Source organism: Platichthys flesus, chromosome 24, assembly GCF_949316205.1.
Source record: "Platichthys flesus chromosome 24, fPlaFle2.1, whole genome shotgun sequence".
In the NCBI taxonomy this organism is placed as follows: domain Eukaryota; kingdom Metazoa; phylum Chordata; class Actinopteri; order Pleuronectiformes; family Pleuronectidae; genus Platichthys; species Platichthys flesus.
Window position 1 is genome coordinate 9,180,089 of NC_084968.1, and position 280,178 is coordinate 9,460,266.

The window sequence follows — 280,178 nt, forward strand, 5'->3', positions numbered from 1 at the left end:
GCTTGGCAACCCGGCCCCACATTTTCAGACACGTTTATGGCATTCCCACACTTTGTTCATATCCCAACTTTCAAAACACACATCAGGGGACATTTTATAGGCCCCCCCCATCCTTCCCTGCCCCCCCCCAGTTTCTCCCTATTCCCACTGCCTCCCCTCCCCTCCCCAGTCTTGAATTTTGACTCACTTTTTTCTCAGTTTATTTCAAATTGACATTTCATGGAGTTTAATCTCCAGGGGGGAACAATGGGTACATTCCATCACACAGAGTGATATGAAAAGCCCCAGACCTTGTGAATGGGAAGTGAGAGACAGAATAAAATAAATAAATGAGCAGTGTGACCCAGAATACTGATGAACGCGGGAACCACAGTGGCGGTGGGCAACTTTGCATTTTCAGCTTGAACACGTCCTCTTCTGTTTCTCGACACACTCCTGTCGGTCGTCTGTATTGTCAGTCGAGACACTCGCAGGCTGCTTACGCCAACGTGCTGCAATATGGAGAGACATCGTGCACGGATTGAGTGAACCTTGTTAAAAAGGAAAGAAGCGAGCATCTGTATCCGTGTGCCCTCCCACTGTGCCGGCGTTTAGATCACCGATTGACGAGCATCCTGACAGCTCAACCCGCTCTGCAGAGAAGGAAATTGACTTGTTTATACACCAGGAACAAATGGCATGATGGGTTGCAACCAGTCTGGACCCCCGCAGGAATGGAAGGGAACTGTTGTTGTAGCCCCGTGCCGCAGCGGCAAACCAATGGTCAAGCAAAGTCCACATTAACTGCTGTCCCTCATTGTTTCTGTACTTCCTTATTTAATGAAGACGTGAGAGAACACACTGTAGTGTCACTATCCAGCTGCCACTATGAGTAACAGCTCCAGGGAAACAATAAATTGTGGATGCTTCCAGACCATACCGATAACTGCCGCCCTGGTTGACTTCTCTCTGTCGACAATCTTGTTTTCTCTGGTTTTCTTAAGGCCTCTTTAACCACAAGGCATTAGTGCCGCAAAGAAAGCAATGAATATTTCATCCATTATGTGTAAGGCCCAAGGCCGCATCACAGATTATTGGGTGTCATATCATTTTTTTTTCCTTCTTTCCCAGAGGCAGAGAGTAACCAACCAACCAGAGAGCTGGTGCCATCTATAACTAATTAACTGTAATAATCTTTTGTGTTGAGTGCAGTATTATCATTCCTTCACAACTAAATGATTTGTTCCCTGCTCATTTTATTAATGTCCTTATGATGCGGGTATTGAATTGTTCTGCAATGACTGTTTGATAAATGATCCCTACATGTGTATAAAATGAGGAGAAAATCAAAAATACAGAAACAAAGTAATCATACTTGAGTTATTTGAGTTAAAATTAAATTCTCACTAAGTGAAAGTACGTACGTCAGCATAAGAATAAAGAGAAGGTCTGGGTGGAGGGTGTTCATTATATTAGATTGCTTGGCCACCACTGAAGCTGCAGTTCTCATAAGTGGTCCTTTTCAATCTTAATGCGTCATTTGCTTTTTTCTTTCTTCTTTTATTTAAATGACGGAATCGCACATAATGTGAGAGAACATCACCCGCCTTCTGCCATGACCTAGTTTAAATCATCTTCCTCACTTAATTTCATTATGTTTGAATACATTGGTTTGTAGCTGCTGCCAGGTTTTGTCTCTTTATATATATCTTTATTCAACTAGGTATTAAGACAAGACAATAACATTGAATTTGCGCGTCCCTTTGCCGAAAGCACCTTTATAATGTAGTGGCACCCGATGGCCCAATAAATCCAGCACATCGGTTGATCTTGGCTCTTGGACTGGGAAGACATATTTGAAGGTGGAGCATTAAGTCTCAGTGCGCTCCCTGCGACTCAGGCTTGGCTCTGCTAACAGTCATTAATCTTCACCGTCATCTCTCACCATGTTCACAGTCCTCCCACCACTACCACCATCCTCCCCCCCCAAACCCCAAGGGTGTTGGGGGGGGGGGGGGGGGGGGAAACTCCGAGAGAGATCCTGGGCGCCATTATCAGAGCCCGGTAATGGATTACCTCAATGGTCAGCCTGTCACAGTCAATGTTTGCCTTGACATTTCATGTAAAGATCCCTTCCCCAGGTGAAATATCATATTTCCACAGCCAGGCAGTGGTCGTTTTGCCAAATTGGTTGACACTGTTAGAGATATGATTCCCTTTGTATACTCTCTCTGCCTGTCAGTCCTTGTATCATACCAGTTTGACTGCAAGGACCTTGATGTGTTTCCACTGGTAATGCTGAAAGGATGAGGAGAATACTCTATGCTACATGTTTGGCTAAATGGTTAAGAGACAGAAAATTTAAATTCCCCGCACACCCACTCCATGTGTTCAATTTAAGTTAAGCTGTGCTGGGAATAATGGGAGGTCACCAAACTCAATATAACTGTGAGAAAAAGCTGTCGTGCATTAGCAGTCTAACACAGGACGTGAGGGAGATGTCAATCAAGCCTGAGCACACACACGGCTCTGATGTCTAATCTGAATAAGTTGTTGAAAAGCACCTGTTTGGATTTTCCTGGATGTGTCGGATATTTAAGTGGCACAGAAAATACAATCAGCATGCGTCAGCTGCCTGCCAGGTTCTGATTATAGGAAGTCAAGAAGCCACTTCACATCTCTGTATCATTACAATTTTAATGCCACCCTCTGAGCCATCCATGTATTTACCTTGTCGGAAATTCCTCTCATGCACATCATCATCTCTCTGGGGAATACAAAAAGCTGTTGTGCTGCTCGTGGTACAGAAAATTGCCACAGGCAAAATGAGTTTGACATTGGTTCATGATACTGGCAATGGATGATGACATATCCAATATCTGGAGAGTGGCAGGGGTAAATATTTTTGTCAGGCTATAGCAGCTTTACTGTGAGGAGATGTGGAAGCACAGTTAGATTGTGTCTGGATTTGAGCTGCTGATTTAAAAAAAGCTAAACTCCAAGTAAAAGGTAAAAGCTCTTCTTGGGAAATCACAAGTGTGACGGCTCTTGATAAGACACTCAACAGATGAAGAGGTAACAGCAGGTAACTTATAATAAAGCCGATAAATAATTTGTTCATGTGCATACCGACTGACTTATATCGGGCTGCAACCTTTCTCTGTAATGCAGCCAGTCCGAAGACGACTACATTGCTAAACTGAAAGTCGCGGAGACAGATTGTGGGCTTCATAAATAAAATACTGTCCATATCCTGTGGGAGACGGGACAGAATCATTACTCACTCTGGGAAACCCTTGTATACACCAAGGCCATCCTGTAGGAGCCATTATATTATAAGTCAGGGATTCCGACAGATACACAGGCCGAGCGTTTTTGTTTATCAGAGATTTCTATCTGTTCATCGAGTTAATACATCGAATCGTGTCTGTATGTGTCGCTCAGCACCTGTCCACCGGTATTTCAGTTCAGCCATACCTTTTTCGGCAGCTCTAGCAGGTCTGTGCTGTCTGTTCTTACGCCGAGCCACGACTCGACGTCGTGCTGGGATAACAGCCCCGCGGAGTGTGTCACGGTGGAGGAAATAACCTGGGCAAATCGATGGACTGTTTTTTGAAATGCCAATCAGACTTTGAACAGAGAGCAATTTGGATCAGGCTGAGTTGTCTGCACCCGGAGGCCTCAGACCTTTTAGAAATCCATTATCACCCGTGAGCTTTGGACTTTGAAAGACTAGATAGAAATATGTCAAGGAAGAAGATAAACCTTGTTCGTAGAAAGTGAAAACAAAACCCCTGTCTGATGCTGTTCTCTGACCGATTTTTAAATGTGAAGTTTTCATCTGTGTGTGTGCGTGTTTGTGTGTGTGTGTGTGTGTGTGCACATTTTTGTCCCCTAAAGTTAATTAGTGAAAAGCCACTCTTCTAGATAGTGTAATGCGGTGTCTCTTCTTCTGCTGGTGCAGCACTGATCTCTGGTGCATTGCAGATATACCATATTTACATGACAGGGAATGACTTATCTTTGCCTTTGAAGTCAGTAGTTCTGCCCTGTGAAGTGTGTGTGTGGGGGGGGCACACATGCGGACGTTGCCCCAGTGTCTGTGTTTATTAAGAGGCCGACGCAGCTCGTGCAAATATCCCCTCAGCAAGTTTATCCTCCTTCTTATCGACTCTTCTCCCTCGTGCACGGAGGTGAATCGGAGCAGCCTCTCGTTCTGAAATACAGCATTGAAAAGACACAAGTCAATTTCCTGTATTCCCGGCCAGGGCTCCGGGCTGCTGCATCACGCTGACATCAATTTATAACATGTGTGTTTGTCATCCTGAGCATATCGTGCAAAGAATAGGTTGAGGGACTCCGAATGGATTGTGTGGCATTAACCGACAATTTGTTGCAGAGCTGCCGGCCACTGCCTCCGTGGCACTTTTGAAACATTTTGGGGGAAATTATATTTGCATGTACATTTCCTTTCATCCTTCTGTCAATATTTAGACTCAACTTTAAAGTGTTACAAACAAGCAGTTAACGTTTCTTTACTCATTGTGTGTGTGAACATTAAACGGTTTTCAGGATTCAATGCGTGTCTCTCTCGTAATTGTATCGTGGCCTCTTATCGTAATTTTCCGTTATCTTCTTTTACATTAATATAAAACATGTGATCACCGAAATGTGAAATGATATTTGGACAAACTAAAAACATCCCGTCCGCTTCTCACCTCTCCAAAACCTCCTGGAGCAAGTTAGCAGCTCATTTGACGCTTGTACTAATTGACATTAATCCATGTCCATTTGTGTCTGAGTTGGTGGAGTGTTTACTCCGGGAACATGGCCCTGCCATTAGCACTCTGCCATTTTCTTTGACGTGCAACCATAAACAGTGGACATAACACACTACTCTCCAAATTAAAGCGCTAATTCACTGTGAAGGCTTTACAGTATGATGAATGACGTCAATTCCAAAGTTGTGTACAGTGAATAAAGTAAATGGGCCTTATCCTTAGAAGGCTTTTAATCCAATCAGAATAACGTCCTATGAATTGCCCATTCATGAGTATTTTTTATTTCATTTTGCCACATAATAGGAAAACGTTGATATATTCTTTCAATCTGCTTTTTCCTTTTAAATGCTGCGTCCTCTAAGTTCAGTGCTTCTACTTTTACCAGTTTTGGTCACATAATGAGATATTGAACCAAGGCTCTGTCACAATAGATGAAAATAAACTGAATTACAGTGTAAGTATGTGATGTGGTCCTGACCAGTGAAGACAGAGATGATGTTATCTGCTTCTATTCCTCAGTTTGCAACCTTAATATTCACTGTCCCACCGCACTCATGTCCCTCATGTCCTTATGTCTCTCATGTCCTTCCTTATTGACGGATCACAACATGTCGTACTGCTTTTCATTATCATCCAGGTCGATGATACAAAATCTTTGAGAGTTTCCTCTGTTTAGATATTTGTCAAGGCCTCAACACCATACATACTTTGAACAAGGCCAAACATCCAGTGACCTCCTGAGTGAACTCTCAAAAAGAGTCTTGTTGTCTCCATGAGTCACACTAGCTTCCAAGCAGAGGGATATGGGACAGGATGCCTCGTTTCAATCAATACATAATCACATGTTATCTTATTTTTGTTCATTTTCACAGTGTTGGTATTTTGCGCTGAAGGTAGAACTGGAACCTTCAAGATAAGATAATTCAACGAAAGCAGCTTATGTCTCCAACACTGTGTTCCTATCTGGTCTTATTTAGTCCTTATGTCTCGTATACTGGATTGACGACTGAAGAACCTCTTCAACCTCAGCAGGTCAAGTGTCCACTGGAGAGCACAAAGCTAAAACCTTGAACTACAGCCTGGCTTTGATTTCAATGTACACCTCTTACACTGTCGCACATTCAGAGCACAACAAGGAGATACTCTACATTCAACATGGACCAATGTTGAATGTAGATCCTGCTGCTGCTCTTCTATTCTTGACAATGTATTGCTTATAAAACTCTCAAACGATTGATAGATTTAACAGTAAAAATCCACTTGTTTCCAATGGGATTGTGAAAAAATATCAATTATATTAGACACAATTCACATATAATGGGCAATATTAAAGCTTACCGTGGTCTATATATTCGTCTTTGGTTTTGACTTTAGAGAGGTCTTCACATGGCCAGGCCAAATTAAAGTAAAGCTATATTAATATTTCCTTTTAATTACTCGTGAATCTGCAAAGTCCAGTTATTATCTTGCTGTTGACTTTCAGGAGACTGGAGTTGTAAGAAGACGTAAAGTAAAACTCCAAAGTTATGAAACTTCAACACCCGGCAGCCTTTTTAGTTTTTTTCACCGTCTAATTGCATTCTCTGTTATCCATCAGATTCCTAACACTCTCTGAGAAATGTCAAAAACGCTGCCAGGAACTTGGCTGTCGTCTTTTACTCAAGTTTAAATGCGGAAACACCAAAAGGGTGTTCAGTGTTGGAGGCATCTACAAATGAGGTCTTTCTGACAGACGAGAGGATTCTTTTTCTCACTTTTAATCCTGGATTGTCGAACATCTCCAGATTCTGATCTGTTCATCCCCCGCAGCTAGCTCTCAACGCAGCAGCCAGACTTTTGTCGAGAGTTAAGAAGGCAGAGGCCACATGGCTTGCCTTTTCACAGCGCTGCATCGGGTTCCATTTTGTCTCGATATTGATTGTGAACTATTATTCTTCACTTTTAAAAGCGAACATCGAACCTGGTTCCTATCTCTTGTTTTTAACCGCGTATCCATATGACCTCCGATTGGAGATAAACCCCTGCTTGAAAGTGCAGTCAATAGAGGGTCGAGTATCACCAACACTGTCCCTTTACCACCTAACGATTTGAGCTGGATTGATGGAAAAGAAACCCGCTTACAACCCACAAGCTCAGTCATTAAGCTCAATCATGATGGTGCAAAATTTCAACCTCAGGCCACTTGATTTCACACTGTTGGCACCCCCCCCCCCCCCCCCCCTCCATTTATTCACTTATTATTTGCCGTGTGCTCTAAGTGTTTCGAAAAAAGGTCACCCGGAGTACTCTGCAGCTACTCTCCAACAGATTGGGCCTTAAAAACATTCGCAGTAAAAGACTTAAGGGGCCATCCATCAGTCTGGATGATGCCAAAATCTCTGACTCTTGTGACCCTGCCCGGATAATGACTCGTGGAACGGTCAAGCCGGGCCTATAAATGGGGAAATAATTCTTGAGCGGGGACGGCCTCGGAGATCTCACCTGCTTGGAGCACACAGGGCTTATTAAGTGAAACTGATAAACAGACGTCAGAACAGAGTCAGCACACACGCATACAAATATCAATCAGAGCTAAGTGAGTCACCCTTTGGACAGTAAGGTTAGGATAAAGGCGAAATTATGTCCATGCTAACATGCCTGAAAACGCCTGTGCTCTACTCTAGCAGGTTGTATACTTCCGGAAGGGGTTAATGTAATAGGAGCTCGACCAATCGGTGAAGGTTAAGTCAACATCATCGTTTCTGAATGTCTGCATTTCAGATAACACAGGAATGTAATTCCACAGTAAAACATAGCTCGTGTTTGTATGAGGGGAAAAGCGAACAGCCATTAGTTCTGCTTTTTCTCTTCATTGTATCATTGGATATGTTTTTTCTGTTTTAAATAAAAGTGAGAAGTGTCACAGTGTGTTTTAATTTAGGGAAATGTGTCAGTTAAAAGTTTTTCACAATATCTCAGATGATGGCCCAGAAATTTGTTTTGGAATCATTTTTTTCGTTTTATCTCGTGGTTTAAATGTCCATCCCAAATGATGTGTGAATAAGTTGTCTCTGAGAAAAGGTAAACATATCTCTTAATTGAGTTTAAATTATAGGGTTACAACACATTGTTTCCTGGCATGTTTTGTTTTTGTATCAGGGTAAATTATAACCTAAAGAGACACTTGAGTGAGTGAATGCAGGTTTCAGGGACATCTGCATAGCAAATCTCAAAAAATCCTCCAGCTCTCAGATTCTGTCAGTATCGCACTCAGGATCCCTAAAGACTTGTTAACACCCTTTCAGACTGATCAAATCTTCACCATTCTCCACCAAGCCAAGCTCATGGAGCCGTACCAACTATTGCAGATGACACCAGTGTTGACTCTGGCTCATTTGATGTGCTGGCAAATGGCATAGTTGGTGTTGTTCTCGTGGTGGTGTGTGCGTGTGTGTGGGGGGGAAGCAGGTGTCACACCTGTCTGTGTTCTGGTGGAGAATGACATCACTGATCACCTTCTGTTCACATGCAGGGAGAAGAAGAACCCCTTTCATCCTTCACAAACAGACTCACAAACTAATTTGTTTTTATCCTGACTCGGTGATGTGCCCTGATGTAAACAGTAGCCCAGGAGATGCTTTGTCCACACGGACTGGCAGGAGCCCCGAGTGCACTGACAAGGCTGTGATCACTCCCCGGCATTTCAGATAGAGGGGGTTGTGAACGTTATCATTGTGTGTTAATGTTACGTCCATCACTCCCTCTTGATTATCAAAACCTACCATCATACCCGGCCAATAAATGGAAACTAGTTATTGAGTGGGGCCAAACTACTGATGGGAGCATACAGAAAAACAGAGAGAAGAGCACACAAACATTCTTACTGTACATGTGTTGATGAGAAAACATGCAAGATGTAAATTAATGCTAAAGGCTCCAGTGAACTTGTTCTCTATTAAACCCTTTTTTCACCATTGAACAGTGTTCCATTCCTTTTCATCCGTCCAATTTCCCATCTTCCCAACTGTTCTTAGCATTTTGACAAAGTTGGATCTCAAGTGAAACCCCCAAAAAGTATAGTGGCGCAAACTCTATGACATTGGGGGGCATGTGGGGAAAAAAATAACAGAACACTCTCCATTAATGACTTATCCTTGATTCTTCATAAAACTTATGGAAACCAGGGTTGGTTAATTTGGGAACACAAAGGTTCCTCGAATTCTGAACGCAACCAGTCCAAGAATCTGAATCGTCCATGTAATATAAACCTTGAACAACCTGTCCCCTGACAACGAGAAAATCATCATGATTAGAAAACGTCAAACAAAAGGAGCCTGATTGACGGATTTAATTTTATTCAAGCTAATAAATAAGTGAAGTCACCCGTTAGCTTGTTGCCAAGATGAGGCAGCTAATTGGCCTCCAATTAGCAGAATAACAATAATTCTTCAAGGTGGGCTGTGATTTGAATACTGTTTCTTGGTGTTAGAAAAAGGTGACTCCTCTAATTAACCCTCCCTTTGTCTTGTACATCTAAAAGGTCTGTTTATTGCCAGAATTCACAGCTGCTTCCTGTGGAAAAGATGTGATGTGCATTTAAGTATTAGGTTTTCATCTCACAGCAAAAAGAAACGGTCCAAATTTAGCTTTGGATGGTTCTTAACTTGGCTCCAGAAGTAATAGCACAGCTCTTTGAATCTAATGGCTCACGAGTCCAGATTTCAAGGTGTTGTCTTTCACACACCATGTTCTCACTGCAGTCCACATTGTGCTGATGTCAAGCTTAAAGAGCACAAAAGAAAAGTGTTCCTCTGCCTCTGCAGAGTCTGTGTGGGCTCTGCCGGCTGAAGTCAAAACAGATCCAATTGTACCCGTGGCCGGCAGTCAGTGAAAAGTAGCACTACCTGTCGAGGAAGGCTGTTATTTGTTTTTCCAGTTCTCTTTTCACCGGGACATGTCTCCACCTGCTTAAAGAAAGACATAGCCCTGAATTGAAAAAAAAAGCCAAAATGCCGACTGTGACTGATAGGGCTGCCGGATGTTTATCCCTGCCCGGTGTCCATCAGCTGCCTGGTCCGTCCGGATCAACATGCTTAACAAGCACAAATGTGTTTACCCCTCATCTCATCAACAGGGAGACAGGAATTGGAGAAAGTAAGGGCAGAAGGAACCTGGCAAGCTCGTGTCCCTGCTCTAAGCAGCCTTGTTAGGCAATTCATCTGTGATCATTTCTCTTATTTAGTTACATTACATTACATTTCATTTAGCTGACGCTTTTATCCAAAGCGACTTACAATAAGTGCATTCAAACTCGAGGGTACATACCAAGGACGACAAGAATCAAGAAAGTACAATTTCTTCAAATAAAGCAAAACTACAAAGTGCTATAAGTAAGTGCCATTTAAGTGCTACTAAAGTGTTAGTTTCAAAAAGTTTTTTTTCTTTTTTATTCAAGGTAAAGTCGGAAGAGGTATGTTTTTAGTTTTCGGCGGAAGATGTGTAGACTTTCTGATGTCCGGATGTCAATGGGGAGCTCATTCCACCATTTAGGAGCCAGGACGGAAAACAGTCGTGTTTTTGATGAGTGTTTAGCTCGCAGTGAGGGAGCAACGAGCTGATTGGCTGAAGCAGAGCAGAGTGAACGGGGTGGGGTGTAACGTTTGACCATGTCCTGGATGTAGACTGGACCGATCACAGCATGGTACGCAAGTACTAGTGTTTTGAACCGGATGCGAGCAGCCACTGGTAACCAGTGAAGGGAGCGGAGGAGAGGAGTGGTGTGAGTGAATTTAGGTTGGTTAAAAACCAGTCGAGCTGCTGCATTCTGGAGGAGCTGCAAAGGTCGGATGGCAGTAGCAGGTAGACCTGCCAGGAGCGAGTTACAGTAATCTAGACGTGAGATGACCAAAGCCTGGACCAGAACCTGCACCGCCTTCTGAGTGAGAAGGGGGCGTATTCTCCTGATGTTGAACAGCATGAATCTTCTGTTCACATGTGATACAGAAGATTAATTTAGTCTTTTTTGTGTCTATGTGTGCAATTTATTGAGATACAAACACATAAGATTCCTTTGATGCACATGAATAAGTCAGTCAGGGAACCTTCCTGTACTTGAGATCCCCTGAGCAGCCAATGGAAGCAGCGAGGCGTTGCAAAAGAAGCTTGTTACTTTTTTCAGTGGCTTGTTTGGCAAAGAGCATTTGACAATTTGTGCCCTTTTAATGATGGGAGTGGTGAGACGGGGATGAGAGAGTTAAAGTTGAAGGACCAGTGGGTGTACTCTAGCTGTTAAAGAAAGAATACTACAATGTGGAATACATTCTAAATGTTAAACAACCATTCAAACGGATGTGGATCTTATCTGCAGGTCACTTTTTCTGCCTTCCCTCTTTAGAATTGGAGATCACCTGCACATTATTCCACCCAGACATCCCAAAGACGGTAAATAATGTACCAATGCTGAGCCCCTCGGAGACTAAACCAGGTAAATAAACTATTTTCTGCTTTCGGTCTAACTTTTTTTTAGGACTTTTGCTCAACTCACGTATGCTCATATGGCTCCTCAGCTCGTGGCCCTCGGCACATTGATTCTTTTCAGGTTCTGTTCCCATTATCTTTTTTTTTTGTTTTGTCCTTAAGGTATGCAAGAAGCAAATTACCAGGTAGTGCTGTTGAGAATGTGCAACCTGTTTTTCATTAGTGTGGCGAGACTAATACAGCGTTTACTGACCCGGGAACAGCAGGTGTAGTCCTCCACGTTGGCACCTTCAAGCAGGAGCACTTCATTAGTCAGAGCAATTACTTCTGGGCAGTCAGGGTTTCACCTGGTTTCCATGAGTATGAGAAACTCAGAGTACAGACCTGCACCTCGTGAACAAGTCACAGTGACCTTTGAGTGATTATTGGGGACGGACAACTTTTTATCTTGTAGTTTAAAAAGTACGGAGGGCAAGAGAGTTTGATCGCTATCACTATATAGTAAGTCAAAAAGATCAGGATGGTATTTCACAAGTTCAAAACGTTAAATGATGTTCAGATTCTGGTGCCAGCTTTAAAAAAATACCTCTGTTATTATGGGAAATAGCAGAAGGGGAATGGGGGAGTAGGCAAAAGTCTCCTGATCCAATACCATACATTTTAAATATATTAGTTTCCCCCTGATAAAACTCAGATTGTTTTTAACCCGGAATCCAACCCCTTTTCTTTGCCCAAAACTCAAAATAAAAGAGGGATATTTGGAATAAATTATCTCTAGGTATTATTATATTTTTGTATATTTTGATCTGGGCCTGGACAAACAACGATAATCACATCATATTATAAAATATATATATTTGTTATCTTCTTTATTTTCTCTCACTGGCATTAGATCTGTACTCAAGTCCTGGTATTGGAATTGTTATTGCACAAGTGTACATGGGCAGCTGGATCTTTCACCTCTCATCCAATGAGGATGTTAATAATGATCTTGCAGAGTTCTGTGTATTTGCCTATGTTTATCTTTTGTCTGAAAGAAAAACATGTTGTGTTGACATACTTTATCATGGTGCATAAATATTATCCGGTGTGATGCCTCCCTGTTTATTTGCTGTCTACATCCTCAGTAAACACCCAACTCATCTGCATACTTATATCCTCCCAGTGCACCTGCTATTATTCTTTATCACCTTGCATAATAAACCCTTAGCCCCCTTGTTACCAAATTATATAGTTGCTATAAAACCCTTACAGTCAATGCACTTAGCCCCCCCGTCCCCATGTGACGCATTCAGTTGAATCATCAACAACATCATCAACATTTTCTGCCCGGCTCCGTCTCTCAGTAAATAAACGCAGCTCCCTCGATGCCATCTGGTCTCTAACCTCTTCTAATTGATGCTTCAGTTATGAAAAAAAAAAGTAAAGATTAATTTTAAGACTAATTATCTCATGAATAATTTGCGCTAAGTCAACAGGTGACTGCATTTCAAAGGTACAGCGAAGACACCCGGTGGGAGAAACCCACATAGACAATGAATGAATTAAACAAGTCGGTTTAAATGTAGGGCAAAGGGTTCCTGTTCGCCCCCCCCTGCCAGGTGACAGGAGCGTGCTCTGCTGCCGGAGTAAACACACAGCGACATGCTGTGTTATGTACACCACCTGTGTGCTTCCTGGCTGCAGCATCACTGTGGCTACAGTTGCCAGCTCTGGCTCGGCAGAGCTCATTTGCATATTTTATAACTCCAGGTAAAAGGCGAGGGAGCGTGAGAGGCAGGTGAGGGAGCGTGAGAGAGAGACAGAGAGAGAGGGACATGGTAAAAGTGCAGGAGTCATAAGGCCCAGCAGCTCAAACTGGTCCTATCCATCTTCGGGCTCTGAGACGCGCTGATGGGCGAGAGGCAAACAGCTCGCAGGTAGGTTGCTTTTGACTGTTTGCTTCCTCTAACAGGACACATGTTTTGTAGCCGAGTCTCCCCGTGGTGCTGTCTTTCTTCTTCTTCTGCTGATGTTGTTGTTGTTGTAGCTTGCACACACACTCCCGAGGCTAGATCCGGGCCCGGGCCTGGGCAGCAGTACACTTGTCTCTGTTTCCCTCCACTCGTCTTGTCTGGAGCAGATCAAATGGAGTGCCCTGAGAACTGCTTATCGGATTTGAAAAGCATTTAATAAACTGGTCTTCAGGCAGGTCCCTTTTATAGTGGAAGGGGGAAAAATGTGTGTGTGGGGGGGGGGGGGGGGGGCAGGAAAGGAAATACGGGTTTTCAGAGGATACCTTTGTGTTCGGTTAAAGTCATCAGCCAAATGTCAGGGATTTTAAACTTACTAATTTTCTGATGTCTTTCTGCTGAGTCATAGTGGGAGAGGAGACGTTGACCTTTTGCCCACCCGCTCTGTATGCTAATGATTTACACAGATGGCCTCCACCACTCGTAAAGAGATAGTACACCTTGTACTGTATGTGCATAATAAGTTCCTCCTGAATGACGTGTGCTAATCACTCATTAAGCGCTGTCACTTAACCCGGCCTCTCTTTTTTGGTGATCACTTTCATTTGTTTCTAATGAATGGCTAATTGGCTGCTGGAGGTGATTGACAGGTTGTCCAAGGAAATGCAATTACCAGAGCTAAGAAATATTACTTATCTTCAACCAATTACCTGTATTGACTTACTATAGTTCAGTGATTGAATTTAGAAAGACTCAAATAAGTCGCTGTGATGAAAGGGAGTGTTTAGTGGAGGGTTACGGGAATACACACTCATATTTATTAAAAAGTAAGTTAAAAGCAAATTCAACATATTAGCTACCTTATTATTGAAGATTGTACAACTTGAAATTAAGGTACACACTTTAACAGGTCTTTCACTCCTACACAAGGACACAAACAACTTTTCTGAAAAGGATGTGAAAGGGAAGCTCTAGGGTCTGAATTAAAAAACCAGATGTTCCAACCCCCTTTAAATGCTCTGTTTAAAACATGCTTGAAAAGCAAGAAATCAAACACATTCGTGGAAAAGCAGCAGACTTAAAAGATAAACTCCTGCTTCCAGGTGTGACCAAATTACCCACATGGAGCAATTTAGTTATTGCCAGGCAGACGTAACACATCTGAAGTTTGATAACACAAAGATGTGGCAACATTGTCCTTGAGTATGGCATAATAACCCAGCCCAGTAAGTAATATGGTCATTAAATAATAAACTATGGGACTCTGCTCTGTTCTAGCAAAGAAATGAAACTTATTTCTGACCTCACATCTGGCTGAATTTTAGCTTTGTTGATGTAAATGGCCATAATGCTAACTTCGGCTGAACATTATTTATTTAAAAGCAAGGTAATCTATTGGTTGATACTATTATTCTAATTATGGATATAATTACTAAAATGTCATTATAACATGTTTGTGATAAAAGGAATGCAATAAGGCTTGATTTGTTTAAACTAATGTAAATAATTTTAAATAAGAGACCACAAATACTACCAAATATATACAAATTGAATTAAGATATAAAGAAAACAAAACGTAAACATTGAAGCACATATTTTTGCTGTGCTTGAATAAGACTTAGTCTTATTAATATTTGTATAATTAAATTAATCCTCGGTCATCATCCTGTCATCTGGATAATAAATCATTTCTATTAAATGAATTTAATACTAAATATAAAGGCTGGTGCTTAATACAATATCCATAAATCAATGGATAAAGAAAGCATTGTTGAAATACCTGATGGAAACATAATGGCACCGTGTGATGTTTCCATGAAGCCAAGCACAGAAACATCAACACACTCATCACATGAACGGACAGAGGACAGATTTTCCGGGAGCGTTTAGAAAAGTTTCCCCGGACTGTCTTCCTTCATTCGCCATGTAACTGGGTCAGCGTCAGAACCATTGTAACCCCGGTGAATGGATCTCAAAGTCCTCTGTGAAGGAGCGTGGAGGTATAGCTCTAAACTTTTCAAAGCACTGAGAGGCTTTGTAGTCTGTCAGGCTGAGTTATTCAAAAGGCGCAGGTTTTCAGTGGAGTATAGTCTTAATTGCTGCTGTGCTGTGAAACCATTTGATACTGTTAAACTTTCTGTTACACTGTATATTTATATATATATATATATATATATATATATATTCTTTTTACATGATTGTTTTCTATTTTATGTATTTCCTTCTTCATCTCATCTTTGTCAGAATGATGAAGAATGTCAAACCAAATAGCAGTTCACTGTTTGTAAATGCTCTGTATTTATATTGCACTTTTCTAGTCTGGATGAAAAAGTACTTTACCCCCTTTCACACATTCTCACACCCACACACACACACACACACACATTCATACAGTGCATCTACGTGCTGCACCTTCTCCATCACACATCACTCATACACTGCCTGCACAGTTGTTTGAGGCTTTTTATGGTTCAGTGCCTCGACCAAGGGCACTATGACATGCAGAAGGTGGGAGACAGGGATCAAACCACCAGCCGCCTGGTTAGTGGACGCCCCGTTCAACCCACAGTCGCCCCATTGTTGTTTTAGTTTCTATAATTTCACTTATCTGCCTCCTTCTATTTTAATATTAAATCTGAACCGACAGCAAAAGACTAGTTTTTCAATATATTTTCCATCTGTGAACATTTCCTTTCAGTTACTTTTGACGTGTCTCAATAATGATTTAGAAATTGTACCCTCAACTACAGACATTGGCTCCCTTTTGTATAATATTACAGGCTATAATTTCAGTTTCTTTATGCTTTTAATACTTCCATTTTCAGATCATCAGTTTAATTCATTGTTCACTAAACGTTTGTTGTTGAATGAACGGCAGCAGCACAATCGGGGGGGGTCACGCTGGTGCTCAAATTACACTGTAATTAAACCACGGGTACGAATCACGGTGGTGACAAAGCACCACACAAAAAACAACTATTTGAAGAAAAGCGGAAACATGAATATCACCCCATAAGGAAAGTGAATTACCTGCAATCAGAAGAGATATCCTACATATCTCTTTAAGCCATACAGTACAGTATATATATATATATATATATATATATATATATATATATATATCCCTGCCGCAGTGAACCTCCAGGGAAGATCATGATAGACGTAGTTAGGAATTGTCAGAGAATACATTGAATGTGTGAGCACAGGGACCATTATACCCTTCAGTGGGCTACAGCCGGCCCCTTGTAACTGATGTTGCAGCCGGTCTCTGCCGTCCTCTGCACTCATGCTGTATGACAAATATCTGTTTGCTCTTTGTTTCATCCTCGGGGCTGAAATAATGCACTTTGCGCTCCCGAGTCCCCCCCGAACGCAAGGCATGCATCAGCACTTATATCCTCTCAATGGTTTCCTTTACTCTTTTTGGATCTCCCCCTCCTCGCCTTTCTTACCACTCTTGCTCCCTCTCTTTGGAACTAATGATACCATGAAGAGCTGATGACGCCGTCTGATGGTGACAGCCTGGTGGAAAAACAAGTCCAGAAGAGTGGCAAGAAATGAGGTATTTTAGTTTTTGGTCTGCCCGTGCCCCTCGTCGTAGATTAAGATGATGATCCGGGAACCACTCTTCACAATGTGTGCTTTTTTTTCCGCTTCTCTGGAGAACTGTGTTCTTTGTGGATCACTGCAACCGCAATGCAAATCATGATCATACCCTCTCTTGGTTACTTTTTTATCTGTTCTATAGAAGCAGCGCTTTCCTACAGCACTCATCCTACCCACACCGTCAACATCTCTTTTCTTGGAGGTGAACACAACTCCGTTCTGACGTACGGGTTTATTATATTGTTAGAGATGTTGTTTACCCTTCACGCTCGACGTTACTCTCGACCGGAGGTGTTGCCGAGCTGTCCTCCTCGCGCATTACATGTTTCAAAAGACGGGGCTTGAAAGCAAGTGCGAGCGAAAGCAGCACATACTCAATTATACGAGGATTCGATGGAGTCGATTGTTCATGCGTGAGTCAGGTTTCAATGCAAATACGTGGTGGGTTTTAGTCTCGCTCTGTTCCACTACGAACGTTTTTCTCAAAGATTTGTACAAAACGAGTAATGGACTGGAGGCAGAGCAAATAAAGTATAGTTCTCAACATAAAGAACATGGCGTCTGTGATAGCCTGACAACAGCAGCATATATATAAAGACGCTCTGCATTGCATCATGGTAATAGTATGAAATTCATTATAGATTCAGTGCAGCTGTCCACTGCAACGTTACAAATTGGCATTGCCAATGAAACATAATATTAGTCAACAAAGTCTCTGCTTACGCTGTTAACACTTCATCAATTTACTCTACTCGATTACTGGATGGCCTCGAGCGCTTGTCTTCCCCCCATTAGAGAGCTTATAGGCCATTTTCAAAGTGAGCGGGAGCCTCCACTTCCTCCCATGACAATAAATAAAACATCCATGAAGTCACAGTAAATAATGTAAACACACAGAGGGGAGATGGAACCTGTGCAGAGAGAGGAAATGGAGCGGTAAAAGGTGCCACATTTGTCAGGACTACCCTTGGGTTAAAAAAAAAAAAAAAAAACACCCCCCCACCTCCCTCTATGTAGTGCACATAGTCTCCGTAGAGCAGCGGTGGAAGAGCTCTGCAGCAGATAGGGAGCAAACACACCTCGGCCATAGAAACATAACAACATATAACTATATTCTTGACGTCCCTTTGAACATTTAAATTCTCTCCTTTTTATACCCAGAATCCAGTAATTACTACATAGAATACTGTTTATTGTATAAGTTGTACATTTTGTGTGTGTGTGTGTGTCCTTTTTGTCTTCATGCAGGTCGAATTGGTATCGTCACTGTATTGCATAACATTTGTTGGATATAAGTCTATGAGTTTCGCCACGGTTCATTTAAAGTGGCAGTTTGAACACTGTAAACTGTTAGAACTCTTGTGTATAATTAATTTGAACACCACCTAACATGTGTGTGGTGATGATGAATGGGATCTCAGGGCCAGGCTAATCAATCAAGTGTAGTTGCGGAGTCTTAAATGAGGCTGATAGAGTGGGTCTGTTTGTTTACTCTGTGTGTAATCAGTGCTCAGTGGCTAATAAAACCTGCAGTTAATGTTTTACAGGAAACTTGCGTCCACATGAGAAGGGAAAGTGTTTATCCCCATGTATGGTTTCTTCATTTAAATTTGAAGTGTTACATGTTAATTGGCATTTTGTGGCACTGTGGTGGTTAATTAGACAGAGTTTAAACTCGCCTCGTCTCCTTTAAAGAGGCAGAGGAAGTCTGATTTTGTTTTTGACCCTAATACTTTTACAGTGGGTACATTGAATAACAAACCACCTGGTCTGAAATAATGATCCTCTGACTGTATTTCCCAAAACTGTGCGACCTCCACGTGCTGAGCCACAGCCCCTGTCCTGAGTGTGGGTGTTAATAATTCTTAGAACAGGTGCTGCGCCCCCGAAGGCCCGGGGAAGTAAATGATTAGTGGCACTCCCCCAAGATGCATTGCTCCTCTGTATTAAAACCAAACTCTACCTTTTCATTCCCTCCAGGGTTTATTAAGTGGGCCAGTTGCCTTAGCGACGCTTTGGCAAGCCGTCGCCAGGATAAGCCATAATGGGTCTCCTGACGCAGTTCACTCTGCTCCTGTGGAAGAACTTCACTCTGCGGAAGAGACAAAAGGTACACTTGTGCTTGCCTACCCCCCCCCCCCCCCCCCCCCCCACCTTCAAATCAACATACATCTGCTCAAATTGGTCAGCAATGGAGGTAAAACAGGGACGTGGTCCCTGGGTTGTCTTATCAAGGACAACTAAGATATTCAAGGGAGAAAAGGTAATAGGGGGGATTTACCACCAAAATTGTCTCCTATAGAGGTGAGCCGCCTCTATCGCTCCCACTAGAGAACAAGAACAATCTTACCTTAATGCCGAGCAATTCTAAGTGTCACCTTCAATTTTTGGAGATGCATCTCCCCCGCACGTTATGTCACATGGGCTGTATTTTAGGTCTAACAAAGCCAGTCTGTGGCCTAATGGAAAGGGATGGGGAGTGACGAATGTTAAGTGCTTTGTTTGAAGGGCATATACTTTTCTAGCTCCTCTCACAACGTGTCACAGCCTGTGTTCAGCGAGGCCGTCCGGAGGTGTCGTGTCATTGCAGTATACAAGTAGTTACCAATTGAGATAGAATATTCAACATTTTAAATTGGTTATGAAGGTTTTAAAGGTTAACTGGTACTGGATGAAGCATGCGAGCACCAGAATATCTCAACAAAACATCACACACAACAGAAACACTCCTTCAGGATCCAATGTCCTGATTACCCTTCTGACACTTTAGAGAAATTAAGAAACTCCTTTTGAATAGCACTCAGAGTTAATCAACAATTAGACCCAATTAGTCTGTCTGGTGTTTTCTTTGCAATTTGTTTCATGCACAATATCTTCAAAGACCTGCTACGTATGATAAATGTGCTTGAGGAGTAGGCATTTAGGTTTTTGTGAAACCTATAATATAATATAACTTCTCAACATGCTCCAACGTCCACATCTTAGTGCAGACGATAGGCTGATCTTCTGAAATCCCCCCCTCTGAAATGACACATAGCCTTAAAAGACTTGAATCTTGGAATAGTCTGACTTTATTCTTGAAATCTCAGACTTCTTTTCATCTCCTTTGAGTGGCCCTGTCTTCAAACAGTTTTGACCCTGCTGTTAAGGCTTCAGTCCGACTCCCTCTACTTGGCCAATTGCCTTTGCCCAAGTTATGACTTCCTCATCCTCACACTCATCTACACGTTATCAGCCAGTGACGTATGTTGGGTATCATTGCCTGTGATGTCACCAACCCTTTACCGAGAGGTCATTGGCTGCATGAAGATTACAATTACCCCATGTGTCACAACTGCATTTCAAGGGTCAGAAGAAGTTGTCAAGGTAGCTAGTTAGCCTCCTGAGTTATTATTTTTTTGTTGCAGGCAGATATAACTGATACAAAGAGCTGCATTGTGTTCTTTGATTTCTACCCTTGCGATGTGACTACGGGAGTCACATCCACCCACTTGTTTTGTTCGGGGGTTCAAGCACAGCGGCGTGCCTGTTGCCAGAGTAGAACAAAAGACGACTTCACAGAAAGAATCAGCTTTCATCAAAGTACACACTTTCTTTGGAATAAGTCGAGGCAAAGTCATTTGCAGTTTTTTTTTTTGCAACTTTATATGTGGGAATTGTTCCTCTTGTTAATTTTATCCACCAGTGGAAAGAAGACAGCGGCGCACTTTGGTGTCGGGAAGAAATATTCTCCCACTTTCCCCCCCAGTATGAGTGAGAGGACAGTGGTGGTTTTGTGCAGATAGTTGGATATTTGGCCAACGTCAACATGACACATTGTTATTAGACAAAAACCAGTGGGAGTTAGCGAGGACAATGGTGCTTCTGGAGGGCCTGTGGAGGTTAATGACCAATTATATGAATGCCTCACCAAGCTTTTTAAGATTTTATAACGGGCATGAAACTGATTTTTATGGTCCGGTATTTCACATAATTTCAGAGGAGGAGATTATCTATTCACAAAGACGCTGGTGTCTCATGGCAAATACCCGGGGAGCCCGACATTGAGAAAGTCCCCGCGATCTCTGTGTTCCCCCGCCATGCCTTTTCTCTGGAATACATTATGATAATTCCCCCTCTGAGCAGAACTTCATCCTCTGTGACACATGGACGGGATTGGAAATAAGGGACTGAATTTGAGATTCAACCCCGGACTGCTTTGAAATGTACTCTATGCATTTTTCCTGCGGTTTTAACCTCTGTGGTTCATTCACTAAATTTAACAACATGATTTACAATGTGACTATGTACCCGGCAAAATAACTACCTACTTTACAGCAGGAACCTTCATTTATATTGTGTGTTTTTTTCCATGGTGCTGTGGCATAACTACCCCCATATATTACAGGTCTGACTCTCACCTCTGCCTGCCCTCCGGTTTAATTATTAGGACAACAAACCGTGTGCAGGTCTTTTTCTTTCTCGTCGGGCTAAGGTGCGTCACTGGATGCAGTGTCTGAACACGTTACAGGAGCAGGAGATCGCCTGACTGGGGGTTTTCCAGCTGATTCCTTTTAGCAGGTCACTTCACCACAGATGTTGAGAGGGGTGAGCATGCGGAGAGGTCAACTGAGGTACGCGGAGAGGGCTCAGTGGGGGGGGGTGCAGGGCTGGAGGGGGGAGGGCGTGTTTGGCGACGGCGCACCAAGGGATGCATGAAAGCCTAGATGGCGGCAGCGTGGGGTGAAGAGTCAAGGAAGGATGAGCTGCAGCTTCGTAATATCTCTCTGGAAACCATTTCCCCTGATGGATGTTACTCCCGCTGACAACATTTCTATTAACTTAACCCTGTGGTTAGAGAATAAGCAAAGCAGGACTTGGTAAATATAGAAGCTTGATGAATGCCCTCTCTCTCACATGTTTATATCTATCTCTTCTTTAAGTTTTTCACAAACAAATTGTCAAGCAATGCAAATGATGTGAACCATAATGGGCCACGAACATGTATTTCACAACCAAATTATGAAAACCACTCGACTCTCATTTCTGCAGGTGCGACTGGTCGTTGAGCTCATATGGCCTCTGTTTCTCTTCTTCATACTGGTGTGGGTGCGGACCACCAACAAGCCGATTTACAAAAGCCAATGTAAGTAGAAGCGATGATTTAATATTGTTGATTACTATAGTTATTTTTCACAAGTCATTTGAACAACGTTTTAACTTCTAAGGACATGAGGATGTAACAATAATTTAGTTCACTGAATCTATTTCTAAAGACGACATTGAGGATTGCCTCGTAGGAGAGTGGACGGATAAATATTCCTCTATTCCTTTAGGTCACTATCCAAACAAAGCCATGCCGTCGGCCGGCGTGCTGCCGTGGCTTCAAGGTATGATCTGCAACATCGACAATCCCTGTTTGAACTACCCGACGCCTGGGGAGGCGCCAGGCCAAGTCAACAACTTCAACAACTCCATGTATGTGCTGCGATGTTCCCTTCTCTGCCTTTGGGATGAATACAATCTATTTGTTTGGTTTTCACATAACATCATACACACAACATTAACATTTTGTTTTGTTTTGTCTTCCAGTATTGCTGGTGTGTTGATAGAGCTGCAGAGCCTGGTGGAGAACGGATCTATTCTCAGGAAGGCACAGTTGCTGGCGGACGACATCGACCAGTGGTCCTCAGTCCTGTCACAATCGAACCCTGGGAATCGTAAGAGACCTTGAACATCAAATTGATAAGAGGAGCTTATTTTAAAGTCACTGAAGCTCCTGTTCTACTGGTCCAAAAACCTGGCCACACCCACAAACATCTGTCTTTAGTTTGCAACGGGAACGGATTCAATCGGCATTCACTCCCTAGTCAAATGACTCTGCAGTAGATACAGGATTTTAATGTGAGTGAACAGGCTAATTTGGCTAAACTGCAGGGTGAGAGAGCGCCTCTTATATTCTGTCCATCGGGGGCGGGGGGAAACAGTACAGAAAGGCAAACTCTTTTAAGTGGGTTTGCCTGCATTTAAAATACCTGCTTATTTCAGTTTAAAAGATAGAGGTAAAACAAACTCACCTTAACTGGAGGAGAGCAGCTAGGTCAAAGTGTAGATCGTGCTTTTTATATATGAAAGTTAAATATCTTCTTAGCATTTGTTAGAATGTCTTTTTGTAGTAAATGCTTAAGCCTATTCCGTTATCTCTTTGTTGAGCACTACTCTATCAAGGAAAGTCTCCCCTTCATGCCGATGACAAGTTGGCGGATTTGTTATTCCCCTTTATCCCTCAAAAACAATGGCGCGTGATTATTTATGATGCAATTTCCCATGCAGACTGACAGATCGTTTGTCTTGATAAGTTGCTGCTTTGCATTAGGCTCATTTAGCCTGATGATATTCAGATTTTCATACGGCACCTAATTTGCAAAAAGGCAGGGGGTGGGGAGCATTTGCATTTCGGGGTCGCGGGCTTGTAATATACAAGATTAAATCCATCAAAGATCTGAGCCTGGTCATAATTAATGGGATTCGCTATCTGAGGCGAGAGCACCAAAGGTCATTAACAAGAATGGGGAGTGAAGTACTATCGAAAGAGCAGGGTGGCAAAGGTGAATGTGTTGTCCTCTTTTGTTTTTAGCGAGGATTGATTAAAAGACTCAGGTGGTCACTTCAATCAGAAAGGCAGCAGTGTTCAGACAGAGCTCGGAGCATGTTCTGCCTCCCTGTGATCTAACCCCGACCCTCCCTGCCGACACTCCTCCACTGATGAGGGGCATCATGGGGGCTCAGCAGGAGTCGGGGGTGTGGTGTAGAGTCTGAGCAGTAAACCCAACGGAAAACTTCATCCCAGACAGTAATGAGCAAGTGTTTTATCTTTTCAATAGCATCGAGCCACCGAATTAAGACCTGTGCGAGTTCCAGAACCAATCAGAGAAGGAAACTAAACATCTGGTATTTATATGGATATCATCTAGGCTGGAAATTGACTTCAGCACTATATGAAGATCAATTAAAACCTTGAATAACCAGATTTAAATCGCTTCCTTTTTCTCATCCTGTTAATTAACCGACTTCCATGTATTACACTTGTATAACACAGGCATAGACTAATTAAATAATTACTCCTTCATCGTCTCAACAGCACATTCTGGAACAGAGACCTTATTCTAAACCGATGCGGGCGCAACAAACGGAAAGTTGGTTTTAGAAATCCTGTCGATCTGTGGGCAGCTAATCGGGAGAAAACGACTGGCTAACAATCTGCTGCATGTAAAGCAACAAATGGTCTCACTTTTCACACTCGTGCAGCTAAAGTGCACCACTCGTACTTGTACCAGCGAACGATTTAATGGCCGCTGTCATTTATAAAGCATTAGGTTAAGCTGAAATCCATCGGAGCGTAATGCCACTCAAAGCAGCGTGAATAACAAAACCAAATCCGAACTCTGGCCTCTTGATTTTAAATTGGTTCACCCACGTGGACACAGGACACAGAAAGGGAACCTCTTTTCCACCCTTGGTCTGTATTTTTTAAAATGTGTCACTTTGTTTCAATCATTCCGTAGAAAATGATCCTCTAACCCCAAATCTTGTCCCTTCAACAGCAGAATACATCCTGTTGTACTTTCATCCGTCAGCTGTTTTCAGACATTAACTCTATCAGGGGAATCGGGTCCAGACTTTTTTCCACAGTTTGACTTTTGTTTACATGCAGCTCCTCTGGAAAATGTCAGGAGCATGTCCAGAGTTCAGTGCAGGTCTGAAGCAGACTGTTGACTTGTTCCTTACACACCACACTCACTCCTTCATGGTTTGCATAAGTGACTATTAAAGCATTAAGTATTGCATGTTGATGCACATGCCCAGAATTGTGCAAAAATGTGTTAATGATTTATGGCTCAAGCTATGAGGATAAAACCTTTTTTAACAAATATAAACACATCTCTGTAAGTAACCATCCTGTTCAACATCAAGTGTAGTGCTGCTTCAATTCCGTTTCTTTTCTCTGTTACTTGCAGTAAAGTTATGATTCTCTATCTTTACATCGCAGCTCAATCAGTGATCCTAAAGAATGTTCTGCGCGACGATGAGACGTTCTCCAAACACCTGAAAGAGAACTTGACGGTGCCGGCAGCAGTTGTCGAAAGCCTCTTAAATGCCACGATTTACCTCAACCCAGTGAGTATCATTTCACAACTCTGAATCCCATCCACTTTGAAAAACAGGATTTTCCAAACTCCTTCTGTCAATAAAGTAATTAAAATACCATCGCAGGTTTCTGGAGTCTAAAATCGTTCAGAGTATTCTTGAAAGAATAAAATGTCCTAGACCGGAGCTGCCTCTGGGACTCTTTGTCTTGATTGTCACGATCAAAACCAACAGCAGGGTTTACTCGACAGAATGTTTGAGACGTTTGAAGCTCGGCACGTTAGTTGATTCTGAATGGAAATAAATTGCCACAGCAATAAGAGCTACAAGTACCTTCTCTATAAACGTCCCCTCATCTGATACCCTGTATTTTACCAAGTGATATCTGAGGTGCTGCAAGAAGGAAATTATGTTTACTGACATTGGGAAAGATGGGGAAATAAAGTGTGAGCTGATTAAAAGCTACCTGACTGTGTATTAGGCAGGAGCTCCTTGGTGTGTGTGTGTTTGTGTGTGGGCAAAAATGTGTCCGTCATCGGATATTTTGACTCTTGTTGTGTTGTCTCACTGTGGTGTTGTGCCCACGTTCCGATGACATTATTTATTGAAGCATAAACAACATCTCAAAGAACACAAAGATGACATATGATTCCATGTAAACTTCTAGTAAAACGCTTTTAATGTTTCTCTTCAGGAACGACCGGGCGACCTGAGGACGCTCCTGTGCGACGGGACGGGTCTTGATGAGTACGTTCGATTTAGCAGCCCCGCTGAGAAGGAGGCTTTTCAAAATGTCAGCTGCTCCCTCACTCGACAGCAGCTGATTAACACCCAGCAAGTGTTCCGGCAAAACCTGGATGGGACGAAACTGGTGTCAGAGGTGAGCTTTTTGACACTGCCAACATTTCCTGTTTACTCCCTTTTTTGGGGGTTTTCTGTGTGAAGGTTATGATGCTTGGTTATTACCCCAAATTGAGAAATAAATAAAGATAAGATAAGGATCGTTTTCAACATGGATTCTCAATAAATGACAAATGAAACACACCCATCTGTAAGTACTTTATAAAGACTCCATGCAAACGGTCTCATCTAACTCAGTTAATTCAAAGCAAAGACGATGATTTCCTCTGCCAGCCGATTGAATAACCAATTTAAAAGTTAAACGCCATGCTTGTCTGGTTCTGTGACTTAGAGAGATGAAGAAGTATCTATTGAAAGTGTAATCTAGATACACGCAATCACTTTAAAGGACAAATCTACCACCAAGATGTCAGAATGTATAAAGTTTCATTCCTGCACAATGATCTTGATGTAATTCACTCCTCTAATTTAAAGGGAGAAGTTATTGTGTGTCCCACAGGATCTAAGCTTTCCAAACTGTCATGCGCACATCTCTTTCTCTTTTGGAATTCTTTAAACTCTCAGTTCTCTTTGGGGTTATGAAAGCGTGCACTTTTCTTTGAGTTTATCTTAGAGAAAAATATATGGGACAGCAAATCCAATAAATAAGTGATAAGGCAGAAGGTTCGCAGGAGGGAGCATCTGAACAATTTCAACCCACAGGCGTATTCAGACGCAGAGAAGAAGAGAGAAAGCCCCAGACGAGATATGGTGAAAAAGCTCTCCAGCGCCTCAAGCAAATGGATGGAGAGGAGAAAAAACAACAAGCCTTCACACTTAAAGCTTGACATTGCTGAATGATTGCGATAACAACAGCAACATAAAGAAGAGGGACCAGGGAGGAAGTCAGGGTTTATCAGTGAATTGTGAGTGGCAGAGGATGATTTAGACATTGGTTCCTGTTTTTTAATGTTTCCTGAAAATGCTATGAGAACACGATTCTCAGAAGGCTTTTGATTGAGGCAAGGGAGGTTTTGTTTTCATCTCATTCATTCAAGGGATGGGACATGACAGATAACATACAAAGTCAATTTTGCGTTAGCGATGGAACTTCAGTGCATGCCACTTGTAGGTACATGCACAACTACAGCTGCTACTCACTGTCTGTGTGGACGGTAAAAACATTATGGATGACAACAATGTGTGTAACTAGCGCTGCCCACAAATATACAATGTGTCAACGGAGTAAAACACCAAGTTAGAGATTTTCCTATGTGTGAGAAGAGGACAATGTTTGGGGAGTGTGTCAGAACAAAATGGAATATATCAGGTCACAACAGTTTATATAATGAATGGGAATCACTGCCCGGTTAATTCTGGTGCTCATCGAGTCGACAAATCTAAAATAAGTAAGTTATATTTGTATGATAATATAATTGCTGAACAATGTGTTTTTTTTTAATCAGCTTATTTGGTAATGCAAAAGTAAAAAAAATTAAACAACCACTGTGGACATCAATAACAAAGTGCAGCAGGAAATGAGTTTTATGATTTTTGCTGGAATCTCTCCCTCCATAGATCTCACTGTTGATTTTTCTCAGAGTTGTCAGAGTGCAATACCTCTGCTCTCTCTCTCTCTCTCTCTCTCTGTCTCGCTCGGTCTCCTCTCCACGTCTGCGCTGAGCAGAAGTGGCCCTAAATGAACGTGCTTGAGACTCCATCAGTCACAGGGCCAATCCACGCTCGGGATTCTATTTTTCAAAATGAGTTTTATTTTACAAATAATAATGCAGTGTAACCATACCACTCTTTACGCTGCTCCCAGCCCTCTGATCCACCCACTTGCTCACAGTTCAAAGCTGTGTAATTTAATTTTCTGAAAGACAATACGCCTGATACTAACACAGCTCAAGCTACACACACTGGTTGAAAGGACGTGTCAATTACCTTTTGAAATATTAACCAATACCAAGGAGGCTGGTACGATACACAGCACAATCTCTAAACTTACATATTTAAATAATATGAAGGCACAGTTTAAAGCTTTTTACAACTTTTAAATACTGCTCATCCTGTTCTTTAGGTGCCTCAATCTCTCGGCCTGAATGCAGCTGAAACCGTGACACTGGTGGGGAGAACCACTCGAAATGCTTTACCCGTGATTGAGGAGGTTAGTGAAACGGCATCTGCCAGAAATCCATATTCTATAAATAAATGGCAGTTCTGTTGAATTCTTACTTTACAAATCTAAATTCCTGACTTTGGGTCTGTGTTGTGTCCAGATGGCGAGGTTGCAGAACTCTATGGTCTTTCAGGCGGCCGGTTCATTGAATTTCCAAGAAGACTTGATTGGCAGTGTCAATATGCTGCTGTGTGGAGATCAGCCCGACCTCAACTCCTCCAGTATGACCGTCAATTTACGCTCCCCTGGACGAATGGATAACAACGAATCGATCCCCGTTACGGGGAACAGTTCCGGTAAGTGCCGCAGCAAACTCATTTTTAAAGCAAAGCAGTCGCACAGTTCTCGTGTCTCAATACTTAAAGTTCTGTATGTGCCAGTGGAAGCCAGGAAATAGACCGTGGCAATTTATTCTTATTTCTGAAATCACCGGTCTACAACACAATATCACAGGACATGATAAAAATATGTTTGGTAAATATGGAGCCACTCGAAAATGAAGTGATGAGTGGAGGCTGTTTTTTTTTAAATCATTATTTGTTCCCCTTCAAAAACATTGTATGCCAGAATCATGGTGCTTTGGAGCTAGAGAACACACAAAATGGGCTGGTCTTAATGGATAAAGACATAAAAATATATATTTTTGAAAGCACAGATTAAATGTTATTATGAAATGTTTATTTAATTTGGCTTTGCATTTAAAATCCCAGAGCTTCCTGTGGTAGAAATGTGGAGGTTGCAAAGATCCAATAACCCACATTTCCACAAGTTAGATTACAGTCAACTCTGCAACATGCAAAGGGTACGACTACATCCAGGAACAGGCACCTGTGGCACAGTGGACACCCAGGTCTTAGTTTGAGAGTAGGTTTGATTAGGAATACATTATCCACAGCTCTGACAGGGGCTGGCATCCATCGCAGCCAATCAAATCAGCTCCTCTCATTCCATTTAAGGAGTGCTCTCCCCACCTTGATTTCCTAATGGACAGGAGAGTCCAGAGCAGCTCATCCTAAATTGAAACCAATGTTGTTTTCTGAGTGGGGCAGAGTTGCCCGGCAGAAATATATATATATATATGAATATGAATGGCCACTCCTGTTGGGGGAGGACCTATATGTAAAGCTGTATAACTATGCTTGGTCCAGTGCATCATTGTCTCCCATGCTCCTTCTGATTTAAACATGGCAACATGGTGCTGAGTAGCTTCCACAGCTGTAACTAGAGGTGCTAGTTATAAAAGATTTATCGAAAAAGGACTACGTTGTAGAAAAGTGTGCTACTTTGACAGAGCTTTGAAAATCAGGACTACACCTCGCACATTCCGAATGTTTGTACCTTCTTATGGCTGCAAAAGACACTCAAGTGCTAACATGACACATCTTTTGATCCAAGCCTCCCTCTGCCTTCCTGGCATTACTGCATTAACCTGTGAGTTTAAAGCGTAAACTGTGTCTCGGTTGAGGACTTTTATATTAAAGTTAAACAGACACTCTGTTCATGTGAGTCAGTTCGGCAGCAGCTGAGTCGTCATGCTTCTGTGCGAACGTGTTTTTTGAATGAAAAAGAGATGACTCTGCTTCACTGGGAAATGTTTCAATTAATCCGTTAAAGGCAAAAAAAGACTATTCTTCTCCTGGAGCAATATATGTGGCACCCTGTTGCTGTAGGCCTGTTGGTCAAGGCCTGGGGCAAAACTGAAATAGTGCAGCATCGCATGATGCCTCACAAATGACTGAAGGCCATGTTTTCTGAACGAGCTCTATTGAAATTGTGTTTTCCCGGCGACAGTGTTTGGCAAAACCTTCCCAAGCTCTGAATCTTCTTGTTGAGGCCATTTGAAGTTGGTGTGTCCAACTGAAATTGGGGAGATGACCTCTTCTATCACAAGCAGCATTTTTGAACTCAGGGCTTGTAGATTATCTTTTAATTTATTTAGCTTTCCTCTGTGGTTCTTGAAATACCCACAGGAACATAAGGCATCAGGGGAGCAAGCATTCCTTGTAGCGTATGAAGATTTCTGTTGTAACATATATAATAAGCCTGAGGTGTGTTTGATTTGATTGGCATGTTGTGATTTACTCATCCTTTCTTTCGAAGGTTTTGAGACTGAAAAGAAAGATGACCCGTCCTTTATCCTTTGTGTTTGCACTCTTCTCCCATACGAGCACATTCCATGATCCACATCTGATCCAAACACACTTATTTCCATTTCCTCTGACCAAAGAATGTGCCGCTTGTATTCAGCATCTTTTCATGCTTTTGTATGAACACTTCATCCTTCAGTCGTGTGCGCAATACGCTTCTTCTCCTTCAAGGTTGTTTTCTAACCTTCTTCATGAAGTTTGCCTTAATTGGAAATCAAACTTAATATTAAAGTTGCAGTGGTCACTGCAGCAAAAAGTACTCACTTGTATCTTTTAGGTTTTACTTTAGAGGCCGCATCTTTAATGCAGTCTTTCTAACCAGTTTGCTTTTGAAGATCACATAATATTATATAATTACATGAGCTCAAATGCACTAGTTCAGCGTATATTATCACAAGTATTGTAATATTACACTTTACTGTTGTGTAATACCCAGTTTCTCTACCTAAAGTAAATTAAATGTAAGTATGTGACATATATATATATATATATATGGAAGTGGTTTGAAATGCATTTGAAAGATGCCGTCAAATTAACAAGGTAGATATTTTGGACAGATCAAATAAATCATTTATACTGGTGCAATGCTAAAAAAAAAAAAAAAAACGTAGTCACTGTTTGAAAAAAGGAAAAGAGTAGATGTTGCGGATGTGGCAGCTTTGAAAACCCACTGAATATGTTTTTCCTATAAAAACCTTGTGAAACTTCTTGCAGCCTGATGCTCATTAGAGACCCTGCATCGCCGTTTCATTAAATGCCAGTTCTGTGGAGGAAACGGCACACAATTCGATTTTAATAAGACGCCTTTATTCCCCAGGAATAAAGTTATACTGTAAAGTGGAATTTCATGCTAGTGCCAGAACAAATTAGCAACAACATTGCATCAAGCATACAAAATACTCACTAACGTCTCTGTTAGCATGCTAATGGCTGTTTGGGATTTTTGCCGTGGCATTTCATTGTGTCGGTCTATGTACAGTTGAATTAATGTGCAATATGCAGTGTGCCTGCGTAATGGCCAATTACAACTCCTTTGTAAGTGTAAAAGTACACTCTGAGGAATAGTTAAAAAAAACTGCTGCTATAAAGGCCAAGGCAGAGGTTCAGTTAACTGCTCGGTAATGTTCTCAGCCTAATTAATTGGTGACAACAAAGGGGAAACGTCAGAAGAGTCTGGGCGGTGACGGCTCTTCAGACAAGTAAACACTCATTTTAACCTTTAAAAAAAAACAAGTTAATAGTCTTGAATAGGAAATGATTACACGGTTGACAATGTCATGTGGTTATTGAGGAAATGTGCTCCAAGAAGCAGAAGCTTATTGTTGACAACACATTGACGTACCAGCCAGAAGGTTCTCAGATGAATGCATCTTCCTTTTGATGATCCGTCGAAAATGGCCTTTTTTCTATTTCACTGTTCTCTTGTAAGTGTGTGTGATTTTTTTTGCTCATAACTCATTCTGGTCATTTCATCAGTTGTTCTGTCATCCTTGCCCACTGGTGCTGCTGAGAATAATTAGTAAACGCCTTGTACTCCGAGTTCAAGCACATTGTTTTTAATGTAAGATGGAGTGAGTGAAGCTGTAATGAGTGTCTATTGTGGGGGTTGTAGGCTCTTAGAGTGGCCACTCTTATATTACAGCTAATAATAACCATAATTAATTATAGATGATAAGTGCTTCTTAGTTCTCACAGCGGGTTAGTTCATTTTAAACTGGCATGTCATGTATGTGCTGGACGTGTGCGTGTGTGCGTTTGCGTGTTTGTCTGAGTGTGCTCATGCTTGTCTCACTCGCATTGTGCATTGCTTGACATTCCTGAAATGTGAGTGATGCATATACCCCCTTTTCCTGTGTGTGTACACGTGCATGTCCACTTATGTGATTGCGTGTGCAGCAGCAGCAGCATTTGCAGTGCGTCAACGCTCCGGTCTCTCCGTAGTGCAGCATTGAGCCCATCTGTAGGGTGCAGCTCAAATTGATTAAATTTGCCAGGTAAGTTGAGAGGCTGACTAGAGGCTCCAAGCAATTATTTGACTGTGGCTAAACCCGGTGTGAAGAACAGATTCTCTTGTTCTCTAATGCTGCCGCTTTGTAATAAAGTCCAGATCTGTGAAATGCAGCTCACGGCTATGGAGAATATAGCCTCAAGCTCTCACACACACACACACACACACACACACACCTGCATGGATAAAGAAACCAATAATCTTTTCTCATAATCCGAGTTATGGTGCGTTATCCTGCTGGAAGTCGCCATTAGAAGACGGGGAATTGTGGAAAAGGAATGAACAGGATTCAGATTTCTTTCCCTACATCATCACACCACCAATTCTGTTCTGGACGGTTTATATAAAGAGTGTTGTGTCCATGGATTCACGCTGTTGATGCCAAATCATCATCTCATTCATCCGTTCAGGCTGTTGTTCAGGAATCATCTGTCCTTTGAGCTGGTTCCCACTCAGATTTCGGTTCAGGGAATCTGACCTTGGCAGTACCCTTTGTCTCGAGGTTTGCCTTTCCAGATGCTTTTCTTCTCTTGTGTGGTCGTCTGAGTTACCTTAACCTTTCTGTGAGCTCCCACCCGTCAGGTCATCCTCCCCTGACCTCTCTCAACAACTCTCATCACGGGTTGTTTTTTTGTTTTTTGGAGTAAACTCTTGAGACTGTGGTGCGCGAGCATCCTAGGAGCTCGGCGGTTTCAGAAATGCTCAAACCACCAGCCCCCCCGTCTGGCACCAGCAATCAGGCCACAGTCAAGGTCTCTGAGAAAACTTTATCACCCTGTTTGCTCAAGAAAACAAAAAAAAACTTTAAGTGGCTGTGCGTTCTAAGCCAAAGTGCACTTTTTCTTTTCGTCTAGTTTCATTAGAAGAATTTCTGAGGCTTGAATAATTGAAATCATCTTGTATTTGTTAAGGAAAAACTGTAAAAAATGTAAAAGATTTCCAATTTGGGCTTTAAATCATGTCGTTATCGCTCTGGTGTATTTTGGCTCCCAAATTCCAGGTCTCCATATCGAGAATCGTTGTTTTAAATGATCAATATACTCTCCCTTTAATATTCAGTGTCTCACACTGTCCTTGTTTCCAAAAGAAAGCGAACAGTCTACTGAGCTGGAAGATCACCTATAACTCCAAATGTTATGATTGCAGGAAGTCACATCTGTGCGGTGCGTTGTGAGAACAGCTGGCCAGACTCTCACTAAGGGGGGTGGCCATTAGCTCTCCACACACACACCTCCCAGGAGCACCTGGGAGAGATGGCCAGCAGGCAGAAAGGCTAACATTTAATTGCACTGAAAATGGCTGCTAAAATGTCCCTGATGGGCGAAATGGTTGCCCCGGTGAGATGAGAAGCAGAAGAGGTTTGAGGTCTTGACAGGGAAAAATGAAAAAAAAAGGGGGACATGAAAAGGTGTTGATGTTCTGACAGCTGTCTGGACAACGAGGACAGTTATCAACAGATCAGAAAGGCAGACGGCCGTATTGACTGGCAGCCGAGACACCGACATGATCAATTGTCTGATGAAGTACCACACAGGCGAAATCCACACACAGGCTGTCTTCCTGCTCCAGGTTTCCGTTCCTTGCAGGTCCTCCGTGTAGCGTATTCAGGGTTCTATCACACCGGGTATATATACACGCTAGCAGACAAGTTAAAGTAGTAATGATTGTTCTGCTGCTGAGCATATTGACTTTTTTCTCCGTCTGCTCCATTGAACCTTTTTCTTATTATGCAGGTCTCAGCTCGTCTCTCTGTGTGTCTCTGAGCATTTTTCAGTGATCCCAACTTTTTGTAAAAATATCTTCTTTTGCAACCTCTAGTCACTGATGCAGAATAAAGTAGCGGTGACTGAGCCAATGTCTCGCTTTACATCAATCAATCAAATTGTATTTGTATAGCCCATATTCACAAATTACAATTCATCTCATAGGGCTTTAACAGGGTGTGACATCCTCTGTCCTTAACCCTCAGCAAGAGTCAGGAAAAACTACTAAAAACCGTTTTTAACAGGGTAAAAATACGTAGAAACCTCAGAGAGCCACGTGTGAGGGGTCCCTCTCCCAGGACGGACAGAAGTGCAATAGATGCCACGTGTAGGAGAACATCATCAATAATCAATGTCTCTAGCATCATTTGATGAGGGTAGACATCCCGATAAAGACTTAGGAAGTACGTCCCCATGAAAAGTTGTGAAGATGTCGGAGGAAGCAACAACTGTGGTAAACGTGAACAGATCAAATGAGGCCATAAACGTTCCTGTCAACAAGTAACGATCGGAAAAAAGTTATTGTGATTAACAGAAAAATTCCATCCAAAGATTACAGTCGATTATTTTAGCTGCACAGACAGATTGTTGGATGTGAGGTTGGATTGTCATCAGGATTGTGTAAAATCTATTGTACATAATTTTCTCATAAACCTGCTGGAAGGATGGGACAAGGGCCAAGAAAGAACCTGGACAAAGGATGGGGAACCAAATAGGATTTATCATATCTAGATTTTTACATTTTAACTGATTTCCCATGAAATAAATCATAGATCAGATGTTTAACATGTTATATTAGTATTGTCTCTGTAAAGGTTTCTAATTAGTTAAAGCAATGTGTCTGCTTAATTAATAACACATGAAGCTAAAATGTTCAAATCTGTGCTTAATGGTTTTAATAAAGTCATAGGTTCATTATTGCTCCCTCGGGGGTTGAGAAAACGTCTTTAGGGGATTGTTACAGCCGAGAGTTTCAATCTCGATGCCGAATATTTATCATGTTTGCTTCTTCGCGGCTGCAAATTCGAGGATTCTGCAGCTCAAAGAGGTTTCTCCTCTCTGCTCGTGACCCACGTGGGCTCACAGATGCCGACTTGTTTTCCTGGTCCTGCCGTGACTTTCCCTGTCCTCTCCCCTCTCTTATTTTCTTATACAGATGCTTTTTGTCAGAGCCTTGTCGACACCCTGGAGAGCACACCTGGTCTGCGCAACATTTGGAGCACGTTCAAGCCGCTACTGCAAGGCAAAGTCCTCTACACCCCCGACACACCTGCTGCCCGCCTGCTGGTGAACAAAGTAAGTTCAGCGAGGGGACAATGCACGACATGTACAAGCGGAATATGTGTCTGGCTTGCATCGTTTACTGAGCGCTACAAATAAAAGTGTTGTTTGTTTAATTAAGAGACGAGCGAGTTAGCATATTTGAGTCCTTTCATTACATAGCCAGCGTGAGTTGGGGCCTCTGGGTAGGGAGTGAATAACGCGGGATGTCACACAACGTTACTACCTGGGGAAGCAAAGAAAAATAACACAATGGTTCGTCGGGACAACGCAGTGGAAGTAATGCGTTATCGTGACATGACATTTCTCCGAGATATTAGCATCGCTGTGATGACTGCATGAGCCAAACAAACAACAGGCGGGGGGGCGAGGATTTTGCATCGAGAATATATTACGAGGGTGAGTAAATTCTGCTGACTTCACAGCGAGTGGCCCGGTGCCTGGCGGAGGAGGCCCCCCCCCTCACACCAGGCACCAGTCGCATTGTTTACAAGTCGGTGTTCAGGGCAAAATAACCCCATCTACATTCGCTTCCATGGGGGGGGTGACAGTGTGACAATGTGATGAGTTCCTCCAGGGATTAGCCGCACTGTGCAGAGGTGAAGTACTGTCATGTCGGGATTGGCTCAGTGCAAATAGGAGAGGCTCGGTATTTTCAATCAGGGAAAGGTGAGGTGATTTATTAAATACCGTTTTTTTATTTTTTTGTTTCAGGCAAACGGAACCTTCCAGGCCTTGGCTACGTTGAAGGAGCTGGCTGATTCGTGGGAGGAGCTCGGGCCCCGCGTCTGGGATTTCTTTCAAAATGGCTCTCAAGTGAATGCATTACGGGTATGACTCCACACCAAGATGTACAATGACCTGAATCACTGCACCGTTTCATTTGGAAACTTTACCCCACTTGTTTTAATATGACTTGATGTGAGAATTTTCTAACTTTTTTTGTAGTAGTGGTGGTTTTGGTTTGATTTTAACGTCAATTTCAAACAGTTTCACATCAATCTCCACTGTTCAAATGTCAAGGAATACTCTGACAGTTTAGGAAATATTTGGATTTGCTCCCCTGCCTTACTCGACTCAGTTGGATCAATTCCAGCCGTGATAAATATGAAGCTGAAGTCAGGAGACCACTAACTGAGCATGAAAAGGAAAACAGATTGCCTTCCACATTATACAAACTGGCCCAACCAATTAACCATAACATGAATTAGTGAAGTGTTTCTTTTATTCACACAGGAACTGCAAGTGTAAAATCAGCAAAAGATGGTTTTACAAGGGGTTATGTGCTGGAGGTCTTTTTTTCTGGTTGCTCACAATGACCCCTCGGAGTCTCTGCTAGTTGCCTGGCAACCCAACAGTGACACAAAGACTTCACATTTTTCAGTTTTATTAAAAAATGATTATTGCCATTTTCTTAATTTTACAAAGATTGACCCTGGCACATGTACTCTTTATTTTTTATTTTATCTTTATTCAACGTTATTTTTCTATCTTGAGCTTGTCGTTAAACAAACACTGCTTAAACCACTGAATGCACAAGTAAAAAAAAAGATCTAGTTATTTTCTTTAAGTGAAAATCAATAGAAAATGAAATAATGAGTCTTACGTATACACATGTCATGTATAACAATTTGTTGCACCGTCAGTTGTGTATGGTAATTGGAGGGGGGAAGTAATTATGGATGAGTGCAGGATAATTTTCATCCTGGCAGAAAAGGATTATCTATAGAAGTAGAGGACATGGACTCTCCCTGCCTCCTCTTCTCCCTCTCCTCGCCTTTTTCTGTATTTCCTTGACACTGACATTACTCCAGTGTCAGTCCAAATGAGCTTATAGGCAGCTGCAGGGAAGCAGACATTGGGAGCGCCATATAGCCAGGGTATTCATTACCCTAGCCCTAACCTTTACACAAATGGGCCGGCAATCCTCCTTTGTCTTCATTTTCTCGCAGCCCGGCTCTCGCTATATGACGCCGGTGGCTCCGGAGGTTTGTCATCTTCGGAGGTCCTTGAAGGTCGCAGACACGTTTTACGTTGATGGACCAATTACCATCACCACCACAGCTACATTCGATAGAGGATAGAAGATTTAGGGTGCAGGGCTGAAGAGAAGGACAAACTGTGGTGTAGCAACATTCTCTGAGACGACGTTGACACAGTGTTTACATGTTAAAGTTGTAAAAGTAAGGGTAACTGTCACCTGTGAACATCTTAAAAAAGCTGCCATGAGGGATTCAACACAGGCATCTGATTTATTCTCTTAATAAAGGCCAGCGGATGCATTCAATTTCTTCACTGGAAGATTTGACACAGGACCAACAAGGTTAAATGGCATTTCTTCAGCTCATTGGCTCAAATGCCACTGATCATTAGGCCACGTGAAAAGAAATGTCTCAACCTCTGCAGCAGATAGAGATATTAAAGACCACAACATTTGATGGGTCAAAGGTTTGGCTTTCATTTTGAATCGTTGACTTTTCCCTTGAATTTGTGTCCATTTCTTAAAAGGTAACAACGAAGCCAGCAAACTCGCACAGATCCTCCCTTTTCTTTCTCCTCCTCCTCAAACGTATCTCTTACCGACCGAGTCTTGATCAGCAGGAGGATCAGTGAAACCCCGGCGTGCTCTCCCCACGCTGAGATCGCCAGCCGTCCACCGAATGCAACTTCGACTGAGCGTGCTGGAAAACCAATAAACTAAACTTTCCCCTGATGCACTTCTCCTTTCCCATGATTATTACATGGAATCACAATGCATTTCATCAGTCACATTTCTTAAAAACGATGAAATCATATAAATAAAAACATTGCACCAGGCCTTAAAGGTACAGGCACATGTTACATCAGGTCTAAATGGGTTAATGGGTTAGCCTGTTATCTATCATGAATACACACATTTGTGATGGTCGGTTTCTTTATTGTAGCAACCCACTCAAATGGATATGCTGAATTTTTTTTGAAGGTCATACGCTGCATCTTGATTCCTTAATTTGACACTGTGTCCCAAGGTTAAGCAGAATCTCATCACAAGTGTTGACACTGAAAGGCCACAGAGCGCACTGTCCAGAATACATCTGTATCCCCCTTCTCCAACTTTCACACTTTAAACATCGCCCTTTCCTCTCCAAAAGTCAAAGACCACATGGTCTCACACACACACACACATGCAAGTACACTGAACTGGAATGCAGGCCAATTAGACTCTATTACAATATGGATATTATGGCGGTAAGGGTGCTGTTTATATGCATCACATTAAATGAACTAATTTAAATCAAGTATATGATCTCAGTGGGTTTTTGCTTCTCTCTCTCTCAGTTTCCCTCTGTGTACGTGACAGGTAAATTACCAGTGTTATTCTTCATATTAGTTTTATGTAGTAACACTGTCATTACAGGGAGCGGCGTCAAATTATTACCGGGGTGTAAATTTCACAGCAGCATTCCCGGGGCCTGAGGTACAACAGTGCCATCTATCTCAACCCGGCTAATTAATCCTGGGGAAGAATAAATGTCAGCAGCAGCAAAGAGCGATGCTGACCTCCCGCACTTGTTCTTCTATAACAAGACACCGGATTTAAACACGTCGGGACTCATTCCGATTCTGTTGCACTCACACCACACTCGGCACTGCACTTCTCACCAGTGGCTATAATTAAACCCCTCCCCCCCCCTCAAAATTAGGCTCTGCTGGAGAACCCAGTGTTCGCTGCCGCCCTCGACCAGCGTCTCAACGGCACAGGATGGACGGCCGAGCTGCTCGACAACTTCCTGTACAACGGGCCCCCCGAGGATCGTCCACCTGGAATGCCCACCTCCGACTGGAGGGACGCTTTCAACGCCACCACTCAGATCCTGAAGCTACTCTCCAACTTCCTTGGCGTAAGTGTTCAACTTCCCAGTATTAGTTTTTCTGTAGATTTCATTTAAATAATAATCTCTTCTCACATATTGGGGACATTAAGGAAACTTACATTTTTCAGATTATTTAGCCTTTCCCTTCTTGTTTAGCTCCTTTCTTCTGTTATTTATTTAATTGAACTAATCTATGGTTCCTTTCGCCTCTAACCAAGTGCTGCATGACCTTCAGATGTATCATTAGCATGTGTGGGTAGAATATCATAATCTATCAGTTTCCTTTCCCCGGGGAGTCAGATCTTCAATTGTGAGATGTGAGAAAATGATCTGATAAAAGGTTTATGACATAATAACAGCACTTTAATTTACTCAGGTATCTCTCTGTCACACCACTTTGGTGGAACACCAGGGGCGCTACTGAGTGTAAGTGGGATGACACAACATGTTCAAGTTCAGCACAGCGATTCATTATTTAGTTCCTCAGCTCTTTAAAGGCTGAGTGTTTGCTGCGCCAACCAAAGAGACTTGACAATCTTGACTTTTATTCATTTCATTAAACGTCAATATTTTTGATGTTATTATAACTGTCAAATACAGGGGAAGATCTTTTGGTTCATTGTCTTCACAATAATCATGAAAAACATTGTTATGGTACTAAAGTGAATCTGTATTGTCCGCATCGAACAGAGCAGTGTCTCAAAGTAAGAACCCACACAGTTGATATTGACATATGTATGTGTTGAACAGTTTGTAGCAGAAGCCCTCTATCTCTAAGCTATGAGATGAAACATATATAAAGCCCACAAAGTGACAGTAACATGGGCAATTACCTTTTTTATGAAGTACTTTGCTAAACGGTCAAAATAAATGCTTAAATCTAATGAGCCGCTACCAATATCGGTTGGTAAACAATTGCCGACACAGATTTCGGCTGATAAGCCCATTATAAAAAATGGCAGTCGTTGCCAAGATGTCATTATTGAACCATTAAGATAAAGACATGTAACAGAGGCTTGCTGTTTTACCATTTAACTGATAACTCTGTCTTGCTCAAATGAGACTATGCATCATGTAAACAGCTTTAGAGGTGATTATGAAGGTGAACATGGCAGCAGCAGAAGTAGTTGACTTGCATCATTATTTTTTTGTTATCCTTAGAAATAGATATTTGTCGTCTCTTCTGATTCTAACTGGAGATGTTGCATTTAATTACTTTAATGTTTCACTATCACTTAGAGGACCCATGTAATTTCTGAAAGGACAAATGTTCTGAACGGGATGTTACACGACTCCTGAAGTCTCTCCTACAAAAGCGGATTACGTTTATTTCTGGCGTCTGCTGTGCAGAAATGATTGCTTGCACTCACACATCCTTTTGACTGGTACTCATGTCAGTATTATCACATCTCTATCAGCTGTCAGCAGCACCCGAGCAGCCTCGGCGAGCACGACACCAACGGGGCTGCACAACTAAGCATGTTTCTCTGAATTAGGCCAAGACGGGATTGTGGCGCCTTCATCGGGGCCAGTTTCTCCGCGTAGAGCTGGAGTCAGATTGTTGATACACAATAGTGTCGCTGTAGCTGCTGGCCCGGTGGCTAAAGACAAAACCCCCAAAAATGCATAAACATGCATTCTCTATCTCTTCAATGAGCACCATGGCCGGCAGGGCTTGTAGCCACAGAGAATAGCGCTGATATACAAAAACACAAAGCAGATTCAAGATAGATGGCAAACAGTCTTGCGAGGGGAACTTGTAATAGACTGCAATATCTTTACTTTCTGTAGAAATGCCTGTAAGGAAAACACATCGTGGGAAGCTAAAATATAGATCTATTATGATCTCACATCAGATGAGATGGATAACTCCTGTCGCCTGACTTATGAAGAGCATATGTCTTCCATGTTTTAGGTTTCAGTCAGCACTTGTCCAAACTTCCCCTGCTGTGACATCCGCTGCGTTGGGTGCAGAGCAAACGCTGCTGTGATACTTTCCTCCCCAGCGTGGCTTGATATAGAATACCCAATAGAGAATCCCGGGGGGAGAAATGATAAAACTATTGCAACAGTGAGATGTGTGGACAGCTGTCAGGTGCGACTGCCTCCCAGGATGGCTAGCTCATTATCGTCTCATGAAACAGAGGGACAAGGCCAGAAAACGAGGAGTGCTAGCAAGGCTGTATCTCATTTGCTCGTCTCTGCCGAGGCCCAAAACATTTCCTACCCCCTGGCAGCTCCAGATAATTTGGAAATGCACACTGCATGGTTAAGTAAATAGCTGAGTGATACTTTTAGCTAAATATCCATCTGCCACTGAGTTGCCGATTGGCTCCTTCTTTTTTTTCTTTTTTTACTTTTGTGGATACTTAAAAAAGCAAATGAGTTCATGTAAAAGCAAAGATTATAGTAAAGTTCTGTGTTTGTCGACAGTGTTTGGACCTGAATAAGTTTGAGGCCGTGACCGACGAGAGCCAACTGGTGAGCAAAGCACTGGAGCTACTGGAGAACGAGACGTACTGGGCCAGTGTCATCTTTGAAAACCTGCAGCCCAACTCCAGCCAGCCGCCGTCTTATGTCAAATACAAAATCCGCATGGACGTCGATGAAGTGGAGGCAACCAACAAGATAAAAGAAAGGTATGTGGAAGCAGAAATCACAGAAATTATATCTATACATGTTCTTTATGGTAGGTGTAAATTGCCAAAGATTCTGTTGATGGAATATTTGGATATTTTGGGAAGGCTGCTAAGATTAATAGAAGGCTCACGTTTGCACACTAAATATTTGGCTAGCAAGACGAGTTAAAATTAGCTTAGCACAAAACTGATAAGAGGAGGACATTTCCATCCTAGCTCTGTCCAAAGTTAAAAAACAATATCCTGTCAATCGTTAAGCTACTTCCTGTGCCTTTGGCTCCATTTTTGCCACAAAAGTAATTTCCATCTTCTCGTCTTACTGAACATGTATTTGCTGGAAGGATGCATTCAATGCGTGTGCAGTGGATTTGTGTCCATTTATTCTGAGCATGTGCTCTTCAAATCAGATCAAAACGGCAACAACCCCCCTCCAAGAAGTAAAAGGCCCGCTCTGTCTGTTAGCGTCCATTTTCATAATTGCACTCAGTACCCAGTGGAGCGCAGAAATAGTTTGCACTCACAGAGCAAATGGGTGGGTACATGGTCGTCCATACACAGCCTGGTACAGACCCTTACATCATTCAGATCTCAGTGGAACCTTGCATAGTGCAGAATAAGGAAGGATTAACACTGGTTTACCTGTTGGCACAAAGGTAATGAGCTCAGATAGTTAAGAATACAGGTTACTTATACAGGATTCAGTCTGGTATCACCAATTCATCTTCTAACGAACCCAGAACATTCTAATAATCTTAAACCAGACTGATAACGCTAAAAGGTTATAGAAATATGAATGTATAAAGACTTGCAGAGTAAACTTGGTTCTGCTGCCCTTTAGTGTTCCCCAGAGTAAATTATGTTTTTCTGACTTCACTGTGTAAAAATACAACTTATAAGAAAAGTTAAAACACTCAAACAGTAATTCTGACTCATTTTCTCGTGCGTAGTCTTTGCCTCTGACTCTTTCTGGTCGCAGTTTCTTTGCCCTTTGCTAAGACAGATCACAATGTGTCTTCTTTTAATAAGGTCCTGGTCTCCCGGGGCCCGAGACAATTCCTTTAATGACCTGCGCTATATATGGGGAGGCTTCGCCTACCTGCAGGATATGATGGACAACGGCATTACACAAGTGCAAACGTCAAAGACCCAGCCCCTCGGAGTGTTCGCCCAGCAGATGCCGTACCCCTGCTACGTGGATGACGTGTGAGTACAAAAGCTTTTACCTCTCGGCCTTGTGATCCGAGGAAGACTGTTACGCAGCAATAAAGTTCCCCTCGCTGAGGGGGGGTTGCCACCCGCTTCCACCTGAGCGTCAAGTCGTGTTCGTATTAATCAATTAGACCTTTCATGATTTCCCTGTGGAAACTTCAAGATGCTCCCTCTTATTTATCAAACACACTCTTTCTTCTTTCAGAGGAAACGGCTAATATGGCCAAGTCCTCTCTCAATGTCACCGTGAAAGTTGAATTATAAAATGTATGATACATTCTAATAAATTAAATTATGAATTGAGGGTCAGCGAGGGGGGGGGAGAAATGAAGACAGGAGGGTAAGAGTCGGCTAAAAATATTGATTTTAGTCAAACCACAGGAAACCCCTGAATAGTTGATGGATGCTGAATTATTAAATCAACCAACACAAGTCTCTTCCTTCCTCGTATTTCCCCGGCATTTTTATTTTTAACAAAGCGAGCGTACACCATGCCAGATCGCTCAGAGCTCCACTCGCAGCTCCATCACATGTAAAGATTGATAGCAGCACTCCATTTGTGTGGCGCGTGTATCCACTGATAGCGCTCGCCTCCTATCACGTCCTCTCATCCATCTAGGGACACACAGATGATGTGGTATCACTCCGAATCTACCAAAGCCAAGATTTCCTCAGAGTCTGGGAAATGACTCTCATCCAGACAGCGTTACGATCTCCGTTAATAAAGCAAAGGCCCAACGATGCCATCAAGGGGAAAGATAATTACCAGGGAGATTTAAGTCCAACAACACAATGCGCCCCCCCCCCCCCCACAAAATATTCACACCCCCGTGGGAAACGCCGCTCCGACGATTAGGGATGTAATTTGAAAAGTATTATGTGCTTTGGGCACCACCAAGTTTACAGTCAAGTAATCTGCAGGGAGTGCTTGGATCAACATGTTTAAAGAGGCGAAAGCTTAAAGGAGAATCGAAATGATGGCATTATATTGAAGATGCATGTCTGGCTGCTAATATCAACAATTACCCTGATGTGGAAGCACGCGCTGAATAATAATGGCCTTGATTTGACTATATGATTGTCTTGGAATAATAGGAAACAAAAGGAAATATTTAATACCATATTCAAAGTAACAGCTTTATTAATCATCATTGGGGTTTTTGTATTGAGTCTCTATGATGCTTCTACTTCTCCCTGAACATTACATGTAGCTTCACAGCCCAGCGCTGCATTCTGTAGCTGCTTTTCCTAAACCTGTTTTTTACTGGGTACTCTTAGTAGCACTAATTAAAGGGAAGTTCCACAAACTACTGCACCCAGCGGAGAGATTAATCTGACAGAAATTGTGTCCTTTCAAATTAGCCGAGGCACAAAATCATCCACGTTATACTTCAGCGAGTAGACGTGCTGCGGATGGGAGATGGAAGGACGTCCACACCCTCTGCTTTTTGGGAACATCTGTTTGATCCTGTATTTAAAATTATCACCAGACTTTTATATGACGGCAAAGCACTGCAGTAACACTTTGTTAGTCAGCTCCGGAATCAATTTTCAAATGAATCACACTGATTCCTGTGCGTCGTCATTTACCTCTCATCGTTGTTTGATAATGATCTAGAATTACACGGCCGTGGTGAAGCCTGTTTGCTGACGCCAGCCCCTGCCGCCTCACTTTCGTCTCCGTAAAACAAAGGATTGATAATTACACAAGACAAATGGGAACCATAAAGCACCACAATGCCCTGAGTCCCTCCGCCATTTACTCTCTCGCCTGCCGAGGCCATTTGGGCATTTTCTCTAAATTATTAACACTTGAAAACTGCTATTTCATTCATAAATAATTGAGAGTGAAATCACACAAAGGAAGATGCGCTAAAACACAGAGAGGCCGGCTGGGAGAAAGAACCCGGGTTGGTAATTATTTTGATCTGGAGCCGGGTCCTCTCGGGCAAAAGGAAGGACAGGACATTGTGCATTCGAATGAACATGCCTGTGGTCGGCTGTAACTGTCTGAGTTTAGGGAAAGGTCCAATGTGACTTTTAAATGTCTTAAAAAAAACATCAATGTTTAGAGACTCTCAGATGCTCCATTAAAAATATTAAAAGTTTACCACCTTGGTATTACGAGATGAATAATACATGTACATATTAAGTCTGTGGCTTGAAAGTATGCTGGTCTCATATAAATGTGGTTTCAAGTTTATGTTTTGTGGAAACTGGTGGGTAGCACTTTAATTATATATTTCGGTTTGTACACCTTAAAAAATGTACATGCCCTTTTCTTCTTTTAAAAAAAAAATAATTTTCTAAACAAAAACTGTTGCCTATCTTTGTTTCCCTCAATCTCACACCAAACAATATTTTGACTTTCTCGACAAACGCCGGCTAACAAGGCTTCACTATCTGCACTGAGTTCACACTCATTAACACTCCTGGCATCGCGACTCCCCTCAGAAATCATTTCCTCCGCCACGTCCCCACATTTCCTCCACGCAGCGTGCGACTGCAACGTGGCCGATGAACCACCAGCAACATGGGCCACTTCAACCACAGCTGACCCTGTTGGCATTTTGAATTTGAGATAAACCCAAACTGTATCAGTGCCCACCGTCTTTGTCTTTTTCACACCTCTGCACAGGCCTGATATGACGGTATGGGATAAGGCTTGACCGCTGTGGGGCCTGATAGCAGATGAACTGGTGCTTTATCAGCGGCCTCTGTGCAACAACACGCTGCCGAATCAGAGGCATCTCTTGTTTGGATCCCGAGGCTGCGCTCCCCATCAATAGGTCTCTCACATTCACACGGGCTTGATGTGAGATCTGAGGCGGCTTTCAGCAATAACATGGGCCCCGCAGTGGACACGGGGAATATTTAAACTCAAGGATGTGAGGGGGAAAGACGCCTTTGTCCGGCGACACTAGCTAATTAACCTAATGTCTGCACTGTTGGTAATGAGAGCGGGTGAAATACTTGAGCCTAATTGGGACATCTGAAGCTCATCACAAGCTCAGATCAGCGGTTGATGTTTAGTTTCATGTTTCTAGTAACATTCTGTACTAATAACATCGGAAAATATTCCCAGTTTGCCTTCCTATACTTCTAAAAACCTTAAAAACACTTTAATTCCAGCTTTCCTAAGACCATGGAGCCGGTGGAGCAATTACAAGCACAGTAGAGGCAATAGATTTATTTAAATGGTCATTATTAACTTGCTAAATGGGCAGAATGCAAAGTGGCCGCGTGTAGCCAATCAACATTTGAAGCTGAGTGAGCAATAAGAGCTGTGCATTAATGAGCGTGTTTATTCATTCATTTGCTCCGGTGTGACACTTTTTAAGACCTGGCATTTCGGGAAAGTCTCAGACAGAGGCAGAATGGCAGAATCTGCAATATTCACAGCGTCCCAGCACATTAACTCTGGAGTATTTTGAATTTAATGTGAAATCCGTTTCGCATTTGGAATTTAAAATAATCATCGTCAAGCAGACAGTTTTTATTTTTTAATCATCTGCTTTAAATCTTTTGACTTTTACTGGTACAGCTCATTGCGTATTTGCCTTTAACTTAAAAGGTTATGCAAACTGTGGGGATTAGGGATGTCATCCAGTTTGGGGAAGTTTACAGAAAGTTAAGTTTTCAAAAACTTTGATAATTTATCTGTGATTGAGCTCAAAAGGAAGTTGTTGCAATTTCTCATGTAAGAAATATTAATTCAAACTAATGAGCATTTGAGTAAAATGTTAGTCTTCAAAGAGGTTTGTTGACACTGGTCTTTAAAAAGATATCATGAAAAGTAGAAGGAGCAATTTTTATTCATTAGTAAAATTTGAATTGTGTTAGAAAGATAGATGTATTTTATTCAATGTTTTTGTTGTTGTTTGTGTTATTTTCTACAGAGACTGAACCTGTGCAAAAAAGCTGCGAATAGGTTCAAGTATAATAAAGTCCAGGTCATCTCAAGATGGGAAACGTTCTCTCTCTATATTATTTATATGATGGCAGCAGCCAAATGAAGAAATAAAAAAGTAAAGACATTACCTGTCTTCACCTCTTACGGGTCTCCACCCAACTTTGATGGGCGTCTGGCAAACAACTGTACTTTCAGAAACAAGAAGAGCTGAATATAGAATATAGGCTTTTACTGTGAAAAGATTGAATTAAATATTACCTCTTAGATTTCTCTTCTTAGAATCCTGTTAAAAATGAATGGCCATCAATTGTTCTTTAAATGCTGAGACACTCTTTTTGTAATTGAGCAAGAACCTTCCATTTTTAGCCGTGTCTCAACAAGTAGCTTTGCTGTCGGTTAATTGAAATATACTTTGTTTCTTGGACGTGTTCCTGCTGGTAGAAGCAAAACTGGAAAGTCCACATGACGGATGAGATCTTTTTTTTATGCTATAACCACACATACATCTCTCTCTCTTTGAGCAATAATTTGTACCAGCAATTATATAGGGTTAGGGGGTTCCTATTGAATAATTATTCCCTTTAACAAATTGCTCCTTTCAACCAAGAAACTAAAAAGTACATATTCTCAAAAGGAGACAGGAAGCTATTTAGTTTAATTTTTTTATATAGCATCGTGCGCCAACCCCTTGGGGAGGCCGTGCTCTACTCTCTCTCGGTTTGCTGAGGAACGAGTCTTCCAGCTTCCCCCTAAATTTAGGTCAGGCTGCCGATGTAACCGGAGCCCTCGAACACGGACCCCCGCCCCGGAGCTCTGTTACTTAAGCACCTTTGATCGATCAACCGATGTATAATTCAAGAGCATCTGGTGGCAAGGTTGTCAGCATCAGACCCCCCTCCTGTGCCAGAAGTCAGACAGGAGGAGTTAACTCGCCAAGGCTGTCAGCTGTTACAGAGACGTCAGCGATTCAACTTGCTTACGTCCATCGAAAGAAAGTTATTGGCTTCATCTATGAACGTGTATTGATTCGGCGATCCAGTTGAGTCTCCCGTCAATTTCCAATTCAGGAGAAGAGACATTTTTTGTGTAATCTTGCGAGGCTCTGAACTTTAAGAAACTCTTCTCTCGCTGCTTTCAAGGCCCCGTTTGAAAGTGATCCATCCCACGAGGGCAGGGGAAGTGTCCTCGAAATAAACAACCTCGTCTCTCTCTCTCTCTCTCGCTCTCTCTCATTCAAGTTCTCATATAACTGAACTTCCTCCAAGGTCTCAGCGGAACCAACTCAATCTCTCTGTCGTGTTTGTTAGACAGTCCGGTTCTTTCGTCAGCCGTGGATTTATTAACGGAACTGTCTGTGCCAAACAATATTTTTCGCAGACTGGAACTGTCTGTAAAGTTTACGTTCAAAGTTTGTAAAATATGTTATTCACCAAAATAAAAGCAGTTGAAGTTTGACTTTGAATAGAGGACAAATACAGACAATTATAGCCACAAAATAAACACTTGTTGAAATAGATTTGAAAAACAACTAAATCAAATGACTGATCCAAATAAGCTTCATATAAAGCTATTATGCGGCGCTAACTAGCAATGAGGCAAAGGAGATGTTTGGGTGAATCGTTTTCACTTGACAGGAATTCATCAAGGCATTTAAAATAAAGCTTGTCCAGAACAACAGGAGAAATGAATTCCATTCAAACCCACTCAAAGTCCACTTTGATCAGTTCTTTATGCTAAATTTCTCTGGTGGAGAAAATGCATCGTTCTGGCAATTACTGCACTTTCACTTTTGGCTGCGTCTCCACATCTGTGCCGAACACTGCTTTGCTTGCATTATTACCCGCCCAGTATTTATGTATTGCAAGCATAAGTGATATGTGAAATCCATACCGTCAAGATCTATTCGATATCCCTCCTTCATTGTCTCATAAATGAGAGGAAGCACTTTGCTATATTGACAGAGGGGAGGATATTGACATGGCATTTCGGTGGCATTATGAAGCCAGTTTAATATCACCTCATTGTGTTGTGACTGAATCAAATCATGCATCATCTTTGGCACCAGGTGCAGCACTAAGTGGCTCGGGTGAGCCGGTGCACCAAGTTTATGAAGGTTAGCCGAGTGTAAAAATGAATATGGCCAAATGGAACCAGGCTGCATTATTACATCTTGGATTGTTTCGATTGTCCATTGAGATTATTACCTTTTTAATACCTGCAATATAATTTTCCTTCTACTTTACAAGTTTTTTTGATTGCAGGAGCGAAACTTTAGAATAGAGGGTCCATTTGAAAAACACTGTTTTTTTAAATCCTCTGTTAATCTTTATATCTTTTGTTTTCTTTACTTTTAGAATGAAAAAAACATTGTTTACCAAAACTACCAACAATTAATGTCCATATACATAAGCAACCAGGTGAATTATATATTTTTTTAAAATAATTTAAGAGAGGAGTTGTGCGTATACAGTTTTGGGTTAACCTAAAACAAAAGCTTGGCGAAAAAAGTTATGTCCAAATAGTTTCCGTCTTCCCACAATATTTTTTTATACTTGGTGATTGATCACATTTCATTCAGTTAAAGAATCTGCTCTGCTTGAAATTCTGAAATATACTCAAAACCTTATAGGCAAATGTGCCTGTATACTGTAAGTTAAAGTCACTTGGTGTGTTTTTATGTTTTTTTATGCATTTTGTAGATGACAAACTATATCTGCCATAATGACCTTAACGTTAAATCTGCATTTCTCCCAAGGAAAAGAAACCTTTCTCCAAACATTATAATCCTCATTAGGGGAGGATGGTTTGCCGGACTGTTGCCTTACAATACATTCGTTTGAGTGAGTCCCCTTTGCCGCTGTGCAGTCCTGACCATCTTTGATTGTTTTCCCTCAACAACCAGCTTCATTCAGAGCATTGGAGGCATCCTGCCCATGTTCCTGGTGCTGGCCTTCATGTACTCCGTGTGCATGTGCATCAAAAGCCTGGTGCTGGAGAAGGAGCTGCGGCTCAAGGAGGTGCTGCGCGTCGTTGGCATTCAGAACGGCGCCCTCTGGTTCTCCAGGTTCACAGAGAACATTGTTCTGCTCGCAGTTCCCAGTTTGCTCATAAGTCTCATGGTTAAGGTCAGTAGAAAAGAGTCGCAGGGTGGAAGGCATCAGAACACAAAGCATCAACATGAGAAGATATCGTATGCTTGTATGCAAATTTTAAATTGTTATATATGTTTTCCACTACAATATATGGTGCAGAAAACCAGGAATTACTAACACAATAATGACCTCTTATATAACTTTGATTGAGTATTGTTAAGGGTTCAATTTATATCATTTTATTTGTAAAACAAATCAAATAAAAGACATTTGAAACTCGAAAGTATCACGAAATGGAAAAAAACTGCATCTGGCCAAATGTGTGTGTGTGGGGGTTAGGGTTGGGGGGGGGGTGCGAATGTGGGTCATTGAGGTCGTTCAGAAGTGTTCATGCTTTGTGTGTTGATGTTTTCCCCGTTGTTGATCATAACCGGTTAACGATCGCCCAATCAACTCATCATCCCTGATTCTATAAATCAGCCCTCCTCAGCGAATTAATTGAGCATGCGACCAATTAAATCAAATTACAATCACAAGCACTAATATATTTTTTTTTATTTCATTTAATTGCATCACCTCTTCCTCTGTGTTCCCCCCGTACGTCAGGGAGTCTTATGTAATATCATTTGGAAAAATATTGCATTCAGCCACTGGAACATTACGTTAAGTTATCTCATATTCACCGAGGTGCCCGAGTGTGTGGATAGAAATACCTGCTACAGTCCTGAAGTTCATGTTTTTTTAAACACTCGCAGCTTTTATTTATGTGGAACAATGCATTATAAGTTAACCACTGGGTTCTGGAAGTAAAATACCAACACTAAGATTGTATCATGATTTATATTCCTGCAGATTACATTTTTAGAGATATATAATGTACACAGGTTCCAAAATAAGACTGAACAGAGACGGGGTCACCAGGGTTAAGATGTGTAAATCATTGTGTGTACAATCACCTAATGGACTCCATGAATCACTGGGGACAAAACGCACAATACAATGTTACAAGTACTAATTATGTAAGTGAGTGTATTAGCATATTTCTTGTTTACGTGAAATATATGCAACCTGTTATTAAGCTGTTTATCTATTGATGCTTGTATTGGATCCAGTGGAATCTCATGTTCTTGTTTATCTATTGACACAATCTCCTGCTTAATGATCGATGAGGACAGAAGCACAAATCGCAGTTCACACAAAAGGGAGAACCCTTCAGGACATCAGTTCCAGACTCATCCTCACCTTTAGATGAAGCATGTCCTTGAAAGACCACTTTGTTCTGTGGGCGTTGCTAATGAAAAAACAAAACAAAAAAAAAACAATGATGCTTCATTGAGATTCGACCTAATCAATTCTCGCAGTTTAATTTGAAAAGGTGGCTGGTAAATAAAATCTGATATTTGAACAGCTGGGTGAAATGTAATTTCCCATCAGCCTAATGTGTTTGCGAGCCATCAACAATTTGTAAACATTAATAACAATGAATTGAGTTAGCGCCGTGCCTTGGAGGAGCGACTGCGAGCACAATGAGCATTCGGAATCACAGGCCCCGTTCTAAATGATAATTTCACAGCCATTTTCAGCACATTAATAATCATAATAGCAAATCAAATGCTAATTATCACAAGGCTGTGTCTGGATTAGGTGTGACAAACAACCAGTTTTGTCAGCTGCACCTGAGTCCTCTGTCGATTTACACATGTTTCCTCTTCCATTATGGAGCGGCTAATGCATTTATCATGTGGCAGCCAGGCTGAGATGTTTGCACTGTTCACACACTTGGCTCCGTCTCAATTCCCCAGGAATCCAGGTGTTTGACGAGATCTTCTTCATATTTAAAAAAAAAGAAAAAACCCAAACAAACAGATGATCAATGCCCGGTCACATGGGCCGCGCTCCTCTCCCAAACAGAACGTCCTTGTTTTGACAACGTGAAACCACCTCCCAAATGTTTTGTCATGTTAGCTGTCGTCATTAAAGTTTGATTAATCTGTTGTGCAACACGACACCGAGAGAATAATGCAAACGACAGTGGCAGAGACCACCTTCACAGTCGGGAGACAGCTATTGACATGTCATCAATCATATCTTCACACAGGAACAGCAAATAAGTAAAAGGACACAAGGCTGAGACGGAAAGGAGCTGTGGTGGAACACAGCTTGTACATTCACCATTAAACTGTATATAAGTACCATTTTTATCTCAGTACTACCATTTATACGTCTTTACCACATGTAAGAGTTGATTATATTCATTGAGGTTTTATTCGTTGCTCAGCCACATTTGGCCGCATCTGTTACTTGTCACTTTTCAGCTTGGCTTAGATTTGATACAGAAACCGTACAAAGTGAACTGTGTGATATTGTCATAAAGCAAAGTGCAAACTAGAAGCGACTCTAATAGACCAACGGCAATTTCCGCTACAGTTTCCACTTCTGCCTCGAAATGCTATTTTCGTTTAAATGCACGAGTAACAACGAAATAATATAATTCTAAAGCATCAACCTCTTTATCTCTGAGGGGACATATTCTTACTGCATGATTAGCACTTCTAAATATGAAGTGAGAACTCCACTCTCAAATGTGTTTAGGGATTTACATGTAATGATGTGTTTTAACAGCTATTTATTTTGATATGAGCATGGATTGGATCGAATGGTTTTCATGAAAGGAGTCACTTGTTGCGATGAACCTGCAAAGAAGTATCACTAATGCAGCCTGCAGCTCAACGGAGCATTTTAGCCTCTCTCAGCTCATTGTTTAGATTTTCTGACCACGCTCTCACTGTTTGGGTTCGATCCCATCGGCCCCAGGAGCAGCAGGAAGGTTCTTCTCAACTAAGAAGAAACCCTGATGGATGTGTTGTCTGCCCAGCAGCTAAAGACCCACACACTGACTTCTGCTTGAGTGGTGGAAACCAAAGCAAACTTTGAAAAGGAGAGAGGGGAAGCTGGATCCCGATTTATCAGGCGGCTCCTGATACAACTCCAAATGAAAGCTACTATTAGTCAAATGTTCCCCTGATCATGTTTAAAAGTTGATAAGATTCCAAAGTGTGTGTTTAGAGCTTGTTTCTCTAAATGGGGTTCATTGTGTTATCTGGCCCGGCCCCCCTCCATCCTCCAGGTTCCTCCGCTCCCTGGCCCGCTCGCTCCCCTTATACATGACGATAGCCTGGATCTACTCGGTGGCCATGATCGTTAAGAGTATCGTTGGCGAGAAAGAGGCGCGGCTCAAGGAGACAGTGAGCATCATGGGCCTGAGGAGTGCCATCTATTGGCTGAGCTGGGCAGTGTCCAGTGTGATTCTCCTGGCTATCAGCGCTGTCCTCCTTGCCCTTATACTGAAGGTGATTTTAACGTGATTGAACAGTGATTCAAGGAGAACCGGCACTGGTTTTGGAGAGTTTTCCCAATTGAAGCTTCAATGAGGCTGTTTGCTAAAAGTCAAAGTTGTCAATCCGAAGTCAAATAGATGATTTTACCTGATACTGACGCTGGTGTACTTGAGAAAGTACATTCAGGGTTTCAGTGATGAACATTCATACAGGGTCCTCCACTTATCTTTAATCATAATTGCATTCCATCATCCGAACTGATGGATGGATTCACAGGTTGCTCTCCAAAATAAGAGAAGGGTCCTCTTTCAAAACAGGCAGAGTAAAAGAGTTTCATATTTAATGACCGTCAAATTGTGTGATTAAAAAATCAGACCACAATGAGTCACCTTTTATTCTGCCTTAAAAATATCAGCCATTACAATCATGCTTAGATTCCTTCTGCTCGCTTGTTATTCAATCATTGTTTTCCATGTGTGCGTTTCTAAATGAATATCGATGCACGCGTGTCTTTCTCTCCTCCATCTCTCACGTGTTTCCCCTGCCACAGTACGGGAAGGTGCTGCAGTACAGCGACCCCTCGCTGATCTTCGTCTTCCTGCTGGTGTTCTGCATGGCCACCATCACTCAGTGCTTCTTCATCAGCGTCTTCTTCTCTAAGGCCAACTTGGCGGCGGCGTGCGGCGGCCTCATCTACTTTGTCCTCTACCTGCCGCACATCCTGTGCTACGCCTGGAGGGACGTCATGGGTTTCGGGGCCAAGGTCGGCGTGGTAAGTCCGTCTCCGTTTTTCCTTTTTAGTATCTTTCTCCTGCTGTTATCATACACAAGGTGCTGGCTGAGGTTTGAGTTACACTCCGAGGATATGTTTTGGCCATCGTAATCACACTGTGGCAATCATTCGACATTTTTTCCTGATCCCTTCCCCGGTTGTTATGAAGGGAAGTGAATTCACCGAGTCATTAATATCTGTCGTAGATTTGCCGTTGGTCGTCTCCTGATAAATAATGTGTGAAGTGGGTGCCTCCAAGATGGATCGAGGGTCCGGTGAAATTTGAATTGCAACAGGAGAGCACGTCGGGATTGTTTTAAAATATTCATGCCGTCACATGCGCGGACATATTTTGCCACTTGCTGGAGGAAGCTAGTTTTAGAACTGGACAAATGACAGAAACCTGAAAGACTTTATTTACATAAAAGAGGAGACTAGACAGACGCACACTAAGGAAGTGGGGGATTCTCTGCTCTCCTTCCGAGGGATAAAGATAAATAGTGCACCATTGCTCAACTTTCAGCGTAGCCTTTCTCCGTGACCTTTATGGCGGCGCTGGTATCATTTGTCCTCAGGCTGTCCTCTCTGCAGACAAAGACACCAAGATTTTAGAGAACTTCGATGCCGCGTGTGCGAATGCGTCCTCCCAGAATTTAAATCAGGTCATGTGTTATCCTGTTTTTTTTGTCTCCACAGTACAGTGTAAGGTTTGTGTGGGCAGGAAAATACAAACAATCTCATGCTTTCTTAGTTGTCAAATTAAAAAAAGTAGTCATGTGCATCATACAGAAGCCACTTTGTAGACGTTGCCTTTAGAAACACACCTGAGGAAACTTCTCGCTCCATTTCCTTTCACAGGCTGCATGCAGGTTAGGAAGGTGCTTTACATGAAACCCTCTGCAAACCTTATGTAATCCCCACATACAAAGTGCCAGGTTCTCCCCGGCCCTGAGATTTCTCTCTCCCTTGCTCCAACTAGATGGATGGTCCTCTAAGCCTCTAATTAGCATGAGCAATGTTCCTCTGACCAAACCACTATCCAGTTCAACCCCGCACTTTATCAGAGATGTGTGTGTGTGTGCGTGTGCGCAGAGGTCTCTCTCTCTCTCTCTCTCTCTCCCCCCCCTCCCTCCCTCCCTCCCTCCCTCCCTCCCTCGAATACAAATTATTCCCCACACCATCCCTGATAATGAAGTCTTTAATCGGAACAGAAGTTTCAAAAGATCACCGAAATTTGTACGAACAGTTTTTGATTTGCGGCTCGGTGCCAAAGGAGAGCTCCGGGCAGCCTATCAGAGGGGCCGCCATTATACAGGGCACAGTCACAATCCAACTTCCCATCTCCTGCTACTTCCTCTTCTCTTTGAGCTCGAGCTTTTAGACAGGGTTGAAACAAGAGCGAGTTCTTTTATGTGCGGGAAAAAACAAAAATATTCAATTAATCTCAGCCCTGGAAACGTCACGAGTAGAAAATCATTATTCCAGCAAAATAATGTAAAATTTATCAGATTTTAGTTAATACACTTATGCTTTTGCAGCATCTGGGAAGTGATTTACATATGTATTTCTTTAGACTTAATGTGTCTTACTGCAATTTAAATATAGGGCTGCAACTAACTGTTGTTTTTGAGATTTCTCCAAAACAACCGTCCATGATAAAAAGGGAGGAGAGAGGATTTATTCAAATACACCTCCTCTCTCCACTAATTACAAATTACCAATTTATTTCTCGAGCTGCCCCTTTTCAGAATCCACTTAATTCCCGAGAAATTCTGCTCAAACCGGTAGGACCAGACTATCATGTTTTTTAAAGGAAACTTCCTCAGACAGAAAACACATTAGTTTCGGTTCCTGTCTGTCATTCTCACCCTTGTTGTCCAAAAAGCTCCTCGAGAATGATTTCCTGGAACCCTGATTACTTCTTCTAACAACAGTCTTTGTCCGCTGCCAGCTGAGCGGTGGCTGTACCGCGCCGCTCGATAGAGGAGGTTTGTCTGCCTCCCAACTCGAGCCCTTTTCTGAAACGCTAACGGAGCGGCTCCTGTCGTGCCATTCGTACCGAGGCTCAAGCATGGGTGCGCCCTATCCCTGCTGTCACCTCTCGTCGTCTGATGACCTGTTGATTGCCTGGCAGTAGACTGGCACTGGAGGGCGACCCAGGAAGTCGCCTGCAGTGCTGGTAGCCAGGCTCGAGGTTCATCATCACTAAAAGCCTTTCAGACCCTCTCCCCTGTAACGCAGCGGCGGCTTGACTGCATCCACGTCGATTCATCTCCGACGCTTCAGCAAGAGCTTCTGCCGGAGCGTAAAATGCTGCGAGCAAATGAGGCATGGTAGAAACAGCTGGCAGCCAGCACGGCAATGCAGACTGATAGGCCGCGGCAGATGATGTCTCGCGGGGGGGGCAACACATCGTTCGCGGTTTCCTCCTTTATGAAATTCTTAATTTTGCAGCACAAAACACTGAGTCTCCATCTTTGTTTTCATCACGACGCTAGGTCCTCGGAGATGTCGGCGCCGCAATTAAACACGCCGACATCTGTGGAGATGTCGTTCTCCTGGCTGCTGCAATAGTTCACTGATCAGCTGTGTCGGAGATGTAACCACAGTGATCCCCTGCATGGAGTAAACAAAGGTCGTCACCATGCAATTAAAAGCATGGATCTCATTAGACCGTATATCTTCGCCAATTAAGGCTAAAGACTAAAATCCATCATTTTTATTCCTGAAAAAAGACAAATGTGGTATCGTGCAGATTCAAGGAAAGTGGGAAAAAAACATCTTTTTACCCAAATCCACATCAAAATGTGATTCTCCCTTTTCTGGCTCATGCCCTGGTCATTTTTGTACAAATGGACTCATTGACATTTGCGTAATCCCAATTTTCTGTCAACAGATGTGAAATTTCTAAATCACTTTCATCCCTTTATGTCAGTTGTGTGTTTATGTTGTGCAGCCTGCTGTTGTTTATGTTGTCGCTCATTCTAATGACGTCTCATTGTCTTGTCTACACGGCTCATTTATATATTCCTCATTGGTTGACTGCTGCTCAGCATAAAACCTGTAAACAGAAGGAAACTACCATAGCCTGGAAACAAACTAAACAAATCCACCAACCTCAAAAGTTCAGTAATGAACACTTTCTATCTCTATAAACTTTGCAAAAACTGTGCAGTGTCATTATAACAATTCATTTCATAGTCCCCCACTTAATTCTTGGCCCGGACCGGATGCCAGGCAAACAGCAGAATTTAGAATAAAGACAGTTTTTGGCCTTTTAAACGATTTTAAACGTTTTTTTCTTTCCCAGAGTTTATTGTCCTGTGTGGCCTTCGGCTTCGGCTGTGAGAACTTCGCCAAGTACGAGGAGCAAGGCATCGGTATTCAGTGGAGCAACATGAACACGAGTCCAGAAGAGGGGGAGCGCTACACGTTCCTACTCTCCATCATCATGATGCTCGTTGACTCCCTCATATACTGGATCCTCACCTGGTACATCGAGAACGTCTTTCCAGGTACTCCTCTGCTCAGCTTTCTTAATCTGAATTGGATGATGCCAGAATTACAGATGTGCTGCTGCATTTTCCCTGTCCCCGCATGTACAGTAGCCAACTGCTGCAATTCGAATGCTATTTCTCATATACTCTAATCAAAAGAAGACAGGAGCTGCGTCAGGAGGAAACCTACACTGTGAAATACCATATCCCCTCCAGCCAAGCCATTGTTGAAATATTAATCATGTTCTCCACGCTCGTTCCCAGGCCAATATGGAATCCCCAAGCCGTGGTACTTCCCTTTCACGGCGTCCTACTGGTGTGGCAGAGCCTCAGTGGCCCGTGTTGACACCGGTGGTTTGAAGGACTACAGCCTACATAACGGTAAGCACTCATAGAGCTTTCAATCGTTCGCCTGTGGTGTGTGATTCTAATTTCCCTTCCTCAGGTTTAATGTGTTTGTCAGAATGAGGTGCAAGTTCATTTGGATGGGTCGCAAACAAACATTAGCACCTCATTTGGTGCATGGGGTGATAATAGAGCTTCTCACTGTGAAGGTAAAAGGGGAGTTCAGGAAAAATACATTTCAAGTGAATATTGGAGTGAGCTCAAGTTGGATGTTCAGTTTCATTAAACATGACCAAGCATGATTTTGTTATTAGTCTGTAGTTCTTTATGTATTTTAATTCGGCTCAGCGTTAATAATACATGAACAAACTTAGTAAACTGCTTTTCTGTTAATTTCTCTGCTCCTAACTGTGTTTCTCCAAAAGAATATCTGGAGAAACCGCCGCCCGACATGAAGGCCGGGGTCTCAGTCCGCAATCTTGTCAAAATCTACAACACGGGAAAGAAGCTGGCCGTCGACGGCCTCACCGTGGACTTCTACGAGAATCAGATCACATCTTTCCTCGGCCACAACGGAGCCGGAAAAACCACCACAATGTGAGTCGCGTTGTCTGTGTGGCCCGTGCTCTGCCACTGGGCTCTGATCTAACTTGTAGACTATGCTGACCACGCGGCGGCTACATTAATTCAGTGGTCACCGCTCTCACAAGAGTGACCTCTTCTTCCGAGGCGGACATTTCAGTGTCAGTTGTTGCGTTGATAGCGGGAGTTATCTAATTGCTGTTTTTTTAAAAATTCTGGAAAGCTTGGAAGGGTTTTTCAGGATGACGGCAAATAAACGAAACGCAGTGGCCCCAGAAAGACTGAGCGAGAGAGAGCGAAAGAGGAAGGGAGAGAGCAAGTGATGCAAGACTAAGGGCTGAAGGGAAGGCGTCCGCTCTGAGCCTCTGTAACGGAACACAACGGAGCACAATAACAGAAAGGGACACGGGAAGGACCGTCACACACCGACACTCTGTGTGAATCCATTTCTACAGAGATACCAGAGCATCTTATCCATCTGTGACATTCACTGATACACAGACTACACCAATGTTCTTTGCTCTGTTGCAGTCCTTTTGAAGGATTTGGTCTTTTCTCTTCAGGCTCGTCAGTGATTGACACTTTATGAATGACCTGATACAAGTTAATGGAGATGATGTGGACAGTCAATGCTCCTATCTATTTGATAAAGCACTGTGTTAGACAGCTGGCTCATTTCTCTACTGTATGGAAATGTAATTATGATTATGTTATTGTAGTGTTGGGGAAATTGGAAAAGATATATATATATATATATATATGACTTAAATGATGCTGAGAATAGATGTAGTTCACCGGCATCTTCCACCATCTTTCAATCATTATTGCAGATATTGTTTATTCAAAAGGAATAATCGAAAACACAAATTAAACATGTGGAACAATTCTTCATTAGAATGTGTGAAACATTAGGGTTGTGTTTGTTTCCTACACAAGCAGATCCCCAATTTCATTCAAGGAACAGGACGTTTACTTCTGGTCTGTTTCTATGGGTCACTCATGATGGATTTACCATTATTCATTCACCATTTTTAGCATAACATTAATACAACTTAAATACATTGCCTCATCCTTTAACATGGGTTGCATCAGATAGATTTTCATCAGACATCTCCCATGATCCCACGCTGCTTCATGACCTCATCAAGGTCTTTAGTCATCGTGTTAATTCAGAGACCCCCGAGTTTCCCGTTGTGCGTTTTATCCCTGCGCCTCTGTTTGTAATCAGGATATTGTGTCTTTTTTATTTCTCTGCAGGTCAATTCTGACAGGACTGTTCCCGCCCACGTCAGGCACCGCTCTCATCAACGGATACGACATCCTCACCGACATGGACAGGATCAGGAAGTACTTGGGAATGTGCCCACAGCACAACGTCTTATTCAATGAGTGAGTGAATTAAGCAGATAACCATCCGTCCATGGTCCCGGCCGGCCATTAGTGCAATCATGCTTTTGCCTCTGGTTTATTAAAAGAGGAGAAGAAAGGGAGGACAAAAATCATTAAAGAGCAATTTGGTCACATGTGTAACGAGGGCTCGGTCTCAGCTTATTTTCCACATCAACACATCATTATCCTTTTGGCTTTTTTTTTATGATAAAAAATAAAATGTCCACTAAATCTCCCCTTAATGGCGTCATTCCCAGTGTTTTAGATTCACGTTACGCGTCCCCTCTTTTCTCTCCCTGCACAAACTGAGTCCTGCAACTTGACACAAGTCCTACATCATCATTATGGCTCAGCACCTGCAAATGACTTTCATTAATATTAATCCCAGACAGTCAAAGCCCCTATATTAAATAGAGTTAAAATATTCATGCAAACACCGAGGTAGACATTACAGCGTATTACTTCAGCTCACAGAGAAGTGCAGTGGATCATCTGGCAAAGTGCTTCCAACGTGACGCCGTGGATAATTCAAACAGCCGCATATGAAGGAGCGGGCGCCGGCTGCCCCTCCGCGGTCACCCCGGGCCTCCTCACACGTCAATCAAACCATATTATGTTCACCTCTCCCCAGGCTGACGGTGGAGGAGCACATCTACTTCTACGGCCGGCTGAAAGGACTCAGCCGCGACGAGGTGAAAGTCGAGATGGACCAGATGATTAAGGACGTCGGTTTACCGCATAAGAGGAAGGAGCTCGCTAAGAACCTGTCGGGTGCGTCCGGGTGTTTTTTCTTGACGTCTGTTTGAATCCCTGCAACTCAGAAGCTCTGAATGGAATTATGCGGAGATGTAAATTATGTTTTTTTTGATGTGTCTGTGTGCTCGTTGCATTCATTTCCCCCCCGGCACGATACATCATCTGAAAATTATCTTTTCTATTCAGGATAAAGCTGCTCTGTTACAACTACTCCTCTGCCGGCACATGCACAAGCAGCAGCCTCCGCAAACACATACACTGCACCTGCACATGCTGTTATTCATTGTCTTGGGGGGGGGCGAGCAAGTCCTGCTTGATGAATTGTCCCCAGTCATGGATTGCTTGTGTGCAAAATCACTGAAATATGACTTTCAAGGTTGATCCATGTTGACATCTCCACCACATTAACACCCCCTCGGATGCGTTTTGAAGAGCTCTCTATGAGTGGATGGGATCTAACCCTAGTTCAAGTGTATCTACTTCTCAGCCTGCCCGCAAAAAGACAATGAAATAGTGGAGAGGTACATCTCAACACATTTATTCCAAAGTCAACTTCCAGCAGTGTGTCTGTAGTGCAGTGGCACATCTAAACATGTCAGTAATCATTCATTAATAGAGCAACGCAAAGAAAAGACAGAGAACCCTGAACCTGCACTGCCACTGCTGCACAAAGAGCATTTCCAACTCAGTACGCAGTAGCCTGAAGTGGAGAATCAGTTGTTGTGAACACACACTGTTGTCGTGTCCCTCTTTATTCAAACGTACGTCAAATTTGAACGTATCGCGTTTACAAATCGGGTCAACTGTTCAACACTGCATTTCTCTGGCTCTTAACAACACCAATGCCAAGTGTGAACGGTTCTCGAAGATATGTGAGCAATAGTCAGATGGAGATTCCTGATTTTATTCGAGAGATAAAAGCACATTTTTCAAGACACAATATATCACAAAGGTGCCGTGGCTGATGTGGATTGTTGTGTGTTCCAGGCGGCATGCAGAGGAAGCTCTCCGTGGCCATAGCGTTTGTCGGAGGCTCCAAAATCGTCATCTTGGATGAGCCGACGGCGGGAGTCGACCCCTACGCCCGCAGGGGCATCTGGGAGCTGCTGCTAAAGTACAAGCACGGTAAGAGATCAGTGGTCCGAGCCAAGGCTGCACCAAAGGCTTTGAAGCCCCCTTGTGTTTGCAGGATCGACTGCGATGCACGGTGCACGTTTGACCTGCGTAAGAAGACCAGAAACTTTCCCAAACTTTTAACTGACAACTCGAACGTGTCCAGTGTGACATCTGCTGCAATGAATTTCCCTTTACCTCGCTCTCCTCAGATGTGGCTGGAGAGAAGATTTGTAATTTGCACTGGAACAGATTGAAATGCAAGTGAAGACAAGTGAATCCACGAATTCTTAATTGACGCAGCTATTTAACAGAGGCCCTAATTGTGTGCCGTATCGGCCGGCTTGTCACTCCCTGGCCTTCTATACACTCTGTGGTCGCTGCCGGCTGAAAGCAGGACGTGGACGTTCTAGTAACACGTTCTCCAAGCAGATGTCTAAATGTTTAATGTGCATTGAGTGACATTCCGCCCTCACTGTGGCATTAGCTCCTCTCCCTCTAATCAAGTCCTTTCACTCCAATTGGAAGCCGGGAGATAACTCTGTTATAATGAGAACACCCACATTCCGGCTGCCTGCCTCAGCCACGTTTTGTGCCGCTCCTCTCCCATTTGCACCACCGCGTTACTGAGGTTTATCATTAGGCATGAAAGGACACAGACATTTGTATTGTATGAAAGAGCCGGAGGCCGAAATTGGACCTTTGTTGTGTTGTTGTGGTTCTTTATAGATAATTAACAGTGCGGTTTTTTATTTAGTTTTATTTTACAGGGACAGTTTAACCGAATCATTGTAAGTCGGCGCTGTATTTATTGAATTCTGTTGAGGCTTATTTGGCTGCTGACAGTTGTTTCAATATTTTATAGGTTTAACGGAACGTGAGCATAGCAAACATTTGATTTGTTTTGTAAGGGATGAGTCGTGGCATGTTTAGATTTAATTCATTCTCTGATTTTTCCATCAAGGTGACTTTTAATGTCTCTTTTATGATGTGTCGTTAGAAAATGAACATTGGAGATGATGATTTAAATGTCAAAATGGTTCATTTTTAATCATTTTCCATTACTGAGAGTTGATTACTATAAAATTACCACCCTTAATTTGCGAAAGAAATTGTCACAGAGAGCTGATGTTTTTTTATAGATTTCAAACATTGTGCCTCAACCTTTTGACTTTCCTGATAACTTCACTAATTTATATTGTGTAGCTGTCATGGCATCGTATTTTAAGACTGTATATATCTATATATACACATGTACACACACACACACACATGCGCACCGCCCAATATGTTTTGATTGCGTAGCTAATGAAATCTGTTATTTCCCGGGAATTCTCCCACCGACTCTCTCACTTTCTCATTTCAGCGGCTTGTATCCGCAGCCATCTTAATCACTGAGAGTAAAAACATTAGCATGTCTCGAGTTGGTTATTTGGATTTAATCAGTAGTAATGTAGTTAAATTACATTAACTCGCTCATCTTAATATGCAATAAACACTATATTATAGCTGTCTATTATGGCGTGGAGTATCACCTTGGAAGCAGACATAATGAATGTTGAATCTGTCACATGTAGGCGGGTGATCCGCTTTGTGAGAAACAAGGGGTGCAAAGAAAATGTGGCAAATACTACTAGTGGAAAAGTGAAAGTTAATAAAATATTCAATAATCAGGATTCAGCGGATTTAATCTTGAAATGAAATCCATTTAGAAATTCCTGTCAAGGGGCAGAATAATTTTCTCTCCTCCAAGACTTACCTTGAAAACAAATTTATGGAATATTCAATTTGGATGTTTTTATGAACTCCCATTTACTGTAGACTCTGATTACAGTTACATCAGTTTTTTAGTTTCTCTCGAAAAATGGAAATAGCAGACATTATGCATTTTTATCCTAGGAATACAGATTAAAGTAAAGTAGCAGAAAAGTCAAATAAATATATTCTGAAATGTGCATAAAGTTATGAAAATGTAATGCTCATGTGGTAAAATCTGACCTTGTCAATGAAATGTGATGGAGGCGAAGTGAAGTAGCTGCAAAATAACTGATGTAGTAATCATCATAATATTTAAAGCAATACTCATATCGAAGAAATATTCTGTTTAGCGATGTAACCTTCAACAATAACTTGCAGATTTTCAACATTATTCCATAGACATTATGTTAATGTTGTGCCCGAGATCATTCACTCTCCCCTGCTGACGATAAAGGGATGATCGAGGAATATAAACAAGCTGTCGAGCAAAAAGAAAAAACGAGTGCTATGAAATCTATTTGGTTATTTGTCTCTGCGCTGGTGATTGGTTGGTGATCAACAATGTCGGTTGATAGAGAATTTAAGGTTAGACGTTTTGAACGACCACGTTTAAATGTAGAATAACAAACCACCCCACCAGATATAAAAGGACCACAGAGATATGGGTGTAAACATATCGTTCTTTATCCTCATGATAATTGAAATGTTATTGAGAGGGACAAAGAAGGAGTAGAGGGCGACTCAGGCGTGATCAGAATCAGAATCAGAATCAGAATTCTTTTTATTGCCTTGTATATTTTCACATACAGGAAATGCCCTCTTCCTGTCAATGTCACAAGCGCAATGCATTATGGTCTATATTGCTCAGGTGGTGACAATGAGTGCACTAGGGAGGGACTTTAAAATATTCACTTAACATTCAGACAGCTCTACAAAATGGCAAACTCACTGTAAAGTGACTGGTGAATGATTTTTTAAGTTTTTCTTACTCAAAATGTTTTGTAAAACTCTCAAAATCTGACATTTAACACGCATTCCCATCAGTTTGTATTCATTTGTTATATTTGTTTGCCTTTAATCAAAACTACCGGCCCATCTGTTTCTGTTAACTCGCGGACAGGCCATTTCAATTAACTTCAAGAAATGTATTGATTTGGATTGATTGCCACAAAACGGCAGTTGATACAGTTTAGTCTGGTAATTCGTCTTCCTGCCAATGTGCCTAATATCTGTCCGGCCTCACTCAACTGCTGTGAGATCAATTTCTCTCAGCGTGATTTAGAGGGAAGGGAGGCAAACAGAACAGCGACCAGGTTCCCAGCCCTCGCTTCTCCTGTACTTTGTGCGAGCGCTTCCAATTTACCTGAACACACCCGGCTCCATTTGATATATCACTTTGTGCTGTAAAGCGCCACACCGCCCTATAAATCAGAATACCTTTGTGGACCATCTGCAGTCCAAGCACATTTATTTTGCTCCCGACTCGCGGACGACGCAGTGTGTTTTTATATATATTTTTTTTTTTTTATCCTCGTAAAAACCACAAAACATCCCTATAGGAAAAATCATCTGTGAGTTTGAGCAACACACACAAAATGAGCTGGCTCAGTCAAACTAAACCTCCAGCAATCCCCCCAGCCCTGCACCCCCCAAGCCCCCCCCCCCCCCCCCCCCCCCCCCACTCCCCTTCACAAGCATTTGCTTTTCTTCCCTCCATATGTTAAATTGACTGGGCTGTGGGCATTCACTCAGCCCGGGCATTTTGTTGAGCCTGTGTATGGATCCAGACTTGCTTGGCGTAGCATAAGGCAGCAATACTTAACTGAGGACGGATGGATTTAGCGGCTCAGCTGGTGACGGGGCACAAAAAGAGAGCGGGGGCATGGGCGGGCGGGAGAGAAAGAGAGAGAGAGTGCTGAAGTAGTTGACCAAGCAAAATGGCTGCACCGGGCTGCAGTGAGTGCCCTCTGAGTGTGTCCTTGTCCCGGGGATAACACCACCTGTGAAGACACACATTTGTCCAGCTCGGTGCAAAAAAAAGAAGCATATAAATAAATAAATAAAAAGATGCCACGCTCAGCAGAGGACTTACGCAACAAACCCTGACACAGAAGGGCCGAGAGCTGCACCCACTCAGATAATTACCGAGCGCGTATCTCCTCATACGCTTGATGTGGCGAACCTGCTGTGATCTGCAGCGTGCTGGCCCTGTGAGGCGACATGTCTCCACACAGAGCAGAGGGATTCTAACCCCGATAATGGCACCCGATGAAAAGTTAAGCAATCGCTGAAGTTCATCCTGAGGTGAACGTGAATAATCGTAATCAAAGCCGATGCTTGTTTTGAGTGTGGAGCGAAGACAACAGAGGGTAATTTGCATGGGTGAAGCCTCCAGCAGAAACACCAGAGCAGCTAAACTGACTCGTTTGGCCTCGGAGCTGTGGAAGAACAGTCAGGAAACATCTGACATCCAATCAGGCCTCTTCTTTTGTCAGTTTGTCACTGAAGAAATATTCAGCTTAAATGTGTTTCTGCTCTGAAAACATGAACAGATCAAAACCCAACCTTTTTAAATACAAAGAATCTGTTTTCCTTCTGTTCTGTCAGTGATTCTCAAATTGTAAAATATGTTTTGCCGCATTTCCGATGCTCTGATGTGGAACATTTTTTTGATTTAGTTGATTTAAATGTGGTCTCATAACGACTGTGTGGCCGTGTTTGAGGGGTGAGCTCTACTTTGTCCTACTTTGTCTACTGTTGTTTAACTTTTAAGTACGTTTTGAAAGGCTCACTGCATTTGTATTACTATTATTAGTAGTATTTGTCTTAGTAGTAGGAGTAGTAGTTGTACAGAGACGGGACCGTGCTGTGACTTCATTACAGATTTAGTTCTTTTTGGATTTCAGGGTACATGATTATTACCACATTTAATCAGATATTTTAAAATTTGGACATCTCCAAATAACCTTGAAGTGCTTCATGTTGGCTGGCCTTCGTCCTAATTTTTTATTTAGTCCCAGAATCACACCCACGCTCTCCTCTGGAGTTTGTTTTGTTGCCATGTGGCGGTGAGGTGAAAAGTGTCGAACATGCTGGGACCGATCCTGGAGAGTGAAACCGGCTTGATTTGATCCTTGGCGTCTTATTCTTCTCAGAGACGGTGCAGAAAAGTAACTTTATTAATCAGGTTTCTATTTCTGCCTCTCCTCAGGTCGCACCATCATCCTGTCCACGCACCACATGGACGAGGCGGACATTTTAGGCGACCGCATCGCCATCATCTCCCAGGGCAAGATGCGCTGCTGCGGCTCCTCCCTCTTCTTGAAGAAAAGCTTCGGCAGCGGCTACTACCTCACCCTGGTCCGAGGCGGGACTGAGAAGATGGCCGCTCAGCGTAATGGTATCTTCCACAAAGAGATCGCAGAGGTAGGAACAGATGTGTGTGGATTCTGGGGCGATGATTAGTTTTTAAACGCTCTTTCTACTGGGGACGCCCGTACACATTCACCATATGTCTTGTTTAGCAATTCATGGATATTCTGTCTGTTATTCTTTTATGTCCACTTGGATTTTGATTGTGTTTTTTAACCATGTGGACTGAATTACATTGGATTTTAGAACATCTCTCACTATTGTTTCCATTATTATAGAGTAAATAGAATAATGTTTTCAGGTGAGACACTTGCCGGCACAACTTAAACCTGGAAACTATTTTGCTTTTGTTAAAGAGAGTAAAATATTTGGATATTTTTGCCAAATTTAAGAAATAATTGTTGATACTGATCACAAATCTCCATTAGTTTTGTCATAATCTTTAAATAATTTACAACAAGAGGACAACAGTAAACAAAAATGATATGTTTCTTTTATATTTGCATCTTAGCCATTTGGACACCAGAACATAGTCTATTGTAGCATGTGTTTTTTTAATAAAATAACATTTAACATTGAGATATATGAGTTTTTAACTAAATAATTGAAAGGATTCTAAAACAATAAGTCATTTTCAACCTTTGTTTGTTATTCTCAGTGACAGTGCTTCTAACTGTTGACAGACACAGCGTCTGTGTGGTCTGATTATCGTCAGACGTCACTGATTAGGACCCCGACCACACAATTACCCTCTGTTTTTCATCCCCATTAGAATAACTTCTCATGAATCTGCTGTAGCTGGGAGGGGATCAGTCTTTGTGACTTCACGCATCAACAAAAGAACTCGAGCTGCGAACCTCTGTGACACAACACCAACCTCTCTCCACTTTATTATCGAACATGGCTCCCTTTTACTTTCCTGAGTGCTCTCCTTCTCTCTTGCCACCCTCTCCCTATAATGATCTGTGTTTAGTCTCTCCCAGCATGAGAATTGGCAAGCGCCTACGTGCTGGATGATACTAATTGTCGCCGGCGAGAGGGGGGGATTCTCGCTCTCGCACGCCAGTGGTGCCTCGCACACTTAGTTTTAATCAATAGGAGCAAATGAACAAGATGCACTGATGCCAGCAGGGCGAGAGCAATTACCATTAGTCTGCAGGCTCATTGAGGTGAGCGCAGTCATTTCTTTGAGAAAAAATAAAAGCGCAAACACCTTCGGGGGGGTGGGTGGAGAAGTGAGGCCTCCCCGGGATTACAACTTTGTTATTCAGTGGAGTTTCAGTGAGCATAAGGAAATGAGACATAGATTTGTACCTAAAGTTGCCTGTGCACAGCTTTCTTTACAGCACTTTTATTCAAACTGTATCAATAATGTGACTAATGAAATGCAGGGACAGGAATGATAAAGCCGTTTCCGATCCATTTCTGATTAACAGGAGAAGGACTTCACTTCGAGCAGCAGCCCTGATGACGGCATCGGCAGCCAGAGCAGCTTAGATCCCTCAGGTAAAAACTTTATCCCCGTTCCTGCCGGTTTCAGATTAGCGTTGCATAAATTCATGCTACATGAACACAATTGGTAGAGCCGAGTTTTTAAAATAAACTGTGTGAATATTTGATCCCAAACAAAAAAAATGCTGTCTTTGATATGTTAAGCGTAACACGCAGCAACGTAGGTTACACAGCTCCATGCCAGCCTTTTTGTAAAGGACATGTATTTTGCTTGTTCAGTTTTCTTTGCTCTAGTATGTAAATGTTTTTTGTGGATGTTAAAAAGTCTATATAGTTAGAAAACCTAAAGAAAACACTGCTCTTAAATCTCGTGGAACACCTTGTCAGTACTCCCACACTTGCTTTCTTAAAACAACCTGTTGCCAGTGCGCTTGAGGCCCCTGAGCTCACGGATCTTTTTCCCACCAAACCAACTGAAGTAGTAAAGTAGCTGCCGCCTTGAGATGCAGTTCCAATGTTCTCGCTACCAGTGGAGTGCACTTTAAAGTAAAGTGTTAAATGGGGAAGTGGGAGTTTTAGTGATGTGAGTGCAGGAGGAACTGGGAGGCATTAATGGGAGTGTGAGCCTAATACGGTGTCATTTGAACATCAAGTTCCAGATAATGGCAAACGGGGGGGGGGGGGGGGGGGGGTCACATCCCGTCCTCTTGTTAGTGGAGCTCTCTCCTCAGCTCTGCCGGTGGAACATCCGTGTGACATCTGAATTAACGATTGTCCAGAGTTTTCCAGAGTTTATCCCTCAAATTCAACGCAATATTTTTGTTTATATGAAGAAGTAATGAATAATTTGTTATGCTAAAAATCAAAAAACAATTATTTATGTTCTATTTAAAATTGTTAATTTGAATTTTCTCTATTTGCCCATATATGTCATACACATAAAATACAATTTGCATAACTGTACATATGTAAATGACTTTTTTCCGAACATTTGCAATTTATCTCTTCCAAGTCCCTTCTCTCCTCAGTTATAACGATAGTCTTTTTTCAATATTAAAAATGCTTTTCCTTTTCTTAGTGATGTTGGGTGGATCCCCAATATTTAAATGTCTTAAATACAGTGCGTGATAATAATGATAATCTTCCTCCTTGAGTCTCAGTCGGCTCTGTATTGATCAGCTTCATCTCATTTGACACGCTCTCGCTCAGACACAAGTTTCTCACAGTGTTTATGTCTATATGTGTCTTTAAAAACTAGAAATTAAAATTCAACTCGTAAATAAGTTCCTTGATTGTTGACACCGACTCTTTCTATTCAGGTGGGAAGATACATTCGGTTAAACATGAAGCCATCAATGCAGATGTTTCACGTTCTAATTACCTGACAACAATGACAATTTATTTCCATTTTTCCCATTGAGACCCAGTAACACACACAGTTGAGAAGTGTTCACAACAAACCTTCCCACTCGACCCACAACCATGCGTCGCCCACATCCCTTCCAGGAAACAAGAAAAATAAAATATTAAAGTAATTAAATACAAAATGCAAATTATTATAACTGAGCAAATAATTACTCAGTCTTGAAGAAAACCTTATGCTGCAATATTTACACTGATGATAACAATCCTAGAATACACTGGACTACAGGTGTTATATAGTTTTTTAGGATTTGTCATCCAAGCCCTTTATATCTCTCCGGTCTCCTCAGCTCAGAGACTCTGGACTTTCTTCCCTACAGGGTATATTTTATATTAAAATATTTTTTGGAGGAATAGATGACCTTTCACCCATCTTTTTTAATGAGCTTCTGAAAAACCCAATGAATCTCAGTGTGAAAAGCCTTTTGTTTTGTGGCAGTAATGAATGTCTCTCTGTATCAAGGTCTGCTGATTGTGTCCTTGAATTGGGCCTCGTTGAAAAAGCCATCGCATTCACTGGATCAGAAAGCAGGAACAGATCATATGACAGTTACTTGTGGTTAAATAAAACACGTGAGGCTTGTTTGTGATTTGTTTCGATCAGTCTCCGCCGTGTGATCGTGCAAACAAACATTATTGTGTCTGGAAAACAAACATCAAACCTGCTTATTGTTTCACTCTGAATCAACCCAGTGTCTCCACACAAGCTCGGAAATACCATAAGAGTAATCACACTCCCACCGGTGACAGCACATTTCTCTTTATTACCGCAGCAAACAGACCCGCACATTTTCACAAATGATTCAGCCCGATGTGCGAAGTAGATCCATTTACTTCTTCATAAAGCAGCGAGCCGCTGGTTGTTTAGCCGCAGTGATTATTTATGAGGGCTGCTGGATCAATAATGGATGCGGTGCATTCTGCAACACTGTCCTGATTGATTCTCACTAAGACCCCGGCTTCGGGATGGATGAGGCAGGAGTTATTACGGCCACTGATGTGTTTGGGTCTGTTTACTTTTTAACACAGCAAGGTTTGATACCACGTTGTCTGAGAAGTTCATGAAGTTCTGAGTCACATCCATACCAACAACATAAAGTGTGTCTTTGCAGTAATATCATGCAAACAAGCGAATTCAGTCGTGATGGAATATGCGTAAAAAAAAAAGAGGGATGGAAACGTGTACTTCCCAGAAGAGTCGGTTGTTTCCATGCGCCTGCTCTCGACCCTCCCCTGGAGTTCGCATCGTGAATTCCCTTATGTGCCTGTTTGTCCGGCAGATCTGACAGCCGTGGGTCGAGTCGTGCGGCGCCACGTCCCCGAGGCGGTCTTCTTGGAGAGCATCGGTCAAGAGATCACCTACATCCTGCCCTACAGCGGAGCCCGAGATGGGACCTTTGCCCTGCTCTTCAAAGAGCTCGACCTGGCCACGGAGGACCTCGGCCTGACCAGCTACGGCATCTCTGACACCACGCTGGAGGAGGTAGAGCGAGCGTGGGAATGACTACCTCTACAACCGCATAGATACAAGCAGGCACACACATTTATTTAAACATAGGACAACTGCCTGTCTACATGTAAATAACGGAAGACATCAACACACAGCACAGTTATTTCATCCGTCTATGTTTTTCTTTTTTGAAGTTTCAATATTAAAACACAAGATAAGATAGAGGCCGGTCTGTTAAATGGCGTTTCATAACCGATCACTGTAATGAATAGCTCTGTATGTGATTTATTGTTTCATGTCGTTTCCACTGAAATAATTCACAGCATAAAATCCCAGTCACGCTCTCAGTATTGTTAGATGGCAGGTGCTGAGTCGTGTGGCTCAAAAGAAAGACATAATGAGAAGTCACATGGACGTTTCTCTCTAATGGAGAGTTTATTTATTTTGACACATAACCTGAATGAATATATAAAGTCAAGGAGGGCACTTCTCTGAGAGAGGCCAGTTGGCACGTGTTCAAGCAGAGGTCGGTGCATCACAACCCTGATCTGATAATAAGCAGAAAGTCGACAGAGCTTCGATTTTCCACACACTGAATTTGAATTTAAGGTCAAACTTGAGCCAGAACAACAGCTTTAAATAATACACACTCACACTCCCAGTACCACTGGTTTGGGGTCATTTCCCGTGTGTGCCTGATTATTAGGGGACTGGGGAACATGGAACCGTCATGGAACTATTCTCACACATGTTTTCTATTCACAGATATTTCTTAAAGTGGCAGAAGACACAGGAGTGGATGCAGACATTCAAAGTAAGATGACAACATGACGGCTGACTTAGTTTCATCACAAGTTTAAAAGTTTTCTATTTCTATTTATATATTCTATTTATTATTCTATTTATACTTTAATTATCCTATTGCATGTCACTTTCTACTTACTGATGCCTATTTTGTCTCTTGCTGCTGTAATATTGCACAGGATTATCTTATTATGCATCTTTGGTTTACATTAATGTTAACGTTTTATTGTCTGAAGTCAAAAATGCAAAAAAATATATATAAATGATCGGTTTCCTCATTAAGTTCAGGATTAACCTCGTCCTTTAAGTTAGACAAATCTAAAAGTGTCATTGTTGCATTAGTACCTTCTTTTTCGGGCTCTAGTTCTGCCTCTGTTATGCTAATGGTACTCCATGAGGTACTTTGCATGATGTCACACATACAGTCTCTCCACTGCCCTCTTAGTACAATCATGCTCCTTAATCCTACTGTATGAGGTTGAAGGAATAAAGACTCAAACAGAATGATGTTGGGTTTTCCTACTGATATTGCTCACTAGCCGACCTCGGTAGAAAAATAACATTTCCTTTCCAGCGTTTTTGTTTTGTTTGTATCCGTCCGGAAAACACTTTGCTTTTTCACGTTTTTCCCCTAAAATCGCAATCTTTCATGTCCCATACCAACAGGGCTTGTGTACTTTACACAGGAAATACTATTGCGTTGTGCAGGGCAGGTAGCTTTTCTCATTGTTATTTATAATCCTAAATTGGGTCAGGCCAAAACAACATATTTTATTTGTTTTCCCGAAGCAGCAGTGGAGCCGGTTGTGAGAGACTGCGAGAGGAGCTCCCGCAAATCCAAGCGAAACAGCATCGCCAGCCTCCACACAACATCCGCACAACCACAACACATCTCCGGCATGACTGGCAAGTGTCTTCCAATCCTGCAAACAATTGTTTCTATTTCAATTTTCTACTGAAGGAAAGTCAATTAAACAGGTCGGAGTGTATTTGAAAATGCTGGAAGTTACCAAACTTATTTGGTGTTACTTTACTTTAAATGGAATTTTTGTCAAATCATAAATTCTCTACTTGAGTTTTGCTCCTTTCTGTTTTTCATGTAGAGTTGAAGGAGCGATTTGCAAGTAAAGTGGAAGGTAGGTGTTATATTTCAACTTTTATTTAGTTTATTATGTCCTGCAGGTTTGTGTGTTTTTCTACACATTCCTTTTTCTGCAATTATTAACTTGATTTACCTTGGCTTTAATTTGACTGTTCCACCTCAGTAGCCATTTTGAATAGAAGGGCATCAACAAGAGCTCCGTCTTCACGGGAAGTCATTTTCAGAAAAATATAATTTTCTTCTAATCCTTCATGCAACCTGTCTTTTCAACCTTTTCAATTTTGCGCATATAAAAGAAATTCACTTTCAAACAATGTCTTTCACTTCTCGGAGCAGGTTTTCAATCAGGACGTGTTTTATTACCTTAACGACTCATGTGGCAATATAGTCTTTCCTTTTTTTCAATAACAGTTTCCTCTGAGTGTGTCAGACATAAAATCAAGGTGTCCACAAATCCCTTGTTTATCGCCCTTCTCATAAGCTCCTACTCTGAAGAGTGATGATAGACTACAGTTTAAGAGTTAATGTCCTCCCCAGACTTGCAGAGGACCAGCGCAGTCAGTGGGAGGGGATCCAGCGTCATCACCGGGTGGGAGCTGATCAGGAGGCAGTTCCTGGCGCTCTTCATCAAGCGCTTCCACCACGCCCGCCGGAGCCGCAAGGGAGTCATTGCCCAGGTAATGGCCCCAGTCTGTCACGTTGATGAATTGAAGGGTTACACTGGGAGGGTTGCATGGGAGGATCAAGGTAAGATTGTATAAAATCCAAGTTGGCTTTCAAAATCAGTTAACGGAATGTATGATAGAGGAGGCTAATTTGAGACGTGGAAGGGAATGGTCCCGTCATCCATCTCGATGGGGCCACTGGTTTAACGGTTCATCCCGGTGGAGACGACGCGGACAGAGTTACCCCAGAGAATACCTGAGGGACGATCAAGGCTGAAGACGCCGCGGACGCTTTTTCCTGCCGCGAACGAGAAGAAGATGTTTCTCTTTCAATCAATCAAGAGCGGGAAATCTTCACGGCCGCCTTTGACACAACGTCACAGTTTCGCCGAAACACTTTGAAAGTTGTTTGCGTGGCCTCGGCCTCACCCGATCCCTCTGACTGGCACCTGGAAAGTTTTAAAGTGACGGCCGTGATTTGTTTCTCTTTCATTTTGCTTGCTAATCATGTGTTTTCATTAGCCACGTATTAGCAGTGATAGCATAACAATTACGGAGATGACAGACCGCCATTAGCCTATTAAATCTGCGTCTATATTATTTTGTTCGCCGTAAACATGATTTCAAAAGTCAAAACCAATAAACAGACGAAATTTAAGCGAGTCAAAACCAATTTCACTAAGTAGCAGTTTCCGAGATACTTAAATCATCCCCCCCCCCCCCCCCCAAGTTTTAAAAACTGTCCAGACCTTAATTGTTTTGACACAAACCACCTCCCATATAGATGAATAGTGTATGAATGTCATGTGATGGAACGTCAGAAAGGACAGTGTCGTGACGCTGGAATAACGTTAAGTGAAAGTGACTGAATCCAACACTGCTGCATGTGTGTGTGTGTGTGTGTGTGTGAGCGACTGTATGTGTGCGTGTGAGCGAGAGGCAGAGGAATGTTTCACCTCTGTAAGGTGTACGGGTTGTTCTTGTAATTTGCTGCAGTACCAATCCCCATTAGTCACTGTCAATCTCGGACGTCCCTCCTCGGAGCCGCAGGGCCGGATGGAAAGATAAGTGTGCGAGTGTGTACGTACAAAGGGTGCACACACACACAGACACACGGTCTGCAAGGGCACACCTCCTTCCTCCTCCTCCTCCTCTTTATTCATTTGGCTAAAGGTTTTTCCCCCCCCGTCAAGTCAACAGCTCCCATTGTCAGCAGATATGATTGTGTGGTGAGGTAATCTTGCCGAATACAAGCGGTTAGGGGAATATAAAAGAGATTATGGCGTGTAACACAAAAGCAGTGATTTATGGGGATGAAAGTTGGGGACAGGTGACTCTTTGCAATGTCACGATAGTGGAGAGGAAGGGACTGGTCCCGTTGCAGTGGGTGAGAGGAGATGATCTCACTACAATGCCCCATTCAGCACCACTATGTCAGTGCTGTTAAACTGTAAATTCAGTGCATTTAGTTAATAACCTCACTGGCAAAGATCAGTTAAACTTTAGTTCTGATGTGTGCTGCATCATTAGTCTGACTCAGTTAAGTTTATAAGTTAAACTTGTGCCTTTCGAACCAGGGAAATAAAATGTTTTCAAATTTTAGGCCTGAAAATGACAAATTCTCAACAACTTCATTTTTGTAGCACTTTTCAATACAAGTTTACAAAGTGCTTTGCAACAAACTACATGACCAGGGCAAACGGAATAATATTTAACAAACAGATACAAACTTTTGTTTAAGTTAAAAAGGCTTTAATCAAATTGTTTACGAGTTAAAGCCACTGTGGTTGTGAAGCAAACTGCACCGTGGGTCAACAGTCTTTCAAAGAGAGGACCGTGGGGATCAAGGCTGAGGAGCGTTGCAGACTTTTGGTGAATGAATTTATTTTCAAATGGTATGAGAATGGTCTCAGAAAGTATTTTTCAATTTAGTTCAACTTTACAGACGCAGACAAACAGCTTATCCTGCACTGCTGTCAATATTCATTATTTCCTTTCGGAGTTAACAATGGCTTTATTGACTCTTTCCTGTATTGTAATGCCGTGAAAAGAAAAGTCATCTTTAACACGTCAGTAAATAACATCCAAGGTGACGCTGCTATCCCCTTAAACACAAGGTGCCGCAATCATGCAATTACTCACGACTGAAATTGGAGAGGTGGAACTGTTTGGTGAGGAAACAAACTCTAATGAGCTATTGGACTTTGCCAAGAAGGAAAAACTCGTTTTGTTGCTTAAACCAATTCTGCATATAATCCCACCCCTCTTCTCCAAATCCCCGGCAAAGTTTAGAAACGCTATAAACTCATGCATTGTTCATGGGAGTGCTTCAGCTTTGTGAGCATAATGACTTCTCCCTGTTTTCTTTAGTTTTTTTTTGCAGCTCTCTCTCTCTCTCTCGACGGAACAAGTACCAGCTGTCACCTGCAATTACCGTTGAGAGAGGGAGGGGAGAAGAGAGAGAGAGAGAGAGCGAGCGAGCGAGCGCGTGCAGGAGAGACAGAGAAGTTCTTTCTTCTTGTGTCATTAAGCTCTTCAGTCTCATTGCTGCTCTTTATCTCTCGTCCGAGCACATTGTTCCGAGGCCATGCAGTCATTTTTTTAATATATTTTTTTAATTGTGGCATCTTGAATTGGCCGGGCGAATCGCATGGCCCCGCAATTAATCAAGTGTATGCAGACCCCCCCCCCACCCCCGACTGCAGCGCCCACGCTCCGACCTACAAGTGATTACACATTGAAGATGTGTTGCGTATATTTCCCACTGACCTTTTTGTCAGCTCCAACAATGAAATGAAAAGACCAGTGCACAATGGGAGGCAAGAGGACTGGACCAGGGGTGAGGGAGTGGGCGGGGGGAGAGATAGAAGCGTGGCAGTGTCGGGTTTTAGAACATACAACAACAACAACGACAAAAAACGCACAAAAGACAAGAGAATAGCAAGAAACTAATTACATCTGAGTGGCCAGATGGTGGTGGCGGTGTTGGGAGTGTTTAATCAAACTCGTAAAGCAGGCAGAGGAGCCACAACAAGATGGCGGGGAGCATATTAATGGGCGACCATTATCGCTGTGGTCTCGCTTTATTGTTGATTGCGTCAGTCATTTTGTACAGTGGGGGGGGGGGGGGGGGGGTTGCTCTCAGCGCCGGCGGTGATGATGAAATCGATCTCGCAGTGAATCTTGCGCGCTCACACACACACACACACACACGTGCATCTGGACCACCCACTCCGGCAACCTGTGCGCGCCGTGTTTGTTCTTCCATCCAGGAGGCCGGCGAGAACTGTATCACTCATAATTATGTGAGTGTATGTCACAACCTTACATTGGTCGTAAAGTGAGCACAGCTTGTGTTCACAGTTAAAGTGGCACACTGCACACACACACACTTGCACTTGTGTATTATAGTTTCATTATTGGACTAGAGGGGCACTCATAGAGTCCACCACGAAGTAAGTGATTTAGAAAGAGGAGAACAATAAATCCTGTGTGGGTTAGTCCTGGGCCCATATCCCGAGTTTCCACCAAGTTTCATTAAAAGCAGCTGTGTAAGTTTTGCATAATCCTTGTGATAAAAAGACAAACTGCAATGGTTTGTTGAAATGTCTAACAGCTTTATTGATACTTCAAGTATTTGTGCTCGTCTCTGTTAGGTGATCCTGCCTGTCTTGTTCGTGTGCATGTCTCTGATCTTCTCACTCATCCTCCCGCCGTTCGCTGAATATCCCAGTCTGCAGCTGCAGCCCTGGATGTACGGCCTGCCCCAAGCCACATTTTACAGGTAACCTTACTTTCCTGGAGGGCGGTTATTATAACAATGTTTATAAAAAAAATAACACAGTTGTTTTCACTGCAGAGAAAAAAGAAGCAAAAACAAATATGCTCAATTATTTAGTGAGATCTGTCAAGTGATGCTTCACATTTTTGTGAGTGGTTGAAATGTTTGACGTGTAATATAACAATCAGACAACATGACATGATTTCTCATCTTAGAGAGATCTTTGTTTGGTGGGCTGCCTGTGGACCGCTCACTTTCCCAGTGGTCACTAGTCAGCGGACTGGGTTACCACAGCGATCACTGTCGTTCCTCATGCATAATCACTTCCTCTGACAGTGAACATTGCTCAGACGTCAGTCCTGAGCTCCTCGTCCCTGACAGATGGAGTCATTGGATCTTCTCTGCAGTAGAGACACACTGGTTGTATTTCCTCTGCAGCAGCAGAACATGTTGCAGCAACCTTGACTAAACAAACACTTTCACTGTGTAACATACTCACTGTCTTAACTCTATAATGCAACTCAGTAAAAGAGCATGGTAAAACTAGTACTCCCTCCATTTAATTATATTGTCTTAGTTGTAAGTTACATTTTTAAACCTAAGTTTTAGAGGAGACTACGTGGAGGAAAAGTTTAATTTCGCTCTCCACGTAGTTTCCTCTTCATCCACTTTTAGCACTTTGCGAAATGCTTATGCTCGGTGCTTCCGTTTTGAAATGGTATGATCAGCACATATTCAAATTTAGATTTCAATGTCCACAATACAAATGTGACATTTTCTTGCAAATTGATATAACAGAGCAATTTCAGTGTCGAGCTCATAGCCGGGTTTAAACACTCGGCTGTTATTGTTACTGTTGCCATCGAGCTGAGTGTCTTTGCTCTCCAGAGCTTTAGAGAACATCGTTTTTACAGTTAATCCACTTTTGGCACTTGGCAAAATGCTTACGCTCGGTGCCTCAGTTTTAAAATGCTGTGGAAACACCTGTAAGTCAGCACCTATTTAAATTTAGATTTAAATGTCCACATTAAAAACATGACATTTTCCTGCAAGTTTTAGTTCCTCTCCTTTGCAACTTGATGTAACGCAATAGTTCCAGTGTTGATCCCTTACCCAGCCTTAAACTCTTGGCTGTTATTTTTATTGTTGCTACTGCTGAGAAGCAAAAATATTTTTCCGGGGGAATAAAACCTAACAAGTTATGTTTCCTGTTATCCGAGTGTGTGTGTGTGAATAATTGGAAGAAGAAGTTGGAGAATATTATAGCAGACATGGCCAAGTGAATGAACAACATACTGCAACCCTGCAAGAAAGTTCCACTGCAGCGAAAGGAAATCAAAGTAAAAAGATGTCACAGCGCTGCTCATGGTCTTCGATTCGCCAAGAGATTTTTGCATCACAGAGGTCATCAATCTGGACACTGTCCTCTCCTTGGCTGCGGCTGGATATTCTGTCATTGAGGATCACAGACATAATCGGTGACACGGCGCAGCCTTGGTCCACATCAACACCCACTGACTTATTGCAGAGGATGTAGATAAAATAGAAAATGACCCTCAGATGTGAAGGCTTTTTTCCTTTTTGATCTGTGAGTTCTCAGCTTTTAGCAGGAAAACAGACCAGAAAGAAAATGTCGTCGACTGTTTTGTAGACAATGTCTCTCTCCACTCTTTAGTTTATTATTTTACAGGTTACATCTCTTTATAGTCCTCCCAGCAAAGTAAAACACTGCAACATGATTTGTCTTTCTCTCACAATCTTTGCTCTTGGTCAAAGTAAGAAACAAAGGTTTTAGTAGTCCAGTATTTGTTTTAAATACTTTTTTTATTTTTTTTACCATTGGCAAGAATCCAGTAATAACTTGCTGCTCTTGGAACATGAAATCACTGGAGTTACTTTACTGAACATTCATCAGGAAAAAAAAGTTTCAAAGTTTCCAAAAGTCTGTGCTCTTTATTTGTCTATTTAGTATTATAGTTATAATTATTATTATTGCCAAATTCACAAAACAGAAATATAAAAAACTGTCTTCTAAACAGACTCACACATTCAGTGTGGCTGTGCTTTTCTCTGTCCAAGGTGCTGAAACATTTAAAATACCCTGCCTCTCTCCGTGGTGCTGAAGCATTCAATAAATGTCTTAATAAAATCCAGCCTCACATACATGAGTTTTTTTGGGAGCAACTCAGTGACCTCTTCTGGAGTGCGACACTTTAAAACCGCGTTCTTAATTTTTACGACGTTCTCCTCGGCCGATCACTAAATATTGTCTTCTCTTCACTGGCTTTGAAACAACCTACTTAGTGATGACTGGGTGATTAAAAAAGGTCCTGTGCCTTCTCATCCGTTTTCATCCATCCAGCCCGATCAGAGGAGCATTGTTGCACTATAAACCTCATAAATGCCAATGATCCATTTTAGCTGGGGGAGATTAAAGATAATGATTGATCTAATTTAGAAATTCAAGGGGCTTCGGGCCCTGCTCACTAGTGTATAATGTGTCACTGTGGCAATATTATACCCTCTATATAGTTATGCACTTTTTATGTTTAATTGGAAAAAGAGATATGAGAGGAGGGCAGGTAATATTTACACTTTAAATAACAAGAACTCTATTTTTGGTGGTATCTAAAGGGATTAGTCTTATTATACCATGTTACATTTATTTGACTTTCTTCCATTGTTGTGTTTCAGTTCTGACTAGATAAACTCTTCATTAGTTCCAACGTTTCTATGTGTGTGCCTGTGTGTGTTTGTGGTGTGTGTGTGTGTATATGTGCGCACAAGTCTTCACTTTTGATCTGTCCGATAGTTTTATCACCTTGAATAACGTGGTAGACCAGCCATTGTTAATTGCAAAACAGATGGCTGCACATAATCCATTTTTACAATCGGACCGCTTCAATTGCACTCGCTGGTGGCCGAGGAGGAAACGGCCGTGTGACCTTCATGGAGACGTGTCTAAATGAGACAATGAACTACGCATTTATCCACACGGTTGGCTGGGCTGTGACCACCGTTGGCAGCGAGCCAGGGCCGATAGTCTTTATGAAACGTTGTGTTTTAACTCCCACAGCAGCGTTAAGATAAAAGGGGCCGAGCGGGTCTGGCTCGCAATGAAGATGGAATTGGAATGGGAAGATTGAGACTAAAAAATACACAAGACACCCAGATAATGATGAAGGGCTGTACACAGAATCCTGAACAGGCTCGTATCATTGTTGTTTCTTGGAATTCACGTTTTGAATCCCGAGCCAAAGTAAGTGCTCGGTAAATGCACTGATTTTTCTCTCACTCTCGATTAAGCGAGGCACCGTTGCCATCGAGTATTAACATGAATGCACCACGTCCCGATCCCCCCCACCGCCCCGGCTCACTTCTCATTTCCTTTCAGGCCCTTTTCTGGAAGTCGAGATATGTTCAAGATTAATTGCCACGCAAACTCCTGTGCCTTGCCAGTGTGTAAAACAGATTAGACCACTTGTACAATTTTACTCAGTTGTGACGGGGGGGGCTCTAATATCAAATAATGTGTTGGTGTAATATCACAATCTCAATGTGACACCAAGATCTGAGGTCAAGGGTCAGACACATGTTGTTATTTGTTGGCCGTTGGTGGTAACTCAAAAGATGTCTGGCTGCAGATGCCGGGCCTTTTGAAATTAGAGGCTGCAGAGGTCATTCTGTAAATTGGTTCGGCTGTTGAAAACAGACTCTGGTGCTCCATCACCCGATGGAATGACAATAAATCTCGGCCGATCATTTGTCATGACCACCCGGACTCTGATTGGTATTTCCATTTTGAATGTCTAGACGGTATTTCTAGTGTAAATGGGCCCAGTTGTCTTCTGCAGGGGGGGGGTCTAATTCCTGCCATCCTTGAAGATAAGATCCTTTTGATTAACCAGACATATTGTTACTTCATACTCTATATATCCATGTTTTTTGTAATTCCATGGTCCCACCCAAATGGACCCGCAATCCAAGTCATTTATTTTTCTTTGACTTATGTGCTTGTGTCAGACCATAAGACCCAATTACTGGTCTGGTCTCCCTTATTGACTTTATGCCAAACTGGCTGACGCTCACAGATTAAAGAGATGTGTGCCTCTGTTTGGATTTAACATCTTGTTCGTCCAAATGTTTGCATGTGTATTAACGTTAATTATATTTGCCAATTTACACAGCAATGACGGGCCAGACAACGTGGAGGTGTCTCAGGTGGTGGACACGCTCGTGAACAACCCTGGATTTGGGACTCGCTGCATGGATGGCAACCCGATACCGTAAGAAACCAAGACTCCACCGTGCACGTGAAATCCTGCCGAATGCTTCTCATGCCTATGGCTAGTTGGCCCACAACTGTGCACATCTGTAATACACCTGTATGCAAACATGGAGTCATGCAAGTCTAAGTATGAGCCTGTGCCTGCTGCAGAAACAGGACAAGCTATTAAAAAGCGAACTAACCCTGAATGATTTTGAAAGCCAAAAACAAATGTAATCAATAAACAGCTTGAATGGCTCTCGGTGCAATTCACCTCCGAGGGAAAACAATCTTAAATCAAGGTCCATTCATTACTTTCTGAGAAATTGATTAGATGCACACTAGAGGACAGTGCTTTTCTGTCCAAGGCCGTCTGAACCAGATGGAATTTAGTTTTTTATTTTCTGAACCCAACCAGATCCTGATGCAGTGACCATAAGCCGCACTAAGTTTGTGTCACCTTATTCCTGACACACATGGCTGGAGCCTGAATATTATTTCAAAACTTTTTATGCCATTTCCGGTCCAGCCTATCAGGTCCGGACAGATCCTGATACAGTGGTTCCCGAACTAGACACAGAAGGAGGCTGGCAAGATTATTTCCTCAGTCAAATACAATTTAAAAAGCAATTATCATTATCACATTTTAACCATTAGTTTTCCAAAAGCTCAAACATGCTAGGTGAATTAAAAATCAAAACTGTTCCTATTAGAATTAACATTCTGAGGTGATTACAACAGCTTAGTGCCAGTTAATTTACAGAATTACAGAAAACATCTTCTTTATTTCCTGGCCCGTGTGCCATCAATTCACCAAGCTGGGTGCAAATATCTGTTCACACACACAAGTTCATCATGAAGAGAGTACCAATGACTATCTCTTTTAAATCCAACAATAGTACAGAAGCTTGTATCCTGCATAATTCACGGATGTGAGTGTGTAACACAAATTTCCTCAGTTATTCAGCTTTCTTTTTTAATATATATATCACTTGTGACACATGCAGTTTATTCTAAGTGGGTAATCAGAAACCCGTTCTGTGGCATCCTGTATGATAACCAGATGATGTTATACTTTCTTTTACAGCACAGTTTTATTTTTCTGCTACACAGCAGCAGCACAGCGTGGTTCACTGCAGTCGAGCTTGTTGTTCAGATGAGAGAGAATATGATTCAAATGATGATTGATGAGGGTGGAAAGAATGAATTATTACCAATTTCCCCTTTTTCTTCTTCTTCTGCAGGAAGTTGCCATGTTCCTCCAGTGGGTCTGACTGGTTCACTCCACCCGTAGACCAGTCAGTCAGCGACATCTTCCTCAACGGGAACTGGAGCATGACTAACCCCTCCCCTTCCTGTCAGTGCAGCACGCCTAAAAAGACGACCATGTTACCCGACTGTCCCCCTGGAGCGGGGGGGCTCCCTCCACCTCAGGTTAGTCTCTGAAACTGAAGCTTCTGCCTTTCTGTGGCAGGGTAGCTGGAGATCCAAAGTTTGATCAGCTGCTTTGTCTCTAAGTCCCCTGGAGGAAAACAGTGAACAACCCGCCTGAGCTTCTCCTGCCTCGCTGTCAAGCTTCCTGCTAAATATGTCACAGGGGGAGAAGCTGCAGTGTGTAAAAAAATATAATACAATATGTGACTCAACAATACAATAAAAACTGCTTTTCATGGGAGCTTCTGGCTTCCAGGCTGAAAGTCCCAGTCAGCATCATTTTGATTCGAAAATGTAAAGGTAGTTACTAACAAGTGTGAGGATTCTGCGTCGCATTGCAAAATGTAAATCAGGCTTTTCTGCTGCGTCCCTTATGTGAACCTGCAAGAGCGCGTGAGAGCAGGGCTGAAGGTGATTCCACTGAAAATACACAGGAACGCCCTTTTCAAGTGATTCAGCTTCTTTACCATACCTTCAAAATGAATGTGTGTACCACGTGAGTCTTCAGAACATGTCGTTCCAGCAGCGCCACACTTTGTAAAGCATCTCACTCTCTTGCTCACGTCACGAGTCCCTGGAGGTTTCTGTTTCTCACCCTGCACAAGTCAATACCAGTCCCCCCCCCCCCCCCCCCCGTAGGCTATTACTTCAACAATAAACATGCCCAAATGCAGGGAGAGCAAATGTTGCTTGGTCTGATCAGATGAGGCTCGATCCAGGCGTGGATCAAAGACCAGGTTACAGATCTCTGCATTTCTGCCCGGCAGCCGCCACCTGCTGAGGGAAGTAGCCACAATAGAGAGAGAGCGTGGTGTCTCATCTGGAGCCGAATGGTTTGCACTCTTGCGTTCCAGCGATGATGAGAAACTTAAGCTGCAGACGGAGAAATTGCCATCGCCGCGACACCTCCATTCTCTCGGAGATGGCGTTTGTCTGATACCTGTGCCTGGTGCATGTGTCTATATTTGTCTATGACCTGTCTTCATCTATCTAGGTGTAATACAAGTGTCTTTGAATATAGAACCTTTCACAGAGATTGTGCCATCAAAAATAAAGTATAGGAATCAGTGTGACATGGCAAAGACATGATGGTACTCTGGAGCATGAATGAATTCTAAGAAACTACAGTACAAAAACTACAATTCTCTCCCTGTTGTCCATATCCTCCTGAATACTTATACTGGTAGTCCTGCACAGAGTAAACAAGCAGGTCAACCAACAGTCATATGCTGAAACAAGTGTGTATAATAGCCAGTGTTTCCCATGTAACTTAAATATTTAACATTATTATTAACATTATTATTATTATCTAGCAATTGGATCTTATCAGCACAGACTCACACATCTGATATTAAACAATTTGATTTCTCACAACACATGACGCATGACTGAAACCACTGGGCCCTTGTGCCACTTCCTCCCAAACCCCCCTCTATACGGCACCACACTCTGTAATGTGCCATTTCACACCCTCCACGGATCTGCAATGCCTCATTGAACCCGTGCGATTCCTCGCTGTGCGCCTGCTTCCCGTGACAGGGCCATTTAGGGCCACTTTGAAGCCAGCAGCCGTCCGGGGATCACGGTATACGATGATTGTTGAGACAGTCAAACAGGCGAAGTGCCCTTTGTGTAACCTTTTCCTCCGCCTGACATTCGGGTCCTTGCTGGTGACAGCACTGTCAAGGAGTCCCCCATTTGTTCAGGAGCTCCTTGTATCTCTATATCTTTACCCTGGCCATTAAGATCTTGCTTTTTTTATTCAGCTTTTCTGCTTCCATTTACAGACTCCTATTTATTCCATTTCAGCTGCTTCTCTCCTCTTTTTCTCTCACTTTATGAATTGCCCATACTTTACTACTTCATTTCTACTGTATCCTGTCACTGTGTATGTGGCAGCTACTTACAGTACACAAAGTATTGGTTAAAAAAAAGACCATTTACAAAGACAAATAATTTTTCGACATCCTGTTACACTCACTTGCATAATTTCTCTCTTATTCACAACATCTCATTTTGTTCCAATCCAGTTCCTGTAAAAGGATATTGAACGGACTAAACAACCCTGAGGACATTGAGTTAGTATCATGCAGCAGGATCATTGCCACTCCTCTCCCTCTGTGGCTGAAGGGACTTTGAATTTAAAAGACACTGCAACAACCGAATATTTCAGAAGACAAGTCGGCAGATGAGAACATTTATATGCGATGCACAGGCTGTTCGCTCTCTTGGCATTATGCAGCACTTTATTTATTTGGCAGGGCTCAGTTTGTGGAACACGGTTTGTAACCTTTTATTCCTTCATGTGGTATCTTGATAGCACAGTAATGGAGTTCATATGTAGAAACTGGACTGAAATACAGTGAGATATTGAGGCTACATCTGAACCACTGTGTTGTTGTTTGAAAACGACTCTGCTGTGGATACGCCTGGCGTCCACACTGCTCTAGAGTTATAGAGCCACTAAAATGGAGACCACTCCTGTGTCCAGAGATATATATATATATATAAAGGCTAGATGTATCGGCCAACGGAGTCGAACGTCCGCACATGGTGGCCATCTTTCCACAGGCGGCTCGCTCACCAGTAACATTGTGTCGGTAGCGGAACGTACTTTTTAAATAACCATAACTTGCTCCATTTTTAACCGATTTTTAAAAGGTTTGGTTTGTTATAATTGTCAGATGTAGTTATGACACTGCATACTTAAGAATAATTATGTTATTTTTCAAAAAAATGTAATAACGCTCTAAAATAGGTACATTTCCCTATACAAATATACATCAATAATTATTTTGTTTAAAAAGTACATGTACCACTACCAACACAATGGGGTGAGCGATTCGCCTGTGGCAACATGGCCGCCATGTGCGGACGTTCGACTTCATTGGCCGGCAACGCGGACGAGACATCTAGCCTTTATATATAGTACATCTATGTGCACGTCCTTCCTGTTTCCACAAGCACACGCCTGTCCACTGTATGTGTGGTCATATGCATTTTCATGAGTGTTGGTATGGACACAGATTATACGGTGTCAAAATATTTGTGTGTTTTCTTTTGAAATCAGTGTAGTTGTATGGATGAAGCGAGATAAAGTGGTCGACCACGTTGTTTATAGTCAAAAGATGCTTCTTAAGCAGCATAGTAGTATACTCTCCTTATAAATGACAGTGAATTACACGGAGCTACTGTATAATCCTCCCCGGTCTCCCTGCTGTTAACCGCGAAGCACCAGCAGGTTTGTGACGCACAGCTTGACTTGAAAATGTAGAGCCGAGCTTAAGTGCACATGTCATATACAGTATGGAAGAGGAGGCCTGTGTTTGGAATAAATATAGTGACATTTATGAATAAATGAAACGGGACATGTTGCTAAACAAACATCTGCACTTCAGTACGCATGTCCATGTTCTAGGGAACATGAGTTTGTCGCCATTGCAGCATAGCAGGGGGGGAAGTACATAAATAGATGCAGGTCCAAGCCAGAGACCACCCACAGACACTGAGCACATTTTGAGGATGTATTCCCTTTGACCTGAAAGCCTCCCCTGTTGAATAAGTCATGACAAAGTGCTCCAGCTCCACACTAGCCCTTAGCTTCTTCTGTCTTTTATCCCGCCCATCCTCCACGTATGCCCTTGAGAAACTACAGAGGGAAGAGACGAGGAAGAAAAGAACATGGGCAGAGCACAACAGGAGGTAGTGGGAAATCATTGTTTCCATGGAAATGGAAGGGCCACAGTGAGCCCATTATCAATTCTCTGGTATTGACTCTTGTTCACTGGTGATATTTAACCTTCATGGATGAATAGGCCGTCATGCGTGCGGAGGAATTGATAAAGCCGCCACGTTCATCGCATTACGATTGATGTCTTTATCATTTGGAGACTGGCCTCACTGCAGCGCGCTGGTAAATTACTCTCCTTGGCCTCATCTATCAGGCTATTGAAGTTGGGCATTGGTTTACCATTTGTGTGGAGAAAAAGACTGTTTGGAATCCGTTGGGTGCAACCAGCACTATCTACTTGGTGTTTTGAGAAGGAAACGTGTGTCTTTGTTGTCCTTCTTTAAAAGAGAGTGAATTTATATATCCGGCATAATCCCGACGCTGTTTTATTTATGGCTCTATTTTTTGGGGGAAACTGATGCAACAACTTATCAAACCATAACAAATCTATCTCAGGCAACAGCCACTGGCAATGACCCATCCAAGCTGACCACAGATCAGCTCTCGACCCCGCCAGTCCAAACCTCGACCTGTAAACACGACAGTGGGACACATCCCTCTCTCTGCTGGGCCCTGTTGATTCGGCCCTCTGACTCCGAAACACCCGCGGATCCATTTCACTGTGAGAACGACCTGTGCAGAGCCGACGTCTCAGCAGGGGGCGAGAAATGCTCCGAAACAAAAGCACAAAGGTCATTGGCTGGTGAGGCGAGGCAAATGGTGGATTGTGTCTCTCTGTCGTGGTTAAACAACACGGGCAGAATGGGAGAGGAGGAGAATCTGTCACCAGGCGTGGGCTTCAGTGACCCGCTCTCCCCTGACCTGGGACAGAAGAGCCACAGCAACAAGTGCTTTTCACACAACTCCAGTTACAGTCCACACAAAGAAGCTTGTTTTTTTGTGCTGCTGGCCATTTGGTTGTTCGTTGGTTTGTTTGTTTATCAGCAGCAATACGCAAAAAGTACTGCATTGATTTTCACAAAACTTGGTAGAATGATGATACATCTGATGTTCATTTGTCACAATCAATTAATAAAGGGAGTTGTCTGCACTGAAAAAAAACCTGAAACACTGAAAGTTACAAACTTGTGCAATACTTAGAAACATATGACATGACATGTGCAGAAACACCATTATGCATGAAAACAAAATTAACCTGATCATGACAACACGAAAAACAACAACCATACACCTCAACACAACATATTTAATTGCAGAAGATTCAGCCTTCCCCTGAATTGCTTTCCTCTGTGCACTCTGAATACAGTCTGAATCCTCGCTCCGAGGTACAGCGCCGATACAAACACACGGCGCAGCCTCTTATCTTCCCGCTGCTGGAGTGCGCCGACTCATTCCACAGATTCGGTCGCTCCTTCATTTACATTTCACTCACCCCTGTTTGCCTCCTCATCTATCAAGCCGCCGCCGCGTGGTGGAGAGCTGATGTCACACAGGAATGTGGAGCACACTGAAGCTGTTCCCGGGTAATGAACAAGCGATGCCGGCGCAGGTATATCGCACAATCACGTAATGTTCCCATCTCAGCCTTTTGATGGGGGATATGAACCCAGGCCAAAATAATTACCCACACCGACTGTATGCTTTGGTATAAACTCATTTCGTGCACAGCAGAGTTTAAACGCTCTGGTTTTTTGGGGGGAGTTTTGTTTGTTTCCAAGTTCCTGTGGCTTTTCTCAAGAGAAGCATGTTTGCTCGGAGATAAGCGAAGGTTGCAGTGCTGCTCGTCCTCCTTATCTCTGATTCATAAACCAGATGGATCCGACTCTTTCTCTGCTTCCCCCCTTCTGTTTGTTCTTTGCCTTGTGACTCCACTTCTCCTCCTCCTCCTCTTCTCCTCTTTTATCTTCAATAACTTTTCAGTCCTCCTGCTGTTTTTTTCACATCATTTGTTGTAGTTGCAAAACTGACATATAATACGTTCTCATTCCTCTTTTTACTCAAAGTGTATTAGTCTCCTTTTCACCATACATCTCCGTCCACACCCTATGGACCAACACTGTCAACTACACTCTAATCCAAATAAGGCATAATGCTTCCCTAAAGGAAGTTGTGGCAAAGATTATCAACACACCATATGTACCCTGAGCTTCAACTTCAATCTGTTTGTACACATGGGTTTATAACCATTGCAACTTGGGGGTAAATTAGTAAATTGCATTGCAGTCGGGGGGGTCTCAGTTGCACTTTATCAAGGATCACTCCGCTAATTAGCATAGCGTTACCTCTCCAAACAAGCAGGGATGAAGCAGCGTGAGGCGTGTGTACTGGGAAGTATCAGTCCACACAGTGCAGAGTGTATTCATTGCAGTGTGTCGTACCCTCTCTTAATTGGATGTTTGAATGTACCCATTTATCCACAGAGGGGCAATCTCTAATTAGGGTCCTTTGACATCAGACGCAGCTCGCGCAGCTTTGGCTGGGGTCTAGTTTTCGTCCGAGCTTAATTGACCATCATGATAAGGTCCTGGAGAAGATGTTCCACGGTGCTGTGAACAGATCTCACCTGCAAAATGCTCCCGCTCTCAAGTTTTGTAAGTTTTACGCGAGTTTTCACGGAAGAATTAGCACTTGCGACCACTGGAGTCGGTCTGTGGTCATCCCCTCTCATCTCGATGCTGCACACAAGCACACACACACACACACGTCTATATGCACATACACACACGTCTATCTTTCTCAGGAAGAGAGGAGTAGCTGTTTTTTCATTTACCCTTTTTTCATGATAAACCCTCTTTGGGAAACCCATCCGACAACATGAGGAGTTGGTAGAAACATAAACTGAGCTAAAATGAGAGTGAGTATTTGAGTCAGGTGGCCAGAAAACTATCTGACAAGAAATGCTAATGTTGGAAAAACCTGCTAGATGCCACTTATTAGAGCACAGACATCCACCAAGACCTTAGAAGTTCCCTAATAAAACCACATCTAAATTCACTCAACCTATAACTTAGATCCACCAACATTTGCATACAAATAAAATATGTCCCCTAAATATGGCTGATTCTTTTAATCAAGAGCCATGAACTATTCAAAGAAATCAAGGTATTTATTGTTGATAAATATAATGAGTTCTTTCCTGACCCACACTGCATCGCTCCACCAAGGTTTGTATTAATGTCTTGGGTAGTTTTTCCGTAATTTTGCTCAAAAACAAACAAACGGACAAGGGTGTAAACATCTAACTCTGACCCTCCTTGGTGGAGCAAACTAATATTGTGTCTGTAATGTTTTGTCTTTTGTCTTTTGTCTTCTCTCAAACCAGAGGATCCAGAACACGACAGACACCCTGGAGGATTTGACTGGCCGGAACATGTCTGACTTCCTCCTCAAGACTTTTGAGCACTCGGGTAAAACGAGGTAATGAGTGTCAGTCGTCTGTGGTTTTTTGAATGTGGCCCGGCTTCGAGGTTTTTGCATGAGGTAATCACAGCTCACTCACCTGACGTCTGACAGCACTTTACGAGACTGCAGACCTCCAAATTACTACCTGCGCCGCTGCTGTGGTGTTTGTGCGAGCACTTTGAGAAGGTCAGACAGAGTCATATGAATAAAAGGTGGAAGTCCTTTGCACCATGCCGCCGATTCCATCTCAACGTGTGAGAAATGCTCTGATAAATACGGCCGAGCCACTCTTTGATCCGCTTCCCTTTCTGTGTTCTTTAACTACATGAAGACATTTTGAGGAAACTGTCACTGAGTTCTTTTCTGTGCTCTTATTTTCTGCTTTCTGCCACTTCAGGTACGGGGGTGTGTCTGTCGGAGGAGTCAACTCACAAGTCCGTCTGACTGAGGCAGATATCGAGGTTGTCTTCAGGGATCTAAGAGTCCTGCTCAATTCATCTCAGGTACGTCATAGATATTCCCACTCAGTATATTACTCAGTAATATACTATATCAAGCAAGGTCAAGATATACAGTTGGGAAACAGCCCAGAGGGACTAAGAAGGATGCCTGAAGTCTCAGTGTTTGTTTTTCTGCAACACAAACGTATAGAACAAGGACAGGACGTCTGATTTCTGATTCATTGGTTTGTCACAGATACATTTTCACCTATCGTTGGAATCCACATGTAGTTTATTTATATTACATGTTGAATAAATGATCCAATTGTTGTTTCTCAAACAAGAAAATGGATATTTTCCAGTACAACATCTAGACTTTAGTTTTGTTGTAGCTGTGCTCATTCCACGGCTGGAGAGATGGAAATATCAGTCCCTCTGTAGATCGGCCCGTTGTTTAGGTCCCGACTGAAATATGTCCTCCACTCAAGTCCTGATTGGATCAATTATATGAATACAACAATGACATATTTGGTTTTTGCTCACATGTCTCAAGAGCTATTTGCAATTATCAGTTATCACGAAAATAGGTGATATGAATATTCATCGAATACAATCTTGACGTAAGAACATATGATTGATGGCCAAAAACACAGTACTCAACCACTACTATCGGTAGCATGATAAATTACCATTTCCTAGGATTTAGTTTAAAGCAGCATCAAATGTAGCCTTGCATCCCACTTTCACCTCTGTAGAATATCAAGCATCCTTATCTTTATATCACTTTTATTTTTATGTCTGAGCCATTGATATGGATACTGAAGGTAAATCCACGTGGGGCATCACTAGTTGTTCTTCCAGATCATTCAAACAGGAGCATTGATACTTGAATGCACGTTCACAGGAATCATAAAAAAACAAACTTTGGAGCTGTCATCAGTTTTGTGACTCCTCTGTTGTCACCCTCTGTCCAACATTCAATCTTGAGACCATGTGTGCGACGGAAGGAGGTGATTTCAGAAACACTTTCCTCCTGTCAGGGCTGCGGTGTGCCAGGCGCCCTTTGAGTGTGCTGCTGCTAATTGGAGCACAGCGCTCTTTGTGCCTTTAGCTTTGTATCCTGGATACAGGTGTTGATGTCTGAAGTGGACTTTTGGATCCCGCTGAAATCTCGAACAATAGGGGAACGAGAATGAAAGCAGAGGAGAGAGGAGGTCCGGATTCTTCCAATCTGTTTCTCCCAGTGTCTATGGCAACAGGCTGCGAGTGTGCGTGTGTTTGAATCTGTCAAAGAAATTTAGGTTGTTACTGCAAAGGAACACAGTCACAGAACTTCATTGACTTTTCCTTTATTTCAACTACCTGAATTCAAGAACATTGGATTACAAAATAGAAACTATTCAATTGAAAGTACTGCTCTACTACTACAACTAAAGGTTTTACTCAAATGAAAGTACAGACTTGGAAATGAAATAAAAGTATGAAAGTGTCATCGCTCTGGGCTAAGCAAACTGAAACTCATGTCACTTAAATATTCTTTAAAGACTCTTACTAGAAATAAATAAAATATCAAATCAATACAAAAAAATGTACAGGTTGAAATGAGTGCAATGTATTTAATGGAGTATTCCTCATTTAAATGAGAACAGGAAAAACTTGGAATGTTTTGTTTCTCTTCTTCGTCATTATTGTCCCATCATGTTTGGAGGGTGGTACTAGATGATGCAAAATTAATAAAAAACTATTAATCTTTTATCAAATGCATTAAAATAACAGAAACCAATCAATTGTCCTTAATGTTAAGAGAAGAAAGTTGTGATGAGATAAAGTCGTCAGGAAAGTACACTCTTATAATAAAGTGCAGATAAGTCATCTACTTAAGTACAATAACAAAGTATCTTTACTTCCTTACTTCCAACCCCTTGAACCAACTTACTTGTCCCGCTCTCTCCACCTCTCTCTTGTGTAACGCTCCCTCATTAACATTTAACAATTTTGGACGTTCAAACTCCTTTTGAGATCAACACGTCCGCTTTGCCCTCAGGCTTCTCCGGTCTCATCCCCAACCTGGCTCCCTTGTCTCTCTCCTGGATCTTGACGCTAATGTGACTTTAATTCGCGCGGCAGCGATGATGTAACTCTAATGGTCGGGCATTAGCTCTCGCAGAGCTCTATTCCTTGTGATTAAAGTGCTGCACCGTCCTTGGGAAATGTCCGACTCTCCGCTCGGCAGGAATCGTGATGTGAGACACTGACGGGACGGAGCGCTGACGGGACTTTGAGCCACCTGCGCACGAGGGGAAGTGGGTTTTGAAATCTCGGTGTAATTGCATTTCCTCCGTCGAGCAGCTGGGAACCAGGTTCTGCGTTGCAAGAGGTGGCCACGAGGACAAGAAAGCCTAATGCACCTCATGTGTCACAGTGTGTTATGTATAGATGGAATAAATGTCACAACTGTTCCCTGAAATGCTTCTCTAACCCTCCCAAAGCAGCAGATTTTTGTATTATATCGAAATAATTCAGGGAAATAAGCTCCTTTTCCAACTAACCACATACTCCTAATTGCAAACTTCCTACACCGCAGGCAGATAAATATGAACACAACATCACACAATACCACACGTCCACTGAACTGTGCAGGCCACTTTGGAATAGATACCAAAAACATGTCACCAAACACTCAAGTGGCTTTATTGCCTTGTCGCTGGCCTTGGCACCGGCAGGTCCACCGGCCAAACCAGCCTTGTCATTGTCCTTGAGCGGGGAGGAGTTTGTGGAGGATTAGAAACCAGGCAGCTGCTAATCCTCGGGAAGGTCGCCTCTTGGCACCGCCTGTTGCTGCTTGGAACAAAAATCAAACCAGAGAGAGAAAAACCAACAACACGAAACCGGGTAAAGATTCCCTTGCTTTGGCTGGAGGAGGCATTACCGGCAAGGGTTGGAGCCTTGTTCCCTGCCTGGTGTATGAATAGGTAATGACTCGGAACAGAAGGTATTTTATTTAGCACAAATTCTCCTGTCAGCGTAGATAGGGGCGTTTTTTTCTTTACCTCACACTGTGATATGGAAAGAGAAGGAGCGCTCACGATGGGTTCTGGAAATGATGTGAAAACACTTGTTATGCCAAACGGAGAAATACTGGATCTTATGGCCGTGGTGGAAAAAATACAAAAGCTATCAAAACATTATTAAAATGATTCCACATTTCTGATTGAGGTCCCAATGTGGCGTGAGTGAAGGACTGAGGGATGGAAGGAGAGACGTGTTCTGATCTCAGTCCTTTTTCCTGAGGTGACTGTCTGAGCGAGAGATGACGTGTCTCTCTATTTCCTCCCACTCTCTCTCCATCAGCCGTAACACCTCGTTCTCGTACATTCTCCGGATATCTCTCTTGATTTTTCTCCACTTATCTCTTCCTCTCTCCTCGCCCCTCACGCCACATCCCCTCCTCAAACCCTCGTTTCCTCGCCTGCGGCCCCTCTGACAGCAGCCGGGGTCCAGCAGGAGGTCCATTTGCATTTATATCACACGTGTAATGTGCTCAGCGCTCTCATGGCGGAGGTCTGAACAGCAAGGCATCCACATGAAACTTTGAAATCTCACGCCTGTCATCTCAAGCCCTCGTCCCAGGGCTCATTTCACATGAAGCACGAGTGGAGGAGAGAGGATTTCTAATGCAACCTGTCCGGTTCAACCACTCAAGCGTTTCCCCGTCCTCCCCACAAAATCCAACACTGTCTAAAAAACACTTCTTTAACTGTTGGTGTCAGTACAGTCTATGATATGAACACTGGGACCCTTTGAGTAATTGGTACAGTAGGTAATTTGTTGATTTTTGTTCGTTGGTATTCTCTTCCTTCTAATTATTTCACACAATTTAACAAAAATAAAATGTCAGAGATGGGAAAAAGTTGCCCCGTCTGGGGGGAAATAAGTGGCTCAGAACTTCCAAACGCTGTCCGGAAGTTTTAATTCCTGTCTCCCCCTGCCTCTTGTTTTTGCATTTCAAAGAGCACGAGTGGTTTTCCAAGTGTATCCAATTAAGTCTCCAACTCTGAGTTTGTTTTTTTCTTGTTTTCCTCATCTGCTTTAGGATAATGTCACTGATGAGCTCTTACAGAAGTCTGAGTCCCTGCTGAAGAAGCTGGGAACCAGGGACAACGTTAAGGTATTCTTTTTAATTGGCAGATGGCCCCTTTGCTCTCCTGTAAGATTAGAGCCAATGAAACTCCACTCTGTTGAAATCATGATGGTTGGGTTTATGTGTTTTTTTTTAGAAAGGAATGGCGATGAAATGGGGAAACGGGTGAAGGAGCACTCATCCACTGTCTCCACCTATTCCTCTCTTTCTCTCCTTTTAAGACGCACTGTTGAAGTAATTATAGATTATGTGGCATTACAGCAAATACACATTTTCTACAATCAAAATTCAGGAGGAGATTTGGTTTTAATGACCAAGAATAAGATGAAGGTAGAGCCCAACTGATACCGATATCAGAGAGTAAAACATTTCTCATACTTTATATTGTCAGATATGATTTTATATATTAAATATACAGTGTATCATTGGTAGTTTTTTCATCTTTTAATGCAAAGACATTGTTCCTACTAATTATAACCATAGCTTCATTCATATGATGTAATTTGGTCGCTACTCTTTGAATTAGCTGCAAATATTACAAATTAGTGGGTAACTGAATAATTAAAATGTATGTTTGTAATTAATGTATTAAGTGGAAGCAATCTGCTGTTGCATACTTCGTTGTGTAATTAATGAAACAGTAAGTCAACACTTGATTTCATTTGCATATAGTTGTAAAGATGGAGTTAATATCTCATCAGTTATTCCTCTTCTTAAAAGAAGTAGATCTTTTTATTCTTTTCAGAAGTAGCTTGCAATCCTATCCTCTCACATAGTTTTCACTCCCACTGTCGCACCTTCTTGTATTTGGCAGACGTGCTCTTTGCTCTGATCTCGAATACATCAAATGATCTTTTAGCTACAGGCGTTGCAGAAATTAGAGGATGGAGAAAATATGATAAGGAAAAGTTCAAGTGATGTCAATCTGTGTGCGGGAAGGCGAGAGAGCGAGAGCTGCAAACAGGCGTGCACATCTGTGCGTCTCCTCAAGTTTCTCCATATCCTCCTCTGTGATGCAGTGTTATGTTCGACTGACACTCAAACACCATCCGCTCTTAATTAACGCTGCAATATCAGCGGGGAGTCCTCTCTCTCTCTCTCTCTCTCTGGCTCTCTTTCATCCATTCTTCCTCTTTTCTACACCCCAGCAGCCACAGACTCAGAGAATCACTTACATTAAAAAATAAATTGTGCAAAAGTGTTTCTTATACTGTCTCCGCAGCAGCTAGCATGCCACGGCCAGATTGGGAGTTGGCAGTCATCACAGGCTGTTAACTTCTACTAAACTGAAACATTTTTGTCAGCTCTTTTCGCTTATTCTGATAGATCAGGATTAACCGGGCAAAAACGTTTGAGAGGATATAACCCTTCTCCTCCGAGTGGAACAAATCAATTTGACCTCTTGCTGTTTTGTAGCCATCGAGCGAGACAATGATACGGAAGTACTGAATAGAACATATACATCACAATGTGCAACAATAACAACACAAGCTATTTTCAGAGAATTCTCACAGTTTGGTTTTGCATTGGAATCATCCAGAGGATCCATATGTAATTAGTTTATGCAAAGGGTTGCATTCCAAATATTTCCAGGCAGATGATTCAAGGATAACATAACCCATATATACCGGGACATATAATCCATATATGTCCCGGTTCCTCTCATCTCCAAATAGATTAAACCAAGTGTTCCATTTTTTATAATTTATTCAGACGACACCCATCATGACCCCATTAAGCAAATAAATCACAAAAAGAAAACAAATTATGTTGAATAATTATTTTTAAAAGGTGAAACTGCTACTGAAGAAATGGCTTTGTCGCCATTTTGAAAGGAATTTAATCATAATATGTTTTATCCGTCACTGGTTTATACTGGTCCCTTGCATCTTTCTTCAATTCTCTGTCTTTCCTTTACCTTCCTGTCGAATCTTTGTCCAAACGAATCTGCCAAGCCTCCGCATGCTGTTCCTGGCGCTAATGCTGGTCTCTACCTCGGCAGGTGTGGTTCTACAACCAGGCGTGGCACGGCGTGGTGTCTTTCCTCGGTGTGGCCAACAATGCCATCCTGAGGGGAAACCTGCCGGCCGGAGAGGATCCCCGCCAGTACGGCATCTCTGTGTCCAATCACCCCCTGAACCTCACCAAGTCGCAGCTCTCCTTTGTGGCCTTGTGAGTTCATCAGACCAAACACAAGGGTTAGAGAGGGGGGGGGGGGGGGGGGGGGCGAGGGGTCTGGTTTTGACAGCCTGGAGGAAGTGAGCGTGGAAGGATATGTTCCAGCTCCGAGGAGAATTCTACACTGGTCGTCTTGTTAGGTCAGCAAACACAGCCTTAAAAATGGAAAATATTGCGTCAATTAGCTACACAACCAAGCTTGTTAGTGTAAACCGCTGACAGTGTGCTGTATATGTTGTACCTAAACATGTTGGAGGGAAGTATATGGGGGGGGTTTAACAGTGAGTCCTGCACTTAATTGCTGTTATGTAACATATTACTGCAGAAACAAGTGCTTGAGCAAACCCTGCCTGCAGTTTCATTCATAACATGTCAACATGCACTGCTGCTGTGATGCATTTCTCTCTTATTATTTTTGATTTCCTGCGAATGCACCAGAGACCGCCTGCTGGTGAGTGAGCGGGACAGAGCGGGCGGAAAGTAGAAAGTGAAGACAGCCCAGACAAAGTGGGAAGAGACGAGTCAGAGACAGCACACTAGAACGTGTGAGACGGACGGATGAGGGATTTCTTTGAGTATATGCACAGGTTCTTAAGACTCAGGGGAGCTCCTCAAGAGGATGTAGCTTATTTTTTTCCTCATTCCTCATCCCAGGGCTGGCGAGGGAGCAGCTCCCCATGAGAATCAGAGATTAATGACATGCTAAATCCCAACACACCAGCTCGTACCATACGATTCCTGCAGCTCTCTGTGTTATGTACTTTCTTTTTGTTTTCCGTTTACAGCCACTGATTTTTACCGTGCAATCTCCGACGTTATCAGTTGTCGGCATTTAGCATTTTAGCCGCTAAGCGACGTTAATTGAATCCACACTTTTGATGGAAAGCCCCTGGAATCCATCCCACTGCAGCAAATTACCATACACTGCCATAGCTACAAGGCCTGACATTATACAGGCATTGCAATGGCTGCTACCAATCACTGCACAGTAGCAGTTTAATTCGACCAGCCCGCTCCTCACTCAGGTATTTATGTAGTGATCAGGTGCCGACGATAGGCCTGAGTTAGAGAGGGAGACTGCTACGGAGATAATTACAATGGTCTCACCTCCTGCCCGCCGTAGATTCAGGATGAGCCTCTTTCCCCCTCCTTACTCTGTGATGACTGGAATTTATGAACTATGATTTCTAGATTAGCTTGGACATCCCTACGTTGTGGATTAAGTGCGCGGATCTCAAACAGCAATCGGTGGAAAAGACCACTTGAGCAGATGACTAAGCACAATGTTGCTTTAACCTCCTCTTGATACTTTTTTGTATGAGCAATGGATCAAATGACAACCTGTAATGTTTCAAAAGGGAGTCAGAGAAACTCTACAAAGATTGGTCAAGGATTGATCTGCAGCCCCCATGAGACCAGAACGACTATTTTACTACAATTCTGTTTGATAAGATCATTGTGTGATGAGCCTGGCGAACATATGATTGTTGAAATCACAAAGTTTGTATCATTCTGGTCTCTCTAAGCTACAAAATCCATAATCGTAAATGCTGAATGGAGCTTTCACCATTTTCAATTTAATACCAGGAAAAGTGCACAAAGAAATATATCAGGATGAAAAACAAGACTTCTGGATGAATCTGGATGAGGTAGATATGTAGATATGGGGTGTGTGTGTGTTAGATTTCTTTTCAGACATGAAACACCTATGTGGTTAATTGCAGCATCAGAGCAGAATGTCACATACTTGGTGTCAAAGGACGTTAGAAAGGTTCTGGAATGTTAACTCAGTCACTGCAGATTTTATAATCAAGTTATTGGACTTATTCACGTTAAGTAAGTTAATTGAGTTTTTGTTTCAGACCCACGCAAAAAGGTTATTAAAGGTGTAATCCCCTCATTTATTTCTTTGGTCCATGTCAGCACCTCCTTGTCTGGTTGAGTCAGAAGAGCCACTAAATGCCTGTCCTGCAGAAAATATTTAAATTAGACTCGAACCTCCGGCTTAAAAATGAATTTATATTTCTCATTGACGCCACATTAATGTCAGGGAGAGACAATTGCCAGAGCTGTTATATCTATAATCATTCATCACTAATGACCTGTTCCCTCCGGGTGTTGGGCCAGGGCGGAATTATCTCATTTAGACTGATGCTCTCCTCTGCTGCGCTTCACAAGCAATTTCAATGCGAGTGATGTCACGAGCCACAAAACCGTGAAAGTGTGCAGGTGGAATGAAAGTCGATGTTTTACATCCGTCAAAAAATTACCACTCCACTCTCTCTCTCTCTCTCTCTCTCTCTCTCTCTCTCTCTCTCTCTCTCTCTCTCTCTCTCTCCCCCTCTCTCTCTCTCCCGCTGCTTCACAGACGACAGGGAAATAGGTCTTTCCAATTTCCGCCACCATCTATAGAAATGTCCTGCTTCTTAATTGCTGAGGAATATTCATGCATCTGACATAAACGCTACATTTAACCATCCACTTGAGTTTGTTATGCACTTTAGTGGCTATCATGTGATTTGATGCCTGCAAAAAAAATATCCATTTTAAAAATACATATTGTTGAGGTGACAAATTAATTGTGATTTGCTTCGATCAGGCTCAAAATGCTTGTCCACATTATCATCAGAAAGCTGCAGGAAACAAATAATGACCTGGATGTTTTGCCCGGAGCCTCAGACTTGATAATTATCTCCTGCTTTCAGCCCCGCTGCACATCTAAGGCTGCGCACTGAGGGGAAAGCAATCCATTCTGCGACGGCACACTCCCACAGCTCATCTTTGCCGCTCTTCCATTATTAGTTAATTAGCAGATTGCTTGTCCTCGTCTTCGCAGCAATTAGCCGGCTTCATTCACGCTTAGATCGTCCACATCTCTGTCCCCCACAGTGCATTGTCTCCCAACCCAACCAGGGCTCGCGGCCCCTTGAAAAAACCTGTTGAAACGGGGGTTGCCGCCCACCGGGGTAAATTATTTCATATTTATGTGCTCTAATTGTGTCTGCTTGGCCATGATAAATGCAGCTATGCAGGGTAACTTATTTAATATGCTAATTCAGCAGTGGGAAGTCTTGTGAGAGATTAACGTGGGCCGAGGGTTAAAAGAATACACCCGATGCTAATTGTGCAGGCGCGACGTAGGACATTATCAAAAAAGTAGGATGACATAAATGAAGACGAATGACGGTGAAATGAAGGTGAGCATCTCGGAGGAGAAAGGTGTAATTTGCTCTTAACATGACGGAGGGAGGCGGCTCTAAGTGTGGTCAACAGTTTTAACCGTGCCCCTCCGTCGGCTTTATAGGAAGTGGCCCGTCGTAATCTTTAAAAGCTTTTTTATTATGTACAAACAGCATTGGCGGAGCTTTCCATTAACGCATGTAATGCTTGTCTAATTAAGTCATCAATATTAACAAAATTAGGGGTATGGATTATTTCTGCAGGTGCAACAAAAGTGGTTTAAATGGATCCTAGCATAGCAAAGTAATAAATCGAATGTGTTTATCACGTTAGAGCAAATTGGCCGAATGCTGTTTCAGCTCCATGCGTCGTCTGCCTCATTTCCTATTTCCACTTTTATTCAGTCAATTTTTTAATTAATGAAACTTTTCTGTTGTACACTTTGTTGTTTTTGTCGTCCAGTAACAAAAACAAATGCAGTTGCAGAATTACATTAAAGAAGTTACAGGTACGACTGAATATTTGTATAGAAACAACACATAGAAACATAAAAATATAAAAACACAATAAATACACCACACATAAGAAAAGCAATAAAAAGAAACAATATATATTTACTCACTATTTACTTCTTATTCCTCCCTGTTTTTAATATTTATTCAAATTAACATTTATTTAGACATAAACAGTGAAGTAAAAAGTGAAATGCAAGATGCAAAACAGTGAAATATATACTCCTCATATACCTCATTAAACAAAACTATGGCGTTAACTTAAACATTATAGTCGTTAAGTACTTTCCTGTCATTCCGGTCGTGGGTCTTGTGAATGAAATGGATATCTTGTGAGAAGTTTATTTAAATACAAAGTAACCTTTACACCTTTCAATTTCAATCAGAATTAGTCAGGTATTTCATAAAATAAATTTCATATTTTAATTAATGTTTGTTTTTTTCATATTAGCCTGAAATCCCAGTGGCATCTGTAGGAATATACACAAACACATTTCAAAAACATCTCCTGAATAAACTTTAATCTCCGCTCCCACTTTCATGTCTCTTTGATGCGTGGCCCTGTGCACGGAAATCGCTCTCCACTCAGCTTCCTGTTTGCTGTGCTCTATTCAATCACAGGGCCACAACCTCCAACGACGTGGTGGTGTCCATCTGCGTTATCTTCGCCATGTCCTTCATCCCTGCCAGCTTTGTCCTCTTCCTCATCCAAGAGCGGGTGAACAAAGCCAAGCATCTGCAATTTGTCAGCGGAGTGAACCCGGCTGTGTACTGGTTGGCCAATTTTGCCTGGGACATGGTGGGTACCTGTTTTTCAGACTTCTGCATCACTGCTTGTTTGGGTGCTGATAAATATTCCTGCTGGTTGAATAAATCTAGGAAGTTTGAAAACATGCTACAATAGGTGTTTGTGTCATGGGCCTCGGGTGTGATCCCCTTCTATTACACTGATATTTCTCCACCTACTGCTATGTTTAAAAAAAAAAACGAAGAAAAACGCTCCATCCACTGTAATTGATGATGTAGCTTTGACACCACTTGCTCCTGGGGAAAAAGAATCTTCACCTGAGCAGCAGTCATTGGCTGAGGCGTAATTATCGACAGCGGCTACCCCTGCTGCTTTCGCTCAACAGGCTTCACCCGGCAGTTTCCCCCGAGGCGCAATGGAAGTAAACATTTTATCAGGTGCCTTTGGTAAAGAAATGGCGTCGGGGCCCTCATCATTATGGCAGATAAACGCTGTCTGAGTGGAAGACAAATGGACCCGAAGGAGCCGGTCTAATGACGCCCGCCTGAAGCTTTCTGCATTAGCATTCAAGCTCCATCAACATTATAAAACAGGAACTCCAGATTGAAAGCTCCTTCATAGATCGGCATGAAGTTTTTCTGTCTATGGTAACGAGTCGGTTGTTTCTTGCTACTTTCTGTTTATTTTACATATCGTACGTCATTTATCCACCAGCAGGAAACTGGACTTATTTTATAAAAGAGCAGCTATTATCTTTTTGTTCTTTAGTAAAAAAAAAAAAAAGTAAAAACCTTGAAGTAAAAGATTTTTCAATGGAACGTTTTTAAAAAACATGATTCAATAAATATCAGTGGATCAGAATAGAAACCTCTACACAGGCATTGTAAACCCTTTCAGGTCAACGCTTCACTCAGCAAAGCTCTTACCTCAAACAATGGGATGCGTCTCTTATTCACTGAATTAATTAAAACATGAAAGCCTGCTACATTGAATTGCTAATTAAAATGTCATTTACAGATTTTGTAATTACAAATTGTTTGTTTGAAAAAATAAACGAATCAAAAGCCTCCAAATCTTTTGATGCAGTTATGAATGCCCCTGACTATTACGCACAGGCTTCTGCTTCTGATGAGGATGAAGACTGCTTCTTGTGTCTTTTTTTTTTAATCCTTCCCTTGTTTTTGTTTGTTTTGATAGTGTAACTACATCGTCCCTTGTTTGATTGTGATTGCGATCTTCCTCGCCTTCCAACAAAAAGCCTACGTCTCGCCGCCTAACCTGCCTGCGCTGATTTTGCTGCTCATTTTGTATGGGTAAGTACATAACAAAAATATATTTATATTTCCGATATTTATCACTTATCACTGGTTGTAGTTCTGCAGTTTAAAGGAGGGTTGTAAGGAGCTTTATGACCCTGCAATGGCCACAAACACAAAATGTGATGGTAAGCCGAATCACTTCAAATCTGTTGGGAGCTAAAATGTTGGCTTTTATTTTGAAAAACAACTTTATAAAGATATTTTCCCAGAGATGTTTGCAACTGTAGTTTTGTTACATACACGGCCACTCTGCGAGGATCTGGGTTAGCTCAGTGGCGCCTGCAGAACGTCAACATGGTCGTAACACACGATAAAAGCAGCCACAGCATGGGGGGGGCCATAAACACAACTTAACAAACAGGCAGGGAAATGGGTGGAAGTGTGAAGATTATTTGTTTTTACACGACAACTCACGGCCGTAGCTTTATTATTTTAAACTGAATTGAACATAGCCCAGAGAAACTTGCAGTAAATGTCGGAAACACAAACAACTGCCTTCCTCATTTGGCATCATCTTCATCATCATCTTCATCAGAAGGAGGCTAAACAATAGCCAGTAAACATCAGATGCAAAACCAAACCAAGGGGCCTCTAGAATCACTTGAGCCTGGAGGCAAAGTGGCTGCAGCCCGACAAACGCATTGTTCAGGTAACAACCCTGGAGATAACGTGGACTTGTTCTCTTCAGGTGGTCCATCACCCCCATGATGTACCCCGCCTCCTTCATCTTCAGCGTCCCCAGCACGGCCTACGTGGTGCTGACCTGCATCAACCTCTTCATCGGTATCAACGGCAGCGTGGCCACGTTCTTCATGGAGCTCTACGACGACGATGTGAGTGGAACCGACACACATCAATACACATATTCCAGAGTGGGCTGAGAAAGAAGGGATGCGGATCCCTATATGCACCATTTTATTATTATAGAAGATGAAGTAGTGGGGAAATATAGCAGCACTAGACGGCGAGGGCTGCTTAGCATTTATATTTTGAGGCTGTAGCTGTGGATGTCTAATTGACTTGAATCACAGATAAACGCTCTGTGTTTTCAAAGCAGATGCTTTCATACGTACGTGGGTGGAGTGTGAACCCACCTGGTATGATTTTTTAATATATTTCCTTTATCCCCTCTAGAATTTTTTTCAAAGGAATTATTTTCCCTATTCTGCTTAATGTTTAATCGTTTGGTGCGAATTGGGTCTTCGGAGAACTCTCCTCATCCATCTTTCAGCGAGTGTTCATTTTAACGGCGAGCTGCCTCAGTCTCCGGGGAATCAAAAGACAAAGACACTCAAAAAAATAAGAAAAAAACGAGCTAGAGAAAAAAATGGAGAGCTTAGTTCTGAGAGGGAGCGGGCGATGTTGACTCGACAGTCATTTTACTTTTGATTGGACCTGAAATCATTTTTCTATCGTTTTTTAAAAGTGTTTAAAGAAAGACACGTTGGTCTCATCTGAAAATGTAATTTGTTTAACTAAGACTCTCTGCAGCAGAACCTCTTACAGGTGAAGATAACTGGAAGAAATGATTGACTTTTCTTTTCCAGTTTGAGTGATTGATTATTATTTACGCTATTACCCCAATCAGACACAACAGCGACGAGCCACTTAAATATCAGATTCTTCATCAGAATGTCTCCCTCACCTCGAATCTGACACTCTGGCCCCTCCTTGCTCTGTCCCCGACTTCATGTCTCCTCTGGCGCTATGCTGCAACGGCACGGGACGTTTTCTGTCTCCTAACCAGGCCGCCTCATTTGCATCCTGACTTTGTTTTCACCAGCGTTCATTATCAGTTTGTGTTTGGGGCGCGCCTCCCCTTAAAGAGAGCCATTGTTGCCTTCTCGAATGTCTCTGCACAGTCTTTATTTATTGATACAGCGTTCGTGGAGCATATTACTCATAAAGGGCGCCGCTGGTGATAATTTAATGGACAGCATGTTGCCCACGGGCAGCTTAAAGGGACAGATTTATGGGGCACTCCTCTTGTCCGAGGCATCAGAGACAGAGAGAGTGCTTCTACGAGACTCGACGGGGACTCGGGTCCGTGATAATTCAGATAATCGGACTCTATTCCGACGCTGATAAGAAAAAAACCTGACGGATCGACATCAATCACCAGCTCTCCGGGTTTCCATGTGTCCCCTGCACTGAGCAAAAGCCCCTTCACTACATTTCCAACACACTTGAGATACAGTGAAACTCGGATGTTAACGCAGTGAAGCAGAAAGGGAAGACTCTTCACATGACAGCTCAATCCGGTCGGCTCCTTTTCTTTTCGCGACTTCTCCCGTTTCAAAGCTTTGTCTCATCATGTGTAGACTCAGCAGAGATTTTAGTTTAAACAACGTCGCTCCAGACTCCACTCCCTGTTTTAAAACACAGGGTGAATCCAGATCCCTTTCGGGCAGAGCAGCGTTTTCTCCAAGAGAGGAAATAGCAGGAGCAACAGAGTGAGGAGGCAGAGCCGCCGTGCTGCAGACTCTCTGCCCCAGTTTTGTCTCGAGACGAATGGGAGATTTCCCCCCCCCCCCCCCCCCAGGACTGTCCAGCTCCCTGTGGACTGCATCAATCCCAGCCTGCCTTGTGTGCCTGAAGCAGAGTCTGAGTCAATACCTCCACCACGTGCCACTCAGAGATAACCACAGGCACAAAAAAGATTTTGCAGGATAAAAGTAGAGGTGTGTCAGGATGACCACACACCACCCTTTGGAGTCTAGCAGTCCATTTTGAGAGGTTTTTTTTAACATTGACATAAAATAAAGTAGGTTCTATCTCGTATTCCTTAGAACTGAAGCAACAGTCTTCTCTCTTAACTTTTAATTTCCAGAAAATCTCATAACCACAGAACAAAGTTAGAAAAAAAATGCCTGAATTTGCCTATTTTCAACATTGCCGCTTTTTCACAAGCACAAAAAAATCATGAAAACGCCTAACAAGTCTCTGACTCGCTTTTGAAGCCTTATTCTGTGTCCGTCGGCTCTCATTGTGATTCGCGCCATTATGAATGAAGCCCTGCTCTGGGAATAAGCACAAGCAGCGATATGGGTCAGATAAGCGCCGCGCAGACCATACCACCTTCAAAAGCATTTGAGAGTGATTTATGAGCACACAGCACAAACGCAAGGGAGGAAAATTGTCCAGCGTTTTATCATCCGCGCCTAAGAGCCTCTTACGTCTCCTTGATGAACACCCAGTGGAGAGAAAGATGTGTTATTTCACGTATTGATCTCAAATCAAGTCCCGCTGTCTTTGCCTTTCATCCGCCAGACAGACGGCTCGCACTCGGCCAAGGTCACAGCTACTGTTTATTTATTTGACTTGCTCTATCTTTGCAGAGGCTTAGTGTTGGATGTAAAGAACAGTAGAGCCTTCAACAAATCCCTAGATGTACCTCTGTGTGTGTGTGTGTGTGTGTGTGTGTGTGTGTGTGTGTGTGTGTGTGTGTGTGTGTGTGTGTGTGTGTGTGTGTGTGTGTGTGTGTGTGTGTGTGTGTGTGTGTGTGTGTGTGTGTGTGTGTGTGTGTGTGTGTGTGTGTGTGTGTGCGTGCGTGTGTGTACATATATTTGCCAACTGCAAGGGGATACAAATATGTTTGACATGAGATGCAGGCAGGTAAGTATAGAATGTGTTTCATGTCATCTTCCTGTGAAATTCCTCCGCCGCTGTGACACACATCTGTCTAATACAAATCACACCGACTCACTGTCGCGAAACGACAAACACACAACTGGATAAAAGTCACTGTGAGAAACCGGCTCCGGCTCAAACCGTTCATCACAAGCGTTTGATATTAATGTTCCCCCCCGCTCCAGATCTCCCCTCACTTTTTTAAATTAGATATAAAACTTTTGGCAATTTAAGATGCAATTTAACGCGCTGTTGTTCTTTATTATCGTGATCTTTAGGATTTAATCCTTAAAGTCATGAACACCGACTCCACAGCGGAATTTGAATGGATTTTTTTTTTTTTTCCCGTGTGAAGTGTGATCACACTTTCTTTGTGCCCTGCAGTCGGCCGGCGAATGTGTAAACGCAGATAAAAGGGGAGATGAATTGGAGTTGAACACATCTAACGCTTTGCTCTGACATCATGACCAATGAGGTCTTTTCATCACACGCTCCTATCTGCCAGAGAGACACAGGACCACTGACCAACTACCCGTGCGGAGAAGTGATCTGACTTATACATGTGTCCACTGGAGATGTTGGACAGGGAGAACATTATGTTAGATTAATTTTCTTCTCTTTGACACGGCCGCCCTTGTGTTTTTATGAATAGTGATGCGCAGGTTAAGTGTTAAGAAAGACGGGAGCCTCCCACGTAAAATATTGATTGTTTTTAAATTGTTTCGTTACACAAAGTCAATCAAGACGAGCCTGAGCCGAAGGAGTTTATATGATATCAGATTAGGTCTGAGGCTGGAAGGTGGGTGAACATTGGGAGCTGATACATTTCATTCCATATTCCCGAAAAGTGAACAAAGGGCTTTGAAAGGTTGAAATCTACAGGCTAAAAAAAAACAAATTCTCTGCAGTCATAATTTAGTATTTGAGTTTCTTTAGAAACTGCAGCACTTCTTTTTTTTTTCACAGTCTTTCTCCAGCACATTTTTCAGAGTTTCCAATTCGTCGCTGTTCTCCCCGTGCATCGGTTTGTTTACCGGGTTTGGAACTTAATAAATGCTGTTATGAGAAACTTGGTGCACGTACGATACAGGAGACATTGAAACTTGAGTTTTGAAAGGCTGAACCTTGGAAGATGTACACCTGCACTTCTGGTACAATCTGTTATTCCTGAGTTTACAACCCGTTTTTTCAGACATGTTTGCGGCCTTGTGACTCACAAGGTACTCCTGCTGCTCTGATGTCTCAAACTCTGAAACTGAAGGTCAGAATACACGTCAGGATCCTGGAGGAAAGGGGGGTGTGGGGGGGGCTCTCCTGACCTATTGTCTGCTCCAGTCCAATCACATGTCGTGTTTCTAGAGTTCAAGCTTTCAAACACTTTCTTTCAACCTGTCAACACTTTTTTTAGTTGGTCCAGTTTTGGAATACGGTATGATATTTTCATCGTAGTTCTTTCTGATCAGCTTTGTTCCTCCCTCCGCTTCTCTGTTCATGTGGCAGAAGAATAAGTAGAAAAATGAAGATACGCTGGTTTTAAGATACAACTTGATAATTAGAAAATAATCTGAGAGCTAGGTGTAAAGGTCAATACGACTGTCACACGTGTCCACTACAGGCCTAAAGAATGGAAACAGTGGGGTCTGTCCACAGCTAACATCATCTGCCTCCAGCTCACTAATTAACACATTATATCTTGTTTTGGTTTCTGTAGGAAAGACAATTAGCTGTTTTATGAGGGGGGGGTTGTGTACTGGACTATTTCTTGGCCGTAAACACTCTCTGCCCAGACAACCAGCAACACAAGATGTAACATGTTAATTAGTGTGCAGATGCTGGTCGGCAGATATCGGGCATGTTTTTTTCCCCAGAGCTCAGAATAAATATTTATTGTCTAGATATGAGAGTTCATAATCATCTCATCGATCTGTCAAATAAGCATGTTGTCTACATGTCAAATTGTATCATTAAAAAGTAGACACACATGCAGTAAAAGCACTTTAACAGGAATATCTTTGAATTTGGCATCGGTATAGTTTTCATGGCTGAGAGTGATCCCTGGCCGCGTGCACTCGTCCTCAGCTGCCTCCTGAAAGCTCGCTCGGTGACTCTAATAAATCACAGAGCTTCCGTGAATGAATCCCGCGATGCTAATGGCCATCATCTGGAAATCGTGCGCACAGCTTTAGCAGAACGCACTCCTGTCCCCGTCCCAAACCGACTCATCGCTCCGGAACGCCCCCCAAAAACACAGAAATGATGAATTTATACAGTAGTCTCTCCCCATGTGTGTGAAGGCTTTGAAGACTATGCCGCAATGAACCCGAATGTATAATGCATCACCTTGCCTTTGAACGCCACGCCGCGCCAAATGTAGTAATATTTTGTCTTCCCCTCTTCCTTCCCTTCTCCTCTCTTACCCGTGTACAGACTCACTGTACTTCTGTCCTTATTTGAGCCAATTTCACACAGGCTCCTCCATCGTGTCTCCGTCTAATTATTCCCTTTGTGTTGAGCTAGGACGTCATTGAATCCTAATCAGCGGCAGGAGGACGGCGAGAGAGGGACAGACGAGTTATGCACCAGTGTGAGAGTAGTTGTCTAAGTATACCTAATACAAAACAGTGAGGCGATAAGCACTAGCTTTCTGTGTGTGAGTACCTGTCGCTTTTTTCTTGTGTATATCGTATCAGGAAAAGAAAAAAAGACGACACACACTTTGTGCGCCTGTAGTTGTGTTCACGTTTTTGTGTTGCTCCTTTGGTTTCTGGATGCTCCCTTCTCCCCTCAGCGAGCATTTTAAAAGGAAGAACATCTGCTTACGCCGAATCTGTTTGTGTTTGTGCGTGCACCGTGTGCATCGCCTCACAGATCACACAGTGGGTTCCCCCACGTTCGCTCGAATTCCACCATCAACAAGGTAGATGAACTCAGACGCCTCTGTGCCGCCTCGGGGCCCCGCAACACAACAGCTCCCAGCATGCATAGGGAGCACAGGGTGTTTGTTAATTATCCACACTTGCATCAGAGGCTGCGAACTCTCCAGCCTCTGGTCCTGCTGATTCAAGGCGGCTAGACGACATATTAAGCTTGTGCCGTCTAATTCACGGTCGTAGCACAAACTACTCAGAGGTTTTCGGGACATTTATTTGTACATTTTGTGTGTGTGTGTGTGTGTGTTTCAACAGAGCGTCTCCCGCATCAACGACATAGTGAAGCAGGTGCTGCTGATTTTCCCACATTTCTGTCTGGGCAGAGGGCTGATTGACATGGCCAAGAACCAGGCAATGGCCACGCTCTTCAGCAGCTTCGGTAAGACGCCGCCGGCACTCTCGCATTACAGCAAATCACTGAGGCAAATAAATATTCGTTTTAATTTCATGAAAGTCGCGCTGCGGTAGAGGAACTTCAACCTTTCACGTGGCCCTGTTTACAGAAGCTAAATTTCACGCTTCAAAATATGCTTTTCTTTCAAGGGAAAACAATATGTGCTTGTAAAATTCCTTTCAACAGGCTTTCAACCTGCTCCCACACACTTTAGCTAATTCTGTGTCAGCATCTCTGCCGCTGTGATATGTATCAGGGTTCAGGAGACTCAGATCTTTCCAGAGATGTGTAATTTGTCAACGTGTGAAGATTCAGACTGGTACAGATGAAAACGCATGATCACATCAACACCGTGTGTTTCAAAGGTTAAACAGAATCTGCATCTGCCAACATGTTGATGTTTCTGAAGACACAAAAAAAATCATCCAAATGTCTCTTTGGAGGAAATGTTTGATTACAAGCAAGATATTTTTCCGAGTGCTTCCATTGTGAACTTTGTGAAGGGCTTTTGTTGTCATGATAATTACTCTCTGCAGATTTCAAATTGTATACGTTTTAAGTTTGTGCGACTGATATGTCGTCAGTTTTGCAAATATTTGGTAAAAATGATCAAACTAAAGAATTTTAATTTAGAACTGATGACCAATCAAACTATTTCACTATTGGACAATACTGCTTACTGAAAATCGAAGGGAAATAAGGACTGCAATGATTTCTCTCCCAGAAATTTCAAATCAACCACAGGTGACGATCGAGGACAAATGTCTGAACCAGATTCCTTTTCAATCTGATAGTCACTGAGATAGTTGAGAAGTGTTGGACCAACAGACTGACAAGTAGAAACATTCTCCTTTTGCCAAAATCGGTAATAGAACCTCAAAAACAACTTAACCAACAGGACCAGTTAGACCAGTCTCACAGCTCGTCGAGTCCTCTCCACGTGGGTTAAATTTAAACAGGCGGCGGGGTGAAGAAGCGGATGGAGGTGGAGCCCGGGTTGAGGGGGCCATCAAGAGGCAAAGTGGCACATGAAAGAGGAAGAGGAGTCGAATCTGTGGAGAGATGGAGCAGGAAACGGTGGTTTGAGGAATCATTTGCGGCGGTGGCGGAGAGAGGGAAAAGCAATCACGACTTAAAAGGGCCGGTGTGGAGAGCGGCTATTTACCAGAGAATGAGACAAAAAGCGCTTTCGTTTTTCTTGTCTCCTCACTCTCCCCCCCCCCATCAGAGTGGAGGACTGTAGCAGTGTGTGTGTGTTTGGTTGGGGGGGGGGGGCTCTGTCACCGGTTCACTTACATGTTCATTAGCCAAAAGAGGCTTCAACATGAAAAGCACAGCATATCAGCTCTTTCCTCATATTGCACAGGTGACAGCATATATTATTTACCATATTTCTTTTTGTATCTTTAAGGCTAAGTGGCATTTAAACTGCTGGCTCTCAACACTGAATACATCCAGGGAACACTTCAAAGAGCTGACACATTCCACCTCTCCTCTAACTTTTGACAAGGATGGATTTGGCTGGCCATGAAAGCAAATGCTCATCTGGCAAATTTGTTTATTGTTTCGACGATGTTTTTGCTAAATTATTCTCTGAGCTTGTAGATAAGGGCTTGAAATTAGCCTGAAAAGACACTTGGTCATGATGCTTTTAATTACTTAACTTCTCCTGTGTTTTTTCCTGTTGTGTGTCTGTCGGTATGTGCGATGCCGGGTCTGTCTACCCGTCCAATACTTGTGAACCCGATTTGAGGGAATTGCTGCAAATTTGCTGCACGTTGGATTCAAGGATGAGCTCGGTAGATTTTGGTGGTCAAAGGTCAAGAGCACTGTGACCTTGTGAACGCATTATCTGAAGAACCCCTCAAGAAGTTACCTCCAAATTTGGCGCAAATGTTATCTTACAATGGCAGATTAACTGAGTAGATTTGGTTGGATTTAAAGGACAAAGGTCAGATGTTTTGCCTTTAACATGACATCTCAAGTCTCCCTTTAGCAAATACCTTCAGATTTTCACCAGTTGTCACTTGGACTCAAGCATAAACTGATTAGATTCCATCGGTCAGAGGTGACAGAGATGTCATGACTCTGGAAGAATAATGTAGAATCCTGAAGCTGCCCTGATTGGTAGAGACATTCAACCATATGGTGGTAATTCCAATTCACATAGTTTCCCCTCCTTTCTACCTTCTCCATCAGGGGAGGACCGTTTCGAGGATCCACTCAGCTGGGATATGGTGGGAAAGAATCTCTGTGCCATGTCCATCCAGGGAGTTGCCATGTTTGCCATCACGATCCTCATCCAGTATAAGTTCTTCTGCAAACCGAGGTAAAAGTTTCTGCCAACCGAAGCTTTGTCCGATTTAATTAACTCCAGTTGTTTTAAAGGGAAAGAAAACAAATCCTTCAGTCTCTCGGTCAGATCACTCTCATATTCTCCTCCGTTTGAATGAGCAGTCCAAAACCAAGGTTGCCATGGAAACTAATGCCTGGGCTTCTACTTCCACTCTTCATGGAAATTGCAGAGATTGTTTTTCGCTGAGCTTAAACTTTGACCAGGATCATTTCTCCTGCGAGTTCATGTTAATTGAAATGAGGGGTGTTATGCCAATTGTGGTCGACTTCTCTCCGGCAGGCTTATTTCTGGGAAGTCATTATCTGCAGAGGAGGAGGATATCGATGTTGCACGGGAGCGTGAGCGAGTGTATGAAGGCAGAGCCAAGAATGACCTCCTGAAGATCCGTGACCTCACTAAGGTACAGTGGACTTCCTTTTTGCCTCCCTGGTTGTTTTTCTAACATTACCCAGTAACAACCTACACCATTAGAAACGTTTTAAAACATCTCTCTTTTAACCTTTGTTTAACCTGGAAGCCCCTCGAGGTACATTAGTGCTTTTACAAGGGAGACCTTTAATTGTGATTACTCTCCTTCATGCACATGAATGCAGGAGTTGTTGTTTTTTGTAAAGTGCACCTGAGGTACTCGGTTTGCGAGAGAAAATGGAAAAGACCGGTTGTTTGCAAAGCCTGCACATCTGAACTTTCATCGAATGTGGGCATGAAAACCAGACAAGACTGCATTTTTGAGGGATGGAAAGGTCTGTGCTCCTTTACACCTTAGTTCTTCCCCTTATTTGATCGTGCTGTGAGAGTGTTTGCCTCAACACTGTCGTGATTAACGCTTCATCCATCCCCAGATGTTCCCTCGCTGCAGGCGCCGCGGCAGCGGGAAGTGTCACCGCAGCTGCCTGCAATGCAGCTCCAGTGCCAACAGCTGGACAATCTAACAGCCTTTTGCTTCTCACCACCCCTCTTCACTCCTTTACTCGCTCCGTCTTTCTCAGTCTCACCAAACTTAATCCATAGCGCATTGCTCATGAGCGCAGACGTGCACTACGCTCCCGAGGGTAATTACTAAACAAGCGCCGGGTGAAACTGTTGGTTGGGTAATGTGTTACACATCATCTCACAAGGTGAAATTCTCACTTTTTTCAGGGGGAAACTTTTTGAATGCACTTAATCCCTCCAACACACATGTCGTCTACTGTAAAATACAACTCTGAACAGTGCCAAAGAACACATTAGTTGTGACTGAGCTGGTCTGTTGTTGACAAGCAGCTCAGCCATCGTTAATGTGCACCTTCATGGTTGACAACATTTCTCTGGGATGAGACGCTGTGGCCCATCATCACACAAAACAGTGGCAGAAGGCGTCAGGATTCCTCCTGCGCTGCCCTCATTGACTCCCACCACAGCTGTGCCCCATCCATTTGGGGTGCAGATAACAAATTGATCAATGAGCGCGTGGCTGCGGTGGCCACGCGCCACAGGCCGGCCCCCGTCATAAATCTAAACATGCCTCTGAAGCGATCGACAGGCCATCAATCATGTGTCAGGGTTCCTGCTCCTCCCCTTCCTTTTCCTTGCGGCGCTATAGGCAGCAGAGATCTGCAATGGGCCCCACCTGCTAGCCTCCACTTAGGTGCTGCATTAGCATCGGCACCGTAATCGATGGAGACTGTAATGGAAGTGTGTCCGTCTGCGAGTGTCTTCCAGGCCCGGCGCTGTCACTTCACCTTCCAGTCACTCACTAAGCTGACAGAGGAAGTCTTAAGGAACCTCGTGTCCCAGGGATGACGAGATGCATCTTGACACGCTGCGAGTAGATTCCCACTGCTGGTCGATATCATATTTATTTTAGCTTTAGTTTTTAATGCATATATCTAATACCATTAATGGGGAAGTAAACATTTTCCCCAGAGCTAAAGGATAATGGACACACACACACAAACAAAAAGACTCTACAGGGAATCTCTTAATTTTGATGGGTTTGAAAATGAATTAAGTAAAGTTTTGTTATTGCTTTAAATTATAAATTTTTGAATCAATAGCTGATCTGCCAGCCACATGTAAAAGTGCTTTTAAAGCCCCTGCTCACCTTAGTCCAGGTGTTCTCTGGTTCCTTCACAGGGCTATACAGAATCATAGAATGAGAGTGGATTCACTCGAATGATATATATGTTTTTTGAGTCCGATACGTGACCAGCGCTGAGCTTTAAACTTTCAAACGAACTTTCAAATGGGGAGAAAAAGGTTTGTTGTTTTTCCCGTCGTCCTCGTCACGGGTTGCCATTATATTTACTGTTGATGTTTATTTCTGTCCAGCGTCAGGGCAGCAAACATTTTCAAATGCCAATATGTTGTGACCTCTATTCTACACAATTTCCCCCTTTCATGTTGATATTTGCCTCTCCGCACAGGTGCTCAGCTTATGTGATTACCATATTAATAATGTATATTTTCCCCCTTGTTGTGAGCCTCCTGTGTCAGCTACGTGAACCTGTTGATGATAGAGGGATTGTGCAGATGAGTCTTGACAGTAATACACAACAGATATGCTTATTCTAAGTTACATATGAGTGTATCGTCCTTGTTGCTTTGATATTACTATATATTGCTGCCTCGCTGTTTATGTTCCCTTGGTAATTGGCACTGTGGCTACTTAAGTAAATCAGAGAGTGATGAGCACTCAGGAAGCTTTGTTATTTATTTTATTGTATGGGTTTTTATCTATAAAACATATATCTTTAGCCATTATTTATTCTGTCCATTATTTTCCCTCATTCCTCATTTAAGAAATACTTTGGGTCAGTTATTTAAAACCTGGTAAAGAGCGAGAAGATGACCTGTGACTGTCTTTGGGGGAGTGAAGATGACACCATACATTTTGCCAGTGCTGGACTCTATGGACCACGCGTTGTGGACTCCTTCTACACAAAGCGGTGTCAGTGTCATGTTTTACCTCCTGACGTTTGGCATCCAGAGCCCAAACCTTGAGATTTTCAAACCCCGTATCTACATTTAAGAGATTCTCAACTCCTGCCATGGCGTTCTCTCAACTGTCTCCTCCGATTAGACGTCGGCTTGCTTATCAAGACAGCTGCCGTGGTGCTGGAGTCAGAGGAGAATTATCCTTTAATTGCCTGCCGTCCGTATACACGTATCGGATCCTTGATGTAGCTTTAGTGCTGCAAACTACCGCTAAAAAGTGCAGTGGGTAACACAGGTTGATAAGTGCTGAGTGCAGCTGCCAGATGGCACAAAGGGAATGATGGATCTCTGCAACTCCGGCTTCTATCAGATGCTTTTGATGTGCCAACTGTGAAATAAATACAATGTCATGTCAGGTTTGAAGTGGCAGTTCTAAATTTACATTTCGCCCGGCAGCGGTGCGGACACATTTGCGACAGCTGACTCTTTTCTGACGGCGGATTGGCTGTTGGTGTTTAGAAGAACGATACACAGGAAATGTACTGAGAAAGGTAGCTGTCACTTTTCCGTCACTGAACACTCTTTGTTTTTCGCAGCGTTTAGAGAAGTTGTGTTTTTCAACTTTTTTCCAAACTTTGAAAAGCAGCTAAAAGGTCGTCACTCTCTCGTAACTCAAAGGGCCACAGATCTGTCCTTGATTTGGAATGCTAAATGTCCAAACTGTCACACACTCGGCAACAACAACAAAGCCCTCATCTTGTCTTTTTGGTGCCGGAGCAAGACGAGGCTGCTTTCAAGCCGCTTTGAAAATATATCAAACCTTTACATGGTCTTGGATGTGGAAGAAGCCCCCGTGCAGTAACTCATTTTGTCGAGTATTTGCCTGTTTTTCCCACTTCCTCACGAATCCTCTTCACTTTGAGTGGAGGTTTTCTTTACCTCCTCTGTTGGGGAGTTTTCAGATGATATAGATGAGAATGGAAACTTGCAGGCAGGAGGCTGGTCAGCGTGGGAGGAAATGGATGCAGCGTGGAAAGTTTCTCAAGTGAGATGTGAGAGACATCAAGCGCTTTCTCATTTCCAGAGCCGCTATATGATCTTAGCAGGATACAGACTCACAGTCAGAATGTGGGAGTTTCTTTTTTCCTCTTTGCACCAACCACACCAAGGCAATTTCCTGTATGTGAAAATATACAAGGCAATAAAAAGAATTCTGATTCTGATTCTGAAGGTGCGATCCTTTCTTTCTTCCGCCGGCGAGGAAGGGATTTTGTTGGTTTATTTGATAGCACTTTCTTCAACTGTGTTTTATGACAAAATACAACTTTACAAATTCATGTAGGATTGTTCAGCCTTGTTATCTGTGTTTTTTCGAGTGCAGTTTAGACCTTTTTTTTTAACCATGGTATTTGTTATCTACCTAAATGCTTCATTTATGTTTTCCGATGTTGTATATATACATTTGTTCTTGCTGCCTTTTTCTAATTGCCTCATATTTATATTTATATTGCCTCTCCCTCCATGCAAGTGTTTAAACCATCTGTCCCATCCTAAATTTTGCAAATGATCCCTTCTGGTTAAAATTTGTTTCCTTCACCTTCTCTGTCTTTTTCCCGTCTTTCTCTCTCCACCTGCTTCTCCCATCTCACCTCCTCCCCCGCTGCTCTGCTCTATCGCTCCACATTTTTCTCATGCCTTCCTCTCAGTTATCTTCCTCACTGTCTGCCCCCCCTACCCTTTCCCCCCGCCCCCTCCGCCTCTTTCTCTCTCTGTCTGGCTGCTTGATTCATTTTATCGCCCCTCTCCCTGCAGGTATACTCTCGGAAGAGCACCCCCGCTGTGGACAGGCTATGCGTGGGCGTGCCTGCTGCAGAGGTGAGACAACTGCTGCTGAATCACACAACACCCTTTTCAACCCACATGGAGGAAGACTTTTTCACATTTGCACATTTGATAACTTCTGAAACTCACCAACAAAAGCCCTCACAAATAATCTCACACACAGAAATGGACAGAGATTGCCCGAGCGGGCTTTGTCTGAAGATTTGAGTTGTTGTTGGGTTCAATCTCTCCTCAGACTGAACCTCAGAACCTCAGACTCAGAGTCAAATCTCCAATTTCTTCCAAACACTGTTGAGAGAAGGTGTTTGGAAGGATCACTAATCTCTTTATCCGGCTGGTTTTCTTGCGTTATGCTGCTGCCAAGAATGGGTGAGCTAAAAACACACAATAAGGCCGAAGGAAGTGCAGTGCAGAGCGAGGGCTTCAGGACCCAGCGATGTTAAGTTCACTACATGTATAAATTGGCTGAAGGGAAACAACCAAATACAAAACTCTACACAGTTTTGGACCGAGAAACCTTCAAAAAGTCTAAGTAGAGCATCCTTCCTCATTTCCATGCTTTATATTACACATGCCTCTCTCTCACACACACACACACACACACACACACACACACGCGCACACACACACACACTGTACTGCCGGAAGCCTGCTTTAAACATAATCCCAAATGCTGACAGGAAGTCGTGATTGGTGGGCCGTGTGCTGAAATCCATCCTCTCTGCCACTGTTTACCCAAAGCCCAGTGTAAATGCCAGCGGAGTATTGTGATTCACGGGACTCTGCTGATCACACACCGCATTCCCATGCATTATTTACATCGGGCTTAGCCCAGCCTCTCTTGCATTCACAAGCGCGGGTCACAAACAAGCAGGGATCAATGAATGACGGGAATCAAATATTTATGCCCGGGCAGGAACACCTCGGGCGGGTCACGTGGCCGCCGGGGTGCCGGAGGTGAAGTAAAAATCAGCAGCATCTGGGAGAAGAGAAGGAGCCGGGACAGTGTTTGTTGTCGCAATTTACACAAGAGAGGAGGAATGCTGTAGGGAAGGGTTGTTGCTTTTTGCTGCACTGTGTGTTTGCCGTGTTGATTTAGTGTCTGTTGTTTTGTTTGTGTACAGACGTACCCTGAAATATTTGTTATTTTGCTAAACATTGAACTAGTCCTGCATTCTTTAAACTGTAATCAGTGGACAGGAGTTGCAATATTTACACACTCTATAGAGAAACTTTATTCTGCGTACACAATATTTGAAATGTCTTCCGGCAGAAGATTCCCTACTGTTTGTTTTTTCCAATGATGCTTGTTTCTACATAACACTGTTTTCCTAATCGACGCCTCCCCAGTGTTTCGGCTTGCTGGGAATCAATGGGGCTGGGAAAACCACCACGTTCAAGATGCTGACAGGAGATATCCCAGTCTCTGGTGGAGAGGCCGTCCTAAACGGATACAGGTGAGGTGCTAACTCCCGCTAGTGCGAGTAACTCATCATAATTAGCCACCCAAGATGGCTGCTCAGGTGGGGATTGAGCTGGGGAGTGTTTTTTTTTTTTATCATAGCTGAAACCCTTTTCTGGATTCCTCTTGTTCTGCGAAACGCAGCTTTCTACTCCTCTGTCTCTCACACACTGTTTTTTTTCCTCAGCAAGGTTTCGATGTCTCCTACACTCTGCCGTCTCCGTCCTTTTCAACTTTGCCTCTCTCATGTCTCCTCGCCGCGATATCCTCAGAAATGCTGAAGACTCTGCTCTCTGTCTTTCTTCCTGCTCCCTCCTTCACTTATATCATTCCACGTTCCCATCTTCGCCCTGTACCTCGCTCTGTTTTCCCTCTGTTCCTCCTTTGCAGAATCAGTCGTGAGAAATCTTTGTACATGTCAAAAAATACCTTGACAGCATCAATACGTGATTCAAGCACTTGAGCGAAGGAAGACTTTCTCTTCCTTATTTTTAGGAACAAACGACTTGTGCTCCTGTGCCTCGGCGTGCATCCGCCAGGCAGCACATCCCAGCGTGGTGGAGCGAGAGCTGCGGTTGGGGTTGTGCATCAGACAGTTGCCACAGTTGTTCTCGAATAAATCTGGTATTTGACAAAGCAGAGGAGCCGAACGTCGCAAGGCTTAACAACGCATCGTTAATGTTGATTAATGCCGACCAAAGCGAAATCCCAGAGACCTTCAGCGGGAACACAAAGTGGAAAGAGAGAAAAACAGATGTGAACACGCCTCCTCTGCATTCAGCCTCATTATGCCTTCCGTGCATCGGCGAGGAGAGTGATCGGCAGAGGAGGATAAGCGACGTCTCTCAAAGTGAAGTCTCAGATCTCCTGAGAATTCCGTGTCTTACTTGTGATTGTGAGCTCACACGGAAAAGCTGTCCGTCTGTTTACCGCCCGGCGCAACTCCACTGAAGGCTAAAAAGTCAAGTTGGCTACTTGCGGTGCTCAGTGGCAACCAGCAGGGAGTGACTCATCAATGGAGTCTTGTGATAGTCGAGGAACAACCTGACAGGAGCAGGAGACCGTGCACCTCAGTTGAGATTCTAAAGAGTGTATTGATACCAGTGTGATAAATGTGAAGCCGCGGCTGGTGAGCAGATTCAATAATCATTTCTTTATCACCACTTTTGTTGCCCCACTACTTTTATCGCATCTCTTCACGACCTTTACTGTTTACAACATACAGAACCCGTGGACTCAATCTTTTGAATATAGATTTATGGTGAATAAGCCTTTATACTCTATATATTTCTTTGCACATGCCATTGTGCACTAGAGTCTGGACATCCACCCCCCCCCTCAGTGAATTATTCTTGGACAACTTTGGACAAGTTAATGTTGTCCTGCTGTCAACAAATCTGATTCTAATTATCAATACCAAAATATTAGCAGTGGTACAGCAGCATAACAGAATTAAAAGGATTTGGGGCATCACAATAGAAAAGTAAAAAATATGCAACATGCAATCTAAACATTGGGGAAAATAGAAAAATAGGAGCAATACAAACATGGGGCAGAATGGGGTCAACACGAGGGAAATATAAAAACCGCATTTATTGTAAACAGGAAACACATTCAGCCGCTGAATCTACCAGTTTCACATACAGAGATATTGAAACATTGAAATTGAAATAGTTTAGCATACAGACTGAAAGTGGAGGAAAACAACAATTCTGTGCAAAAGGTACAAAAATAAATAGCTTTACCTCCAGCATCACAAAACTTTGCTGTATAACACAATACAATAATATCTTTTCACACCTTTTTTTCTTGTTTGTTAGTCCTGTGGCTTCTGTAATATATTTCCAATTTATTTTTGTTGGACTCATTGTGTCGTTTTGTTTTTATTTGTTTTTATTTTTGCACGAGTCCATTATTTTATTTTGAAACCTCTTTCCTTACCTGTGTTTCCTACTTCCCGCCTTGTCTTAACTAGTTTCACCTGCTTAACTCTGTGCATCTCCAGCTCCTCCCCTCAGTCTGTTTGAGTTTCCCACTCGTTGTCCTCCTGATATTCTGCCTGCAGCCTTCTAAGTTTCTGGATTCTACTTCCTGCCTGTTCACCTGCTCGTAAGTCAACATTATGACACTGTCATTGGATCTGTTCTCGTTGGGCATCTGCATTCGGATCCTGATTGTTTACAAATGGACACCTTGCTTGGATTTCACTTATACACTTTGCAGCTGCTCAAAGAGAATAAAAAGAATCTCAGAGTAACAGCTCAAGGGCTCTTTGGCAGCTGGTGAACATCTCTGTTCATGAGTCGTAACATGTACGCCATGTATGAGCGAATGAGGAAGCTGTTCTCCAAAATAAACCCATCACCGGCTGCTCAAAGTTTGCCAAGGAGCCTGGAGCAGGGTTGACTTGTTTTTGAAGAAATTGCAGTATTTTGCATGGAGTAAAAAAGGCCACTGGAAAGTAAAAGAAATAATAATCTCGGCAGTGAAGTTCTGGGCCTGAACAGCTCGACATCACTCGAACATCTTGTAGAAGTTGAAGTTTGGTGATGGAGCAGAAGAATGACCCAAAGCAACAAAATATATCTACAACTGAAAGACTTTAAACACAAACTGCAGTTTGCAGGGGCCTGATCAGAGTCCAAACCCTACAGAGGTTGTGTGGAATTAATTTACTCAACCTAAAGGTCCAGTGCCTTTTCTTCCAGCTGCACTGTGCATGTTTAATGGCTGTGAAAGATTCTAATTGTCTGTGCGTTATTACCTTACGCACATATTTTGACCAACTCATGCAGAAAACCAGATAATTCAAAAGGGCTTGTGCTTTTTCTCGACACTGTATATACAACGTATAATGGGTAAATTAGTAAGGTGCTGGATGACGGAGCAGAGCGGGGCTAGCTGGGCTCCCTGCTGCAAACTTATATATTCGATTTGTTAAACCATCAGACGTATCTATCTCATAATTCCAGGAGTCTTTGTGAGCATGGCACCCTTGGCAGGTGTATTTTTCAGGGCGTAAGGCAGTGCTGGGAGGCGGAGCTTAAACATGCATACCTACCCAAACGGTTGTTATTGTAAAAGGTCAATTCTTTGTATGACGCACAACAGCAGAATCCTTCCAGCTCGTTATACCACTCTGAAAAGACTGATCTAGTGACGGTAGGCCCGGATGTGTTGTTCCTGAAAAGGCTGAACGACCCTTACCGCAAAAACCATTATCCAATCTAAAACAAAACATAATGTCTGACGAGTAAAGCTCTTAGTTCTCTGCCTCATTGAGAAATTGCAGCCTGCGAACACATCAAATCACATTCACCCCCTGCCCGAGGCCGACCACTGCTCCGGGAAAATTACGTTTGAGGTTGAAAAATGGATCCAATATTACCTCTGAAAAAAAACAAAGCATCGATAAAAAGGAGGAAAACATCAGCTGCAACGTTTGTCCCCTGCAGGTGGTGAAAGTATTAATATTGTAGATTGCAGAAAGGGCATGTTTTCGTCCTGCTGCCATCGTTTCCCTGCCTCTAGAGGGTGCATGTTGGTGTGCATGGAGCTGCATGCCTGGAAAAGATTTCAGATATGGGATTTTCGGGGTTTGTTTGTTTGTTTGTTTGTTTGTTTGTGTCTCTGTCTGGAATGTGCTAATCAGCCACTCCGCTTCACCCAAGTTTGGGAGATTTAGAAAAACGGACTTTCACTCTCTCAGCTCCGATTTTGTTAAGTTATTGTGAATATTTGAAAAATCTTTCCAAGCAGATCAATTTTAATCAGACTTCTCTTTGAAATGAAACAGAGAGCTTTGAATGAAGTGTGTGTGTGTGTGTGTGTGTGTGTGTGTGTGTGTGTGTGTGTGTGTGTGTGTGTGTGTGTGTGTGTGTGTGTGTGTGTGTGTGTGTGTGTGTGTGTGTGTGTGTGTGTTTGTGTTTCTCGGCCGTTTGACTGCTTCGGATGTATATTTCATATCCCACTGTTTTGTCTCGCTAGAAGAATTTAATGCAGCCTTTAGAATCACTACCTCAAACATCGATGGCCTCCATTGTCAAATAACACGTGTTCTCTTTCCCAGCATACGGACGGAGATGAGCGAGGTGCACCAGAACATGGGCTACTGCCCCCAGTTTGACGCCCTGGATGACCTGCTCACCGGACGGGAACATCTGGAGTTTTACGGCAGGTTGCGGGGAGTGCCAGAACCCGAGGTCGCAATGGTAACCATTCATTCCACCGCTGCTACTTGTCCGTGTAGATTCAAATAAGGAACAAGTTCGCTGACTGTTTTATTCTTGAAGCGAAATAGCAGGAATATGAGCAACACTTTGAAAGCACAGATGTCTTATTTCAAGCTATGTTCATTTCCCTTCAGAATATTTTTAGTGTTGTTTTATTTATTCTTTTTCAAACCATCAAATGGAAGGGAGCGCGGGGCGAAGCTGTAGCACGCGTCAAAGTGATAGATGAACCTCAATGGGAGAAGCCATACATAATGAAAACTGGCCAGTGGTAGAGAGGCAGCAGCCGTGGGTTGCGGCTCTACATTATTCAGCGTGCCTAGTGGTGTGGCCTGCCCTGTGCGGCCTCCCTGCACTCCACCCGCACCGCCCGTCTCTACAACAGTGAGATCAAACGAGGGAAGACACTGGCGGCGACCAAAGGCCTTAAACTCGGCGCCAAGGCTTTGATCTTGTAGCTGCGACCTGATTCTGAGCTGCTAGCAGAGCTCTCGATTTTCCCTGTGGCCCATTGTGTTATCGCCGGTTGGTTGGTGATCCTCCAACTGGACGTTTGTGTTGTCATATTCGATCATTTGAGACGTCAACATGTAATTTCAGACCTGGCGATATCGTGCACATGGCGAAACCCCGGATAGTTTGACGAGACATTGTAGAAATAGTTGGGGGAACAGTAAAGTACCTCAGCAGCCTGTGATTAGGGTCTTACAGCGATGCAAGCTGCCATGCTTTGTCCTTGAAAGCCACAGACTTTAAATGCCAAAATATCCAGCGCAGAAACGCAGCGAACCCTTTCTCTTTTCTTTTTTTTGCTCCTCTTCAAAAGGTGGCAGAGTGGGGAATCCAGAAGTTGGGGCTCGTCAAATACTCCAACAAATCAGCAGGGACCTACAGCGGTGGGAACAAACGCAAGCTCTCCACGGCCATCGCCCTGATCGGCTGTCCTCCAGTCATCTTCCTGGTGAGCTCCAGCTTCACCGATGTCGAACATGGCGAAAACGCGATGCGCCTCTGTGTTATTAAGACTTAAAGAGTGTAATGCTTTGAATCAATATTTATGTGGTGCAGATGTTGGGATTACAGCAGATCAGTTCTTCCCCTGTCCAAACACAGAAGATGATGGAGTGTGGGAATTTATGCGTATGAAGCGTATGCTTTCTCAATAGGGAAGTTGAGAAAAATAAGTTATGGGGGAGATTTGCAAATCCTCCTTGACTTTGCTGGAGGATTACAAGCACATTACTTGTGGATGAGCAAGGGGGGGGGGGGTGTATTTCAGAGGTCATATACTGGTCGTGTTTAATTCACATTTTCAGGAAAGAACCATAACACACAGAAGTCCCTGTATGCATTCAATTCATATTCATCAGGACTTACTACTCACTTAAACATCATTTTCTCACTGATGGAGGAATAATGAAAGCAAGACTTAGAATTGATTGCGTCATATGCTTCTAATTAAGTGGGTTTAATGTGAATTAGGAAGTTATGGCGGCTTTGAGGGTTCCCTGAAGTATGAATTTACTTTAGGATTATTGCAAATTTTATCTTACAATCCATGTTTCACCCATTAAACCACATTTTCAAATATAGCTTAATAGAAAATTTAAACTCATTTCTTTGTTAGTTTGTATCCTCTCATAACTTCAAATGTCAAACGCATGTAAATGCTTTCAATTCTTAAAATTTACTTTAGAACCTTATGATATACTGGATAATCATTGAGGGGTGAAACACACTTACAAAGATTCAAGGTTAATTACAGTGACAGAAAAAGAGTAGAGAAAAGCAACAACAACAACAACATAGAACCAAACTCTAACATTTCAGGATCAACTGAAATAGAACCTTAAAATAATAACTAAATAGCTAGGCCGAAATATATACAGAAAACAATTGCACTTGGATTCGGAAGGATTCAAATCAGTCATAATGCCCGTTCTAACAATTATCATCATGTAATGACTATTCCATAATAAATGACATTTACTGTATTATCTCTCCAGCCATTTCTGTTTCCTGGCTCAGTTCACCGGCTGCAGAGCTCCCCTATCCTAAACCTCCTTATTTACTCGGCTGAGCATGGCGAGCCTTTACTTTGAGGCAGCGGGGTAATGTGCTGTCAGTGTCTGTGTCAGCTTCAGCATTGTGCTCGATCCCAGGGAGCCCAGGCCGGCCTTGAGGCGGTGCCACGTAGGGTTTGCACAGGGACACATTGGGCACGGTGATGGAAATGCCCCATGGGATTTGTAGGATTCTGCGAGCGAGGGAGAAACCGGCCTGGAACAGGACCAGGCAATGGACTGAGTACTGTCACTCTCTAATCGTGCATGGACAGACTAGCCCTGAGGAAAGAGAAACAGCAAGTCACTGTGACACTGTGTGTGTCTGTGTGTGTGAGTGTGTAGATGGCTTCAGAATATGTCTCCATTGTGTCTGCATGTGTATATTCTGGAATCACTCAGATGTTATCTATGTATTGAATGCCTGTGTGTGTCGTACATCTGTCCCGGCTGCCTCTCCTCTTATGTGTGTGTCCACAAACACAGATGGATGACAAATTAAAAGAGCATTAAGCATCCTGTTAATGTTTCGGTCTTAGTCTTCTGGCCATTACTGGATGCATTGTTCAAGTTATTCCCTCTTATGATGTTTCGATAGAGAAATCCACAATTTTTCATTTGGGTTGAAATTAACTGATGTGTTGAAAGTAAATTGTCTTCTATAACCGATGTACCGTGATGTGAAATTAACAAAAAGAAAATTACCAAAGTAAAATGTAATAGAAACTGTTTTTGAGACTTACTGTTTATCGCAGGATGAGCCGACTACTGGGATGGATCCCAAGGCCCGCCGCTTCTTGTGGGACTGCATCCTGAGTGTCATCAGAGAGGGACGCTCGGTCATTCTCACTTCACACAGGTGAACACTCTCTCTTTATCTATTGATCGTTCTCTGATGGATTCAAGCTTCACCCGCTCAGATGTTTGGTCTCGTCGCAGAGAAAGCGGAGCCACCAGATTGTCCGTAAAATGAATGTGCACCGTCAATACCCCAATTATAATTGATTTCAGTTCCACTGTAGTTGAAAGATACGGTTTCCTGTGTAGCAGTCGCCATTTGTTGCCAGAAACACATTAGCTGCTCGACAGCTTTCATGAAGCATGAGGGCATATTGACTGACTGGTGCCTTTTCCTTTTTTTTTTCACCATGAAAAGAGAAACTGTCAATATCGGCGCTGGAGTCTTTTCATTATCCAAGATATCCTGGAGCAAAGTTAACTTTCACAACTTTGTTTTCAGTGAGGAAAATATAATTAAATTCTTTTTTTTGTGGGGTGAAACTTAACACTTGACGGGCCGAGTAGATATGGATGATTAAATGATTTACGTTCCCGTTCCTTTTCCTAAATCGCCCGAGCGTTTGTGTTATCCGTGTTCCTGGCAGTTCACAGGAATAATCTGTTGCTGTTTTGTTTTGGAACACATTTCCCCTTATTACACGTGTCGCCTTCATCCAGAACCAAACGCAATTGTTGTTGTCCCGGCCAGTGTGGCAGAGCCGCATCCAATTGTCCATGGCACGGCCAGGTGGTCTTGTTTTGTTAAGTGGCAGATTCACCAGGTTTCACAAAGTCATAATCCTAATTGGGCCATTCCTCAGAAGGGCCTCACAGGTTTCGCCTCCACTACAAATGACTCCAGCACCAACAGAGAAGAGAAATGAGATGATAAGAACTACAGATGGTCCCTATCGGTCCCTCTAATGACCAAATATGTTTTCTGTTCGAGGAACTGAGGTAGACATGAAAGATTCTGAAACCCAAACTTTAACTGTAAATAAGCAAAAGTCTCTATTTATCAATAATCAATAAAATATGGCAAAGTTTATATTGTCTCAAATTGAATCGTATCCTTTCTACTTCTTTACTTGGATTGAGGATATTATAGTAGCTGGAGGAGAAGGGCCGGCTTCACGAAAATCCCTTAAATGTCTCTTAAGGGTGAAAAATTGAGTTTGGAAGTAATTGATGTGACGCAGGATGTGTTTGAATGTGTCCTCAGATGCCTCTGTGTCTCTGCTCGCGAGCCTCCTCCATTTCCGTAGCAAAACAACATTACATTACTGACTCACTCTGCTGATGCAATAGAGCTCAACAGTGTGGTTCCGGAACTCAGAATCCCAATTGATATTGATTGACAGCCATAATATTACCCCTCCAAGGTGAAGCAATGTCATATTCTCCTCTAGAAGTCCAAATGATATCAACAGCTTTTAAAGAAAATGTCAGGGAGGAATATGACACTACCCACAATCCTCAGGTCTAACAGTGACGCCTCTGACTGGTGGAGCTCCTGGTTACCATTGAAATGTTTACCACAACGATCCTCTGGCTTTTAAGATGCATAGTTCTTCAGTCATACAATTATTTCGTACACAGTCTTGTAGCATTGCCTTTTTCAAATATTATTTTTGCTCTGAAGCCAAAGTTTTACGTTCCCTATTCATATGGTAGCTGGACCCAGCAGAGAAAATGACTAAAAATGGCCAGTCACTGTTTTGCTCCATGGGGAAAGACAGTAAGCACCCTCTGCTGGAGAGCCTCCGGGCAACATACTCTCTAAATGATAGTCTCCAAGAGAAAGGACCCTAATATCTAGTTTTACTGCTACATCTCATTTACGCTCGCTTCTTTCTTTCAACAGTATGGAGGAGTGCGAGGCCCTGTGCACGCGCATGGCCATCATGGTAAACGGCCGCTTCAAGTGTCTCGGCAGCATCCAGCATCTGAAGAGCAGGTAAGGGTCCTTGTTTTCCATCCAGTGCATCAAATCCACGGTTGAATCATAAAGAAAAAGGAAAACACACACAAAAAAAAATCTTTGAAGCTTCTTGAACTGAGATGAAAGAAATCGGCTCGCCTCTCACCGAGGTGCTCCGTTATTTATACTGTATGTATAAATAACATGGCCGTGTATATTGGCAATAAAAAATAAATAGAGTATGATTCGAGTTCTTTCAAGGAAGAAAAGGAAATAATGCATATTCTTATTTTAGCATTTATTGCTGCCCCTAAAAAAAGAAGGGCTATGCAGAGAGGATAACACAATTGATCAACTGTACAGCACAAGTTGAACTTCACAAACTCCCTAATGCCATTGTCATTAAAGAAATAGTTTTGGTAAATATCCTCATATGCTTTCTTGGAGCGATTCAGAATAGAAGATCACTTTAGTTTTCTTAAATTCTGAAAGTATCTGGATAATGTTTAAATTTGTTTTGCTTTCTCGGACGTTTCCTGTCCCGTGTGTTTTGGTTGACGAAGCTAGAGACGCTCCTTTTTGTTAGAGTCGACCCGTCAACACAACTGCATTGATTTCACATGAAAAGATCCATATATGAAGCCAGCGTGCAGACGGTCGAGTCTGTTTCCCAAATCTCTGACCATTATCTCCCTTTCACCACTGTTTCCCTCCAGACCCATAAATTCCATGTCCACCGTCCCCGTCCTTATGCACACCCTTAATAGGTTTTGTACGCGGCACTTAATGTGTTTTGCTACGACTCCATCACAGATATCTCCCACCCTTAACTCTTAGCACTCAGCGCCACTCTCCGATATTCAGCTGACATTTCCCTGGGCCAGGCACTTATGCCCCGAGCCCTGCGTGTAACAGTGAGCACGATCCATTATCTTAGGTACAGTCTGGTCACATTAGTACCACTCCATTGTGCGATGGTGTAAGAGGAAGGACATTACACTCGCTGCACACACACAAGAGCCAGGAATGTGGAGAGAGAGAGAGAGAGAGATCAATACACCCGGGATGAGGGGGTGGAGCAGACCATTTTTCAAGTCGTACGGGGGATTAGCGCAAAAGGCCTGGAGCAGCACGGAGGGGGCAATGAGGTCAAGGGTATTTCCCATCAAGAGCGTTAATGTCATATCATCGGCCGTGTTTTTAAATCCCTTTGAGGAGAGAAAATGGCAGAAGAAAGAGGGAGGATGAGCGGAGGTAGAGAGGAAAAGGGCTAAAACGGGAGAGCGATGTACCAATCAGTCCGCCCCAGATGCTGCGGTAATAGACAGATCCTTTGTGTCAATTACATCCTGCCTGCCAGGTGGAAGAGCAGGGTGGTGTAAATAGTTTATGAACCACACAGGAGGTATTGGATAAGTACGAGCTATGGGGGTGGGGGGGGGGCAAACTGCAGAGAGGAGAACAGAGGGTTAACACGTGTCCCACTTCACTCTACATGCTATCAGGTACCGGGGAATCGCACCTCACAGGACGAGCGTGTGAGAGGAATCCAGATAAGCATGACGTCGACACCGATCATTTTTTTTTTCTTATTTCAGATCTCGCACGGACAATTTACATGCCTCTGAAATGCCATCGCTTAGTTCTCGCCACGCAGTGAATAATTTCTAATTAAGCGTCGCTATCTCCGCAGCGCTTTGTGTAATTAATGTTCCATGAGGTGTGGGACCCTGTTAATGACTGAAAAGGCAATTAAGGACTGTCTCCTCTGTTTTCTTTTCTCGTCACTATCCCGCCGCATGTTGGTGCTGCCATGTTGCCCCCCCCCCCCCCCCCCCCCCCCCCCCCCCCGGCCACACACACCCCTCCCTGCTTTATTAAGACGTGACCCTGGGCCTCATCATTCCAGATTTTTTTAAGTTGAAACTACGTACGTCCGATATTTCACGTTCACGTCCTTAATGTGGTCACGGAGGGGCTGATGGGAAGAATTCCATCAGTCGGCAGGGGGTGGAGTAGAGAGAGCAGGGGGGGGGGGGGGGGGAGGCACAGGCAGGTTGCGCGCACCATTGTCGCACAACGTGAGCAGCTGACCTACAACGCTGCCGGGGGTCTGCCTCCTCCTTCTCCTCCCGCCCCCCCCACCACCCCCAACTTCTCCATCTCTTTTTCATCACGAGCCCCTGTAAGGAGTGCAGGGTCTCACCGCGGGGCAGCGCTCACATTTGACCCCCCATTGCTCATATGTAATACATGTTCCCCCCTCTCCCCCATCCCCCCCTCCCAATACTCATCTCCTTGAAAACCCTCTCTCCACATTACTCTTATTTATTCCTCCCGCCGCTGCTGCTCTCAGGTGGCGAGTGTTCCGAACCCAGCCGTCCACGTGCTTGTTAGTGCTGCCCCCTCCAGTCCGGTGGTAACCTTGTCTTTATCACTAAGATGCCCCCTCTGCCGCTCTAGCAACCCCTCTGTGTATCAATCAAATCAGCCCAAATAATCCATTTGGACTGCTGGAGAGGTGACTGGCGTGTGAGAGGAGCCGGGGATTTAGTTTGGGGCGTCGGAATCTGAAGAGCAGACTGGCATTTTTTTTTTAGAAACTCATTTCTTTTTTGCCTCCACGGTTGTTAAAAAACATCCTCCTCTCCTGTCCCGATACTGAGCCCCTCAAATCAATCACGCTTTGAGGACTTTATGAAAGCCTCACAGAGAAAAAGTAAAGTTTGAAAAAAATGTTTTTGCAAGAGGCCGTTAATGGTGCTTCGGCATCGCAGTGTGTATGGTGCAAAAGTTCCGAGGTGTTGAGTAAACCCAAATGAAGTGGAGGAACCAATAAAAGCAGCTTCGAAAGCTCCCCCCTTTAATCTTGTCAGTTTGGAAGGCCACCCACAAGCCGACGCAGGATTTTTTTCCACTGATTGATATCGTTCATATTCCCGGCTTCGTAGAGTACCTCCAGTGAGTACACACCACAGCCCGGAGTCCTGTTTTCTCCTTGCTTAAAGCACGTGATGTTATAAAAGTACGGGGGTAAAGTGCCTTTAATGCATTAAGGTAATGCACTGTGGGCGCGGGAGAGTTTTTACAAGAGCGGCGTCTGAAAGTTTGGATCGATCCCCCCGCCCCCCCACCCCCCCCCCCCCCTTGAAGTTGACGTGGAGGAGTCCAATAAACTTCCTCTGCGTCAGCTCTGCAGGTGTACCATTAACAAAATAGTGTACGGCTTTTAAGTATGTGTCACCGACAAAGATGGATGGCAAAATCATTCTCCCCACAGTTTACAATGCATCAGCGATGTAGGTGTTGTCAAGAGTGCGAGAACACTGACGCGCAGATGGTATACTGTGCGTGTACTGTATGTATCTCTGAGGCATCTTTTCTGCTTGATAGATACTAGGAACCTTAATTTATGACGGTATGTCTCTAGGACAGATCTTAGATTTTGCCTCAAATCAAATATTCTGCAAGGATCTACATAAAGTCCTTCAGCGTCTGCATCAGGTGCTATATATCCTGGTATTTTATTAGCTCCTCGTCCAAGTCTACATGTTTAAAACGCCTGCGGTAATAACTTTTACAGGCCAGATGATGGCCTTCATGTAAGATTACTTCGGATACACAATCCCGTAGGCAAACACCTTGTAAATATACTTATACATAGACGCAGTCCCACAGTACTTATCACTGAAAACTGTCACCAAGGTCACACCAAGGTCACAAGTACACTCTCACCGCTCGTAAGGACACTACAAAACTTTTTTCCTTGGCGACAGCACCGTTTCCTGGAAGTTTTAACTCGTTTGCTTGGAAGCACAAAACCAATATTTGTTGTTTTCTGGGGTCTTCATTTTTGATAAGTAGAGATGATGATCTATCCAACCATTCTTTGTTCCTGGTTATTCTGTCATAGGACACTGGAACATATTGTTTCAAAGGTTCCCCTTTAGAGATTTGAATTTGAGTGCTGTTAGGCATACTTACATTGAAAATGTACAATTACTGATCAGAAAAAGATCCCCTACACATCCACCCATCCACCCCTCAACCCCTCAGTCCTCATCCTGACTGTGGAGCTCCTGCCTGGAGCTCCTGCCTGGAGCTCTGTCAGGCCCCCTTCCAGGTACTAAGGAAGTTTTTTTGGATGACTTCCTGCCTGATCAAAGCATCAGACCACCGTGGCCACACCGTGACCCCTTGCCCCGCGTCCGCCCTCCCCCCCCGCAGACACAAAAACAAGGTTTGGCAGTGGCGAGGGTGACCTTTCTCTACTCCCTCAGATGAAGGAAGGCTGCAGAATTATTGTTCTGCCTGTCATGCCCTTATCTGTGTCTGGCTGGTGTTTGTTTTAAATTACATGGAAGAATGACTTTCCAGCGGACCACGTGGAGGCGAGGATTGAGGAAGAATAATGAAAATGAAGAAGAGCGAGCCGCGGCACCGACATTGCAGTGACTCTGCCGTGCTGTGCTGAGCCGCTGTGTGTCTCTAATGTGAGATGTGGGATTAGTTGTGACTATGTGGGACAGCGTTGACTTCAAGCATCGTCCTTTAATTGTATTTCTCAACAGTTGGATTCAACCTCAAATTGCAAAGATCCTGGTTTTATATTATTATTATTATCATTCATAGTAATTATCCGTCTCATGCATGCAGTGCTATTGTTGTGACCATACAGTGTGGTGCAGGCTCTGCTTAAAGATCCCAGCCCGCCTATCCCACACACAGTCAGAGTTTATTTAGGAGAAACCAGACAGCGTATCAGATGAAAGAAGTTGTTTTGCTGTGAATATGAAGGCAGACTGGAAAAAGGATGAATATGAAAGGAAGACTTTTTCCCAAAGTGCCGCCTGAAGCCCCCGAGTAACCGCACCGAGAGAGGAAATAAAAGAGGAGGCGGGAGGGAGAGACAACGAGGAGGAACTAATTGATAAGCCCCTTTACTGTCACTAACAAGCAGCATTTCATTACCCACATTCTCTCCAAACCATTTTCGCCAAATGCTTTTGCCACAGTGCTGCCTGCCCTGATTGGATTTCTGTTTTTGGCTGAGCTTCCGGGTCCTCGGACAATGGAGCCAGAAACTGTAATAAACACAGGGGGATTATGGTCCCAGTGTTTATTGGGAGATGGATTCAGCTCGATGTGTGGCAACCGGCGGCGATGTTGTGGTGGTCGTGGTGTCTGATTGCAGACTGTGTCGTTGCCCCATCGTATAATAATCAACCTAAATTATGCAGCTTCGCAAAAAAAGGATACACAACAGGATCAGTGTTCTGGCTGCACTTAATTTAAAAATGATGGTGCAAATAAATGAAGTGCTTTTGTTCCGGAGGAAAGTGGATACGAGTATTGTGTATTTACATTTCAAGTAAAACACCATCAGACGTCTTAAGAGACAGTGGAAGTTACAGCTATTGCAGCTTAAGGATGCTAGTTGCTTTATTGCCCTTGAGAAATCATTAGGAATAAGATTTATAAATGGATGAATATAAGTTTGTGTCGTGTCCATATCTCTCTCTTTAGCATTGATCTTCCCCATGTTTTGTTTTGACTCCTTTACCATGGACTGTATATAAAGATGGACAATGTGTCTCCACTTCCTCCCACTGTCCAGAAATGAAACCAAAAATATTCCCGATACAAAAGCTGCGTCCTGATCCAGCTGCTGCTCAATTTTTAAAGAACTCTATAAACTCACCTGAGACATAAAGTCCTTTAATCATCGGTTTGTGCATTTCTTTTTGGTGAATTTGTAATTCAATTCTTGCTACACCGAGATGTCTGGCTCGGTTTGTGGAGCGTCTCCATGATGTCCGTCTCCAGGGCCTGTGGGAACACACCTGAGAGAAGAGGCATGTTGACAAATGTGGAAGATCTGAGGCCGTGCGATTGGAAACATTTTGCAGGAGCCTGCTGGCAGAATATCAAGGCAGCAGCAGGAGCGCGATTTCGGATGATGTCCTCCACGTTCCTCTGGTTGATAGGATCAACTCTCTTTGATACTACTTGAATTGATTCTAAGTGAACACAAGGCCAACACGTATCCTGCTCCTAATGTGGAGGCTCGGAGTGCTTGTCAAATTTTTTCCAAACGTTTGCAGATAAAAGTTCAGGAGCTACTGACAACAGGAGGGTGCATTAGCTTGTTGACGATAATAAAAAAAAGTCATGAATTACTAATGGTTTTGGAATAGACACTTATTATTTCTCATTTTGAGAATACAATGTGAAATGTGTTAATGAAACTGGAGATTTTGTTTCCCTCCTTTGAGTTCAGCCCAGTGAAACAGATTATTTTCTTTATTCTTAACAACCTTGTTTAGGAACATAGCAAAGAGGAATTGACCTTAAGAGTGCTCTGTTCGTCTCGTATTTATTGTCTGTGTATTCTTTGTCGGATCTCATTCTTTTTTTTTTCTCGATAATTTGCCATCATATTTCAGAAGCAGCATTGAACTTCTTTACCGTGACAACAATTGCTTCCCTTTCGTTTCTGTTGTACCACTCTTTGAGGAGGTTTCTGTCTTACTGTCTGTAACTTGCTGTGAACTATAATAACAAGGTCATTTCTGAGACCCTGTTTTTATGATATTTTTTTTTCCACTTTGCCCGACAAAGCCCCAGCTGCATTGAAAAGCCGAGTACTTCACGCGGATGTGCAGCAGGGCTGAGGTCAGTGTGAAGTACGATTAGGAACGGTTGAAGGGCCGTCCACCCGGCTGCTGCCTAATGAAGTGCTAACATCCTGATACTTGCTGTGAGGTGTGCTACATAATATGTCTCAGAGTTTCATGGTGGATGCTTTTGATCACCCGTGGTGTGCAGCCCCTGAGAAGATCAGAGTGCAGGCATGGCGCTCAGATCCCCCCCCCCCCCCCCCCCCCCATATAAGCCGGGGGCAGGTTGTGGAGGGATTGCGAGATAGCAGGTCTGTTGCATCATATAGAAAAAGGAATAGAACAAGGAAACCGCCAGTCATTGCTGCAAATTGTGTACATCCGTGTATATCATTATCTCCGCCAAGGAGGTTATAGGCACGTTTCTCTATTTGCATGTTGTGTGTCTTTTTGCAACACATCTGGAACATCTGTCGACAAATTGATGAGGTTGTTTATTCAATTTATTTAATATTCTTAATGCAGTGCTTCGAGCTCTGTCGCCAATTGCAGTTTAGTTGGAAGATAGCATAAAAACAACTGAATGGATTTCCTTTTGCTGAGTATCCAGATGAGGGATGGATCTAGGAATGGTTTTATTTATTTTTTATTCTTGATCAGTTACTCATTATCCAAGGAAATAAGTTGGGGATCATGATTTAAAATTGGCATATTTAGGAGACTGATATCTAAGTGTGTAGAGTTTTGAGCAACTTCATAGCTTCATTACACACTAGTTTTGAGATGCTTTTAGTTTCCCATACCACAGCTAATCTTAAATGTGTGCATAATACTTATATGTTGCTATTTGTGGTTTAAATATTTTGTTCACTGCAGAATCAGACCACAAAACTAACACCACCCACTTGTTTCCATTTCATCCCCTCGGGCCTTTGTCAGAACCAGTTGTCGATCTCTTGACAGGAGAGGTTACGGGTCACGGCTGTATTGATGTAGCAGGTTATAGGTTTCAGATGTCAGCTGCTGTTGATGTACAATAGCCTGTATCCATCTTAAAAATGCTGCAACAAAATTCAAGCAAGAGTCAGACCCTTGAGTCCATTCACCAGTATCTAATCCTAAAAGCAGCATTTAAAAGATACTGATGTGTTTTAAATGGAAATGAGTATTAAATAAGTAATTTCTTCTACAATTTATGCACAGTTACACTGTTTTTGCACTGCCGAACTCACAGATTTAACCAAAGAGGCTGTGCTACCCATGGGGTCCAGTCATTGTGCGTCTCAGCACCAGCAGAGATCTCCACTCTCCCTCTCACCCCCTCTGGGATCGCGCAGGCCTGCAGTTTATCCACCATATCGCTAATTGCCACTAAGGGGGACCGTGACTCTCGTTGCATGTAGCTCGGCACCAGCCCACAATGGACATTTCCATGAGTAAATCCAACATTAGGGAATTAATTAGGTAGAAAACAATGGGTCATAAGAGTGCTAACGACAGAATAACAAGGCACAGAGTCTTATTCGGTGCTCACCAGACGAAGCATAAGAATGGGAAGATGCAGAACGCTAATTAGCTTTAGAGCTTAGCTACGGCCCATTTTCATCAGTGACAACACTTTATGTGCAGGATATTGTTCATGTTGTAAAGTTTTACCAGTCGAGCGCGTTGACATGTTTTCAAAACGATACTTGTTCAATGATGCAAGGGTTCATTTCTACTCTGCATTAATTATCATATTGAAATTAGCTTGTTTTTCTCCAGACTTCTTTCATGGTAAAGTTATTAACGCAGCAATATTTGAATTCTGTCACTTCAAGGCAGTGGAGCTCGATGCAAACTCAACACTTACACATGATCACCTAATTATTATTGTCACCAGCCGTTGTATATTTACATTAGAGTACGAGCGAAGCCAACACGCTTTCTGTTTATTGTGTCTGAACCCGACCCAAGCCTGATGTTTCCCTCCACAAACAAGTATATGCAGTATGAAGAGTCAAACCTGAATATCATTTCAACAGCCCGATGCCTGGGTCAGGTATCCTCACTCTGAGTTACCATGTCCGTATCACTGAGCAACTGTTCTGTTTGTATTTCTCAAGGCTTTTGCAAATTCATTATCATCCTTTTAAGTCTGTTTTGGTTTTCAATAGGCCCTGAGGGAAACATCTGGCTCTGGGTTTCTCAGACCCATTTATGCTGGAGACAGATGCCGGCTGCTGCTTGAAGCAATGTCGATGAGTGTTGAGCCTTAATGGTGACGTAAAACCAGTAAAATGAGCGGAAATATCCTTAAACTCTCCTTCGAGTGGCGGAGTCGAGTGATTAATTTCCATCAAATGATTGTTTCAAGTGACCCTTTTCACATTAAATCTAATTTGAACCATTATTCCCAATAGAACATATTAATTTGTGCAGCCTATCATAGGTGTGTCATGAGTTATTGGTCTCTGTGGCAGCATCACCCCGACATAACCTTGTTTCTGTTTTTCTCATTGTTTTGACCCTGAAAAGACTCTAAACTGATATCCTGTGTGGTTCTGCTTATTACTTGATTCAAATGGATGCTTTCCTTTTCATTCGCTGGAGGGAAATTGTTTTTGCACCTACTTTTATGTGAACTAGCCACTTTAAAGGTATACAAAAGTTTACTTAGTTGTTGTTGTTCTTCTGAAGCCGCCTTTGCTCTCAGCTGCTTGTGACTCACCTTTCCTCCAGCTCAGCTCGCCATGTAATGACCACAGGAGAGAAGTTATTACTGGCCAGCAGTTATTTGCCTGCTTGTCGTCCTGTCTTTGCACTGAATGCTTATCTGAGCTCGCTCGTTCTAGATTTGGAGATGGCTACACTGTGATCGTGAGGGTCGGCGGCTCTCCTCCGGCCCTGAAGCCCGTCGAGGACTTTGTCCTGCACACCTTCTCGGGCAGCGTCCTGAAGGAGAAGCATCACAACACGCTGCAGTACCAGCTGCCGTACACACAGGGAGCACTGGCCTCCATCTTCAGCCAGTTCACCATTCACCAGCAGCGGCTCGGTGTGGAGGACTACTCTGTGTCACAGACCACTCTAGATCAGGTATGGCCCATTGAAACTATATTTTTGTTTACGTGTGTTTTTTTAATTTCTTTAGATTTTGGAAACCCTGACTTAATAGAGGAGCTAATTATTGAATATTAAATATTACTTTGTTGATATTTCTCAGGTCTTTATTGTCTCTGGATCAAATAGACACATGCTTAACATTGTCCATCTATTCTCACACTACTATAGAAAGCCAGCAGTACATGTATTACAGGTGAAATGTATTTGCAAAACACTAACAAGGTCTTACCCACACAGATACCATGCTGAGAAATAGATGCATTGTATTTATGGTTGTGGTTTCCAATGAACAATTACACACAGTTAAAACTGTGTGAAAGATGTCTGCATTGCCTTCGGTGCTGGTAATCTGAACTGGAAACCTTGTTCTTTTCCAAAAGGTTTTTAGTCAAGGCACATGGGCTAATTAAAACCAGTGATGATTCAGTTCTAATTCAAATTGAGTGTTATTCCCCTGAATCCAGAGGGGAGAGCTGTTTGTTCTTCCCTTGGACAAAAAGAAGGGGAGCTGAGCACGGGAGTGGATTTGTTCAGTCATTGTTGTAATTATGCCCGAAAGCAAAATAAGAATTCTAGCCGGTTGCAGCTCCAGCAGAAGCAGAGGATGTGCAGTTTGACTCGAGATTTCACCTCCGACACAAGCAGGATTTAGGTGGGGTATCTGGGGTCCTGTTCTATTGTGCTACTGTAGTTCTGTGGAGTAACGGCTCAGTTTAATACATCATTAGGCCATTAATCAATGCATTTAGCATTTTAAGTGCTCTCGGTTAATGCAAGTCTGCTCATTCCAGGATAAGATTTAAAGGATTTATCTCTGCCCACACATTGTCTTCTCCCATTTAGCCTGTCAGACTGACCAATGAGGACCACGCAGACTTTTGTGTAGCTATAGTTCAGCCACCAGCTCCCAGTATTGATCAAGACTGAGATTATATATATATATTTATGCACACACGCACACAAAGTTTTCGTGTGTCCTCAAAACATAGCCCATATTTTATTCCTGTCCAAGTGCACCAGCCAGCCCTGATTGTTAAGATATGGACTCGCTTCACCTTGTGTTTTTCGAAATGGCCCCGGGGATCTGATGCGATCAGGCACTCTGAGCAGAGTGTGAGTGTGTCTGGTCTTGCAGGCCCCCCATTAGCTCAGCAGCAGATGACCAGGTGGGAGGTGAGGATGACCTCGGAGGGGTCCGGAAAGGTCATCGCTGCACTCCAGCATGTGGGGGGGAGGAATAACCTCTTATAGGATAAAAAAAAAAGAGACGTGAGTGCCTGACTTGTGTTTGCATTGCGTTGCCATGAGCAACTCATTGTTAATTTAAGATATAGCCTTTTTGCAACAAGATTTAAATACCGTGAGTACCCTTCAGGGGTAGAGGAATAGAGGAAATGTTAAATGCTGTAGCCCAGTCTGGTTCACCATCAGATTGTCATACCATTACCTCTTACCTTGAGTAATTTATTATCTCTATTTCAAGAAACTTGCCCCACATTTTGCACTGGTCAATATTCACCAGATCCGAGTCAGTAAATAAATCATACCTGGACCAGTGGGGTCACAGAGGGGACGACAGGAGAACCTGTTGAGACCGAGACAGTCACCTTTCAGCAGGTGATTTATAGAGAGGAGCCTTGACCTATAGTGTAACACCCGACTTGCACTACAATTAATATTGATCCACGCAGCCTGGAGCTCAGGCGTTATCGCTGATGGCTTAGACAGTGCACAACAGAGCGGGGGCGTATGAAAGGAAAATGTGACTCTCTGAACCGTCTTTCAGGAGCAGATTGTGTGGCAGGATTGTGGAGTGCTTGCTGCTCTGTGTGTTGACAATGGTCCACAGTGTCACCTCTGCGCCAGTGAAACAGCTGATAGGTCTGTCACATCCACTTTAAAGCAATGTTAAGTTTAACTCAAATGTGGTTTAACTGGAATGGATTTTGCCAATTTTATTTCTCAGCCATAAATGTCCCCTACAGAATACCCCACTGTCTTCTCATTCTAGTAGCCCTGTTATGAATACATTTGAAACCCAACTTGAATATAAATGTTAAAGCCCCAATGCACTGTGTTGCTTCCAACAGTTATATAGAACAGGTCAAACACAACAACGTCTCAGTGCAGTTATCCTAGAGTGTGTAGGAGTTTTTTATTTAGGATGTATTCAAGTCTAAATAAGTTAAAAAATATCAGTTATGAGAGATTTATAATGTTGTACAAGCCACAATGAATTATATTTCAAGATGCAATTTTTACCCTGCCTTAATAAATTGTCAAAACAGTCAAATAATCCTTAAAACAATCTGCAGAAATACTCGACTCTTGCTATGAATTTGCTTGAGTTGCCCATAATACCTTTAAATAGAGAAACTACTTTTGCAGCTTTAAACTGTGTATAAGGAAAGTCAATACATGCCCAAAAACCTGTGCCTCGTGAAGTTCAGGGATATAAACTCATATCGCTATGTTGATAAGAATATCTTTGTTTTTTACTTTTTCCCTTTTTAAATCTATTTTAAATACACTTTGCTCTAAGTTTACTTTCAGAACAAGACTCTAGCACACCTCACAGAGTCAGTGTACCGTCATGGCAGTGTGTCAACATGTGAGCAACATGTATCTGGGCCATTTCACATTGTGCTCGGACTCCTGTGACATAAAGGGGAAGTTAATTGGGTGATTCAGTGTCCTTCACCTCCTCTGTTCTGCCTCGACGGCCATCAAATAAACACCCAATGCACCCTCTGTAATGTAATTAATGCCTGTATCCATCTGTTATTAAGAAAATGTCACTCAGCAGCACTGGCGCATGACTCTGCGGCCACGAATGGATGGTCGGCTAAATACAGAAAGTATATTAAGAGGAAAATCACATCTCTAAGCCGGGGATGGATTCACCACGGTCGTCTCAGTCAAAAACGCTGTCAGCTGCATCATTAAAGCTCTTTCAGAAAGTCACTCGTACATTCTTTTACAGCCTTGACTATGAATACGAAATGCTGTGCATGCCTCGGCACATCAAGCCAATATCAGCCGCTGGCAGGGTCAGAGGCCGACAGAGATGGGCAGACGATGTATTTGTTGCTACTGTCATTCTTATCCTCTTCCTCATTCTCCCCTGATATGATGGCTTGACAACTCTGACCTTGATACACACTGCCGATGGTCTCACCTCACACAAGCAGAAGCGGGCTCCGGCCTGAGGCGTGCTGAAGGTGTGACTCACCTCTAACTCACGAGGCAGTCTCCTGTTAGACGTCTTCCACACCAAACCAGCTGCCAGCACCAGGAGCGTGTACCTGCCAGTTTCTTTGTCTGTAAGCTTTACATTTGTACAGTAGGTGCCCCAGTCCCAACAAAAATCGTTATATTTGTTTGAATGAAATCTTAGGAACTTCATCAACAGAGCTAGACGCCCACTGTGCATTTTCCAAATGAACAAGAGATGTATCTTCTCATACAAGTCAGAGAGACAAATTATATTTATATTTTTTCAGCCTTACATAAGTAAATATAGCATGATACATAGGCAATGCAAATTGCCTCCTGTCCCTATTTTCACTGACAAACAGGAAATGAGGAGAAGATGCATCACATTAATTGAAAAACAACTTTTGTTCAGAAAATCAAGTTTGCAAACTCTAATAAGACTTTTTCTTCTCTGTGGTTAACATGACTTTATCTGGCTTCAGATTATATTCATGGGCTAATTAAAACCAGAAGTTTCAAAGGCAGACGGGATTGATCTTTATTTCCCGGTCTTTATTTTCTGCAGATTCTCATAAACAAAACCCTGAAAAGATTCTATTGTTCATTTCTGTTGATTTGCGCCGACCCCTGTATTTATTCTCTGTCCCGTTTAATTTCGAGACGGGTAATTTTTCATGGAGACGCTCTTTGAAATTTTGAACATACAATCTTGTAATTCTCGTGTCCTTTTATAATCACACAGCCCCTGAAAAGCTTTTTAATGAAAAAGCAATGCTCTTATCATTTCCTACGACCCTCTTTGTCGCTTCTTTCTGCAGAGTAAAAAAAAATGCTGTATAGTTTCACACCGGCTAATGCTAAGGGAACAAAGACAGAAGCCGGGACTCCAGCGATGTTTACGGGACAATGAAATACACACAGCTTTTCATGAACGCCTTCGGATTGCATTCTGTTGACATTAAACGGCCGAGAAGGAATGATTGTTTTATTATCTTTCTCAGCTGGTCAAAGATGTCAAACTGCGTGTGCCTGGATGCTTACTCGAGTCTTCATAGCCCGTGTTTAGCAGCTCATTCACATGCACCTCATTGAGTGAGCGGCCAGGTTCGTTTGTTTTTCAAGCAGAGGCTGGAGGAGAGTTAAAAATTTGATGGGCAGAGTAAATATCTTCAGGCCCGTCAGTGCCGCTTGTGCTTTGACTGTTCGTGTTGTGTTTTTTAACTTTAAGTATTTGTCTCCTTGTCGTTGTTATTCCAGGTGTTTGTGAATTTTGCGAGGCACCAGCACATCGAGGAGGAGGCTCAGGGCTACGACAACCCGGTGGACACCACAGACGAGAAGCCACTGTCTTCTCGGAAGATCTCCCAAGACGCAGAGAAGGTGTAACGCCCATTAGGAACACACAGTTCCTACAGCAATATACACAAAATCTAAATGTCATATTTTTGATGTTCCAGCCGTGAGTGATGTACGATATTTAACCCTTATTACTGCAATGTGCATAGACAGGACCTGTAAAACTATTTTGAACACTGATCAATACAAAAATCAATTGCCTGTAAAACCTGCAAATACCCGCTAATGTTAAGTTCTAAGTGTTTGTGAGGTCTGCATGGCAACTTACATCAACTTACATTTAACCAAATAATCATCTTCAAAGCAGCAAATCAGACAATTCTGAAATACAAATGTCTTGAATAGTGGTGACACTGGTTCTCTTCACCTGCAGCACTGATTGTATTGACTCCACCCAGTGTGGACGCCACGTAATGAGTGGATCTGGAGTCAGATCACGTAGCCACGTAGCTGCAATGTTGTTTTTACACACGTTCCATTTCGATGAAAGTATACTGTTGATCTTGATATGTACCTCAAGAGAGTGCACGGGCCAAACCATCCCTGAAAGCACCATGGATTGCACAACAACCAGGAAACCTCAGTGCTGACTTTCAAATTGAATTGCTACTACTTTTTTACATTTTAAGATTTTGCTTGTTCTGTATGTTTACTTTGGATTTTAACGATGACATTATGAGCTGTCAAATTCAGCACTTATGACTTATTATTGATGACACTGAATTAATGAGGTCAGATATTTGACGCACTCCAAAAAACTTTGATCACTGATTTTTTTTATTTTAATGTCACAAACAAATTACCTCAACTCTCTTCAGAGCCTTTCTGATGCCGAGTTAAATTCGGTGATTAACTTTAGCACTCAGTCATAAGGCATTCTGGGTATCGGCACTGGTGTATTGATCCGTGACCACCAGAGATCAGTGGCAGAACTCTGCTGATGAAGTGAATATGTCTTTGCCACAGTGAGCCTTCCCAACACCCGGTGGAAATACTGAAAACTTGATTGAAAACAAGTGATGACCCGCATAGCAATGGGCCTCATCTGCAAAGTTAAAATGTCTTGGCTACGATGCGCTATGCAAGGACATGGAGCATCTTTAGGGGATTGACCCTTTGCAAAGTCCTGCCTCCTTAGTGACTGTAGAGCTAGTTAGACCTTTTGTTCTGTAAACAAAAGGTTATGGTAAAGAACCTGGAACCCCAAACTGGTTCCAGTTAATGCTATGGCCTCAGAAGTAACTCCAGAGTAACACTGTAGTTGACATATTGGCTTTGTAGCTGGATATGTTGACGTTCCTACTCCATCGAGTCACAAAGCTGTGATTGGCTAATTATTGCTCAGGGGAGGGGCTTAGTGAAAGAAAATATATAAGATACAAATATTTTTAAACTCGTATATTGCTGCAATTTATAAACATTTTAACAAGATAGTAATAACAATGTTTGCAATATGTACTTATATTGTATTAATATGTATGTTTGAACACAATTTATAACTGTACAATAGTTATTTATTGCTATATGTTTACTGATGTCATTGAAAGTGTCTTAATGGTATAAAATCAGGGATGTCAGTGATTGCTCCCTATTGAAATTCCACATATATATATAAACATACATATATATATATATATATATATATATATATATATATATATATATATATATATATATATCTGGTATATATGTTATTGTCGATACCATCCATATTTGGTCATTGATGTTTGTACTGAAGTACTGTTTCCATGACGCCTCTATTTAAAACCATAAAGCTCTTTTAATTTTGAAGCTTACAACACTTGGCACTTCACTGTAATTTGCTGCTCATGGCGCTTCAGGGTTTACTTTCAGCCTGTGACATAATTTGTATGCTGTGCCTACATTACCATCATGTAAAGCAAGGAATAAAGAATAATGGAACCTCTTTGTACTGAATGTAACTTCTTGTCAAGACAAAGGATTAAACATTTGCACCAATTGTAATATGACTCAGAATTGGATTGTATTTGGTCATTGAAGGTCTCTCTCGCTCCACAGTGTACGTACTGTTCTATTGTCCCGTCCTATTTTCACTCACTCTCTCTTTCTCCGAGTCTAGTTTTCAGTTGCAGGTTCACGTGGAGTCTCCCACACGTCCGTCCAGTAGCTCACACCATGGGGGATATTGAGTTCACACTGCAGTACAATGGGTAAGTTCACTTTTGCAGAGTGGCCTCCTTCTCATATTTTAGCTGCAAGATAACGGGAGCTTATTTTATTTTCATGTAGACACTTTAAACGAGGGCTTTTTATCTCATGCTTCGGTTAAAGCAAGTTATTTTCTTATTTTAAATTCAAAATAATAAAATATGTATCTATATTGTTTTGGTGAAGACTGTGTGGCATCACAAGAGTATGGGGGGGTAGATGGGAAGTATGTGCCTCTCCGGGAGTGGCTACCATGTCACAAGATGGCTGCCGGGAGCACCAGACCTCCCAGAATGCACCACTCGGGGAGGTTCCAATGCATCAGCCCTCTCATTAAACCTGAAGCTCAGGTGTGGAGGAGCGAGAGCACAAAGGACTGGAGTGACAGCAGAAGTGGCCGGCATGAGACGTGACAGAAACTAAGTTGGGAAGGATCCATGTGAGAAGCAAGTTAATGGAGCCTTCGTTTACCTTCTGATGAACTCTTATGTTTTGTTTCTTGGAAGAAACCGGATCCTCTGTTTAAAAGACTTTTTGTCTGCTCTGTCCTACTGTGGCACACTGCCCTACACCCTCCTTGGTGGTCAAACCTCTGATGATACCACAACTGTTAATTAATTCATTAAAATGACTTATGCAATTTCCAAATCACTTCCAATTCAATTTTCGAGCCAATTCCCCCCCCCCCCCGAAAGAATTGAAAAGACAATCAAAAGGCAGCAGATTCCAGTGTCCGCTCTACTTCTCAGTCTGAATTATAGAGTGAGGATTGCATATGGATAGTTTAGTTTAGTTTTTTTTCTCTCAGCTGCAAATGTGTTTGTTTGTTTTTGCTTGTGAAGGAATAGCTGCAGTCATATGTCTCATGTTGATTGAACATTAGATGCAATTGGAAGAAGTCACCTTGACTCCAGGAAGGTTTGGTGGACACAACTCACTATTTTCATATAGGATATGACCAAACAATATATTTATTTAATTGATAAAGTAAGTCAATTGTGATGTAATAAGTCAAATATTGTATGTGTACTTGTTTTTGTTGACATTGATTATACTGCATACTACATCATTGAGTTAAGGTTATTTAAGTTGAGCTGGATTACATGTGGATTAATTCTGTGCCTTATGAACATTACTTTCTCTTTAATTATTTACCTGACTTATAAATTCAGTTGCTACAGTTCCTCCCTGAAAACGGCCTGACTCACATTTCCCCACATACAGCTAGAACTCCTGCAGCAAACTTTTCCTTTAACTTGACTGTGTAGTGTTTGGACTTCCTGCATGTATCTCACCTCTCCTCTTCCTTTACTCATTAGAACGCTGCCTGAGCTCCGGGGCACTCCGCCAGAGGCAATCAGCCGGGTGGGAACTTCACAGAGGCGATGAAACCGGAGTCTTAAGGTAGGATTGCTTGTCGCGTTCTTGCATTATTCTCTCGCACATCTCATTCCAGCGTAATACGTAAGGGGGTTAACGAGCGCCGGGCACATCACACATCAGGAGAGGCACGTTTGTGTAGTAATGAGCAAGGCATTAATCCATTTGAACCATTGATTCCCTCCCTACAGTCATTCTTCAATACATTAATTCAAACACGTAGACCAGACTACTGAAAGCCTTTTACTTAATGTTTATTTAGTTGTGTGTTATCCACTGCTCCCTTCTGTGCAGCACTGAGTATTATTATTTGGCATGAAATGATAGCGAGTCAGGAACACTGGGTAACAATCTTTAAAAGGCCCTTTTCTCTATCCAGTAATTGAATGCAAGCACCTATTTTTGATTGAGAGTTGTCGTTGCTTCCTCCAAAAAAAAAAAAGACATCTGAGTCAGTGCCCACTCGGTTCCTCGTCAGATTATTCAATTTTGCCTCAGTTTGGCTGTTCAGTGCTTTTTCGAGGATACGCTCACAAACGGCCCCGATCGCCTCACTTTCCCCACGACTTCACATTTTGCCGATCTCATTGTCAAGTGCGAGACACACAGTAATAGACATTGACCGTAGAAATGGGAAGATTACAGGAGTTAGAAGGGGATTCAATGATGTGCCTCGACAGACGAGCGTTACAGAAAGAGCTCCCGCCATCCTTCAGGCTGTAATCACCCCCGGTACGCTCGCTGTTCTTGCTTCAGGGTACCTGTTCCAGGCAGCCTGGAATACGTAGTAATTGGAACAGTGTCTCTGTTCGTCTCACCGCTGTCAAACTGATACAGACACTTCAGAGCAACTTTTTTATCCTTCTGGAGAGAGTTTTTTTTTTTTTTTTTTTTTTTTTACTTCAAATGACCTTTTCAATTTAAAGATTGGGGCCTCTCTGCTGCAACTATTTACCACTGGGTTAATTGGAGTTTCCACTGAAGGTGATTCATCCATCAGAAAGAGTTGTTGAGCAGAAAGTTCAGTGTTATATAAGAGGTAATGACATAAGAAACTTTTATAACAAATGCAGACAAAATATGTTATCATGAAATCTTGAAAAATCGCTTTATTTTCTCATTTTTCAACAAGGGGAATTTCTATTTAAGATTTTAATTCGAAATGACTTATTTTTTGATTTCTTACAGCAACACTATATGAGATGTTCTATCTTAAAATAGCAGCTTGAAGACTAGTTTGACGGTTCACTGACTTGGAGAATGTTTCAGTTTTACTTCCCACTCGTCAACCTGAACCTTCGTGCTCAGTGTAACTTTGATCGGCTTCACTCTCCTGTGAGAAGATAGAAAACAAGTTCAAGAGTCTGAACTGTTGATCAGTGAAAAAGTCTAATTTAAAACCAGTGTTTGTTTCAAATATTCAGCTTGGATACTTAAAACATGAAGAATTCTCAACAGAGTTTGGTGTGTTTGTTAAATTGGCATATATTGTGGTTCAGGAAGTAATATAAACCATTCAGTGAGTGGGACTACACTTACTATGTGTGGCTGCAGAGGGCGCTGTTGCTAAGGAAAGATTACACAGTGTTGCTTTAATAATCTTTTTATTTCGTAACGCCTATTTTTCATCAGTCTTCATCCGCCAGTCGTGACAAGTAAGGCAGAGTCACTTGATGTGGCTGTCAGCTCATTCAGACCAAAGCTAATCACATCATTATAATGCGTTTGCTCAAATGATTTCCGATGAATAATGAACGAATTGTCTGAGACGTCTGGCACACGAGATGCAGTTTGGTGCAACATAGTTGAAATACCTGAAAGACACAAAGTCCCAGTGTGACAGCTTCTTACCAGCAAACGGAAATATATTACTATAAGTGCTGCTGTGAGTTCCAGAGACTCACTCTTATGTGGGTGGTTTTTTTTTTACCTATATATTATATTACAGCCATTTATTTGCAATATTTAAACCGGTTGGAAAAACACATTTACACTCTGACTGTCAGTACTTGACCTGATTGATATGTGCAAACATCTCCTCGCTCGGCTAATAGAAAAGTGTCCACGCCTCCAGCTGTGGCCCGTGATGTTTCCTGCTGTTCAGATTAAGGTGCATGTGGATTCTGATATTAACCCTGCTGGTGTTGTTCTAGAGGCCTTTTGACTGATAATTGACATAATAAACCACGGCTCACTAGTGCATTGAAAGTGAACAACAGGTTTGTCCCGATGGAGATTTCTTTGTGTGCCTCAAAACAAATCTATTCATACATACTTTTTTTATTTCGCTGAATGCAAATATAAAACACACATTCAGTCCAAATGGGCCGTGACGATGACAAAGTGCGGCTGTGTTCGGAAAAGAAGAAGGTTCACTTTGGAAAAATTGTGTTTTGTGTTTGATAAAAGTCTCCTTTGTTGTGATCGCAAAGCAATTTTGGAAACATGATTATAGTTATGAACATACTTACTAATACTATACTAATGACTTGGTTGATGATTTGTTATTTCTGTGCACACTCTCTCACTGCAGAGAGAGGTTGGCCTGTGCAACCATTATTAGTAATTGTGGCATATTTAGTGTTTAAATCTCTTTGTTATAGCAGAGACAATAATGCTTCCTGTACCACTAGAATATGAGCGTGTACTTATATGTCGCATCTAGCACATCTAAAACTCAATAGGACCAAGTGAAATGTGTGAGCAGGCAGTATATTTGCTGTGGTAATGAATGTCTCGCGGAGCAGACCCCGAGTGTGTGACCCTGTCTTCAGCCGGTGTAAAATATCACTGTTGTCTCGTGGAGAAGCTGCTCCTCTCCTCCTCCATTTAATTGCCTTTGTTGACATTTTTACGCATGCATGTCACGCTAGACTCTCCATCTTGTCTGCCGGTGTGATTAAGAGGATGTAAATACCGGCTCCTCTTTCTTCTTCCTGTCCGTTTTATTTTTTTTATTTTTATCCCCTCGCACAAGGAGATGACATAACGGCTCTTAAATTACAATTTTATTCTCGACTCTCTTTGTCACCGATTGTTTCTGGTTGTATTAAGTTTAGTGGCTCTTTCTTTAAATCTCCAGGCTGTGTGCCACAGAACTCGCAGTCAGTGGGTTTTCCAGAAATTTGTATGCGGTGCTGCTCCGGACTATTTTGAGCCACTTCAAAGCTTTATTGCCTCGTCTATATGTGGGTGCATGACCCCCGGTGGAGGCTGGTGTGAAGGTACCAGGGGGGGGGGGGTGACGCATCCTGTGACAGGGTTCAGTTTGACAAGACAGGGCTGCGTCAAAAGTTGCTCTGATGAGTCAAACTTCTGGTCTGCAGCCTCTTCTTATAACAGCCCTATGCTCGAGGGACCTCATGCTGAGTAAGAGAAGCGTTTATCTGCTGTAGCACCAGACTTTGAAAGAGCAACGTTACAAAAGTAAAAATTATTCAAGATAAAACCACAAAAGGAGAAAGTGATGGTGAGGTTTTTATGAGCTTGCTTCCTGAATGAATGACAACATGCTGCCGCAGAGTCCGACTCGTTTCCCAGCTCCTTCCACCGAGGCTTCAGCTGCCGTCTCCAAAAGCTGCTCATATTTGTTGAGGGTGGGTGCTGAGTCACTGTCACTGCAGAGTCGCTGAGTCACTGTCAGACAGGAACCATCAAGTGCAGTGAATGATTATCACCATTTGAATAAATTCGCTTTCTTATTGTCATTTTTGCAGATGCTGATGAATAACTTTCTTTCCCGATTCAGGACATCATGTCTGTCTTAAATTTGCTTTGTGTGTCTGTGTGTCTGTGTGTGTGTGTCTGTGTGTGTTTCATACCAGATCAACAGTTGAATGAAGCCAAGCACTTATGTAATTATTCGCAGATAAACAACCACAAGATACGATTCCCCCTTTTTGTTTCCTGACATTTCACTTCCATTTTCTTTTATTTCAACAAACTGAGTAGTTAAGTGCTCCTCACATGCAGGAATGTATGTGTGACTTATTTCTCATAACCTGGTAGTAAGCATCAACCTGCGTTCCTCAGTTAAAGCCAATGAGCACTTATAAAAGTCGTACTTATTCTCTCATTCCTGCAGCACCATGCAAACACAACTTACAGCACAAACATGAGACATGTTTGTACATGTTTTGTATCACCTCCATTTCCCCTGTCAAACTCTAGAAAAAGCTGCTTGGAAACTCAAACCAGTCGTCAGTTCCGTTCCCTCTCCTCCACGTTTGGCAGAGCAATTTAGCAGTTATCAGTAAAACAATGTTTAGAGCACAGAGGTGAATTATCTTGATTTATTTGACTCTCTGCAGTACTGTGCTTAGATTCAAGGTGCCAAAAGTGATTCAGGGCTCAGCAGCAGAACTCACAAGGAATCATAATTAATTCATTTGCTGGACAGAGTCTGTGTACCCTGTTGTCCAGAAGGGTTAGAGGCTTTTGCAGTTGGGGGCGTCAAAACAAACCAGATTTTCGTTTCTGCAACATCAGAAATTCCTCTTGGACGTACACATATATGTATATATGCCGTGCTCTGCAATAAATTGCTGTCACTGGCGTCCAAGTGAGAACGCATAAAGGAATAATAATAAGAATGACCAATATCCTCCCTGTGAGGCAGGGTAGTGGATTTAAGCAGCAGGAGCATGCAAACATTCGCTTGGAGTCCTCTGGCAGCTGCTGTCCCTGTTTTTCCTCCCAGAATCCTCCTCTATCATCTACTCGGGTGAGTTTCATCCTGTTGTCTTGTTCATTAAAGAGTGCCTTGAAGTCGCAACAGTGGTTCGCCACTTTGTGTGTAATCTTGTCCGGAAAAAGATACACTTGCTTGAAAGGGCACCAGCGATCTCGTTGACAATGGAAGGGAAATAACGAGCCGGCTCTCGCTGCCTGTTGCCACTTCAAAACCTCACTGTCTAATAGGTTGGTGAAGAGGCTCGGGTTTTGCCGACAAGGTTGCTGGAGGGTTGGTGGTTGTAAAAAAAAAAAAAAAAAAAGGCGAGGGGAAAAGAAAACCAACGGAGAGTTCAAGGCCCAAACACTCTCAAGCCCGGCTGTTTCTTCCCTTCTCTCCTTCCAAAGCCTCCCAGCGCTTTCCAGTCTGTTTTGTTGCTGGGTTCGCTCCACTCCCAGTGTTTATCTGACATCATGAAGCGCTCCGGCTTCCCCCCAGTCCGCTGACAGCCCCAGAACTCTTCAGAGTGCACACACACGAGCCAGCTCGGCAGATGACAGAGCGACGCTGAGCCCGTCGGCGGAACCACACGGCTCCCAGCATGCTTTGCCCACCAGCGTGTCACCTACCTGGTCTGGCTGGGACTCAGCTCAGGAGACCTCCTCATTATTCACTCTGACAGGGTTTTATGACCCAGTGGCCATGCCCAGACTTGATCTGGGAGCACGAGCAGATGCTTGAACCGGTAGATGAAGCACCATCATCAACCTGCAACCGAATATGAAAACATAAAGTAAATAAAAGTGGTTGGCTGAGGTTTTAATCTCGGCTTTAATGGGAATAGAGTCGTCAGAGGTGGTTTGACTCAGTTGCCGGATTTTGAAACTTGAATTGTTATGCAGTGCAGGGTTGGGGGTTAAAAAAACCCCCAGGAACAAACTTATTAATGCAGCGCACACATCTGCCTGCAGGTGCATACTGATCAGCCGAGCTTGATTGAGCACAGGATGATTCGCCCAGGCCTTTATTTTGATGGAGCGATTCAGGGCTGCACTTGAAGAGCCACCTTGCCTTCCCTTTGCTCCCCGGTCTCCTAATGAAACTTTGTGTTGCAGCTTGTAAGGACCGTGGCAACACAATCCCCAAATTTCACACAAAGCATGTTTTTTTTATCCTCACAGTATATTTCTCTTCTCTTAAATCAAACAAGGTTTGACCTTAGCGTCCTAGGAATACAAAGTAGGCGGAGCAGAATCCCCCTTTTCCCCAAGTTAAATCTGAATGGGTTGCCACAGCTTGGAAAACGAACAGAATCAGCACCTTGCACTCTCTCAAATGTTTACCGTCACTGGGCTTCGCTGCATCAGGGGAAAAAAATGTTGCGGACACAGAAAATCGCTGACCTTCAGAAAGCTGTGGCTGCCGGACCAGGCGCCTCCGATAATCCTGGTTTCCTTTTGAGGGAGCTCAGGGTAGAAAGTGACAGAAGCCGGCATTGATAATTTCATAAGACAGATCCGGGCATTTGATATGTGCCTGTCGGGGAATAAATTGTTATTTTGCTGCATCCAAGCTTTACAAGGGAGAGTTCATGCAAAAATGAAAATTCCCTTTATATCTACTCAGCACTTTGCTTGGGGGGGTGGGGGTGAAGGGGTTGAGTCCAAAAAACACTTTTGATGTGTCAGTTACTGTTTTTCCACATATCTTGTGTAAGTCCAGGCTCTTGCTGTACTATGGTTAATTGTCTGCATATTAATTTTGTCACCATCTTCCATTAATGCACACATGTATACAGCACTTCTACATGCAGTGCTGTTTCCCGTCACATACCATTCATACACTGTTGGAGCACAGGTGTCGGGGATCAAACCACCGACCTCATGGCCAGTGAACGAGCCCGTTCTATCTCCTGAGCCACTTGTAAGCTTCTTTTAATGCTTTCATAATGCATTTGTTCCTTGTCAAATAGTTTTTAGTCTTATTATATTATTATTGTTTTCTCTGCCCGGGAAAGTGTTCTCAGACGTGGACTCTGTATGTACAATGTCCCGTTGTGTGTGCGCGTGTGTACAGTTCTAGTAAAAGGCCAGGCCAATCGATCAGCAGGGGCTTAACAGCTTTAGTCAAAGAGCACATTCCTGCTTGCTGCTCTGTGCTCCGTGGGCTTCCCGCTGCCGCGGTTGTTCTAACGCTGAATTCAAATGTCCAGACTGGGGCCCCGGTGAACTAAGACTCGAGCTTGTCTGACTGAAGAGCGCACGGTGAATGCACAAGTTTGAAAGGATGCATTCCCAGAAGAAGACAGACGCCGTCTCTCAAAATGGGGCGTGTGCACCGTCATGGGAATAACAATTGAATGCACTCGTCAAACTCAATATAAACAAATCAATTAATAGCAGCTTGCCCGACACGTTTGAACCCGACAGCAGACGCTCCCCGGGGACCGTGTTTTTCCAGATCTTATCCCAGGGACTCGAACAAGCCTCTGTCACCTGACGTCTCCCATGATCACATCAGCAGAGCAGTCAGCTGTGTGAAAATCCCACTCGCAGTCTTCAGGCGAGCAGACTCTCTGGAAGTCCGCACGGACCCCCGCGCCAAATATCCGCATGAGAGCCCTGGCAGACTAGATGAATTTTGGCAAAGGCCTGCCCTAACACCTCTGCAAAGCCCGCGAGTCAGCAAGCCTGGGCGAGTGGACTTCTCTGGATTCTGCACACAGTCTCTCTTTACACCCCCCCCCCCCTCCCCTCGAGTCGTCTTACTGCATCTGAAGCCCGCGAGGAAACAAGAGGCCCGAGCCGAGACACTCAGCTCGAGTGAGTGACTTCAGCTCTGTGCCCAAAATCCCAGCATCATGGATGTGCCCAATGTAGCTAAAAGAAAACAAGCTTGGCCTATTTTGAATTTGTGTGGTGGAGCCTTTTATAGGAGTAGAAGTGAATAGTAGATCTCACAATGTTAAACATAAATGTCCGGATACGCATCGCAATGTAATCAGTTCCTTCTTAGCTCCTTAGAAAGTGTCATGGTAATTGATTCAGTTGTTTTCTGCGTAATCCAGCTAACACACACCAATGGACCAGGGTGAAGACCCAAGCTCCCAGGGTGATGGTGTTAATAATCTAAAATGTACACTAGCACAGCAGCAGCTTTGAAATTATCACCTGATTGATTGCTTTTAAGAGTTGTGTGAGTTGTTATCGGTGCGTCATCGGTTCTCCGCGTGTTACAACCTGTGCCTGCTCTTATCTTAACCTTGTTGTTAGACAGTTAATCAAACCACTTTACTCGTCCTGAAGCCAAAGCCCGATGGCTCTCGGCTCTGAGGGGAGAGGGGAGAGAGAGGGAGATAGAGGGGAGCACTGCAGCCCGTGCACGCGTTCGCTCCCGGCCTTTGCAGCTGCTTGTTTGTGTTTCCAGTGGCTCTGATTAGCGTGCTTCAGCCCACTCGGCGTCCCACACCACCGGGAATACATTGACAGTGGTGAGCGGGAGGAGACGCTACTGTGCACAGCTCTGAGGACAAGGCCAACCGGAGGGAAAGATGCACAAATATGTAACATTCATACTGCCGGCTGAAAATAAACCTCATGACATGCAAGTCAACGGTAATGCAACGGTAAATACAAACCTGACTTCCTGTTGAGTCACTCAACCAGCCCATGTCTGCTGCCAGAAAAGAAACAACTCTGTTAAGTGTTCATTTCAAATATTTATTTTTAATTTAAAAGTGGCTTATTTGGGGTTTATTTAGCAGATAATTAAATGTGATTCTCAGTGTGGATGAGGAGGGATTTAATTATGGAACTGGAACGGCTCAATCAGCCCAAATGTCAATCTTCTCATGAATATTAAATAAAAGTACAGTAATAGGCAGTTAAAGCAAATGTTTGATTTTTAACATTTCAGTTAAAAGTGAAGAATTAGTTTGAGGGGAAATGATTTCTGCCGCCTGCAGCTGGAATCACGAGCAAAAACCAAAACCTTCCTCTTAGAATAAATCTGAAAAATAATGTGTCTGAATTATTAGCTTACATCTTAATCTTCATGCTGCCTCCCCAGGTTTTGGACTGAATCCTCCTCACTGCACTGTCTTACATCAGGCTTTTGAAAATCTTACTCTGCAGCAAATATCATTGAAGTCAAATTCATGTGGCAAATTATTCACAGTGGGTTTATTTTCTAACGGGCTACACATGTCTGTCACATTGATGGACCCGATATTTAAATGATGAGGACTTCACTTTGATTTGTAGCATTCAGTGACCCCCGCGATGCCCCCCCCCCCCCCCCCCCCCCGCCCGACTACCGCTATCCATGCTCCTCCTCTCTCTCCCGCTCTTGCCGGGCAGAAGGGGACATCTGGGCTGACACTCTGAAGCAGATGCAAAGAGTCCATTACGCTTGCCCACCCCCCCCCCAGCCCCACAGCCATATTTCCTCTGTCAGTATAACCACGGCAATGAGAGTCTCAGGGAGGTGACCAGGAGCTTGGCCTCATCTCCAGTGCAATCTGCTTTTCAGGACGACAAAGCAGACCGGGTGGTTCAGGCGTACTCGCTCTCACACACACACACACACGCAGACACACACAAGCACACACAGAGCCGTGCCATATGGCCACAGCACATAATGAGGGTCATTAATGTCTTGGTGACACGTGTGATTGACAGGTGGAGAGGTGCGCTGAGTGGCAGGTCCGTCCGCGATGAAAGAGGATGGAGACGTCAGTGTCGCGGCCGCACAGGCAGAAGCTCCGACGCAGTCTCTATTCTAATGCGGCGGTGACAATGTCAAAGCGTTTACCTGGCGTGACCGAGCCGTCCCTCTCAGAGGCCCCCGACGAAATTGTTTGGGGCTTTTATGTAAAAGTTTAAGAAGCGTCCCCCTCGCGCCGAAATGATATTGATGCCTTTTTAGTCTCGTCTGTGCCGCGGTGGTTTGAAGCTCTGTCATGGCTCGATGTGATTATTTGAGACACTTTTCCAGGCAAAGGAGAGGAAGGGAGCTCTTTGTGAAACGTGAAGGCAGATACCTCGAAATGTAGAAGACTGTTCTTTGTCTCAACTACACCGTTATGTTTTTGGAAGCAACTCTCTGGTTATTGTCATGACTTACATAGATTAAACTCACTTTGTCAAGCAAAACATTTTTGACCTCTGTATCCGATTGTTCAGTTCCTCCGCTCATACAAACTGAAAGACTTTTCAAATGGGAATCTATTTGTTGTTGAAGGGGAAAGATTTCTTTTCCACTTTCTCTGTTTCTCTTTTTGCTCCAACAAAGAACAGAAGTAAATTTGTGGGATGGCTGAAATATGTTCTTCCTCCTATTAACTCAGAAAGTACAAGAAGCTATTGGATGCTGAGACTGTTTGGCAGTGGGGATGTTGTGAAAAATTAAAGTTGAAGATTTGTACTAACAAATTTAATGTTGCCCAAATATGAGTATAATTGAATTGCACTATAATAATAAAAAAAGATAAATCAGCCTCTCTTTTGATAAATCCCTTCAGCCATTATCTTATCCGAGCCTGGGATGTGGAACTAGCATATTCCAGACATTATGCATTACCCCAGCTAAGGTTTCCCCCTCGACCTGGTTGGCCCTGAGGTGTTCCCAGGCCAGAGGGGATATGTCATCCCAGCAGGTTCTGGGTCGACCTTGGGGGTTTTCCTCCCGGCTGGAGGCTCCGAGTAAGCCTCCAACAGAAGGTGCCCAGGAAGCATCCAGACTAGAGGCCTGAACCACCTCAACTGCCCCCCTTTCAATGTGAAGAAGCAGCGGTTCTACTCTAAGCTCCCCCCAGGATGTTGGACCCCTCACTCTACCTCTAAGGATGAACCCATGGACCCCACAGAGAAGCTCATGGGCTTGTATTCGCATTCTCGTTCTGTCTGTCCCTCCCAGGAGTTTGTGACCACAGGTGAGGGCTGGAACCTAGATTGAAGCTTTGCCGATCTCCAATATTCAAATTTCACCCCTAACATCGGATGCTTATATTCCCAGCACTAATACCTTCTGCACAAACATTTAGCTTTGCAGTTCATTAGAAGTGCAAATCAATGTCTGTGAGTGTCTGGCCGCTCCACCTGAACCTATTAGCCTGTGTCTGCTACGACAAGTTGCAGACACGATGTTTTAAAAATGTTTACAGACGTGGATGAAATGATGGAGCTGCAATAAATCATATTATTTCCGGCTGTATCCGGGCGAACTAATGGAAGCCGCAGTGATTATACGCAGAAACAAATGAATGCTGCTTGTCGACCTGCAGAAAGAAAATGAGGAAGCTCATGAAAGTAAACAGCAGGGGGGAAAAATCAATAGCCCAACAAAAATTGGTCTGCATCTGAATTTGGATTATTGTGCCTTTTCTACCTGGCAGCCACTTTTCTCAAGTTTTACAGTGTTTACAGGTTTGGTTTATGACAGAGGCCGTCTCTAAAAGCACTTACCTCTTTCTTCAAAAACTTGTGCGGTTAGAGGAGGAGGTATTTCACTCTCATCTTCATTTTCTAATAATTCCCAAGGTGCTTTCCTGGTAAGAACAATTTCATTTGATAGTAAAGTTACACATAAAAATGTGCCAGACAACAGCTGCTACTTTAGGTTTACTTTAGTTTTGTTTTTTTGTTGAAAGTTGTTGATTTCAAGGAGAAAAATAACAACTTAATCTAGTATCACAGTCTGTAGAGATGGAGGATGTGACAGCTTCCACGGAAGTGAAGCCAAAGTGTTTCAGTTGCCCCCTAGTGGTTGGCTGCAGTATAGGTCATAAACCATGTGTCCTTTATGTTAGTGGATAGGACATAGCCAGTAGTTCTTATCACACACTAAGTTGATGCTATCAAAAATATAGCCATGGCTACATCTCCAGATTGCTACTGTTCAGACTCTGGCTACAAAAACATAAGATGGCAGCGTTGGTATGTGGGATAATTGGGCTTCATGTCTGGATAATGGTGGAGACACATCCTCATGGTTCACATGGTGCAATATTCAACTTTCCAGTGTGCCTTGGAAAGATTAAAACCTCCAGTATGAATTTTACACTGAAGTAAAACCAAGACTTTGTATTTTTCAATAGACTTTACTTCTCTTTGCGAGAAGCAAATAAGATAAGTCAAATATGAAGAGGTGAATATTTGAATTACATAGCACCGATTTGAAATGTTGCTCTTGCTCACATATTTTATTTCATGATTTAATTTCACTGGATAGGCCACTTCATCACAGTGGCAGGTTTTCGAGGTCCTCAAAATCATTATAAGTGTCTGCACTTTTGATTGTGCACTGGAAGAAGGTTGTTTTTGACTGCAGGAGAAGTGCAGGAGCCGAGTTAAGTTGTGAAGCCCAGGTCCCAGCATGTGGGTCCAAGGGCACATGATTGACATTTCCAAAGACCTCCAGAGCCACAGCCAGAGCCTAAAAGCTGCCGGATTTCCCGCGGCGGGAGCGACCCCCTCGAATGCCCATCAATGGCGCGGCTGTGTGTGTGTTCCACCCACATTAGGGCATCTCCTGCTGTCAGGGAGACATTAACAAAGCAGGTTGTGCCCTGTCCTCTGCTCTCGAGCTCCTGTGTTTTGGTCTCCTGTTGACTGTTTATTGCCGCGTCTCTCCGTGCACTTCCTGGGATGAGGTGACAGACGTGGCATCGTTGACTCGAGGCGGCTCCATCAACACGTCCAAACAAACAGCTCCCGATAATGCAGCGATTGCCGCCATCGCCTTTTCTGTCGTCGCGTTAAAAAAGAGAGGAACACATGTCGTTTGCCACCTGGCGACGCCACCCCCCCCCCCCCCGTCACCACCAGGTCATTAAACCGATGCGGTGACGTCACACCCTGATTGGTTCCCAGTGGCTACAGCTCAGCGGTGACATTCATTTAGCAGATTAAACATTGAGAACTCGAGGAGCAGACCTCGCCGCCACCGCAGAGTGAACCTGGTGCCCACAGTCTTCTCTTTTTTTTGTTTTTCTCTCTTTGTCTGACGAGTCTTTGGGGAAATTAACTGATGAGCTCACGCTGGCAACAGGGGTTGCTATAGAAACTTCCCATATAAGACTTGTTCTGGAGTTTGTCACCAGAGAGAAAAACAGGAGCGAGAGAGAGAGGGAGAGAGACAAAGGAGGTGGCTGTGTTATAATACTCACCGGAGAGGCATCAAACGCTGAGTCATTTGCAACACGACGTTAACGCCATGTTTTATTTCTCCTCTACCGCAGCCTCTCTGCAGCATCCACCTGAAATCATCCCGTCCTGCTGCAGGCCTCGCTGGCTTTCTCTCTGCGTTCCGGCACAGTGCATCATAAATACTCAGGTAGACACTCGTCTTTTCTCTTCTTCAGAGATTATGAACAGAATTGGACAATAAATAACACCCATTATTGGAACATTCCTCCCTGTCAATGTGACTTTTGTGTATCTCAGATAATGGCACGTTTTGGGTGAATTGTCCGCCACTGAGCAGATTCAGGCTCGTCGACATTATGTGTGCATATTGATCAGATGTTCTCCTACTGGCCCCTAGTGGTTCAGGTTGGTAACAACATTGCAGTATTGTGACTTTATTGTAATTGATGTTGCGGACCGGGCTGCTGTGATGTAGCAGCGCATACTGCATTTCCTTTAAATGCCAAGAAAGCATACACACATCTCTGGGACGACAGATTCTCCTCCTTCTGGACTCCTCCTCGCAGGCTGCGGAGGTGTCAGTGCTGCGATTGAAAAGAAACGGATAACTCTGTCACGTCTAATGGAGTGAGGAGAAGAAATTAGTTTTCTTTAACAGCCTCCCATTGAAGACTATTACCTGCGTTCTTTCTAAAAGTCTACTTTCGGTTTAAGAGCGGCGGAGAAAAGATGTACCTGTTCAGACGGGAGATTAGAAAGTGATTAAATGGTGGAAATTCATTTAGTTGCGAAGGCTCAGCCCCTTATGTACGACTGTCACAGCCCGGCCTAATTTCAGGCTGACACAAGATATGAAATCCGAGCCAGGCTTCAGGCTCTGACAGGAGAGTTGCAGCACTGTCTCGCATCTCTCACTCGTCCCTCCTGATGCTCCCTCTCTCCACCACGCCGCTCCTCCATCTCTCTCTCCACTCTCAGAGGCGAGGAGTGCACATTGTCATGCCGAGCTCGACTCGCACGTCTCCATCAAGTGCCGGTGCCCCCTGGAAAAAAGTGTTTCAGGGAGCAGGGGGAAAAATACAGTTTATTTTGAAACATCCGCCTGCCCATTCTCATCTTCCCCTGCAAACACTGCCAGTGGGTACAAGCACAGACTGTGCACGGGGAGTGTTTGCATGCATACAGAAACACACAGTGAGGCGTTCAAAGCCAGCTGCTGCCGATTCGAGACTCGAACGCAGACGCGCTCCCCCCTGCTCCCTCTTCATATTGTAAACAAAGTGAACCAACACCAGCAGACCCTCTCCACCTCGTCTTGTTCTCACCGCTGGCCGAGAGCATCCTGGCTTTCTCAGAATAAAGGTAACCCGGATTTGACCGCAGCTGGAGTTGGAGCGACAGAGACAGAAAGTTGGAGTGTCACCTTCTGCTCCCTGGCATCTCGAGCGCGAGGGCCACGGAGACTACAAGGGGGGGGGGGGGGGGGGGGCTCTGAACCTTAGCCTTGGGACAGATGGCAGGTTCGGACCCGCAGAGCTGCTAATGAGTGGGTCCTGCCAAGTGGTGTCGGACACGGGGGCAGAGGTGAGGCCGCTCCATCAAAGTCGGGATCTTCCGTTTCAACGAGGCGAGGCCCACGCCCAGCTGCTTGGCTGGTGGTGACATACAGACGCTGATGATGGGGTGGTGTCCAGAGACTGCGTTGATTTGAGACTCGAGTCAACCGGAGATAATGACTCAGTTTTCTTAAACAGTTCATTTTGTTTTTACTTCTCAGCTTTGTTCTACTCAAGGTCGAAGGCTGAAGGTCGACTGATCCTGGGTCAATCCTGGAGAAGTGGTCAAATATGTCTAACATGCTCCTCTGATTGTCCTCCATGGATTTAGCATTGCTGGACTCCATATAGGCTGTGAAGGGATCCCATCTTGGAGCAATGACACCCAATTCTGTCCAATTACGCATGCTTAAGTTCACTGAATCTAATATTAGGCTGCATTTATATTATATTGTCGTTGGCTAAACCAGTTGTGTCTTAAGTACAAAGTAGGACCCCCTCGTGTTGCCATCCCTCAACCGCGGCGCGGCAGGGAACCGGTGCCTGAGGAGAAACACAAATAGGACAATTAGGTCAAACATATTCTTTGGTTCATATATAAATAATAAACCACTTTTTTAATGACATGCAGTGTTGTAGGTGGAAGTTTCTCCTCTAAACCCTCAATTGGAAGTTGTCTTTTGATTGGCAGTGTACAGAGGCAGAATGGTTACATCACAAAAACACTCAATAACCAAATGAGGTCACTTTAACATTGAGTAATACATCATTAAATTGGAAAAATGTTCTCTTTAAAGGGTGAAATTGTGATGGGTGAACATAATTGTGTAAACACGGGTTCAAACATCCTAATTGCTCAGACATCGGTTTAGTAAATTAAGTACATTTTCTAAATTGCTAACCATCATCTTGTTAATGCTTATTTAGATTTAGACCTGGTCTGTGCTGTCTACCTTATTTCTTGTGCTTTCTGTGCTGAACCTGTTTCTTAAGGTTCATCTCAAGTTGACATGCTGCTATCATTTCTTACAGCTAGTTGGAGCTGTTGCACCCTAGCTAGGTCATTTAGAAAAGAGAGGGAGAAGATAGAGATTTATGTTGACTGAGTTGTGCTTGAAACCCAGAAACCTTAAAGCTTTGAAAGTTTTGGACGGAGCATTAAATTACCCAGACAGCCACAAGATAAACAGAAAGTTTAGTTGTATTATTTCTTATATAAGAGGAGAACAAAATATTTAGACAAAGAAGCACCTGTACACGCCACAGACTGTTGGTTCTTTTCACCCCAAAGCAAACCTCTACCAGTCTGGAGACACACCCACACATTTTTGGGGTGGAAGCGGCTTCAATTCTCTGTGTGAAAAAGAGATGGTGTTTTTTATTACATAATACCACAGTGGGCATCCCTGCCAGGAAATGCTTTCACACCTCACACATCTGTGTTTTACACCTCGGTGCCGGTGTGACGGGCCTCAAATTGGCCACCGCAGTCGCTTCAAGCAAGTGATTGGCTCCGTGTGAGCTCAGACACACAAGCTCGCGTGTCGTGGATTATCATCTGGTTTCTTAATGATAGCAGCTCTTTACCCCTGAGATCTGCCAACACGTGATATCCAAGATTCAATCAATATCTCCATTTATAAGCGTGTGGCCAATAAGGATGAGACATTTTCTGTAGCCCCCCCCCCCCTCAGACATAGAGACGTTTTATCTGAGCCAACACTTAAACTCAGTGAAGAATCGCATTGAAGTGGCTGATGCTGGTGTTGGGATAGACAGGCTGCACCCTGGGAGCTTGTTTGTTAAGAGCACAGGTGTGAGGAGAAGGAGAAGAGACGGCTAGGAGCCTGTGATGGATGATGAGGGTACACAGTGGACCAGTGACAGGGGGAACATCAATAGTTAAAGCATCAATGATGTATTGCGTTTTGTGGCTTTGCTGCGCTCAGTTGAAGTTGAAAACAGTGTGGGGACTGCAGCTGCCCACACCCGGCGCTCTGCTTTGTCATATTTAGGACGCGTGATGCTTTTGAAATGTTATCGTCACGCATAATCAGTCATCAGCCCGCTCACCAGAGGCTCTTCTGTTCCTCCAATCAAAGAGCTGAAGGGCAGCTGACTGACAGCGCATGAAAATCACTCGCACTGTGTGTAAGCCGGGTCCCGACTTTGTCACGTCGGCCCTGCAATGTGCTTTTCGGTGTGTTCACAGCAACAACGCATGCTGCTGTGCTCAGCGGGAAAACTGCAAAGTCACCGATGCCACGTTCCAGGCTTGAACTCCCCAAAGGTGACCCCGATGCCTTGCTCAAGGGCATCTCAATGCCAATTACGGGTACAACTCTGTGCCCGTAAAGACCTACTTAGTTATTTTACTGAACAACAAAGTCAGGCACGCCTCAATACACACATTTCCTGTTTGAAATTAGGTATTTTAGATAATTACCTTTCATCTCCACTGACTCACTGTGATAACTACACATTTATCAACAGTAATGCATGATGTTTTATTTTTCGTAAAAAAAAAAGATTTGAGGAGAAAACACAAGATATGTAATTTGTTTCAGTGAATTAGTTATTTATCTATATGGCATACAGTAGAATCTGTAATGACATTTGAGTTGGTATTTAATGACAGCCACAGCCTGAAGGACCATTCCTGCTACTTCTTGCAGCATAGCTAGGCTACATTTATAATCCAATTTTATTAGTATGACGCCAAAGCACAAGATAGACATCTTCATCTCCAGCACTTTCACATTCAATGTGTGTGGCCATCTGCTTCCACCCATGCTGCAAACTGAATAAAGGCACAGCCTCGTGCTTTGAGTATATTTAACTCCGATCTGCAGTTCTTTACTGAAGGAATATTACATCTGAAATACAGTATATGATGAGAAGCGGTTTTCTTTGAAGTTCCTTCCTTTAAACCAGGAGTCAGCTCAGCTCCGCAATCAGCCACAGTGAGACTTGTTCTGCAGCCGCTCGGTGCAATTAGAATTAAACCCAGAGAGATAAGTTACCATTCATCACAGATGGGTTTTTACACCCGAGACTCACAAAAGATGTTTTTGTGTCGATACCCTCCAGACGCCTCATCTCTTCTCTCTGCACGGCCTCGCGAGAGAAGAGCAATTATTCTTTATCCAACGCCTTCTTAAATGCAAAGATCTTTAAAGAGGCCTACAACTTCAAAAACACCAGCATCCATAAGTGGAACAAAGCTGCGGGAAAATAAAAACATAGAACCATTAAGTGATACAGAAGAAATATTCTCACACACTCATTTCTCATTTTAAAGGGCTGCATATCTGGGCCCATGCTTGTCACAGCATGAGGACATAGCGGTGGATAACTGAGGATCTGCCACTGCATCGTTGTTTCTGGGCAGCAAAGAGCCCGTGTGTCTCTCCTGCTATGAAACAGTGCCATCTATGGAAATCCTGAGCGACTGGTCTGTGTTCAACACAGACAAAACCGCCTCAGGTTTTTAAGATCAATATCTGTGGACTGCTGAGGGAGAATCATACTCTTTTGATAACAAACATATATTGACTTTCTTCCTATATATTATTATTTCTTTATCTGAACTCATTCAGATTTCCTCTCAGAGTCCTTCCGAGATTGTGAAAATTGCCCCCAAAAATTAATCCAGGGGATTATGTGAGTGTAAATACGGCTCTGACAGCTGGAAATGACACTAATATGTCCGACTTGGCTGATGTCACTCATACTTAGAAGTTGCTTCACGACTTTTCCCTTCAAAGTGGATTCATCAAACTTCTTCAACCCCGACATCCCTGTAAATGTATTTTTATGGTTCACTTGTAGGGTATATTATTAATTTCTAATGTCTGATCTTGAATTTACATTATAATTTATGTTATGTAAAGCAGCAAATTTGAATAAGTAGTTCTGTGTTGTGACAACTGCGATACCAATTTAAACTGTGAGCAACTTGTAAAGCTCAAACTTAGCTTTTGAGCTTTACAAGTAGCTTTACCATTGGTGTATTGGTTTTCATTTGTTGTTGCAGCTCATGGATTGTACTGACACAACAGCTCTCTAAGATTGAAGCCAAAGCCCCTTTGATGCCCCCTTGTGGCTGGTTGCTGGACCAAACTAAAACTAAAAAGTCAAAGAGTAAACCAAATAATATATATGAATACGTGTGCTTCTGGGCCTAAATAAGCAAACTGGCAGGGTCCAGATCCAGCATATTCTGGCATCCTTTCTGAAAGTGGGAGGAAGTGGAGACCCACATTGTTTTGTCTTTATACAGTCTGTGCTGTAGCTACTTTTGTCGTCTACTTCAGCTAATCTTTCTCTCCAGTCTTTCCAGATACTTTTCTTCATGGGAAAATTGGTCTGACTAGTGGAAGAAGACATCCAGGGTGTAAGTACAGCCTGAGACAATCCCTGAGCAGGAAGATAACAGTGAACACATCTCCCTCCTGCTCTGTTCTCTGTTACATGAGAAATGTCCGGGCCCAACCCAGGCTGAGTGTTCTGGGAATGAACCGGTGCCCCAGGATTGCGGAAGGCTCGGGGGTTGACTCTCGAGAGCCAAGAGCCTGTCAGTTTCCCTCCCAGTCTTAGCCCTCAATTACTGAATCAAAGGTGAGAGGAAGACCAAATCCCATCCTGTGCCTGGTCCTCATCTCACCCCCGCCAGACCCAACAGGCTATCTCTCCCTGCTTGTTCATTGGCTCTAACTCAAACGCACATGGAGCACAGCTCCTGGGAACCTTGCTAGTGAGCCGCTGGTCGCGCTCCAAAGAGGATTCAAAGTCCATTGCTCTTCCTCAGCAGGAGTGCAGATGAGGTGAGTTCCCAACATGTCCTCACCCTTCTCTTTCCCCACACACTCCCTCACACGTTGCCTATTCCCGAGCCGCTCCCGCATGAATGTGTGCAGATGAGACGTGTCGGTGTCGTTTTCATCCCACATCCGCCGAGTTATCTCCCTGCCTGTCCTATGAAGAAATGCACTTTTTTTTATCTTATTTACTAAACAATTTCCAGGCTTAGGGCGTAAAGTCGCGAGAGGCTTATCCCAGCAGAAAAACGGCTCCGGTGACAGCTGGAATATGAGTATGACTGACATCACTTGACTGGTTAATGTGAAATGCACACCGGCTGTGAATAAAGAGCCTCTTTTTTTTTTTTCTACGGTACGCCATAGATTTAAGCTGGATATTCTCCAGACGATTTCCGCTCTGGATGAAGGGATGAAACGTAAATGTGCTCCAAGTCTCATGAGAGGGGGGGGGGGGACGTAATGAAACCGAGCCTCGGTGAAGGAAGGGCGTTATGGTTTTTGGCAAATCAAATGTTTGGAGAGAAAATCCATATATGCCGCGCCTCGTATAGGCCTGTAAGGCTATCTGACTTATCATTGTTTTCTGTAAGTTTATGTTGTGTTAGTGATCACATGAGTCACATAATAACACTTTGGTAAGGTGGCCCTGAAGTGCAAAATACAAGAAATAAGACGATAACACAACGTCTACACAATGTTTGTCGCTGATTGGATGGATGCACTGTCCATGTGTTTTCTTATTTGTTTTGTTTGTCTTTTGTTATTTTCCGTTGTGTGGTTTTCTGTTGTGTGTTTCCGTTTTGCAGCTGTTTCTTCTTAATTGTTGTCGTGTTCTGTGATGTTTTGTTGTATTAATTGCTTATGCGCCGTTGGGTTTTGACCTTCAGGGCCACCGTACATTGATATTCAAGTCCCTCAACAATAGTATGGACTATATAAATAAACCCTAAAAGAAACTGCTTGAATTCAACTGTGATTTCCAGTGAAGTGATTGAAGAAAAGGAAAACGTGAAACAACAGGCAAAGTGAAACAGGGGATGAAATAATGGGCTCGACACTTCATTCTTGACCTTAGAAACTGGAAGCTGAAACACTCTGAACTCGAGGTCCACTTACTGGCCTCTCGTGGAGCCCAATTACACAAAACCCACACTGAGACGGCTCAGTTGCCATGGAAATGCAGAGGTGGGAACTTTCCGAGATGCTGAGCTCTTCTAAGACTCCTCATTCAAATCAGCGCCGATCTTGTTTGTTCGACCTTGAGGTTCCAATCGGGAAGGTTTGCGGCGCCGGTTGTTTTGATGATGCCGCTGGTCGGTAATAACGTGTGCGGATTAATACCACACCAGACACAGAGGAGGCAGTTATGTCGGGAGAACAACAATAGAGGAGCTTGTGTGCTGTATATATTTGTATCAGACTGAAGTCAAGTTAAAACTGAGACGCTGGAATCAGTCCTTCATGTTTACATACACTGATTTACTCCAGGGATAGTTGACACTTCCTCACTGATGATAACGTTACATAGAGCTTGTCCATCCATGAATAAAGTCAATCGTGATAAACAGTGGCCCCTGGAAACCCACTTACAGGGAGGAATGAGTTGACCTTGAGTTGAGGTGGTTTTGTCAACTGATTTAGTTCAGAATTCCTTATTTATCCTACATGACCTATTTATTTTATAGTAATGTTCTCATCTTCATGAGCCCAAAACATAACTAAGGTTTTTCTTCATCCATCTCTCTATTTCTGATCTAGGTGCCGATCCTGTGGTTGCTCCGAGCTCGAGGTGTCCAGGTGTGCCAACAATCATCTGGGCTGCATTTACATGGATCTGGTTCAATCATTCAAACTTCACGGTGGGTGTGAGATCGGATCGACTGCAGGGACGACACATACCGGGAGGATCGGGTCATGTGGCATTCAATCACCTGCTCCAAAACCTATCCACCAATAAACCTCCATCAAAAAAAGTTACGGCGAAGGCCCAGTATTTGTTTTGCCAAAGATTTCTTTTGTGCGTGAGGGGTGAGGCATTGAACTGTTCAGAGCACCCACAGCAGCACATATCAGCACCTGTTGTTACAGGGGTTTACTTTTGCCAAGACGGTAGCATTTGAATTGACTTGAACCACTGCACTTAAACTTTATGGACTCTGCATTCACAGCAGCGGCAGCAGGGTTGTAACCCCGGTGCACTTTAACATGTCTTATTCAGAACCACAGTGGACTCTCTCTGCAGGTGTAATCGGAGCGGTGAGGCTGCACTGTGGCACTGTTTTGAATTCCGGCCGGTTCAGCTCACCTCCACTTTGCGGTGACCCGCGCTCCTGACGAGCCGCAGTGCTTCCAGACACCGGCCTGACGCGATGAATAGATTTTTTTTTTTAATGGACACCTCCAGCTTTCTTTACCCGAGGCAGCAACTGTGTACACACCGCCTTGTTTTCGCACTCTAACAAGCTGCCGAGCTGCACCGCCGAGAAAACGGCTGCTTAAGTGAGAACAATTGATATTTGAGTTAGCGACGCTGAATGAGGGAAGCAGGAGAGCGGCTGTGCTGTGATCCTGAGCCAAAAGGAAAAGTGATTTGTTCTTCTGCGGCATTACTCAGTGTGTTTATGCTATTAGTTGTTTTTAAGGAGATGATTAAAAACTGTTAAATGGGAATATTTAGCCAAATAACACTGTTTTCTTCTGCTAGAGCAACTCAGGATGACATGGTTTATTTCTAACCATTCAATCTTTATAAAGCAACATATTCTCTGAAGTAGAGGCAAACAAGTGGGAAAGCTGTGTTTGAAAGTCTGTTTTGCATTACTGTACAGTCAACCCGGTCAATACTCTCATGTTAAGTGTGTTTTTGAGCTGGAATCTAAATCATATGACTGTTCTTTGTTTAAATACATTAATGATGTTGGTTTTGATATGGATTAAAAAAGATTTATAATGGATAAACTACTAGCTGCATTTTTATTCCAGCATACTTTATGTGAAATAAAATCACTGTGCCCTGACTCTTTCTCTGAGCCTACTTTTTCTACATCTGGTGGGATGCTATAATTTGAAAGGCTATCAATGGTGATGACTGGTAATAAATCAAAGCTGGCAGACAATGCCAGTTCTCCTTCAGCCAATAGGACTCTGTGATTGAATTTGCGATCCCTTCAGGGCATTTCTTTATTACATATGAATTCACACACTGCGGAGCTTTCCCATTGAAGCACAGGATCTGGAAGTGAGTTCCTTTAAGAGCACACGTGTATTTAGGTTCAGGTACTGACACCGTGTGTGTGTGAGGTGTCATTTCAATGCTTAATCATTGTTACTGTGAATAATCTTGCTATTACTCTCCACATTCAAAGGTACAGTTTAAGCTAAAGTGGGAATTCAACCGACACGCAGTGCTATACGCCATCTATCTATCTATAGACCTAGTGTGAACGCTTGAGGCATACATCAGTGGTGCTAGTTGGTTTACTGCCACAGAAAGTACAGTGTATTGAGTTGTATTTCAACATTTTATTGCAAGTTACCTTCACAAATCTAGAAATTAATAAATTATACAAAGACTCTTTGATTAAACATTTCACCTTGGTTTTTCGCTCGCTCTTAATGCAGGAGTGGAATGCAAAAGAACGCGTTCATTGAACACTTTCACTTTTATGAGAACGATGAACTGAATGCAACTCAATGACAAATAATTTGTTTGAACTGTGAACACGTTCATATTGTAGCATCCTCGCGTATAGACAACATGAAACCTCTCTTTGTGTAACTTTATCAAAGTCCAGCGAGCACGACGCACTTCTTGTTCGTAACTCCGACACTCCTATCATCCACCACTGTATTCTTCACTCCCCTTCCTCATTCACCCTTGATACGCCAACTCATCAGCCAATGAGAGCCTGCCATCCCACAAAACCCCACAGCCATTGGCCTAGAACTGTCACGTGCCCCACCACTACCTTTTCACTGACCCTCAGGACATTCAATACTTTCTCCTCATGTCTAAATCGAAGGCTTTCACCATGTCATTTGCTCAGTGCCTGTAAAGTGTCCGCGATGTAGCCTAACCTAAACCAACTACCTCGACTTCGCACTACGTTACCCATCACTCATGGCACACATATGCAGACCAAACAAGCAACGTATTCCAAGTGTTTTCTTCTCTGGCCAGTGTCTCAGCTCTGAACCATAGTTGAGAGCTCAGCACATTGGTCATGGCCGGCCCTGGCAATGTTGGCGCCCTAGGAGAGATTTCAAATTGGCGCCCCCCCAACACACACACGCAAACTGTCATGCATCCCCAAGAACTATTGGACTGTAAACAGATGCACACACAGAAAAAAACTATACAAATGTATAATAAAAAATATCAAAAGAGTCCTGTACTGATAGCATATCATGTCGATACAAATAAACATTAATGATGTCCACAATCGGGGTGATTCCTAAAGATTTCGACAGTAAAGGCAAGGGGTAGTGATGGTGAAGGTTTTCTTTAACAAGTTAAGTCTTTCATACTCACTTTCCACCTTAAAACTATGAAATTAACTGAACTATGAACTAGTTCAGAATTTAAATGAACTATGAATGTGAACTATTCATGTTTACTTGTATGAACTGAACTTTGAACAAGTTCTTGAGAGGTGTGAACTTGTACAACACTGTCAGCATCAAAGCATTCATGGTCCATGTATGTCCGCAAACATGTTTTAATGGCGTGTAATCAAACTTTGACACCATGCCACCGTCACACTGTGTGACCAAAAATCGGTCTTTGAGTTAGTTTGTATCTCCATGTTGTTGTGATGACACTCATCTCAATTTGAAGTTGATCTGATGTAAGCCCTGGTACAAGTACCTCAAAGTAAAAATGAGGAATATGGCCAAAATGGCCACTAAAGGCAAAATAGCAGGCTTCCTGTTGCGTTTTTCAAATTGCACCCATAGACTTTTTTGTTTGGCTGGTCGTGATACATATGTGTATAGATTTTTGTGAAGATTTGTGAAATGCAAATCCTTTTCCTGAACACTCATGTGCGAAACGTCTTGTGAAAGAGGGAATTATTACATAAGATTATTCTTCTTTCTGCTCCTTTTTTTATTCAAGATTTGAGATTGTGTGTTTGCATTTAAATTTGTTTTGTTTGGTTTCATGAATAAAATAAACTGTAAATGTTAACTTGATACATCTGTTAATGAGCATTTGATATCACAAATATATATTTTAAATAGATTTAATGTAATATATACATTTTATGTTAATTTTACTTTTTGAAATGAAGGAATGTCACAACTATTTTGTCAAATCTGAATAAAAAATATATCTGATGCCTTTATTTTGTGTGGTTTATGAAATACAGTCAGAATCCACCAGATGGTGCTGGTCAAAGAGGCGAATCTTGTTTGACTTCCGTCCCCCAGAGGAACTTGCCGTCGCTCGCTTGTGACGCAACACTCGCGCGACGTTTCACTTCTGGTAAAGTGGCTACAACAAGAGAGCAAACCACCTCGTTGATAAGAAAGTGCGTCGTTCGGTCTAAACAAAACAAAATGCTGAAAAAGAAATCAAGCGGTGGCGAGAAGAAGAGGAAACACTCACAGTCTGAAGAGCGACACGACAACAGTGCACGCAGGAGCACGGGAGCGAATGTGGAGGTGGGAGAACCAAGCTAGCATCATGCTAATCACATGTACAGTGTATACAGTGATTTATAAAGCTACGATACTTTTTACATATGTAGTTTGTTTAAACTACAGCTTTTGGCTGTTTATTTTAGCATATACATACATTTATTTCTGTATTTTAGCCCACTGGATGGGGTAATGCTACCAAGGAGAGGCTAATATTCGCCATTAACCTTTAATGTGTAACAGCTGTGTAAAAAAAAAACTCCAAGCTGCTGGACCGTGACGTGACATGTTTAATATGTCTGTTGCATGTCACAGTTCCGACAGGAGCTGTGTGTGCAGTGTGTATTGTTTGTGTAGTGTGAGACCATCCGTGTGGTTGTATGAGTAACTATCAAGAAGAACAACATGGTGTCCCCTGGCGTTTTCATGTCTCCTGAGTTGTCAGTAGAGAAAACACACAGATCCTAAGTCACGTCTCTTTGACTAATCTATCAGTGTTTATACGACTTCTACAACTTCATTTATGTAGTCCAAGCAAACCTACCTTGTTGAGCCAAAGTTCTATACAACACAAACATAACAGTGAATGTATACACAAAACAAATGTATTATCATTATTAATATTCCCTCCACCACCACTAATTACTGTAATAACAATTTAGGCCCAACGAAGGGCTAATGAGTAAAGATGGGTTTTCAGATTACGTTTGAACATTTCTATTAAAGAGGAGTATCAGGTGATGTCCTGACAGTCCATCAAAAAGCAATCGTACAACAAGATCATAGGATTCACTGATGTGGAATTACTATAATAACCCTACTGTTTATGGGGTTATCACATTTACAGACGTATTGATTTCAATTCATTGTCATTTTGGAGGCTTGAGTTTCTTGTGTTCTAAAATTGGACCAAGTTATATATATTTAAACGGAAAGGTAATCCGAACTTCATTCACCATTTGTATCAGTTAGGAAAAGCTAGATATCATAACTCTCTCAGTATAACACAAGATTAGCACATGTCTGGTCAGCTTTAGGAACTTGGTAATCTGTTTCCCATTAAACTTAAAGAGGTGATAATTCTGATATACATTCATTAAGGGGCATGTCCTGTATTAGGACTTCTAACAAGCAATTTGAATAAATCTAATTGTGTCAGTTAAAGCATTTGATATTAATAAAACCTTCCTCGCCTTAAACCAACACAATACTGATTTCAAGTTGTTTACAGACCTACAGACACTGTCTTTTAACTTATTGTACTGTTTTTTGAAAGGTGAACTCCAAAGATGAATGCGCTGACCGAGAGCTGGACAGGATTGGCAGCGACATTGAGGAGGGGGGGCTGGACCTCAACCTCCCATTTCAACCCATCACTGCCTACGTGGCCGACAAGAAGGAGATGCTCCGCCAGTGTCTCCTCGTGCTGGGGGAGAAGAAGCTGCGGAAGATGCTGCCTGATGAGCTCAAGGTGAGGAAGGGATCTCAGAATATTAGTATGAAGAGAAAATAAAAACATCACTATTAAATAAAAATGTTATATCTGGGTTGTTGTGAATTTATTCCTACTTGTGTCAAACATAAATATTTTATGTGATAAAGAATCGATTCACCAGCCAATGATCAAGCAGCATTTGTGAATAAAAGCTCAGAGATGAATCATAACCAGTCTGAATAATGGATCATCGTCATTTCAACGTAAACTTCCGACATGTATCGCTGTATTTTCAGACATTTTGGTTTGTGTCTTTACGAACCTGATTTCCTGCAGGTGCTTTCTTTCAAAATAATAAGTTGGCAGACATGTGACCAGCGTGGTCATAGTTTTGCACTGAAATCCAACAGCACCGCTTAAACACGTTATTCTTCACAGGATTTTAGTTTAGAGGAAATCAAAAACCTTTGTTGGGAGCAACTGGAGCCGATCTCAGACAGAAATATTTTTCAAATCTTAGCAGGTAAGTAACTAAACTAACAGTGATACATTTTTTTTCTTGAATGTCTGAGCTTAAAACAATACAGGGCTGCAAGCAAAGCATTTCCATTCACCTGAAGCTGTTTATTGTGTCTAGGGGAAGAGCTGACATCTGGAAATGGTGATGAAAACACAGAGGAGACCTTGGAGAGCCAGTGAGTTAACAGTTTCCTGTTACTAAAGGAACTATTTTAATTTCAGTGTAAAATACCAATTTGTTCTCATCTGTGATCCCTGATGTGTTTATTTTATTTTTCCCATCGAGGCAGGACAGTAATGTAGACTCCACATCTTGCATCAAAACCGAGGACCCGAAGCAAGGTAATTACTATTCAATCCACCGAAAAAACATTCCTCAGACACAAAATCAAAGAATTCAAAGACAGAAAATGATTCAAATGGACCATTGTATCATATTATATATCTGAAATATCTCGGTGTATTTTCTTTACAGAGGTTGGTGGCTCAGGTGAGGAGAGCGATGTCTTAAGCATAAATGCAGACACTTATGATAGTGACATTGAGGGACCCAAAGAAGAGCAGGCAGTTAAAGCTTTGAAGTTACAGGGCAGCAGTCGGGATGCAGCTGATCCTCCTGTAAACCCCGACCCAGCTGATCCTCCCGAGCCTCCCCCCGCCGACTCCAAACCAGCCGAAAGAAAGAAAGACATTCAAATCGACATAGATAAAAGCGTCAGTGAGATTTTAGCGATTTCCTCCACTTCAAGTGAAGAGGCAGCTAAAGAGGAGAGCGCACCACTACAGACTGCAGACGTCAGCCTACCAGTTCAAGCCCGACCGGTTTCAAGTGGTGCACCTGCCGCTAGTCAGCCGTCCATTCAACAGCTGGAGCTTCTGGAGCTGGAAATGAGGGCGAGAGCCATCAAGGCCCTGATGAAAGCCAGTGATGGGAAGAAGGTTTCTACTGTGAAAAATGTCTAACATGGTTTATACTTGTTTTTTGTTTGATTTAATGGTTTCAATGCACTGTGAAACACAAACTTTACTGATGCTGAATTTAGTTTAGTTTTTGTAAACTGGATTTTTTTTTTTAATTGGTGTTGTAAATGTAAGATCGATGCCATGTTTGCATTATTACTCCATATTGGAATGGTGTGACAAACTGATTATTCCCTAATTAAACACAAAGAGCTGTTTTAATCCTGCTCTACTGTCAATGACTTGAAATCCATTCATCCATCCATTATCTATAGTGCTTCTATATAATATTCAGGTGGTATGCATCCTGGACAGGTTGCTGAACGTGTTAAAAATATCAAATGCTTTTCCCCCCCTAGGTCACTAGATGGCAGTATTACCCTGCTGCAGCAAATCCAGGGGAGAGCACGAGATATTATTTATAACTTTCATTATAGTAAAAATAGTCATGGGTAGCATTAAAGTCAAGTTACCAACTATTGATATTATATAGTTATTCATTAATTCAGCAAAGATTTACTCTGCAATGGCAAAAGTTATCTGAGTGAGTTTTTAGAGGAAGTGAGCATAAGATTTATGTGTTGTTCTATACGGAAGACCATGTTGGTTTTATTTATTATTAAAGGCAGAAGCTGGTTTTAATGTTGTGGCTGCAGGCTGAGCCTTGAAAGCCAGAACAGGTGGCAGCAGTGTTGTTCTGCTGTTAAGACGGTATTTCTTCTTCGAACACCTGTTTGACTTGTCAGGCTGGAGCGCGCCGATGGAAACCAGGCACTGCCGCCGTCACTTTTATATTTGCATCGTCGAACGTCTCGGTTATAGCTCAACTTTTTAAAACCATCTGTGGCCTTGCAGATCGGCCAGAACAAAACTGGATCACTCACTTTTGGATCAGCCACGTCACTTGAAGAACTTTCAAATTCTTATTGTTTTCTTTCATACCTCCATATAGCAAACTACAACTAATAGCATCTCCTTACCTAATAATGTAGGGTGTGTGTGTGTGTGTTGGTGTGTGCAATTACATGCAGATGCGAAGCAAACTAGCTCTCCACACCACTACCCCAAAGGAGACAATGAAATGTATGATAAGAGGCCTCCTGGATATTTGCATTTAAAAGGGTAATTTCATGAAAGAAGTGAGGGTGCGGGGGGTTAAATGCATCTTTCTTTATGCATTTATGTGCAGTTATCTTTCTGCTCCTTGAGCAATTCAAAAGGAAAAACGTCCACTTTGGTAAAAAGAGATACAAACTCTTTTTAAGGGCCTGTGCTGACTGTGATTGCCGAGTATTTATCAGTGTCATTTTACGGATATAAGAATGCCAATTATTATTAAGCATGAGCAGATAAATGGCTTTTTAAAGCAGGGCTCAGAATGATTAGGCTGACAAATGGATTGATGGAACTTGGTGAAACCTGAGGGAGCACTTTTGTGAATTCAAATGAACTCTGACGGTGTTAAAAATATCGAGGCACGCTGCTTCCATGAATGATGCTATTATCAAAGTCAAATACGGGGTCGTGCCAAAAAGTTCTTGTGCCCACAGATTCAATCTGTTTAATAGCCACACTTTCCCTCAGTGCTGCCACACTGACACTGGGTAGTGATGCTCATCGGGTTGAGAAACACGCTTTTGTTTTAGAGTGGGTTTTATGTTCAACTTTTACTGTGTAGCTGTCTCAGAAAGTCAACAAATAAACATTAAACTCTGAATGCACAAGGCTGAAAATGTCAAACCTCAATCTAAAATGTGCATTATTTTAGATTGAGCCAAAGCCCACTGCTTACTACGTGGTTATTTTATTGAGTAGTATTGCATAATGCAGTTGTATGTGTTAGCTTTGGTCAAGCATAGTCACACTCAATTCTCTGCTGCTTATCTGGGATGTGGTTGTGACGGCAGCAAGTCAAGAGGAGAATTCCCCTCGTCCTTCTTCCCAACACCATTCTCCAGCTCCTCCAGGGAGACTCCTAGATGTTCCCACCCCTAGATGTTCCCACGCCAGATGAGATCTCCCGTGTTTCCTGGGTCTACACCAGGGCCTCTACACCAGCAGCTGGAGGTGCCCAGAAGACCACCAATGGAAGGTGTCAGATCCTTGGACCTTGCCTCATTCCAACCTGATGTCCGCCCCTTCAGATGATGGACCCACAAGGTGCTGGCTGTAAGTTTTATCCCTGTGTCCCAGACAAAGCAGCTCAGAACCATCACACATACAAACCCCTCGATTCGATGAATTGATTGTGTTGCTTTCAGTTATCTCTCTAAGTGCATAGAGTTTGGTTAAAACACACACAGTATTTCATGTATCTTGTACCTGATTAGTGGTATAATTATACAACTGTGTTAACTGCGAAGCTACGCAGCCCAAAGTATAAACTGTAATTGTCAAGTATTACAACTTAAAAAATAAATGTACTCTAGAAGTTAAAAAAAACTTCAAAACTTAGGGAACCTCAAACTTGTCCCTAACTTCTTTAGTAAATGTTCTTATGCCATAGTAACTGTAGTGTTCTGATACATTGGTGTTAGTGTAAAGTACAGCTGCTGTAGTACAGGTGAGGTTCACCCGGATGCAAGCTCACTCTCTTGGAGGTTTCTACTTGGCTTAACAGATATTTGGTCACTATTATTAGAACCTAACTCCAGATGTGACCGTGTGACCACAGGGAAAACTATCGGATGAAGAAAACAGGTATTTAAAATCAGGCGTTTTTTAAGAACACATGTTTGCATGAATGAAATTATCCCATTCAAACTCCCTCTGACTTGCCTGTGTTCTCTCTGCAGCGAGAAATTAAATTGAACTAACAGCTCGTGCTGACAGGCAATAAATAACTCAGCACCTCTGTAAGGCTAAATTAATTGATTTCCTCCAGCAATGACTCATTGGACACATTTCAGACACCATTTTTCCCCCCAACAAAGTAGAAGAGATGTTTAATGTTGGATGTGCTCTGTTTTGATTAAATGTCCAATTCTGTGTTAATGCTAATTACGGCTGCACCGGCAATAATCCTGATTGCCATCTCAAAGGCTGCAGAAGCATATAAATGTGCTGTTTATTTAAATATAGGAGATGACTCCAGAAATGGTGGCTAATAATAACTCCTTCATGAATCTGTGTTCAGCACCGGCCCCGATGCTTCAGACCTTCTGGACTGGATGTGGTGCATGATTTGAACGGTGGCTCGGAGCAGGCGTAATGGATCCTTTCTGTGCCCCGTCGAATCGGCTGTCACTGAATGCAGACGAATGGGCGATTGTTGGAGCCTCGTGGCAGGTGTGCGGCACATCTGTTCCCCGCTCGCTTCCCGTGGCGTGCGTAAATGATTGGCTTCTTCTCAAAGTGCCACGAGCTTGGCTGAACCCTTTTTTGCAAAAACGTGAAGTGGGATGTTGCAAGTTGGCTGCTTGTTGGAGAGAGAAGAGCTCCCTTTTTTGTTTTCCAGTCTCACTCCAAAAATCTGTGTGAGAGATTGGAACATTTGATATTCCACTCCAGTGTAGTATCTGCACTCGGAACAGAATTCCTCCCCTCCACTGACTCCTCTGACATCCGACTTTCAGATTCCATGCATGCTCTCCCAGCATGGGTCTCTCCCCCACCGCAACTTCGGGGCCTGCATTCAAATGGTGCATTAATACCATCAAACAACCATTGAAATTCTGGCGAGTAGACCAGCAAGCCAATAAAAGCCAAATGCTTTTGAAGGATACCGAGAGACGGCGGGCAGGACGGATGACCTCGCACAATCAAATCAGCATAATCAAATGAAATATCACAATATTACATCAAAGCCAACCCTCAGCACTGCGGCGACATGATCAACAAGCTCCATCCTCGGGGTCTCGGTGCTTTCTCCCCCAGATCCCGGGATTGATAGGTTCAGTGCATCTGTAATGTTGTGTTGGTTTTAAATGTTCATGGAATCCATGGTTAATCTTCAATCAGTAAACATGAGTGATTCCCACTGAAATGAGTATGCACACTGCAACCACAATCTATGATAGTACACAGCAGCCCTTTGAGAATTTAGGGCGATAGCACCCTGAAGCCATAATTAATACAAAAAAACTCTGCAAAAAAAGAAGCTTTCATGTCTATTAAGTGGAGCATTATTTAAAAGTTGACATAAAACTCAAAGAAATATGTCTGAAAAACATTGCTCAGCCAGCTTCCTCTTACTTCCTGTTTCCTTTTGTCACATCTTTGGGGGGTTAGCCAGCTTGGTCCCTGTGATGCATTGATCCTTTGTACATGCAGTCACACTGGGTTTAAATGTCAAAATGCACTATAACAGAACCACTAGCATCTCTTAAATATACACGTTATTGTATATGAGTCAAACCTCAGTATATCAGAAAATCCTGGTCGACATTTTTCAATGTGACATTCCCCTCATGAAAGCATGGCCTTGTATTTTGGGGGAATGTACCTCAAGAAAGGCTGAAAAGAGATAAATATTTAATAAATATTGTGCTGACGGCCATTAAAAGGGAATTGATAATCCCATAAGAGTAACTGTTACAACGCACAAATATACTCTGGACAAAATACTCTTTTGTACACGGCAAGACTTTGAAAACTACTAAATCAATACGTCACAGGAGATGTCACTGTTCCTCCACTGAGAAAATGTTTGACCAGCTTCAAAATGACCTCAGTTGGTAACATACTAATTAATTTATCATTGGAAATGAAAATTATATATTATTTAATCTGTTTAAGAAAGTTTTGTTTAAAAAAAGTGTGCGTGCATTTAGATGCATTCATACAGTAACCGTTTGTTTGATATTGAACATTAATAAACAATAAATCACAAAAAGCATAAATGACAGTGATAAAAATGCTCTATTTCCACTTACTTTCAACAAAACCACACTTTTTGTGATGCTCAGCTTTAACCGGTTCCAGTCCCAGCTGTCCCATGAGCAGCTCTGGACCACCAACGCGTCCCCCAGACAGATGATGCATCACGGCACGCAGCCCTGGTAACTCACACTTGGCGAAGAGGACACCATTCGCGCTGGGGCTGGGAGACATTGAACTGTCAAAATCCCGGTGGGGCGCCATTTATTTATTTTCATTTGGATGATTTATTTCCCACCGAAGCACGAAAAGGACTGAGCCGAGTAAATTACTTTTGTCAAACTTGTGATAAAACTGTCAAATGGCTCCCCACCACCAGCTGGCAAGCAATTGTATTACATAAGTAATTGTCAAAAGCAATGTCAAGAGAGGGGTATATTGCTTGGTGGGTTTCTGCTCGTCTTCCCATCAGGGTTTTACATTCCTTGCCTTAGTTTAATGGCCGTGTTGTGTGTTTTAACTACATTGCAGCGTGTTGCTCTTTAGGGATGAAAACCAAACAGCAGCACAGATAGAGACAAAGTGAGTTTCTCTTTTTGGTCTTTTGTTGTTTCTGACAGAATCTGTTGGGTTTGAGTCCGGTGGCACCCCCTCCTCCTTTCACTGGTTCGGAACCACACGTAGGCCAAGTGTTATTTATCACTTTTCATTGGGAGCTGATCTCAGCAAGCCCGTCAGGTTCCCTCAAAGCTCTGCCTTTATGAAAGGTAATAATTCAGACATATGGAGCCATCGCTGCTGCAGCTATTCCACCACGAGCGTGAGTCATACACGACCAACAAAGCTGTGCCCCCACGCTCGCCACTTCAAGTCCCAACATCCATAATCTCCTCTTCTTCATCACATCATGTGAATGGCTGCGCTATTTCAGCTCCACTTCTTGACAGCCAATTAAGCAACCACTGTCTGCCGCACGCCCCCCCCCCCCCCCCCCCCGATCTGATTGCAGATTCCCTCGCTCTGATTGTGAGGGGCTGCACAGAAACAGCACTTTTCGCAACTTAAATGTCATTTTGATGTGAAAATAATCAGGAGAAACGGCCGCGACCGAAGGAATCGAGTGATTCCAAGTGTTGCCGGCTGTAGTTTTTAAATATATCTTGAATCAGGAGAAGGTGTTTCATGTGATCTCAGCAGAATATCCTCCAGTCGCTTCATGCTCAGTGTAGGAGGTTGAAGCCTGGAAAAGAGATTAATACCATCAGCTATATTTACTAAACAGTATCAAAAATGTATTCCAACCTATACACACTTACAAGACCCAAAGGAAAACATCCATTACACCATTATATGTAAATCTATATAAAACAAAAGCACATTTTTACACCATAATAAATACTTTAAATAACTTGTTTTGACATCTCCTGAGATTACTGTGTAACAGTCTTTTTAAAGGTTAAAGCCATTTTCTCTATATATCTAGATCCTTAATTTTCTGTTTTCATAACTCACTAAACAAAGCGCTGTGGTTTCGAGTAAAACAAAAGATATTAAACTGATTGCTTTGCTGTGCCTGTATTGGGCGTATTGAGAAAACTTGCAAAATGTTATGTTAAATTGTATTAAATTACATTATAAGATAGTCGAAAAATACCATCTATTCTCCTGAGTGGTAAAATTGAGTAAATTACATGCAGTATAATGATCTGAACCATTTTTAATTTCAGCATTTGGTCACCGTCACACAGATTTGGTTTATCCTAATTAGCTCACTAGATGTAGTGGAGTTTCTCTGTGAATATGAATAATGACCTTTTTAGATATGGAAATGTACGTGTCTTTGTGAAACGGTGTTTTCCACACAATCCAATAACTGCTGTTAGTTTGAAAAGTGCATTTTGTGGCACTTTGTCTTCATCTCTGTTGTTCCGAGTATGTTAGGGACAACATTCCACATAGGAAAGTAAAGTAGGAGCTGTGATGTGGGCGTGATGATTCCTTTGTCCTTTATAGTTTCTGTACCTGGGTAATAATGCTTATTTTGCTCAGTAAAGATTGGCCTTTTGGGAGCGAGGTCCTCATGTCACCGATGTTAAAGCGAGCACACATTCAACGGGGGACTGTGGGACAGATGTTAAAATGTCACCCCTCTCTTGTACCTCAGCAGGAACAGGTGTTGCCGGACCTGCTGTTAGATGGAGTCGGCGCCGTGCGAGGTAAAGAGGTGGCCGTGTACCTCCTTGTTCCAAGTGGCTGGAGCCTGTGGACCTGCTCCAACTCCCCAGGACCTGCACATCCTGCCTGCGGCGGTAAGTCTGCAGACAAAGTGCTGTTTGTTGATGCCCCCTGCAAATAATCCAGCTGGGAAGGGATGTTGACACGTGTCTTCATTACAGTCAGAGAACAGTGTTGATGAGCAAAAAAAAAAAAATGTCAGCGTGGAATGGATTTGCACTGTGTCCCACGGCTTTGGAAATGAACTGTTTGTTTTTCAGAGGCTAAATAGTTCAGCACACTAATAACGGTTTCTCTGGCATTAATCAAGGTGAGCTGGAAGTGACTGGAACATAAATTAACATTCCCTCGGCCATTCGGTTTAATCTGGTTCCGTCCCCAGACTAATCAGGAGCGGGGCGATGCAGCCGCAGTGCGACTTCACAAATGAGCGTCGGCGCCATTTTTCTTCCCCAAAATGAACCGACTGTCACTTTTTTTTTTCTTCTTCTTCGCGATTAAAGGTCGCGTGGAAGTGATGAGTCACTTCAAAAATCAACATCCTGAAACCCAGATCCATCATGAGTCATCCTGTAGTCACTGCAAAGGTCCACCTATCATGATGCTCTTCAATATTGAAAACACCCACCTCAGCCTGTTCCGAGGTGACTCATTAGTCACCGCGGTAATGATATGTCATAAAGAGGGGCACCGGTGTTCTTGATGAAAGTGATGACTGCGGTTTTGGACTGTGATGCACGAGTGTCCATTCAGAGTCCCCCCTCCCCCTCTCCCCTGTCTCTGTTGTCTCTGCTCCCCGGAGGTAAACAAACAACATCCTGTCACCGAGAGTTTACCTCCTAGCCCTTTAAAAAAATGCATTTCAAACAGCGGGGGCAGTCACACCAGCCATGTAGGATGTTTCATCAAAAAGCTTTATCATCCTTAATCCAGAGGCCCTTACACCGGGTGCAGAGCTGACACGCTAATCAGAGGCGAGCAGGCCCCCAGAACAAATGGCTCCCAACAGCTGAATATGTGAAACAATCAGGCGGAGGCTACTGTTGTACTTAACCTCATCACGCTCCTCGCTCAGGTGATGGAGGACACGGATGCTGAGGTGAGAAGGGGGAGGGGGGAGGGGGGGCTGCTCGGGGGCTGTTTGTTATTTTCAATTTACGCCTGACGGAAAGAATCAGCAGTTTGAGTTCAGCGGGGATAATTGCAGCAGTCGTTTTTTTTGGTAATTATGCGCTGGAGTTGTTTTGCTTTACAGGTTAGGACTTTGTTTTGTTGGGCCACGAGCATCGGCTATTTCCTAAAATGCCCCCCCCCCCCCCCCGCCCAGACTTGAATTATTAGATTAAGAGCGATCTGGACGGTGTCGAGTGATGCACGTGAAACATCAGCGCCCCACCCACCCGGGCACTGCCGGTGTCAGACTCAAGGTCAAAGTTTGGCCAAATTGCAGTGTTTCTTCGCTCAGGGGTTGGAAATCTCCCACCCCCCCCCCCCCCCGAAAAGCTTCACCAAAGTGATGTGTAAGTGTCTGTTTCTGTAATGGGCTACGCCACGGGAGCGTTTCCATGGTAACGTGGCCAAGGCACGAGTACAGCTCAATGGAAGCTCTCTGGGGAGTAACTGGGAAGCTTCTGCTTAGTGGGAAATGATGATAATAGCACAGAGTGTTGGATAAAACTCAAATGGGGAAGACTAACCCTCTTCATATTGCAGAGGCAGGAGACGACATCCATCGTCCTTTGCTGGCTTTTCTTTTTTTTTGGGGGGGGACCAGGTTCGCTAGTTACCGTCTCATGCTGTTTGTCTCATTTTCATTTTTATTGGACGTCGTTAAGGAAGAAAGACGGCGTTGCTGATCACGTCCTACACAAACCCAGCTGTAGAGCTCAAGGCCTTTCGGGAGCTTCACCTATTCAAATATACAAACGCCTATTTAATTGGGAATGCTTGAGCTCCATAGTCTTGTCTCACATTTTATTTTTGTTTATCCCCTTCCTTGTTTTCTTGATCTGTTGTGTGACCTTCCTGCAGAAAGCTATTGTGGTAATTATTATTATTATTTTTGTGTTGGTACCTGTTTGCACAGAGCTCTCAGGAAGCAGCCGCCACAGCCTCAGAGTCTATTTGACCCGGTGACTCCTCTCACAGTGCGAAACCTCCGCTCCAATCAGATCCCTGTTTACACCCCACCTGCACTCTGTTGCTCTTTCCCCCGCCGCCGATGTGTGTGCACACGTGCTCCTGAGTTGTGGGGATAAAACACAGCGTTGTGTTAGATCACAACTGTGCATAAATTACATCCACGTTGTGCGGAGAAATAACTGAAGACTGAAGCTCTTTGGAGTTGAGAATGTCACATTAATTTCCAACACATTACCCCCTGCCCGAAGCCTTAATGAAGAAGCCCATTAGAGTGTCATACCTGCTTACTTGTGAGTTTTGTGGAAAGTTTATTTGATATGTCTGAGTCAATTACCCAAAGTCTTTGTGATAAGGAACTGCTCAGCCGACCTGAACCCCCGGTTCTACTCTGGGAGCACTTGGATATTTTCTACACGGCTGTGCTTTGAATAATTTCCAGGCAGAGATTCTTTCCTGGCAGGGCACTTTATCCCCCGCCCCCCCTTCCCCCCCAGTTTAAAGGTTTTGTCCTTGACGTCTCTCTTTGCAAAGTGGGTGCAACTGATTCAAAGTTAAGATTTAAAGATCAGTTTTAAGAGGAGCCTTTAAGAGGGCTTCCTTTTTTCTAGAACCTGCACACAAACAGGCCGACAGGAGGAGGAGGCAAACATGCAGTCGAGTAATAGACCAAGGACTTTCAAACAGAACAAAAGGTAGTGTTGTGGATATTACTGAGGGACAGTTATTCCATCTATATAGTTGCACTATAATAATATGCATTGGGTATAATGATTAGAGGTGCAAAATAGTGTTTTTGACGCTTTGAAAGATTGCCCCCCCCCCCCTCTCATATGGTTCAGAGTGGTTTGTTCCACAGAGCCAGGTGTCAGGGGCACAGCAGATCATGAGGACACTTAATGCCATCACCAGGCTTCTATTTATTATCCAAACTAGGAATAAGGATTTCCTATATATCAATATAGAATAGAATAGAAAAGTAGGACATCTTTTATTGGAAAAACAAATCTGAAAAAGCTTTAAATTCGACATAAACCAATATATACGAGCCAATGAATAATTTAAGATATGAGTGTAGCTATGCTTGTTATTGCACGGAAGAGATAATGCACTTACCATTTTGTTGAATTGGTAGACTTCAGAGTTTTGATGGCCTAGAGAAACAATTTATTCAACATACAATTATCCACCCCTGAGCTGAAGCTTGAGTATCATGATCTTAAGTCCAAACTTCTTATATTTCCCATAATGCAACTGAAAAGCATCTTTCACAAATGCTCTTTCGTCTGTCGGTTTTTTGTTTTGTCATCACTGTTTCGCACGCTGAGTAGTATTTATGACAAAAATTATGCATAAAACTTCTCAATAACATTCACTCTTGTGTTTGTGAATATAATGGACAGTGAAGTGCTGGTGTGCAGTTTTCAAACTGAATCAGTAACACACTTGCTATAGTTTACATCCTCTATAAAACATACGAGGAACATGAGTGGACATTGTTGCACGTTGTTTGCTTTGAGTTGTTGCTACAAGCATCCAACTTGTGTTTTGACTCCATCGCTGTCACTTCCACGTGTCGGCGTTCTCACTGTGGAGCTTGTCTCTCTGTGGACGCCGAGCGTTTCATGTCCTCCTCAGACGAGTTGCCGCAGCTCTGGGACAAACACCGGATGAGTGACTAAGAAAACAATTCCCCAGGATATGCATGTTGTCTCGCTCTTCCTCCCGCTCGGGCTCGTTCTGTGCGTCTCCGGGGCTGAATCACATTTCTCTTGCTTCCCTCCAATGTGTCTCTGTCATGTATAGGTGCATGGGCAGGCATACCACCACACACACAGACACACACACCCCCCCACACACACACAAACACAGTCTGACAAATCCCCCCTTCTGCCAAAAAGTCGATAAATAAATGCATTGTCTCTTCACTTTCTGCTGTTGGCATCAGCCTGTCTAAATTGTCTCAGAAGGCAGTGGAGTGTGAAATTGAGTTCAGAACTGTACGCTGTGTGAGGGGGCACAAGATGAGCGTATGTTTGCTTATTTATTCATATTGCAGCTGCATTCCGCGGGGGGGGTTTTGCACGAAAGGGTCAGTTAAACACGTGGAGGGGTTGTATGTGGAAATCTGACAAGTTGAAAAGGAAGAGGCTTGGGCAGTGGCATTTTGCCATTGCAAAGGGAGCAATAGGTTATCCATCCCAGGGCTAAATGAAGCTTTAAAGTGAAATTGTGCAGTACCGGTGTGTATGTTGAGTTTCCTCTTCTGCCGTCCCTGTGTGCTGTGAACCGGGATGACATCCTTTTGACAGTCGCTATCATTTGTTCTAAATGCCATCCACAACCGAAGCCCAGTAGTTGCATACAAAGCAAAAAGGTAATTTTACTTGAATCACTAGGTAGCGATTGAATAAATTCACAGTGATTTGCTCTGCCCTATTTCTGAAAAGATGAATTCCCCTCTCAAAGCCAAAGAGTTCATGCGAGAATAATAGCACCTGCCCACACTAATTTGCCAAGAACAAATGATTTTGCTTGAGAATGTAACTTTTGCGCCGCTTTCCTGAGATTTAATCAGAGGTATTACGCAAACCTTCCCTTCCTCAGCTCTTTTCTTGCCGTGCGGTGATGAATGTGTTGTTACCGGATGATGTATGTTTATAGATTGCCGGGGATAACCGCTGTTTTGAAGAGTTATGGCTTCCCCTCACATCACAGAAAGTGCTTCTGTGCGAAAATCATTCAGGGATTTCAGGTGTGTCCCTCAATTTCACCGAGCACAGAACATGATAAATGGGCATTTGTTTAAAGACAAAACACAAAACCTAAACTTTGTTTCCAGACTTTTTGGACCAGGCGGTTTGAATGTCAGCATCTGTCCGTCCGTCCGTCCGTCTGTCCATCGCGTGGGTTGTTTAAGATGAGCTGCAGTGGTGGAGGTGTCCTTCACTGTCACCAGAATCACCAGCACTGAGGTCATCCCCTCAGACGGCTTTATTCTAGACTGACAGAAATTGTAATTGCAGCATAAATCCCATCAAAGTCTTTGCCTTCTCAGCATTACCTGTAAGAACTGCCCAGAGGTCATCTGATAGCCCAGACTCCATTTCCGCACCGCTCATCCCTCTGTGACAACACCGCATTGCATTTGGCTGATTGGGAAATGTGGTACAGAGAATTAGAAATTGGAAATAATGTCTAAGTACAAGTAATTTGCAACAGCAAAAGGGTTTTGAAGGAAAATTAATTGCGACCGGATTACGTTTTCAATTAACGCAATGAGGACATGCTAATTCATTTAATTTATGTATTTGGAAAGTTGCATTTATGCTGGTGCTGAACATAGGAGTAAAATGTTCACAGTTACTGATTTGCCTTTCTGTAAAACATCTGATTGTTCACAGCAGGATCTCCTTTATCGATCCTCATGGGGGGAAATTGGGAATTTACAGCAGGTACAAGTACTGAAGAAATCAGCTAAAGATAATAGAAGTAAGGTAGAACGATGACAGAAACAAATTCCAGCTGTGCAGTACAGCCAGAAGTGATGTGCTGGAAGTAGTGACTAATAGTTAATTAAATTTAATACAGCCATATTGAAGTTATTCATCCCTTCCTGATTTCAATTCGATGTGCAAAAACAACCAGGGAGTCATAGCTCAGGTTTCAGAGTGGATCGCCCACTTACCAAAAGGTCGGTGGTTTGATCCCTCGATACCACACTCTGATGTGACCCCAGGCAAGAGGCTGAACCCTAAACGGCCCCTGACGGCTGTGTGTGAGTCATGTTTGTTAACTAATACAAATATTGCTTTTGAAAGATTGTAATAGTGGTAGTGTTGACTGAATCCGTCTGTGCCGATTGAACTGTATACTTTTATTTTGTATGAGACTAAACGCTGGGACGACAGGTTTCCATGCTCAACAGAACTCCATTTCCTTTCTTATTCATTCTGTGGTTCACATCCACCCCCCCCGGCTGCGTCTTAAACCTTGATAAGGAGTGTGACCATGTCTGTATTGAAAACAGCTCACTTTATGTTAATCACAGCACCCTGAGGACATATTGGCCTATTATCTACTTTAAGCATCTGCACTCATTAAATGAGTAAATACACAATTACTGTCACAGTAATTAATATGCAATTTGGCCTCGTCCTTAATTTCCAACCTCATTCCCGCAATCCCGCAATCGCAATGTTACCGCAACACAAATTGTCTCAGACCGTACATGTTGTTTGGCCTTTTCTGGAATGCAAAAGTCATTTCAATGCGGTTAATTGTTATTGAAAACCCCACTTCATTCGGCTCGCTAATGCCTGTGCCTGTTTCATTTCCATAAACCGTCACATTGAAGGGAGGCTCTGCTCTTGACGGGCTTGAAGCCTGCTTCTGAGGCCTGACCTCAATAGAGGAGGCTGCTCTTTCCGCACACGGCTGTTTAATATAGATTATATTTTTGATTGATCCCATCGGCTCGCCAACATACGGTGCTGTTAGTGTGAGGGAAATCGCCGCCAGTTTGCCAGCAAAGCTCCACCTGTAAATGTCACCCAATCTCCAAAACGGCATAGCCTTTTCTATATTTCTTTCAACTTGACCACATGCTGCACTTACACAGGACTGCAGAATAGTGGTGAAAGGGCGTCAGTAGGTAATTATCACTACATCCTCTCTGAATTTCATCCCGGCTAACTTTCTAAATTTAAAATCCATCTCCGTACCGTTTTTCATCTCAGAGTCGTTGAGAGCCGTCGCCTCCATTGTGCCATTAAACCGGTGCCTGCCCGCAACTCCCCCGAAGTTTACTCCAATCAATATTTCAGTGCGGAATGCCGAGTTCGTCGTTAAACAAAAATAATTTTCTTCGACAACCTGTGCAAGCGTTAAGCCAGTGAGACGAGGGCTGTCCTCCTCGGAGCCCATTAAAAGGCTTTTAATGAAGGCAGCAAAAGGACCCCCCACCAGCTTTTGATACAATGCGCTGTCACCTCATTAAATCCTGATGATGTTCACTGTATCTCTGGACAGTTGCGAGACCCATGTGTTACTCTGCAGACGCTCAGCCGCCGTGGGGGCACTTCCGGGGGGGTGGGGGGGGGGGCTGAGGAGTTACGGGTACCAGCTGGAATTGGCACCACAGCTTGGCCCTAGACAGTGATAATGGCCTCGCTGCGTCTTGCTCACATCACATGCTTTGTCACTTTAAACTGCTCCGTAATGGCCTTTATGGGCTTCCATGAATTGTGCAATAAAGACGGGCGTGGAGGCAACCCAAACAGAATAGTAAGCAACCACGGGAGCCCTGCTAAAGAGGGTCTGCGTCGTGTTGGAAAGGTCGCAGGTTTGATTAACTGTGCTGACATCGTCTAATGCGGCGGTGCTCCATCTTTTCTCTGTCATACGTCCCACGTCTCTCCGGAGTTAATGATGTGCAAATGAAGAAAATGTGCTTCGGGTCTATGCACCAACTGAGACTTATCATAGTTTGGATTTTGAGTTTTGCTTGAAGGAGCCAACAGCTGAAATGTGAAGAAATTATAGAGAACCAAAGAACGACAACAATCTGATATAAAAAGCAATGGCTTCAGTGATTGACACCACAGAGGTGAGAAGTGTTTTAGGTCCAGGCGACTTTTTAGCAAAGCTCTATTAACGGCTATCTGCATATGAATGCTATGATTTCTGCTAAACGCAAGAAACCAAAACCAGAAATCTTTTCTTTCGCCCACGTTCTGCAGGTTTAATGCAAAATCTGATCATTAACCTCAAGACTTACTCAGGAAACTTTGTTAATTAAATAAAAGCAGGTGTCATGAATGATTGTAAAAGTTAGAATCATTCAGTCTGGCTCCCTTTTACAAAGTCAAGAATGACTTCTGTGCCCGTATTAGTACGTGTTGATTGCAGAATTAATAAAACCTCCATTGAAATTAAAAAGAAAACACAAAAGCACACGGATATTAGGATTAACGTGATTCCTCATTTCACAACAGAACTGACGAACACTAATGCAATTTAAATACAATTTCCTCTCGCCTTCCTCTGCAGTGCAGAAAAAATCGCTTGATGAATCGGTGTCTGCAGAAAGAAAAAGTATTTCAAAATCTGTCAGATGCATATTTAGTTTTTTTTGTGAGCGATATCATTTAGTTTTTGTTTGAAATATGCAAAGTGTCCCGGCTCCTCCAAATTCAGAGGTTCTCGGCTCTGAAGCGAAGCCATTTCTGAAAACAAGCATGAGCAAATCATGTCACCGTTATGAGCCTATATTGTCGTTCGATTTGAATTAGTGCCTAAATGAGGCATTATGATACATGCACACAACCTCTTGGTTTATTATCCCAGCCTTTACAGCGGCCGGGTGTTATTTTAATCACATTGAAGCATGGTTAACGCAGAATAATAAAAGCTTCTGTTTTGTGTTGGGTTCAACCTGGAGGTATATTTAAGGGATGTTATTTTTAAGATGCAATTTGTGCACGGTGTCTTCGCTGAGGGCTGACGGTGCCATACTATCACCGTGATGGAAATAGAATGTAATCTTCAGTATTTCAGTCCGGGAACACATCGGCTCCATTTGTCTTTGTGATTTTACGCAGCCACAGGTTCTACACCTGAGGAGGTCGTAATGAGATACTGAGGCTACAGTATCATTCGAAAAAAGATAATGGAAAGAAGACGCATGTTGTTTGAATGTTATTGACTTAATTGTGTTGTCGTGCACTTTGAAGGATCCTTCAGGAAAGAAAACCTCCAGTTCCTTGAGTAATGAAGGAGGCGGAAATCAGCGCTCCGCTCTTTCAAGAAATTCCCATAAAGGATTATTCCTGTGTGATTGGAACGTTGGCTTATTTCCTGTCATCCTGCTCTGGTTTTTACATCACTCCATTTCCTTTTCTTTTTTAACAAGAGTTGATATTTACTGTGAAATCTAGTTTGTGGACCGCAGTTTCAATTTAATACGACCGACATGAGGCAAATTGAAAAATAAACCACAGTTTTTCATCGCAATTTTTGAAAAGAAAACATGAATATGAGATTTTGTAGAAAGGGAAAAGTTGAATCTCAGCTCAAATTGTGTTCTTCAGTGTGTACCTTCACATGTAAGGCCACCAAACCATAGACTGTGTATGAAGATGACATGACAGCTTCCTAAACGTCACAGCATCGCAATTGCTACAGTATCGGTCACATGCCCCCCCCCCCCCTCCTCTATGTTAGTGGATGGGACAAGGGCCAAACTAAGACCTTGAACAATTTTATAAAAAGGGGTGGAAACATTTGATTGACAGCTGAGTCTGACTCAGTCGAGAACAGATATCGTCAGAATCGTCCAATCACAGCTGTGCAGGCTCTTATGATAGCAGTGGCGATATTTTGGCTTCATTTCTGGAATAGTCGTCCATCTTTAGAAAACAGTCTATGGGCCGTCCTTGGAATTCTCTCAAATTGTTAGTTTGATGAATAAGTAGATGGATGCACTGTACTTTTGACCTTATATATTCTAGGAGTGAACGGGTCTGTGCTCCTCACACTGATGCTACTTCCTCCATCTTTGAGAGAGCGGCACATTGTTCACATAGCAAACACACAGAGTCTCTTATCTAATCTCACACTCTATCTCAATCCACAACAGCATCAAGTATGCAATAACTTATTGTAACTGCTAGAGGGGATCCCATATATGATACGGAGACTCCAAGACAATCCACACATCTCCACCCCTCGTTACCCTAATCCCTTAACCACTGTACTCCAGGAGACAAAGTAGGACAAAGCCTGTAAAGTACTGAAGCATCATGGGTGAACAACCAGCTGAGGAGACAGTAGTAGCATTTCATAGTGCACATTTTCTCTGGCAGTGATTTGAGTTTCTCTTGTTCAAGCTGATGTTTCGAAGTCGGTCTGACCTCCACTCCAGTCTGAGACTGCTCTATTTGTCCCTGAAGGCGGAGGCTAAAGAAGTGTGTGTATGGGCTTTCTTGGACTTTTAGACTTTTTGCTTTATTTACAGGAGGTATAGAGAAATGCCTGTGAAAGAAATGAATGTACCAAAGTGAAGTAAATGTGTGTGAATGAGTAGAAAAACTTTAAATAAAACAAAAGCCCAAACTGAGAATAACACCAGGCCTGATAATAAACCTGTGAAGGAACTGCCAACTGGAAGAAGTTACACATTTTGCAACATTGACTTTGTGAGTTGTGTTTATGTCCTTCCAATGATTCAACGTCCAACATTCATTTGCTCCTCTGTCTCCACCGACTCCTGTGGGAAATATCAAACTGGGATATAAGAGCTGATGGAGCTGCTGGAACAGTTGCTCAGTTATTGTCGGGGAAATCAAAACAATGAGCCGAAAGATGCTAAAATGAGAAGTTGTAACTGCAGCTGTCGATTGCTGATAATTGACTTCACGTCCCGTGTTTGGAGCTGTTGTTAATATGACTCACAACACGGCCGCTTTAGATAACTGCAGTGTTTGTGTGCAACATATTTCAGCTCACATTAACACTAATCGATTCATTTACACCCAAACTCCCGTAGAAACTGCTGTGCTCCGCCGTGCTCTTTGAAAGCTAATGCATCACGCGTAATGATTTTTGTCTATAAAAGTTATTTGACACATGCGGCTTGCAGACACTTTTCACAGGAGGGTTGAGTCCACGCGCAGCCCTCTGCCTAATTCCCCAGTTTATGTTTTTAAAGCCGTCTCCCTCTGACAACAGCCATTTGCCACTTTGGCATTTGTCGCAGCAATTACATACGACTCTGACTTTTCATTCCCTTTTTTCTTTTCAGTCATCTGGACAAAGACAGGAGGAGCCATTTTTCATACCACTCTGTATGCCCACTTACTCACTGACACAGGCGCTGTTTGTAATTAGACGACTATTACTGTCTGCCAAATTACTGGTTGTTTTTCCCTTTCGGCGAGCTCCAAACTCTCATATGCTCACATTCGCCAGGGAGAAACCGAAACCACTTTGTCCATACTGGGGAGGGGGGAGAGATCCAAAATGGATATTGTGAATTTTTGAAATATGTTTCTTGGCTGAGAAGCTGCTCCTGGTTGCTGGAGATTTGATAAGCCTCCTGCCCTTTTGTCAAGTTGAACAGACCGTAAAGGCAGAGCGATGCACCCCAGGGACCAGTGAACGGCTAAACAGATGACATGAATCCGACCAAGAGTTCCAATGAACTTTCCCTGAACTAGAGAGGAGCAGTGATCCATGGCCATATCCCTCTTCGCTCCTCTTTTCTCTCGCCTTGATTATAACTCCTCTCCCTTCGCTCCCACACCCTATTTCTCTCTCTATTAATTTTTCCCAGCTCTTCTTCCCTCTCGCCAGGAACCTGGTGCAGTCGTACTGCAGTTCTTAAGCTAAAGTCACTAACAAGGCGCTGTCACAGTGCAGTGCCACTTCGCTGCCTTCCCATCATGTGGGATTTTGGTTTTGAAAGACAGCAGTTCATTTTCCAACGTGTTGGCTTTCACTCCAACCATCCCCTGCCCGCGCTCCCCCAGTGAGGCTGACCAGGAGGGTTCCCAGGCCACTGCTTTGATTTATCCACTCTGTGAAGGCGCTGAGCAACAATAGATCACACAAAATGGAAATCCCCTCCCCAACCTCTCAAGATATGCTTTGCCTCTCAAGCCTGCCAGTGTTACACAATGTCATCAGGAGAGTTACACTTTGAACAAGCCGTTGAGCGATCGCTTGTATTACTCTCTGCTTGACAAACAAAACGACCTTTCTGCTTTTAAGTGCAATTTTATTAACCTGTCACCAGATACTAGATTTAAAGGTGAGCTTGAATATGAAGCTCTATCATTTTCATTGACACATTTGGTCTGAATATATTTACCCCCATTTTTTTTTAATAACTCTATAATCCTTCCGCCATCCAGCCACTTTCTATAAGCACTTAACCGGTTCAAGGTTATTCTGACAAAGGCCTCATGTAGTTAATATGTGTCATGGAAGAAAAGAAAAAATTCCTGCATAAATTGGATGCATCTTGGGCCTTCATTGTGCACTGCTGTGTCAAACCAACAGGGGGCAGTGTAGGAGTTTACAATGATGCCAGCGCTTTCATTCCAGAGGCCGCCTGTCTGTCCTGTCAGAGACACAAAGGAGTGAGCAGGCATCGACTAACATGTTTCAGTGATGTCTCTAAAATACTTTTCAAACCCTGATAATCTCTCTGCCTCTTTCTGTTCGCCTGCTCCACATTTCAGCCTTTTTATTTTTTATTTAAGAATGAGTGTATTTCTGTTAGTCATAAGCCGTTATAGGCACCTGTTGTTAAAATGCAATAGGTGCAGATCTATACTGACGAGAATGATCTCAAAGCCGGTGTCCAATCATCCTGTTGTTTTAAATAATAGTATTGCAAGCAACATTTGCTTCTTAAAGAACTGCACTTACCATGATAATGGATTTGTTTGGAATGATGTTTTTTGAATGCCTTCTGCTCAAACAGTGATTATACATGTGGTTAGTTTGAATCGAGGCGGCTGTGATCCATCACCCCGTCCATCTAACATGCTTACATTCCATATGGTTAGTCTATGCATGTAATGTATGGACTCATGTGATTTAAAGGCATTTGTTTGCATGGTTTACAGTTTTGAGGAAAATCCTATTCATTCGGAAGCCCTGAATCAAGAGGTAAAGTGGGTCGCCCATGGAAGGTTGGTGGTTTGAACCCTGGCTCCTCTAGTCTGCGTGTTGAGATGGTGAACCCCACATTTCTTGTGCCATGTGAATGGGATGTATGACAAGATAAGTACTACAAATCAATATTTAGAAGTACTATATGATTGGTTGAATGAGACTCGACACATTGAGTTGTGGTTAGGAATAGAATTGCAGTCCATTCAACATATATATATATATATATATATTATGCCTACTCAATTTAAAGGAGCAAACATGGCATTGAGCTTTTGTAGATGCTGGTTATCTGTTGTTATAGAAACTTCCCACACTTTCCAACCATTTAATATGGGATATTCTATTACTTGATAATCTCAATCCCTTTTCCTATCGATAGATCATCAATCTGTTTTCTCTTTGTAAACAATTCACACAATGTATTAAGTCAAGCATAAGGAAATGTAAATTATATTGGAAATATGCCTCTGGGTTCAGCTACACATGACTTGCATCTAAACCAACTTCCAGAATAGGCACATGAGAAAGGACTGTTAAAAACAGCAACTTTTACAAACTGGTTTAAGTGCAGTTAGTATGTTGAATAGTCCAGGGTGGTCATTGCAGAGGGAGTGAATGATTTCTGGAAGTTGTTTTTTCGGGTCAGTGGGACCTGCTATCGAAAAGCGGGACATTAAGAGGCCTGGTCTTCGACCCTATTTCGGACGAGATGATGAAATATCTATTGGTGCCGACCAAAACTCAAAGCCCTGTTGATCTATCAAAGTTATTTGGAGCTATATAGCCTTAAAATTATTGTATTATCCACTATTTAATGTATTTCTATACAAGTTCATGGGAAAATGATGGATATATATATATATTTTTTTTTTGCATAGTCTTTTAAGAACTTGGTTAAAATATTTGTGGATAAATGGCCTGGACATGATTTCTCCCTGCGTGTGGTTCCTCTGGTCTCATTCTTGTCTGAGACTCAATGCCCTGCAGACCTGGTGTATAGTCACTTGCACCAGACTAAAGAAGACTTGTTGGTTGCAGCCCTGCATGGCTCAGTATGTGTTAGAGGGCTTCCCAAGGTGATACATTGGCATGAGAAACCTACACCTGTCAGTGCTAATATTTAATGGAAGCAGTCCCTCAGGGTGAAAATGTCACAAGTCCCAAAGTGTCTGGCTGTTTGCTGAATCCGAGGAGCCAAACCCATGTGGAATGTTGAACTGGTACAATATTTGCTCGTAGTGCTGCCTGACAGCCACAAAAGGTGGATTGAAGTGAGACTATAACGCTTAATGACGAGTAATGACTAGATAATGAGGCCAAGTGCAATTATTAATCCAATGTGAACCGTAATTATGGACTGGGAATCGAGCCGACTCTTCACAGAACCACAACAGGCCGATTATCTATTACCTTTTCATTACAGATTTAATTGTTCATAATCATAGTCAAGTTACTTTAATCATCTTCAAATAAACCATCGCACACAGCAGGCGACTGCAGAGTTGGAAACTTTTTAATGTTAGTTAACTCGGAGATGCAGACTTTTTGTGCCGAGAAGTAGGTTTTTCACAGGCGTACATGAACAGGCACTTAATGATGCGTATCTTTTGGTCCAACTTGAAAATATATATATATATATATTTTAAAGCATTTCCATTTTTAAAGCAGCTGTTTGCAAACACAAGGGGATGTGAGATACATCTCTTGAGTCCTCTTACATCTGTTCAAATAAATCAAGAGGAAAACTCCAGAACTGTTTGAGCTTCATTTACCTTTTTTCTTTTCATTTATAAGCATAAAGGGACGACCTCGATTTTATGTCATTAGTGGAACCTCTTAATCCAAGACAAGAAACACATGCTGTATGACATGTTATTGTTCTGAAGACCACATTCTGTCTGTCTACACCAAACATTCATCACTGAAATACTGCATTGTGAAATATCACTGGAAGTAAAAATCTATTTCATGTGCTGCAAATAGATTCCTTGAAATTAATGTTGTTGGCAGTGAAGACCAGTGATACACTGAGAGCATATTTCAAGGATCCCCTCCACACTGATACCCGGCTCAGCTTCTGTTGCTTTTTTAACCGTGCTGCTTCAGGACACATTGGAAATCATTCCTGGGCCTGTTTTTTGAAAATAGTCACCAAGTAAGCAATTATATTTTTAATTGTGATTAGACCTGGGGCTTTTCTCCGAGCCGCTTGTTTACATCACTTCTTATCGGGCATTTACTGACACGATGCCTCACGAAAAAGAGTGATACTCTGGGCGGAGAGTCGAAGGCATGGCCGGACTCCTGCGACTTCCTGAGGCCACGGGGAAGCTCCATTTGGGGGATTAAGTTCGCAATATGGCTTATCTGTGGAGCCGAGTCCCTCCTTCAGCCAGCTGGTACTTACAGATGAGATCTGGACCTTACTGCCTCTGACAGCTAGATTGGCATTCGATATCCCCCTACTCCATACCTCTTATCCTGAGCCGTCTCATAATAGAATAGACATCAACAAAACTGGACATGCTGAGGACACTAGTGTAAATCCAAAATCCCCATGTTATCACTTTGGCACAGCTAATCAAAATTTAGAAAAACTGTTGAGCCACATTTTTTGAAAAAGGGAAATAGCTTCAAGACTCGAGGCAAAATTCAGGATTCCCAGTAAACAAAGTGAACTTCAGCGTTGCCTTTTCACTTTGGCATTGTTTGCAGGCGCCATCATCCATTCTTGCTGTGTCAGGACACAGGAATGCTTCAGGGCTCTTTGACTGTGCATTGTAATAGGCCTCATTAAAAAAAATAAAAATGCATTAGTCTGCTTCCCACAGCTTCGTATGTGCTGGATCATTGAAACAGCATCAAGTGAATTTAAAGTATTTTATTGATTTTCACAAGATATTATAGCAAGTGTTTTTTTTTTTTTTTAAAAGGCATCTGGATCCTCTTTCCATACGTATTCTCAAAACCTATTTTTTACATAAACACAGTATATGTTTCTTAGGGATCCCTACTTCGATAACATTATATATTTCACAACATAATTTCGTGGGTAAAATATGTTATACCATATTCTTCTTCTTTTTGTCCGATACCGATATTAGACAGCAGTAGTAGAGATGACAAGAAACGAGGGAGGAGGAGACAAAGGTCCCCATTGTGGTTGATGGCTGCTGTTTAAACTCCTCAGGTTTGAGGGTGGCCCCAAATGAGCTCTTTCACCACTGTAACAGTCAATTTGTCAGCAGAATGACTTTGGCCATTGACTCTGTAATTTCATGTAATTGTCATGTGGGTTATATATTGTTCACCCATATCTATAAGATAGAGACCGGCCTCTGATGTGAGGCAATTACAGTAGATGTGAGAAAGGAAATGCAGCTCCCCACTTCAGCTGCCAGAGGTATTAATACATTTCTTTGCTTCTCATGAGACGTACTTCTGCTTCTGACTGCTTGATACCATCTTCTCCTTTCCAGCCGTACTGGTTTCTTCTTTCAGCTACTTTGGAATTTACCCTTTTATGACTGAATTTAATCTGTGACTCTGGGACGTCTGCGGCTCCCTGCATGAACAGGTGGTGGATGAGGCTGCTGCGTTTTCCTGGCACTCTCTTCCACGGGGCTGTCCCTGGCTCCTCAGCCTCACCGCTGAGCCTCAGATGTTATTCTGTTTTATTTATGTTTCATATATGAAATTTCTCCGTCTGGTATTTTGCCAGAGTTTCCCTGGCAGTGATTGCTGTTCTTTGCATCTTTCTAGGAACACTTTTAAACTCAACATCTCTCTTGTGCTTCAGCAGTGAGCACTTGGTCTCTGACTTGGTCTCATTTATGGAAAAAGCCAGTTTCAAGTGTCAAATAATTTCTGTGTTTACATCAGCATTGTTATCACACAGCATTTTATTCATATTTTACGAAGATATTGACCATACATTTTATAAGAGTAGCAGGGTTTTGAAAAAGACAAAATAAAAGTACAAATAATTAGACTTCAGAGCTGCACCAGGAGGCGGGGTCTAATATGACCTGCTCGCCCTGATTGGATCCTTGGACCAATTCCCCTTATATGATGCACTAGGTCTTAAATATAAAATAAATAAATACTCAAACCTAATTCTTCTGTTGCGATTCAAAATAATTTCAGAGAAGTATTGTGAAGTCATGCAGAGTTTGTAAAGTCTCTGTGTGTTGTAGTTCTTTCTCAAAGATACAGATATCCGCCAGCTTTGATAAAACCCTGAACAAGGCGAACTTGGAACCGATAACTGAATCCTGACCAGAATGCATTGCAGTACACTCGGCTTGGCATCCAAAGATCCCTGTGTTTATCACTTGCTCCGATATAAATGTCCTTCCCTCATTCGTCTTAAAAGCATATTTCTTTCTCTGCGATTGCTGCTGTTTGGATTTTGATGCTGTAGATGAAAAATAGCCAGACTCTTGATGTTCTTTTTGTGTTTTCTCATCTTTTAACCAAATATCTCTTGTTACGAGGCAGCTCTCATTAATCACAGCAACAGTCAAAGAATGCTGCCTTGTCTTATCAGTTTATACTTTGTCTTCAATGCACATTATATTTCAAAGACTTATTTACTGCTCGGATGCTTTGTATTCTTTACCCAATGCCCATTATCCAGTGTATTATTGCTTTGACACAAAAGTCAAGAGTTCCACTGGAAGATATAATGGGGATTATCCAGCTTCCCCCTTTGCGGTTTCTGTATTTAAAGCTGTTGGACAAGTTCATAAATCACTCACTTAGCTAATGTGGATATCCCTTTTTGGAGAAAATGACTATGGATTTGGAGGTGATGGTGATTGCAGAAAGAAAGTAAGCACATTTGTCATTGTTATCATTCAGACCGGTGCTGGCCACTGAGGATGCTATTCGGGAAATGATGAGGCCAGCGGACGTAAATAGACTGGACGAGCTCAGGATAAATGGGAAATGCACTTAAACTCAATCATTACATCCGTTAGCTCTTCTTTTTAGGCAGCCTCGGTGCGGCCGGATGAATGATTATATAATGGAACATGAGAAGAGAAGGTAAATAGCAGATATCAACACACCACTCTGGAGAGTTCTCGTTTCAAAGAGCGTTTGCTTCAGTCACACGTTTATCACCCATCGCGTCGGGGACTGGATCCAAGAAGCCTTCAAGTTCCCTTTTTGAAAGAGGCCGGTCGGAACCAATGTATCCGACAGTTGCATCATCTGAACACGAGAGAGAATTGGCTGCTTAAAACACAACCGCTGTCGCTTCCGTTGCTCGCGGGCGAGACGTGATAACGCAATTTAACGTCATTCGTGGTTAATCAGATCGATTCGGCTCCGTTAACCGTGAAGACGAGGCCCAACAGGTCTCCGCAGTAAACTGGTAAAGATCTGAATGCTGCATCAGCAGCCGTGGACGACGTCTGTCATTCTAATCAGTTTCTCATACGTTCACAAAATAATATTGTTTCAGAGGCGCCGCTCCGGAGGTTTCGGTCACACACAATCATCGGCAGCAGATTGAGTAAGCTCGGCTGCCATGGCACAAGCCTGTCTCGCACAGATGAGGTTATATACTAACATGTTTGTAATACTTAATGTGTTCTGCCACCACGGCTGGTCGGAGGACTCACGGTTTTGTTTTTTTCCATATTTAACCCACATCCCAAACCCTCTCTATCATTAACAAAGGGCTTTGTGTTTCCTGAACATAATCATAGAAAGTATAATCATACTTCAGTTGCTTTGAGTGGAATTGTGGAAATAACATAGAATAAAATAATGATGTTTTGACTCAGTATAAAACGCTAATTAAAATTGAGGGCTGTGGATTTTCATTACTTTTCTTTGGTGTTTGGTCACAAATCAAACTACGGGACAAATGATGTTAATTGTGCATTAGGTGACTTCTAAAGTGAGTCGTTGATCCTGAGGTGGGCATTAATGTGTGTATCAAATTTCACTGCAATCAATCCAATAGTTGACATTTTATCCAAACTGCAAATGTCACATTTGCGTTGGTGCTAGAGGCAAAATTAGTTTTTTATGACCCATAGTTCAGTTTTATTGCGAGGTGACCTCTTGTGGGCATGTTAGCTTAAAAAAGTTAAAGTTCAGATTTAATGGTTGAAAAAAAGCAAAACCGCTTCGCTTCATCATGCCTGATATTCAACCAGTCTCATCCGACGCTGACTCCTTGTGCTATGAAGGAATCTGATATAAAGATCATCACATTTCAAACCCGTTGGCATCAGTGTAAATCGTCTCTTATGTTTCCCCAGGAATAATGGAAATAATAGGATTTTCTTAATCATCACCTAACAAAAATTAAACCACATGCAAATCTTTCAATAATTCATTTTTAATTCCAAATCATTTATTCAATTCAGCGTACTTTAATGTTTACACTGGTGTAGATGAGGGTGATGATTGTTAAATAAATGTGCTTTTAATGTGTTGTGAAACTGACAGGGGGATGGCCCACTTCCTGTTGTCCGATATAAGAACCAACCACACGTTCACCCTTTAGAGCCGTTTCCCTGTGGGCCTCTGGGGGAGGGAGAGAAAGTAAGCAACTTTTGACAAAATCAAATTTGATACAAATTGCATTTGCTCCCAAGGAGGAGACATCAAAACCTTTTCGCCGGAATAAGCTGACAGTGATTTCATTTGTCTAAGTAGATAAATCATACATATTGAACTTGTCTCTCACGGCATGTCACTGCACAGACCTGATTTAATTTGCCACTTTCCTGCCGGAGCAGGAAGCCATGCTGGAAATACAGAAACACTGAAGGTTACACCATTTCAGCATTTTAATTAGCTGCACAGTTCCCCTTCTTTTCACATCCTAGAACTGGGTGAGTTACAGCCAACGGATTTCCCTTTCTTCTCTTATCTGTATGTAGTTCTCCCCCCCCATGTCTGCTTTCAAAACACAATAGATTCCTATTTACTGACCTTTTGAGAGTTTGGACATCTGCGGCTGTCTCTGTGTGTCCACTGCTCACCACGGTGGCATCGCCAAAAAAATCAAACAAGGGAATTCAAAAGGCCCCCTCAGAAAATGCTCCTTTAAATTGGGTGGAGTTGGAAGGTTCAAGTGCACCTGATGTGAGATCAATTGTATTGGAGTGCCGGCGGTAACACTTAGGGTGCTCTGTGCAGCGGGGTTGGAGGAGGTGGGTTGCCATGTCTGACAAGGGGACAGAAGCAGTCACAGGGAAAAAAGCCTGATGAAAGACAAACCATTTGTGCCCACGGCTGAATACTGAAAGCTATATTTTACCGCTGCTATTCTATCAAATTGCTTTTGTGCATCGGGTGGCTTTTTAAATAATGCAACTGGTTAAAAGCTCTCGGTAAATGCTGTGCTTGTATAGCGTGGGCGGCTGGGACGGGATTGAGTACATTTTTTAGGGAAAGAGGGTTATAATTTATGTGCCATTGAAATCGGGCCACTTTGTGTTTTTCTTTGCCACTTTTGATTCAACAGGGTTCAACTTGTTGACGGCGGTTTTTGAAGATGGGTTCAGAGACCCCTTCGGTCCATTGTCTTTAATAACAGTCATTGACAGGAGTCTGGACTGTTTTGATAGCCGGGCTTTGAGAGTATTATGATATGATGATGGCGACATGCGGCCGTTGCTCCTTTTTTAAAAACTAATTAAAATTCTCGCCGGCGGTTGGAGCACCATTACCGACACGACAGTGCTTTGCACCGTGGTAATAATGATGCTAAGAGCAGCATGCATCACCTCTGCCTCCTCCTCTGTTGTAATTAAAAGCCCTAAGTGGCACTTGTTAGCATGGTCACGCAGTCACCAAGGGGGGGGGCGTAGCGCGCCGACCCTCCCCATCACTGCTGCTGATGCTTCTCATTGGCAAAACGCAGGGTTTCGCCCTCTGGACTATGGCTGACAAAATGATGGATCAGTTTTTCCATATTGGCTTGTTGATCCATAGACACGCCCCCCTTTGCCCCTGCGACAGAGTGGATATTGGCATTTGCCACTCAGGCGGCTGCGCCCCCGAGTCCCATAACTGCTGATTAGTCAAATGAGTCCCGGCCAGTGGAATAATTAATGTTTAACAGTGGGCTCTTTACTCTGTGGATGATCGAATGGTGCCGAGGTGAGCACGACGGTGAAAATTGGACTGCAGGGGCCTGGCACCCTGTGAGGAGAGCAAGGCTGGCGCCTGATCAATGTTAATGTTATCCCAGGTTAACCTTAGTGTGCTTGTAAGTGGCTGAACAGCGAGGCCAAGGGAGGGATTGGTGTCTGACGCTGGACCTAGCATTTAATTGTCTCTTATTTGTTTGTTTATTGCTTCCTGTATCTAGAGGGTGTTTAGAGAAAGCAGGAGGAAGGGGCCACATGTGCCCACCACTTGGATGGCTGCATGGTTTCCTGTTTCTCAGTGAAACACCTTTTGAGTTTGCATGAGGGACGGGCGCACATCTTGTTACAGACGTCCTCATGACTTTGTTGATCCTTTGACTTTTCATCTCCAGACATAATCAGGTCCAAATGTCAAATACTTTGATTAATCTGTTTACAGTTCATATTCATTGTGAGCACAACTTCCCCCCAGCTTACGTGGCTCTACAGTTCTATCTCAGTTCCTATCAATTACTGCTGGACTATTTTTTTATGATTTTGGACTATTGAAGAAAAGAAAAGTGTTTCAGTTTGAGTTCTGGGAAACTCTGACGGGTGCTTTCTACTATTTTCTGACATTTTATAGACCAAACACTTACCGACAATGAGTCAGTCTGGAAAATAATCTGCAGATGAATCAATAATGAATGCAAATGTTATTTGCGGCCCGTTAATGCATGCACAATGTCTTCCTCGTGTAATCTTTCACTAATCAAAGCCGGCTGATTCAGTACACAACCTGCAAACTTCTTTCCCAGAGTCACCTTCATGCGATCCCGTCCATTTGAGACACCTTCGATGATGAATCACATTTCCACTTCAAGGACAATAGAGGGGAACAAATGCAGACGATGATCCAAACATGATATCAAAATAAGAGGAAAGATTCAGCCCTGCTTATACCGTAAAACACCACATCTGAAAGCCATCCTGAATGACTTGCAGGTATGTTTGAATTGGATGTACTATTTTTCATTTTGAAGTGATAAAATATTTAAGGAGCAGACAGAAGTCTGTGTGACATGCTTGACCTTCAAAGCAGAAAGTCTTGCCTGTTATTACAGTATTAATATGGCTGTCCCCACCCGCACAAGCAGGGATATAAAAATATTTAATTACTCAATTAACTGAGGTGCAATATGACCCTGTCAGAAACAGGTGAGGGAATAGGGCACACGTGACTGGATTCGACAATAGGATGAGCAACAGACAAGCATAATGCAAAGACAACAACATGCTTTTTGTGTTAATGTCATATTATTACCTGGAGCTACAGATGAGACGAGGGAGAATAGGCTGACATTAAGAATTTGGAGTTATCATTCTGAGCTTTTCACTCCAGTTGGTCTTTTAGCAGGATCACACAAGAACCACTGAACCGATCTGATTGAAACTTGGTGGACGGATGGAACCTGGGCCAAGAAGAAGCTGATTATTTGTCATGCAACACTTTCCTTAACATTCATTTTTTACCAATTTCCTAGATAATGCTTCATAGATCTTGATGGAAAATAATCAGGCATATATTGGTGACTAATCCTTATGAGAAAATCCTGATGTAGTGAATTTAAATGTAGTCTTTTTATGGGGAGCATTGGGTTTTGGCTGAAGTGCGGCTCTAATGAGTGCAATTCTATTTTCACATTGAAATGATGCCTCTGAATGGTATTAATAAAGGAATGACAGATACCAGTGGTTTGCATTGCTGTATTTTTCAGTTTGCATTAAAAAAAGAAAAGAAAGCAGAGCGTATTCTCTGTTCCTTTCTTGTCACTTGGTTTCGGCCATGATGTTATGGATTTATGGGGGAAGAGAACATTCTCGTCCTAGATGGGGGGGGGGGGGGGGGGCTCTAATGTGGCTGGATTCAGTTCATTATCGATTGTTCCTCTTTTAACTGCACCGAGAGTGTTCAAAGCAGTGATGAGAAAGGGGATTACCGTCAGCGACTCGGAATAAAACTTTCATCGGAGCGGTTTGCCATTTCCTTAATGCTCAAAGCTACTTTGAAAGTAAAATTTGAAAGCGAATTTGCATTTCACATTCGCTCCACTCACCGGTGTGAGAGTGTCCAGTCCAGTGGGTGAGAGCTCGACTGAAAACTCACAGCGAGGAATGAAGAATCTAATCTCCAAGTAAACTGGATATAACAGCCCACACTACATAGCTAATGAAATGATATTAAAACTGTAGATTTATTAAAAACTTATGTTTATTTTCTGCAAAACAAAAACTCTAATCTGATCTTTTTATATTTGCATTTTGCAGTCAATTAAACAAAACATTTTTCAAGCAGCTTCAAAATTTCTCTCGGTGCAATTTATATCGTAATTCACAATAGCGTTTGACAATATGCGTGTCAAGTAATGATGGTGAACACAAAAGCAGAGACAAATGAAGAGAAAAAAAACTTAATTTTCATCTGCAATTCCAGGGAAGAACTCATTAGAATCAAAGCCGACAAAAGTCACCTCTTCCCTCCTCAGAAAATGAAAAAAAAATATCCTCAGACATTGATTAATCATCTCTTGAGGAGTTTGAACACCCATTCATAAAGACGCAGCCTCCATTCCACAGATTATATGGGAGAGATTAATCATGTTTTGATTTGTTAAAGGACTGCTGACTTGAAGTTGTCATAGGAATCCATTTGATCTTCCTCTTTTTCTTCGATTAACAGTTTTCTAATAAGCACAGTCGCGCCGACTGCAGATGAGCTCAGAGCCGCAAAAATACAAACTTAGTTCCTACCTTGATAATAGCTGAGACTTGAAGGCTGTTGTGTATATTGTGCCCTCATGTGACAATGCAAACAACACATGCATTAGCGGATGAAGTGCTTCCAGTGGTTTCTTTATGGAGCTGCAATTGCCTTTTTCAACTACCTTTTCAGCTGCATTTCAGCTGAGGACGTTGATTCCCAACCGATCACACAGTTAGAGCACTGCAGTCTCACTTACCGGGAACATCTCTGGAATCGGGTAACCTTGGGCTCGGCGCGGTTTGTCTGACGTGACACTTCACCGGCCCGCATCAAGCCCCAGAGTGTGAAATCCCAAAGAGATCCCATCACAGAGGCATGATCGGTAATAGATTAACACTGTCACACGTCTCGGGACGTTCACACGTGTAAGACCTTGACTCATATTAGGATGTAAAGCCATCATTTAGCATTTTGATGGACCTACCCGGCGCGTTGATCGCACAAATAATGGAAAATATTTGCAAGATAAGGCTTTGATGATCTTCAAATCTCAGAAGCAAAGCCAATAGGCGGTTGTGTGTATATGCCGTGTGCATCATGGTAGATTTGGAGAGCAGTCCTACCCAGACCAATTTGTTTAGGAGGACTAATGTCAGACAGCTGCGCAATTACACCACAGCACAAAGCTAAGCCAATCTACTATAGGCAGTAATGGTCCGCGCTGATATGCCCGTGTCTGTCTGAACAGTACCCACACACTGAATTGTCAACATAATGTCACACTCGCGTCTCAGGTTGAGCGCCGGAGCGGCGTCTGTTCTTTTTTTTTTCTTTCTCTCTCTTTCCTCCAGTGCTTGTTACTTGATAATGAAAGCGAGATGATGGCAGCAAAATGCACCCATATTAATCTCTCGGCATTTTTCCACCATGACAGCACAATTTTCAGTGCCTCCTCATAAACGATCATCCGCCGCAGTGTGTACGTCTCTCAGGGCAGACGGAGACTAGGCTCACATCTCCCCCGAGCCAATTCGGACAGAATGTTTCAGATCCGTCATTGTGAAAAAGAGAGGGAGAGAATCTGTTGACATGAAACAAACTTTGGGAAACATTTTAAGATCTCTGGATTCTTATTTTGCACACATTTGATTACTATAATCTATGAATATGTGCTTTTCAGTGCATTTCCCAAGTCTGAGTGACTGTGGGTGTAAACACCCACCCGCGGGGAAATGACTGATAGAGGATTTAACCTGCTCAGGAAAACAACAAGCCTGTTCTGTCTCCTTGCAGCTTCATTATCTGCTGCCATAAATTGAATTTGGTCCAAAACACGGCTCCTGTCTAGCAGCAGCACTCATCTCTTTGCTTTTTTAGATTGCAGACTTTCTTCAGATTGAATTCTCTTGGGCTTGATGGGGAAGACGTCTGTGTCCTTCTTTGTATCTCGTCAACAAAATGATGAAAGTCGCTCTTTGCTGTTCCCTCCAGGACCAAAGCATAATTTCCAAGGTTGTAAGCAATTTTAAGGATAGTTTCTGTGTTCTTCTTGGTGCTTTCACATTATTCGTATTGTCAACAAATTCACTTTGATGATGAAATAAACAATGGGTTAGTTTTAGAAAAGTGCTTCTGATGTTGTTGACCAAACATTAGTTTAAAACTTATCTTAAAGATTTTGAAAAATTTAACATTTTGATCCAGCAACATTTAAAAACTTTATACAAATTTCTTTTTAACCTGTTCTGTGGCCGAAGTATTTCTAGATTCAGTTTATCGAGAATTTGACTTTTCTACGAGATTTAATAAAACGCATAAAGCTTTGGTTAGTTTAATTATTTATAAATCCAACAACTGTCTAATGTTCATAGACTGTATATAAAGATGGACGACGTGTCTCCACTTCCTTCCACTCTCCAGAAATGAAGCCAAAACAGTGGAAAGGTCCACCGCCATCTTGTGCCGAATTTGAGTCTCAATCCGATGTTCCACCCTGTTTCTATAGCATCAAATTAAAATTTTACAGGGAACTTGAGAACAATGTGTATGCTGTGCACTGTGTGACTTGTTAGTAAGGTAATGTCTCTTCCTCTAAAATGGAGGAAGCACGTATCATGACCATACTATAGCCCACTGACATGTGGCAGACACTTTCAATTTTGGGTAGCGGTAATGTGGTCCATCTTTACATAAAGTCTATTCACAGAGTCAGGAGAACACAAGATAATAGCATCCACAAAGATAGGGAATAAGAATACAGATACAGATCTTAGTCGTTATCCTGCTCTGGATTTCTTTCCCTAAACTTCCAAGTGAACACTTTAGGGAAACTTGTTCGCAGCACTTTCTGTCCTGAAAGTTTACCATGACATTGGGTTTGTGTAAACTGAAAGCGACTGAGACCTTATTCAAAGCCGACCTTTCTCAGTGACATCGAGAGAAAAAAAAGTGCAACCAGTTGAGGAGGCACTTTACAGCTTTGTCAGCTCGGAGTGACGGGGGAAGTTTGTATAGAGCAATAGCCACAGTGTCTCCTTGAAAGACAACGTGTGGAATTATAATGCCTGCTCTTTGCTTCCTCTGTGTCTTTCCTCCAAGTTCACAAAGAATCAATGATAAAGGTCCGTTTTGGAAGAACAGCTCCTCAGATGATGCTGCTTTGCTGTGGTGTGCACATGCTCTCCTAGGCGGTGGTTCGCTTTCTGTTTTATTCACGGCTGTGGAATCAAATGGGACAGCACTGGAGTATTTAAGGGGGAAGGCAGAGGAACAAGGAAACCACTGCTGTGGCTCTGTCTGTGGCTAACGACTGGCCTGATATTTCCCATAAAGGTTGTCTGCCATTTCTCCGTTATCTCCTCTTCCTCTCACTCAGTCTCTTATTTTCACTTTGGCTCTCTCTCCCTCTCCCACACCCTATTTTCCAGAGACCATTTTCTGACAGGAAACATTACCGCCATTACAGATCACTAGATACCGCTCAGTGGATGTCAGAAGAATCAGATTGATCACATGGCAGCGCCGAAGTGATGCAATGTGGCAGAGGGGACAGTCAAATGGCAGGAAATAATAGGGTGCTTGCTAGGCCTGACAGATAACTTGGAGGGAGCCATACAATAGGCGAGCAGCACGGCTCCGCTGCACAATGGAATAAGCAGGAAATGGCTTCGCATTTCAGCCGTCCTCTCATTTCAGCTGACATCCCAGATAGCATATGTCACGCCATGGAAAAATATCTATGCACGGTTATGGTGAATCACAGCTGCAGGCGGCCGGCGAACTCCCATTACAGCCCGACCTGCAAAGTGTGCAGAAACCTGAAGGGTTATTTTTTTGGTTGCTTCCAATACGAGACGATCCCCTGATTCATGCCCAATTAGCTTTTAATTAGAAATCAATCTCATTTGAATAAAAATATCAATCCTTGTTCAAAATAAGCAATCTATCCGCAATTACAAAACCCATTAAAGCATAATTACACTTTCACACTGAAAATCGCATCAAGACAAAAGTGAGCGTTTCTCAGTGTGTGTTTGCGGTGTAGTGTCGTGCTCTGTCATTTTGTCCCAAGGAAGCTTGATAGTAAAATGTCAGAATATGTTTAACTGATTATTAATTGGAAGCAAGGGAATATATCATGACAGTTACTGCTGCAAATTGTGAGAGATTTTTGACTGAATATGTAAGATAGACAACGTGTCGCCACTCCCGCCCCCACTATCCAGAATTGAATCTAAAATATTATACGAGCGCTGCCATCTTGTACCGATGCTGTCATTTGGAGTTTCACTCTGTTATCAAATATGTGAAAAGATCTTCCTAAAATGATAAAAGAAAACAAAAACACCTATGGGTTAATGACCTATTTTGCAGACAGCCTTTAGGGGGCGATCATGATACTTTGGGTTCACTTTTGGGGAGCAGTCTTGTCGTCCATCTTAATTTACACTCTCTTTTTTTTACCTGTCAAAATGTTGGTGATCTGCTGTCTTTTGTTTTGTGTTGCCACAAATGGGTCAAATATTTAATTAGTACACAACTTTAGTTCATGACCAGATAACTGCAAAAGTTATTGACACTCTACCTCAGCAGTACTTTGTTGTCTGTTCTAATTTTTCAAATCATCGAATGCTGACGGGCATAATTAAGATAGTGAAATGCTATAATGAGCATGTTTGTACTGTCATTACGATCATGTTAGCATGCTGATGTGCACATTTAGTCCAAAGCAGATTACAGCATCCCAACACTGCAGGCACGGATTTAAAGTCTCACATGAATAACAGTTTTTTTTTTCTAATGACAGTAAACTGAGTATTTAGAATGTTTGTCTGACAAATGATGGATTGAGAAAGCAGTTGGCAGGTTAATCTGTATTGGGAATATTTGTAAGTTGTAGCCTTGTGTGTTCATTTATATGCTGCGATAAGCTTGACATACACAATGATTTACATCAGGACCAGCAGTGAGGACAACACTGCATAAAAAGATGCCAAACCAAGCAGAAAATAAAGAAAGCAAGTGGTTATTGGTAAAGCTTTATTACCATTGATTTCCACTGAACGCCTGATAGTGTAATGAATTAATACTTCATCTGGTGAGCACAGTCCATTCGCTGCAGGAATTGATCAGATGGCACACTGTACCTTCTCATAACATCTCAGCCATCGCACCCCGCCTGTGAAGCTTCTTCTGGTGTGCGGTCGCAGCCTTGCAGCAGCAGTGTCCTGCAGTAAAACCAGCATGCTCCTCCTGTGTGTGGGCGTTGGCGTTTCAACCCCCCACCCCCCCGTCATAAAAAAAAACACACTGCTCGGGACATTTAACCTTGAGCCGTTGCTACCCGGGCACATATCACCTTTGCAGCCCCCTTGGCTACTGATATAAATCAAAATGTCCGCCACTGTTTTAGGATGAATCAGCAGTTTTGGGGGGGATTGATTGAATTTTATCTTGATTTCATAAAACATTTAGACAAACCAATTAGAGAGGTGGCTGACTGCGGCCACCAGCACTTAATCCATCATGCTGTCAGGGGGATCAAGTCGGATTGACACTAATGTAGTCGATATGTTGGTGTATTTGCAATATGGTACAATAAAGTGGAAATTAATTATAGGAGCCCGGGAAAACAAGTCCTGATTGGGAGGAAAATGTCCGCACCTTTGACAACAAGTCATTTCAGATTCTCTTAAAGCAGCGAGGAGAACATTTTTTTAACCACGTTAGTTTTGTCACACCCAACTTCCCCCGTCCCCTTTGACTCCAGTCATTTAATTTCCAATGTGCTCCACGGTGCAGCAAATCCATTGCAGTCCAACGGCATTATGCTGCACTGCGGTCCAAATATTATAATAAGATGGATGGCTCTTGCACATTTTTTCCTGGAGGACCCGCTTTCTCGGTGTTGTCCACCTACTGCAGGTGAAATACAGCGTGTGCATTAACATGCAGCCGTCCTCCTCGGAGTTAACGGCCCGCTCCCGCAGAACTCCTTCTCCCTTTGTTTTAAGGCAGGCTTCTTAATTACCGGCTGTCCCATTCAGGTTGTAAATGATCCTTTATTGCCATTCTGTAATCAGAATAAATCCTCGAGCCCATTCACTGGCCTGATGCCCCTCCATTGATTTACAAATGACCCATTTATTATTAATATGATGTTTTCCCCCTTCTCACCTCATTATAGGGACTATATCTGCAACCAAAGGGCACCTCACCGCGGCGTTATCACAGCGTACACTGTTGCTCCTAGTACGCACTTGTTTGTTTTACGATATGATACCGTGTTGTGCCGATAACAAAGAAAAAGGCGAAGGGGTGTGGCCATATCAGCGCTTCCTCCTCGAGTTCATCTGGAGCATATTATCACTTTTATCTGCTGGAGTCCTTTTCTCCTTTTGCGTCGACCTTTGCTGTTGTTGAAATAAGAACAGGGTGCTATGTATAAAAAAAAACAAAACAAAAATCATATTCTCAGGCAGGAAATTAAAGTTTCTAGGCGTCTGTGGCAGCGGGGAGTTTTTCAGAGCATGTCTTTAAGCGAAGGCTTTGATGAATGATGTTGGAACCAAAACCTTGGTGTAAAGAGTAATCTTCTGAGATATATATTTTATGACGAGACCTTTTGATAACGGCTATACATCTTCCAAGCTATGCTCCGCAAGTCACCGCAAAGCTATTTCTATACCAGGCGAGACGTTTGTTTTTGGCTTTGTGCACCATCCTAAACACAAACGGCTTCATCACCATCGCACCCGCAACACAATCTGCTGCAGCGGCCATTATCAGCCATTAAATGAAACAGTAGATGGTTATCATGGGAGATGTAGGGTTTCAGTTCCATGAACCACTGGACCGGGCCGAACTTGGGGATGAAATGAGTTGTCTTTATTGACCCTTTCGTTTCACATTACCGCCTGAAATGAGATCATATGAACGAGAGAAGCTCTGATCAATGCCTCAGCGGAGCAGTGGAATTAATAACAGTCATGGCCATATTGACGAGGCCTTTGGCAGATAAAGGATTTCTGGGAGAGAATCACAGCCAATATACTGTTATTCATACGGTCAACACTTTTTGTTTTTTTTTCATATAGCTCCCCATCTCTTCTGGAGAGCTTGTAACCGTATTTGCAGGGTAACAGACACTGACTTTTTTAAGATAAGATAAGAGAATCCTTCATTTAGCCCATGACGGGCAATTTTGTAACTATATATTACATTTATTTCTATTTATTTATTTGTATTCAGATACTTCAGGACACTAGTGCAGTGCCCCTTCTAGCTTAGCAGTAATTGAGTGGCGGGTGTGAGTCCATTGAACCCTGAAGCCACCACTGCCGCACAAAGAGCTGCTGGCCTGTTTGTTCAGGGTTAAGTGAAGCTCAAGTTGTGTTGGTCATTGTCGGGAACTTGCTGTTGTCATGATCAAGTTCACTTGTGTTGATGAATCCAGATCGCCACGTTAAAATGTTACTCGTTGCAAATTCGACACTTTGCTTACCTGGGCCTTGACAATACACATGGCACAACGTGAAGCCAGTAAGATGAAAGGTTCTCGAGATGGCAACTTCACCACTAGATGTCACTAAATTCCTCACACTGAACCTTTGAGTCACCTTCACCAGAACGTTGGGTAGGACAGTTCCTATTTCAGCATTGTGAAATTAGAAAACCTTTTGCTGAGCTTGAATCGAAAAATCACGTGATAAGATATGGCTGTTGTCTCAAAAGTTACTTGGAGGAGACAAACTGAACTTTTAAACCAGATGAATTTCCATTTAGTTCCCACTGTCCTCCTTGTTGCTCTGCAGTTGTTTCATTGCACACAAAAAATGTACAGACACTAAATGCAGTCATCAATTTCAATCAACATGCTGCCTGAAGTCCAATGTGTTCACAGTTTCATCTCCTTCAATTACCAAAGCAAATTGGCCTGAAAGTCAAATGAAGCAGTTCATTCTTAATCAGCGTTATGAGAGTTGGTGTGGTATATGCACCGGTCGCATCAACTCATTTATTACCTTTCATGATATTGTGTTTGAAGAGGGGAGGGGGGGTTTAACGCTACCTGAGGCACATTTATTCTTCGTATGCATTAAAGAGGGGGAAGTGCCGGTTAACATTGCACAGCACGTCTTGGCGTTCTTTAAACAATGAATAACAAAGAGGGCTCAAGGAATGTTCCCGTACGGAGAGCAAAGAGAGCGCTTTACATATCCACAGTCTGTCAGAGAAATAAATAAATTACCCCCGCGCCTCTTCAAAAAACAAACAGCTGTCAAAAAGTCACTCCGGGGCGCCTCACACTCACCTCCCCCCCTCCCCTGGAAACACAAACCCAGACAAAGGAGATTCTTTAATTGTACCACTCCTTTTGTAATTTGCCATCTAAGAACCAAATCAAGCAAATAACAACCTCGGAGGTGTCCACGTTTTAATGTGATGTCTGCGGTGCAGTGTCACACCACAGAGTAATCCACCTTTAGCCCCAGGATGAGCCTATGATCTGGGCCTTGACAGAGTAAAGGGGACTTGGCGATATATGATAAAAATGTCATCGTCATCGGGGTCGTCCGTACCTGCACTAAATGCAAATCGCGTGAATTAAGTGGGAGGGGGGAGCGGTTTGTAAACAGATACAAACAATCAAAGATGAAAGCGTGGGAGTGTTTCCTCTCTTTCCTGGAGAGGGGGGTTGATTTGCATGTCCCCAGCCTCTGAATGCAGCGCCTGCTTGACTGACACGGGCAGAGCTCTGGCTCGCCAACGCCGCCTGTGAGTTATGTGCCGTGTGTCGATCCGACGATAAGTTAAACCTGCAGCGCTTGAATTTCAAAAGTGTTTCATCGAGCAAACACTGCTGCTAAGTGCGTAGTTATTTTTGAACATATATTACAGTAATGAGTTGTTTAACCTACGTCATATTAGTCGTTTTACATATTTTCTCAATGTGGTAATTGTGGAAAGAAAATCATACATTTCTTTAATTGGGCTGTGAATTACACAGTTCTGTTTGCTGTGTATGTACGGCACATATCACATGTTAATTCTAGAAGGGAGACCCCTCCTTTCACAGCCCACTTAGACAAAAGTATGATTTTCTTTTCCATATTTAATAACTAACTGATAAAGACTTTCACAGACATTTAGTTTTGTTTCTTTGCTGATATGTCCTGAGTAACTTCAGTGTCACCGTCTTTGTGACTTGACAATACCTTAGAACTTGTTATGTTATCACCGCTCCACCTTGGTTGCAGTTTCTGGTTTGTAGCTCTATTTGTTACCGTAGAGCGTCTACCGTAACCTACCGGTCCATGACACCACAATTAAATGTAGATCCACATCTGTTATCATAATTTCATCATGATAATAAACAAATCTTCTTTTAAAATCGTCTTGGAAATGCAGAGAGTGGTTTTTGCAAAATGTTGTTGACGAACAAATAAACCAACGTGGAGTAAATCGAACCTCCTTCGTGGAGGTAGACAATACTTTATTAATAGAAAACCTGATTTTAACTTTGAATTGTAATAGGTATGCATACACAGGGTTGGCCAGAGGACACATTTCTAATTTGGTTTAATCCATATTGTAAAACATGTTCATGTGTGAAAGGTCACAGTCTGTTAGCAGAGTCTTCTCTACTCTATGCTTTCTTGAACTCAGGTGCAAATGCCTCAATCCAGTCTGACAGCATCCTCTCCATCTGACAGGGAGATGACTGCAGGCTCTCAGCGCCTCACACCTCCAATTAATGAAGTTACCTTTCACGTGGGAATCTAGGTTCTGCAGAGGGATTGCCTGTCTTCTTAAATAATCATTTTGTAACAGGATTATTGTGCATGAAAAATAGGAGTCGTTTGAGCAGAAAGGTCAAACAGCAGCTGGGATCTAGTAAACCCAGGAATGAGTCACTTTCTCAACAGTGAGATTTATTCCTTCTTCCATTCATCCGTGTGCTTGATGAATATAAATATGAGAATCGCTGCATATACACAGTTGGAAAGCAACAAGGAATAAAGTGAGAGGGAGCCTTGAGAAACTTCTAGTGTAAATTGTTTTTGAATTATTCCTTCAGGGAATCTTCCTTTTTCAGTGTTGTGCCTGTACAGAGAGCAAATTAAAGGGATAAGTCACTGATGTAACAGTATTTGTTAGTTTTTGTCTTCCCTTCAAGGTTAAATAAAAGTGACAGAATACGAATAGCAGTATTTAAGCCCTGGGCGGAGAGAAATCATCTGATCCTGGTGTCAACAAACTCACCTATTGCTCCACAGTGGCTGCAGGAAAACCTGAGGCGCATCCCCTGATGCCACCTGTCCCGGGTTTTAAAGGGTAAATCATGGCTGTAAGTGTAAGCCGGTGTCTTTCTTCAGCTGTCGGAGACAAAACACCTGCTTGGGGACATGACTGGGGTGTGGTGCAACATACTGGAAAGTTTGGATGCCAACAGGGCAGCAGCATCTTTCTGCCAAATGTAATTCAGTGTTCACTCACCATTTACTGCCTCTCGGTAGCGAGCAACCGGGTGGATAGTGTCATTTCTTATTTTAGCCCAATGTGACATAAAGCAGTGTTCAGGCTGCCCCTGTGTTTGTAAAGAGGTACGTCTATTTGAAACTACTAGTTTGGCACATTGCATTGCAATGTGTGTTTTTGTGTTAACACCCTGCCAAGTTGAGATTTCCAATTAAAAGATACAGCCACTTCTGGTGCTGAGTGAAAACGTATGGTCTCACCCTGTACGTGAATCACTGGGAGTGCTGGGCCACAATGGGAGATTATTAACTGAGGAAGATTCCAATTTGCCTCTCAGCTGATTCCCAAAAAATGTGAACACGTCTATTTTACACCTCTTAAAACCCGCCTCCATTTGCAATTCAAATTCAGACTCAACGAGCTGCACAAGCTATTTTGAATCCCGGGATATATTTATATACGTGTGGTTATTGTATCTAGTTCACTTTAACAATGTGAATGGACATTTTACAATCACAAAACGGTTGTATATTTAATGCTTTCTTCATGTGGATTGAGTCCACAGGAAAAAAAAACATTGCTTCCATCTTCAACTTGAGATACAGCACAGCGTGCAACGCCAGGCAATTCGAAAGTGTCACTCAGTCGTGCTGTTTCCTCGCTGTGTGCTGTGAGCGCACTAGGAGCGAGTGGACCTGTGCAGTGGTGTGTCCAGATTTTTGGTGGGCTGCCTGTGTTGGGAGGCATCTTGAATTATGGATTCCCCCCTGTTTGGCTAGTTTAGGGACCTGGTGTGGAAAGAAAGTTTCCATTTAATCTTTAGATAAAAGTCGGAGGGGGTTGCAGACCCCTGTCAGCCTGTATAACCACCCTGCAGGGAAACAATGATTACCAAATCACCAATGAGGCTTCAGCTGAAGTGATGCACCAACAGGTTTTTTTCCAAAACCACAGCAGCATGAATTGTGTTGACTGTGAAACAGATGAGCACATTTTCTTGCTCTGTGTGTTGTATCAGGGATAACAAATACAAAGGAAAAAGGAAAATATATATATCTTTTCAGAATGTGGTTCCTCTGTTGTCTCCTTGAAACAGAGTCAGGCCAGAACAGATTCCACATCGTCCCTTCTCACTGTTGTGTACTGCAAAAGACCCCAGCCATTCCATCAGGTTGATTTATCTACTTTAAAACCTAAGAGAGGAGATGATTGTGAGAATGCTGCTGGTTGGGGGGAAGGGGTTGCTATTCCTGGGCTGTCATCAGTCGCCAAACAGCTTCTGCTCCTTGGTAGAATAAGTGTGTGGCTGAATGAGTGTCCCCTTTGCCACAGCTCATCATTCAACGGATGGGGGGGGGGGGGTGATGGTGAAGGACCCGCCATCCTCCTCTCTGAACCCTGCACGGCCCAGTTGCACACCGAGAACTGCTTTCAGCTTCCTGACTGAAAACTACAGTGCACTTCAATGGAGAAAATGTTCAGAAGAGAAAGGTGCAGAAATGGAAAAAATGCGAATACATTTACAAAAGTTCCGGCCCATCGATCCTCTCGGCCAGCTGTCGGAGGTGACATTTCATTAGCACACTTTGTCAATAGAGAAATCGTCTGCAGAGAAAGCGGCTGGGTGCGAGTAACGAGGAAGGACAGAGCCACGCAGAGAAAGAGGAAGACGAGGAGAGGAGCACAGTCCTTTTTCATTTGACCCCTTCCTGATTCAAGCCGCTGGGAAACTACACACACGGTGGCTATAGATGCAATGAGAGAGGAGGTGGGTGTCCCTCTCTCGTCCTCAGTCTCTATCAATCATCCACGCTTCGCTCTTTTATCCCCCGCCGATGTGGCGTCGCCCACGTGTCTCTCTGCCTGTTAGGGGTCCAGCAACGTTGCGGTGCATCCTTCCCTCCTCCAAGCAAGTGGCAGACACGTTCAAAGGAAAATCACCGGCATAACGACTCCTGCCATTTCCCATAACGTCCTCATCCATCAATTAAGGGCTTTGCAGTAAGTGGGAGATGGATATGGCAGAATAAGGCCAGACTTTCTGATGACTGTAGCACAGGGGGAATGGAGGCCCCCGCTGTAACCCCCGTGTAGGCCAGTAATCACGGCGGTGGCTGCAGGCGGTTTGAGGCGGGAGCGATAATGTCAATCATAAGACTCACACTGTACACAGCAAAGGCATTTTGATATCTCTTAATCATTGTAACGATAGAGCACTATTGTTTTTTCAGTGGTAAAATGCTGAAATAGTCCAAGTGACACTGAATCCACTGAAATAAGTCAGGTTTTCTTTTTTACTTTACTCAACATGAATATAAAATACATAAAGGAAATTTACAAGCGGGTTGTGACATAAACCAGTAGTGGCTTATACGTTAAACCACATTGTCAAATATGACAAATAATGGTAAAAGAGAAGAAAATGCGAGTGGCAGTGGTCTGGCATGGATTATAGAGCTAAACAGTGTCAGCTCACTTATTAACCCTACTTAATAAACACAGGCCAATTTACACGTTTGTAAGCAGTACAGTAGGATTCAAGAAACTTTTCAGGCTTTACCAACTTGTGACAAAAGAAGGATTTCTGTTTGACACTGAAAAAAGAGATGAATCGTGAAACTGGCAGTTAATCACCTCAGATTTGAATCACTTCATCGTTGAAGTCATTAATCAAGCAGAGATGCCTAAATATGTCTTAATCAAGCATCTGAAAGTCAGAGGATTTTCTTATCTTCACTCTCATATTAATGGAAAATTTAAATCTTTTGGGTTTCATGTTGATTTCCAGACAAAAACAGCCATTTCTGAAGTTTTAGAGACAGATGAATGGAAAGGGAAAATAAATGTTTGTTGCAGTCCCAAACTAGTTGGCTTTCTTTTTGACAGTTTAAAACTTTTAAATTCCTAAAGTCATTATTTAATTTTACCTATTTAAATAAATGGGCCTTCAAACGAGGCATTAGACTGTATATTAGTTTTTTCAGTCTAAATTAAAAAACTGAGTCAACTCTCAGTCTAAAAATCTTTGAGCTTCTATTAAGTTTGATATAACTGGGTGCAAAACTCTGACTGACTCCATCCTTTACACATTCATAACCATCCCGATGTGTAAACAGCAGTGTCACCCTGCCAGCCTCCACTTCCAAGCATTCCAACCCTTCACAGCCCACTTAGCCCATATTCCCCCAGCACCTCGGCGCAGCCTTTGCTGTTACTAGTTCAACAGGGATCCGTTGGGCTCCTAAACTGCCGGCGCTTAGAAGCTCGCGAGATGCACATCACAGGCAGCGAGAGGGGAGAACTCGTCAGTTTTCGCTCGTTTCAAGTGTGCGGAGCGGAAAACCTTGAGGCTCTCACCGTGCGAGAGACAGCGTTTCCACACGGAGACGGAGCAGACAGCGTTTCAGATGGCAAAAAAGTCAAAATAACACAACAACAACAAAAAAAAAAGCCATGTCAAAAGCTTTAGTTTAAATGTTTAAGGTTCGTGGCTGGGGCGGAGGGGGAGCTGTGCACAGTCTGCAGATAATTAGACCTTTTGGGGTAAACAAACACAGGACTCCACTGGTCTAAAGCGTTTGGTGCCGGCTATTATCTCGGTTTGCATCACTAGACAGCAGATAAATAATCCGTAAGTGGCGGTAATCAGAATGATATTGTCCCAGAGGGATCCTTTACCGCTGAGCGTCTCGTGTCCATTGGCAATAGAGCCTCAGTCACATGTTTGTTGCTCCTTATGAGACACTAACCGACTTATTTATTGCCGAGAGAGGGAGAGAAAAAAACATAAAGCGAAGGGCAACAGGTAGCAGCAACACCGGCGTAGCATTTCAACATGTCAACATTTTCCTTGTTAATTAATTCAGCAACTTGCCGTTGTGTTGTTCTGAAACATTTAATTTGACATATGAGGGGGAAAAGAAGAAATGCAAAAAAAAAGAAAAAAGGCTGCAGTTAGTAACATTGAGAAAATATTAGACTGTTGAAGTCTCAACAAATTATTTAAAGAAAACATTAGCTGGTTCTTTTCATGGCGCTGCGACAGCACGTTTCACGGGGAGATATAAATCCCTTTCAGCTGAAATGAAAAGGCGGCTGAAGGTGAGCTGCTCTTTCCATATCGCTGATGAACTTTGTCCGGGAAGGGCTCTTTTTCCGAGAGATAGTACATTGTATTTTTTGCGGCACTAATAAGGGAACCAAAATGTGTCTTTTGAACAAGTCAAGAGAAATCTACTCGAGGATCTACGAAAAGCATGGAAGTTAGTCCCGGCTCTACAAACCCAGCCTGACTTAGGGCTTTAGCCATTAAACCATTTGTTTCCTTGCGTATTGACTGTGGAGCCTCAATGACGGAGTAATCTCTTCAAACACTTAGATTTTGTCGACTTTCGCCCACAAAGGAGCAATCAGAAGTCTGGAGAGAGAAGTCTGCCAATAGAGCACTTTGTTTTCGAGCGGGCACCATGGTCAGAATTCTTAATTGAGCTGATGATGAATGAGCTTCTCTTATTTATGTAAGATTGTATCGGTTGTTGATATTAAATTTGAAAAAAGCAAACTGAAATGTCAAAGTTTTTCGAGAAGTCATTGTTGGAGGTTTGGGAATTGCAAAAGTTTCACTTACAGGTGGCGCTAGAGAAAATGAGGATGTTCTGAAAAGGATTCATTCCCTGGCAAGCATGAATGTTCACTTGTACTAAATTCATATAGATGTAGGATCTTTAGTTTGCTGTTAATGTCCCACAAAGCAATCAAGGCCATATTGGGAAGTTAAAGTGACAATATGTTGATTTCTTGTCTCCTCACTGTGTTGAGGTAATGAGTATATGTACCTACTGTGTTAAATCAGTATCTAATATGGAATTGGGACTCATGCCCAGGTTCAGTTTGCCCAAACAGGGGGTTTGTTTACGTGTGTGTTGCTACAGCCACTCGGTGCTCGGGGAAGTTGTTTATATCACCTCCCGACATGATGAACAGATTTAGATTAACTTTCCCTTTAAATCTCACTCTATTTATGCCCCCCGGTCCTGTGCAGAGAACCTCCGTCTCCTGAATGAATTGGCTGTGTCTCGTAAACAAATGTGCAACAGAATAACGCAGGAAGAAACGTTTCCAGAGTTTGCAGATCGCGTTAAGCCAACATTTAAAGTCCTGCCGATACCTGCAGTGAAGTATTGATCTCCTCATGCTCCTTGAGGGCCCAAAGCATATTGATAGATTATGTAGATTATTTTTTGCAGCGTTCGGATGAGCTGTCTCTGCCATGATATAAGACCGCGACAACAATCTCATCTGTTTACCTGACCTGAGTTGTTGTTATGAATTTCAAAATAGGCTTCTGGGGCGGCCATAGGCGTATTGCAAACACAATGTGGTTTTGCATAAATGGCTTATAAAGAAGAATACAGATCTATGCGGCCCATCTGACTGTACGGCAGACGTAAATGTAGAAATATCAGATTTCACACCAAAAGCTTTCTAAGCTACCGGGAATACTTTCTCAGTTTCCTTTAAGTAATGCAGGTGTTGATGCTTCTCTGAGGGGAAAACAGGATTAGGGAGGAAAGTAAATTGCACTGTCACTTTGTGATGGGGGCTGAGGCTGTATTTCCCTGTGACACCGCCGCTGCACAGACTGACTTAAACACAGATGACAAGGTGTTGCTATGGAGACCTTAGCGAGGAACCTGCAGCAGCCGATCCGTGGACACTTTATGCAAACACAAAGACGAGTGTGTCTGTGGCGCTGCTTTTACAGGAAAACATCGGGGGAGGCAGGTTAAGCTCCTTCTCGAAGACACTGGGTATGTTCATTAAAACAAAGCAGCAATGTGACCACAACTTGTTTATTAGTTATACACTAACGGTATTCTATAGAATTCACAGGTGACCAAATGGAATTAAAAAATGTATATGCCGAATCTAAATGTTGCTTCTTAATCAAGTCCATTGTGTCCGTCGGTCTGATCTTTATGTCAAATCTTCAAGTAAATAACAGACACTGTGATAGACTTAAAGGTCCAGTGTGTAAGATTCACGTGAAACAGAAATTGAATATAAAATAATCCTAAAGTGTGTTTTATCTAAATTGTAGAAGTTGTTGTTTTCTTTACACTGGAATGGGCCCTTTAATTTAAATACTTTATATTTACGGAGGCTGACATGTTTTTTCTACAGTAGCCCAAACTGGAAAACTGAAAATCCTTTAAATTTTAAGACAACTGAAGGTTTCCACAGGTTCTCTTTCATGTTTAAAAGGGGAGGGCGAGGTGAGAGGTATTCAGCTGCAACATGAAACCTCACCACTAGATGTCACTAAATCCTACACACTGAACCTTTAAAACTCTTCTACATTTTCTGCTGTAAATAGCTAACAAGTGAAATGGCCCTCCCCTGTTAATGTCAGATATTTGTTTTTCTCTGATTAAATAAGACATTTGCCTTGGTAGAATTTCAGGAAAAATTATGCAGTTATTAGATACTATGAGAGTTTCATTTGTGATTTTATGTGAAACAATAGTTGAAGGAATAGTCATGGAATTTGCTACACAATCCCATGCCTCCCTTTAGAAATACATTTTAGCAGTTGTTGAGATATTCTGGCCTGCACAAAAATTCTTTGAAAACGGAAAAACACAAAAGCCTTATGTGCATTTGAAGTTCCTGATAATGTGAAGGATGGAAATATATATTCTACATCGATTGATGTCCAGTCTTATTTCCCTCAGGATTTGTTATTGTCTCCATACTCGAGTAATATTTCAGTGCAGATGTATTTGTATTGAAAGTTTCTGATGGGTGTCTACATCTGCCGTGCTTTGCTCCGATATCCATCTTTTGAATATGGTTACTGTCGCCCTGCTTCTGATTGCTGGCTCAGAATGATCGATAGCTGGAAATGATGGTGTGTCCGTGTTAGTGATGATGACAAGCGAGGACGAGGAGCCTTTCTCACCAGCGTCCAACTTGCAAAACTCGCTCGGTTGTGTGTTTCTAATTGTGCCGCGACTGGGGAATTTCAGACGGGTCTTTTTCGGTGGTGGAGTGGAACTTGAGAGTCTCCAACACAGTTTTCAAACATTACTCTGCCAAACATGTATGGTTTGAGAATGCACAAGAATTTGCAAGTGTTTTTTCTATTCAATCTCCAGGGTGAAGTGTGAATACGTAAACCATAGCTGATATATCTTGCAACTATACTAAGAGTATCATGTCTGCTAAGTAGAGAAGATATTGGACTCAATTGAGTGTGAATCGTTGCATATATGTAGTTATAGTTAGCCACAATACTGGCCACAAACCATATGCTTTTGGATTTTGTGGTGACTGTTGGAACATCTCTGTGTCTTTCCTACGTTTGTGCAGGTTTATGATTCTGCATATCTCAGGCAGATTAGTCACAAATGTGCCAATCACGTCGGAGTTGTCTGCCTCAAAATCCAAATCTGTAGTTTTAACCGATTTAGCGACAGAAATCCGAGCAGGACATTTGCCAATTTCCTCAATCTGTAAGTTTATCATTTCAAAAAAGCACCTGCAGTACATAGCTTCAGGTGTAGAACTGGTCGTGGTTTGTGACACCTAACCACGACCCACATAAAAACATAGTTCTGTCTTCCTTTCTCTTTGTTGGTAAAAATGACCCAAAAATTGAATAATTCCGGGAACTATGCAAATGGGCAAAGCAAATGACCATTATGATTATGCATCATTGAAATTCAGATGAAAAAGATGAAGCCCCTATTTTGTAACATTCATCAATATGGTAATTTTAACATTTACTCTCCCTGTTCTCCATTTCTTGCTTCTGTACTTTCGACTCCGAGACTTGAAAGCACCGCAGCTGCTTGAGAGCACCCACAGACACGCACACAGCACCCACAGACACACTTTACACACAAACACACAACTGGCAGCAGTTATTAAATGAAGGTACAGTCGCCTTTTTTCTCCGCAGCTACATATTCTAATATTAATGTTTCAAAAATATTAATCACCGAATTATCTCTGACATGTAATTTCATTCAATTTGCTGCGGGCGCTCTGGACAATCCCTGATGCTCAACCCAAGTATGCAAATCGTGAAGTAGTCTTTGTAATAATTAAGAACATTGTATACATTAGCACGTCGTCATCCAAAGTAAACTGAGGAGATTCAGCAGGAACTTTATCGTAGGAAAACAGATGCAGATTAATGGGTCCCCGCATTACGGGAAAGAGATGCATTATTTCTTATTTGTATGATCCTTTATCCAGCAGGAATAACAGATGTGGGCAATAACAATAAAAGACCAATAACTCCAACTATAATGTATTAAAGTGTGTGGCTTCATGTTTTTTATTGCTCTGCTCTTTTTTTGGTGCCATTTGTTGTCTGTTCTCCTTTTAGCCATTAATGGGAATTGTTGCAAATTAGTGTGAAAGATACTTTCTTTATTTGTGATGAAGAACCTTCATTTGTTTGGGATGTAATAGCGATGCCCTGATGTCATGGATCACCCGCACTACTTACTTATACTAATTTAATTGATTAATTAATTTAATTAATTGAAACCAATGAAAATGCTTGAATCAACACACATTTTAGTCTCTTATCTCGATGCACGTCTTTAAAAACAACAACAACAATGTGGCTCAAAATACTGTGTATTTAGTGAGGCGTGTGTTTAGTGTGGTGACTCACATTTGATTCAAAATATAGTTCAGTTCATGGAAGGAACTTGTCACCTAGTGCAACACTGGCTCACTGATGTGTTTGCACAACGTCAAAAACCTAACTAGTCTCATCAGGAATATGTCATTTAGCTAACACAGTACAAGATAAATAAATTAACTTGTAGCAGTGAAAACAATTTGTGTCCATTATTATTGCTTTTCTAATCTTATCTGCCCCAAGTATGTGTATCAGCTCATCAATGTGTTGTCATCAGGGAGATATGGAGTAATACTGAGTCGTAGATGGAGCTTAAGTTCATGCTTCAACCACCAAAATCAGTAATTTGTTGCCGTATATAAAAAATAAATGTGATTATATGGTGGAGTGCTGCTGGGAAAATAGTTGTGCAGTGCTTGCTGCGCCAACAACACGCGGTGAGGTTTCTCCTCCACAGCCTGACTAAAAATAAAGCTGAATTGCAGCCAGGGAAGGTCAGTATGGATTATGGAGCTCTGCGCTCCCTGTGGAAAAGAGTTGTTTGTTGTCCGTCCCAATGTCAGATCGAGAATCAGGAGGGAAAGTGCCTCTCTCAGCAGGTCCAGACTTCCTGTCAATGATAATCCGATGGAATGGCTGATCTGGGCCGGATGGACCGTGGCCAGCGTGGAAAAGACAACTCGGGCGGTCCGGTTGAAGCTTGTAACGCCCTCGTATAATAGAGATTGTCCAGGCTGATAAAGAAATTAGAATGACTCAATTGTTGGCACAGATTGCACGCTGGATATGGCTGTTTTTAAAGTATTTCAAAATGATGCAGTTAAGCAAAGGAACACTCGTTATATTCAGCACGGACGCATCACTTTAATTAGGCCTTTAAATGAAGTGGTGTCGGGATTTCTCTGTGCTCCAGAGAACAAAGTAGCTTGTTTCAGTTGCTTCAGGAAAGAAACACTTATTCACTGTGGGAGGGGAGCACATCACAGCTCGGGTGTGAAATCTATACCAACACCTATTGTGCTTTGTGCATCAACTCGGGAAGCGCAGCTTTAAAATCATTTAAACATCCCTCAAGTTGATTCTAGGCCAACTGGTGTTGTACTGGAGCTATATTAAGTTGTCTTGTGAACGATGCTATTCGTTATGGATGTAAAACAACACCTATTGGGGCTTGGCAGCGATGGAGGTCACACCTGTGTTTGCTGACAGGGCAGCGTGTTCCACCCTCTGGACCATCACATCCAGATGGTGAGATCTCATGGAGGCACGAGGGGGGAGGCTGCAGAGTAAATCTGCTTCACCCATATGCTTTTAAAGAGTGTCAGGAATGTAGTTGTGTGTTCTGCACAAGCACAAACCACTCAAACAAAGTGTATTTGTTTTTTTTTGTGTGTTTTTTTACAACGCCACGTGGTGACAACTAGCAGTTCTAACTTTGTCTTTCCACCCACTGTGGTTGGTTGGTTGATTAACGGCGTCTTGAGCTCGGATGGCAAAGAAACTGAATCAATAAAAATGATACAAAATACAAAAAGATATCTCAACACAATTGAGTTTGCAGAACATTTTCTTCATTTACGATCACAGAGCTTTGCTAAATGAAGCACTGGGGATTTACTGTGTCGAAGCTGAGAAAGGAGCCCCATGAGTTGTTGAAAAATATAATGTGCAGAACAAACCGTCTCTCGACCAAATGAAAACACAGAGACCAGCCTCATTGTGAAGACGATTTTCTCACCGTCTGTTAAACTCGTGTGTCAAATCATTTGACTTCTCAGCATGACCAGGCGTTAATGTCTTAAATTACCAGCAGCGGCAACAAAGGTGATGCAGCAGTGCTCTTGTTTACCTCACTGTGATCTGGACACTTAAGCAGCTGCCACCTTTGTCCTTGCTGCAGGAGCCCGAGAGAGAATGGGTTTGCGTCCTTGACTAATGCTAATCTGTGATTGATGCTTTAGAGCAGAAATCAATAAGGCTTTTCAAAATGAAACAGAATGATGTCCCTGGTGCTTCTTTTCATTTTTTTTTTTTTTCTTTCACTGTATAAGCATAGACGCTCGGGTTGTTGATCTTTGTGAGCAGAATTGTCAAAGAGGTCATAATATAGTATCGAGCTGTAAGCTGCAGAAGTGGTTGGTTACCTAACGTCCAGCTTCTCCCTCTGCCTGAGCTTCATCTTCCCTGCGTTGCATAAACAACTCCCGAAAGATGTGATGTTGACTCGCGTGTCCCAACAGATGTGACAAGATCTGCCGCTGAATTTGTCCGTTTGAATTTAATTATCGTTTTAATTATTGTATCTCCACAGAGAATTTTTGTGATTTTTGCTTTTTGGGAATAGGAGGTTGATTTAATCCTTGAATATGAAAACTCTATCTTATATAATGAATGCATTACAGCTGAGGCATCGGATGACTAAATCAGAATGCCCGTTCTCTGACAGGTTAAAATGGTTCAGAGGCAAAGGTAATGTGTGATCAGACCAAACTAAACAATTCAGCCCAGGTATTTAGGTCAAAGAGCTTTTCCAAATCGCCATCAAATATATTAGAACTCTAAGGACAATCTTTCCTCAGCTGTAACCACACTGTCTCAGCTGCTGTGTTTTCCATTAAAGCAAAATCCAGTAACACATATTATCCAGGACTTTGCAGCAGTAATAAGTCATTAATTGATTAAAAGAAAAAGAAAGAATAAGGGAAATCGGTCAATCACACTTTAGCTAGTAATGTGCTTTTTCATTTTTCTAAATATGGTGGCCTCTTGTGACATTTTTCTTGGTTATCTTTTCACTTGTTAAGAACACAGTCGGACCTTGTCTGGGTCACATTGATGTTTGTCTGTTCTTATCCGAAAAAGCTCTTGAATCTCATTGTCTTTCTAAATTGACGTCTTCTCTGGCGTCTTCCACGTGGATAGCGCCTCTTTTTCAACCATGTTAGAAATGTCATCTACCAATCGCTCGCTATTAGAGAATGTCGTGCTACCCCAAACCAAACAATGAATTAGGTTAAATTGATAACCCCCCCCAATAGCATTGTTCGGTAATATCAATGTCATCCACGATGGCAAAGAGGTCCCACAATATGACAGCCAGCCTAACTCCACTGGACAGCCTTCACAATATTACCCTTCACCGGCGATGAGTATTGAAATTACACTGACCCATGATGACCAATCCTTTATGTCTGTTGTAATTGTGCGTTCGCGTTTCCTCAGGTGGCAGCTTTAATTGTAGAGCAAGACACACACACACTCACAAAAACAAAAAAACCTGTGGAAGGACAGAAGTTGAATCATTTCCTGAAAGCAGGCCATTAATTATGATGTGCATAATTGCAGATCTTTGGGGCGGCCTGGTTATAAGATTGAAGTGAAAGCTGGCAGCCCAGGTCTGCGGTGTTTTGGAAATAACTGACACCACTAAGTGCTAGATTGCCACTGCTGTGACTCAGTCTCATCAGATCAGATCCTATTTACCATAAATAGAGCCAGGGTCACGCGGAGGTAAGAGGTGAACACGTGGCACGTCGGGACATTTCAGGGAATTATGTCACGGTATAATTTCGAGTGTGGCGTTGCGAGATGGGCTTCAGATATTTCTTCCCGTCAGATCCCATGAAATTTAGCAGAGAAGACAGCGAGACACGGTGTAATTCTGTTAGATCTAACGCAGACCTACTAAATCCCATTAGTTTAAGATCTTTGAAATGAGGTCACATAATCTGGGTCAGCTACTGTCCAAAAATATAAAATAGCCCTGAGATAAAAAAGAAAATAGGGGGTGTTTTTTTCGTGAGACAAAATACTTGAAAAACCATTGAGGATTTCTTCTTTGTGTGTTTTCTTGTGTTAGGTTGGCAGCGTTACACACGGGGGAAACTCTACACATGTGTTTATGGGAAGGTTCGTCATCATGGCATGACAATGTCAGTTTTAACATGGCCAACATAATTGATTCTAGTATTTACAATAGAAAACTTCACAATTTGCACACAATACTAGGGAAATCAAATTATACTATAAAAATACAGGTTCTTACAAATTATTGGACCCCCTAGGGGAAGAGCACAAGAGAAGGCCCAACAGACTCTAATATCTAGAGATCCAGATGTGTGCAATATTGTATGTATATGTAGAAGTTTATATTTGTTATATGACATATTGGTGGTAGATCTAAAAAGAAAAATACATCACATCTCTGTCATCTCAGACTCAAATAAGTAGACAAATTACACGTCTGGAGGAAAAACTTTGGGATAATTCTAACTTTTCTACTTTGCTTGATTCTCTTTAGACCTTCAACGCAGTATTTCCGAACCCCCCCACTGCACCTCGCAATTTACGATTCCGCTGTGTATGTCATTTGTTTTCATTTAGGTATGCATAAGCTTTATCATCACCCCATGTGACCTGACTCCGGGTTTCACTCACAACATCAATAATGGGAATCAATTGTCCTGAGTCACTATACAATTAGGGCCACCTATTTAAAAAATCCTCTGTGTTCCTGTAGGAAAATGGGCTGCCTCAGGTGGCCGATTAATTCGCAATTTGTCGTGGACTTATCCTCGCCAATGCACTGGTCGACACATATTGATCTCTCATGGGGGGGGGGGGGGGGGGGGGTGTCATCATACAACACTGTGTCTATCCCTCATCCCTAATGTGGACAAAACATAAGTGAAAGGACGATGAGAGGAAAGTGTTTACTCACATCTTTTTAGAAGAAGTTCTGCTTCGGGTTTTCAGAGGCTCAGAAATGATATGGTCAAACTAAAGGTGGTTTCCTCGTTTGTCTCCAAATGAAACACAACCTGTAACGAGACTGCAAATATTGCGCGGGAGAGGGAAACAATCTTTTTCGGACGCATTCGTGGAAACAGTGTTTCAGCCTCAAACCTCTGGGAGGAATCGGCCGTGGCAGCAGCTGACTGACATTTCAGTGCTGGTGTTGCTAGGAGACGCAGAATCGGCTGCCGTCTGGAGGAAGTCGTCGCCCGATGGTGATACAACACGTTGTGTTCCTTTTTTTTGTTTTTTAAAACACAAAGACAGTGATGGCTATATACCTTTAGGTTGTCCCTTTACAACTTTTGCGAGGCGTCATCATGCTGGTTAGTTTGAACTTAGTTCACACTTGATTCAGAAAGTGGAAGCCAGGTTGTTTTAAAAGTTAGTCGTGTGAAATCTGCGAAGTTGTTACACAATTCAAGTCTGGTAATTACAACTTTCATTTTAAAGCAAACGCCCAGGCCATGACACCGAATTCTTTCCAATAATCAATACTTCAAACATGCGGCAAACTGTGATTAACATGGTTTAATATTTAATGTTACATCTCCAGCTAATGTCAACGCAGACGTTCCATTGCAGTTATGGAAACCGCGTTCCCCTGGTGGCTCACTTAAACACACTTGCCCTTTCAGCCCCACTTACCTTAGCCGTCAGCACATTGATTATCACGTTGGCTGTCGCCTCCTGCGTGTCAGCCCCCTCGACTCTGATGAGCTAGGACAGACAGCGTCTCTCACATGTGTGCGTCCCCTCGCAAAGCACTGGCATCCGTGACCTTTTCCAAGTTAGGACCAGAATTTACCAAAAATTAGCCGAGTCCGACATGCAAATCATCCGGCGAAAGGGCAGTGGAATCAATTTCTTTTTAGGTTAGATATTACTGTATCGTCGTGGAGGAGAAGCAGTGGGACAGAGCAAAAAAGTAATTACCAGGATGTAAAAGCAAAACCAGGGGGCAAAAGCCGAGATTGAGAGACGTGACCTTTTTAGTTTGAAAAATTAGTGTTGGGGTCCTTTAAGAACTCTGCACACATGAGTGATCATTATCTGCAAGAGTCTCCGAGTCTCTGAGTAGGGCCATTTACAAACTTAGTATGTATTTCCATGCATCTTCACATATAAGGGTTGAAGCTCTTCTGTTGATTTTCTTGGTTTCGTGCCGATACATACTCTGAAGGTATTGACCTATAGGACCCGTAGGAGAGGAGGAGACGTACTTATGATGCAGTCGTATTTAAGACATGTGACGGAGGCAGTGCGTCTTGATTCTCATCAGGAAGTTCAAAATGCATTGTGGGTATTTTTTTTTTTTAGTTTTGAAACAGATTTTTGGAGTGGGCCGAGTGAGAGACATGTTTGAGGAGGAGAGATCAGAGTTCGGCCAGTATCAATGAAATGTTGAGCCCTGCAGGACACGTTGTTACAGGATCAGTTCAATCTGTATTTCTTAGCCTCTGACTTTGATGGAAATATGGAGTCAAACCACCTGAGGGCCTAAATTGACTTAAGTTTCATTATTTAAAAAAGAAAATCTAAAAGCAATTAACCATATGCATATCTAAGTGGTTTTTCTTTCATTTTTTTATCTGCTTCAGAGGCGGAATTAAGGTTTTAGCAAACATTAGGTTTTTCAGAAAAGCCTGAGGTTTTAGGAGGTTGTTTTCAAACAATGCTTAGGTTTTGGAACGGGGTTTTGGAGGCTGCCTCGGGTCCTAATGAGTTAAAGAGGCATCATTTGCATCCATAATCACAGTTCTCTCTTCTCACGGGGGCCCTTGCTCTTTAAATCCTCCGGTAAGGTTTCGCATATCAAGCATTGATATCCTTTCCCCCGATGGCACAATACTTTTTAAACCAATTAGGTGGCCATGCCTCCCAAGACATCACCATTGACAAGTAGCCAATGCAATCTCCATAACAGAGCGATTGGCACCCTCAAGGCCAGTCGAAGAGCTTTTCGGGAACACGCTGCCTTGCATCCTGACATTTGTTCTCAATTTACCGGATTGGAAAGTCACATCGTCAACAGGCCAAAAGACTTAAAAGTCTCAAAAGATTAGAGTCAGCAAAGTTTCGGGCTTTAATTGCCAGTGTGTACCGTCGTCAGTATAACTCATGACCGGCTTGATGCTCATTACTCCACCAGTGGTGCTTCTCAAGGACAATTACCAGTAGTCCTCCCTCTCCCAGCACCTGAGAAACGTCACAACCCTTTATTACAGAGGCGCAGTGATTCAGCTTTATCGGATTACCTCTAAACCTTGACCCCCTCCTCACCCCTGTCTGAGGAGGAGGAGACCATCTCAATGTGGGAACTCATCTCCCACTAAATGACTTGAACCGGACTCCATGTTTATCTCGACCCACAATCGGACTATGTTTGAGATGAGGGATGGTGGAAAAGAGAGAATACAGAGGGATTATCATTACACAGTAGCCACACCTTTCAATCATTAGGAGGATTAGTCATTGATAGTAGTCACTGTTTGCTGGCTATTTATGGCTTAAATAATATGGATGTATCGATGCTTTTAAGCCTCTCTGCATGTCGGCTGTGGTATCGTTTGCGCGTTTAATTGAAATGAATAGAAAAACTGTAATTAAAACCAAAGGAACAAACACCAAAGGAATTGTAGGATGAATCACAGAGGTCATGAAATAATCGTAAGGCTAAAATATATATATTTGCAGGAGGAGATATATTATTTTAATGCTAATTATCCTCTTTTCCCTTTTACCACAAAAAGGGAGGAAAAGAAACATTTGATTTTCGAAATGCATCAAGCTCAAGAGGTTTTCCTGAAAGTATCCAGAAGGGCTGCAGGGGAGAAAATCAAATATCCGAATCAGTTACTCTGGACGTTTTCCCGGAACTTGTTCTGCCAGCCACTTTAGGGAAATTTCTGGAATAAATCTGACAGAGTCCTTATTAGAATACAGCAGGACAAATTTCAGGAAGTGAGTATGTTGATGTTTCAAACACACGACGGAAGCAAAAGAATAAAATAATCTCAGGATTAAAAAGAGACTTAAACATAGAGGACTCTGACGAAGATGTCAGCTAGGAAAGAAAACAAGATGCCAGAGGCTTGTTTAATGACGGCCGATGGCTGCTCCTGCCTCTCTACTCAGGCACCACCCCTCGCCTGAATGATACCGACATTATCCTGTTGTTCTGAACCCGTCCAGAAAATCTCTTGCTGCGTTCCTGTGAAAAGTAAACTCTGGAAAGTTCTCTGGAAACCACTTTTCTGCACATTTCCAGAGTCCATGTCTGCAAACGGCTTTAACAACGTTTGATTTCCATTCCAGGTTTGTAAGATGTGTTCACAACTCCGATGAGCTGTGAGATCTATCACACACAGTCAGTAGATGGAGGATGCGCTTATTTTACCATAGTGCTTGTCTTTCACGATGCAGTTTGACTTTAAAGATTTGGCTGGAGAGTGACAACACAAGCAAAACCTCTTGTCTCTTTTGTTGTGAATTGTCAGGAAAATGTCATGATTCAAACATGCCGCGGCCTCTCCAAGGTCACTGCTGCCCTTTAGAAAGCATTCGCAGACTCAGACCAGCACATGAATAGATGTCGAGAGATGTTATCACAAACATTTCAACCTTTTTGAAGTATCAAAAGCCGGCCGAAACACGGTGGAACATGTGGCTGAATTACTTGAGCCCGCCAGGACCCCGCTGATGTCCCTGATGAAATGTGATATCCATGTAATCAATCCCAAATGGATGCCTCATGCTCGGAACGCCGCTCGCATTGTAATTTCTATAGATCCAGTGTGGAGTCAGGGTGACACAGCAGGGAGACCATGTGCAGCATATGAAATTTTACATGAGTTTGTCCCTTTTCAAAGATTCTGCTTCGTGATAAGAGTCTGTCATATCAGTGCTGGGTGCTGTGATAACGGGGGCGCTTTGTTAAATCAGTGCATTGGTCAAACACTGAAAGGACTTTTAAAGGCAGCTATTTTTCTAACTGATGTGAAAGAAGCTTGATTTAAAGGGGCAGGAGGAGGTATTACATTTTGTCTGAGAGTAATCCATAAAGCAGGGTTGGGAAAAAGAGCGAACGGAGGCAGAAAACAGTTGCTTCTTGTTAAAGAACACTTTAGGATTATGGTAAACAAAAGAAAATGTCTTAGTAGTTGTTCACAGTGTCAGAACGTGGAGCATATATTAAGATGGACCGCGGCTACTCCCCATATGTGAAGCCAAAGCACCTTGATTGCCACCTGGTGGCTGAATGCAGCAGAGGACACAAATCCCTGTTGGATGGGACATAAACCAAACCCCCCCCAAGAAATCAAAGCACGTCAAACCATTTGTTCTCCAGGATGGTCTCTGTCATTGTATTTAGTTCTCATCACTGATGTTTTTTGCAGTAAGTTTGACTTGATCGGTTATTTGACTCTAAGAATGACCCAAGAGTCCTTCCCCTGACCACTATTGTGCGGACCTTAAATGTGCAACGTGGCAGTGTTTGTGTCTGAATTGGCTTCGTTTCTGGATAGAGGGAGGAAGTGGAGACACATTGCCCATTATCATAAACATCTGTGTCACTTAAACAATTCGCTGACACTGAAACAACCACCAGAAGACCACCAAAGTAGGCATTTTGTAGGTGCATAATCGAAGAAGAAGAACGCCAACGTAACACTGGCCAGGGCGCTTCGTTTTGCAACTGACACAAACCCCCAAAAAACCCTCAATCGGAAAATCATTTGAAAACAGCAGGAGAGGAGTGGAGCAGACTTTCACGGCAGCAGCAGCAGCAGCAGCAGCGGCGGCGAGAGCTGCTTCATCCACAGTCTCAACCTCTTCAATTGAGTCTCTCTAGTCACGTAAGGTGCGTGGGCGAGTGAAGGCTCTGGTTTCTGTGTCTCTTTGCCGGCCTGTCGGTTTCCTCAGCGGGCGCGGCGCTCCGCTACTCGACATCCTCCTCCAGAGAAGACACCTGCTGTTTTCATCTTAAAATCTCACGTCGGTCTGCGATCAATCATTCCTTGTCAAGCGAAAAAAAGCAGTATTGATCCGAAGTGGTAGTGTTCGGCTGTTGTGAGTGTGTTGGTTGCACCGCAGCCTACAGTACTTCAGTTGTTCGTCGTGTTTAGTGGCTTCCCTGTATCAATAACGACAAAAACATCGGGATTTCTTTTTAGTCTTAAAGTTAGAGAAGAATATGGAAAGATAAATGGATTTGGAAAAAACTCAAGTTTGAATGCTGGAAACCGAGAGCTACAGATGTGCCACGTATAAGTGGGGGACTTTCCTGGCTAATGGTGCTGTCAGTGTCTAATCACACTGTCAGCTACCATTACAGTTAAGGCGTCCATCTTGTCTCTGTAGTCAACCTAACCCCGAACTTTAAAGTGCTTCAATTCTCAGATGAACACAATTACACAAAACTTAAGAGTTTCCCCTGAGGAAACTTTACAACATAACAATGTCTCATGCAGGTTATTTCACTCTTATGTGCAGTTATTTTGGTAATTTCCCAGTGCATCGCTCCGCAGGCATCCTGTATGCTCGCTCACGCTAGAGTTAAGTTATAGGTTTAAATTTGCTCTGTTATCAGCCCCCGTGGGGAAATTTGTTCCGTGCACATGACCCTTTCTAACTATGTGGGAGCACAGTGCAACGCCAGGGGAGCAACTCCAGCTCTGAGGCCAGCGTCTTGGTCAAAGGCAAAGACAGAACATGCAACACCCACGCAGACACGTGGGGAACATGCGACCTCCACACAGCGCGACCCGAGCCGACCTCCCCCGACGTTTCAACCCACAACCTGCGCGCTGTGAGGCAACGAGCCGCGGTGCCACCTGCCAAGTGCACATTTAAATGAGGCTGTAGTAACAGCCTCCTGTGGGCGGCTGTGGTGTCATCACAATTGACGGTGCACGTTTTTTCCCTCAGTGATTTCTGAGCATGTGCATGTGTTGAAGGAGTGCGAGAAATGAAATGACTTGCATGTCATTCTTTTTTTCAATCGATGGAAGAGTGATGTCAGAAAGTGGTGAAAGATTCCCGTGTTTCTCACACGTCTTTGAAAGAAAGAAACAACTGCTCACATGTAATGGCTTCAGACTGAAATGTTACTGGATTGATTGCCCTGGTTTCTGTACAGAGGGGACGAATCATGGACTGTATATTAAGATGGACACCTCCTCCATGTTAGTGGATGGGACATGGATCAAAGTGCGTCGGGATCATTTAACTCTTCATTTACAGCACAATCATTAGTGCAAAATTTTAATTTGGGAAATAATTTGGTTTAGCAGCAAATACCTGCTCAACTTTAATTTGTTTAACGCTCATTAGCAAATAACAGCAAGTATTAGGCCAAGCTAAGCTGGTGAATTGATGGTCAATTATAAATGGTTTGTTTGTGTGTATTTATGTATTTTGAAGATTTATTTTGCTTTGTGATTTTAAATAATCCAAATTACTGCAGCGGCCTAATAATGACGACATTACTACTTCACCCTTTGTGCATACTCAACTAGTTTCCATTGGAAACTGTTTTCCATTCTCAATTAGTGGAATCAGATCAGACCGAAGCCACTTTTTGACGGCGCCGCGTGTCAGATTTCACTGACCCCATGTTTTGCACATCAAAGCAGCTCATGAATAGATTCCTCCCCCAAATCCATGCAAATCAAACATGGCGGCTCCTGTTTGTCGGCGTGTCAACGTTCGTGTGCTCTTATTAATCTCGATGATTTCAGCAGACACCAGTGGGCGACGCTATCACTTTTGAACACTGGCTTATTGGTCGGGGGGTTGAATTATTCATGAGTACCACCGGACTGCTGCTCTGCTATGCGGTCCATGTCAATGTCTGTCTGGGGCCTGACGTTGGACGGATTCACAAAGCTCTACGACTCAGAGAGATCCATGCTCCCCCCCCCCCCCCACTAACCTTCCTTCATCAGCAGAAATGCTACTCTTGATTTTAGTTTTTTTGTGGATGGACCTTGGGCCTGATCCAGCGTTTGCTTTTTTCCTCAACAACCATATTACACAATAAAACATTGTCCACGTGCTCAGATATCCTCTGATGAATTGATCTCTGCTTGCGGCAGCTGCACAGTAAAGTGTCCTCTCCAGGCCTGCTCTGATGGGATTGATCGTCCCAATTCGCTGAGGCCATAAGGCAACGTATGCCAACTGCTTGACAGTGCCATATGTTCAAGGTCTTCTTTGCAAGAACTGTTCCAGACAAGGTGAAGCTGTCATTGTCTCTGAGATGAAACTTTGATTGTACTAGTTCCTCTCTCGTACATCCCCTCCTCTGACAGCCAGTATGCTAATAAGCTTTATTGAGATGATAAGGTGAAATCTCTTTAAGTTGTTAGACTTTTCTCACAGGGCAACATTAATTGTTTCACTTGTAATTAATGGCTTGTCAATAAGTCATTTAGCACAGATCAGTCATGAGCCATTAAGAAGACCAATGTTTGAGTTGTCAGCCGATGAAAGAGAAAAATATCTGTTGAGTTTTTAATGGTGAAGTCATTACTCGAGGGTCATGAGCTCTTCTCTTTTGAAACGGTGATCAAATCTGCATTCCTGAATAAATGTGAGCCAGTGAAGTTTTCCGACGATTGTCTGTCAAACTTTAACAAGTAAATTGTTGATCGACCTTTTTTTACCCCCATTTCTTTATGAAGCTAAATCATTCAAATGAGAATTTAAGGGCTAGATTTTCCATGAAATTAAAAGTGAATTTATTTGGATTGTTATTTGTGTTATTATCATTGGGTTTGACTTTTGAATGCAACAAGCTATTAGAAGATGTCAGGTAAACTGTGATGGGTCTTTTTTTCCTTTTTTTACAATTACATGGACCTAGCAATTAATTATCGTTTCATCATTATGATCAATGATAGTGAGAACAACACTGCCGTCAATTTTTCACTGCCCAAACCTGGTACTCATTAATGGCTTCTTAACCGATCAATAAACATATAAAAAAAATAGCTCATTACAGATTAATGAAGACAGTGACTTAGAAACCCTTCACAGACTTATGATAAAGAGGTACCAAATTCTTTTCAGCTGTATCTGCTCCTCTATAGCCCGGTTGTGGACGTTTACACTTGTGCTGGATAGGTTTTTGGAACTCTTCTTCCATATGTTGACTGAAGTGAAGAATGCCTTGGCCCTTAAGCCAAACACTGATAATGCCAAATAAAATGAAATAGCCCCGGAGCCCATGATTCATGTCTTGATCCCCGCAGCTACATTGATCGTCCCCAACGCCCACCCTAATCCTAATGCAAAAAATAAATACCGTGTAAATTGGCCCAGCAGCTTTTCCTCTACCTCCTCCGAGAGGCTGTGCCGAACGCATGCGATCAATACATGCTTTTGGGTGTAAAATAACCTTCTGATGACCAGTGAGGAAATGCAAGCCATTCAAACAGTTTCTCACACACCCTTATTGATTTCCCCATCTGTGCCTTTTTCTCTCTCTCTCTCTCTCTCTCTCTCTCTACCCCCCTCTCTTTCTCTCCACATTTCTAATGCCGCCATCGTCTCCCCTTTTATTCTGGGCGTTCGGTGGGAATCCTCTTTCCCCTGCAACACATTTGACCGCACATGTGGTTGAGAGTGCAGGCAGCGCAGCGGTGGTGGGTCCTGCTCCGCCCGTTCTCTTTTTCTCTGTGGTTTTAAAGGTTAGCTCGGCTGCCTCGCCACCCCTCCCTCTCCACCCCGCGGTGAGGGGGGGGTGGAGAGGGAGGGGGGGTGGTCTCCTGCTGTGCTTACTCAGCTGAGCAACCGTCGCTTCAGTCCACTTAGTCTTTTCTTCTGCTGTTCAACTCCTTTTTCTCTCTAAATAAGAAGGAAAATTAGTAGTTCGTGGAAAATATATGGTTGTTACATTAGTCGCACATTGAAAAGTAACGTAAAAGCAGAATTTGGCACAGGGGGAAGTTGGATATGTAAATAAAGGTGAATGCACGTTGAGAAAATCGAGTCAAAGTTTTTGATTTGGTTGACTTGCATTGGAGTCTGGCATTTTCACCTCTTTGATCTTTAGAGCCATTCAGAAAATACCATATATGTTATTTTGTACATGCTGATATAATACATGCATGTGTGTTTCATTTTTTTTGTAATTCCCTATTTTGCATTCAGTGTGTCACACGGAAAATACTCTAATTGCCTTTTAGTGATAATAATGTTTTCCATTGTTAAAAGTGTGCACTCATTTTCTACTATTTGGATCCAATTCAGCCTGAAACTTATCTCCTGCATCCAAATGGTTGCTCCCTGCATTCAGTGCATTTAAAGAAATATGTTAATAAATTCCCCCTTTTCCACTAGAGTAAGCAGCACCGCTGCCGACTCAGCTTTCTTTGTGGACTTTGGCGCCGGCCAAATAAGATTTGTGCCTTACATCGTGGGCATTTACTTTGTCTGACATCTTATTACCATGCACGTGTTGCAGCATAATCTACAATGGGACGGACGGCTAAGACTACTTTGCTAGGTCGTCAGGTTAAGGGTAAACCTATCGCAGGGGACGAGAGTTTATTGCAGATAAGCCAACGAGAAATACAGATGATATAGAGTGAACGGGGGAAATTAACTGTGAGAGGAAAGCGGATGCATGTTTGACAAATCTCATTATTATTTTTTGTTTCCAGTCAAGTCAAGTATTGACTCTCATGATAATGCAGCCCCTCAACAGGCCATAGGGATCCGAGCAAACCAAAGTTACCGTAGAAACAACAGTGGATATGGTTATTTAAAATTCACAGTAGTGTTGAACCGACCTCCAGGTAAACTAATCAATCCCCTCATCACTTGGATGTGTTGGTGCACACGTGCCTGGGCTTCTTTGTTCATGTTAGAGTCGATATCAGCCATTGATTGCACATGTGTGGAGTGCAGGAACCTCTGTGTGCGACAGGTAATGAACATCTTAAGTGCCTAGTGTCGAGCGGTCTAGTAGATAGCTGCTGTCATAATGTATGTAAGCTGCTGTTCTATCAATTTGGGGGTTATTTGTAAGTGGTTTACTGAGTGTATTTTGTGACACGGGCATGTCACAGCTCATGTACCTGAGAGCCCCCCGACTGTGCGGGGCTCGCCTCCCGTCTCTCGGCGGATCCGTCCCTGCAGCAGCTGCTCCGAGACATTGTCATCACTCTCCCCATAATGAGCCCGGGGTGGGATGGGAAGGTTAGGCAGCAGGGGTGGGGAGTGCCGCTCGGTGCTGAGGGAGAAAACCCTGCAGTGACACAAGCTGTCTGTGTGGACATGTGCGCCTGCCAGGCTCTCCGAGACTCCTCAGGTGAGCCAGTGAAACAGCCACAATGATGGAGTTTCATAAAGTCCATAAAAGTTGTTTTATCTGTCCATCCGTCTTTCACCATCCTTGTCATACAGTCAATTGTCACAAGCCTACAGAATTTGGCCTTCATCATTTCACGCCCCCGCTCTCCAATCAGCCGATGAGACGTCATCGGCTGTGATTGTTGTTAATCATTGTGAGAATCCCTGCAATTTCTTAACTGCAGCTGCTTCTTTCTTCAGCCTCTCCTCCTGTTTGTCAGGGCCAGAGGACCTGGGCAGAGAAAAAGGCAATTAAGCTAATGCAGTATGGGTGTCATAAGGTTGCAGATATTTCAAGAGCGGAGCAATTTACCACTTGGAAAAAGAGAAGAGCGCTTGCATAAAGCATTCCACTCTCTCCCGGATTTATTATGCTTTTAGTTGTGTTTTATGTGATACAATTAGCGCTAGGTGCCAATAAGGCTCGCAGCTCAAGGACGTGGTCATCGCCGGGCCATCTGTCATTAATTGCGTTCTCCAGTTATGCGGCAGGCAGGCCGGCGAGCGGGAAGGCCTGGTGGTGGGGGGGGGGGGTGCAGAGTTGAGCTGCGTGTCTCATCGCACCACAGGTGTGGATTTAACATTCCTGTCAGTGTGGATCTGTTCTTCAGTGGATGAAAAAAAAAGGCCGGGCCGACTCCTCCTAGAAAAAGTAAAGAACTGAGCTCGGAATGTTCCCCGGATGACAAAGTCATTTTCTGCGCTGATTTTTCGAAGGATTTAATTGTTCGACGGAGGAGGAATTAAAATGTCAGACATGCAGAGATTACGCAGAGTCGATACCTTATCATTAGAAAATGGCTGTTTTATATTTATAAGAATAAATTAATAATGCTTTTCCCCCAAAAATCCCCGACGTAGGACAGCAAAAGCCTGCTCACGTTAGAGCCTCGGCATCGCCACACAGCCCATTACAGCCTTATCAGCTCCTTCGGCTGTGTCATCTTCATTAGGGAGCAAATGGGTGTAGAACTGCAGAGGGCAGCAATGATATGTACAGGGATGGCCCCCCGAGTTCCATGTTATCTGTGGAGAAGGGAGGGGAGACCTGACTGCAAATTTACCCAGAGTGCTCTCATACAGCAGCAGCAGCACATGCCTCGCTCTTCCTCTGCTCTTTTTAATCAAGAGTCTGGGACTATTTATGGTTCCATTTCATGGGCTTTACATTAGTGTCTAATATGTCGGCGCGAAAAACAGGACATCACAACACACGGAGAATACAAAGCACCCGATCTCCTTCCTTACTGCCGCAGTAATGGACATGTTTCCTTTTTTCTATTTTTTTTCATTTCTGCAGAATACCAGTGGTATTGGTGTTTCGAGTGCTTTTTAACAGCTTGTTTCTGTGCCCCAGCAGCACGGCAATCACACCCTTTATCAAGAGCTGTTAGGGTGCACTGTGAAAATTTCCAAGCAGGTGTGAAAAGCCTCCTATAGGTCAAATAAAGCCGGTGTCAGGCTGATGTACTGGACTCTCCACAGTCTTTTTTTTAATTCAGGGAGAAGAGCACAGTGTGCGTGGCCACTGCCAGGGAATGGAGGGGTGTCAGCAATTCAGCCAGTGCAGTACTTTCATCCTTCCACATCACGTGGAACTCCGGGAATGCGAGTGAGACACTTTCTTCCACTAGTTTTCTTGCAAAACAGCCTCTGCCACAGGTTCACGTTCTCAGATTACAGTTAATACTTGTGTTTTCCATAAGGCGACAATGATGAACCACGAGTGTAGGTGGAAACGCACAAACACGAGAAGTCGCTCCGAAAGAATTTCACTGCATAAACATCTCACTTTTAGGTCCACACCCTCCACCAGTGTGTCACTGATGTGTGCAAGCTTAATGGGATTTGATCTAAATTTAGAGGGATCGTGTCTCGCTTGTATTTCAAAATTTGGATTGCGGATACCTGTACAAATTGCTACTTACACACAGCGCTCTCCGACGATGTGTCATGACAAGGAAGACTCGCTGCTGCCAAAAAAGAGGACGCGGGGCCCGGGGTCTATTTTAGGGGGGAAAACAGGGAGGGGAGCGGCACCGTGCCCCCACCCCCCACCTCTCTTCAGCAAGCGCGAGTAAAAGCTGGATGGCACCCCGTGGCCGTGATGAAGGACAGGTGCGGAGATGAGTTCCTGACACACGTTGGCACGCACGCTCCAAATCACCCGTCTCGCCTGTGCTTGACAGGGTTCATTTTGTCGGCGAGGGTTTGACTTGACAGGTTGGCAGAGATGCAAATGATCATTTCCTGCTCCTTTTCTCCCTTTTTTTTTTTTTTTTTTTGGAGCGTGTGATTCCGTTAAAGCCAAAGGTTGGCAAACGGAGGTTGCTTGAGCATTCGGTGTTGTAGGACAGCATGTCGGATCCATCTCAGGCGGGTTGAAGGACTCGTGATTGGCAGATCTTTCTGACTGAACTGGCACGGTGCATGCAAACAACTCGCCGAGGGCAGAGTCAACATGTTTGAAATCTTGAAAAGTCCTGATTGGCTCGGCGTGGCAGCATGCACATTTAAATTTAAGTCAATGTACAGTCCTAAATCTGCCACATGAAAAAATATGAAGTTCATCTCAATCTTTACATTATGAATTAAGTCAATGCGTGCTCAAATGGGTTCATCTGAGACATCTTGAGATTTGTAAATATTTTGAAAGTATTTGCTAAAGGGCGTGCAGAAGAATAGGCACAGAAAGGGCCCGCTGATGGGCCGGGGAATAGCAGGCTGCGATGCACCATCTGGCCTATTCTGCATATTCTTTTTCCATTTGAATTGCAGATTGGAGGTAGAGGGGACAATTTTTTGCAATGTGGGCAGTGGCACACGACCAAAGCTGGCACGACAAACCGTTGGAGGGGGGATCGGTTCGGTGAAGAATAATTACGACAAATATTTAATTGAGAAGCTGGAAAATTTCACTGCATTTATTTGTCACAGACATAGATGCACTTGTTGCCTTGATGCCCAGGAGGAGTTGTCAGTGTTGTAAAGGCGTTACAGCCAGTGAAGATTGTGTAAACAGCCTGGAAGTCAAAATAATCTGAAGTGAAAGTCCACCTGAGGCACTTTGCTGACCTTTCCACCCTTGGTTTGTGGTCTTCGTCAGTCAATGCACTTTAACCTTGTGATCACAGGTGGTCTTGCAATGGAGGAGAATAACCTCTGTCTCTGTTCATTGGCGTCAAACGGCAAAGCTTGTATGCCCAAAGTTGTTTTTGCAACGTCAACATTAGTGGTTTGCTCATTTGTATACATTTCCACTCAAATCCCACTTTCAAAAGTGCTGATTCACATCCAGTGCAAGTGCAATGCAATTTATACAACCTCAAGTTCTCTGCAGCTAATTGCCATGGCTATAAACTCCCACACTGTTATCATTGCCCTTAATAATTACAGTCATTTCACTCCCAAGGAATTTAGCTTCACACATCTTAGATGCTCGCGCACCCACACACACCCCCCCATCATGGACAATTTCAAGGACTTTGTTTTACTTAACACTTTGAAAATGTCAGCCATAATGTGCAACTGTGGTCAGTGTTTATGAACAACCATAAAGGCAAACTTAGTGTAGCGTCACAGCCAAGCTATTATACAATAAAAGTTAATGTCCATGAAGAGAGGGGAAGGGAACGGAGGACAATGCAATCATTAAATAGGAAATTACTGCTGTGTCACTCAACTGAACGCTGGGGATAATAACAGCTCTGTAGGTTCCAGTGAAATGGTAAATGCAGCTCAGAAAATGTCAACAGAAAATGGGAAAACGGCGGACTTTATAGGGTCGGGAAGAAGAAGACAATGATGGGATTCGATGTATACGACAAACCTAAAGAACATACTGTGATTTCTCAAAAGTGAAAACACTTAATAACAACCCGAGGCGTGGGAGAAAACACATCTGCAGAGTCGTTTTGAGAGGGAGCCAGGATTTATGAAACTCTCAAAACTTGGCCACTGACTCAGAGCAGACAGGAAAAATCAATAGAAGCAGATGCCCTATTTTCCCTTCGTCTTGAAAACATATATATATATATTTATAAAAAAAAAAAAGAGGCCCTATCTCAAAGGTTAATGCTTCTTCTCTCTGCCCAAGTAGGAGCACTTGAGCCTGGGGACACGAGGTCTGATGGAAACGGGAACTGGAATCGAGTGCACGTGGTCAGGAACATCTCTGGCATTTCATCCTCCACTGGAAGTGATGCAACGTTGCCCTGACATTACTCGGCCGCGAGGAGATAAATCGGTTGCAGACAGAACCCGGGCCCACTCCGCGAAGTCTGGTTTCTGAGGCCAAAATGTTGCCGGCATATCGAATATGTCAAGTTGATACAGTTTGCGTCGGCAGAGATACGACCGATTAATGAAAATACATTAAACCGAGGATTTAAATGCCATAAATGGCGGGTGAGGCGAGGTTCCGATGGCGTCGCAGTGCATGGTCAGAAAGTTTATATATGAAACACATTAATTCTTCATGCTGTTATTCAGAGCTGAAAGCGGTGCACTGAGATAATGGAAGGTTCCCGCTGGGTCACGGAATATAAATCTTTTTCTTGCCCCTGAACCCAAAGCTTTGCTGTGTGTGTATATATATATTTGTTTGCCGGAGGTTGAAGTAATAAGACATTACCTGAGTGAGCACCGTTGGGTTTGGAGTGGTTTGTGGCCGTGTGCTGTGGGTGGCATTCAGAGGCGACCGAACAAAAAAACACATCAGGTGTCTGTGTTAACTTATTCACCTCGGTTCAAGGCCCCAGTCGCCGCACGCCTTTGTGTCAACTTAATCAAAAGAGCTTTGCACAGCGTATTTGTTTACATAGAGAAATGCATCCCACGCTTCCCGACGGCAGCTCCAGACCACCTGCTTATTAGCAAACGCTTTAGGGGAATCAACCACTTTTAAATGAGCAACCAGTAGACACTTGTGCAGGATATTATTCCCCTTTCTTCAGCGTGTCATATATAATCCTCTTTGATTGTTGGAGCTCCCTGGACTAAGAGGGACGAGTCGCTGCAGACAAAGGCAGAGGAGCAGGCTGACCCCGGGAAAGGACAAACAGCGGGCTGCCACAGACAGCAGATTACACTTTATCACATTTAAAGGACTAGGACCTTGAAATAATGCACCTTTAATATAATTACCTGCCGGTGGCGCAAGAGGGGGAAGAATCACACACACGCGTCTTTTGAGTGTCACTTCATATCTGGCCTGACCTTCGGTGAACCACTTAGAATTTCTGCTGGCTTGAAATCTTTTGTGCCCCTAAACTTGATTTTGGCGTATGAATTGAATGACGGAGGCTTTTAATCTGAGCCCCGGATGGTTTAATTAAGTCTTTTCCTTATCAGTGTTTTTTCTCGATAAGGTCTGTAAAATTGCTGCTAAAGGTATATTGATGAAGGTTAACTAGAGAGAACTGATAATGTAGCTTTTTTTATAATTCAAACTTGTTCTGCGAAACCTGGAAATCAAAGAGATAAAGATCAGAGAAGCCTCAACTCTGTTTGAGGGGGGGGGGGGGGGAAATCAAGACATTGGGCATTATGATTTTTTAATCAGGGCCTATGTTTGCTTTAGACTTGTTTTTAGAAAGGATTTCATTTTCAAGCATCACTTGCCTCGTCTATAATTATTTCTTTCCTCGTCAAGTTGAGGCTTATTGTTCAGTAACCTCACATCTTACCCAGGCATGTTGCCACTTTTCTGTTACTTGTTTCTAATGATTGTCACTAAGTATCTAGTTTAACTGTGTGGAGAGATCATGTGTCCATTTGTATCATATCTACAGATCTCTTTTTTTGCCTCATTTTGGAAAATGCAATATTTGGTGAATCTTGGAATTATTTTTCTATGAATTTGTAGCTTCCATGTTAGTGGTTGGGACACGGTTCAAGCTAAACAGTACACATTGCACACATGTTACTCTTCTCTCAGGATGTATGTTAAAGTATTTGTTTTAGTTGGTCTTAATTTGATGTTTGATGCTTCTAAACACATTGAAATGTTGTGATTGACAGCTGAGACCAACTCACTCGCAAATGGTCTATCGATGGTAACGAGCTCTATCCCCCTAGCGCCGCTGTGTGTAGACTCTAACTCGTAATGCACAAGCTGGTAGCATTTATTTTTAGCTTGTTAGATTATTTTTTGGTTTGTACAAACTGATTTATCAATACAGCTAAACTCAGAGCATAGATTATCATGTAATCTTGCTCTTTATGTGCTATTGATCCCCTGTATCACTGATAGTTGTACACTTCTACATCACTGCAGCAACAAAAAAAAAGTGCAATAGTGACCCAGTAATACTTACGATGTGTAACTGCTTTCGGTGGAGGCTGCCGTGTCCAGCTTTGAATTCAAACTGTGCAACCAGACAGAATGGCTGCCCCCGATACGTGTCATTACAAATGGAACTAGGTTGCCTGTGTTATTAAAACACAATTGTCATTACCACCAGCGGTGACACGTATCGCCAAATCAACCAGGCCTGACATTTCAATACTCATCAGTTTTGGGAAAGTAACCTGGTATTGAGACGGTTCAGAAGCAGCTAGGTCTTATTCACTGTCTGTAAGAATTCATAAAAAAAACCACTCCCACCATTTGAATCCTGCAACGTAAATCAAATCTGATGAAACGTTAGCTCGCTGTGTCCGAGCTCCACCCGTGTGAGTCGTTGCCTTTCACGTCGGGGTCGGCTGGATGTGTTTGCCCCGGCAGATTCTAATTTGATTGGCTCCACTGGTAACGATCTGCATTAGCTCCATTATTGGAAACTATAAAACCCAGCGGAGAATGGACTCAATCTTGTTAATATCAATTTCCTTAATGTTAAAAGCACTGAGGTAGATATCTAAAGGGAGATGTAGCCGGAGAGACGGAGAGGCGAAGGGGGAAAGACATGTTCTGATGCGCCACAGCAAAGCGAAAGCGTATCTAATCTGACACCCAGCACTCCTGGCTAATGTCTTGATAGGGCATAAGTGGATCATTTCTGCCCTTAGAACATTTTCTCTGCTGCGGCTTAAAAAGAAAGAGACTGAGCAATCTCTGCCTTTTCACTGAACCGTGCCCCCTGTTCTCTGACTATTTGTGTAATATTTTCTCTGTCTCCAGCCTTATTGATTTCGGATTACAGTCGCTTTATGTTTCCCTGTATCCCGTGCTCTGGTACAGTGAGATACCTCGCCACGCTGCCTACTGGAGAGTAGCTTTCCAGCTCATCCAGCCCGACGGCTGTTTACAGCACTCCGTTGCATTGCCTCAAATGTCAAAACAAATTCCTCAACTCTGCACTGTTCTGCACTGTGTAGTTTTTTTTCTTTAAATTGTGAAATACATGTCCAGGTTGATGCAGGAGTTCAGAGGAGCACGGACATCCATCACCTCTCTGCGTCGGCATGGCTCAGATGAAAGTATATTTTTTCCATGTGGAGCTTGAAGAGGAGTTACTTCACCCTGCTGCCCGGCAGTGATTTCCAGCTAAAGTGTCATAATCTTCCACTTTTAGACTCCACAAGGTTTTGACATAAACAAATCACTATTTATTTTTATGTTTATAGCCTCTTTGCTGCGCTGTGAAGGTTAAAGTGCTGGAAGCTTGCCGACTAATTCTCCTCGAGGAGCTGCCTGGACTTTGCGGTGGAGAAACAGTGAATGCCTCATTCAGTAGGTGTCTCACCTCTTAACGTACGCTTTCAAACACAAATGTTTCACCAATAGATCAATTTTGGGAAACGGTGACCACTCCTTTTTCACATTTGCTGGACTGATCACATATAGGAGGCCAGAGCCAACAGCGATTCGATGCTGCAAGTCAACTATCACCCAGCGGACAGTGGAAATGACAGGGTAGACATCAGCCGCTCCTGTGTCTTCACCGGCCACGATTGATGAGGTCATTTATCTCTCCCTGGCCCTGTCCTCTGCCTTTTCTCCCCTCGGTTGCTATGAAAATGAATAGTCCATTTAAAATGAGAAAGGAAAAACCTGTCTTTACAATACCACAGAGGCATATTTATATCATCTTAAAGGGGAGGTTTGAGGTCACCCTCCAGTCCTTCCCCACTGACATTTTCTGACTTGACATTCTGTGACATTTCCAGTTAAATATTGCTGATATTCCTGCAGTGGAATTAAAAGCATGTCTAAAAGGGACCCCAGCATTAAAGCTCTTTCTCTCCCCGCCTCCCTATCTTCCTCCTTCACTCCCTTCTTCTCTCCCCCCTCCGTCTCCTCGACTCCCTCCTCTTCGCACAGCAACACAGGCTTACATCCACTACCTACTAAGTGCGGTTGACTTGCATCACCAGGTATTAGAGGAGGTCTTTTTAATCCAAAAGGATTACCAAAAATTGTATCGCCCATTATACACAGGAGACAGACACAAAGTGCGTGACTGGGGAAAGCTTATGGGGCTATTTTGAGAGAAAACTCTGATTAAGATGCAGGAACATGTCAAGAAGCAAACACACAGGAGAGACGAAGATGGCCTTAACAAGTGTCCTACATATGTAAAGCTGGACCCGATGAAGACAATGAAGGATCTGAATTCACTCACTTGCACTGAATTTGGTTTGTAGCAATTTTCTCCCTTAAGCTTGTTTTGTTTTATTATCATTTACAGCGACTGCCCATTTGGATGCATGCAGGACCTATACCCATATAACCTAGGTTCGGCCTTCCCAGTCTAGACAAGCGGCAAAAAACAATGAGACTGTAAGAACGTGTGACTTATCTGACCTGTTTTACTTCAACTTCAATTTTCTAGATTGCTATTTCCTACAGTGACATAGTTGCTTTTGATTGGACGGCACTTGAGATGTGTTTGGTAAAAGTCAAGCCGAGGAGTTTCTTAACGGTGCAACTCAACGTAGTGAACAGCTGATTGGAAACTAGCTCTTGGCTACTGGGAGCTCAGAGAGGAAATCACATACCAACCCTGTTGAAATATATTGTTCCAGTTAATGTTGTCACCGAACCACCATATGTCTTGTAGTTCGTTCCCTCCACAGGGTTGCACCATTTGACCAGTCACTCCAGTGAGTGTAACATCACTGCGACGTGTGCTCTTACTGGCAATGCTGTGTGCATTCAAGGTCCTTTTAAGTGTTTCCTATTGATTCCTCGGACCATTAGCTCCGACACACCACAGAATCCCTAAAAGCAAGCGCGGACATGCGATCAGCTCTCAGTGCTTTAGTTGAACAAAGCACCTTTTTTAGTCTAGTCATGGTGATTCACGTTTTTTCCCTCTTCAGGATGACGCCAGCGTGAACTACTGCTCCTGTTGCTACAGAGAGAACTGTATGTCATAACACATCAGTATTATGTACTATCAGTGTTATGTGTTTGATGAGCTCACCTCAGCAACAGGGGAAAACACAGTTTATCGTGTATTTCAAGCATCTTTCATTATTCAGATTGTTATAATCTTATCTCTTCACGTTTAATTTCTTGAATCTTATCTAATTACATCATACTTGTATATAAAGAACTGAATCAAGATTTGATTGATTTCGATATGAATACAAATCCTTCAGTCTGCCGGGAAGCCACACGTGATAACTGGTATCACTGGATTGGGTCTCACTGATTATTGAATATTGATCAGGCAAAGCAAAAAAAACCAGATCGGACGGAAAGTTGAGACCAAAATCACAAAGAAATATCCAGCTGACCCAAAGCAATGTCGCTATTAATTTGAGTTCTTGTCACATTCAATCACATCACAACTCAATCTTCTTTTAACTCTAACTTCATTTATTCTCCCTTCGTTTTTCTACAGGCACATAAAAGCTCTCACTAACCTTCTCACATTGTACGGACTCATCTGAACCTTTGTAATTGTAAATAATGAAAAAGAGATATTCAAGGCTTTATATTCACTTTTCACACTGACATATAGTCAGACATTGGTTTCTTACGAGTTGCAGCTCGACTCTTCTTCTTGTTGTTAGTCATTATGCTCGTCTCACCTTGGCGGCAGAGCCATGCGCTGCATCTGGCTCGGACTGATTCATGTGCCATGTCTCCACTGCCCACACATCATCCGCGCTCATCACACAGAATCTCTGTAAATAATCCATGATAAATATGGTACTACACCCACTCTGGGCTTTATTTCTTACTTCCATCGCCGTCAGGATCATAATCAGTAACTATAGGTGGTCACTGAGTAAAAGCATAAACGCTCCAAACCCTTCAATCTGCAGAGTAGAGCTTTCTAACAGTGGGACGGAAACCAGCTCTGTGGCCGGAGATAGCAATTGATCGTAATCAAAATGTAAAGTAAGCCTGAGCCATCCCGCTAATGGATTTAATAGTTTATTTGACCAGAGAGGTGAATCAATCTTGAGATATTGACCACAGGATCCTGAAGGATTACGGATGGGCCAAAGGGTCGCAGGGCAGACCAGTGTTTTCGCTGCGAGAAGGCTAGTACTTGGATAAAGTCCCCGGTTCTGAGCAGTTTAGCATATTGAATCGAAATTAACCTTCCTCTGAGGGGGGGGGGGGGCCAAGACGAGCAAATCCTCTTTCGTTTGTTAATTCATTCATCAGTCCGGGAATGACAGGACTGCTTAAGGAGCGGCGGCCATGCTCAGTTTGCAAAAGTTTGTCCACAGACAAAATCCTTCCAGTGACTCTGCGGCAGCTGTTTAGTCCAGGAAGTTATCAAAATATTTCATTTTTTAAAAAGGCAAACACTGAAACAAAAGCGTCAGTAGCCCCAATGTCGCTGAATGAGGTTCTTTCTCCGTCGCCAGGTTCCACTGTGAATATTTCCTTGAGGATAATACCGGATCAAGTGCTCACGATATTGACATAGTAAGCACAGGGGTGATGGAGGGTCTCAGCAGTTAGTGGCCCTCGATGGGGCACAAACAATAACTTCTCCTGCAGCCTGTGTCAGAACCAATCAATAGCGCAGTTAAAAAAAAAATCCAGTGAATAAAATATGGATTATGGGCGCTCTCCGCCTTCATCTCCCAATCCGTGGGTGTATATGCATCTGGCATATTTCTCTCGGTAAATAAACCACCAACCCATCTATTCACATGCTGTTGACACTGGCACCAGACCATGCAATCAACACGGAGCACTCGCCTCAGTTTTGCAGAAATTAGAAGTGGAATTTTTGATTGTGCCATTAAAGAGGGCCCTCATTATGACTCGGCAAGGACAATTTGCATGCCCTGTTCCACAGAATCCGCATGAGGGTCCAATCAATTACACTCATTATCCAGGCAACTGATTGGTATGTGGTCAGACGCCGCACCCTGACGAGGCAGCGCCGTGGTTACCGGGCAAGTTACGACACACACACACACACACACACACACACACACACACACACACACACACACACACACACACACACACACACACACACACACATCACGATCACAAGGAAGAAAAAAAACAAAGCAAAACAGAAGTTAAGCAGCTTGCCCTTTCCTCATGCGTGCAAACACACTCCCTCGAAGACACACACAGACACACACACACACACACACACACACACACACACACACACACACACACACACACACACAAAGAAACAATGCATGTTTAGTGCGTGCTGATGCCACTGTAGCCGATCAATTAGCACTTTAAAGCGTTTAGGATTTCTTTGTTTTGTTGTTTCTCACGACCAAAAATGTGTGTGTGTGCGGCTGTGTGTCTCTGTGTATATTATATCTATATAATTGTGTTGATTCTACCAGGAGTCATGGGCTTATTTATAGTAATGAAGACACATTTTTGTGACACTTCTCCTTTGTCTATTCAAATAGACATGTTGCTATCATAATTGTTTTCAATGCTGCCAAGCTGTGGAAGTAATATTGTTTTGTAAAAATTCAAGCTGAAACAATCCGAATCGTTGATCTACAGAACATTAATGTGCAAATGCTGAGATGAGTTACTAATTGTTTCAGTCATTTCTTAAAGAAAAGCTCCAACTTCTCGCTGACTGCAGCTTCTCCAGTTTGTGGTGTTTCCGTTTTGTCATGTTAGTTCATTTAATGTTGCATATCTTTGTTCTTTTACTGCTGCTCAGACAAAACAGGACACTTATAGATGTCTTGATCTTTTGGAGACTGTGACAAGATCTCAGCATTAAGCAGAAATGTGACAATAGAAACAAGAATATGATTTTCTAGTGCAGCCCATGTGATAGATTCATTCCAAAAGAATAACCATAAAACAGCCTAAGAGTTGTCTTAATCATCCCAATAACCAGTAACAGAGAGCAGTTAAGCTCTATCTACTTTGGGGAAATAGCAGCATGTACCATTGAATCCCTGATAAGTGTTTAACAGATGTTTGCTTTACATGCTTTTATTTCCTCTTTTTTAACTTTCATTACATGTTGCCTGGACTTTGAGTATAAGCCAATACCATCTTATTAGAAACAATAATAACTTGTAGAACACTTTTTAACAGCTATTTGCTACTAACCCTGTATGGAAGTGATGATTGCTATCATTGTTCAGGTGAAACCCTTTAACAAAAGAAATGCACACAGAAAAATGGAGGCCAACGCTCTGTTTATTGCCAAACTGCTCAAATGTTAGCCGTCAATGGGTCGTCACTGTGAATGCCATTTTGGTTTGTTTTATTCCTCTGGAGATGTTAAAAATCCTTGTGAGTATGTACAAATTCTAAATAACACAATATGAATAACTCCTTTAGGTCAAATGCACATGATGGTGTGAGGTTGTGGGTGTGATGAAGAGAAACACTTAATCCTCCAAAACAACTCAGTCGAATTGTACAGGCTACAACAGCATGTAAAGAAATGCCGCAGTATTAATTTTCAGTGTTCATTTTATAAAGTTTGTCTGTTACTCTTAATATTTCTTTACATAACTACAAGTATAGGATTCAGCGTAGAGCTGCATTTCTCTGGGGATTCAGATGCTTTTCTACAGTCAAAATATGTTCATTGTAGCTGCCATTCGTCAGAACTATAATCGATTTGATATTTTGAGGTCATAATGTTAATTACTTTTGGCTGGGTGACAGCTCACCCTTCAAGTCTTTACTTTTTAAACGTGATGTTGAACAAGTCTGTTATTTTTTTGCGTGATCTTATCTGGGAATCGCTCAGCAGTGTTGTAGTGTAACTGCTGGCAGACGTTACAGAGGTTGCTCCCGCCCACACAGTGTATCTGTATTGTAGATGAGAGCAACCTCACCCACCACCCTAGTTTAAATATTAATAAAAAAACGCACGTGACCTGTGTTTGTCTGAGTTTTTGTAGCTTTTGAGGAAATCCCCCTGCGAGGCTCCGGTAGCAGCCAGGAGAATGTAGCGCCCACCGACACTTTGCCAACTTGAGGAAAGCCTTGGCAGTTATCAGATAAGGTTTCCTTCGCCTCGTGGTGGTAACCAGACTGCTTCCCTGCCACAGGCTCAGCTCGGCTGCAGGGCAATACATGCTCCCATGAGTCTCTCCGAGATCACCCTGCTATTGGCAGGTTAAATGACTGGAAAGCAGCCAGATGCACGACGGCCCGCCACGAATCAGCTCAGCCCTCTCACAAATATGCGCCTGAGCGTGGTCTCGGTCGGTAATAGATGCTGCATTTCAGGGTTTGTGAAAGAACACACGGTGGACTGAGTAATCAATGCTGCATTAACCTCTCTCATCAGAGCGATATTTGCAGCCTCAATTTAAGCCACGGCTGCTCATGTTTTGTGCATTAAACCACAAATACCACGATTGCTTTGCCTATTTGCGCTCGTCTATAGAGAGTTGTTCTTGTTGACAGAGCTATTAGTCTGAGAGATACCACAGAATTCATCATAGTCACCCTGCGGTTGTTTCACAAATTCATCATTTCATTACTTTTTCCGCGGTGGGGCGAGGGGGCTGCTGGAGACACCGTGTTGGTGATAACATCGAGATCCCAGAAGAAAACAACACACAGCGGTGCTGTTAGGGTGTGGCGCTGGGATACAATCCCCAGTAATTGCCAAAACAAGGGCACGAATTAAAATGTAAATTCATGAGAGCTTGGTTAGAGAACATAAAAAGGTTTTCATTATATCTTGATCAGAAAGCCATTTATCTCCAGGCTCTCAATAAGTCCGGCCCCGTATCCTGTCGGACAGATAATTAATGTCTGCTTATTGAGTAAATGAAAGTCATTATCTTGATTTCCTTTAGATAATTTATCCGTCTGTGCTTCACAGCGAGGACACTTTATGGTGGGGGCCACTTTGGCGCAGCATGGCATTGATCACCGTCTCAATATATGCAGCTGAATAATCAACTGTAAGGTCGAGGGGCACTTTGTCCAAAAAATGAAATGCGTAAACAAACTTTGAACAAAATTAAAATCAGGAAAATCTGCAAAGAGAGTCTGGAGCTCTCTCTTCTGGATGTGGATCACAGTCTTTTCTTCTGTCACAGTGCCCCCCCACATATCTACAAAGCCCACTCTCAAACGTATACCTCACACATCAGGACGAGGAAACCAAGGCAACCCACATACATACATACATTGATTGCCACAGAATTCCACATGTGCAGTTAATAAGCAGTTTGCAGCATTAACACAGATACAAAGAAGAGGCTGCAATGTGAAAATGTGTTTTTAAATAACATAATTATAACGTGCTCTAGTTGTCACACGCTGATGTGCACTAGTGGTCACAGACTCCAATAAATAAATAGAGACTAAACTTATATTTCTGGTTTTCTTTTTACAGATTGTTTTTCGGAAATAGGAAGATGAGGTGAGCCTGGGCCCGACTGTGGCTTCGACATCAAAGCAGATCATAGGAAATTCACAGTTCGATGCCCTCAACTGACAACAGGTCATTTTTATTGGAACACACAGTGGAGGGCGGTGGTGCCACCTTGACATTGGTTGCCACTCGCCAATAAACAAAAGGAAGTGCAGTAATAAGGTGAAATGGGGCTTATGAAGTAGCTTAGTAGATGTCGGTAATGCATTTTTACGTTGGTTGCCACCCGCCAATAACCCGAACAAAGAAGAAGAAGAAGATCAAGCGAATATTAGAAACTCAAATGTGAAAAAAATAGTGCGTTAATCTTCATTAACAATTCCGCAGCATCTCACTCTGAGTGTTTGGTGGCATTCCTCAGCCCTGACACCCTTTGCCTCGGATAACGTCCACTTGTACTTTTCTTCCTCTCTGCCTTCTTGTGGGATTTGGCTGAGCAAAGCAGCTGCCTCCCGCTGTGAGCCCTCAGGGGCGAGTGGAGTCCGCGGCGCTTATCGCCCAGGTGGACATCCAGCCGGAGAGACGCTGCCGCGGCACAGCCCGGTCCAGGCGCCCCTCGATGGCATGCCCCCGGTCGTGTGCCTTGGCTCGGCTGCTCCCTGTCGTCTGGCTCAGCGGGGGGGCTGCGGTCGCTGACAGGGGATTGTCCCTCGGCCCAGCGGAGGGTGGAAAAAAACAGCAGTGTGACTTCTCGTGTAATGGGCCGAGACACTACTGTGAGGTTGCGTAACCGAGGGTGTTTATACTTGTGTGCAGTGGCAGGCAAACACACAGTTGGTGGCTGTTAGGGCTGTGTGGGATGCTCATGCCTTAGGCTTTTATTTAAACCCACTGTAAAGTAGTGGCCATTGTAAATGTCCCCCTTTACCCTGCATCTGCCCTACATTAATGCGGCAGACGATTCTTTGTTGAACCGAATCAGTACAGTGTCAAGCGAAGCTCAAGTGCTCTCAAGCAACTAGTTGCCAGACCAGAGTTTGTAATTTGCAATCACTTAAAAGAGGAGCAAATTTGATTTTAATTTTTTTCTGAAGAAAATCCTCAAGATGCAGCTGCGGCAGTGGAGGAGGAACCACAGTACCAATAATGGAAAAAAAACTATTTTACAGTGGTTATGTATGTTTGGTGGAGGTTGTGGCTGTATTTATGAGCTCAAGTGGCAGTTTTTTATATTATTAATTTTACGTTAATGAAATCCCTAAAAGTCTCTATTATTACCTATAGAAACAACAGATATCACCCAAATAAATAAGGGTTTAATTTTGGTCTCTATTTCTTATTTGATGCTTTAAAAAATTGGCTTCAAACACTCAAAATGGCAGCGTTTGTATCCAGGATATTTTGGCCTCATATAGCTGGAAGAAGTGGCGACCTGCAGTCTCTCTTTACAGTTCATGGTGCAGACTCATGTTACTTAGTGAGATTTAAAAGGCACCAGGCTGTTTTTCCCTTAGCTATGAACTGAGCCAAAGTATAGCTTTATGACTCCTGGGTGTAGTTTAAGATTTAGGGACAAATCTTCGCGTAGAATCCACATGAATCCATTCCACTGACTCTAACAAGAAAAAAGTGCATCCCAAAGTGCCGTGCTATTCCCTTAATATGGAGCCGGGGCCATAAGATGTTCAAGTGTAGTTCAGTCAAGATGAGCAAAGCAGACAGTACCTGACCAATTAAAACCAAAAATAGACTTTTATTGGAATGATGCTGAATCGTAAACAACATATATCTTCATTTTATTCCTGGAAGCTACATTGACTGGTTTGTTGGTTCTGTAATAGTCACCATGCACCTCGGCCGAGTTCTCCCCTGGCACGTGATAGGCTGGTTTGTGTTCAGTCTCTACAGAAACAGAGACGTGGATGTCAGAAAAATTGCCACCATTCAGTCAAGTCCACGTCACAAGAGTGAAAAGGCCAAGTTGAACCTTTCCGGGAGGATTTTTCTGTCCCTATACTGTCTATGTCTGATCTGTGGAGACCAAAACAAAAACAATAACACTTATAATCCTTCTAATTCTGTCGTTTCCGGTTTTTGAAAATGCAGCAGTAAGGTTGAGGGAGAGAGTGACACAGGCAGAGACGCCGAGGAGAGCGAACCTGCGTATGGGATCTCCTCTGTCCTGTCTGCCGGGCCCCCCTCGGGGAGGGGTGGGGGGTGCGGTGATGGCAGGCAACACTTGCTGGAGAGTGACGGGAAGCTTTATCTCAAAATCTGTCAGTCACCCGTTTTAGACCTTCTGCGTTCGGAGAGCTGTCACGCCGCGGCTCGCCACTCAACTTCTCCGTCTCCCGCCGCCGCCGCCTCCCCCTGGTTACGTAAGCTGCCACCCCTATCACAAAGAGGCATGACAAAGCCAAGGCCCAACACATACACACACAAACACAAACACACACACACACACATTCACAGCAACAGGGCTGGAATGAGATCAGACTGCTGTGAGTGTGCGCGGCAAAGGGGCGCTATAGAATATGTGGGTGAACGAGGTCCATGGTCGACGACAGCACTGATCATACAGTGCTGGAGTCCCAAGCAATTTCCAGCTCCCTCCCCAGCACCTCCGCCTCCGTATCGGACATAACATCCTGAGACGGCGGAGATTGGTGGCCAGGATGCTGAATTTTTCATGAGGCAGGAAAGGTTAGATAAGATCCTCCCATGTACTGCAAGAGAGTGCACTATCAGCCGAACGGTGAAAAATACATTTGAATGGCTCCGGTTTTTGAATGTGACCCTTTAGAGCCCAAAGAAGAAGCGGAGGTGAAATGTTCCAGAGCCTGGGGGGGGGGGGGGTTAGACCACGCACAGAGGTGGTTCTTGTGAGAATGAACCCTCTTTACCTCCAGTGACGGCTGGAGCATGACTCATGAGAATAATGAATTCACATTATGTTAAACTGTACGTGCTATATACTGTGAGTCATTCAATCACATTTACATGAACTCAAACAAATTGATTGTCAAACTGCCTGTTGTAGTTTATTCAGTTCTATTTAAAGTGGGGGGTAGGGGACATTGATTTGCTGTTACGGTATTTTCAATGATTCCATCATTCCAACCATATTGACATATTTACCTAGAGATTACTAGTAAAAAGTTTCAATTTAACAAACAATGTGTAACATTATGATATTAACTTTGCACTCATTGTTATTGAGGAAATAAGCAGCCAGTTTAACCAGTGCTTGCTAGAGTTCCACTCCCTCTGCCTTGTGGGTTAATTTGTCTCGATCCCTAATCACATTGTTTCTTGAGAAACTGTGAAACATCTTTAAATATATATTCCATCACTACTAAAAATGTCCTCTTCCACAAAAGAGGCAATATCTTCAGTGTCCATGTTCTAAATTTAACTCAATTTATTTGAGTTAATTTGACTCAAATATTGACATTAATTTGGCTAAATTTTTCGATTTTTTGCTCATTTATTTAAATTTTTATTAAACTTGTTTTTTAGATTGGATTGTTATTTTAGTTTTGGATTTGCATAGAAGAGGTAGGAAAATACATCTTAAATCACCACAAAGGGAGAAGTAAGCAAAACTCACTGTGTGGTTGTATGAGTAATACTATGAGTAATACATATTAGAAGCTGCGTGATCACAAACACATTTTTTCATTCCTATTAAATTGGCGTCGCCGGTTTTTGTTTTGTTTCTTCAGTCATTTATTTATACAGTTTTAGTTGAGTTCAGTTTATGATGGTGTTTGCTGAGGCACCAAATGTTTGTTGGTGCAGGTAGAGCTTGACAGCGTTCTGTGCTACAGAGGCTTTGTTTAAAGCAGAAACATCCCCATGATGATACTTGTGTTTTACTCAAATCGCTTTGTGGGGGAGAAGATTACAGGCTGACAGAGCCCCACTAGGAGCAATCCAGCACAGAGAATGGAGCAGGATGGAGGGCAGGCTTGATGGTAGGGGAGCCCGGTAAATGCTCCCCTGGGGCTTTCTCCAGGTTGAGATATCTCCAAATATTTCCATAATCACAAGAAAAGCCTGTGATTGCCAGGCCCAAGCCCAGATGCAGCAGACAACATGTTTGAGCTCTTACTGGGAAAGGTCAGTAACTGCTCCTCAACCGCGGATAAAAAGCCCTGCTGCCATTTCCAGTCTCATTCTCAACCACAGGTTGCAGCCTATCCTTGACAGGAGCCAGCTTCCTGATCCACAGTGGAGACGAGAGAACAGCAGAAGGCCAGAGGTGTTTGCATCGTGTTTTCCACCTCAAACCTTCAACCGGCGTTTAGATCTGTTTGGACTTGGCGGTGATTTGATGCAATTTGGGGGGTTTGTTTCTGCTGCAGGAATCAGTGTGTGTGTGTGCCTGTTGAATCCCACATAATTATCTTGTGCATCAATGTTGCCGGTCATGTTTTTTTCTTGCTCGTGGCCCATCTAATCAGCTCCATCCTTGCTGAACCCCTCACTGCCTCCGTGGAAGCCCTTCATCTGAGGACATGTTTTGACGTGCAGGTCGCCTCTAAATGAAGCTCGCGTGACACCGGCAATAATGAAGAAACGGCACCGCCACCGCTGACCATTAACCGACGATGACTCACCGCTTGTTTGGCGGCTCCGGTGACGTGTGCCAGCTCTTTTGCAAATAGCGATTAAAGGACTTTTATTGGACTGAGCCTTTCATGATGTGCGATAGAATTGACCTTTGAGTGCTTTTCAGAGCTGACGAGTTGTCAAAGCATGATGTGGGAGTGGGAACTGATGGGTATGTAATTTACGGGGGACGCTGTGAATCTGCTTTCACATTTATGCCAGGAAAAGAAAGTCTGTGAAATTCTTCAACTTTGTGAAGACATTTGTTTGCCCATCACAAACAGCTGCATTTTTAACTCCCTCTGTTGAGCAATTCAGGGTTATGTTAAAAACAAATCTCATCCATGTCTGCTCAACCTGTGGAGCTTGTTACCTACGCTTGTTTTGCCATATTAAGGATCCCTTTGATAATAGTGGAATCTGACAAATCAAGGGCTGGTAAATATTCCAGAAGTGCAGGTGGAGTCCAATCCTCCGACGCCTCAAGGACACTGGGTATTAGCAGGCGGGAGAGCCGGAGCGAAAAGTCCACCCAACTCGTTTGATGACCCCTACAAATGTGCTTTGATAAATATGCATGTGTTGGTGGGGTTTGGCGCAGTCAGGCAAGGTTACTGTACAAAGTTGAGGATTTGCGTAATCCAGGATGGACACACAGGGCGAAGCTGCTGCCTGCATCGATTGAATAGTTTGTCGCCACTGATGCTGAATAAAGTGACTTCTGAGAGGTTGAAGTCCTTTTTCACAGCCAAGGCAGTCTGAGGGTGTGGATGGGTTGTGCACAGAATGAGGCAGCGTAAAATCACACACAAGCCTGTCTCCTAGAAAATCTATGCAAATACAACTAAAGTGCAGCAGGCTAGAGCATTGCAGGGTCAAGGTATTTCTTTAAGTGTTTTGGTTACGGTTACAGGTAAAATGAGCATGTCCTGTTCATTTGTGTTAATTTCAAAAGTAGCTTCATCTCATCTAAACTATTCACAGTCACAGTATATACAAGTGGTAAGTGTGCAAAAGCAATTTGGTTACACCAATGAAATGAAAGATGAGCGACAGGGCGACTCCCCACAAGTCAAATCATCGCCCCCTAGTGGCTGGCTCCAGTATAGGCCATAATTCTGTCTCTTCCATGTTAGTTGACATCGGGCCAAACCAAAAAGTAAAGTAATTATTTTTTTTTCAATCTAGGTAATTCTTATCACAAGGGCTTATTCTGATTCTTTGTTCCTTGGGTAAGTTTGGTTTCAATTAATTATTTGATGCCAAAAAATGGGCACAAAAAATAACAGACAACAAAATAATATAAAAACCATCAAACTTCAGCAGCTGTACTAGATGTTTTGGCTATTATGCAAACAACAATAAAAGTCTAGATGGGTTGCCAGTCTTTATTAACTGTCAATGGTCTAAATCGTAAACCAAAGTGATTGTGTTTCCTCAACCAACAAAAGGTGTCCTTGAAACTCTCGCTTGTGGATAAGTTTTATCTCTTGACAGAAGTGGTGGCGTACCAGTAAATTAGTTTCCTCTTCTACTGGAGCTTCCAACCACTTGTGAGGGACTCAGGGACAATAAGAATTAGAGCAATCGTCATGGAGATAATGTCACACACAATTATTTATATAGTGCACAATTCAAACAACATCATACCGGTGTCCATTATTGCCTGTGACATCGCCTGTGTTGTCCTGTCATCGCTTCACTGGCTTCCAGTTTAAGATTCACATGTGACTCATCTTTCCTGTCTCCATCAACTGCTGCATACTGTTAAAAAAATAAAAAAAATGATGCATAAAAGCTGTAAATAATTTAGGATTCCCACCGGCAACCTAATTAATATACCTTTATTTAATGAGTACTATATTCAATTTACTTGAGAATATTGTAAATAACATTCATTTTCAGACGTGTGTGTGGACAGTCCCCCTTTTCCTTCACTTTGTCTAAACATGGCCTGCCCCAGTCCCCAGGGGGTAATCACTACATTTCCCAGTGATGCCTGCTTGGCTAAGCAGTTTTAATACACAAATCAATTTTGCATTACCCCCTTCTGGCTGTGAGTGCTCATAGTGTTAGAGCCATGAAAAATTGATGGGCCTTAGCATGCAGATTGCAACCTTGGTGAATCTTGAATCTAGCTGGGCCTTTTCTTTTTTTTTTTTTTTTTTAACAAGACAATGTCAGTGAGGTGGGTTGACTGTTTGCTTGTAAAACTGTTGTTGGGCTTCTTTTTTTTTTAATACTTGGGTTAAGAAGAGACAGCTGCTCCAGAGGAGAAAAAAAAACTGTTACGAGGCGCAGCGTGAGAAAGTGCGATGTGTGAGAGGATGTGAGGAGACAGAAAGTGAAAACGTCTCCCGTAACCTCAAGTGCCTCATGCATACTGACCCAGACAGTATGAAAACATTATTATTCTCTCTATAAAAAGGTGATATTCGCTGCAACTAGATGTTTCACGAGCACCGGTGTCTCAGAGTAAAACAAATCTGTGGTCGGCCATCTCTTTGTGTTCTCAGCGTGGTGTTAGCCATGAAGTGAATGTTGTAAAGCCGATCTCCAAACCACAGACCGTCAAGATAGATGACGCGTATATCCTGTGTGCGAAGGCGGCCATGTTGTTGCCAAAGTCTGTGCATTAGCGATTGGCAGAGGTAGTCGCGGTATTAAGGTCCCACCCATGCACACACTCGACCAATCGCAAGCTTGTCCAAGTTGTTAATCGTGATATTTCGGACTGTTTTTATTGCAACAAATAACTAATTTGAACCAAACTTTCCGGAAAAATGAAAAACGAGAACAAGCAACAGTTCTCCATCTGTGAGGATAATGTTTTTGGTCCATGCTCTAAACAAACAAAAGAAAAACAGCACACAAGAAAGAGAACTAAATAAATATAGAAAATAGTTGGCTACTTCATTTCTTATGACGTTCTCATAAATGTGTTTATACACTGGAATATATTGACAAGTGCCTTTTAAAGAGCATTTTGTTTTTACCACAGCAATTATATGATGTCATTTGATGGGTCGCTCTGTATTTGTCCGGCTGGTAACTTGCGCGCTGAAAGAAATTATCGAGCCCATAATTAGCTTTCACTATGAAATGAGGCTATCATGGGAGAGAATGGGGAAATTTCACACTTTGGAAATTAGATTTTGAAAGGTGCTGTGTGGATGTCCTTGAGTATAGGCACATCAAAAGCCTTTATGTCCCCCTCTCACTCGGTCCCTCGCTCCTTTCTTTGACAGAAATCTGCAATGAGCAGCAAAGTGTACAGCTAAGAGGTGTTTTGAGGATTTAACTGCCACATTCGCACGTGTAATGATTGCTCTCAATCTGGCAATACGGGAGATCTCTTCATTTGTGCCTTCCCTCTGGAAATTCGCAGCGCTGGTAATCCCAACTAATCTTATTTCAAACATGGCGTTGAGTTTTTTATTTGTTGATATTTCTAATAAGAAATGAACAACTCTATTTGTTTGGAGAGTGAATTGAAGTTTTTTATTTATAACAAAGAAAAAAAACACATTCAAATTCACTCAGTTTTAATTTGGTTGTGCATCAAACTACAAACATCAGTCGTCTAAACATGCCTGAATTGTTTTTCCTTTTTGCGTGAGTAGTTTTTGTATAACCGGCTAACTGACAAACAAACGGCGTTGAAAACTTAACCTCTTCGGCGGAGGGAACAATAAAGTCATCACAAACTCAACAGGGCACCTTTAACGTCCAAAATACAAACCAGCTTTGACAAATCTGTAGCAACATGAGAAGGGGTTTGAATGTGTCCCTCACTTTGTGCCTTCTGCATGATTATTAAATTACCATGTAAATGTCACAGATAGAGAAATGTCGGTGGATGTAGGAGGCACATGTTGACTTAAGCTATAAATGTGATGAACAGTACTGTAGTCATGCCAGGAGCTCAGTTCAGCTCATATGGAGGCTGCAGGCAAATGTCTGGATTATTTGGACAGGGTGATCTGAACAGAGTAGCACACAAACCTGCTGATATACATCCTCTGCTGCTCGTGCTGTAGGTTGTTTCCCAGCACTTGTCACACCAAAGGACGTCTTTTTGTGTTAGAAATAATGATTTTATTTTGTGTGTGTGCGCTCAGTTTAATTCTGATGCACCTGACTCCAACAACAGGATGCTGCCTTCCACAGTTCCTCTTTGGAGAAGGGGGTTTGTTGCCATGACAATAGTAATGTCACTTCAATGGCAGAGATGGTAAGATGGCGGGTGTGTTGCATTTCATATGCAGGTGCTGGGCACAGTGGAGAAGTGATACAGATAATGGAATCAATTTCCTGTGATTTCTGGAGCAGAGAGCTCGCCGAGAAATAATAAAGGAATTAAATGAGCTGGCGCTAAACATCATTCACCGGTTACCGACGGCTATTTGAGTTCAGACTGCTGCTTGGCCGGGGGAATCAAGGAAAAGCCAGAATTCACTTCCTCTCGTTATTCGCTCACTTTTCACCCCATGCACCAAAAGGCACAGGGGCTGAGCTGTTTCTTTTATTCTGCCACACTCTTTTTTAGAAACATGCAGGAGACCCCAAAGTGCTTTAGAAGGAACAGAAGGAAGGATTTTACCCTTAAGGCAAGAGAAGACGCCAACTTGAAATAATGAACTGAATTCTGTAATAGTGATGGTTTCCCAGTCGATGCATGGATCTCCTGCAGGTGATGTTATTGCACATACAGTAGCCACTCATCTGATTCGTTTACTGGCTGTCAGTCTGAGAGTTTGTCGCAGGTCAAAGACAATTATTTTAATTCTCTTTGTTCACTAACATGCTGATTTTGTACTTTTTTGACCTGTCCAGCCTCGTGACAAGTAACGTCCCCACAAAAGCAATCTTGTGTCACAGATCAAATTTGTATTGGATCCACCGTCACCTCTGAGAGATCAAGACATGAAGGATCTAACCTGAGGTCTGAAAGTAATGTCGGGGACCTGGGAGCTGAGGATGTGTTGGCTGGAGTCTCAGTGGATCAAATACATATTTATCAGAACTAAGTGTGCTTTAGGAAATTCATGTGTTTGCCTTCACTGCCAGTCTCCAGGCTGGTTACTACTCTTTCAGCTAGAGCAGGTACATCCAATGTGATATTATAGTCTGATGCTCATTCTTTTTCACAAAATATGTAGTAGATCACAACTGTCATGGATTTTCAGGGATTAAAACCTTTCAGATACAGATATAATGGATGTTACATATATATTTAAAACAATAGCAATGGTCCCTAAAGGTCATTATCAAAACTTTAGGAGAAACAAATGTGATCATACACTTTATAATATAATAAGTTTCATATCAGCTCATATTAACGAAAAAACCCGCTATGTCTGTGCAATGCTCATGTCAGCTGCGCATCATCAGCCAATTGATAAATCTGTCAGGATATAATATATAGATCCAGTGCAGGTAGAAATGCTCCACGTTATTGATTACCCTATTTGATGGCAAGATATGGGCAGTATAGATAAGAGAGAGAATAATAAGGCTAAGTTAAAGCTAAATTAACATTGATTTAAATGGCTGTGTGTAGCATGAAGAAGCCAATAATAACCCAGTCTCACTTTTTCTCATTAGCCTTGTTTCCAGCAACAAGCGTTGGTCTACTTAAATTATAAATCAAAACTTTTCTCAGAAGTGTGCGGAAACAAAAACAGTATGATACAAGTTGCTTTGTGTATTTTTATAAACTGGAACCTAACAGTGAATAAACGTTGACATCTGACATATCATTAACAAGCAGGTAATTAATGCTGCTATTTGTCAAATCGTAATCTTTGAGTCGGTTTTAGATGTTGATGCTATAGAAGAATGATTTATTTCTGAGCACATTCAGTTCATGTTTTACATTTTAAATCACTAATGGAATAGTTTTTTTTCTCTTTTATATACATGAGCGTTTATTTGTCCAATGAATTATCCACTTTCCTTACTGTCTCATTCCTGCAAATATTTACCTCCCATCTTCACCCTGACGGAACTGATCTAAAAACATTGTCACGACCTTCTCTTCACTCCTATCTCTCTTCTCGTCTTTACATCTCACAGCCTCTCCAGTAGTTCCGTTGCTGTGGGAGTTCTTTATTTAGTGTTGTCTTGTCTCTTCAGTTATGTTTGTGGTATCTGGAAATAGCAGAGTGAAAACTGCCCGCTCCCTCCCCCTCCTCCCCCTCCTCCTCTCATGCTAAACCCAGCAAAAGGCCATTTCTGGCGCCGCAATAACAATAAATTTAGCTCGCCATTATGAAACACCGACTCATTTGGCGACAAGGTGGCTCGGTCGCCCATCTCTGGACAATCCCATTGATTGGACAGTCCTCTGAACATAATTTTAGACGTGTTGAAAGGGACATTAGCTGCCTGTGCAAGCTGTTCCGGGGAATATTGGTCCTCTACATCAACCCAAAGGGCCTGGGCAGCAGAGTACCTCTCCCTCAGTCTGTTCAGTGACAGTCAGCCGTTTTACAGCAACTTAAGGTATGACAGTTTTTCTGTTTACTGCACATCCACAAAAATAGACTTTTTATAACTTAGATATCCACAAGATGTTGTGTCAAAAATAAAACAAGTGTTCAGAAATCCTTGTTGCCGCAGCCCTATTGACTTCTACATGCCAGTGGAAGATACACATTTCCATTTCCAAGATGCACACTTGTGTATGATTGACATATCAAGAGGGTAAATTGCTTTCAAATAAGCCTCGTAGTTAGATGACATTTATCGTCAGTGAAATGATGTGTCATATGTATCTTAACAATAAGGTGTACACACTCCTGAGCTATTACCAAGATAAGAGAAAACTCAGATGATGAATAGTTTTGTTTTCTTTCCACCACTTGGGCTACATTCTTTAATATCCGATATTAGGCTCTCTCGGGAATTAATAATCTATATTTATCAGTGGAAAAAAGATCCTTCTGGGGAATTACAGCTCGGACTCTTCTTGTGTGCGTCTCGACAGGTTTTGCACCAGTTTATCCCGTTCTTCCAGACAGAGCCTCTCAAGCCCCATCAAATTAAAAGGGAGGCTTCAGGGAACTGCTATCGTCAGGGCTCTGCACAGACGATCTGTGGGGTTTAAAGTCTGGGTTTTGGCTCAGCCACTCAAGGACACTCGGGTAATCGAGTGTTTTTCTCGCTCCCGGTCATTGTGGTGCTATAAGGTGAACCGTCTGACCACCGTGTCCCTCCTGCTGAGGAGCCCCCTCGTGGCATGATGGGGTTTGTCAGATGAACTGTATAATCCCTCACATGTCCAGCAATGCAATTGACCAGTGCACTTGCAAAAATCCTCTGCCGCAACCTCTTTTGACGCTAAATCAGAAACATCCATTTATTCTTGATGAAAAATGTAACATTTTACTGTACATGTGCTCATAGGACGACATGTTTGGGAGTTCATTTATTTATGAGGATTGTACTATATCTAGATTCATGATCTACTGATGTGGTTCCCAGCTACTTCCTGGTAAGTTGTAAATACCGGTGAGGTGATTGTGAAGTAGTGAAGCGTCCCTGATAACGACTAAGTGTAATGCTCTGCTTTCGAATATAGGACACAACAACCATAACTGATGATCGAGGTCGACAAGTAATGATCAGTCAGGGGATATGTAAAGTTGTATCTGCTGATTTACTGTTTAACAGGGAAAGATAATGTGAAGTGTGCATATTTATACATGCAGAACTAATCATAACACATTTTCTCATTAACGTAGTGTGGTGTGGAGCAGTTTGCTCTCAAGTAACTCGCGATCTACTTTTAAATTCTACTAATGAAACTCCTTACTTGCTATCCATTACCCAGCAGTTAGTTCTTGACTTGTTGTTATTCGTGCACCGCTAACTACTGAACATTTTACATACATCTTAATATAAAGCTGTTATTTGATTAGATGCAATGGATCCTTCTTATATGAAATAATCCCTAACCTTGTAGAGACGTGGAGTCAATGAAGGGGATAATGTTACTGCTGTATGTATGTGTTGTATATGTGCTGTTATCCTACACGTACATGCGTGTGTGTGTGTGTGTGCGTTAGTGACAGAGAAGAAGGGGTGTGGGGGGGGGCTGAAGGAGAATGGGAGAGATGTGAGTGGCCCATCTATGAAAGCGCCATTAAATTGTCAGTTATGATGGATGTTCCGCCTTTTCTGCATTAACTGGTACATTAGAAGTCATTAATTCTTCAGGATGTGCACTGGAGATCAGAGCCTCCCAGGGGGTCTCAGTGCCTTGATAAAGCAAGACAGAGAGAGACGGAGAGAGAAAGAGCGAGATGGAGCGGGAGATAAAGAGGGTGGAGTGCATTGGCTGAAAGAGTAGGGAGCGAGGGATCCCTGCAGTGCGATGACCAGTTTTCCGATTTTTGATGCCTGCTCAAGTCTCTGTCAGAGGCGAGGAGACGGAGGTGAGGGAGTCTCTTCCAGCGTCTGCAGTGGACGTGTGAGGAGCATCCTTTGTTCTGTCCAGGAGACGCCCTATGAAGTAATCCCCAGTCATCCCGCCAATCAGGGGAGATTTATCCTATCGAGCAATATATGTATTCAGCAATTAGCTCGCTCGGTTGTTCATCGGCATCAGAGGCAGGTGTAGTGACATGGTTTCCCCCCTGACGTCCTTTCGCGAACTGTCAAACCAGAAAACAACGTTTCACCGACGATTAAACAACAATTACAGGACATGGCGGCACTTTGGTGCGTGACTAGGAATTGCTCAGAACACCGCTAATGCGTCTCGCTCCCTCTCCCACACACGGCGGGTTTCAAACAAAAACCTTGACTACGAGACGAGAGCTAAGTTCGAACAGGAGAAAAGAGAACTAATGCAGGTTGAGCGTTTCTCCTGCCCACCTCTAAATAATACCCTCGGGGATTCTTAAATCAGTCTACAGCTCCTTGAGATTTTGGATTTCCGTGACCTGCTAAGTGCGAGAGCAGCCCTCGCCATCTGCCGTGTTTAAAAGCAGTAAATATGTTGAATTAGGGGTCAACTGGGACAAATAGGAGGAGTTGGCGCCGCAATGGGAGGCTGATACAAAGCTCCCGTCAGTGTCCCACGATGTTCCAGTCGACCATAACCACCGCCAGGTATTTATCATGCCATGACAGAAGGTCACAGGCAAGTCACACAACTATTGTTGCTATCCTCTGTATGTTCTGTCAAACTTTCTGGGCCGAGGCCAGAGGTGATTTCTCCTTCGGTGTTTCTGATTAATGCGCCCTCTCATCCTACAACACGAGACAAAGAGCAAATAGTTCTAAGGCTGGACAATGCTCCCGACTCCAGAGGGTAAATGTTCAGGACTTTCTGAATTGGAACGTGCACCAGTCGCACAACAATGTTTAACTTTTCTTTTTCAATGATTTAATCCAATGGCCTGTACAAAAAACCCTGTGGTAGAAAATCTAAACTATATAAGAACTCAAATCTAGCAAATCTCAAAACACTTCTGATATCACATTTACACATTTTTATCTATTCAGTTGTAGAAAGTGAACATCTGAGTCAAAACTCCATCATCTGTTCTATGAACACTCGTCAAAAGTCAAAATTTATCCACACAAAAACTCAAACAGTGATTCTTTTGTGTAGTTGTTTCTGGTCAAGACGACATTTGGCTCATTTCTCTATCGCTCTTCTTTTTCTCTCTACACGACATGTGTACCTGCGGGCGACCAAAGCCAGCTCACACACAATTGGTCAAACTAGAAACGGAAACCAGTCGACTTCCAGCCTCGGAATCAGAATCCCCCGCCCAGATTCTGCATATTCACACGTCAAATCTTTTAATAGAGATAACAAGGAGACCCAAGATGATTCAGTCCAGGTTTGATCATCATCCGTTGATCTGATTAAGATCCATTTTGGGTCAGAACATCGTCTCCTATTGCAAAAACCATGTCTGCGGGCACACATGTAATAATTACACTCCTTTCCCATTGGAAGTTATCATTAAAGGACCCATTTAATGAAACAGTATGAGGCCTCAGACAACTATTTCCAGACCCAATTGTTCATTTTCAAGAGTGATAACAGCGTCTCCCGAGTCACACTTTTACTTCTGCTCTCATCAGCACGGAGAGCCATATGGTTGAGAGCTGAATGTTCCCACTTATTAAAATGTGTCAGAAATATCTCCTCTCTACCACACAAGCAGAATAGAAAGTTATCCTCAGGATCTAATTGGACCGCGCGCCACATGTAGATCTTCTCCTCGTCTGCCATATTGAATCTGAGTCACATCCACGCAGCAGCAGCAGCAGCAGCAGCACGTTAAAGCAGAGACTTCCCAGTGATCATGGGCGTGTGTGTTTTGTGTTTTTCCTTTATGGTTCTTGTCTGATGATGATCGCGGCCGACCCCGGGGGCGTTAAGCGTGCCGAACCTTCCCTCCTTTCACTCCACTTCAATGCAGCCCACACATTTCGAGCGCGGAGTTGAATGGAGAGGGGCTCTCTGAGCACTACACCCTCCACTGAGCTGGCTGACCTGTGGCGGATTGCTCTCATCTCCCAAGACCTCCCTGGTGTGCACACTGGGCCTGACTAATTACTCTTAAAAACAAGTGGGATGTGGGTGGTTTGTAATTGGCAAGTGTCAGCAGCCAGCGAAAGATCACTCGTCTTAAGGGCATGTGTGTCTGAGCCGCCCATTTATGTAGCCTCGGTTCAGCCAGCTGATTTCGATGCTGCTGCACATAACCCACTGTCTCATTCTGCAGGCCATGTGTTTTAAATCAATGATTTTATTTTGTGAAGCCCCCCTCAAAAAATAATCGAAACATTTCAAACTATTTAAGTCCAATCACAACCTGTTAAAGCATTAATCCAGATGCAGGCAGAACAAAGAGAAGGAGGAAATGTTTGGCTGCAAATTGGGCGGCCGGCGACTGGAAAACAGGCTCAACATTAAGCCTCGGTTTGATCTCGGAGCGAGTCGCTGGGATGCCATACATTACAAGTGACATATCCAGTGACAGGAGGCAGCCACAATAGAGCCACTCTGTTTCCAATTAGAGTCCGGCGGTGGCCACATAGCTTGTAATTACTTAGCTCTATGTTCGAGGGAAAACTGGAATTTTCTTCAATCGCTAGATATCCTGTGAATCCCACTCAGCTGAAGATATTCCACTTGGGAGATTTCTGCCCCGTTAATTCGGCGACGCGACTCCTTCGAGAGCGTCTTCGTTTGCTCTGTGCATGAGTGGAAGTTGTTTTACGTGGTACGACAAGGACTCGTATCGACGTCCACTGGAACCTGCTGCTGCCTGCGAACGTGGGCCGCCAACCGTGGAAAATGTGAAATCGGTTCCCCCCCCACCCCTCGCCCGCCTCACGACGAGGCAGGAGCCGAGGCCTGCTGTTTAAGTCAGCCTTCATCGGATCATCATTCTCCGTGATGCCGTGCCTCTGATACCCTTTTTTTCAGGGGAGGTGTAATTACAAGGCATTCTGGGCGATTATGCAGGGGCAGGCGATGGCTGGCAAATAATAAAGGAGCTCTCAGTCGAGCTGTCACATGACGTGCCGATGAATGACAAAGGAAAAACGCAAAGAGGAGGAGAAGCAGGTTTCAAAAGACATATATGAGATATGCCGAGTACATGCAGGGGCAACCTTAAACTTTTAAAAGAAAAGATATTGGAAATGGAATTATGAACTGTCAGGGGCAGAGGCAGTAAGTCATTTCCTTTCCCCCCATGGCCATTCATGGCCTTTGCCGTGGCTCTAATATTAGAAAACATTACTACAATAATTATTTTCTGACATTCAAATGTTATTGCTTGAACCAGAAATGTGTGTGTTGACACTTCCTTGTTCATTTGGCTGCTTGACAGGTGTGTGTGTGTGTGTGTGTGTGTGTGTGTGTGGGATGGGGGTGGGGGTCTAAGCCGGTAACCCTGCGCTGTCCTAATGGCCTATAACTCTCAGAAGCTTCTTGGACAGACCATAAATGTATCAATAATTGAGTGTCTCACTAAAAAGGCTGGAGGGGGGGGGGGGGGGGGGGGGGCATTAAAAAGTTTATGGGTTGTCAATATGCCCCATCCCCCAAAAAACACCACCACAGCACCTCACCTCCTGTTTTCAATTTTTCTTTCACAGTAGTGTCTCTCCAGCAGGAAGCGCCTCGGTATGGAGACGTCTCACCAGAGCTAAATATCTCCTCCACTCGTTGGTCTTTTAAAAGCTCCAGCTGTGAAACACGGTGAGGCGATACGAGTTAAACACAACTTTACTTTTCCATAAGAGGATGGGAACAAGTATTGTTTCTTCATAGAGATCGATTTTAAGTAGGTTTTTGGACAAAACAGAGTTAGAACTGCATGTCTCTCTCTGTATCGCTCGATCATTCAAAGTTACATGAATGTTAACACGTAATGTATATGTGTGAAAAAACAAGAGTTGATGCGTTCATGCAATTATTAATTGCATAATTAAAAATCAACACCCTGTTGTAAAAGAAGCCACGTACAAGACTTTATATAAATATGGACAACACGTCTCCGCTCCATCCTAATGTCACATGATATTAAAATATGTACACATACAGGAAGACAAGGGCATGGAAATAGTTTTGGTATAATATGATAATGAGCTTTATTTATGTGGCACTTTTCTCATTAAAGTTACGAAGTAGGCTACTTATCAACAGAAATAGATGAAAATGTAAATTAAAGCAATCAAGAGCAATATAATCAGTTATTAAAACAGAGCAGCAGAACAGGAAGTAACGCACAAACATTCACAAAAGTCACATGATCGAGAACTTTGCACTCTGCACCATTGCTCTAATGTACTCTAGATAGTAGTTATGTTTGTTTTGTTTTAACTATGTCCATCTGTGGAAGTACACTAAGCGCGACTATCAACGGAGTCAAATTCCCAGTATGTGCACCCATGCATGGCAAATAAATCCTGATCCTGAAAAGCTTCCTCAGCTTCCACGGCAAAGGGAACCGTCTCCATTATTTGGATTTGTTCATCAGGCTGAAATAATCATTTAAATACTTGAGAGCCTGCACATCAGCGAGTCATGCAACAGTAATTCAATGTTGTGTCTAGACACAGGAGTTTTTTTAAGGAGGCCGATGGGCTGGTCAGACGTTTAATAATTAATAGCTGTTTTTTCATGTTCCCTAGGTGCTGGGTTTCAAAGCTGGCACACGGGCAGCGCCAAAAGTCTTATGTGTGTTCATGTGTTATCCTCAGGTTTTATGATTTTAATGTTAAAAAATAACTCGCTGGGAAAACCCAAACACAAAGCCGCTGCTGAAATCAGAGTTATCAGATAACTTCTCTTTTAAAGCTGTTTTGAAGTGTTACTCGTGGCCAAACTCTTCCCGCTGACCCGTCTTGACAGAAGGCCATTTTATTCCTCCCTGTATGTGTCAAGTTATCGTCTATTTTTTATATATTTCTGCACTTCACAGTTTCTCTGTGTGTACATGGGGACATGCTGGTTCCCCCGTGTGTTCGCCGGAGCATGAGATTCTGTCGTTCCAGGCAGCAGGACTCTGGTACAGTACCTGGTGTTTGACAGATACTCTCACTGTCCCGGTGTTGTCGCTGGTTTTATTGGGTGTTTTCACACACACACACACACACACACACACACACGCACGCAAAGATTGTGAAGAGTTTTTGCAAGGTGAGACACGCAAACTCATTGTGTGCATCTGTGCGTATTTGGAGGAGGAGGTTTCCTGTGTGTTCGCTCTCTCCACACCCAGAAATACCTCTTGTGCTCGAGCTGCAGTCCCAGTCACCTCCAGGAGCAGTGGGTCAGGGGGATTCACCCGGCAACCTGTCATGCCACAGCTCCCAATTACTTTTCTTTCACCTGCTCGGTCCTGGCCCTCTCATGAAGATTTGTTTTACCACCATTGTCCCCGAAACATATCTCAGAAACACCAAACCTGTCAGTGGAGGGAGCCCACTTTGCCTCCTCCTCCTGCCTCTCTCTTGTTTCTTTCCTCCCCCTCAGCCTCATTCCCCAGAATCCTCCCCTCTTCCTGCACTGCCTGTGTGTCATCCTTCTGTTCTAATGAGAGGCAGGGATCAGCCAGGCAGACCCCTGGAGTTTGACAGAGCTACCTGTTGTGCCTCCACGTTTCTTCCTCCACAGCTCGCTCCCTCGTTCTCTCTCTCTCTCTCTGTCTCTCTCTCTCTCTCTCTCTCTCTCTCCCCCCCCCCCTCTCAAACGCTCCCTGCCTCTCTCGCTCTCCCTCCCCAAACACCAGAGCTGTCGACTACTGGCAGTTTGATGCTAAACTGTTCCCCCGTGTCGGGAGTAGCTGCCATGACGGAGAATAAAACAAGTGAAATGTAGAGTTTGTAGTGAACAATGTGAGGATCGGCTTCCTCTCTACATCGTGCGTCGAAGGGCAGACTCTTTTTTTGTGTGTCAGTCTACGAGGGATTCTTTGTATTGTCTCACTTTTTGTGAAGGAAGTAGTTCAACATTTGTTGGGGGTGAAATACACTTATTTGCTTTCCTACTACGAGAACGTTGAGCAGATTTATATCCATCTTGTGTCTGGGCATTAACCACTGATCTGGAGCCAGGCACGTTTCTAGCGCAGCATTAAGATTGAAAGCACGAGAGGGAAAGTCGGCATGTCTCTGTTTTGAAATAATATAGCCTCTGACACCTCCACTGCTGTCTTATTTACATGATCTATCTTGTTTATTTGAGCAGAACATAGACATGCATATAAAAAAGCCTATTTGTGGCTTTAAGGGGAGTTTTGAACGTGTCAGTTCTCTCTTCTTCTTCTCCTTGTGTTGCTGTTCTTCCTCAAATTGCTCAGTAAAAGTCGGCGTCAGGTCCAGATTTATGTTGTCTGTCTGAGCCTTGTCTTTATTTTCCATAATGTACATTTTTTATGTAGAGTCCTGTCTTCTTCTTTCTTTGTACATCGCCATGATCCTTTCACAAGTGATCAGCACTAAGTGTCCTGAATAGCCTACATGTGGATGTGTAACCTAAGCAGAGCCCCTGAAGTGTACCTCCCCAAAAATATAACCATGTTTCGAGTTGACGAAGGTGTACAAGAGCTGTGATTGGTTTGAGATTTTGATTCCTAATACTGCACACACTCAATTTCAGTTTATTTCCCAAAAAAGACGATACCTTTCTTTACATCTATTAGGAGGAAGGATTAGCAAAGGGGTCACTGGTTTGTTGTTGAAGCAATGTCTCGACGGACATCCTGCTTATTTGTCCGTCCAGGACAGGTTGCCACACACAGGGCTGACTGCATAGATGGACACCAAAATAGCACACAAATTGTCCCCATTGCTTTGCCGAGCTCGAGAGTTGCTGCCCTGTACGTTATTCACTGGCCTTGGACCGATATTGACCTTTTCATCTCGCTTTGTGAAAAAGAAAAAACATTATATACTTTCCAAAACTTTATCTGTTAGTCTGCAACCAGACAGGACAAACGAATACATTCCGGTCGCATTGTTAATAACAGAAAACAGACATCAGACAGAAATCATAACCTACTCTTTTCTCCACATGATCAACTCTAATATTATTTAATAGGCGTTTTGGCCTCACCGGCAGTTACCATAGCAGCCGTGCAGTGAGTGACAGATAGAGCTTTCGAGCTGCCACCAGTGTGCTGCTCTATTTCAGTCTGGATCTTAATGTAGACCCACTTCAGGTCAAGTCAGATTATCTTTACCAGCCACGACAGCTATTATTATTGTAATATAAATCATGAACCTATGGTTATTCTCACCTTGTGAGTCATCGCGGCACAAAGTCACAGCTACTGTAGAGGGAAGTACCACAAAGGAGCGTGTCTGTATCTCCACAATGGCATCACAGCCACGCAGGGAACAGTAGGGTAACTAAATTAACTTTGACTCTTTCAGCAGCACAATCAGCACATGTTATTGTATTGGCTGTAACAATGTGGATAACATGGCAAAGGTGTAAATATGGCAAAATAGCAGAACATCCTGTTTTGCCAACTTGCTTTTAGTGTTAACCTTTTGTTTCTCTTCCTCCACTGAGATCTTGTCTCAATGAATTGTTTCCATTCCACCAACATTTTTCTAATTTGATTTCTAACCGAGCGGAAAAAAAAAACGAGTTTTGATATTTAATTAGACTCGTGAAATAGATTTTTGATTCGAAGCGAAATGCCGGTTTGTCCTTTACCATAATGGATTTATTTATTTATTCTGCTCTTTTCTGTTGTGATTTACAGAACGCAGCCAAACACAGGAGAGAGAGAGAGAGAGAGAGGGAAGGAGAGACGGCGAGAAAGAAGAAGATGGACACTAACTTCTAAAGCTCCAACACCACTGTCAAGTAGGTCAGTGCGACAGGCTTGACTGATTCCGCCTCTGTTCTGTTCTTGCCTAGGCTCTCGCTGAGTCGGTGCCATTGGGAATTCACCTGTGTCATAAGGCTTACACAAATGCAGAGTGAAATGCATGTCTGATCTTGTGCAACAAAGACCCCCCCCCCCCCCCCCGGCCAAAGCAATAGATAATTCATTAGCCGGAACAAGCCAAAGAACAACCAAATCACCTAAAATACCAAAAACTTTAAACACTCTAATGAAGTTCACCTAAAGTTCATCGAGTGCCATGGGACATACGATGATCTTTAAGTGTGGATGTTTTTTTTTTAGGGACAGACAATCTCCATGGGGACCAGCTGAGCCATTCTTATTGAAGTCATCTATCTTCACGCTCGTACTTTTTGGGAAATGTTCAGCATACGACCTCTACCTTCCCCTTCAAACCCCCCCCCCCCCCCCCCCCTTCCTGCACTCTCAGCTGCTTCGAAAATACCACATCTGACTCATAATACACCTCATTAGACTTGTATCGAATACGCTCCGAGCTGGCGTAACTTAGCCTGACTGTTTTTCTGCCCGCGTGTATGTTACATTAGAGAATTTAAGATTAATCGCCAAATTTCCCCGGTTTAAAGCATTGATTAATAACATTGTGATTCTCTGGTGGATCCAGAAGATTAATGTCGGGAGAGTCGCCCCCTTTAGATGGCTATTGATTTTGATTTGCTCAAAAAAGGCCTGTCTTGTCTTCCCCGGGGGGGACAGAGGCTGAGTGAAGCACGACCTGTGAGCCAGCCGGCTCTGAAGTACATTGAGTGAGGCCGAGCTTAAAATATAGGCTTTGTGAATTAAGGTTCACTTAATTGGGTAGCAAGTGCTTGTACCAAAGAGGTTACCAATGGCAACAAATGATCAAATAATACATTGCATTAGAGAATTTATATTCAAATCAGGCACAAAGAAATTAAATGTAGCCTCACTCACCTCTGTGATACCAAGGGGGCTCTTCCTCATTTAAAACGACGATGCCGTCTAGTTTCTATTTCAAGAAGTCTGCTCCCTCGTGAGTTCCGGCTTATGTCGTCTCCTGCTGCCCACGGACCGTGGAGACGATTGTCTTTTTTGCGGCTCCTGTTCAATCTCAGCCCCGAGTCACAACAAACAGGAGCGACTGAAGCGTTTCGTCTGTTTCAACAGGGGGTTCTTTATTATTTGTGCGCCGCTGGGAGGCTGTCTTCCATACACAGGATTATGCCCATTGTGATCTGGTTAAGCGCACCGTATTAGCCATATTCTCCTGAAATCGCATGAAAGCCACTTTGAAAACGTCAGGATGCTTTCTGATACGCCCGTGTCAGGGGAACAGGCGCCATATCTGGGAGCGCGCGATCTCAGATTCAATTATGCTTCCATTTTAAATGAGATATCTTTGCCGTGGAAAATACCCCCGATTGCGGCGCTTTGAAATGGAAAGGGAGTAATTCACGAGACCTGCGTGTGATCTCCAGAAAAGGGAGTTGTATCAAACAGATTTGTGATGCAAGTCTCTGTAGAATGTTCATCCTCTTTCCCCCTTCCCAAATGCAACCGCAGGTATGTTTAACACCGCACAAGAGAAGATACGAGACTGTGTCGATGGAAAATTGCAAATATAAAGCTGCTGCAAGTGTAAAATCGGAGCAAAGACCTCGGCACCGGGCTCAACATGACTGACACTCACCAGGTGGTTACACTCTCACAAGAATCTTCTCTCCTTTCTGTCCAAGTTTCTCTCCTTTTCCTTATCTCAGTGCTGGAATACAGCTCTGCGGTGACAGCCAGTCGAAGTGTCCCTCTTTTTCCTCAGGCTCTTGAGCGACCTGTAAGTTTCAAGTGGACGTCTGCGAGGCCCAACATCCAAAACCCGTTCAACTCAATCAATGGCGCTAAGATGGACCATTGGTTGCAGGTCACGTAATCCATGTTGGTGGAATGTTTGTCTCTGTGATTGAACTGTCCCCCGGGTCTACGTTAATGGAGCTCCCTATAATCACAAAAACAGGCCCATATGATCAGCGTCTGCCGAACCTGGAAAAGGTGGCAAGAGATTATCCTCTCACCTGGATGTTCCATTTGGTGACAGAAATCGAAATAGATTTTGTCTTCGTGATCTCCTTTCACATTCGGTCCGACACCCGGGGATCTCACCGAGCTCTTCACAAACATGTGCTGCGTGATTAATGCCTGAAACTTTCTGATACGACCTCAGTAGGTGTGGCAGCGGCCTTTCTCCATGCTGAAGGGCTGGAGGTGACTGAGATGTCGGTATGCCAGGGGTCCTGAAACTTTTCAGCCACAGATACTGAAAATAATGGTGCCAGTGACAAAAGAAAATGGATAAATAAATAATTCACAGAGCTGCACATGTGACGATGTTTCCTGTGGTGTAGTAAATTAAGCCGCTGCAAGTATTGCTGTCACCACGGTGTCAGAATCCCCCCAGGTGTCTTGTGGGGACAAAGAAACTCTGAATAATATCATGCAATAATGAAAAATAATATGATAATTCTAATTGTCTCCTTAAAAGCTTTATTCTGGAAAATAATATCACGACCAGTTTTTGACCCATTGCTGCCTTGCGACCCTCTATGGAGTCCTAACCACTACTTTGGGGATCACTAGACTAACCGAAGGTCATGGTTTGATTCCCGGCTCCTCGGCTTTCGTAAGTGTCCTTTGGCAAGAAACTGAAAGACAAATAGCCCCCCAACCCCCCTGACGAGTGTCCTAAAGTGTGTGAATGCGTCTTGTTTTGTAAAGTGACTTGAAAAGGATTATTTAAAATACAAAACAACATTAAGCATTAGCCTTAATTGGAGTTTGTGCAACAACTCAGTGTGTCTTGACTTCACACGCAATCATGGCAGCGCTAAACTTTGCTTTGTGTTTATAACGTTTCTAATATCTGCAGTGGAGAAAAGCTTTTCCTTTTTCAGTTCCACCGAGTTAACCTGTGATGAAAGTACCACAGTGGTTCTAAATAAATGAGCAAGTCCTCTTTGTCCTCTGTGCCGGTCCAATCACATCCCAATAAATCCCTTTGCAATAATGAATGAGATACAGGCTCAATTCATCTTCCCAGTAACAGCGGGCCGATTAATTTGTACAAATATTTCTTTGGGAGAGAAGCAATTAACTGTCGTGATGAACTAATTTGACACTGCAGAGGCGAATCACACCAAAATAGGATCCAACGTGTTTGTATTTAGTTAAATTCATTAGGGCGGAGAAGCCATTATCTCAGCAAACTGCCATGACTAAATAATTAATCATCCCATCACTTGTTTGTTTGACCTGAATGTATAACATTTATCCCTCGCTCTTGGCCTGCTAATGAAAACCTTTCTTCCATTTCAGTGAGATGTTGGCTCTGCGTGTTTGGTCCAGCAAAGTCGCCTGTGACTCTTGATTTGGTTAATGCATAATAAATGACTAGGTCAGACGCACCTTGAGATGCAACAGGAGGCCTTTTGGATTTCACAGACGTGACCTCATAAGAGTTCATCGTGAGTTTTCATCGTAAGCGTCAAACGGTACCCAGACATTTTGGTTATGGAGTTTGCGTGTTCTCCCTGTGTCGGTGTGGGTTTTCTCTGGATACTCCGGCTTCCCCCCACAGTCCAAATCCATGCAGATTGGGGTGAGGTTAATTTAATGTGAGCGGGTCCCGGGTTTGTCCCTCATCTCACCCAATTCCATGTGGAATCAGCTCCAGCCCCCCAGTGACCCTTAACGAATTAGAAGTATAGATGATGGATGGATGTCCAGCCCAAGACAGACTGTCTCCAGCTCAAGTGGAAGATATTTGACTTTAACATGAACATCATTTCCCTCATTAAACCTCATCAAACATTTGTAGCCTAATTTCAAGGAGCACGAGAGAACAGCAAGAGGAAATAAGTGCTTAAAGTTGTAAAAAAAATACAAGTACTCTAGGGTTAGGATTATATTGTATCTCCACATAGGCGGTAATGTTTTCATTGCTGTTTGTTTGTCTGTCTGTTTGTCTGCAGGATTATGCAAAAACGACTAAACCAATTTCCATGAAGGGGAGAGAAATGACCCAAGGAGGAACCCATTGCATGTTGGAGCAGATCCAGACACAAGAGGCAGGTCCAAGGATTGTTTTTCCCCTTGTTTTTAACATGGTGAGAGTGCACTTCTAGTTTTATTATTCTCACTGACACATTCATATGTAAACAGCATTTTACTGTAGTTGTAGAACTAATTTAAGAATTGCAGCTCATCATTATTTTCATTATAGATTAATCTGCTAGTTATGTTTGTCCATAACTCAATTCATTTTAAGAATTCTTAACTAAATATTGAGAAATGTCCCGGAGTCCAATGCGACCTCTGCGAATGGTCAGATTCAGACATTGCATCATACTCTACAAGCCAATCAGATAGTTTCTATCTTAAATTCACATATACGGTTCTCAAATAAATGTAGTGGATTAAAGCAGGGGAATACTGAGGTACCTTTAGAGCAAATTGGATAAATTCATGGTTATAATATCAGAAAGCCCAAATGCTGTTTTGCCTTTGTTTTCGAAGAGCTGACATTTTGGAGCTCCAGCACAAGGCTTTCAAATGCCAACAGTCCAAACACCCCAACAATAGCTGGCAGATTCTGGCTGACAATAATGGCAACTAATTGCACGTGTGCCGGCAGCACAATGAGGTTTTTCATGCTTTTAAAAAAACCCTAATGAAAATCACAGTGAACCCCCCTTTGTGTTCTGATGGGTCTCCGGTTTCCCTGGACTGATTTCTCCTCCTGGAATTGATCAGTGGCTGAAATGATACAAGCACCGCCTGCAGTACAGTACACTGCTGGTAACCTGACCTGTGCTGTTTGTTAGCCAGGCTGGCAGCGGCACATAAATAACCTTTAAATGGATCGTGCTATTCACGGGAAACAATGTTGTTTAGGGAGCTTATAAGGTGAAATAAATGAGCTGGATACTAAGTCTCCTCTGGTCAAAGTAACACCCTTGCGTCCTCTTCGTGTGTGCACCGCGATGCTCTTGATGAAGCAACACAAGCCGGTGTCATCAATTAAGACCCAATGTGCTAAAATGCTCTAATGGCCCTATAATGAGCAGGACAGGAAACTAAATACAGGAGACACAGAGGAGAAACTGCAGCGAACCAAAGAGCTTATTTTCTCAGAAATCTGAGTTTTTCCCGTGTTAAGACTCACGCCATAGTCTGAGGACAATTGGCTTCCAGTCAGACAGACAAGCTTGGAAACTCCCTCCACTTCCAAGACGTTGGGATTTAAAAGGGGAGCCAAAGATCAAATTGCACTTACGAGACAAAGTGTGAGCAGTCGGCAAGCTGCTGTTTAATGATGCCCTTTTGTTTGTTTTCGCGGAAATTCACTTTCTAATCTCCTGGACTCTGTGCAAAGGCTTGCCAGGGAGCGAGCCACATAAAACCCCTTGATTTCTTATTTTATCTGTGGACAACCTAATCGATCGCCGTCTCCCCTGCACCTGCTCCCCCTCCGCTCCCCTGCACCCCCAAGATAGGCCCACGCTGTCCATCCCGCTCTCCAATAAGACTACTTAGACAAGGCTATTTCAGTGGGGGAATGAGATACCGGGTGGCCAAGTCAAGTGTGTGTAAAAAGGCATTGAAATTTCCCGAGATCTTGACACATCTAATTGAGATTTCATGCCCTATTTTCTCACCGATCTGAAAAACTCAGCATGTTCTGCTGCGAGCAGTATTTCCCCGAGGATCCAGATGAAAGAAATAGTTTTCAGGTTTTATTTGTTTTTTGTTGCTTTAAGGCTTTGGCTGTTTTTTTTTCCACACTCGCGCAGCTTTTCATTAAAAGTGCCCTGTTTTTGCTCAGTAGACAAAGTGACTGCAGTTTATTTGGTTTGTCTGAGAGGTGATAAAAAAAGGAAGCAGTCCCAATAAACTTAGATCGCAATAACTCATTTGACTGCATGCATAGGTTTGTCATGTTTAGAAAAAAAAAAAAAAAGTACAAGACTTTTCGCAGCTGCTCGACTTCTCGTTCATTTTTATCACAGGATGCCTTCAGCAGTTCTCATCTGTCATTCAAAATGTTTGACACGCCGGGTTTAAAAATGTATTATTCTCCTTTCACTCTATTTGAATATTGAAGACCTTGAAAAATGTGAATATTTAATCTAAAGTGATCTTATATATCTTTTAAAGTTCTTTGTCTAGATCTCTGAAGTCTGGGTAAATCCCTGATATAGCCTGTTTTGGGCATATATGCTTTGAATATATCCAACATATGTCTCTTTATATATTCCAGGTCAATGCTGGATCAACTGCTAATTTGCCATTTTTGTCTATCTGGTCTTCATGCTCCTGAAATGACATCACCCAGTCTTCTCATTACGCAGCCATAACAGTCACAGTGGGAGCACAGGCTTCCCAGCAGGACCCATATTGGATGGTCTGCAATCAATGACATCATGCTCGAGCATCAGGCTCAAATACCATGGGGAAATATACAAAAAAAAAAGGGGGGGGGGGGTCCCATCTGCCTCTTTTTTGTTCTTTTCTTCTGGTGTGAAACAGGTTACATCATAAACACATAAAGTGATTTAGTTACTGTGGTTTTGATGGTTGATTTGATGTCTCTTTCTGTTTAAGGCTTCGCTTCCTCAGTGTTAAAAACATCCACGTTATTAAGAGTTGTTTTAAAGGTTCAGTGTGTAGGATTTAGTGGCATCTAGTGGTGAAGTTGCATGTTGCAGCTGAATACCCCTCTCCTCACCCTGCCCTTCCAAACACGAAAGAGAACCTGTGGCGGCCTTTAGTTGTCATAAGATTTAGTTTGTCCAGTCTGGGCCACTGTCAAAAACATGGCGGCCTCCGTAGAGAGGACCTGCTCCCGTAAGTAAAGTAAAGTGTAAAGTATTTAAATTACAACAAACATTACCTTTCTTAGTGCTACTGTTAGTGCACAGAATACAAGTGCTTCCATCGTTTAAAAGTGTTTTCTTGTTGCATTTGTTTCTCCTCAGGAGCAAATGTCATAATGTG

General features: G+C 42.9%; 2 protein-coding genes and 1 long non-coding RNA gene across 4 annotated transcripts; all 3 read left to right on the top strand.

Moving 5' to 3' along the window:
- The first annotated feature begins 12,859 nt into the window (after positions 1-12,859).
- On the top strand, positions 12,860-143,548 carry LOC133950241 (phospholipid-transporting ATPase ABCA1-like). The gene is made up of 50 exons (XM_062384500.1): positions 12,860-13,135; positions 18,755-18,884; positions 21,806-21,899; positions 22,090-22,231; positions 22,346-22,473; positions 24,804-24,931; positions 25,596-25,781; positions 27,825-27,911; positions 28,024-28,219; positions 34,998-35,137; positions 35,837-35,953; positions 38,806-39,003; positions 41,410-41,615; positions 42,642-42,818; positions 49,640-49,862; positions 53,718-53,939; positions 57,250-57,454; positions 57,701-57,817; positions 58,207-58,378; positions 59,621-59,752; positions 60,384-60,523; positions 61,496-61,633; positions 66,591-66,805; positions 68,188-68,257; positions 70,906-71,108; positions 71,841-71,889; positions 72,672-72,785; positions 72,983-73,015; positions 73,519-73,658; positions 77,303-77,430; positions 81,615-81,713; positions 82,939-83,128; positions 90,142-90,236; positions 90,619-90,724; positions 94,755-94,829; positions 96,805-96,974; positions 101,294-101,471; positions 102,618-102,733; positions 103,428-103,572; positions 109,555-109,678; positions 111,893-112,022; positions 112,329-112,449; positions 116,778-116,840; positions 118,158-118,264; positions 122,339-122,480; positions 123,328-123,462; positions 125,320-125,423; positions 127,209-127,301; positions 136,720-136,963; positions 141,464-143,548. Exons 2-50 carry the CDS (start codon positions 18,819-18,821, stop codon positions 141,590-141,592), a joined length of 6,732 nt encoding a protein of 2,243 aa, XP_062240484.1. The 5' UTR covers positions 12,860-13,135; positions 18,755-18,818; the 3' UTR covers positions 141,593-143,548.
- Positions 143,549-144,018: 470 nt separating this feature from the next.
- Positions 144,019-167,347, top strand: LOC133950242 (uncharacterized). 2 transcript variants are annotated; one of them, XR_009920240.1, is made up of 4 exons: positions 144,019-144,202; positions 145,072-145,156; positions 158,044-158,138; positions 166,089-167,347. It is a non-coding gene; the product is annotated as an uncharacterized LOC133950242 (long non-coding RNA). The 2 variants fall into 2 exon arrangements; XR_009920239.1 differs by having other exon boundaries at positions 144,019-144,191.
- A 2,419-nt stretch (positions 167,348-169,766) lies between these two features.
- LOC133950223 (caspase activity and apoptosis inhibitor 1) lies at positions 169,767-173,106 on the top strand. The gene is made up of 6 exons (XM_062384473.1): positions 169,767-169,994; positions 171,247-171,441; positions 171,844-171,928; positions 172,043-172,100; positions 172,211-172,266; positions 172,400-173,106. The coding sequence occupies exons 1-6, from the start codon at positions 169,890-169,892 to the stop codon at positions 172,885-172,887; spliced, it is 987 nt and encodes a 328-aa protein (XP_062240457.1). The 5' UTR covers positions 169,767-169,889; the 3' UTR covers positions 172,888-173,106.
- The last annotated feature ends 107,072 nt before the right edge of the window (positions 173,107-280,178 follow it).

Excerpts from the sequence above, each read along its gene's own strand:
- LOC133950223 (XM_062384473.1), top strand. The coding sequence starts at position 169,890 with ATGCTGAAAAAGAAATCAAGCGGTGGCGAGAAGAAGAGGAAACACTCA. Across the intron at positions 169,995-171,246 it reads GCACGGGAGCGAATGTGGAG|GTGAACTCCAAAGATGAATG; the intron begins GTGGGAGAACCA and ends GTTTTTTGAAAG. Across the intron at positions 172,101-172,210 it reads GAGGAGACCTTGGAGAGCCA|GCAGGACAGTAATGTAGACT; the intron begins GTGAGTTAACAG and ends TTTCCCATCGAG.
- LOC133950241 (XM_062384500.1), top strand. The coding sequence starts at position 18,819 with ATGGGTCTCCTGACGCAGTTCACTCTGCTCCTGTGGAAGAACTTCACT. Across the intron at positions 22,474-24,803 it reads ACAATCGAACCCTGGGAATC|CTCAATCAGTGATCCTAAAG; the intron begins GTAAGAGACCTT and ends TTTACATCGCAG. Across the intron at positions 72,786-72,982 it reads ACACATCTCCGGCATGACTG|AGTTGAAGGAGCGATTTGCA; the intron begins GCAAGTGTCTTC and ends TTTTTCATGTAG.